The 288358-nt window shown below is 43.6% G+C and overlaps 2 protein-coding genes across 2 annotated transcripts; both read left to right on the top strand.

Moving 5' to 3' along the window:
- The first annotated feature begins 4916 nt into the window (after positions 1 to 4916).
- Positions 4917 to 51367, top strand: allc (allantoicase). The gene is made up of 12 exons (XM_078213753.1): positions 4917 to 4979; positions 11880 to 11982; positions 17520 to 17570; positions 22952 to 23039; positions 27551 to 27676; positions 29469 to 29548; positions 30870 to 31002; positions 33174 to 33329; positions 34954 to 35027; positions 37544 to 37652; positions 39895 to 40022; positions 49713 to 51367. Exons 2-12 carry the CDS (start codon positions 11893 to 11895, stop codon positions 49854 to 49856), a joined length of 1179 nt encoding a protein of 392 aa, XP_078069879.1. The 5' UTR covers positions 4917 to 4979; positions 11880 to 11892; the 3' UTR covers positions 49857 to 51367.
- Positions 51368 to 91316: 39949 nt separating this feature from the next.
- Positions 91317 to 215791, top strand: dcdc2c (doublecortin domain containing 2C). Its single transcript, XM_078213752.1, has 10 exons — positions 91317 to 91617; positions 95991 to 96039; positions 114974 to 115050; positions 129775 to 129906; positions 145695 to 145841; positions 173556 to 173610; positions 200223 to 200288; positions 202785 to 202968; positions 209348 to 209451; positions 215231 to 215791. Exons 1-10 carry the CDS (start codon positions 91331 to 91333, stop codon positions 215726 to 215728), a joined length of 1599 nt encoding a protein of 532 aa, XP_078069878.1. The 5' UTR covers positions 91317 to 91330; the 3' UTR covers positions 215729 to 215791.
- Positions 215792 to 288358: the final 72567 nt, after the last annotated feature.

Below are 288358 nucleotides of genomic sequence, written 5' to 3'. Positions count from 1 at the left end.
AACTCCCCCAGCCTCACTGTAACAATATCAAACTCCCCCAGCCTCACTGTAACAATATCAAACTCCCCAGCCTCACTGTAACAACATCAAACTCCCCCAGCCTCACTGTAACAATATCAAACTCCCGCAGCCGCACTGTAACAATATCAAACTCCCCCAGCCTCACTGTGACAATATCAAACTCCCCCAGCCGCACTGTAACAATATCAAACTCCCCCAGCCTCACTGTGACAATATCAATCTCCCCCAGCCGCACTGTAACAATATCAAACTCCCCCAGCCTCACTGTGACATTATCAAACTCCCCCAGCCTCACTGTAACAATATCAAACTCCCCCAGCCTCACTGCGACAATATCAAACTTCCCCAGCCTCACTGTAAATATCAGACTCCCCCAGCCTCACTGTAACAATATCAAACTCCCTGAGCCTCACTGTAAATATCAATCTCCCCCAGCCTCACTGTGACAATATCAAACTCCCCCAGCCTCACTGTGACAATATCAAACTCCCCCAGCCTCACTGTAACAATATCAAACTCCCCCAGCCTCACTGTAACAATAGCAAACTCCCCCAGCCTCACTGTAACAATATCAAACTCCCCCAGCCTCACTGTAAATAACAAACTCCCCCAGCCTCACTGTAACAATATCAAACTCACCCAGCCTCACTGTAAATATCAAACTCCCCCAGCCTCACTGTGACAATATCAAACTCCCCCAGCCTCACTGTAAATATCAAACTCCCCCAGCCTCACTGTAAATATCAAACTCCCCCAGCCTCACTGTGACAATATCAAACTCCCCCAGCCTCACTGTGACAATTTCAAACTCCCCCAGTCTCACTGTAACAATATCAAACTCCCCAGCCTCACTGTAACAATATCAAACTCCCCCAGCCTCACTGTAACAATATCAAACTCCCCCAGCCTCACTGTGACATTATCAAACTCCCCCAGCCGCACTGTAACAATATCAAACTCCCCCAGCCTCTCTGTAACAATATCAAACTCCCCCAGCCTCACTGTGACATTATCAAACTCCCCAGCCTCACTGTAACAATATCAAACTCCCCCAGCCTCACAGTAACAATATCAAACTCCCCCAGCCTCACGGTAACAATATCAAACTCCCCCAGCCTCACTGTAACAATATCAAACTCCCCCAGCCTCACCGTGACAATATCAAACTCCCCCAGCCGCACTGTGACATTATCAAACTCCCCCAGCCTCACTGTAACAATATCAAACTCCCCCAGCCGCACTGTAACAATATCAAACTCCCCCAGCCTCACTGTGACAATATCAAACTCCCCCAGCCGCACTGTAACAATATCAAACTCCCCCAGCCTCACTGTAAATATCAAACTCCCCCAGCCTCACTGTAACAATATCAAACTCCCCCAGCCGCACTGTGACAATATCAAACTCCCCCAGCCTCACTGTGACAATATCAAACTCCCCCAGCCTCACTGTAAATATCAAACTCCCCCAGCCTCACTGTAACAATATCAAACTCCCCCAGCCTCACTGTGACAATATCAAACTCCCCCAGCCTCACTGTGACAATATCAAACTCCCCCAGCCTCACTGTAAATATCAAACTCCCCCAGCCGCACTGTAACAATATCAAACTCCCCCAGCCTCACTGTAACAATATCAAACTCCCCCAGCCTCACTGTAACAATATCAAACTCCCCCAGCCTCACTGTAAATATCAAACTCCCACAGCCTCACTGTAAATATCAAACTCCCCCAGCCGCACTGTAACAATATCAAACTCCCCCAGCCTCACTGTAACAACATCAAACTCCCCCAGCCTCACTGTAACAATATCAAACTCCCCCAGCCTCACTGTAACAATATCAAACTCCCCAGCCTCACTGTAACAACATCAAACTCCCCCAGCCTCACTGTAACAATATCAAACTCCCGCAGCCGCACTGTAACAATATCAAACTCCCCCAGCCGCACTGTAACAATATCAAACTACCCCAGCCTCACTGTGACATTATCAAACTCCCCCAGCCTCACTGTAACAATATCAAACTCCCCCAGCCTCACTGCGACAATATCAACACCCCAGCCTCACTGTAACAATATCAAACTCCCCCAGCCTCACTGCGACAATATCAACTCCCCCAGCCGCACTGTAACAATATCAAACTCCCCCAGCCTCACTGTAACAATATCAAAATCCCCCAGCCTCACTGTGACAATATCAAACTCCCCCAGCCTCACTGTAAATATCAAACTCCCCCAGCCTCACTGTAACAATATCAAACTCCCCCAGCCTCACTGTAAATATCAAACTCCCCCAGCCTCACTGTAAATATCAAACTCCCCCAGCCTCACTGTAAATATCAAACTCCCCCAGCCTCACTGTAAATATCAAACTCCCCCAGCCTCACTGTAAATATCAAACTCCCCCAGCCTCACTGTAAATATCAAACTCCCCCAGCCTCACTGTAACAATATCAAACTCCCCCAGCCTCACTGTAAATATCAAACTCCCCCTTCCTCACTGTAAATATCAATCTCCCCCAGCCTCACTGCGACAATATCAAACTCCCCCAGCCTCACTGTAAATATCAATCTCCCCCAGCCTCACTGTGACAATATCAAACTCCCCCAGCCTCACTGCGACAATATCAAACTCCCCCAGCCTCACTGTAAATATCAAACTCCCCCAGCCTCACTGCGACAATATCAAACTCCCCCAGCCTCACTGTAACAATATCAAACTCCCCCAGCCTCACTGTAACAATATCAATCTCCCCCAGCCTCACTGTAACAATATCAAACTCCCCCAGCCTCACTGTAAATATCAAACTCCCCCAGCCTCACTGTAACAATATCAAACTCCCCCAGCCTCACTGTAACAATATCAAACTCCCCCAGCCTCACTGTAACAATATCAAACTCCCCCAGCCTCACTGTAAATATCAATCTCCCCCAGCCTCACTGTAACAATATCAAACTCCCCCAGCCTCACTGTAACAATATCAAACTCCCCCAGCCTCACTGTAACAATATCAAACTCCCCCAGCCTCACTGTAACAATATCAAACTCCCCCAGCCTCACTGTAACAATATCAAACTCCCCCAGCCTCACTGCGACAATATCAAACTCCCCCAGCTTCAGTGTGACAATATCAAACTCCCCCAGCCTCACTGTAAATATCAAACTCCCCCAGCCTCACTGTAACAATATCAAACTCCCTCAGCCTCACTGTAAATATCAATCTCCCCCAGCCTCACTGTAACAATATCAAACTCCCCCAGCCTCACTGTGACAATATCAAACTCCCCCAGCCTCACTGTAACAATATCAAACTCCCCCAGCCTCACTGTAAATATCAAACTCCCCCAGCCTCACTGTGACAATATCAAACTCCCCCAGCCTCACTGTAAATATCAAACTCCCCCAGCCTCACTGTAAATATCAAACTCCCCCAGCCTCACTGTGACAATATCAAACTCCCCCAGCCTCACTGTGACAATATCAAACTCCCCCAGTCTCACTGTAACAATATCAAACTCCCCAGCCTCACTGTGACAATATCAAACTCCCCCAGCCTCACTGTAACAATATCAAACTCCCCCAGCCTCACTGTAACAATATCAAACTCCCCCAGCCTCACTGTAACAATATCAAACTCCCCCAGCCTCACTGTAACAATATCAAACTCCCCCAGCCTCACTGTAACAATATCAAACTCCCCCAGTCTCACTGTAACAATATCAAACTCCCCAGCCTCACTGTAACAATATCAAACTCCCCCAGCCTCACTGTAACAATATCAAACTCCCCCAGCCTCACTGTAACAATATCAAACTCCCCCAGCCTCACTGTAACAATATCAAACTCCCCCAGCCTCACTGTAACAATATTAAACTCCCCCAGCCTCACTGTAACAATATCAAACTCCCCCAGCCTCACTGTAACAATATCAAACTCCCCCAGCCTCACTGTAACAATATCAAACTCCCCCAGCCTCACTGTAACAATATCAAACTCCCCCAGCCGCACTGTAACAATATCAAACTCCCCCAGCCTCACTGTAACAATATCAAACTCCCCCAGCCTCACTGTAAATATCAAACTCCCCCAGCCTCACTGTAACAATATCATACTCCCCCAGCCTCACTGTAACAATATCAAACTCCCCCAGCCTCACTGTAAATATCAAACTCCCCCAGCCTCACTGTAAATATCAAACTCCCCCAGCCTCACTGTGACACTATCAAACTCCCCCAGCCTCACTGTAAATATCAATCACCCCCAGTCTCACTGTAAATATCAAACTCCCCCAGCGTCACTGTAAATATCAATCTCCCCCAGCCTCACTGTAAATATCAAACTCCCCCAGCCTCACTGTGACAACATCAAACTCCCCCAGCCTCACTGTGACACTATCAAACTCCCCCAGCCTCACTGTAAATATCAATCTCCCCCAGCCTCACTGTAAATATCAAACTCCCCCAGCCTCACTGTGACAATATCAAACTCCCCCAGCCTCACTGTAAATATCAAACTCCCCCAGCCTCACTGTGACACTATCAAACTCCCCCAGCCTCACTGTAAATATCAAACTCCCCCAGCCTCACTGTAAATATCAAACTCCCCCAGCCTCACTGTAACAAGATCTTCGTACAAGAGCCTGTGTCTCTTAGAGCAGTACGACTAATAACAGTATTAATTGAAGACTTGGTTCAAAAACTCCTCACATCAAAGGTGGATGGGAAGGAATTTTAATTCTGTATACTGTGTAACTGAATAAGAAAAGCTGATAAAATGCAGACCTTTAACCTTTTTTCTGTTTTGCTTGGTTTGCAATGCCAGATGATGCATCAGAGGTCAGTGACTGCATGATTATAAGTTCACCCTGCTCTTGGGCTGTTGTGTGGGCTGCAACATCTTTGCATTTCAAAGTCACTAACTGGATGGTGAGGTTGTAAACTGGCTCATCAAGAAAACGTGGTGTGTCAAATGCGCAATCTGCATATTCCAAATTAATATACATTTGGAGTGAGTATAATTTAAATTGTATAAATCAGAGTAAAATGAACTATCTTGATTAAAATTTTCATTATCTTTGGCGGCCTTTTAAAATTTGAAGCATTTGATGTTACTTCTGTTTTGATTTCAGATTTGCTAAAGAAAATATATAAAACTCCTATTCATATGGGAAATTAGAAATGCCCACTTAAAATCCATTCAAGCTGGAATGTTGATTGGTAAAAAATAAAGCGCATTCGCCTCTAAAGGGCTGCGACATGAAAGCAATTAATGCATCAGTTAATGTGTGAACAAACAGTGGAAAGATTTAATCATATCTAGTTCTGTAAATAGTTAGGAATATGTGACACGGTGGTGCACAATGTAGGGTGAAACAATTTGCATTTGGGTAGCACCTTTTAAACATTCACGTGTACTTCACTGATAGACATGTAAGAAATGGTTTCTTGTAACCTTGCTGTGAGAATGAGTGGTAAATAAAATTTGATGAAGAGATGGGTTTTTGAAGGTTTTTAAGTGAAGAGAAAGATGGGGAGACAGAACAATTTAGGGAGGTAATTACAAAAATCTGATAGCAGCATCTGAATGTTCAGCTGCCAGCTGTGGGTGAAGGGAGAGAGATGTGCACCTAAAATGTGGAGATAGACAATACATTGGTTATAATCTTCCAAAATTCCTTAGGGTTCTGGAAAGGTCCCAGCAGATTGGAGAATAGCAACTGTAACACCTTTATTTCAGAAAAAATGGAGACAGAAAACTATTATTTAGTTCGCCTAGCATCTATCACAAGGAAATTGCTAGAATCTATCATTAAGGAGCTTGTCGTAGGATACATAGAAAATCACAATGGGATGAGGCAGAGTCAACATGGTTTTGCGAAAGGGAAATGGTACTTCATCGAGTTCCTTGAAGAAGAAGCAAGCAAGGTGGATAAAGGTGTACTTGGATTTCCAAAAGGCATTTGATAAGGTGCCACGTCAAATGTTGCTGCACCAATAAGAGCACAAGTAGAGGGTAATATACGAGCATGGATAAAGGATTGGTTAGCCAACAGGAAGTAGAGAGTAGGGATAAATGGGTCTTTTTTGGGTTGGCAAGCTGGAATAGTGGAGGGACACAGGGATCAGTGCCGCATGGAGACTCAACCATGCACAATCAATTTCAATGTCTTTGATAAAGGGACCAAATGTATGGTAGCTAAATTTGCCGATGATACCAAAATAGGTAGAAAAGTAAGTTGTCAAGAGGAGGTAGAGAGTCTGCAAAGGGATATAGACAGGTTAAGTGAGTGGGCAAAAATTTGGCAGATGGAGTATAATATTGGAAAATATGAACTTGTCTACTTGGACAGGAAGAATGGAAAACAGGGTATTATTTAAATGGAGAAAGATTGCAGAACTCAATGGTACAGAGGGATCTGGGTATCCTGGTACATGAATCACTGTGCCATCGCATATCGTACAGCAAGTGATTAGGAAAGGCAGATGGAATGTTGGCATTTATTGTACGGGGGATAGAATAGAAAGGTTGGGAAGTTTCACTGCAGCTGTGAAACTTTTTCTGAGCCAGAATTTAACATTGCTTGGGCAGGCGTGTGCCTGACCCAGAAGCATGTGAAATTGCGCCAAAAGAGATCGGGCGCATGTCCAGACATCATCACACTGGTGCAATGTTTTGGTTGGAGGGTGCGTGCGAGAGTTGGAAGTGCACCTGCTGACAGCCAGGCAGTTGATTTAGCCATTTAAGGGAGGAATTGAATGCAATTGTACACATGGCCCATCTGCTTCTACAGTTGGTGGGCCAACTGGCCAGGCGGCCTTTGCATTTTAGCTTCAACCTCGATCCAGGCCGATTCAAGAACTGAAATCAAACTAATAAAGATGTCCAGGGATTGTGTTTGAATGTGCTGCCTGCACACTCTTTACATTGTTTCTTTTCTGTCAATTTTATTTTTTCATGGTCAGCAGCTCCCTAAGACAGCTCCGCAGCAGCTATCCATTGAAAGGGCCAGCATGCACCCTCCCTTTTCTCAGCGCACGCCCCCTCCGGCAGCACTGAGCCTTTCCCAGTCCGCATTTCATGCTGACTGCCTATTAAAGGCTAGTAAGGAGTCTAACAACACCAGGTTAAAGTCCAACAGGTTTATTTGGTAGCAAACGCCACTAGCTTTCAGAGCGCCGCTCCTTCGTCAGGTGAGTGGGAGATCTGCTCATACACAGCAAACAGGGCATATAAAGACACAAACTCAATTTACAGAATAATGAATAATGATTGGAATGCGAGTCTTTACAGCCGATCAAGTCTTAAAGGTACAGACAATGTGAGTGGGGAGAGCATTAGCACAGGTTAAAGAGATGTTTTTTGTCTCCAGACAATGAGTTTGTGTCTTTATATGCCCTGTTTGCTGTTTATGAGCAGATCTCCCACTCACCTGACGAAGGAGCAGCGCTCCGAAAGCTAGTGGCGTTTGCTACCAAATAAACCTGTTGGACTTTAACCTGGTGTTGTTAGACTCCTTACTGTGTTTACCCCAGTCCAACGCCGGCATCTCCACATCATTATTAAAGGCCAGCCAGTATAAAATTGTACTAGGGGGTTAACCATAGATAGGAATGCATTTCTCGTCCACTTTTGGGCTCGCAAAAAATGCGTACCCAATAGTTGAAAAATCCAGAGCCCCGAGTACTCTTTTGGTCTCCTTATTTGAAAAATGAAGATAAAACTGCTTTAGAAGCTGTTTCAGAAAAGGTTGACTTGACTCACTCCTGGGATGAAGGGTTTGCTTCATGAATAAAGGTTGAATAGGTTGGGCCTATACCCATTGGAGTTTAGAAGAATGAGAGGTGATTTTATCCTGAGGGAACTTGATTGGGTGGATACCAGGTGGGTGTTTGCTCTTGTGGGGGAGAATAAAACTGGGGGACATAGTTTAGGAATATGCGGAGATTTCTTCTCTTTCTGTGGGTTGTTACTCTGTGGAATCCTGTCCGCCAGTGAGCAGCGGAGGTTGGGTCATTGAATTTATTCAAGGCTGATTTAGATAGATCTTTGATAGTCAAGGGAATCAAAGGTTATGGGAGGTGTTAGACTGTAACAGGTGATAACATTGGATCTGTTGTAATGTGTCCAATGGTAACAAGCAGTAAGGGCCAGCTGACCCAGTAAACCATGTAACCAATGGCAAAATGATGTGATGATCAGCTGACTCAGTATAAATAAGAAGCTGTTGGGAATTGTTAAATTGCTTGGAATGACCCAGGGTGAGGCCTCAAGTTTGGAGTAATGAAGTTTCTTTAGTAAACCTTTTCTGATTTATAAATTGGAATAAGTTTTGTTAAATTTTTATTGTCTACACTGGAAGAGTTTCTTCTGGATCAACCGGGGAGGTGGGAAAGAGCGGGTAGACAGGAAGGTGGAGCTGAGGCCAAAGTCAGGTCAGCCATAATCTTATTGAATGGTGGAGCAGACTCAAAGGGCTGAATGGCCTACTCCTGTTCCTATGTTCCGTGGTATTATTGTGCAAAAGTAATTCATTATCTATGTAAATTCAAAAGCCGAATTTTGCCTTTCCTATCTTTGTCTTTGAAGGCAATTGTAACAGTGAGAACATAAGAACATAAGAAATAGGAGCAGGAGTAGGCCATCTAGCCCCTCGAGCCTGCCCTGCCATTCAATAAGATCATGGCTGATCTGATAATGGTTTAGTTCCACTTACCCGCCCGCTCCCCATAACCCTTAATTCCCTTATTGATCAGAAATCTATCTACCTGTGACTTAAACATATTTAACGAGGTAGCCTCCACTGCTTCAATGGGCAGAGAATTCCAGAGATTCACTACCCTCTGAGAGAAGAAGTTCCTCCTCAACTCTGTCTTAAACTGACTCCCCCTTATTTTGAGGCTGTGTCCTCTCGTTCTTGTTTCCTTTCTAAGTGGAAAGAATCTCTCTGCCTCTACCCTTTCATTATTTTATATGTCTCTATAAGATCTCCCCTCAGCCTTCTAAACTCCAACGAGTACAGGCCCAATCTACTCAATCTCTCCTCATAAGCTAACCCCCTCATCTCCGGTATCAACCTGGTGAACCTTCTCTACTCCCTCCAAGGCCAATACATCCTTCCGCAAATAAGGGGACCAAAATTGCACACAGTACTCCAGTTGCGGCCTCACCAGTGCCTTGTACAATTGCAGCAAGACCTCCCTGCTTTTATACTCCATCCCCTTCGCGATAAAGGCCAACATTCCATTTGCTGCCTTGATCACCTGCTGCACTTGCAAATTGAGTTTTTGCGATTCATGCACAAGGACCCCCAGGTCCCTCTGCATAGTAGCATGTTGTAATTTTTCACCGTTTAAATAATAGCCCATTTTACTATTATTCCTTCCAAAGTGGATAACCTCACACTTGTCAACGTTATACTCCATCTGCCAGATCCTCGCCCACTCACTTAGCCTATCCAAATCTCTCTGCAGACTTTCCGCATCCTCCACACAATTTGCTTTCACACTCATCACACTCAGCCACAGCTGTTCTCTTTATATATTAACGATCTAGATGACGGGACTGGGGGCATTCTGGCCAAGTTTGCCGATGATACAAAGGTGGAGGGGCAGGTAGTATTGAGGAGGTGGGGAGGCTGCAGAAAGATTTAGACAGTTTAGGAGAGTGGTCCAAGAAGTGGCTGATGAAATTCAACGTGGGCAAGTGCGAGGTCTTGCATTTTGGAAAAAAGAATAGAGGCATGGACTATTTTCTAAACGGTGACAAAATTCATAATGCTAAAGTGCAAAGGGACTTGGGAGTCCTAGTCCAGGATTCTCTAAAGGTAAACTTGCAGGTTGAGTCCGTAATTAAGAAAGCAAATGTAATGTTGTCATTTATCTCAAGAGGCTTGGAATACAAAAGCAGGGATGTACTTCTGAGGCTTTATAAAGCACTGGTTAGGCCCCATTTGGAGTACTGTGAGCAATTTTGGGCCCCACACCTCAGGAAGGACATACTGGCACTGGAGCGGGTCCAGCGGAGATTCACACGGATGATCCCAGGAATGGTAGGCCTGACATACGATGAACGTCTGAGGATCGTAGGATTATATTCATTGGAGTTTAGGAGGTTGAGGGGAGATCTAATAGAAACTTACAAGATAATGAACGGCTTAGATAGGATGGACGTGGGGAAGTTGTTTCCATTAGCAGGGGAGACTAGGACGCGGGGGCACAGCCTTAGAATAAAAGGGAGTCACTTTAGAACAGAGATGAGGAGAAATTTCTTCAGCCAGAGAGTGGTAGGTCTGTGGAATTCATTGCCACAGAGGGCTGTGGAGGCCGAGACGTTGAGCGTCTTCAAGACAGAAATTGATAAATTCTTGATTTCTCGAGGAATTAAGGGCTATGGGGAGAGAGCGGGTAAATGGAGTTGAAATCAACCATGATTGAATGGTGGAGTGGACTCGATGGGCCGAATGGCCTTACTTCCGCTCCTATGTCTTATGGTCTTATGGTATCATCCGCAAACTTTGTGAGCAGCCGTCCTTTCCCCAAGCTGAGACCTAGAAATAGGTTTGGGCTGGCAGATTGGTGAGGTCTGGGCAAAAGAACACTTACCTTTTTGACGGTGGTCTCCAGTGGTACCTTTAAGTACTGCCTGTAAAGTACATTTTCTAAAAGCAGCTACTCTGGCGCAAGCTGTGTTTAGGGCACCCTAATGCTGAAAAGCGAGTGTCAAACAGGATATATGAAGTTTATTTATTAGTCACAAGTAAGGCATACATGAACACTGCAATGGAGTTACTGTGAAATTCCCCCAGTCGTCACAGTCCGGCGCCTGTTCAGGTCAATGCACCTAACCAGCACGTCTTTCAGACCGTGGGAGGAAACCTGAGCACCTGGAGGAAACCCACACAGACACAGGGAGAACGTGCAAACTCCACACAGACAGTGACCCAAGCCGGGAATCGAACCCGGGTCCCTGGAACTGTGAAGCAGCAGTGCCAATCACTGTGCTACCGTGCCCGTATTTGCATATGTCAGTGACTAATGCCCGTTTCAGGCACAACCCTTTTCTGCCCTGACCAATATGGTGGGCAGTGAACTTCCAGCACTTAATGAGGATGCAGCATATTGGATGCAGAGATGCCCCTTTTGCAGCAAATAAATAGGCAGGCATCGGATTTCCAGGTCCCCATGTTCTTATGGTTCTGTATGCCTCCCCCATCCACGAAAGCAGGCAAGTGACCTGTTCTTCATCTTCTATTCCTATCATTCTGTAGGTACTCAGTATAATTCTTGGAGAGTGATATGAAAACAACTTCCCTCCTTCGTATTCCTCTTAAAGGCTGCTGCTGGTTTCCTGCTGGCTAGTGGATCCTTACAATGGGCTATTGTCACGATTTGCAGAACCATATGAAAGCAGACCCCCACTTCCTTTGGAACATGACTTGGCAGATTTGAGACATGGCATTGGAGTCTGTATCTGACCTATGCCTCAGAAAATTGATTGTACCATAGCGTAATAAAGTGTTTCGTGACTGTTAATAGTCTAGGAGAGCTATCCCTTTGGTGTCACTTCATGGTGCTGAAGGGCCTTGCTTCAACTCTAATACCCACACATCACAGATCAAGTACTTAGTGCAACCTTAACATAAGGACATGTGTTACTGTGCAATTGCACATTTAATGTATTCAGTACTACAAGTGCTGGGCTGCAGGGAAAATCTTTCAATGTTAATATTGCATTTCACCTGGGATTAATTCCAATATATAATTTACAGAAACAAAAGGTTGCTTAGTGATTTGTTACAATAGTTCCATTTGTCAAGAACATTATAATCAGGAACAAAATACAACATTTAATCTGTTAGAACTGACTGAAGAATGGCAGCTCGTCCAATCCAGGAAAACACCAGAGAGCTTCCGGACTTTGTCCAGTTGAATGACCTAACTTGTGAAACAACAGGAGCAAAGGTAAGCTTACACTGGTGTTCGATAATTTGACAAGCACTTTGTGGAATGAAGAAATAAATAAATTGCTTTTATATCAGGACATTAAAGTCCTCGTTTTCCCAAAGTGGTTTAAAAACATTGGATTCTTTTGGGAGTGCAGTTAACTCTTGTCTGTAGGAAAACGTGGCAAGTAGTTAATACACAAGATCCAATGAACAGCAGATAAATATGTGAGTGACCTAACTAATACATGCGTGGAATGTTAGTCATGCCACAGGGAAAATTCCCTGCACTTTTTCAAATGTGGAATGAGATTTTTGACATCTAGTTGAACAGGGTTCACTTTTATGTCTCGTGCGAATGCCAGCATCTCTGACAATGCAGTGCTCCCTCAGCCTAGAACCTAAATTCTGTTTGTGAATCATAGAGTCATAGAAATATATAGCACGGAAACGTGCCCTTCAGCCAAAACTCATCCATGCCAACCACGTTTCCCAAACTGAACTGCGTTTGGCCCATATCCCTCTAATATCCTTTCCTACTCATGTACCGATCCAAATGTCTTTTAATCTTTGGGGGGGTGGGGGGTGGTCGGGAACTGCAAAATACAAGGCTGAGGCATTTGTAACCATTTTCACTGAAGTACCAAGCAAATTATTCTTTTTGGCCAGTTTCTGAACTCCTCACCATCACGACTACCAGTCCTTAGCTAATGCAATTCACTGTATGCAACATCAAGAAATGACTGACTGCTCTTGGTGAAACAATGTCTATGGGCCCTGATAGCATTCGAGCTGCACTGATATAATGTACTCCAGAAATAGCTGTGATCTGCCCTCCCCCCACACACACTCAACATATTCATGAAAATTGATATCTACCTGGCAATTGTAGGAACATGCTGAGATGCGAAAAGGCCACTAGAATCAGGGCAAATTCAACACAGCAAATTAAGATCTCACTGGCCGCCTTCAGATTATCTGCAAAGTGATGGAAGGAATCATCTATAGTACTGTAAAGGGTACTTACTCACCAAAACAGGCTCGCTGAAGATCAGTTTGAGTTCCACCAGGATCAGTTAGCTCCAGACCTCATTAGTTGGACCCAAATATGGATAAAATAATCTAATTCCAAAGATGAGGTGACTGAGAGTGGCATCAATGAGCCCTCGCAAAACTGAAATCATTGAGGATCGGGGAAAAAATCTCCAGTGGTTGAAGTCACACTTGGTGTTAGAAAATGGGTAGTCATACATTTAAGTTTATAAGTTACTCCTCAAAATTATAGGATTCAAAACATTTATTGTTGATGTTCACAGGAATTAAGCATACAACAATCACTATAATTGTCAATAATTAAACATGCACTTACAGCAATACATTGCCAATACCAGAACATAAAGGTACGTTCAAGTTCAAGTATTTAAAGGTTGACCAGACCCCATCGAATTCTCAGGTATATCTCTAACACACACTCATGTCTTTTTCCAGAATCCTGCCACCTCCAAATTCACACATCCCATTACCTCATCTCATTCAATTAGCTGAAATATCCATTCCCTCCATCGCTGGCATATTATGGCTGCCATGTGTATTATTTACAGCATTCGTTGCTGCAAATTTCTGAAGTTCTTCAGTAGCTCCTCCCAAACCCACAACCTCCTCGAAGGGCAAAGGGTGACAAATGCATGAGAACATCATCACTTCCAACTATCTCTCCAAATCAGAATGCATCCTGACTTGGAGATATGCTGGTTTTCATATGTTGTCGGAAGGCCAAAACGCTGGAATGCTTTCGCCGCAGGGGCTGTAAAAGTTCAAGAAGAACATACACCATTGCATTCTTATGTTAGATGGGTAATAAATAATGGCCTTGACAACAACATCTATGAGTTTTTTTAAAAAAGTCATAGGTTGGTATTTAATGAAGAGCAAGCAAGAGCCCTGGGTCGCCTCTCTTTGGGAAGGCCCACTATATTGAGTGCCACTCAGAGAGAGCAGCAGCCTTCAAGAAATCCTGAGACAAAGTCCTGCCTGCTGTTAGCTGCTGACCAATTAGAGGCTAACAGCACCACCAGGAGGTGGTGGCTGCTACCAGTATGACATCCACTTGAGGGCTGGTAAGGTGAATGATGGCAGGATGGGGGAGGTCACAGGATGGATGGCATGAGGGTGGTTGGCAGCAAGGGCAGGAGTTGGCTTTCAGTGGGCACCCCCTTCCTGATGCAGGGTCCCTTGATCAGGCACTGAGTGTCCTTGGACAAGGAACCCCCACCCTGACCCCAGAGCCCACAAGCAACCCACATATGGATTTGCTTCTTGTGCACCCCTCATGGTGAGCTGTCTACCTGCTGCTGGGTTAATACCTGCGATGGCAGAATGAGGCCTTTATCTGGACATTATTTGGCCACATTTGACAACTGGATGAGCAGGCTGTCCAAGGGCTTTCCTGCCACAGACTTAATCAGTTTCTCTGAACACTTTATATCCTTGTACATTAAGCACCCAGTCAGTCCGCATCATTTTTAAGCCACAGTTCTTTTATTGCCAGTAAATCACATTCTCACACTGCTATTTGTGCTTATAACCCAGCAACCTTATTCACATTACTTTGTTCGTCTACGTACATATTGCAGCCAAGCTGAAACTCTAAGCTGATGAACATATAGTGGTTGTCAAATGTCAAATCAAATGCTCCATTATGCATGAAATTTGTGATTATAAAGATTTTAGATCCACGTAGGATGGAAGAATGTTAGGAGGGCCTGTGACTAGAACTGGCTCACCTACTGAGGACCACCATGGGGAAATCTGTTTTTAAGGTCTTGTTTAGCAGAGAGGCAGTGGACCATTTTCAGCAAATGCAATTTAAGAGTGATAACTACTGTAATGGCTAGCTATGACATGAAACCTTACTGAATCTTCCTACAGGCATTATAGTGCTAATATAGGGGATGGCAACTTGTGTAGCATTTCCACTTCGAAGGACATCAACGAGGGATTGAGATGAAGAGCTGCTCTGTCAAATGGGGATTCAGATGAAGGGCTGTTCTGTCACTTAATCTGCAGAAATTATACCACTACTCAGAGTTTTCTTCTCCTTCATTTTTTCTCTGTCTCTTCAGCCCAACTAAAATCTGTTAATCAGATGAGTTGCATCCTGAAGCTCTCCAAAGCTTTTCAGAATTAATTTCCCTCGATTGTGATATGCCGTTTTAATGTCCCATTCTTTTAAATTTAACTGGCATGCACATTTCCCCTCCCATTTCTAGTGTGTTCCTAGACTTGGCATCTTGGCTATGAGCAATTGTTCAATTGTGCTAACTTTGGAGAATTGAGTGCCACGACCCCATTACTTTTCAGGCCGTAGTTACATAGTTCTCAGCTGTTTAAGGGTCTGGGTCCTTTTTTGAAATTGGTGTTCTGGACCCATCAGCACATTCAGCGGAAGGTGTCGCCGCTGGGCATATTTCCATTGGCAGCTCAGCAGACGGGAGGCGACAATTTGGGGTTCACCGTCTCTCCAGCAGCTAGGTTCTGGGGGAGGGTTGGAGCAGATTCCAGTGTGGTGGACAACAATGATACTTGTAGAATTCGAGGGAGAATTCCTGCTCTTCTTGGTCTATTGGAAGTGTGTCCCTCTTAAACAATTATTTTTACACTTGCTTGTGGGGTCCAGTGAAGAATCCTGTCTTGTGCAGGCTCGATCCCTACTTGGCTCCTCACTGCCTCATTTTGCGAAAGCATTCTTTCTGGTTGTATCACAGCTTGGTATGGCTCCTGCTCTGACCAAGACTACAAGAAACTACAAATGGTCGTGAACGAAGCCCAGTCCATCACGCAAACCAGCTTCCCATCCATTGACTCTGTCTATACTTCCTGCTGCCTTGGAAAAGAAACCAGCATAATCAAGAACCCCACGCATCCTGGATGTGCTCTCTCCCACCTTCCATCAGAATAAAGATACAAAAGTCACGTACTAACTGACTCAAAAACAGCTTCTTCCCTGCTGCCATTGGACTTTTGAATGGAGTTACCTTATACTAAGTTGATGTTTCTCTACACCCTAGCTATGACTGTAACACTACATTCTGCACCCTCTCCTTTCCTTCTTTATGTACAATATACTTTGTCTGTATAGCGCAAAAAACAGTACTTTTAACTGTATACTAATACATGTGACAATAAATCAAATCAAATCACATCAAAAATCTTAAAACAGGGATATGGTCACTTGTTAAAGTATGCAAGATGTCCAGCATCTTTCTTAGATGTCTGCCTGGGTGGTCTGAAAAACAAAGTGACCTACTGTGGCTGTGCAGATTAGATATAGGCCATTCCGCTGTTAAACTTTTGTACTCGTTCCCTGTTTTACACCCAGAAAATTGTGCAATGCATTGTATTTCTGATCCTTAGACCTGTCTTACATTCTCGATTAAGAAAGGCTGCAGCATCACTGGAGCTACACTCTGGAGCTTGGTAATGTTAAATAACATTACATACAGTTATGTATTTATTAAGTTACTTAAGTATGAAAGTTACTTAAGTATCAAATATAAATCTGATGCTAATAAGTTATTTTTAAAAAATGTTTATTTATTAGTGTCACAAGTAGGCTTATGTTAACACTGCAATGAAGTTACTGTGAAAATCCCCTAGTCGCCACACTCCGGCACCTGCTCGGGTACACTGAGGGAGAATTTAGCATGGCCAATGCACCTAACCAGCATGTCTTTGGACTTATAGTTTCCTCTTGGCAGAAACGTAGCTGATTGCATGTGGAAAACACAAAGCTGAAAACATGCATGAAGAAGCAAATGTATTTGATTACTCAACCCAACAATTCAGTACTTAATTTCATAGAAGATATTTATTGACTCACAATGTTTCGTGAAGCAGCAATCCACTGCAGGGATTCATACGGTTGCATATACTGTCAGAATGAAGTACAAGTGGTGTGTTTTGCAATGAAAGGTTGGGATTATATTATTGCCCATAATTTCTGACAGGGCGTCAAACTGTGACATTGGATTTCACAATTTATGAGGATACTTTGGACAGCAAGATATAGATGCATTCATCATTGTTTATATAATAATGTACATGATATTGTAGTACACAATCTGATAATATTATGTTGACAGCTCAGATTGCTGTAAATTATTCCCATTCTTTTCCAATAATAGGATTTAAAGGGAAAAACAGAAAAATATGTTTCCTAATAAAATAAATGTTGAATTTGCATATTTTGACAATCTCTTTCTGGATTTTAGTGCATTTGTCTTTCTCCATTTATGCCATTAAAACTCTCCTCTTTATTCATGCCCACAAGAGTGCGCAGATGTCCTTTTTTGAAGCCATTGCTGATGTTGTTCTAATGCTTTACATTGATGTGCGTGAGCACAGTCTGGCGTGATTCATGCAGATGTTCTTCTACTATCTGTGAGAACTGTGTGTAACTCTACTCAGTGTCTCCCCTTGATTATACAGATAAGAAACTTTCTACGCAAGGCACCTTGGGGAAAGGTCAATGTGCTAACCAACCTTTTTATTTTTCAGATCCTATTTGCAACAGATGATTGGTTTGCAGTTGCAGAGAATCTTTTGAAGGTGAGTGCAAGGCATCGAATGGTCCAATTTATTTTGCTAGTGGTGAATTGGGCAGTAAACTGAAGTGATGCATCTATTCTTTGTGAACCCGGCTCTTAAATGATGATGCTTTTACTGCATGTGTGTTTTGCTGCAGATAATTATAGTTTGAAAATAAACCCCAGCTGTAATGACTTTAACAAGGCCCATGATGTGGACCTTTTAGAATATGAGCTCCCTGATTAAGGCAGTAATGGTTTGTCGAATCAGGGAGCCCTGCAATGTAAAAAATGTGGAGTGTCAGGGTTACTGGTACTCTGGGTTTATACTCTGTATGTACCTGTCAGAGTGTTGCTTACTATGTAAATAAATCTAAATTTGGTGAAGGGACACCGGCATCGGAGAGTTATTTCAGCAGCTATTATGGATAACAGGGATATGACCTAAACCTTTTAGTGCTCACTAGTTCTCCATGCGACATCTTATGCACTCCACTGCCTTACTGACTGCACTGCCCCCCCCCCCCCCCCACCCCCACCCCAACAATCCCCTGATGCTGAAGTTCATTGACAAGTGAGGAGATGCTGGTGGGACCCAAAAGCAGAGGGTCCAGATGACCACGCATCTTTATGTAGCATAGATTGGAAGCACACAAAACAAGAGATAAGCACATGCAGATGACTGTGATAGTGCCAAACTTCACCCGGCATTTTCAGTACTAAAGTCAAGGGTCTCATAATGTTCTGAAATTAGCGAACAGGGAAGGAATTAGATTTTGGCAGTGCCTGGTGTTCTTTCACATTGAAGGCCATGGAAAAAAAAGTCAGACACAGTGTAAAGTAGGCAGTAGATTCACCATCATCCAATATTTGTTCCAGGGTTTCTTCCTCATAGGAGGTGAGGTTAAAGTGTCTATGGCTGCTCCGTAAAGCTAATTTCTGTCATTGTTTATAAACCATTTTTTTAAGTAGGCAAACTGAATTCCATGTTTGTCAACTTATCTAATGCAGTTTAGACATCAATCAGCAGATCTTAATGAGAGGGATCAGAGATGGATAAAATAAATACAGATTTTGTGAAGCTTCTGTTGGCTGTGAGTTTCAGTATAAGGTTGAAGGTATTTCTGGGTTTTATGCTAGATATTCTGCTGTATTTGTCTGTCACAAACCACTTTGGTCTGTGGATCTCACTTCCACTATGGTCCCGATTGTGCCTTCACCTGTCCAATACCTAGGTAAATGATAGAGATGACCAAGATTCAAACAGAAAATCCTTACCATTGTGCACCTACTCACCAGAATGTGCCAAGTGCAGCCACATGATTCCTTTTCCTTTTGTAAGCAGATCTATCAGATCAAAATGAAGGCTGCAAACCAAAAAGCTTATTTAACAAACACAAAGTATAGGGACAATATTCAGTGGAAATTGTGCAGTTATACTAAGTTACATACCTCATTATCCTTCAGAACACATATACAAATCATAAGCCATCTATCAACGTGTGTTGAACCTAAAAATTGAGGTACTACTTCTTACAGGGCAATCCCAGGCCACAATGTTTTTTGTCAAAAGAATGACAGCCAGTGATTGCTGCTGTCCCTTCTCACAGGTCTCAGGCACAGCTGTCAGTTAACCAGTCCCCCTTATTTTGGATACCTAAAGTTTTGATATGTTTCAAAGAATCACCCCGGCCTGTTTTAAACCTCTGAAGACATGATTTAAGGTTTATTTATTAGTGTCACAAGTAGGCTTGCATTAACATTGCAATGAAGTTACTGTGAAAATCCCCTAATCGCCACACCCTGGCGTCTGTTCGGGTAAGGCAGAACACAAATGAGCATATTTAACAATGTAGATTTGGCTGTCCTTCACGGTATTCCATCACTGTGCTTGGTGAATAAGCCAGAAACCCTGTATAATTTAGAAGCTCTGGAAAGTAAAGTTTGACCATTTAAACAATTATTAGTTGACGGGCAACATTAGTACTTTATTAGTGGAGGGGTGAACAGGGAGTTGTGTGGTGTTTGGAAATGCACTAGCTCCTTCACAAAGCTAAGCTGTGGCTATATTCAAGAAGACTGGTTGAGCCAAGTGATCTGCTAAATGTTTAATGGTTGTACGTGCGTGCGGACGGTCGGATGGTCTGTCGGTGCTGAGAGCAGCTCCCTCATTCCTCCAAGGACCTTGTATTAGGCCACTCGACATTCACTATGACTGGGTAGTGTGCGCACAAGCATGCTACACCATAGGTATCTGAAAATTGTGCTGGGCCACTACAACAGTTGTTCTACAGGGGAACACTCCCCGCCTAGTTACAAATTTCAATAAGTGGCCCTTGTGCAATTAATGTGTGGTAGTTTCTTTTCAAATTTTTATTTGTCGCTTTTACATATGAACCTGGTGCTTGGCAGATGCAGATCACTGTGTGCATTAGATTGACATTAGCTTTTAGAATCACTTATTGTGCATCAGAAACTAGGCACAAAATCTTTGATGCTCATGCACAATATCCCCAAAGATATCTATCCAGGGAATCAGACTCCAAACTCATTCAAATTGGCTGGCCCATTCTTGTTTTTCCAGAGAATATTAACCTCTCATAGAATCCCTATGGATCCCTAAGGAGGCTATTCGGCCCATCAAGTCTGCACTGACAACAATCCACCCAGGCCCTATCCCTGTAACCCCATGTAGCTACCCTGCTAATTGCCCTGTCACTAAGGGGCATTTTAATATGGCCAATCCACCTAACCCACACATCTTTAGAGTGTGGGAGGAAACTGGAGCATCTGGAGGAAACCCACGTAGACACGGGGAGAACGTGTAGACTCTGCACAGACAGTGACCCAAGTCGGGAATCAAACCTGGGTCCCTGGCGCTGTGCGACAGCAGTGCTAACCACTGTGCCACCGTGTTGTCCACTATACTATAACCAACAACCAACAACAAGGATTTCAATCCAATAATCTACATACAGTAATGCAGAGCTAACCTATACAGCAATAGAAATTATTGAAATATGTTCTGTCAAATGTTCTCTGTTGGCAATGAATGGTTCAACAAGTTATCGTAATTTATACACTAATCAGCCCCTAGTCTACATACTTCCCCTCCTAGTCCTCTTCTTTCCTCATGGTGGTGAGATGTTTGATTTGTGTTGCATATAAGTTTGGATATTTAGTGGGCAAATTTCTTCTTAGCAATGTGAAGCATCATTGGAGTAAAGCAAAATGACTACTTATGAACTAAAAAAAGTAATTGAATAGTAAAATTAGAATGCCTAACAGTATCCACGATCTGATTGGCTGTGGCCAATTAACTGAGAGTTGTTAGTTATGGAATTAAATTTTTCATAACCAATTAAGCAAACACACCACGTTTTCTAGTAACAAACAGTGTGGAAGGAAATAGTGTTTGTTGTTGACATGTACGGCTCGGGTAAGACTGAATCCACGCAGTATATTAAAAAGTGCAATGATGAGATATCTTACAGTCGTCAGACAAAATATTTTCAGGTTTCCAGCATTTGTGTTATTTTGCTTTTGTCTTTGAAATAGCTTCCATGTAAGGAAGAGGATATGCAACCTGTTTAACCTGACCTTGCTCCTAGCTATCTTATTGGGGATTTACATTAGGGCTCGCAAAGACCTTGTTAACAATGAGAAACAAATGAGGTGAATATTTCATTCTAACTAGTTCACCTTGCTTCTCATTATTAGCAGGGGTTAGGATCTTTTTTGGAAACCACTGCATCATTAGTAGAAACCCTAGCTGTCTCTCCCAAATGATAATCTTTTTTTCAATCATGTGGAAAACAGGCAAAAGCTAATGTTCTGAACCTGAAGATATCACTGGTAAGGAAGGCCATTTGACCCATCTTAATTCATTCATCCAGACAACTCTGCACAGTCTATTGTAGCATCTAATTATCTCCTAAATATTACAATAGTTTTTGACTTCACCACCATTCGTAGGTGTACATTCTATAAACATGTTCTTGGTATCAATCCTAATGTTTTTTTAACTAGTTTGGCAGATTGGTTGTTATTATGAAATGAATTTGGAAATGTCCTGATGCTTGGGCATTGCTTTTCAATCATGCCCACTGTGAAATAAATGCTGAGGACTGCTCAGTAAATATGCAAAGACAATGGAAAGGAGGCAGCATTGTTCAGACAATTTTATTTCACCCGTTCCTTTACTCCTTCAATTTTTTTGTATTATTTTGCCCATGCTGGTTCTCGTTTTGGCATTGTGTCTGTTTTGTTGCTACGAGCATTACAAGCAGTGTGCTAAGCTTGATTCCACAAAATGCAATGAGATGACTGCCCAGCAAATCTGGGACTGAGCCATGTGGTGGTACCAGGGGTCTCAGCCGCCAGCTGAAGATCCAGTGAGAACCCTCTTTTAGGGAAGGCATGCTGCATGTGGTTACACTCAGGCATTAGTAAAGGCCAGCAGCAGGCCTTCCCCTCAGATCGAGGACCCCGGTGTTGGAATTTACAGCTGCTAAGAGCTGCCAGATAATCAGAGGCCAATAGCTGTTGTGAACAGCAGTGCCAAATGACACCTGCCCGAGGCTTAGGATCATTGCTGAATCCCGGGCAACAAGTGAGTTGACGGCAGGAGGGGGCTCATGGGGTGAAGGGTTATGGGGAGGTAGCGGAGAGGGATCAACAGCAAGGGAGAGAGGTGGGTGAGGGTAGTTCTCAGTTGGGCCTCCTCGATTTTTGTTCTCAGTTACAATAGCTATTTGTTGACATTTCAACAAGGCTTTCATCATGCTATTATGAATGCTGGTCTGCTTTACACAAACTACATTTATTTCAGCAGGGGGAGGTCCTAAATTCACATTTTGATTGACAGCCCAAAGATGTTATTAAAGGGTTAGTTGACTTTGTGGGGTTATGGACAGAAGTGTGTTTGTTTTATTAGGGATTAAGCACGTGAGATTTAAAAGTTTTGAATGAGCTTCCATGAATGCGATGTTTTTTAATACGGTGAAGATTTTAACATATAATTAGACCTTTATTTTATTTAATCTCAGCATGACTCCTGAGATCTGTTCACGGTGGATACTGGGTGAGTTGGCATGAAGGGTTTAAATGGCATGGGTGGTGGGTGGGTTGATATTAAATTAGCATGGTGGTTATAAGATGCCATGGGGGTAGATGGGGTGTCATGGGTTGGCATTAAGTTAGTATGGGGCTATAAGGAGCTATGGGATGGGGGCATATATTGGCATTAAGTTGGCTAGCGGCTGTAAAGGGCAATGGAAGTTGAGTTGGGGATGGGCAGGGGGCTTGGGTTGGTTTGGGGGGTGTTCCTCCTGAGATGAGTGTGGTAAGCAATGCCCTCATCCAATTTCTGTGTCTCCAATTTTAAAATGATTTGTTTTATAGCGAGAAGCACCTCAATGGAAAGCAGAAGATTTTACAAATTTTGGCAAATGGATGGATGGATGGGAAACCAGGAGAAAACGAATTCCAGGTAAATTAAAATCAAAACTGGAATTCTGCAAAAATGGCTCTATTTAATTTGATATATATCAAAAAGATCACAAAGGAACACTATTAAAACGGAAAGAAAAACTTGCATTTATATATAACTGTTCAGGACTATTGGATGTCTCAAAGCACTTCACAGCCAATGAAGTATTTTTGACTTGTAGCCATTGTTGTATCACAGGAAATGTGGAGGTGAGTTTTCCCGTTCTGCCCGCCACAGGAATTGTAGCAGGCGAGGGGCAGACCATAGAAAGGTCCGTTGACTTCGGGTGGGATTTTCCGGTTTCGGGGTGAGCACAGCCGGAAAATGTCGCCCGTGGTGCCCAATTTTGTACACAGCGAAATCCCACAAACAGAAATGTGATAATGTCAAGATGTTGAGGTGACACAGTGGTTAGCACTGCTGCCTCACAGCGGCAGGGACCTGGGTTCGATTCCTGGCTTGGGTCACTGTCTGTGTGGAGCCTGCACGTTCTTCCCATGTCTGCGTGGGTTTCCTCCGGGTGCTCCGGTTTCCTCCCACAGTCCAAAGATATGCAGAGTTAGTAGATTGGCTATGCTTTAGTGTCCCAAGATGTGTAGGGTAGGGGGATTAACCGGCTAAATATGTGGTGCTATGGGGATAGGGCCTGGGTAGGATGCTTTGTTGGAGAGTCGGTGCAGGCTCGATGGGTCGAATGGCCTCCTGCACTGTAGGGATTCTATAATCTGTGTGATGTTGATCACCGGTTAAATATTGGTCAGGACAACGTTATGGTGGTTTCTTCATTAAAGAGATAAGCCAGAGCTTCTCCCATGGCTAAGAGTTGTACATACTCTGGTTTGTTCCTCCATGAATACATGGTTACTGCATTAGCTATTGTGGAATGGAGTCATACAACCAGGATGATTCTGTGTTTGGACCTGGTCTATTTTAAACAAGTTGATCACATTAGTGGTCATTACCAGAGGCATGATAATGGACAAAAAGAAACCAACTCAGAATGCCTACTCATGTGTCTGGGCAAGGAAAGGATTTGGCCTGGCTGTGATATCTTCATGGCAAAAAAACCTACTAACATTTAATACATGGGCTCACATATGGAGACTAGTTACTTGGTAGAGAAACTAAAAAATACCTGGCACTTATGGAGCTTTACCCTGGCATAACTCAGTCCCTTGAAGAAAAGGAGAGAATAAAGCTGGAGGGGATCAAAAGAGAATAGAAATTATTAAGTATAACAGCAAAGGCTTATGATGTTAGCATTACACTGAAGGTCAGATGTTTATATGGGGAATTAATCATAAGACATAGGAGCAGAATTTTGCCATTTGGCCCATCGAGTCTGCTCTGCCATTCGATCATGGCTGATATGCTCCTCATCCCCATTTTCCTGCCTTCTCTCCATAACCCTTCAGCCCATTACCAATTAAAAATCTGTCTAACTCCTCAGATTTACTCACTGTCCCAGCATCCACTGCATTTTGGGGTAGTGAATTCCACAGATTCACAACCCTTTGGGAGAAGTAGTTTCTCCAACTCTGTTTTAAATTTGCTACTCCTTATCTTAAGACTATGACCTCTTGTCCTAGAATGCCCCACAAGAGGAAGCATCCACTCCATGTCTACTTTTTCCATATTGTTTATCATCATGTCTAGCTCAATTTGATCTCCTGTCATTCTTCTAAATTCCAGAGAGTATTGGCCTAAACTGTTCAATCTCTCTTCATAAGACAAACCCTTCATCACTGGAATCAATCTAATGAACCTAGATTGATGCAACAATTTATAGTAATAAGTTATTAACAAAGATGATTATGTGCCTGGGCAATAATTTTGAAAACTTCAAAAGAAGCTGAAGTCCCAAATTATATGAATCTAATTTTTCAGGATATTTCAAGCAGAAAATGATTGAAGGGATTGGAGAACCTTTAGAACTATCCAAATCCTGAGTTCATTCTAATATAAAATTAGATTGTCCATCATTAATTGTATTCAGAATGTTCAGCTGACAATTTTGTTCGCCTCACCTTCCACCAATACTTTAAAAAAACCTAGCAATTACCTCACCAGCACCCACCATAATTTCTAACTTCCTCTCCTCTGGTCCTCCATCCAGTTTGATATTGCTGTCTCTATTGACTTGCTCAACATCTCTCTTACCTTTCTTCTGCCAATCTTTCATGGTTTCTCACCTCTGGATTTTCAAGGCTTGAGTGCACCTTGTAAATGGCTGACCTCTTCATCGTTGCCAGATTTGATTGGACTATCTTAAAAAGCATAATGTCTGCTTCTCATTGGCTAAATTCACCTACTACTTTATTGTCATATGGAGTTTAAGGACAGGACCAACCTTCTTTTCTCAAGGCAACTTCCTCCTGACTGTCTTTTCTTGGCCCCTCCACTCTCACCCTTCTTGCCGAGACTGATTATTTTCATCCAGCCCTTTCTTCCCATCAATTGCAGATGGGGTCTTGATTAATTGGGCCAGTGGGCTGATGAATGGCAGATGGAGTTTAATTTAGATAAATGCGAGGTGATGCGTTTTGGTAGATTGAACCAGGGCAGGACTTAGTTAATGGTAGGGCGTTGGGGAGAGTTACAGAACAAAGAGATCTAGGGGTACAGGTTCAAAGCTCCTCAAAAGTGGAGTCACAGGTGGACAGAGTGGTAAAGAAGGCATTTGGCATGCTTGGTTTCATTGGTCAGAACTTTGAATACATGAGTTGGGATGTCTTGTTGAAGTTGTGCAAGACATTGGAATACTGTGTGCAGTTCTGGTCACCCTATTATAGAAAAGGTATTATTAAACTAGAAAGAGTGCAGAAAAGATTTACTAGGATGCTATTGGGGTTTGAGTTATAAGGAGAGGCTGGATAGACTGGGATTTTTTTCTCTGGAGCCTAGGAGGCTGAGGGGTGATCTTATAGAAGTCTGTAAAATAATGAGGGGCACAGATCAACTAGATAGTCAATATCTTTTCCCAAAGGCAGGGGAGTCTAAAACTAGAGGGAATATGTTTAAGGTGAGAAGGGAGAGATACAAAGGTGTCCAGGGGGGCAATTATTTCACACACAGGGTGGTGAGTGTCTGGAACAAGCTGCCAGAGGCAGTAGTAGAGGCGGGTACAATTTTGTCTTTTTTAAAAGCATTTAGATAGTTGCATGGTTAAGATGGGTATAGAGGGATATGGGCCAAATGCAGGCAATTGGGATTAGCTTAGGGGTTTAAAAAAAAGGGCGGCATGGACAAGTTGGGCCAAAGGGCCTGTTTCCATGCTATAAACCTCAATGACTCTAATTATGGATCGGTGTTATAATCATGTAAATGTCCCTTGTGTTGTGATGCAAATTCGTATGCCAGATCTTATAGCTTTGATGACTTTGTAATCTGTTCTCCACATAAATTACTGAGGAACACGCAGTGATGGAAAAGGCTTTGTAGAAAATTGAACACAGAATTCCTGTGACGAGTAAGCACATGCATGGTAATGTGGCCGCTTTGAGGGGCGATCCTTTGTGGGCCACGTGATGGGGTCGGACCCGCTGGAACTGCCAAGCAGGGAACCAGGCTAATCAGGAGCGAGGGCATGCACCCTGGGACAGGGAGGAGAAGAGAGTAGACCTCTATCAGACCCTTATACTACTGTACATAGTTATATTACTTAATAAACCCTTTGTTGTTGTAGCCACATCGAGTCCCCGCCAGTCACTACAACATGGTAACATTTTTCTAGATCAACGGCACTGCCTCGGATGTAGTGATGGCTTCCCAGAATGTCAAATCTATTGCATGTGTTTAAAATTTTGACCAAATAACCCGAAGGTTAAATGAGGTTTCAAGTGTCAATTAAACACTGAGTGTGCATGTAGCACTTGTCTTTAACAAAACATATTTCCACCAGGGATAAATTATATAAATTTATGAATTGGAATTGAACAGACCTGACCCACCTTATGGGTGGCACAGTGGTTCGCACTGGTATCTCACAGCGCCAAGGACTTGGGTTCAATTCTGGCCTCAGGTAACTGACTGTGTGGAGTTTGCACGTTCTCTCTGTGTCTGCGTGGGTTTCCTTCGGGTGCTCCGGTTTCCTCCCACAGTCCAAAGATGTGTGGGTAGGTGGATTGGCCATGCTAGATTGCCCCTTGGTGTCGGTGGGGCTAGCAGGGTAAATTTGTGAGGTTAATGGGATAGGGCTTGGGTGAGATTGTTATCAGTGCAGGCTTGATGGGCTAAATGGCTTCCTTCAGCACTGTAGGGATTCTTCTATGATTTATATTTTACCCCCAGTTGTACTTAGTTCAGGCAGCTTAACTTTGGAGTTGCCTCTTTTTATTCTAGGCATATTCATGAATGTATGATATCACCCCTGATGTTGGCTTTGCAATTGATTGCATTGGTTGGAAATCAGAGTCCCTCGAATTTTGCTTCAAGTCTGATTCTGCTGTTGCTGTTGTTTCCTCTAATGTATTAAGGTCTATTCTTTGAATGTGCACCTGTGTTTTTCATAGGTCACGATTGGTGTGTTATTAAGTTGGGCGTGCCTGGAGTCATACATGGATTTGATGTGGACACTTCCTACTTTACTGGCAATTATGCTCCATGTGTATCGATTGCAGCAGCATGCCTCAATGCTGGTGAGTGAGCAGTGACTTATTAGACTCTATAGCATTTAGTAGTATTCAGATAAAACCTCAATTCTGCAAAATATTACTAAATAGGGTTTTCCTTCATTCCTCACAACAAATCTTCCCTCCTGAGAACTCACTTTGTGTTACATAACATTCCTGAGCTTTTTGTTGACTCCTGTGGTTGATGTGGGCAGGTTTATAGACCAGCTCTGATAATTCCAATGTGCCTCTGAGGAACCTTCTGCCTACCCTGCCAGCCTTTTCACCTGAAATCAAGAACTCCTGCTGTGACAATCACTGTGGAGAGTTGCCATTCCAATATTTTTGCTCGATGCACTGAGCCATCAGGCAATCTAAACTTACTTCTGTTTAGTGTCCCTCATATCTGTAGGATGTTCCATAACACGTTACAGCTAATGAATTGCTTCTGAGATATGTTTTGTCGGCAAAAAATCGGAGACAATTTACACATAGCGAATGCCCAAAACGACAATGGGATGAAATACCAGTTAATTTGTCCTGATTAGTCATGGTGTTGCTTGAGGAATAAATGTTGGCTAGGATACTGGAAATTCCCCACTCTTTGAATAGTTCTATGGAAACATTTATGAGAGATTAAATAGGGACTTTATTTATATTTCCCATCCAGGAGATGGTACCTTCAATAGTATAGCCTTAGTAGTGTTTTGAAATAAGTGTGCAGAGGACGCTGAAAGTCTGCAAAGGGATATAGATAATCTAAGTGAGTGGGCGAGGGTCTGGCAGATGGAGTACAATGTTGGTAAATGTGAGGTCATCCATTTTGGTAGGAATAACAGCAAAATGGACTATTATTTAAATACAGAGAAGATTCACGAGGTTGATTCCAGAGTTGAGGGTTGGCTTATGAGGAGAGACTGAGTAGACTGGGGCTCTATTCATTGGAATTTAGAAAAATGAGGGGAGATCTTATGGAAACATATAAGGTTATGAAGGGAATAGGTAAGATAGAAGCAGGGAAGTTGTTTCCACTGGCAGGTGAAACTAGAACTAGGGGGCATAGCCTCAAAATAAGGGGAAGCAGATTTAGGACAGAGTTGAGGAGAAATTTCTTCACACAAAGGGTTGTGAATCTGTGGAATTCTCTGCCCAGTGAAGCAGTTGAGGCTACCTCATTGAATGTATTTAAGGCAAGGATAGATACATTTTTGAGCAGTAAAGGAATTAAGGGTTATGGTGAGCGGGCGGGTAAATGGAGCTGAGTCCACAAAAAGATCAGCCATTATCTTATTGAATGGCGGAGCAGGCTCGAGGGGCCAGATGGCCTATTCCTGCTCCTAGTTCTTACGTTCTTATATCAGCCTCAATTATGTTTTCAAATGGCGGACTGGAGTTTGAACAGTTGCCCTTCCAAGTCAGAGAGGATCAACACTGAACCAGAACTTTATTATTTGCTTTTACCCCCATAAGATCCCCCAGGATCTCTCAACTCTGCTGCTACAGCACCCATCTTTAAGCTCTCAAATATATGTGGCAGTGAGTGGAGCATCATGATGAGTGATAGAGCTGGACAGTCAGTACATGAAACTGTGTTGTCTCTCTCTTGCATAGCTAGATATTTTTGTTACTCCAGAGTCATCCTGCTGGGCAAGTGTGATCTCAAACTTTTATTTTCCATCTCAAGCCGTGTTCTTTAATCTCACTGCCCGAATAACCCTCCATCTTCACATTTGATATCAGTTCCATATTATCTGTTATTTGTAAGCACAATCATCAGCTTCATTGAAATGACACATCTTCAATACATCTTATTGACTAGATGAGGTTCCAGACTTCCCTTCAAGAGGGGAGAAAATGGGAACTGCTGCTTCAGAGCAAGAATTTGAAGCCATCAGAAAGGTTTGTCAACAATGAAATGCAACTTCTCTGCAGTATATAACTAAAGGCTTTATTCACATTTGTTCAACAACTACAGTTAAAATATTTTCATGACTACGGAGTGAACATTCCTGTAGATTTTCATAGAGTCCTACAGTGCAGAAGGAGGCCATTTGGCCCATCGAATCTACACCGACCACAATCCCACCCAGGCCCTATCCCCATAACCCTATTTATTTACACTACTAACCCCTTGATACTAATGAGCAATTTAGCATGGCCAATCAACTAACCCGCATATCTTTGGAGTGTGGGAGGAAACCCACGCAGACACAGGGAGAACGTACAAATTCCACACAATGACCCAAGCCGGGAATCGAACCCAGGTCCCTGGAGCTTTGAAGCAGCAGTGCTTCACTGTGCTACCCACTTTTTTGAGAGCTCACTTGTGTTAAAGTGCCCGGCCTGCTCTGAGTATTAATAGATAGGTTGTGGTTGCACCACCTGTGATATTTCATCCATTGCTGTGCGCAAGTAGTGGACCAGGTACATTTTCATGATGTGAAATCAAACTTTTATACTTGGATAAACCCTTTTTTTAACTAAAATAAGCAAGCAGAAGAAAGTATACCACTTAAATTATGGAGTAAATTTTCTAATTCTCCTGCTGAAGAATTTTAGGTGATGGGAGTGCCTATTGGGAATTCAGGTGCTTTTAGGAATTCGGATACAAAGGACAGAAATTTGTTCACAAATTCTGTGATCCATCCCCTTATCAGTCCTTCTGCTATTTGAATCCTTCAGTATCATTAGTTAGGGAAATATACAATTGGTTTCCCTGTTTACTGAGGTTCCAGGTGCCCTGTTTCCCTTGCTGTGTCATTACCAGTTCAACTTGGACACACAAAGTGATTAAACTTAAACATGCACAAAGTCTAAGGCTGGAATGTTATGGGTGTTCATGCCGGCAGGATTTTCTCATCTTGCTGCAGTGCTGGGTGCCAAATTCTCCGACTTCGCTGCAGCGGAAGTATGGCGTGAACAGCTGGTAAAATTGCACCCTAAGTGTTGGTGAATGTCATTAGATCTCATGCTAGAGCAAAATCAAAGCCATTATTTTTTTGTGCGGTTGTACATTATTTAACGATTGTACACCCATGAGACCAGTAATCCACTTTTACATACATTGACAGCTATGTGGCAGCAACTGGAAGCTGCCTTTATTACATCTTATACATAATTTGATTTTTATTTAAGAATACTTTAGAAATGGCTCAATATGATTATGCATAATACAAGAAACTTAGTAATTTTTTCAAATTTGTTATACCTTCTGTGGTAGTTGATGTCAGAATTCTGGACTGAGTTGGTTCCAATGACAATCCTACAACCAGGCTATGTTGACACTTGCCACAATTATCTTCCTGCTCAGCAACTGCAGCGATGGACTCACATCAGACTGAACATGTACCCAGGTAATCATTCAATGGATTTTTATTAATGATGAAGGAACCAAGGTGCTCTCTAGTGTGGAACATGAGCAAGATTGAAATGAGAAGACAAACTAAATCCAGGAGTATCGATCAGGACATGCCAGTCTTGGGTTCTAACAATCTTTATATCATGGATGTAGGAGAATATGGATTGTATTAGTGCATACCATGGAGCATTGGGAGTCACTTATAAAATATACTGTCTTGTTCCAATGATCTACATATATCTCATTATTTGACAGTCAGATATATTTGATTTAAAATTAATCCACAAATAAGGCTACATCACATCACTAAGAGCAGCCATTTCAAAGCCTTCAGATCCATGCAATTTCAACAGGAATAACTAACTAAATAATTTTGTTTTGCAAAAATATACTTATAAAATATTTGAAAGAACATTACAATAAGATAATAAAAGAACTGATGGGACTTAGCTGAGGCTGTGAACTGATACAAGACTCCCCTGTGTCACAATGAACAAACTACATAAACTATCACTGACTGATAACGCCTTCGCTGTGGTACTATAGAACAGCGCTGCAGAGACCCACATCCTTAGTAGGATAATTGGACACCTCTGCTTTTTTAATCTTGATGTGGAGATGCCGGCGTTGGACTGGGGTAAGCACAGTAAGAAGTCTCACAACACCAGGTTAAAGTCCAACAGGTTTATTTGGTAGCAAATACCATAAGCTTTCGGAGCAATGCTCCTTCGTCAGATGGAGTGGTCTCTGTTCTCAAACAGGGCACAGACACAGAAATCAAATTACAGAATACTGATTAGAATGCAAATCTCTACAGCCAGCCAGGTCTTAAATGCACAGACAATGTGGGTGGAGGGAGCATTCAACACAGGTTAAAGAGATGTGTATTGTCTCCAGACAGTACAGCTTGTGAAATTGTGCAAGTCCAGGAGTCAAGCTGTGGGGGTTCCTGATAATGTGACATAAATCCAACATCCCGGTTTAGACCGTCCTCATGTGTGTGAATCTTGCCCACACTGAGCACGAGCACATTTTCCACCATCCTAAAGTTGCACTTCCACAAATAACCTTTCACAATGCTGTTTATTTAATGATGGTTCTAACTTAGTATTTAGCACCATGGCTACCCAAATCCTCTAGCATCAGATACTTACATCAGAAACTCTAAAATCCCTTCCACTACTTTAACTTGTCTGCATGGATTTCCTCCGGGTGCTCCGGTTACTTCCCACATTCTAAAGATGTGCGGGTTAGGTTGATTGGCCATGCTAAATTTACCATTAGCGTGAGGGGGATTAGCAGGTTAAATATGTGGGGTTATAGGGATAGGGCCAGGGTGGATCGTTGTTGGTGCAGGTTTGATGGGCTGAATTGCCTCTTTCTGCACTGTATGGATTCTAACAGTCATGTACGCCTACATTTGTTATTTTGCTCACACATATCACTTGGTAGCCCTCCCACATTTATTCAATCTTCTGCATGGGATAAATTGGTGCTCAATGTCCATCACAGGTAGGGCACTAAGTGGGAACCTCCTCAATCTTATACACTGTGTAAAAGGCTACAGAGCATGTGGAGAGGCACTCGGTTCTTGCTGTAGGAGAGTGTGAGATCAGCGGCATCTTGCGATTGCTATTTTACTAACTGAGTACCGATATTGTCACCCTGGCATACAGCTAAAACCATCCACCCCATTCTCTGTCACTGTAATTCCAAAAGAGTAATTCTCACTCAAACTTTATCTCAGCAATGGATGACATGGGTAGATAGTGGTGATGAAGAAAGCAACGCAACCCCAAAGATGAGGCTGCACATTACTGCCACTTCTCCGGACAGCAGCTGACATGAAACCTCGTCAAACACCCGCTCCCACACCCAATAAAAAGTGGAAGACAATCCCAAGCAGCAAACTGGGAATTAATTCCCCTGACCATCCTATACAGGTTGAGAGGCCAACCACCTCCTTTGATCCTGGTCCCCAGGTATCACTTAGAATAAATGATAGAAAGGAATGTATAGAACACACTCGAAGTAGTTTACATTATGCAATTGTTGTGTTACAGTAGATTGTGCTCATACTAGTTCTTTTTTTTCATGCAATGTTCCTTTTAATATATCTGAGCAAGCTTATTGAAATATTTAACATCCACGTTTTCTTTTCTTCAGATGGTGGGATTGCACGATTCAGGGTTTATGGCATAGGCCACAGAGATTGGTCAGCTGTTTCACAGAAGCAGGCAATAGATCTGGTTGCAATGACCAATGGAGGTGTATGCTTGGGATACAGTGATGCTCATTTTGGACACCCTAAAAACATTATAGGTAAATTTTTGCATACATTTTCTTAAAAATACGGCATTAAAGTTGTTGCATGCTTTAATTTATGTAATTTAGCAACGTATATGTGTTTAAAATTTCCTCATTCATTTTAGGGGCACTTTCCATATCAAAATAATTAAGGAACTCCATTCCTGAATGAGGCCAATGCAACCTCTCCTTAGGTTATTGTTTGTCTCACATATATCAGTTGCTGCACTTTGTACTACTGTTAGGAAAAATGAATAGATTTAATAAAAGTCACCATTACCTTAAGAGTAAGAGCACATGCTAGTCAAATGTTTATACCACCAGTGAACTTTATACACCAATGAACCTTACACACCCTGAGGACCTGAATCAGCAGAATACTCCAATAAGGCCTTGATCGTGTACTGTTAGAAGGGCAGATATTGAATCAGAGCAGATTAAGAGCAGCCTCTTGGAAGATAGGGAAAGACAGTTAGTCTCAAGCTACGAGGAGATGATGAGCCCTGCTGCAGGTGAAAGGCTTAATGTAAGCTATATGTAGACAAGATTGGAATTTAAACAATGTTCTGTGTACATGACCAATGGTGTATAAATATAATGGAAATCTGTGACTTAGCGGAGTGTTGTAATAGAGGAGAGTGCTGTTTCAGGGGTCTCCTGGAAATAGTGCTCTCACTGCAGAGTGCTGTTCCAGTAGTCTCTGAGATAATGCTCTCCCTGCATGCTTGAATATTGAATAAACGATGTTGACCTGCACCTTAATTCTCCTGTGATTAATTTGCAGAACTTCACAACACTATCTAAAAATGGTAAATGGCAGTGAATGTGAAATTTGCAGTTGTAGAGTTTAACATAGCAGTTTTGTCAGACAAAACCTGAGGCTTAAAACATTTCTTAAAAGTTATTAATCTAAAATGAAATTATACAATATTATATGGCTATTTGTTGGTAGAAGAATTAATACTATTAACAATAATAGAAATTATTTAATCACCAATGCATGTGTATATTTTAAAATATGCATTTGATCAGAAACCAAAGCATATTTACTCTCCGATGATATGTTACTTTTAATGTCACCAACAATTGGGCTTGGGCAGCGTGGTGGCACAGTGGTTAGCACTGTTGTCTCACAGCACCAGGACTCTGGGTTTGATTCCCGATTTGGGTCACTGTGTGTAGAGTCTGCACGTTCTCCCTGTGTCTGCATGGGTTTCCTCCGGGTGCTCTGGTTTCCTCCCACAGTCTGAAAGATGTGCTGGTTAGGTGCATTGGCCGTGCTAAATTCTCCCTCAGTGTATCCAAACAGGCGCTGGAATGTGGCGACAAGGGGATTTTCACAGCAACTTCATTGCAACCTTAATGTAAGCCTACTTGTGACACTAATAAATAAACTTTAAACTTAAAAAAATAATAAATTTTGTACATTCAACAGTTTCTCTTTTTTTCCCTAATGGTATGTATGAGACAGACTAACCACTGATATAGATTAACATTGCTTGACAATGTAGGTAAGCCTTTTCTTCCTTTCCAATCATTTTCAGCAAATGCAAATTAAATAATCCTTTCTCTGCTTGAATTTCCATTTTTAATACCTGACCATTTAAAACATTTTAAAATCCATAAATTATCCTTGAAGGCATCGGAAGATCCAATGTAATGTCTGATGGATGGGAAACGGCCAGGAGACTGGACAGACCGCCAATATTACAGGTAACAAACAAATGGTCCAGTGATGCTCAGTTTTGCAGTTCACTGAGAGGCGTCTTCATCTTGCCTCGCTGGTCCTGACCATGAGCCCGGAAAAGCGCGGCACTTGTGCTCGGAGTCAGAGAGGCTGGCCATGCGTAATCACACAGTTGCTAGCCTATTAAATATGCAAAGGCGAGGACCCCCGACCAGTCAGAGGGTGGGAGGAAACAGGAAGTTGCCGGCCCAGCTGCTACTTCATGGGGTTGAAGGTCAGTGCACCAAATAAACACTCTTGCTGTCCAGCAGCATCAATCTGGCAGTTTGTGAGGAGTTTATAGCCCCTGAATCTGCCGCCTTTTACACAATGACATTTTGTGAGACGTTTGAGGGATCTTGCAGGGGCCTCATTCTGGCTGGAATCTGGATGTAATGAGGGTAGCACAGGCCTGTCTGGTGCATCGCGCTTCGGTGATGCTCGATCCGTCATCAAGCTCCTCCCCCATACCATTGATTAGCCCAAATCACACTGAATCTACGCTTCATTACCCTCGACCTGCCATCTGTCATCCTCGACCTTCCCTTTATCATCTTTGACCTTCCCTCTGTTACCCTCAACTCCAGGACCCCACCATTGATCTTTCCAGGACCTTACTATTTATCTCCCCACAATTGTTCTTGACCTACTATCTGTAGACATTGACCTTCCCTGCGTAGGCTCGCTTTCTCCTTCTGTTCCCCGCAAGTCTTCGTAGGACTGCCACTTCCCACTGTACCACGGTCAGCCATGCCCCTTCCCCCTTTTACAGCCGCAACCTGATCTTAGTACGCCAATGTCTCCTCTCCACTGGTTCAACAAGCCTTTCCATACAAGAAAAGCAATTCCTACTAAGTCCAAAATGAATCGTGGAGCAGGACCGAATTGCCTCCTCCTGCTTCTATTGTCCATGGGCCCTATTTTACCATTTTGATTCTAAGTGCTGGGCGGACTTGAAACTGGGAATGTTTCAGATCCAACTTTTAGACCCGTTCTCAGGCGCCCCCATACACACTCTGCCTGCAAACTTATCAGCCTGTGGGTGGGGCCCAACGTGCCTGAAATCCTGCAGCACTGATTGGCGCCTCCAACTGCGCATGCACAAAAAAAAAGATAGAATGCTGCTCCCCTGCCACATCGCTCCCGGACCGGATAATGCCTCCCCCTGGCCCCCACAGGCATTGTTCCACCCCCACAACATTACTGACCCCCCTTACCCCCTCCCCCACTTCCTCCCCACCGATCTCTGGCAGAGTGACAGCGGACACCACCCCTCCCCTTGCCTTTAATAATCTCAGGCAAAGTGGCAGCGGACCCCCCTTCCCCCTCACTGATCTCAGGCAAAGTGGCAGCGGACTCCCCTTCTCCCTCACTGATCTCGGGCAGAGTGGCAGTGAATCCCGCCACCCCCCCTCCCCCCCCACCCCCCAACCGATCTCAGGCAGAAACCGTCAGATGCTCGGCACTTACCTCTCACTAACTGGAGCGCCCGAATCAGACTTTTATGGAGCATGTCTGTTTCACACCAATACCGGATGGGTGAACGCGGTGGTAAAGGGGGAAGTGCCGGTAAGGTTGGGTGTGCAGCCCATTAAGTCAATTTTAATGCACGCAAATGCATTTAAATGTCCATTGCGCCCATTTTGGGTGTGGTCCTGATCACGGCCATTTCCGGGCCTTGGTAAAGGGGTAACCAGCGCGGAGGTGGGCATGGATCGCGCTACTCACCTCACGTCCAACTTTACCAAGTATTTGCGCCCAAAAACGGGTGCAGCTTGATGGCGGGCCCCCCCTCCTCCCCACCGAACACAGGCAGAGTGGCAGCGGACCCCCAATCCCCCCTCACTGATCACAGGCAGAGTGGCAGCGGACCCTCACCTTTTCCCTCACTGATCACAGGCAGAATGGCAGCGGACCCCCCCCCACCCCCCCCCCCACCCCCCCCCCCCCCACCACCCCCCCCCCACCCCCCACCCCCCCCCCACCACCCCCCCCCCCTCCCCACCCCCCACCCCCCCCCCCACCACCCCCCCCCCTCCCCCCCCCCCCCCCCCCCCCCCCCACCCCCCCCCAATGAATTGGGCCCTATATTTCTATGCAAGTCCACTCGGAATCCACCAGCAACACATCACCTTTAACTCAAGAATCCGAAGGCATGTGTTTCTTGTTTGCTGCATATTTCATTCCAAAGATAGAATTTAGTCTGGCGAGGATGAGTTTTAATGAGTTTGCATGACATGCTAATTCATTAAGAAGTGGTTCGCTCCACTTGTCGTTAGGAAGCACAATCCCTCCCTCATTGGCTGCCAACTTGAGCCCCAAATTTCATCCCACTGTCGGGAAGCTGACATTTTGTGTCTTGCCCGCCTGCCTCGTTTCTTGTTCCTGGGAGCGGCACAGGATTTTGCTCTCTGTTTCATGAATACACTGCTGGCTTTAATAAATGGTTATTTCTAAACGTGACGTCGACTGATTTTTTGCTATTTGTACCCTATCTTTCTAGGCAGACGATCAGGGTGTTTTACAGGTACCTGGTTGTGAATGGGCTGTTTTTAAGCTTGGACATCCTGGCGTAATAACTCACATTGAGATTGATACAAGCCACTTCAAAGGTAGAGTGAAATGGCAATAAATGAAGAAAAATCAGACTTTTTATCATTTAAATAACTTGAAATTAAGTTATTTGAATATCACTGCACAAATGCTTCGCACATTATACACTGTCTTACCTGTTCTTTTAATGAAGATGCTGAACTATTGATTTAAAATCTTAGTGCCTTCTTTACATTTGGAAACCAAAGGACTTTCATATGATTGAGCTAAGTATTTGTTCCTTTGTTTTCATAGAACTTTAATTTCAAGACAAACAACATTCAATGTGACTTAAGAAAGAACAAACTTACATTTATATTCGCACCTTTCAGAATCTCAGGACCTCCCAAAGCATTTACAGTCAATAAAGTACTTTTGAAGTGGTCATCGTGGGAACTATAGGAAACCAATTTAAACACAGCAGGTTCCTACAAACAACAAAAACAGATAATAATCAAACAATGGGCTGAAGCTTCCGTGCACTGGCAATCACCGTCAAATTGCCACTTTGCTCCGATTTACCTGTTTTGCACCGGAATTCGCCATTTCTCACCTGGAAATCCGAACTGGGCCTCCTGTGAAATGTGGAGCCTACTTGTTCTCGGGTCCTTCCTCATAGGGCAGGATTATCAGGGAAAACCAAACCACGCTCCTTTTTTATAACACCAACTGCTGTATTCCAATAAGTTTGAAGGTCCCAAAACTATGTTGAGAAGCTGGGGTGAGACAATAAGTGTGTAAGGGTGAGAGGATAGGGTGACAGGTAAGGGGGCGAGGGGGAAGGTGAGAGGGTAGGATGGCAAGTGGGTGAGTGAGGTGATAGTATGGTAGGTAGGTGAGTAACAGAGTATGGTGGTAGGTGAGAGGGTAGGTAGGGTGGCAGGTGGATGGGTGGGAGAGTAGGGAGAATCTGGGTGATCGGGGTAGTCAGGTCAGGAGTAGTAGTAGGGGGTGGTTAGTCGAGTTGGGGGTAATCAGGTTGCGGGTTTAATCAAGAGTTGGGGGGGGTTAGTCAGGAGGAAGGAGGTACCTGAGATCAGGAAGCTGTAGTTGGATTTGGGGGGTGGGGGGTGGCGGTTGTGAAACGTTGAGGCTCAGAACTCATAATGTTTGATCCATTAACTTAAACAAATGAAAAATAACAGGTTATTGTCCCATTGACTAATACTACCTGGTGCAGCTCTTTATCAGTGCTGCTCATTTAGGGAAACAGTTCCTCAAATTTATTTCTTAAAATTTTTTACTCCAGTCTTAAAGTTACAAAGCCAATGCTCAGAGTGGACCGGGCAAACCCAAATCCATTCCTTGCTTGCTCCAAAAACCAAATTCAAAATTCAATTGAATCCAATTCAAGATCCCCATAAGAAAGACAAACCAGATCCAACCTGACAAGATGAGGCATTGCAACTCGTCTTGGGCTGGGGAAACAGTTTCTCAAATTTCCTCTAAGGGCTATTGGTTGCATACTCTACATGTCTGTAAATTGCAGGTGTTTACATTGCTTGTGGCAGATGGATTTTATCATCACTGGTCCTGATATTTAGGTGGAGAAAAGGAAGACATGCAGGTGATTGAAACAGACCAGGAATGGCAGAGACCCCGCCAACTTTAATGGCAGGATTTCAATTTGAATTTTTATGCCAACTTTCCTCCGATTGAGAGGCTGGCTGGCTGGCAGCTGTAAAACCTGCTTTATAAGGTCACAGCTAGGGATTGGAGAGTCACAGGAGAGGTTGGAGTGGAGTGAGGATCAAAGATCATGGGGTCGGGGGAGATTACAGAGGGGAAGCCATCAGATTGCAGGGACATGAGTACATGGGGAGGGAATCTGGACATTCACAGGGAGCAGGTTTGTGATGTGGCGGGGAGGTGGGGAGTGGGGTGGCAGATTGCAGCAGATTAGTTTGAGGGAAGATGGATGAAGCACACTGAGTACACAAGCAGTGCTGAATCCAACAATTCACTCTCCCTTCAGCCATCAGGTTTCCTGAGCCCCAGGAACGCAGCCGTTAAATCCACATACCTGCCTCTTGAAAGCAAGTTACTGCTCTGATCCCCAACCCATTTTTAATGGAAGTAGTGGGTTTGCAGTGGTTTAGGGTTGAGTTCCTAGTCTATGAATTTAATCTGCCTACCCTTACCAAGAGAGTTGAAATTCCCTCTATAGTTTACAGCAGCTTTAATAGTGTCGGCCTTAGTTGAGGTGAAAACTGGGGTGAAAATGTGACTTAAACAACGCATTCGCAATCTTTTTGTCACCAGGTAACTTCCCAGATAGTTGCAAAATTGAAGGATGTGCCATAACTCTGGAAGAGGAAAAAGAAAGGATTGCTACAAAGTGGAAAGAGGGACTTGGTTTGAAATGGAAATTACTGCTGCCAATTACTAAGGTATTTGTAAATAGAAGTTGGATTGTCACAGCTTTTGCCCATTATTTCCCAGTCAGGAAAGTATGCAGTCCTGGCAATAGGGCCACATTGGACTCAAAATTCCTGACAATGAAATAGTAAAAAGTGGGTTCGCTTGTAATTGTTCACTACCAAAGGAGAAAGTTACAGGGTTATTGGGAAAGAGGAGGACAGTGGGTTAATTTGGGAAGCTCTTTGTCAATGAGCTAGAAGACCTCCTTCTGTTTTGCATACCTCTAGGAATACCTGATGTATCTCTAATCCCAACCTTTGTCATCTTGTTGCTGGAGAGTGGAGGGAAGAGTTAGTTTCAACACTCGTACATCTCCGAGGGTGGGATTCTCCACCTGCTCATGCCAGTAGGGTTCTCCTATCACGCTGCAATGAATGGAGTTGGCTGAGCGCCAAATTCTCCGTCCTCTCTGGGAGCGGTGGCAGGGTGTGAACGGCTGGAGAATTATGACTCAAGTGTCTGACAGCATTTGAAGGCCGGATTCTCCAACCTCACTCGCAACCGGATTCTCCTATCCCGCTGCAGTGAATGGAGATTTGGCTGAGCGCCAAATTCCCCGTCCTCGCTGGCAGCGGTGATGGGGCGTGTACAGCTGGAGTATTCCGGTCTGGAACTTCAAAACAGGTTGCCCAGCGACTGAAGACTCAAAATAAAAGGGAAAAAAAAGCACATTCAAAGGAGTGGCCTCATCTAGCAATATTATTTGTCTCAGGTTAGATGCCAGTCTGGATAATCTGTGACGTTTGTCTGGAAATTATGAACTATGAAGCAGACAGCAGAAGTCTATTAATTTTTAAAAGAAGCTCCGTGACATGAAGGCAGTAATTTAATAAAACAATTAAAAGTTTTCAAAAATTTCCGATCAGCAACAATGTAAGCTGAAAATGTAAATCATGATCCCATCCGGACTGCACTTTCTGTCCGGTTTTAAACTTAACAATTTACAATAGTAGGTCTTGAAAGTAAAAAGATGTGATATACTGGAACATCCGGAAGATCTATATTTCTCCTTCCTTTCTTCTAATGGTCATACCACAAGATTATTGCCTGCTGAAGTCTATTGCTGTGCCAATCTCTGGTGTCTTAGGGCAAAGAGTCCGAAAACACTTGAAACTTAAAGATCTATTATATTCATTTTGTTTTTTTAAATGTAGCCCTTTGGCTATATTCTCCTTTCACCCTGATAACCTGGATTTTGCAAACAGGCTAACTCCCTCATCTCTATTTGTACCTTTTATTTGCCTTTTTGCCTTGTTTGGGGCTCTGTTCTTTGGTTAAATCCTGTATGAGAATACTGAGTGGAGCAAAAGGGGTTGGCACATGTGCGGGTAATGTAGGACTGAGTACAGTATTGCCCACACGGCAATATAAGAGAGCACATGACCCACACCCAGGGTCAGTCAGGTGTTGGAGAGAGCTGTGCATAGCAACAAGCATGGCGACAGCTCTTAGCTTGTACTCTTGTAAATAGGTCTAAGAGTCAACAAAGACTTGTAGTTAACTTACGTACGTATGACTAAAAAGACTTCTTCAGACCCTCGGAACTGTATCGAGCACCCTACAGCATTAAGTAATGTGAGGAAAACAAAGGTAATTTAAAGAGATTTATATTTGTATTGGTAAACATTAGAAATAAGGTATAGTTTTAAGTGTAATTTAATTTAATCTGTGCAAGGAAGGGCAAAATCTTTAGTTAGATTTGTGTGGACAAAGGTGTTTGTATGTGTGGGGGTTGCTTAAATTCCAACTGTGATTATATTTTGTGCTTAGAGAGGGTTGCAGTGTGAAGAGTAAATAAAAACATTGAGAAGGATAAGTTGAAGCTTAGCAACTGCGGGTCACTTTCCAGAGAGAAACAATTTCCTTTGTCCTTAGTTTTAGCTGAATTTGTTGACAGTTGAAGATAGGACACTGGAGAGTGAACAACTCTTAACTCTGCCAGGAGAAAGATGGACAGGTTGGGAGCTGCAAAGTGGCAGACTTCCCAAAGAACCAGTTACTGTCCAGATAACCAAATAATTGGGACAGAAAGAATGTTCTTTTATCTTCAGTTGTCTTAAGACAGAGACCAAGGTATTGTTCAAAAGAATTCAAGGAAGAGTAAACAAAGTGTTCTGAATTAGAGACGATTGCAGTATCCAAATTTAAAGTGAGAAAACAGACTTCAGAGGTAAATCAAAAGTTTGATGCCATTTTGTTGGAGTCTGGGAATCGAGAGTTAAAGCAATTATGAATGGTTTGTACAGTAATCAAGACAAAGAAATCCTAAAGGGGGTGGTGTAAAACCCGGATATTGGATCCACTGTTAAAAGTGGAGTAGAAGCTTTGCTGGAAAGAGTCATTTGGAAAATCTGAACTGTTTCGAAATGCAAACCACTAATTGAAAGCATCATTGTGAAAGAAGATTTCAAAATGTGTTTTGGGAATGGGGTGTGAAAACACTCATATGACAGTCATATGGGGAAATTCTGAAGAGAAATCCATAGACACTAACTTGGGTTCATAGTGGAGTTTGTGTATTTGACCACAGCCAATCTGTGTTTAAAGGGACTTTGTAGCTTAAAATGTACATTGCAATCTATGTTAATTTTAAAACCTGTGTGCATTTGTTAAGCTAAGAGAGGAGTAAAGGAGTATTCAATCCAATTTTTCATATTTAATGTTTTTTTATTGTTAAAACTGATTAGTGGTCCTGTGACTCCACATTTTCTAATAATGGAGTAAAAGTTACAGTCTTTTGAGCCAGGGTTCCACTCTGGGATCTTCCGATCCAGTTATAACACAACTGGGATCATAATAGTACTTGCAACCTGGGATAAATATAAATTAATAGGAACTTAGATGTAAATTTTATATGCAGCTCCCTCCCCCCCCCCCTCTAATCCTCCACCTTTCCCTACACCCCAGAATCCATGACCTGCATTTAAGTGGCCCATGAAATCAATGAGTTTATGTTCTCCTGGAATAAGAGATCTACCTCTTGTCCCCGGATAACACACACGATTTCATAAACTGGGTTTTTTAAATTTATTTTCACTTTCTATGCCAGTCTTCTCAGACTCGAGCCTCAAGAAAATTTAATGGTTAAATGTTTTAATCCTTTTTTTGGTAAAACCCTCTTGTAACTCAGTTCAAGTCGATGACAATTAATGGTTTGCGTATGTACTTAAAGAAGGAGATGTGTTCTATAAACTGCTCTACTACAAGATGCAAGACTTGTTAATTTTTACCCGTGGTGGGTATTCTTGAGGATCATCTAATGTTTCTAAACCGCTTACTTGTTCAGAATCCTGCACAGCAGGGTAAATGATTGGGTTTCTTGATGCAGTACACAGGTCTCTCTCAGGAATAAGAATTGCTTTTTTGCAGTTGTTTGTTCTGTTAGATGTCTGCTTCATGGATGGCTGCGTGAGGCAGCAACTTCAGGGCTTTCACAGATTTATGTCTTCCCCTTGACTCTGCAGCTGCTTTTAAGAAGTTAATGTAGTTAGTGATTTCATTCAGAGGAGTAACAGATTCATTTTAAGTAATCCTTCCCTCTCGTAGTACAGGGATGGGGGTGCTGAAATAAATGTAGCTTTCCAATTATTAGATTTACCCCAAGGTTAATTCTTTACCAATAGTAAATAAGTGGAAATTTAAATGCTTTGTCTATCCAGTACCTAGTTGTAGAAATATAATCAACAGCTATTTAATTCCTATAACGCAAGTCTTTGTACCCTTCAGCTATGTTCTTTCACCTTCCTTAAATAACAAGTTTCTGCTTAGCTGCTGCCAATGAATGTTAAATTGTCTTTGATTAACTACTCCTTTAACCTTTATGTTGTGACTGCTAACCACACATACCTGAGAAATCCTATCATGGGTGACAGGTTACTGTTTACCTTCTGGAGATTCTCAGTGCTCAGATTGCATTGATTGAGTATTACTATTATGAGAATGTTTAGAATTGCAATGTGAACTCTCTTGGTGTGAATGAGATACAGCTCCCCTGTGTACTTCCTCACACAAACTTTGCTGTACATTCTAGCCCCCTTTGCAATAAGGGCCAATTAGTTGCTCTACCTGTATGCTGACCTTTTGTGAATCATATGACGGACCCCCAGATCTTTGTATTCTGCAGTCTCTCTCTATTTAAATAATATTCTGCTTTTTTGTTCTCCCTGCCAAAGTGGACAACCTCATATTTTCCCACATTAGATGTAAGTTTTATATGCTGCATGACAGTGGTTAGCACTACTGCCTCACAGAGCCAGGGATCTGGATTTGATTTCCGGCTTGGGTCACTGTCTGTGTGGCGTTTACACGTTGTCCCTGTGCCTGTGTGGGTTTCCTCCAAGTGCTCTGGTTTCCTCCCACAGTCCAAGGATGTGCGGATTAGGTTGATTGGCCACGCTAAATTGCCCCTTAGCGTCCCAGGATGTGTAGAGGGATTAGCAGGGTAAATGTGCGGGGTTGTGGGGATAGGGCTTGGGGTGGGTTGGTGTCGGTGCAGGCTCAATGGGACGAATGGCCTCCTTCCGGACTGTAGGGTTTGTATGATTCTATGATTATATTCCATTACCCACTCAGTTAACCTTTTAAGAACAAAGCTCTAAAGTCAATCAATATATAATAAAAACCTACTTGAATTATTATACAGCATCTAATTATCACATATGAATTTGTCAACAGTTTTTAAACTTGCCTGTCAAAAGGTTCTCAACTCCATAACAGGCTTCCACATGGTTCATAGCTCCTCTCTAGAGAAGCTTTAAAAAGCCATCTGCCTCGATGAAAATCTCAAAGTCAATAAAATTCAAAACTCAAAGAGCAGCAACATGGCAGTTCCAATGGCAGTTACAGTCACGTGTCCGTCTGTGTCCATTCATATCTCTCAATCACGCTCAGTTACGAATCCCTGTGCTTATCTTTAAACATTGCTGCCTATTTTTGCGACCTTGCACTGTCCATGTGTGATAACATCCTCTGTCGGAAAATGACCCATTAAGGTCTGTTCCAATGCAAAGGGGAGAAGGTAGCACAATGGACTGCTCATTGCCTCCCTCCTCTGCAAACCCTGCACTTGCCCTGAATTTCACCATGTTTCCCCATCTTCATCCCTATTTGGTTATCATGAAATATCTCTGCACTAGACATTGCTTCCGGCATATTTGATTTGATTTATTATTGTCACATGTATTAACATGCAGTGAAAAGTATTGTTTCTTGCGCGCTATACAGACAAAACATACCGTTCATAGAGAAGGAAACAAGAGAGTGCAGAATGTAGGGTTACAGTCATAGCTAGGGTGTAGAGAAAGATCAACTTAATGCAAGGTAAATCCATTCAAAAGTCTGACATCAGCAGGGAAGAAGCTGTTTTTGAGTTGGTTGGTACGTGACCTCAGACTTTTGTATCTTTTTCCCAAAGGAAGAAGGTGGAATAGAGAATGTCTGGGGTGTGTGGGGTCCTTAATTACTCTGGCTGCTTTGCTGAGGCAGCAGGAAATGTAGACAGAGTCAATGGATGGGAGGCTGGTTTGCATGATGGATTGGGCTACATTCACGACCTTTTATAGTTCCTTGCGGTCTTGGGCAGAGCAGGAGCCATACCAAGCTGTGATACAACCAGAAAGAATGCTTTCTATGGTGCATTTGTAAAAGTTGGTGAGAGTCGAAGCTGACATGCCAAATTTCATTGGTCTTCTGAGAAAGTAGAGGCTTTGGTGGGCTTTCTTAACTATAGTGTCAGCATGGGGGGACCAGGGCAGGTTGTTGGTGATCTGGACACCTAAAAACTTGAAACCCTCGACTCTTTCAACTTCATCCCCATTGATATGTAGGCAGTTCTTTACCAGTTGATCCTCTCCATTGCATACTGTAGTGTGTTCTCTTTGCTCTGTCGGGTGAACAAATGGGGCATTATAAGTATATAACATCACACATTTGTCAATTTATGGTAATCATTTGAAATAGTTTAAAATTAACTGCAGCCAGTTGAAGATTTTGTTTTGAAAGAAAGTTGTGATCTTATCTATAGATACATAAACTTGATACAGCAATAGCATTTGGACTTTGCCACCTACATGTTGGATATCATGTGGGTGGAGTGCAGAGGGGAAAATTGTTCAGGGAGGATTCCACAGGCAGAATTTCCAGGCCGCATGCACCCCAAGATTGGAAATTCCCGCCCAAGGTCAATGGACCTTCACATGGTCCGCCAAATTTTCTGTCCCGCACACTGATTCCCACAGCGTGTGGGACAGGAAAGTTCCGCCCCACATCTCTAATGGAGCCCACCTGATATTCAAAAGATCACACCCCGAAATGAGTGCGGAAGCTGCCGAATGTGGAGATGGCTGGGCAGAAGGCATACTTCAATGCACAGTGCACTATGTGGATGGATGTAAAGATAAAACATTGAACAACCCTAACCCCTCAAACCTCCTCACTTTCCATACTTTCTTCATGCTCCATCCATGCCAATCCATGCCACTTCTTGTAGTCACCCATCCCCATGGCCCTCTATACCCTCATGCTAAGCTATTCCCCCCTACCCACCCCCATGGCCCTTCATATTCTCAATACTAGTATATGGCTTTCCACCCACCTCTGTGGCCCTTTATAGCTTCTGTGCCAACAGTACCAAATAATGCCAACCCATGTCCCATCACCCCTCACCCAGTATTCACCATGGGCACACCTCAAGATCCTTGCAGAGATTTTAAAAAATTCAAAGTTCCTTTGCAGACTTTATTAAAAAAAACATTCACTACATTTATATTCCTTCCACTACACAATCCCTTATTAAAATAAACATTTCATTCAAGTGATTAATCCCTTATTAAAGAAAGTGGAACTCATAGTCCCACTTCAACGAGTCTATGACCACTTGTATCTGCAATCAAACTATGGATTCACCTTTGTGATAATGGTAGATTGTGAAATCAGTCAGAGTATTAATCCGGTAATGGTAACCCTCAAGCTTATGTCAACAGACCAGTGAAATAGCAAGCATTTTTTAACACTTCTCACATATTTTCAAAGATTTAAAGGACAGTTATTGTAAATGCCTAGACAGTTGCTTTTGACACTTCTGCCGGTTCAATTTTGACAGCTATCTTGGCAGTTCCAGTAAACTTACGCACATTTACCCACGTTCATGTCTGCTTTTAAAAATCCCAAAAGGCACCAGTTCCTCAAAGGAATCCTGGGACCCAAATTCAAAGGAGTACCTGACTCTCTAAAAGGGTACCCACCTCTCCAAAGGCAACCACAAAGTTTAGAGCTTCTTCTAACAGGTCAAATCTGCATACATTGTGTTTCCCACTCCTGAAAATAAGACATACCTAGAAGTAACTGCAATTTTATATTGCCAGCTGGGCAAAACACACATGTTCAAATCCTGCCCCAACCCCAGAAAAGTAGTCGGTACCATGTTTGGGGAAAGGCTTCTGGATTTTGGCCTCCTCTGCCATTTTCACAATGACGGGGAGGCTCTCTCTGCAGTGAAAATGCAGGCCAATGGTCTGCTTTGTGGTTTCTCTCCGCATTGTTCCTGCGCTTGAATGTCTTTCTTCTTTTTCAGCCACCAGACCTGGTCACAGTGCTCAAATGTTGCTCTGAACAGAGAATTAACTTTTATATTCTAACCTTTTGGCTACCAAGTTCAGCGTTGTTCAGCTCTGCATTAAATCTAAGAAGATCAGAAGGTTTCTTTCAACATCGTCCTTGGTTATTTCATAGATTACATATATCATGCATATTTGCTTCCTTCATACAATTGCACTGAATTTACATACATCTACATTTAATTTTATCTGCCATTGATGAGACCACTTGTATTTTATTTGACTGGTTTTCAGTTTTCAATCTACTTCTTAATTTGAAAATTTGACCAATTTGCATTTAGTTCTGGCATTAACCGGATTTAGAAATTGACCCAACCTCGAGCACAAGGACACACCTCTCAGTACTTCTCCCACCCCAACATGACCCCTCTAATCAGTATCTATTGTTTTCTACACTTCAGTCAGTCAGCTCACACACACACGCACACACACACACAGACGCGCATGCACCCCCCCCACACACATACACACACACACGCACGTGCATGCACACACACCCCTGCTCTGCAAGATATGGTGGCTTTACGTTACAAGGTTAAATTATGAGCACTGACTACATAGACTTGGCTTGGCTAATTGAGAAAATTGAGTCCTCATCCGATTGAGATGTCAAAAGGTTTCTATAGGGTTGATGCAAATAAACTATTGCCTTTGATCAGGGAATTAAGAACAAAGGACATAATCTTAAAATTAAAACCATGCCATTTAGGAGAAAAATCAGGGCAGTACTTTTTTACACTTTCAAAATCAGGAATTTTCTGTGCTAGAAGGCAATGGGTGCTGGGACAATTGTGGATATTAACACTGAAATTGATAGAATTTTGTTAGGTAAGTGTATCAAGGGGTATGGAGCTAAGGTGGAAGTGGACTTGACATGCTGATCAGCCTAATCTAATTGAGTGACTTGCAGGCTTGAAGGGCTGAATGGCCTAGTCCTACTCCTATGAGCTTAAGTTATAACCTTTTATGTAAACTTTATTAATGTCCTTTGGAAACAATGTGGATTTATCACAGTCCACTCGGGTTGTTACTTCATCAGTGAAATCGCTGTGGTTTACCAGACAAGATCTTCCCCTTCTAAAGCCTTATACTGCTGTTTATTAGGTTGCTGTCCAGTTTACTGCTGGAATTATTTTGCATGGAATTGAACAGATTTGTAGTTGCTTGTTCAGTCACCTTTTTTGCATGTGGACAGGATGTTGGTTGGGTACTATTGTTTTCAGTCTGTTAGTACCCCCAATGCCCTCTGACTCTCTCATCATTATTTTCACAAATTTCCTCCACGGTCTTGATAGGCACTCTGGTATAAATGTCATCTAACCCTGAGAATTTACTTGTTTTAAGTCCTTTCAGCTTGCCTTGGACTCACATTTCAATTATAAAGAAATAGAAAGAAAATTGGGGATGTTAAAAACTGTGCTATCCTTGATATTCTTTACCCAGAAGGTACTTAAAGCCCAGATGGTAAGGACTAAAATCTATCCCAAAAAATAGAGTTTTTGAAAGGAATATACCAAACCTGTGATCAACCACCATTTGGAATACTGATAACTAGGTTCACTCCTGTTTGTTGGCACTTTGGACTGTTATAAGATCATGCTTATCTCACAACTTATCCTCCTTGCAATGTGACACAATTCCTTGAATTACATCTGAGTATAATGAAACAAAAATTACTTTTGCTTTTGAGTTGCTTCAATTAAAAGACATTGTTTTACTGAAAAAGTGCCCAATTATCCCATTTCAGTCCTTTTGCTTGTTTATAAGCACATGATGCAGTGATGTACATCATGTGGAAGAGAAAGATAAAATTAAAGGATTAAAAATTAAAATTAAATTAATGTCTGTAGCATCCAACTCTTGTACGATTCTATGTCAAAATGCTTTACTGCATCACTTACAATTTATTGTGAAGAAAATGGCTCATAGTTCATCCATTCTTCATCTTTTTCTATAAGTTTTATAAACAATTTCCCTTGAAGAAATGCCCCTTTCCATCATCATTAGTCTGTGATAATGACTTGGTCCTTTCTCTTTCAATTTTAGTTGAAACCACACCAGCAACACTTCTACTCCATTGAAATGAAAAATATTGTAACTCATGTGCGACTGACGATCAAACCAGATGGCGGGATCAGTAGAATGTGGCTCTTGGGATACCCATGCACTTTGCCCTCAGTAAACCTGTGAAAAGAATCTCTGCAAATGCACTGCACATTCTTCTCCAAGTTATAATATCAGCTCTGCTAGAATTCTACTTGTGCTGGTCTGCCAACTCCTCTTCAAACCAATTTGTCTTATTGACATTACAAAACTACTGGCCTCCAGAGAGGGAGCTAGAAAGCTAAAGTTATGAGGGAAATCTTCTCTCAAATCCCAATCATGCATACATGTAGTTTTTACTTCTGCAAGTGTGGTGGAGTCACCAACTCCTTTTGAAATCATGAGTTAGTCTGATTTTGTGATTTTATAACTTATAAATGTGTTTAAATTTCTGTGTAAATCCTGATACCAATCACCGCTGCTGACTTGCTGAATTAACTGAGGTCCCTTGTCTGAATCAAACCAAGTGCCATCTACGCCACTATGAATACCTGGCATACCACAAAGAGCAAGAGAAATAGTGGAGACCTACCATTAGTTTTGGTCTGCAGTGGCCTTGCCTATCCAGTCAATTTCAAAGGGTCTATTGCCCCATACAAAGAGAACTGATCAGACCCAAAAAATGACAAAATTCCTCAGGGATTCCTACAAGCCAACAGAATTAAATGGTTTATTTTACCCTGCTGCACCTAACTGAACCTTTGCAAGGAAAGCCCTCCTCCACTTTATCTCCTTGATGTAGACAAGTATTTGGGTTTGGGGGCAAGCGCTGACTCAAATGGGCCCCTAAGGAGGGAGCAAATGCCAGGATCTAGCACATTGGGTATAATTTAAAATCACAAGCCTTTCTCTACGCTTTAGCCTGACCTTTGTCAGGACTGAATGGAATGCTTGCAGGATTTTGGAGCCTATTTTTCACTTTAAAGTAATATGCGATGACACTAAATTAAAATGTGAATTAATTGAATGCATCTATTTGGAAAGCTGTGGGCTAGGAATTACTGTCAATGGTATTACTGTACAAATATTTAATGGACTTGTACCATATGCCACTCTGCTTTTTTAATGGAGATGCTCTGGGTTAATAGCTCTATTTACATTTGAAAGAAAGAAATGTGGTTATGAAATATTATAAACAATTGTAATTTCCAAACTATTTCTAGCTTATTTCTTACATGGCAGACAGTAATGTCTTGCCTTCAGAAGTATAATCCCCCTTTTCAGTTTGTTATTTTCTTTAAATATCTGGAAAAAAAGTAAAGTTTATTCACTTACATTAACACTGCAATTAAATTACTTTGAAAATCCCCTAGTCGCCACACTCCAACACCTGTTCGGGTACACTGAGCGAGAATTTAGCATGGCCAATGCACCTAACCAGTACGTCTTTTGGACGGTGGGAGGAAACCGGAGCACCCGGAAGAAACCAACGCAGACATGGGGAGAATGCGCAGACTCCGCACAGACAGTGACCCAAGCCGGAAATCGAGCCCAGGTCCCTGGCACTGTGAGGCAGCAGTGCTAACTACTCTGCCACCGTGCCACAGTGGTATTTTCACTGGATTAATTATCCAGAGAACCAGGGTAATGCTCTGGGGATCTGGGTTCGAATCCTTCTATGGCAGATGGTGAAATTTGAATTCAGTAAAAATCTGGAATTAAAAGTCTAATGATGATCATGAAACCCTTGTTGATAGTCGTAGAAACCCACCTGGTTTACCAATGTTCTTTAGGGAAGGAAGGCCTACATGTGACTCCAGATCCACATTAAATGGCCTCGCATGTAACTCAGTTTAAAGACAGTCAGGGATGCCCACATTCAATGAATGAATTAAAAAAAAATATGGGGGCGATTCTCCCAGCCTGCTATGCTGCTCTAGCAGCACAACGGGCCAGGAGACATAAGCGGAGGCCGTTTAGCAGGCTGGGCGCTGGGCGCCACGGTCTCTGCACGTCTCCAGGCCCTAGATTAACAGTGGCATCAGCGCAGGGCTGATTAAAATATTTGAAACACCAATTTAATCTCATTAGTGAGATCGGGACTTAATATTCCGGGCCCAGCTAGCCTCTCCCCATGCCAGGAGTGGTTCACTCCAGCGGGGTTTACAACAGCTCCCCACTAATGGGGAGCTGGCGGCCCGACCCCGCTGGAGTGAAGAGAGGCCATGGAGGTGTGTGTCCCCCCCCCCCACCGGCCCCCTTGGAGGTTGGGGGTAAGGAGGGGATGCCCCTGGGCATCACCAGACTGGCAGTGCCAGCCTGGCCCCAGGCACTGCCCATGGGGTAGAGTAGCAATGCCCAAGGGCACTTTGGCACTGCCCACCAGGCATCGGGCAGTTCCAAGGGGTGGGGCCAGAGAAGGACTAGGGTCTGTGAGGGGTGTGGGAGAGAGATTGATGGGGGTGGGGAGGGTTAGGGCACTTTGCATAGGGATCAGTGATAGAGGGAGGGTGGACAGTGATCGGGGCAGGCCATCTCGGTGGGAGGGGGGGTCAGTCTGCCGGTGGGGGTTGGGACTGCGAGGGGGGTGTTTTGGCTGCTGGTTGGGGGTGAGTATGTGGATCGGCAGTGCTGGGGGGGGGGGGGGGGGGGTTCGGAGGGGCGGCGATGTGGATTGCTGTGCTGGCCAGCGATCTAGCTCACCAGCAATTGGGAGGCTGGCAGCGCAGGGCCACCGGGCGTGCGCTGATCTCCGCACTGGCACATGCGCAGTGGGCTGCTCAGTGCTATGCTGCTGGCCTCTCCAGCAAGAATAGGCCACGCCCACGGGTTTTTATCGTGATCCATGCTCGGGCACTGAGTGTGGGAGATTCATTTTGAAAATGCCACTGAAATAGCCAGTGGGAGTTACTCCAATTTGAATGCAAATTCGGCACTTAGAATTTCTTTGGGAGAATCCCGGCCTATGATGGGGTCAAGGGAGAGGGATCAAATACAATTTTTAAAAATGGAGACAGCAACAAAAAACCTTCGTTCAAAAATTAAATCGTGCTTTAAAGAAATCAGTCATTAAAAACAGCGTTTTAAAATGTTATGTTGGTGGTTTCTGTGCTAATGTCTAATATATGTGATAAAATGATCAAAGGAAAGAGGCAGCATTATGCAGAGGGGTGAATTAATTTGCAATTAATATCTTATTTATTACTGTCGGTGATGGTGATTGTCTTTCAGTTGAGACACTAAACCTTGAGTGTGTTTGTCCTTTTCAGGTGCTTGTAAAAGATCCCATGACATGTTTCAAAGAACAGCAGGAGAACCTTTGCCAATATTTAACGCTCAACCAATTTCTGAAACAGATCATGGAATCATTGAATCATACAGTGTAGAAGAGGCCCGTTGGCCCATCGAGTCTGCACCAGCACACAAGAAACCTGAACTACCACCTAATCCCATTTACCAGCACTTGGCCCTTAGCCCTGAATGTTATGATGTGCCAATTGCTCATCCAGATACTTTTTAAAGGATGTGAGGCAACTCACCTCTATCACCCTCCTAGGCAACACATTCCAGACCGTCACCACCCTCTGGGTATAAAGGTTTTTCCTCACATCCCCCCTGAACTTCCTGCCCCTCACCTTCAGCCTATGTTCCCTTGTGACTGATCCTTCAACTAAGGGGAACAGCTGCTCCCTATCCCCTCTGTCTTTGCCCCTCCTAATCTTGTATCCCTCAATCTGGTTGCCCCTCCGTCTTCTCTGCTCCAACGAAAACAACCCAAGTCTCTCCAACCTGGATGATCTGATCACGATACATTATTGTTTGTGGGTCCAAGCCACATTTCAAATATTACAAGAGTGACTCCACTTCAGAACTACTTAATTAGTTGTAAAGTGCTTTGGGATGTCCTGAGATCAGGAAAAGTTATGTATAAATGCAAAGCATTTTTGAACCCAAGAAAAAAATCTTTACCAGTTGGGCAAGCTCAATGGGCTGAATGGCCTTTACCGTTTCTCACATCCTCGGCTGCTTGGTTGAGGTAGTATTCTGTCGTTGCTGCTGCCTTTGCTTCCAAGAGAAGATAGAAAAATGGAGAAAGGGGGAAAAATACCCCAGATGTATCAGTTTTATTTCATCCATATTGTGCAGCTTCGGTAAGTCAGTGTCCAATTAATTTGATGAAATGAAAACCTGAGGGTTGTGTTCCACTGATTGTGTTTCAGGTTTTCTGAAGAAACAGATGCTGTCTTTGGTTATGGTAAAAATGTTAGGTTTGTCTCCAGAATGAGAAAAAGACTCTTAACATTGTGGGTTCAGGAATTATTCATTAACTGAGGGTGTGGAGGACCCTGTTGTTCCAGTCCTGTCAGCACTTTACAGCATGCCTGTTTGTCCTTGGGCCAGCATTGATGTGGCAGCAGAACAGGAGATTTAAAAGTTAAAGTCTGCAGAGCAATTCATTTTAGCAAGCATTTTAATTATTTTTAATAATCAACGAGGAGCAGTGGCTGCCAGCTATGCTACGTCCTTTGCAGGCTGGGGTCAGGTACATGTTTTAGCTGTGAGCAATTAGTAGTCCCGTTCTATTTTAGTTTGTGAATGAGCTCAGAACCGTGCATTCATTTTCACTGCAGAACTTCATTTTCTCAGAAATGTCTATTCAATCTAATTGTTTTTATGAACTTTAGCTACTAGAGAGATCCAGGTGGAGGCTGGTTTATGACATTTTCAGGGTGAATTGAAAACCAGGTTCGTACTGGTAAGTTCTGGGAAGACTAATGCATATGTAGAAGAAATCCCTCCAGGTCAAGATGTCTTACAAGGTCTGCAATCCAGAACAGAGCACGATCACAATTTCAGCAGCGTGGGCCACGATCTGGAATGATCTACTGAGTTTCTGCCTGTTTAAAATTGCCCCCCAATTGCATTGCAGTGAATTTAAACCTTTCGCGATCATTAAACTATGAGAAGATCCCTCGTTGTTCTGTCCAACTCAGAAACTGTATTATGATTGACAGCGGAAGTGTAGGACCAGCACAGCTACACAGTCAAAGGCACATTTGATTTGTTATGTCACTTCTTTTTATTGGTGGACGTGGTTTCACCAGTTTGTGGGTCTTGCACAGATGACTGCAAACCAAATCTCAGCACCTCAAAAGACCTTAGGCTAAAACAATTTTTAATTTGCACTGTGTAACAAACATCGCAAACAACAAAGAAATTAGAACTTCATACAAATTGAATTCTGATTTTACGTACATACCAGGGAGGGCAGCCATGTAGCAGGAAAGTACACTTTCGGAGATGCACTGGGATACTTTAAATAGACAGAAGCACAGGCTGTTGGTTCAGTGTTAGTCCAAACATCGCACCAGCACTGATAATAGCACTCCACCTATTGATTCACTGCAGTTTGTACCCAAAGCACTGCAATGAATTTCAGATGGCGTAGAATGGATACTATAAGGCCTCCAATGGAAGTTGTCAAATTTGTACAAACGGCTATGCCAAATTCTGTCAGTCTGGGGATCACTGATGATAATGAAACACAAGCAATAACCGGCTGGGAGTTTACTGCTCTCATATGTCACCTTAAATTTTATCAGTCTCCTACTAGTCCAGAGTAAGCTTATAATGGAGACTGAATTGAATCAGATAGTGTCACTGTATCCTTGCACATAGATATTAATGTTTCATATACATCCATTATTCATGCCACGTCTAGTCATGCATTCAGGAACTCAATATCTGTGATTAATTACTTTTTTTATTCCAATTGTCTCTTTGAGGTACTCTGTTTTATGTGTTGTCATTTTATACGACATTTGTCAGGGTTGAATATTTTACTTTGATGCTGAAGAGTGTATCACTCGATTACTGAGTGCAGGTGTAGTTTATGCTTACCTCTCAGTCCCTTAAATGTGCTAGTGTGGACAACAATGACCAATTGCCTATTAAACAACTTTCACAACTCATCGTAAGGCTGGAGCTCATTCTCAAATGGTGTCAAAAAGAATGCAACAGTGGGCAATGTTCTTCTTTTAGTTTCTAAGTAAACTAGTAGGGACTTAAATCTTTAAAATAGTTTTGGAAATGATAATTTAAGGGAAAAAAATCAATTGAAATATAAGATATTGACACAAAATTCCACACAGGGCAGTGGGGGAACGAAAGTGAAATTCCCGCTAGGAATGTAAAACATTACTTCAAACACATACCAGCTGTGAGCTAGTTTTTGCTATATTCAAATATTGTAATTCAAGGATATCCAAGCTACAGATCACATGAAATAAATGGTCAACAAAATCTACCATCTAACCCCAAACCAATGGCGAATCCATTCCTGTTTACATTACACAGCTGGATTCAACTTTAAGAAGGTGTGTAGTCTGAACTCAGATGCTGTTCCATCATTGACAGAAAAATTCTAAATCCATCTTTAATGTAAAGGAGGATAAAGGGACTTCTGTGCAAATTCAGTCAAATTAAATTTGTCTATCATTTGCTGGAGTATTAATCTTTTGTACTCTATTGTATACATGTAGTCTGAATAATTCCATAGTACACAACAAGGTAGCCCATGGTGACAAAGGTTAAGAGATTCTGGCTATACTCACCATGTCATTGCTTACTTGTAATCTGTTTTGGCATTTTACTGCCTTTTTCTGTTCCTGTTATCCCATTTCCTCCTTTAGAAACAATTAGACCACTAAGCTGCATACAGCTTTGAAGCCCTCAGAATTGCTGCTCAGTGATAGTCAATATGAAAAACCAAAGGTTCAAATCATATATATTTATGTTCAGGAATGTAAGCTTTCCGGTCCAGGCACCTGATCAAGTGCATTAGGTTGGCTGAACTGGATGGACAAATAAATTAAGAGCAAATCTTAAGCACAATATGCTTACTGAGATGTCCATTCAGCCCCTTAAACCTGTTTCACTAATCAATAAGATCATGGCTGATCTGTATCCTAACTCCATATCCATTGCTAACCCTGGCAAGCAAAAATCTATTTTAAAGTATTAATCTACCACTTTTTGTGGAAAGGAATTCCACACTTTTGTCAACAACTGCGAGGAAGTGCTCTCTGACTTGTCTCTTTATTAACCTTGCTGTGATTTTAAGGTAGGTTCCCTTGTCTTTGACCTGCCTAAAAATTAATTTTCAATTTCAAAAATCTAAAAACTTCAATAAAATCAACCCTTATGTTAAAAGGAAAACAAATCTAGTTTGTGAAACTTCTTCATCATTTAACCCTGGGAGCCGTGGTAATCTTCAAGTAAACCTTCACTGAACACCTTCCAAGGCTAGTCTATCATTCTACGGTGCAGTGCCTGGAACAATACAGAGTCCTCCAGATGTGGCATAACCATGGCTTTGTATTTGTGCAGCTAAAACTTCCTCCTCTTTTATGTTAACATTCTGTTAGCATTTCTGTTTATGATTTGTAACTGACCACATGATCTGTGTACCTGGACCCCAAAATCTCTTTGGGTCTTCACACTATTCCCAACTTTTCACTACTTAAAATTAATCTGATCTATCTTCTTTTGTTCTTAAATGACTGACCTCACAGTTACCTGTATTGAAATCCATCTGCCACAGTTTCACTCACTCACTTAATCAATTAATAACTCTTTGTAATCTTATGCTCTCACCTACAGTACATATTATGCCACCTATCTTTGTGCAAACCTGTTATTCAAGTCATTAATAAGTACAGTGAATAGTTGAGGTCGACACACAGATCATTGTGCAACACAACTAGTCAAGAGTAAGGGTGAATTGAGGCTAAAAGTGAAACCTGCACAGACGCACGTTGCAAACCTAGGAGTGAGATTTTTCCAGAAATTGGCAAAAACCGATGGCAGGCATGCAAAGCAGCATGAAGCCCTCCAACGGCAACGGCAGCTTTTCCCGCCATATCGTGCCAAATATTTTTAGCCATGGGTTCCACTCCATATTATTGGCCTCTTGATTCACCCATTCCACCATCACCTCAGCACTGTAATCATTGGGGCACCTCATTTAAAAGCTGCCCCAGCGCACACCAGCCACATTTCATTGGTCGTGGGAAGTGATGACAGGAAATCTGCCTGCAAGTTTTCAGACACCTCCCTAGAAAGACTCTTAGGTGCAGAGAGGTCTGACATGATGTCCACTACCCACACCAGCCAGCAAGTTACTAACCCAGCATGGGAGGCATTGACAGGAGTCGTGAGTGCCAACGCCCTGTAGAAGAGGACAGCCATCCAGTGCAGGAAGAGGATGAATCATCTCTTCAATTCAGCCAGGGTGAGTCATTCTTCTCATCACTCTCAACTCACACACTCATTACACATCTACAGGGATCTCATTCAGTGCCAGTTCAAGAGCCACCACCACTTGCTGTTCAACACACATCTTCATCTCCTCTGTGGGCATATTCTCATCACCTCCCAAACATCATCCACACATGTCAAGTATGTTTATCATCTGCCCCAGCTTGCACTCTCTCCATCTGTTTTTATGCAGGAAAAGTTGGTTTACAAAAGAGGGAGAGATCCCAGTTGGGCAGAGGGATGCCAGAACTGAAGGTTCTCATGGATGTGGAGGACAGAGCCATCCAGCTGGCCGGGGAGGACGTTAGCCACTCCTGTGCTGATGGTGAGGTTGGCATTGATAAACCGAGTGGAGATCCAGCTGTGCAACATCCATCAGACACTAGTGCTTTGAGTCATGTCTCCTGTTTCTAAAGGCCCCTGCCATGCGCTAATGAACTCTCTCTCACGGGCACATCTGGGAAGAAACCCCTGGAATCGACCAGCTAGGTCCTCAACTCTAGCCCTGAAGGTAGCACTTAAGAGGGATTCATAGACACTGACATAGAAGAATGGTCACAGGGCTCACTCACACCCTCCACCAGTGCAGAGACACACACCTCAGTGGGGTGGCACAGTGGTTAGTACTGCTGCTTCACAGTGTCAGGGTTCTGGGTTTGATTCCCGGCTTGGGTCACTGTCTGTGTGGAGTTTGCATGTTCTTCCAGTGTCTGCGTGGGTTGCCTCCAGGTGCTCCGGTTTCCTCCCATGGTCTGAAAGACATGCTGTTTAGGTGCATTGACCCGAACAGGTGCCGGAGTGCGGCAGCCAGGGGAATTTCACAATAACTTCATTGCAATGTTAATGTAAGCCTTACTTGTGACTAATAAATAAACTTTAACTTTTAGTTCAAGAATAGTCTCGGAATCACAATCTGCTGAGCACATAACACTTTCAGATCCACAGCAAGCAGAGGCAGGGATGTCCCAGGGATTGCTGGAGGCCAGGAATCTGCTAAGTCCCAGTTACATGATGCGAACTCGGTCATGCCTTAGTTGCTGGAGCTCCAAAGACAAACTTGGAAAAATCAGGAAGGAATGTCTGGGACACTTCTCAGATTGAAAGGCCGCACAGAGTTGTCCATCCGCTTTATGTCTGAGGTGATTTTGGCAACACTCCAACGCAATGAGGTCAACACAGCTAGGGTGGTGACTGCCGTGGAGACCTTGGTCTTAAGACTATACTTTGGTCTTTTCACGTTATTTTCCGCTCCATCGCCAAATGCACCTGGTGCTAACAAGACCAGAAAACCCGGCCTATGAGTCAGCCTAACTTTTCTGGTAATGTGTTCATCTGTAAAGATAAACCATAACCAACCACTGTTCATATTTCATTAATAATCAAAATGGATGATAAGCCAAGGCCCACCAAGAAAATAATAATTTTCATACATTGGAGGCTTGGGAAAGTACTAGTTCCAGTAGATGGCAAAATGGAAATACATTCCAAGGATACTGCCAATGAGAGATGAGAAAATGAGTGCTTACTCAAAAACCTGGTTCCACTGATTCTTGATTTTAATAGAAATGCATTGGAGTAGTGTTATTGTTACTGGACTAGTAATCCAGAGACTAGAGGTTTGGCTCAGGGCGTCCGGGTTTGAATCTCACCATAGCAGATTGTGACGTCTGAATCCAATTAAAGCTGGAATTAAAAGTCTAGCGATGACCACAAAACTATTGTCCATTGTTGTAAAAATCCATCTGTTTTTTACTATCCTTACCTGGTCTGGCCTACACATGACTCCAGGCCATAACAATGTTGATTCTTAAATGCCCTCTGAAATGGCCTAGCAAACCTCGCAGTCCAAAGGCATTTAGGGGTGGCAATAAATGCTGGTCCAGCCAGTGATGCCATATCCCATGAATGAATTTTTAAAATGTAGTGAGAATCTTGTTGGCATAACTGAAAAACCTATGGTCCAGCTATTGAGACAAAACTGCTGAATAGCTGGAAAGTGAAGCCGTATCACTCCGGTTTCCAATCAGATGATGTATCTGCACCAAAACTGTTGTCTTAATTGTGTTTAGCCTGATTGGCATTATTCAGTTAAAGTTATATTTGATGTGACGGTGTAGCATTATTTGCAATAACCTGTAAATTACCAGCAGCAGTGTACTGTATTCATTGTTACATTTGTACTAATTGTGTCTCATATAGAATAAACAAACAGCAGAATATTAATCTAACATCATCATAACCATCCATTTCCTCTTTATGGATATTAATCAACACAGAATTAATTCATTTTGGTCAAGCTGATGCTCCATGCTTACAACGTGGGAAACATTTCTTCTTCTTAATCCACATTACCAATGAGTTTTCACATATTTGAGACTTGCATTCCCATATTGGAGATAATACTCTGATAATGTACTCCAAATGTAAATGACCCAAAATACAGCAGATACCAACAGGAAAGATAACAGGTTACGTCTATGTCTTTTGTCCTCCTGATGCAGAATGTCATACTCCCAGAAGTACAGATAGGAAATTTGATTGCATGTCAGTTTGCAAATCTATGATATTAATTATGAGTAAAACTTATCTCTTGTGTCAAAAAAGGTTTGAACTTGAAACCTCAGTTTGCTTGCTCCCTCACAAATGCTGATTAATCTGCGCTATGGTCACAACATTTTCTGTATTTGATTCTGATTTCCAGCATATGCAGTATTTAACTCATCACCTTCTGTATTCGATTGTGTACAGTAAGAAGTCTCACAACACCAGGTTAAAGTCCAACAGGTTTATTTGGTAGCAAATACCATAAGCTTTCGGAGCGCTGCTCCTTCGTCAGATGGAGTGGAAATGTGCTCTCAAACAGTGCACAGAGACACAAAATCAAGTTACAGAATACTGATTAGAACGTGAATCCCTACAGCCAGCCAGGTCTTAAAGATACAGACAATGTGGGTGGAGGGAGCATTAAGCACAGGTTAAAGAGATGTGTATTGTCTCCAGACAGGACAGCCTGCAAGTCGAGGAGGCAAGCTGTGGGGGTTACTGATAATGTGACATAAGTCCAACATCCCGGTTTAGGCCATCCTCATGTGTGTGGAACTTGGCTATCAGTTTCTGCTCAGTGACCCTGCGCTGTCGTGTGTTGTGAAGGCCGCCTTGGAGAACACTTACCTGAAGATCCGAGGCTGAATGCCCGTGACTGCTGAAGTGCTCCCCCACAGGAAGAGAACAGTCTTGCCTGGTGCTGAAGTGCTCCCCTACAGGAAGAGAACAGTCTTGCCTGGGCACATTTCGATTGTGTAGTCAATCTTCCAAACCAATTTGCTGTAAACTTCAAAGTTCACTCTTTACTGTCAGAGATAAGGAACCGCATTCTATGCTTTCTGAGAGTGTATGCATAGTTGGCTAACTCACCTCCTCTAATTTTAGTTACCTCCTCAAAGAATTCTAGTAGGTTAGTGAGGCATGACCTATTGCTTGAAAATCCATGCTGATTGCCACTCATAGCTTCTACGTTCTTTACAGGAACACTAATATGTCACGTAATGCAAAAACATTTTTTCCACAAAGGACGTTTGTTGGTCTAATTCACTTGTTATCATTTTACAATTCTGTGTTTAAAATCTATGCTCAAGGTTATTTCAGTATCCTGGGTGGGAGAATTTCCATCACCCTACAAAATTAATATTGATATTACACCATTATAAAATGCCTAAAAATACAAATATGTGGATTTTTGTGCAAATTTTGTCTGTCTCTCATCACCAAAGATAACAAAGTAAGGAAAGATATGCTGGTCTTGGGTGAAAATTCTTAAAGAGCTTGGCATCCTTCCAATTCTCCTCATTAGGACATCACTTACCTGTGGTACATGGAATCTAATATTTATTGAAAAAATGATGGCAGCTGCGCATATAGGTGAGTAACCCATATTTCTTCTCATGCTAAAATGCTATGTCCATTTTAAAGGAAAACGCCACCAAACTCCACAGAAAACGCACAGAATAACTAAAATTCTGCACACTTACTCCCTGCTTATCACTGAAGGAACCCAAATAAAAATGTAGGGGGCGATTCTCCAAAAAGAAATTCTAAGTGTCGAATTTGCGTAAAAATTGGAGTAAATCACGATGGTTTTTTCAACGGGATGAAAAATGAATCTCCCACACTCTGTGCACTGCAAAGTGCACGAGCGTAAATCAGTCCAAAAATCAGTGAATGGGGCTTATTCCTGCTGTAAACGCCAGCAGCATGGCAGTGAGCAGGCCACTACGCATGCACCGATCTGTCAGAGTGGAGATCGGCACATGCGCAGTGGCCCCGTACTGCCAGCCTCCAGATCACTGGCCAGCCTCATGATACCCCACATTGCTGGCCCTCCAACCCCCTCACGGCCCGATCACTGGCCCCTGAACATGCCCAGGCCAGCCTCAACTCTCCCAACCTGCTTCGATGTTCCCCCCTCTCGCACCCCCAATCTCCCGATTTCCTCACACCCCCCCACAGTCCCGACCCCCCTACCCCCGGCAGCCCGATCCCCCCCAGCAGGCTCACTCCCTCCCTCACCCCCCACCCCAATGGCCAGCCCCAATTGCTGGCCTCTCTCCCACTTGTCACTCAGCCCAAATGCAGAGTGGCAGCGGGACCCCTCCACCCACACCAATCACGCCGAGAGGCCCTGCCTCCATTAGGCCCCACTGCATTAGGCCCTCCCCTGTTGGTACTGTCCTATTTCCAGAGGCAAGGGGCCCAGGCTGGTACTGCCAAGGTGGCAATGCCCAGGGACACCCCCTTCCAGTACCCGACACTTTGGGGGCCTCCATGGCCCTGCTTCACATTAGCAGGGTCGGGCCGCCAGCTCCCCGCAAGTGGGGATCTATTATAAACTCTGCTGGAGTGAACCACTCCTGGTGCGGGGGGTGGTGGGGGGCGGGGGGGGGGGGGGGGGTGGCGGTTGGAGGCTAGCAGGCCTGGAGATTTCAGCCCCGGGCCCGCTAATTGGATTTAAATTGTATTTAAATTAGAAGCTGCATATGTTATGCAGCTCCACGCTGATTTCTGGTGCGGAGCTGACGGCGCTGGAAATCCGGCGCTTGGAGACTCACGGAGGCTGTGGTGTCCAGTGGGAAGCTCGCGAAATGGCCTCCACTCGAGTGTCCCGGCCCACTGCACTGTGAAAGCTGCACAGTGGGATGAGAGAATCACTCCCGTAATCTTGCATCACTTAAAATGGAAATGAAAATGCCTGCATTAGTTAGTCTTCTACACCCTCAGTTAATGAATAATTGCTGAACCCACAATGTTAAGAGTCTTTTTCTCATTCTGGAGACAAAGCTAACATTTTTACCATAACCAAAGACAGCATCTGTTTCTTCAGAAAACCTGAAACACAATCAGTGGAACACAACCTTCAGTTTTCATTTCAATGGTTCTTTTGTAGGTATGTCCAGAGGAGGAAAAGTGATCAGATACAGTGAAGCAGATTTAGTATACCTTTAAGAGGAAGGAATATTAACAAAGGTTTCATGATATAGTTTTCTGACTCAAAATGTGATGTACAGAGGGTTAAGAAGGATGAAATGGGAGAAGTTCGTTACTGATCTGCTTCACTCTCTTCAAAACTCTCGATGATCTTCCCTCTCTTTCTTTCGGACTCTGTAAGTGCATATGGTTTTAGTTTAGGCAGATATCATGATCGGTGCAGGCTTGGAGGGCCAAAGGGCCTGTTCCTGTGCTGTACTTTTCTTTGTTCTCATAGGGAGTGAACAGATAAGAACATAAGAAATAGGAGCAGGAGAGGCCATCTAGACCCTCGAGCCTGCCCCACCATTCAATAAGATCATGGCTGATCTGAAGTGGATCAGTTTCACTTACCCGCCTGATCCCTATAACCCCTAATTCCCTTACCGATCAGGAATCCATCTATCCGTGATTTAAACATATTCAACGAGGTAGCCTCCACCACTTCAGTGGGCAGAGAATTCCAGAGATTCACCACCCTCTGAGAGAAGAAGTTCCTCCTCAACTCTGTCCTAAACTGACCCCCCTTTATTTTGAGGCTGTGCCCTCTAGTTCTAGTTTCCTTTCTAAGTGGAAAGAATCTCTCCATCTCTACCCTATCCAGCCCCTTCATTATCTTATAGGTCTCTATAAGATCCCCCCTCAGCCTTCTAAATTCCAATGAATACAAACCCAATCTGCTCAGTCTCTCCTCATAATCAACACCCCTCATCTCTGGTATCAACCTGGTGAACCTTCTCTGCACTCCCTCCAAGGCCAATATATCCTTCCGCAAATAAGGGGACCAATACTGCACACAGTATTCCAGCTGCGGCCTCACCAATGCCCTGTACAGATGCAGCAAGACATCTCTGCTTTTATATTCTATCCCCCTTGCGATATAGGCCAACATCCCATTTGCCTTCTTGATCACCTGTTGCACCTGCAGACTGGGTTTTTGCGTCTCATGCACAAGGACCCCCAGGTCCCTCTGCACAGCAGCATGTTGTAATTTCTTTCCATTTAGATAATAATCCAGTTTGCTATTATTTCTTCCAAAGTGAATAACCTCGCATTTGTTAACGTTATGCTCCATCTGCCAGATCCTCGCCCACTCACTCAGCCTGTCCAAATCTCTCTGCAGACCTTCTACGCCCTCCACACGATTCACTTTTCCACTTATCTTTGTGTCGTCTGCAAACTTTGTTACCCTACACTCAGTCCCCTCCTCCAGATCGTCTATATAAATGGTAAATAGTTGAGGCCCCAGTACCGATCCCTGCGGCACGCCACTAATTACCATCCGCCAACCAGAAAAGCACCCATTTATTCCGACTCTCTGCTTCCTGTCGGATAGCCAATCCCCAATCCACGCCAGATGGCAGTTTTAGATCTGTCACTTGTCCATGGCTTTCTTGTGCTATGAACAATAAGAGTTCATCAGAGAAGAAGCCACTCAGCCTATTGAGCCAATGCTGGCCCTTTGATCAATGAAAGAGCTATCCAAATTAGACCCACACCCCTACTCTTTCTCCACAGTTTTGGCTATTATGTTTGCGGAAAAAAATAGAGTATTACCATTGATGGATATATATGATCTGGAGGCAGCATTTTGGGTTGTTGTAGCAAAGAGCTCACACATACACAATGAGCTGAACTTCTTCCTTCTGTGTTGCAAACTTTTATGGTGCCTTGCAGTGGAGCTTAGTATCAGCATACAGCCCATGTGGTGTGTCACTGCACAAAAATGTATCAAACAGTTATCTCTGCATGAGGTTTTGCTGTGGTGATTGCAATATTTGGCTACAAGTGAAACAACTCTTCTAGAGGAAGGCTGGGGGAGAAATGGATGCTGTGCTGTACCTAAGTATTGATAGGCAATAGAGATTGAACAGAGATTGAACTTTCTCTTGTGGAAATAAAAGGCCAATTGTGCTTCTTCTGGCTCATCAGTGATGCTGATAGTCTTTGCCTGACTGTGATTTTCCCCCAACCCTTTCTGCTTTCCCACCCTTCCCTATCTTATTTGAGATCTGCAGTCGTTGAGGTTTGCTGGCCCCAGTTGAAGTTCCCTGCACCTCATTGGAAATATACTGATGAAGTCTAATTTTGGTTGGGCCTTCGGCACTCAGAAGTCTTTTGGAGTTTGGTGACAATTTTGGGCATCAAAATCGACCCAAAACCAACCTTTTGGTCTGGGTGTTTCCAGTGATATACTCCTGGTCAGAGGTGTGCCTCATACTGGGAGCTTGTCATGAACATTACAACATTAACGGTGGCACGGTGGCATAGTGGTTAGCAATGTCCTGAGCAACAGCGCCAGGGACCAGGTTAAATTCCCAGCCTATCTGTGCGGAGCCTGCACGTTCTCCCCGTGTCTGCATGGGTTTCCTCCCACAATCCAAAGATGTTAAATTAACCCTTGTGTCAGGGGGATGAGCAGGGTAAATATGTGGGATTATGGGAATTGGGCCTGGGTGGGATTGTGGTTGGTGCAGACTCGATGGGCCGAATGGCGTCCTTCTGCAATGCAGGATTCTATGAGTTTATTTCAATTAAACTGACTGCTTGGAATCTGATTTTACATCAGTAATACTTCGAGAGCAAGGGTGAGAAGACAAAAAGTTGGGATTAGAGACAACTAAAAATTGACATGCTTGATGGATCACAAAACCTTTTCAGCTACATAAACTGCCCTATATTACTAAGTTTTACGATATAGGTTGAAAACTTGAGACCATCATTTTAAACATCCTAGAATAGTCTGCAACACAGCAATGACTATACCAATATTTATGGTCACATCTTTAACACTGGCATCTCTCGTAGCCTTTCTACTCTCATGATCACGATCATGACAAGGCATCTCCAGACCACTTCCACCACATCCTGCACCTGCTACCAACTGAATCATGCCCAATGGAGTATGCGGGAAATTGTGTCATCATAATTCCCCTTTTTTTGGCTCCCGTGATATTTTGCCCCCCGGACTTGTTGCCGCCCACTGCAAATAGCACACAAAATGGCAGCCATGATCCGTCTGTCTTTGTAAACTATAACCTCAACACCAATGCTCTTTCCTATTAACATTCTTTAAATTGTTATTGCCTCCCAAATCTGTAGGCAGCAACTAGAATCACAAATTATATTCTCATTTATATAACTGTGGGGTATTTTCCCACTTATCCTCCTGGATATGGTGAATAAACTGTCCTTCTCCAACTCCTCTCCTCAGTTGTCCAGCTCTGTGAGATAACCTTGCTTAGTTCCACACTTGTCTATCAAATCATAGCTTGAATACATCCAGTAATAGATTCTCAACCCTTCCCCACATTATTATCTCCCTCGAGGACCTATTCTCTTCATCACCTGTGTCACACTCCTTTGTGGTATAGGGTCCGCATCCAAATGTACATTGACAACATTCAGCATCACCACATATTCTCCATTGCCTCTAAATTGACTGCTTGACACACCCAATCTTAGGTCAAATGTAATTTCCTCCTTTGCCTTTATCCTCCACCACAATACTTCCTACCTCCTTCCCTTGGCTCTGCCTCAGGTCGAACCAAACTGCTTTGCAATTTTGTCAGGCACTGTAGCAAAAGCTGACCTTGACACAATTGTAAATAGCTCCGTTAACAAAGAGGGAACACTTCTACAGCAGGTTTGTAACTGTTTGCTTTTTGACTATGCAGCATTTTAGAAATAAGATTATATCTCACTTTCAAGAAGACAGGAAAGCACTTAACCTTCAGATCTTTCCATGCAGAATTCTTTGTCAATTTCATTGGCTTTAGCCCTCAGCATGCAGCCATCAAGCAGGACTTTGTGAGCTCTGCTCTGATCAACTCATGTAGTAGCACCTTATCAAGTGTGGCCATCTTACTATCACTCTTACATAGCAAATTCTTCACCCATTTGTACCTGAAAATTATTTACATTATTAAGCAGCCACCCCCCACCACCTCCCTTCCACCACTCCCAACTCCCGACATAACTGCACCAGAAACTGATGGATGATGTGCTTCTCACTCATTTATGCCTTCAAATGTTACTAGACGAGCCTTGGCTTTCAATAGGGTGGCTCAGGTACCTCTTCCTCTGTACTGACTGTTGACTGTCCATTTTTCAGGTGACTGGAGGATCATAGTTTGCAAAATATTAAAGATCAATGATCACTGTTGCACATCTAGGAAAAAAAAAGACTGTTGGCGTGTATAGCCTGGATCATTAAATATAAAAGTGGAAGTACTGTTTTTGCTTGTCTTATGCAAGGCCTTTGTACTTCCATATCTATAGAATACTGTTTTCAGTTTTGGCTCTTTCATGAATGGGGTATATTGAGGCCCGGGGAAAGTGCAGAAAAGGAATCTGCCCGAATGATGCCCAATGTTAGGGCTCTTAACGTCAGAATAGATTCAGGGAACTGGAGATTTTTCACAAAAGTATGGACTTTGAATATGATTGTGGTCTTCATTATATTGAAACAAATGAATTCTGAACAGATAGACTTGAGCTAAAAAGGGAAGGAGGAACGAGAGAGCATTAATACAAAATATAGATGTAGGATAGATGCAAGCAAATATTTCTTTTTGCAATTACCATCCTCTGGAATAGATTGCAGAGCAGTAATAAGTAAGGATTCACTACAGGTCTTTAAAAGTTACTGTGAAAATAAATAAACTTTAACTTTAAACAAAAGAGACCTAGATAAGTTCCTAAGAGTGGAAGATCTCTCAAGTACTTGAAGATAGGTAAGAGTTAATGATAATTAATGATATTTAAATTGATTTATTAGTGATACAAGTAGCTTACATTAACACTGCAATGAAGTTACTGTGAAAATCCCCTAGTCGCCACACTCCAGCACATGTTCAGGTACACTGAGGGAGAATTTAGCATGGCCAACGCACCTAACCAGCCGTCTTTTGGACCGTGGGAGGAAACCTGAGCACCCGGAGGAAACCCAAGCAGACATGGGGAGAACATGCAGAGTCTGCACAGACAGTGACCCAAACTGGGAATCGAACCTGGATCCCTGGCACTGTGAGGCAGCAGTGCTAACCATTGTGCCACCGTGCTGCCTATAAAATGTTGCACACACACTGCTATCCCAGTGGCTGCAGTTATACCTTTTTGGAGCTTGCTTGGTTGCCTTCAGTGGTTGGAGAGAAAATCCCCAGAGTTCTTTGCTTAATTGGTGTTGAGTTCTTTTTGCCTGTCCCAGAAGATTGCATGATGGATATGGACAGAGGAGTCATTGGGCGGTAGTGGAGGACTGAAATGGTAGTTGATGACTGGATGAGATAAGTGAGAAATACCAGTTACCTCCTCTCTTCTTTGCAGGTGTGTATGACAGATTGCTTGCCAGGGAGATAATGCATTTTATCATTTTTCACCTACAGATAGCAAGCATACCCTCATTTATTACAGTGCTAAAGTTGTAATCGTACAGACATGATCAATTAATAACTCATAATGATATGAAATTCAAAGATAAAAAGGAGGAATAGGTGCCATTCCTGACACAGTTGTAGCATTCCTGCCCCTAAGCCAAAAGTTATGGTTTTGAGCCCCACACCAGAGACTTGACTTCTATGTTGTTGGGGGTGCTGCTTTTCAAATGAAATGTGCCTTCTCAATTGCACAAAAGAATGGTAGCACCATTTGAAAAGCAAGCCACCAACATGATTACTTACTCCCAACTAACATTACTGAAGAAATTATTATTTTTTATCATTAATCTAATTGCTTTTTGACTTTGTTGGGCATGAACTGGCTACCAAATTTCCCAGCATTATAACAGTGAAATGCTACATGCTGAGATTGCTGAAGGTGCAATTAAAAGGTAAGTTTTTTTTAGACATTTATGTTCTAGGTCATGAAATTATAAATTATGCAATTGTGCTTCATTGAGAAGATCATAGAGTAAACAGATAGTTTTGCCCTTTGTTGTGGGAGAAATTTGCTCATCCACAGTTCTTAACATATCAGGTTAGAAAATACTCCGAACTATTTTTTTGGGTCCAAAGTGGATGACCTCAAACTTTTCCACATTGAATATCATCTGCTACAGTTTTGACCTCTCACTTAACCTTTCAAAATCTTTTGCAGCTTTTTTTTCTGCTGTGCCACCAAGCTTGGTGTCATCAGCAAACTGGGATATGTTTCATGATCAAGATAAAAACAAAGTCTGAGGCCAAACAGAAATGCCTGAAGGACACTTAAGCAGATGTTGTGAAATCATGGCACAATAGGAACAGAAAATGCTGGAAATACTTAGAAACTCCGACAGCAACTGTGGAAAGAGAAACACAGTTAATCTTTCAGCGTTTTGACCTTTCATCAGTGCTGGGAAAAGTTAGAAATGTATGAGGAAATTAAAGGAAGGGAGAGTGGGAGGAGAACAATGGGGAATATTTGTGATAGGGTGGAGGGCAGGAGAGATTAAAGACAAAAGATATATTGGTGCAAGGACAAATGGAGTGGAAATGGGACAACAAAAGAAACAAGATATCTGTCTAGAGGAGATGAGAATGGCAGAATGGCTACCATCTGAATACAAACAAGGTCTATATCAGGGAGACCAATTTATTTTATTATTAATTTTGGGGCGGCAGAGTGACACAGTGGTTAGCACTGCTGCCTCACAGTGCCAGGGACCCGGGTTCAATTCCCGGCTTGGGTCACTGTCTGTACAGAGTCTGCACATTTTTCCAGGGTCTATGTGGGTTTCCTTTGGGTGCTCTGGTTTCCTCCCACAGTCTGAAACATGTGCTAGTTAGGTGCATTGGCCATGCTAAATTCTCCCTCAGTTTACCTGAACAGGCACCGGAGTGTGGCGACTTGGGGATTTTCACAGTAACTTCATTGCAGTGTTAATGTAAGCCTACTTGTGGCACTAATAAATAAACTTTAAATTTTAATCCTTAATTTATGGGATGTGGGTGTCACTGACTAGACCAGCATCTATTGCCCAGCCCTAATTGCCCTTGGGAAAGTGGTGGTGAGCTGCCTTCTTGTACTACTGCAGTTCAGTACAGACTGGATGACTGCTTTGTAGAACATCCCATTCAGTGCAGGAATGACCCCAAGCTTCCAGTCACCTATTGTATCAATTCTTTACCTTACTAACTCCCTGACCTTTCTGTCCTTGGCCTGATAGTGTTCCAAGGAAGTTCAATGTAAGTTCAAGGAACTACACCTCATCTTTTGATTTGACATTTTACAATCTCCTGGACTAACATGGGGTTCAACAATTTTAGACCATAACCATTGTGTGAAATACTTTGGTGTGCTATGACTTGCTGTAGTTATATAACCTCAGGTAATTTTGGCAGAAGCCATTTTTACACATCCATGAAACAATAATCTCTGTCCCAATTTTATTTCCTTTATCTTTATTGATTTTTAAAAAATCTTCTCTCTCGTTTGCTTTGCATTCAGTCGGCAGCCATCTTGCCATTCGTATTTCCTCTGGAAACGTCTTCTGTTTTTGAAGTTGTTCATTACCACTCACTTTGGCCTTGCACAATGAAGCTTTTTATCGTTTACTCTCTCCATCCCATCACAGACCTTCCCATCTATTCTTCCCACTCTTCCCCCCCTAACCTGCTTAAAACCAATTACATTTCTAACTGCCCCAAGATCTGACAAAAAGTCACAGACCTCAAATGTAACTCTATTTCTCTTTGCCTAGATGCCTCCAGACCTGCTAAGTATTTCCAGCATTTTCCATTTTTGATTCAGATTTCCAACAACTGAAGTATTTTGCTATTATATCATGGCACAGTACCTGTGCTTGTTGACATGATTTGATTTATGATTATCACATGTATTAACATACAGTGAAAAATATTGTTTCTTGCATGCTATACAAAGCATACCATTCTTAGAGAAGGAAACAAGAGAGTGCAGAATGTAATGTTACAGTCATAGAGAAAGATCAACTTAATGCAAGGTAAGTCCATTCAAAACTCTGACAGCAGCAGGGAAGAAGCTGTTCTTGAGTCGGTTGGCATATGATCTCAGACTTTTGTATCTTTTTCCCGAAGGAAGAAGGTGGAAGAGAGAATGTCTGGGGTGCATGTGGTCCTTAATTATGCTGGCTGCTTTGCCGAGGCAGCGGGAAGTGTATACAGAGTCAGTGGATGAGAGGCTGGTTTGCATGATGGATTGGGCTACATTCACGACCTTTTATAGTTCCTTGCGGTCTTGGGCAGAGCAGGAGCCATACCAAGCCGTGATACAACCAGAAAGAATGCTTTCTATGATGCATTTGTAAAAGTTGGTGAGAGTCGTAGCTGACATGCCAAATTTCCTAAGTCTACTGAGAAAGTAGAGACATTGGTAGGCTTTCTTAAATATAGTGTCGGCATGGGGGTCCAGGACAGGTTGTTGGTGATCTGGACACCTAAAAACTTGAAACTCTTGACTCTTTCTACTTTGTCCCCGTTGATGTAGTGGAGATGCCGGCGTTGGACTGGGGTAAACACAGTAAGAAGTTTAACAACACCAGGTTAAAGTCCAACAGGTTTATTTGGTAGCAAAAGCCACACAAGCTTTCGGAGCTCCAAGCCCCTTCTTCAGGTGAGTGGGAATTCTGTTCACAAACAGGGCATATAAAGACACAAACTCAATTTACATGAATAATAGTTGGAATGTGAATACTTACAGCTAATCAAGTCTTTAAGAAACAAAACAACGTGAGTGGAGAGAGCATCAAGACAGGCTAAAAAGATGTGTATTGTCTCCAGACAAGACAGCCAGTGAAACTCTGCAGGTCCAGGCAACTGTGGGGGTTACAAATAGTGTGACATGAACCCAATATCCCGGTTGAGGCCGTCCTTGTGTGTGCGGAACTTGGCTATCAGTTTCTGCTCAGCGACTCTGCGCCGTCGTGTGTCGCGAAGGCCGCCTTGGAGAACGCTTACCTGAATATCAGAGGCCGAATGCCCGTGACCGCTGAAGTGCTCCCCAACAGGAAGAGAACAGTCTTGCCTGGTGATTGTCGAGCGGTGTTCATTCATCTGTTGTCGCAGCGTCTGCATAGTTTTTGGGGAAATTTGGGGAATTTTGGGGAATTTGGCCACACAGTCATAGGTGTATAAGGAGTATAGTAGGGGGCTGAGAACACAGCCTTGTGGGGCACCAGTGTTGAGGATGATCGTGGAGGAGGTTGTATAATGAATGTATAGTAGTTTGTAGGAAATTTGTTGTCATCTGATATCGTGTGCAACTTCTCCAAGTCTTTCTTTGAGTTTTTTGTGAGATACCTGTCCTTGTTTTGTGTCTGGTTGAATTAAGTTGCTAAATCCCCTCGAAACAGAAATGGTGAAAAGTTGGCTCCTGCATAAATAACTTCATATGTTACAATTTTTAAATTAAACCACGATACATTTTCCAATTCCTGTGTGTGTTATTTTACAAAGCTATTATATTTGTCTCTTTTAAACATGCTTATGACTTTGCTAAGTTACAGTACATGTTAACTGACACCAGTCAATTAATCAATGGACAAAAACTGCAAAGACAGGTATTTCAAATCTGTGGTGGACCTTCTTGATTTCAGCTAAGTTGTCAGATAAAAATAGCAAGAAAAGGTGAAGCACTTCTTCAAAGGTCAATCATTGAGCCACCGATGGGCAGTCCAGTGCCTCTCGGTGATTGGTTATGGATGTGCATTGGAGCTTGATGTCAAGAACTGATGGAACATTTTAAAGTCAGCTTTACCACAGCTGTTCTCTTTATATATTAACGATCTAGATGACGGGACTGGGAGCATTCTGGCCAAGTTTGCCGATGATACAAAGATAGGTGGAGGGGCAGGTAGTATTGAGGAGGTGGGGAGGCTGCAGAAAGATTTAGACAGTTTAGGAGAGTGGTCCAAGAAGTGGCTGATGAAATTCAACGTGGGCAAGTGCGAGGTCGTACACTTTGGAAAAAAGAATAGAGGCATGGACTATTTTCTAAACGGTGACAAAATTCATAATGCTAAAGTGCAAAGGGACTTGGGAGTCCTAGTCCAGGATTCTCTAAAGGTAAACTTGCAGGTTGAGTCCGTAATTAAGAAAGCAAATGTAATGTTGTCATTTATCTCAAGAGGCTTGGAATACAAAAGCAGGGATGTACTTCTGAGGCTTTATAAAGCACTGGTTAGGCCCCATTTGGAGTACTGTGAGCAATTTTGGGCCCCACACCTCAGGAAGGACATACTGGCACTGGAGCGGGTCCAGCGGAGATTCACACGGATGATCCCAGGAATGGTAGGCCTGACATACGATGAACGTCTGAGGATCGTGGGATTATATTCATTGGAGTTTAGGAGGTTGAGGGGAGATCTGATAGAAACTTACAAGATAATGAACGGCTTAGATAGGATGGACGTAGGGAAGTTGTTTCCATTAACAGGGGAGACTAGGACGCGGGGGCACAGCCTTAGAATAAAAGGGAGTCACTTTAGAACAGAGATGAGGAGAAATTTCTTCAGCCAGAGAGTGGTGGGTCTGTGGAATTCATTGCCACAGAGGGCTGTGGAGGCCGAGACGTTGAGCGTCTTCAAGACAGAAATTGATAAATTCTTGATTTCTCGAGGAATTAAGGGCTATGGGGAGAGAGCGGGTAAATGGAGTTGAAATCAACCATGATTGAATGGTGGAGTGGACTCGATGGGCCGAATGGCCTTACTTCCGCTCCTATGTCTTATGGTCTTATGGTCTTATGGTCTTACCCTTCATCTAACTAATATCATATCCTGCACCTGTTCTGAGTGTGTTATGTGTTGATACAAAATGCAAAAGTGCCATCTATCTGATTCCCCAGGCGTTCTAATGTTGTCGAGGACAAACGTTCATCATCATTACTTATATGTCTGAAGTGGACTCAAAAAGGCCAACGTAAATGTATGAAGCTGGAAGAAAGCTAGGGAGTGAAGACACCTCGGATGTGTTTGTGTATGCATGTCTGTGTACATGTGTGTCTGTATGTGTATGTCTGTCTGTGTGTATGTGTGTGTGCGTGTGTCTGTGTGTGCATGTGTGTTTGTGTCACTGTGTCTGTGCGTGTGTGTCTGCCTGTGTGTATATGTCTGTGTGTGTGTCTGTCTGTGTATGTGTTTGTGTGTGTGTTTGTGTGTCTGTTATACTGAGAACTGAAACAACAAAGTGGTTTGTGTTCTTTACTGGCACCTATCCCAACACGTCACCTGCAAACACATGCATTACTTCTGAATAATTAAAGTCTTTCAATCAGGATCTCTGGGTGTGAAATGAAGCATCGGATACAGTTGCAGGTGTGATGAGCCCTTTCATGCAGCTTCTGGAAATGTTCAGCAAAATTACATGTCTTGGCAAACTTTGGGTAATGATCATCTTTGGAATGGAACAACTGCATTTTTTTCCTGATCAGTCATGTCACTGCATGGGTAGACGTTCTGGAATATTCGTGATTATTTTCTGGTGATTTGAAAATAACACATTTTTTCCAGAGGTGATTGCAACACATACCCAAGGACAGATCAACTATTTATTTTGTCCTAGTGGGAGTAGTTAATCATTAGTACCAAACAACAATCAGTCAGGTACAATAGGTAGATAAGTCTTGAGTTCTGGTTGTAATTTTTTTAATGTGTCTGGATCTCCCTAGTACAGACGTTGCGAAAATCATATATTTAAATAACAATTGTAAACATTAATCAATTTAGCAGGAGTTAAATGTGATGAAAAGTAATAAAAGTAGATGGGTTTTCATTATAAAAAATAAAATAAGGGATGAACAAGGCTACAGTTTGTGTTGATATATTTCCTTTGGTGTACCACCCATCTGAGAAGGGACTCAAGTTATCTCTTGCCTTTTCTCTGTCATTTACACCTATCATATGTCCATTTTATATTTATATATGTTTTTCTTTGAAATATCTGTGGTGGAAAGGAGACTCTTCTAATATCTCATTCATACCTTCCACAGGATGCAAGAGAAAGCTGATCACTCAACATGTGGGTAGACTGGGGCCACACGGTGGCACACTGGTTAGCACTGCTGCCTCACAGCGCCAGGGACCTGGGTTCAATTCTGGCCTCAGGTCTCCGTCTGTGTGGAGTTTGCACTTTCTCCCCCGTCTCCGTGGGTTTCCTCTGGGTGCTCTGGCTTCCTCCCACAGTCCAAAGATGTGCGGGTTAGGTTAATTGGCCATGCTAAATTGACCCTAGTGTCAGGGGAATTAGCAGGGTAAATGAGGGTTACGGGAATAGGGCCTGGGTGGGATTGCGGTACAGACTCAATGGGCTGAATGGCTTCTTTCTGTACTGTAGAGATTCTATGATGTGATTCACTTCTCACCTCAACTGTCCCCTCATAGTCTTCCTTGTGCCTCTCTCTCAGTATTATTTGGTTACAGTTTCTATTCTTGTTTTTCAATTGCTAGTCCACTTTTCCTTCCTATTTCCTGGCTATGTTGCAATTGAAAGCTCATTGCATGGGATGATGCCAGGGGTGTGAAACTTACAGATCTGAGATGAGTCTTGAGATTTTTTTTTAAAGTGAAGTGTGCTGATCGGGTGTATAAGAAAATAATTTCTGGTTGGAGAATCAATGCGGTGGGATCAGCATTTGAAAATTGGTGTTGGAACTAAACAGATAACCTTTTAAGTTTATTTATTAGTGTCATAAGTAGGCTTACGTTAACACTGCAATGACTGTGAATACTGTGAAAATCCCCTGGTCGTCACACTCCGGTGCCTGTTCGGGTACACTGAGGGAGAATTTAGCATGGCTAATGTACCTATCCAGTATGTCTTTCGAACGGTGGGAGGAAACCAGACCACCCAGAGGAAACCCAGGCAGACCCGGGGAGAAAGTGAAAACTCCACACAGGCAGTGACCCAAGCAGGGAATTGAACCAGGGCCCCTGGCGCTGTGAGGCAGCAGTGCTAACCAATGCACCATGATGTAGTTCAATGTTAGTATTAGATTTTCTCTCTGCAAACAGGGAACAGATGAGACAGAACACTATACCTTTAAGGCAAAATGGGGGAGAGCACGATAGCTCAGTAGTTAGCATTGCTGCTTCAGAGCTCCAGGGACTGGGGTTCGATTCCAGCCTCAGGTGACTGCCTGTATGGAGTTTGCATACTCTCCCCATATCTGTGTGGATTTCTTTCGGGTGCTCTGTTTTCCTCCCACAGTCCAAAGATGTGCACGTTAGGTTGATTGGCCATGCTAAATTGCCCCTCAGTGTCAAGGGGATCAGCAAGGTAAATAGGTGGGGTTATGGGGAAAGGGCCTGGGTGGGATTGTTATCGGTACAGGCTTGACAGGCCAAATGGCCTCCTTCTGCATTGTAGGGATTCTATGATTCTATGAAAATTAGATAAATATTTGAAGTAGAGGAAGACATTAGACTATTAGGAAGTCATGGGAGTGCAATCAGTTTTGGATTGTTCCAACAAAGATCTGGCACAAAAATATAATGTTCCAAATTTTATTTAACGTTTATTTATTTATTAGTCACAAGTAGGCTTACATTCACACTGCAATGAAGTTACTCTGAAAATCCCCGAGTCGCCACACTCGAGTGCCTGTTTGGGTACACTGAGGGAGAATTTAGCATGACCAATTCACCTAACCTGCACATCTTTGGACTGTGGGAGGAAACCCATGCAGACACGGGCAGAATTGAACCCAGGTCCCTGGCGCTGTGAGGCAACAGTGCTAACCACTGTGCTACCGTGCCACCCCATGGCTATGTTCTTTCTCTGCTGTGCATCTCTATGGTTCTCTTACTGTGACTTATTCTTTTCCAGGACTTCAAAATTGTGAAACATTTGATTTCCCTCAGCCATTTGTTCTGTGTACAATGTACCGACTTTTACAATCTAAGTTTGGCATCTTCTAAATCTTGCATCCTGATTTGCCTCCTGCACGTTTTAACTTTTGGTGATATTTTTTGCACTTTGGCACTTGTCCTTCGGTGTAATTTCTCATTAAAATGGCCTCTGGCTCTCTCACTAATACTGACTTGAGAATAAATGGTACAGGAAAAGGCCATTCACTCTATCATACCACATCCGCTGTATAATGTACTCTATCACTATCACGGACTCTCCTTTCGTTTAACCTCCATAGGGAAAGTCCTGCAAAATTCTCCCATGACTTCCAAGCAAAACTCGAGTTCAGTGCATTTCTGCATCCCTGGCGAGATGTCAAAGTAAGAAGTTTAACAACACCAGGTTAAAGTTCAACAGGTTTATTTGGTAGCAAATGTCACTAGCTTTCGGAGCGCTGCCCCTTTGTCAGGTGGAGTGGAGAAATGCTCACAAACAGGGCATACAGGGACACAAACTCAATTTACAGAATAATGATTGGAATGCAGTCTTTGCAGATAATCAAGTCTTAAAGGTACAAACAATGTGAATGGAGGGAGCATTAAGCACAGGTTAAAGAGTTGGGTATTGTCTCCAGACAGAACAGACAATGTGAGCATTTCTCCACTCCACCTGACGAAGGGGCAGCGCTTCGAAAGCTAGTGACATTTGCTACCAAATAAACCTGTTGGACTTTAACCTGGTGTTGTTAAACTTTTTACTGTGTTTGCCCCAGTCCAACGCTGGCATCTCCACACGAGATGTCAAAGGAGCATTGCCTTTGTGAAGGTTGAAAGACTTCACTCTCAGATATCAGAAAACTCATTAAAGGTTATAAAATATTTACAAATTAATACTTTTTATAAACGCAGAATCTCTTACCTTCCTTATTTCAGTGCTCAAAACATTATCCTTCCTGCCACCATTCCAAAAATAGTTAGGCATTAACGTGAGACAAGTGTATGAGTTACTAAGCAACATTGGCCAATGGTATAGATATTCATGCTGCATATTTCTCCTATGACAGTGCCACCCCAGAACATGTCTCTGGGATTTTGCACCTTCTAATATCGGTGAATCGACACCTTAACTTGTCAAACGTGACTTAAAGATATAAAGACCCGTGACTGGGTCCAAGATTAGCAGCAACTGTCGCGGCCTTGACTACCTGAAGTAGGTATTATACATGCTGAGTGGGAAGAGATTTGCAATGAAACTAGCCTATTCTCTGATTACACAGACGTGGATCAATTTCTTATTTATAGTTGTTATCTGCTTCAAGGGAGTCCTCCTCAAACTGGACTCATTGGCAAAAATGTGGTAACTACATTTAATTTTTTTAAAAAAAGCAAGATTAATGATTTGCTAATTGTAAGGCATGAAGTATACTTTGGAACATATTTTGCATGATAGTTAAAGAGGTCTGCAGAGCTGGATTCGCACTCCCTTTGTAGCTCTCACTTTTATGTTTAAAGCGGGTTTAAGCCTTGTTAAATCATATCAATGTTGCAGTTTTTATAACACTGTTTCACTCCCGCAGAGAGGAGGAGATAAAACCTTGCACTTGTATTACTTTGCTATAAAGGAGGTCGTGTTTTTGAAGTGGAGGTTAATGTCAGCAGTTTGTACAATGTTTCCGGCCTCTCCCGGGTTTCCAGTCAGCCACAGAACCCTAGGGTGCACAGTGAACACTGAAATCGGCCATTACTAACAAAAAAAAGCGCTGGATATGCTCAACAGGTCTCAGCGATTCAAGAATTGACCAAATATTTAGAAACTCCGAAATCTTCCTCAGAGATGGTGGCAGAAAGAACTGTATCAGGGGGCAGAGTGGATGAGACTTTATTCATTTTCAGGATGTGGGCATTGCTGATAAGGCTGACATTTACTGTCCATTTCTGATGTCCTTGGGGAAGTGGTGATGGACTTTCTTGAGCTGCTGCAGTGTGTGTGCTGGGGGCGCATCCACACAGTGCTGATAGGAAAGAAGTTCTAGGATTGTGATCCAGTGACGATGAAGGCACCCTGATATGTTTCCAAGGCAGGGTCGTGTGTGAGACTTAAGAGAGGCAAGCTTGAAGTTACCCTGCAGCTGTCGCCTTTGTCCTTGTGCGTGGCGGAGGTCGCAGATGTGGCATCTTGTGTCACGAAGGAGTGTTCCTGGCTTCCACTTCTGGTGTGGTTTGAAGCACTAAGTCAATATTCGCTTGGGCGAATCCCTGCTCTGAAGAGTCTCGAATCATTTTGGGGGCAGGGGGAGTGTTTGAGGTGGGAAAGTGAGAAGGCAACGATAACAAGAAAAGAAATGGTTTGAGTGAAAGTGAATGAGGGAAAGGAAAACCAGAGGGAGGGGGTGATGGGGGAGAGAAAAAAAGAGACGGAGTGGAGAGCAGGAAACAAGGACTGGAAGTGACAGAGAAAGGAGACATCCACTTTTAAGAATGAAGGTGAGACAAAGAACTATTGGGGCGAATGTGAAGGTGAGGATAATCCCTTGGCTGGAGATGCGTGAGCTCTGGTTAAACAACCCTTTGGAATATCTCCCACCCCCCAACTTGCCCCTGGCTGTGGGAAACATTTGAAAACAGCCAATAGTAAGAAGGAAAGTCGGAGCCTCTGCATTTGTTAGCCCAGGGCCAGTACTTTAGTGTGGGGCGAAATAAATCAGCGGCTGAATGGATTCTGGTGACAGCCACTGACTGCCGACACTGAGCGGCTGCAAGGAGTCAGGAGTGGGGCTGAGGACAGCGGGAGAGGCGGCACACAGCCAGCACTTGCACACGGTTAGAGTAAGTGAGCTCAGCGACTACCCTTTGCTTCGATGTCTTCCCACCTCTTACTGTCACATCTCTGTCTCTCCTTCACTCTCACTGGATTGTTCGAAGGCTGGAACGGTGTTGTTCCGTGAACCTGAATCCCGCGGTTACTTACACTGCAGACACCCTTTCGTTACCCTCGTCCTAGGGGGAGGCGGGGGGGGGGGGGGGGAGCCGGAAGGAAAATCCCTCGGCTATTAAAACTTGTCCTCAAGATTTAGGATTGCTTATCTTCTGAAGAGTTTACATTGCACACCAGAATGCGTGAAGCACAGTTAATTCTACTGCAGATACTAACTAGCATCAAGTTGCTGGTAAGTATAAAGGAAGTTCCAATTGGTGCAGTTACCACACCACTGCCTGTCTGTCTGCCTGTCTGACAGACTCCTGCCGCAGTCAGAAGTGATTCTGAACATGTTCCAGTTCATTTAAACAGAAATGTAACGGAAGGACGCTACTTGGTGAAGTGACTTTTCAGTAAGCGCGGACAAATGGATCCACAGAGGAAATTGGATCCCCCACCATTAGCTTCTAATCTTAGTTAATATCGCATGATTCTGAGTTCAGCACTGAATTTCCTCTTGCTGTTATTTCATTCAATCGATTGGACATTTCAATTTTTTTAACACAAAAAACTTCTAACAACCCGGGGGAAATAAATAGACGTTTGTTTGATGCGGCAAGTTGTTAAAATCTGGAATGCACAGTGGTGGAAGCAGATTCAGTAATAATTTCCAAATGGAAATTCGCTATTCACTTGACCAGGAGAAGTTTGTATGGCTGTGGGCAAAGGGGCGGACAGTGGGAATAATTGGTTCGTTCTTTCAAAGAGCTGGTTCAGACATAATGGAACGAATGGCCCCTTGCGTTGGGTGATGTGATTCGAATCAATTATCAACAGTGAAGTGCAGTAGGATGAAGGGATTGAGATATGTCGTAAGATGTATGAACAAAGTGTAATTTCTGTATGATCGGCACAACCCCTAAAACATAGACTAGATTTAAAATACATTCAAATGATTGTGATTTTTGTTCACATTTCTGACAAATGTAGGCGACACGGTGGCACAGTGGTTAGCACTGCTGCCTCATAATGCCAGGGATCCGGGTTCGATTCCCTCCTTGGGCCACTGTCGGTGTGGAGTTTGCATGTCCTCCCTGTGTCTGTGTGGGTTTCCTCCGGGTGCTCCGGTTTCCTTCCGCAGTCCAAAAATGTGCAAATTAGGCGAATTGGCTATGCTAAATTCTCCCTCAGTGTACTCGAATAGGCGCCGGAGTGTGGCAACTAGGGGATTTTCACAGTAACTTTATTGCCGTATTAATGTAAGCCTACTTGTGACTAATAAATAAACTTTAACTTTAAATAAAGCTTGTAGTCATCGGAATCTTCATCTAAGTGGTGCCTTATCATGCAACCCGTTTTGGGATGCAGAATTCACCTGGTAGGGGAAGGATGTCGGGAGTGTTGAAGTTTCATTGTGCCCTATGCACGTGTGAACTTATTCACTTTGAACTCCTGTTTATGCTCTTTTAATTCTGTTCTTTGTTGGTTTATGTTAATTGTACTAATGGTTGCTAAAATTGTGCAGACAAGGATATAATATCAAGATAGAAAATATAGAAAATACACCTTAATTGATGAGTTGTATAATGTTTACTATCAGTTACAGTCATTTTTATTTCAGCTTGTATATCTCCAAGTTTATAACAAGGAATGCAAGTTGGATAGTTAGAATCATCAAATTTTACAGCACCGAAGGAGCTTACCCGATTGTTGGAAAGATTTACCAGTAATTACACCCAGCTCAATAATGCTTATGTGATTTAAGTTCTGTATATAGATAAAATACCAGAGTCTGCAAAGTAAATATCATCAGAAGTAAGTCTGTGCAGATAATTTGTTCGGGATAATGCCACCCTGGAGTGACCAAGCTGAATTTCATGAGCAAGTGAATGACTGAAGGCGATAATCTAGTGGTATTATCTCTAGACAATTAATCCAAAAACTCAGCTAATGATCTGGGGACTTGGGTTTGAAACCTGCCACAGTAGATGGTGGAATTTGAGTTTGATTAAAACAAAATCTGGAATTAAGAGTCTACTGATGAGCATGAAATCATTATCGATTGTCGGAAAAACCCATCTGGTTCACTGATGTCCTTTAGGGAAGGAAATCTGCTGTCCTTACCTGGTCTGGCCTAAATGTGACTCCAGAGCCACAGCAATGTGGTAGACTGTCAACCGCCCTCCAAGGGCAACTAGTTTTGGATAATAAATGCTGGCCAGCCAGCAACACCCATGTCCCATGAATGAATAAAAAAAAGAAGAGTTAATCTTCCAGGTCCAATGGAATGGTGATGGGACAAGGAAAGAAATAAAAGATGTCCCTGGAGGACTGATCCCTGACTTTCACTCTGTCGTGGACTTTCCATTTGTCCTTGTCCCACCCATCTCTTGTTCAAAACCCTTTTTTCTAATTTCTCACTTTTCCCACTCCTGATGAAAAGTTACAAACCTTTGATCCTCTCTCTTGAAATTCTGCAATGTTGAGTGTTTCCAACATTTTCTGTTTTTAGTTCAGATTTCCAGCATAGTTTAAGTTTATTTATTAGTGTCACAAGTAGACTTACATTAACACTGCCATTAAGTTACTGAGAAAATCTCCCAGTCACCACACTCCAGCGCCTGTTTGGGTTGGGGTACACTGCGGGAGAATTTAGTATGGCCAATGCATGCCTTTTGGACTGTGGGAGGAAACCAGAGCACCCAGTGCAGACTCCGCACAGAAAGTGACCCAAGCTGGGAATCAAATCTGGGGTCCCTGGTGCTGTGAGGCAGCAGTGCTAACCACTTTGCCGCCATGCCACCCACGCATGCACAGTTTTCTGTTTTTGATCAGTTACATGAACCTTTTGTATTGTATATTTTCAGTTGGAAAGAAATCTAAATTCAGTGAGTGAGCTTCTTTTGCCTTCTGGCAGGTTTCTTGACCTGTGGCAAGGAATGGTTTGTGTCTATGATGGAAGGATTTGGATTGAGTGCTATTGTAACATGAAGTTTGAATGACAGTGTACATTGGGTTATATTTTCACTCCTTGTACTCTCATCAAAAGGTAAAATATTCTTCCTTTAATACATTATTTTAAGGTTCAATTTATAATCACCAATTACATTTGTTCTGGTTTCAATAAAGACTTTTAGTACTCCAATCGTGTTCAGTGGGAAATAACTCAAATACTTAAATGATTAGTGAAAGTGTGAGTTATAGAACTTTACAGCACAAGAAGAGGCACTTCAACCCATAGCACTTCAACCCAATCTGTGCTGGCCATCAAGTACCTATCTATTCTAATCCTTATTCCATAGCCTTGTATGCTATGGCATTTCAAGTCCTTATGCACTATGCCATAGACACTTCTGAAGTGTTACCTTTTATAGCCCTTAATTATTCATATTTATATTTCTTACCCTCAGAGTGATTGAGTCACTTTTAAATAAACCTGCAGCAAACCTTTTACATTTTAAAAAGGAAAAAATGTACGTTTATTTTTTTCACACCCATTCCCTGGAGGTTACTACCAAAGTCACTCTCTCACATACAAAACAAGGTACAGGTGAAGATAAAACAATATAGATAAAAATAGAATGGACCTCAGTTTCTGTTTTGATGCAGGCCTATTGTTTTGGGTCTAGTTGGTATGCTTTAAAATGAAGATTTTTAAATTGCAGATATCTCAGCAGTTATGATGGTTCTTTAGTTGATCTGCTGGAGGTTGGTTTCACAGGTAAGCTTGAAGATGGAATAAGGTAGGTGGGGGAGAGAGGAAGTTCTTCATTTCTCTTTCAAGGAACTGCATAAAGGCCCTATTTTAGCCTGGTTAATTACAGCAGTTTGGTGATTCTTGCTGCTTGGTCCCTCTCTCCCTGTGTGATGGAGTTCTGTCATAGAGTTCTATCTGTTTCTAGTAGCTTTATAAATTTTGGACAGCAAGTAAAGAGACCACTGTATCAAGTGACCCTGTAACAAATGCCAAATCATCTTCCAATTAAGACATTACAATAATTTGCATTAAAGTCTGAATCCTCCTCCCATCTATATAATAAAATAAAAGCAAAATACTGCGGATGCTGGAATCCTCCTCCCATCTGCTGTGATGGCTTTCCACACTTTATAGTCTTATGAGTCAATAAATGTCTTTGTGTGTGAAGGGAAATGACCAAAGTCAATGGTGTCTGTTAACATTTGGTTGAGCACTCATTAAATTCCAAATGTATTTCATCCTGAGAATACATCTTTTTGTCTCCTCATGAGATAAGAGAGAATGGTTGAAATCCAAAAGGGAAGTCATATAACCTGAGTCTATTTTTGATTCATAATTTTTAAAATAATGTAACCTTTAAAGTACAGTTTCCCAATATATAATAGTGAACTTTTAATTAAAGGAAGATTTCAAATTTTTTTAAAGGGAATTTTATTTTTTCTTAATTTTTGTTTCCTCTGTTTAGGTGTTCCCCTGCTCAATACAGCTTACCTTGGTTGAGGAAGCAATCAGAGACAGTTTGCTTCTGAGTCATTGTCAATTTTATTCTGAAGGTGGCCACCAGGAGACATATGAGAGCAACTCAGGTGAGTTTGTCTTTGGATTTATCTGCCTCCCCATGAGAATACAGCTCCAACTGGGAACTTGATCCTCCACTGTGCCAAATGATTGTCATCTTTTTGTTGGTTTTTAAGAGTAAGAGTTCAGTTTTGTGGTTATCATGTGATTTGCTAGGATGTGAGTAAATGCTTATGATTCATTGTTTAATGTAACAGTGGTCCTTTTGTGGGGAATTACTAAGCAGAACAATTGAGGAGGAAAGCGCAGGACCACAAGGCATGGCGAAATGTGTGGAACTCCTGCCCTTGGGCAGATCACCACCACTAAACAGGAGCCAGGCATGTTCCCACAAGAAGGAAAATAAAATCAGGATCAGCAGAAACAAAGTAACATTGAAAAAATTAGGATTTTTGATTCAGCTATTTCCGCACCAATCATACAGTTCTGACACATGTTTCTTTATACCCCGTGTGAGTCTGGCCATTGGTAGGTTAAACACCTTAAATTCCCTATTGCTTTAGATATCCTTGAAATTGGAGCATCCAGTACTTGGATTAATCTTTTACACATCATAGTATTCTTAATGGATTGCCATTAGTTAAAATCTGGGAATAGTTCTCAGGGCTTTCCTCTTGATTTAAAGAGGATACACAGAGAGACTTCAGTTGAAAAATAAGTCACAAATACTGCAATCATGAAAGCATTTTTGTATCCAACTCTTCCAAAACTCTGTGCACCTTTCCTGTTCCTAATTGCTCTGAGTCCTGTTCACCGTTCACCTCTGTGTTCACTGACCTTTGACTCCCAGTCCAGCAACACCTCAAACACACCAGGGCGTTGCCCCTCCCTATCTCCTCCAGCTGTCTAATCCTTTGAGAACTCTGCATTCCTCCAAATTCTGGGCTTTTGTACATCCCTGATTATCCTTACCTCTCCACTTACCTCTTACCTCAGCTGTGTACTTCCTAAGCAATGGAAATCCCTAAACCCTTGTACTTCTCTACTTCGGATTTTTCCTCAAATTAAATTGCAGCAATAATTGAATGGTTACGGAATGATATAACTATAACATTCTCCAGAGCAATTGATGACACAGATTGGAATAACTCTGCTTGACATTGAGATCAATTAGATTGTTTATTTGTGGGCCTCCCATGAACGTTTATTACTGACAGCAAGTTGAAGCAATAAATTAAGATGTTTTTACTAATGTTGATCAGCTTAACTAGATGAAAATCAACCCTTGTAAGTTAGCCCACAGCAATAGCTCTGCTGTTAGTTTGAAAAAAAACATGGAGGTCATGTTTTGTATGTCAGAAGGACAGGCAGACTATGGAAGTAATGCTTCCATAGGAGACAGGCTACTTTCTTTGGAATCATCAATGAATTGATCAAACCTCAAAGCCTCTAGATACAGCAGAGGGTGTGGTAAAGCAGTTCAATGAAGTCCAGTATAGCTCCTAAGGGTAAGGTTACATTTGAACATGGGGTTTGCAGAGGCTGTGAAGATAGACTTCACAACCTGAGCCTTTTCATTCATTCCCATGAGAGAGATGGTATTGGAATTTACTTTCATGTAGCAGTTCATAGAACCATAGGTTCTCTACAGTGCAGAAGGAGGCCATTCGGCCCATCAAGTCTTCACTGACTTTCTGACAGAGGATCCCACCCAGGCCCTTTCTCAAAACCCCACATTTTTACCCTGTTAATCCCCCTAACCTACACAACTTGTGACACTAAAGGGCAATTTAGAATGGCCAATCCATCTAACCTGCACATCTTTGGAGTGTGGGAGAAAACCGGAGCCCCCAGATGAAACACTCGCAGACACAGGGAGAATGTGCAAACTCCACACAGTCACCCAAGGCTGGAATTGAACCCAGGTCTCAGGCACTGTGAGGCAGCTGTGCTAACCACTATGCTGCCTGATTCAAAAGGAGATGCAGATTTTGAGATAGGTGGTGGTGATTCGAGTTCGTGATTCTTCTTTCATCTGAAGTCATCAACACGAGGACCTTAGAGTTATGGGCCGGATCTAGCTTTTGGAACACATTCTCATCACTGATTGGATTAGATTCAGAATACAGATTCAATGCTCTGGCAAAGATTGTGGCTGAGTTCTGGTATGGCACACTTTGCTTGCCTGGTGTGAATTCCTTTTCAGTTCCCACATCAATTGTTCTCTTGCTTCTCTGCACGAGATTGCTATTTAATCTTAATTAATCCTGAATTTGGGGCTGTGTATCCGCAGGTAATTGGACTGAAAATGTTCCAGTAATTTTACCTCTGAGTGTTCACAGCCAGCATATGGAGAAACTTATTTCTCATAAATCTGAGTTAAATTTGAACTCAGGTTGCTGAGATAAAATAGCAAGTATCTAATTCATTCCAGCAGCTCCCCTAGGTATCTTATTTTCTAACATAATGTCATGTTTCATTGATCGCTTAGGATGCCAACACATGCAATTTATTTATACTAATATACAGCATGAGTAAATCTCCTCTGGTATTGCACGAGAGAAATAAGTAAACTTCAGGCAAAGCAGTGAATAGGGGCTAAGTGGAGCATAGAGAAAATGCACGTTGAGTCTCTTTTTAATGGTTATATTGTCTTTATTTTCATTCTATTCTTTAAATTTTATGTTATGTACGCCTGTTATGTTTTGAATGCACAGCATAAATTGTAGCAATTTGGAAAGCTGAGAGGTTGATTTTCATAGAATCATAGAATCACAGAATCCCTACAGTGCAGAAAGAGACCATTCGGCCCATCGAGTCTGCACCGACCACAATCCCACCCAGGCCTTATTCCCGTATTTACCCTGCTAATCCCCCTGGCAATAAGGGTCACTTTAGCATGGCCAATCAACCTAACCCGCACATCTTTTGGACCATATTTTGAACATATAGATTTTTTTTAGTTTAGGCCAAGGAGCTGAAATGGAAAACGCGAGGTGCTACGATGCTAGCACTAGTATGGGGTGTAATTACAGTGCAATAGATTTACATGGACCATAGTTATCATAGCAACTATAATGGAAAACATTGATACAAGAAGTATTTGCACAAACATATATAACATAACAGGTGAATAACATCTTGCAGACTAGATCTAATTTTACAAAATCACATGCTCTGTTAGGAGTTTCACCCATTGGAATGACAATTTATTCAATTGCCCCATCAGCAATTGCTCAGATTTTGAAGTAAAAATGACATTGAGGCTATCAGCTCTTACTGTTACTAAAGAGCAATTTGGACAGCAGCTCCCGATGGTTGCACACATTCAGTTCAGTGTGGAAATAAGAAAGTTGCTGTTCAAATGACCTTGCTCTGCCAGAAACTTTAAAATAATAAGTATCTCTCTGAGACATTTGGCATGGAAATACACAGAAAGAGGTGAAGTTGCTGTACTTACATGATGGATAGTCACTGAATATGCAAATTTTTTAAATGGTCTGACAAATTTCATTACTGTCAAACAACCTCTTGGAACTGAAAATTGGCTTTTACAAATGTGGGGTCTCATTTCTTCAGAGTTTAATTATTGTTGAAGATTTTTTTAAAAACTAAAATTAAACATTTATTTTGATATTTCTTTCCATTTCTCTATCTCTCTCTTGACTCCATCTTTCAGTCTAAGTTGTTTCCATACAGTTTAGCTTTGAATGAACTATTCCAGCGTATCCTTTTGGCTTCAGTTTCTGTGGCCTTGATAATAATGGAAAGGAGTGGGGTGGGGAGGCAGTTTGATGGTTGGGAAACCCAGAAGAATTGTGTCTCTCAGGCCATATTGAAATTAATGGAAGAACCTGATTACCATTTTCTTTGCTTCTGTTTCTGCCTCTATTGTATGGGCTGGTCTTTGGCATCAGGCTGCAGTTGGGAAAAGGAGATTAGAGTTGGAGGAGACATTGATGGGATGGGGGAAGTTGGAGAGATTAGAGAGGAAGGGGTGAAGATTGTCAAAAAGGCTGGAAAGATTGGGAAGAGGGGAGTAGATTGCAGGGGAGCCATGGAGAATAGCACAATGGCATCAGATAGTGCGGAAAGCCGAGCTTCTATTGCTGCAGAAGGTAATAGGTTTTTTGAAGGGGTTGGTGGAAGGCTCCTCCTGGCCCACATAGAGTGCTGCAAAAACACAATCTGATCCATGCAGCACTCCTTGCCTACCTTTAGCTGTCAAAACTTCAGAGGCCTGGGATTCCCAGCATTAAAGTTGGAAGAGTGACAAAATCAAAGGCATCAAAATCAACAGCTTCATTAACATAATTAAATGAACAATCTCCCTCCTGGGAACAGATGGACCACCTGCCCTCACAACCGCTGCACCCTCACCACCCTGTTTAAACCAGAAGTGGGTGGGTTTGACGTGGGCTGGGTTCACGATTGAGATTTGTTTATGTTTTTTTCTGACCCAAAGCCTCTGAATTTTTTGATTAAAAGCTCCCTTTCCCCAACTTTGGGGAGAATTTTCCAGCCGTTCGTGCCCCACCGCTGCTGCAAGCGAGGATAGAGAAGTTGGTGCTCAGCTATAAAATCCAGTCTGTAGTAAGCCAGTGGCTAGTGTAAATGTAATGAACAGCGAGTGCTAAAATCTGAGCCATTACCTTTCTTCTTTTATCTCATTTCATTGTTTATTTTCAAGTAAATGAATCTAACTCAATAATCTTTCAAAATGCTCCAGTTGAGTCCAGGGTCATGTATTCAGAAATGGCACATTTATATATCCACATGGATGATCCAGTGCAGAAACACACAAAGGGCCTCTTTCTGTGCTGTAAAAGCCTATAAATCTATAACTGAAACCATGGCTGAATTCTCAGGAGGAGATGCCATTGTCTTGTCTGTTTTGTCAAAGAAAAAGAAGATGATTTTGATGGGTGCACTGAGATTGTAGAATGCTTTCCAACTGCTAAGGAGCATAGCATAGTGGGCAGCTGAGAACGTCAGGAGAATATCACCTCAGTTCCATAGTCATCCACAAGGTTACTCAAGAAAGAGAGAAGTTGTACATTTAAAAAAAACATTAAGGCAAACCTATTTTATGGAGATCTGGTCAGAAATTATTTTCCAATATTTTTTAGGTACGTCACATCCATGCTGTTCAAATCGGATGAGAAAAGTTACCTCAGCAGAAGGACTGTCTCAGCAAACTGCTGAGTACATTGTCCACTGCCAATCTCTGTCCAACATTAAGCCCTGGCATGTTGTCAACCAGAATTCCTTCATATCCACACATGCCCAGCTTAGCAAGATTAAAAATACGCTGTAATGTGTTTGAAGGTGCTATCAGTTTGTTATTTTCAAATTTATGACATAATCTAAGCCCTTTCCATCCTTGTAGTGCCGACACGTTTCTTGATGTGTTGCAGCCTTGTTACATGCTCCTAATTATCTAATATCCTTTATGTTAATTAAAAATGATATTATTCCAGCAGCTCATATTTCTGATTGTACTTTTGGAGCAAGGGAGTTTTTTGTTCATATATTTTGAAGCTTCAGCGGATGATTATTTTATGTTGCAGCCTAGTGACTAACTGATCTCACAGCTGAAAAGGAATAACTGTCTATTTATAAGACAATATGTATCATTGTCAAAACTCACCGACATATACTTTATCACACAGCCACATTCCCATCATTCTAGACTTCACCGGTTGCCATCCTGAATAAAGTCTAATTTTTCCAAATTGAACCTGTTTGAACCTTATCCCATTCACAACCGTGCTCATCTTGTATGTCTTTCCTCACTGAACTCCATTGACTCTCCACTGTCCAATATGTTGTTTGTAAATTCTGCCTTACTGAACCTCCATTACCTTTTCCAGCCCTACGGGCTAGTATGTGCACTCTACTCCATTGATTGTAATCTCCTATGCATTCCCTCGCCTTCCATATTCCCCCCTCCCCTACCATTGGACCAGGACCCTACCTTCTGGAACTCTTTATTTAAAACTCCCACAAAGGTCTCCTCCTGGGGCTTTCTTGCAGTGTTCACTATGTTAAATACATTATATATAACTGCAAAGTGTTGTAATCTGATAGCTATGTTGCTAACGCACACCTAAGCAAACAGCTGACTAAAATACGTGGAGTATTTGGACATTGTGTTTATTAGCATTTCTAAAAGGTGTTTTTCTGCTCATTATTGCTTTTTTTAAAATACCACAATAACTATTCAAGTGCAATGCTTTGAATTGATATTTGATGTACAATCATTAACTCGATCTAATGAGACCGGGAACTGTTTCTTTACCTAAGTTGTTTTGTGTGGCCTTATTTCAAGGTTACAAATTTTCCTCCCACTAAACCTTTTTGGTTTAGTGATTTCTGTCTTTAGTTGTTGTAGTGAGGTTGAATCTGAGGTAGCAGACAAGCAAGCTTTGTGTTTCCCACGATTTGACAGTGGGATCTTATGGAGAACATGATGGTCCACACTAAGTTCAATGACTGTGAACAAAAGTGACTGCTGATATTTCCAGCATCGTTTGTTATGATTATTGTTATTATTTTTAAAGGGCATGGCCACATCATCACGAGGAGCTCCCCTTCAGCTACCGGCAGCTAAGAGTGTGATAGTTTACCGAAATGGAGATCCGTTCTTCACTGGCAGAAGGTTTCTCATCAACAAACAGGTCTCCACCTTTGACACTTTCCTTAACCAGGTCACCAAGGGCATTAATGCACCCTTTGGAGCTGTCAGGAACATCTACACCCCTAAGGAGGGACACAGAGTCTTTGATCTGGATGATCTGGAGAATGGAGCGAGCTATGTAGCGGCAGGAGTGGAAAAGTTTAAAACCCTGGAGTGAGTACTATATTGTAATATTGATACTGTTGTGATGGAGCAAGATATGGAGGCAAGCTTAGCTGGTATTATATAAGCTTGATAGTCCTTATTCCACCATATCATTGTGTTTGACAAACTCATAATTGACAAGGTGTTGAACAGTTTCTATACATTATTTTAACCTATTACTAGCCTTTTTAATATTATACCATATTATTTGCTAATGTACTGACAAAGTTTCTAAACTATCTGTTGGGTAATATGATAAGTTCATTGAGAAACAACCAGTATATGCTTGATTAAGAATTTATTAGAGCCATATAATAGAAACATGGAATCCCTAGAGTGCAGAAAGAGGCCATTTGGCCCATCAAGTCTGCACTGACTCTCTGAAAGAGCATCCCATCCAGGCACACCTCCATCCCAGCCCCGTAACACCGCGCATTTACAATGGCTAACCTACTCATTTTCGGACTGTCGGAGAAAACTGCAGCACCCAGAGGAAACCCATGGAGGCACAGCAAGAACGTGCAAACTCCACACAGTCACCCAAGGCTGGAATCGAACCTGGGTCCCTGGCATTGTAAGGCAGCAATGCTAACACCACTGTGCCATCATGCTGCCAGTGCATGTGTGAAGGTGGCAATTTGTTGACCACAAATATCTCTAAATTTACAATTTCAATATTAACAACTAATACCACTCCTACATTAGGATTATAGAGACTGCAGAAACCACCACTATGGAAACAGCAAGGCCAGCCTCAATTATAAGCCTTCTCTCCCCATAAGAATGGCGCAGCATTCCTGACATGTTCATAGATGTTTTACCACCGCTGATACAGTTTGCGGAGAAGCCGCTACTGAAAACCAGCTGATGCCTCATCAGCATTTTGTGTTGGGGTACAAGGGCAATTTGGGATGGACAATAAATGCCAGTGATGCTCGCACCCCAAAGAGGAGTGAAGAAAGCACCTCCAGTGCGGAGAACTTGAATCATGAATATCTTTCTCCCAAAACACCAGGAAAGAGACAGAGAGAGGATTTCTGTGTTTTTGGGGGGAATTCTCCCATCCCGTTCACCACGGGAATTGTAGCAGGCGGGTGGAGGGAGGGGGTGGGGCGGGGGGGGGGGGTGGGGGGTGGGTGGGGGGGGGACCACACAAAGGTCCATTGACCTCGGGTGGGATTCTGCGGTTTTGAGGCGAGCGCCAGAGAATCCCACCCAACATATCAGTTTTTTTCCTTTTTATTCCGATTACTCCACAGATAAAATTTATTTAGAAGTCTTTGACATATTCACAGACTTGAGTAAGTTTGTAAAAGCATGGTTAAAGCACAGAAGTGTTGCGACAGATTAAGGAGACAGAGTGGCATTTTTTAAGTTCAGTGATTATGCCAGAGGAGCATAGGAGAATCAACTCGGTCTCCTGTCCTTGTATATCTAAATACACATTATGGGGTAGAGTTTCTGCTTTGTGTGTAAATGGTGCTTTTCACTCAAAGATATAGAATCCCTACAGTGCAGAAGGAGGCCATTCGACCCATCGAGTCTGCAATGACCACCATCCCACCCAGCCCCATCACTGTTGCTCCACGTATTTACCCTCCTAGTCCCCCTGACACTAAGGGGCAATTTACCATGGCCAATCAACCTAACCTGCACATCTTTAGACTGTGGGAGGAGACCGGAGCACCTGGAGGAAACCCACGCAGACACAGGGAGAATATGCAAACTCCACACAGACAGTGGCCCAAGCCGGGAATTGAACCTGGGTCTCTGGCACTGAGGCAGCAGTGCCAACCACAGTGCTGCCGTGCCGCCCTCCTAAAGTTACACTTGACAAGCTACACGCGTTTTCTGAATTGAACCTTTCGCTCAAGGTTCTGCTCAGACTCATGTTCATGTGACTGAACATAAAAGCTTTCATGACGCAATTGGCCAGCATCTTAGAGTGTAATTTAAATAAAAAACAAAAATTCACATTAAAATATTCTTAAGCTTGAGAGGTCCCCTGGTGCCATTTTATTAAGTAAGAAGTCTCACAACACCAGGTTAAAGTACATCATAGCCATTTTATTAATACTGAAATAGGTTTATCACAAAAATATAAGTATTTTTAATCCTTGTCCAGTTTACCACCTTTAGGAAACCTGATTTTAACTAACTGAAAATTACTTCAAGAAACTATAGAAAAGCATCTACTCATTTCAGTAAGTTAATGAATTTTTAATATAAAAGCAGATTAATTTTAAGAGCCTGCTTGGAAGCACGCAAGAAGGCACAGTTAACAGAAATTCTCAATGGTGATTTAATTTGTTCTGGGGCATGGCCAGTTTTCTGGAGGAATTAGCTTCCAATGCAAAGTTTTTTTTTAAACAGTGCAAATGATCAGTTTCCTTTGGAAGAAATTTACCCTTGAAATTCCTCAATTTTCACTGCTGGCTTTGCATGAATTGTGGGAGGTTTTGTGACTCAGTAGTTAGCACCCTTGCCTCTGAGCCAGCAGCTCCAGATTCAAGGTCGTACTCTGGGACTTGTTGGCCATGTAAGGACCCTTCATGAGGCAGCCAAACAGATTAATAATCAACCAGCTAATCTTCTCAACAAGCCCATGGCAGGTGATAAGAATGGGAGACTTCCTGTTCAGCTATGCTTGATGTGGAATGATACCCTTGAGCCCTGACCATTTGTCTCTCTCTCTCTCTCTAAACAAACAGATGCCCAGAATCATAGAATGAATCATTCAATGGTTACAGGACAGAAGGAGGTCTTTTGGCCCATCTTATCTGTGCCAGCTCTCTGAAGGAGCAATTCACCCAGTGTTACTCTCCTGGCTTCTCCCTGATAGGCCTGTATTTTTCAATTTCAGATAAATTGAATCTCCTCAATTGAACTTACCTCCACCACGCTCTCAGACATAATTCAAAATCTTAACCACACAGTGCTTGAAAAGGTTTCTCTACACATCAACATTGCATCTTTTAACAATTATCTTAAATCTTTCTTGATCCTCCTCCCTTTAATGGGAGCAGTTTCTCCCCTGGTTGTTCATAGTATATGGCTAATATGGACAGATGGGTGAATTGTGCTGGAAGTAAGAGTGCAGAAGCTCTACCCTAATATCCTATTGTATCAGATGGCACAGTGGTTAGCACTGCTGCCTCACAATGACAGGGACCTGGGTTCAATTCTGGTCTTGGGTGACTGTCTGTGTGGTGTTTGCATGTTCTCTCCGTGTCTTTGCGTGCTCTGGTTTCCTCCCACAGTCCAAAGATGTGCAGGTTAGGTAGATTGGCCATGCTAAATTGACCCTGAGTCAAGATATTGGGGGATTAGCAGGTTAAATACATGGGGTTACAGGGATAGGGCCTGGCTAAGATGCTCTTTCAGAGAGTCGATGTGGACCTGATGGACCAAATGGCCTCCTTCTGCGATGTAGGGATTCTATGAATTGCATTCTACTATATCACTAAGATATTACTTTTTTCATATCAGCCCGAAGACAATAAATCTCATTGAAACTTACAAAATCCTTACAGGGCATGACAGGAGTGGATGTAGATAAGATGTTTCTCACGGCTGGTATTTCTAGAACCAGGGATCACAAGTCTCAGAATAAAGGACAGGCCGTTTATGACTGAGATGAGGAGGATTTCTTCACTCAGTGGCTGGTGAATCTGGAATTCTCTATCCCAAAGGACTGTGGAAGCTCAATCATTGAGCATGTTCAAAGTAGCAATTGATAGATTTCTGGATACAGGTGACATCAAGAGATATCAAGGGGGATGGTGGAGAAAAATGGTGCAGATGCAGATGATCAGCCAATGGTGGAATGGTGAATGGTGGAACAGGCCGAAAGGTCTACACTTGCTCGTATGTTCTGAATAACATTCCTGACTCTATTACATCAACAGAACTTTTACTAAAGTCAGTCCCCTGCTAAAATAAACTAGCTTTTCCTCTTTTCAATGTCAATGGCTGGTCTGCTTGAAGTGTGATAAATAAAGGGTTTAGGAAGGAGATTTAGGGGAAATACACTACCTTGCTTTATTTGTCAAAGTAGAAGGTATTGGAGTGCTTTGTTGGATGGAGTTCCCTGGAAATATGTTAATTGTGAAGTTGGTTTGGTAACATGAATGTCAACTACTGAATAAAAAGGTACATAAACTGGAGTAATTTGGAAAATGAAACCATTATAATTTACTTGCTTAGGGGCAGAAATACTGCAAACAAGAATTCCAAGTAAACATTATTGAAAATCTTTTTCCACAATAATATTTAAATGTAACCAATACCTGTAAAATAGATTCAGAACTGTTGTTGGTTTCTAACTTCATTAAATCTGTTATGCTATTTAATCTTACAACATGCCACTTATTTTTCCTCAGTTATTTGCAAATTACAACAAAGAAGCCACAAAAAAAGACAAATGAAATGGTGAGTTTTTGCACGTGTGGTGTGGTGTTTACTTCTTCCAGCAATCTACTTTGGTTGTTCTTATTTGCTAACTTTGTTTCCAATCCAGTATTTGCAACTTGGTATGAAAGAAAATGTCTGAGCAAAGATCAATGCTGATGCAAAATGATTTTGGCTTCACCTTGATGAAAATTGCTTTGTGTAGTGTGAGTGTGAACTCATTGAATCTTACTGATAGCATACGAGGCCGCCTCCAGAAGAATCATACTGCTTCAATTTGACACTTGCATGATAGAACCACAGCTAATATAAATGCATTGATCTGAATCTTTGCTGTCCAGCTGCAAGCATTGCCTCAACAGCATGAATAGATGGAAAATGGACAAGAAGGCTTAAGTGCTTGTAGCAGAATCCGCCTGGCTTTCTTCCATTAAAGGTGAAAATCTACACTACTGGCTTGGAACTTTCACCTTAATCTTTTGTCTATGAACTTTTGTTGATTTTCCTGCTGGCTCTTTCTTAACATTAAAATGTTTAAGCAAGAAAAATTTGCACTTAACACAGCAACTTTCCTATCATCAGGACACCCCAAAATACAAAATACAGCCAATTAAGTATTTTGAAATGTAGTCACTGTTGTAATGGCAACCTCCAACCAACAGCAATGTGTTAATGGTCAGATAATCTATTTTAGTGCTATTGCTTGAGGGATAATTATCATCCAGGTCATGGGGAGGAGGACTCCCTTGCTCACCTTCAAGGTGAGATGCTTGACAACCAACTATAAACATAGATGTGGCCTCATTTGAAAGGTAGCATGCATCACAGATTTGGCCGAACTGCACCAAGTGACATGAAGAGCTGGCGGATTTCTTTGTCAATAGAATTCAGACCATCCGCTCTGCGGCATCCTCCTTTCGCTTTTCCTCATGGTTCCTCCCTGTCTGAATGCTAAACCCAGACCTTTCAGTAGTTTCCCTCTAATCTTCATTTGTGCCATCTCCAAAGTGCATAAGATACACCTTTTGCTATCTCAAATTTATTCCCACTAACCTGCTGACAATCCAACTTCCCTTCCTGTATGCCATGCTGGCTGATGTAAATATTTCCATCTTCTCATGTACTAATCCATCTTACTTTCTACACTGCCATCATCACCTTCTCCTCAAAGGATTCAACTTTAATCCTCTACCCTTCTCAGTTAATGTCCCATCTCCAATCTCCTTTTCCATGCCAAGATCCTTGAATATGGTGCCTGCTCCCAAATTAGTGTCCATCTTTTCTGAAGCTTGTTTGTCCTCTCCCATTGGGTCCCTGCCCTTGTAACAACATTAATCACACAGTTCTAACTGATGCCACAAATGCAAACCTTTGTATCTGTGGACTTATGCACTATCCCTTCAGGTCTTTCTTGAAAAATTTCCTCTAATTAAACTTTGGGAAGACTGAAGCCATTGGGGTAAAAATTGTCTGAAAATTATTTGCATTTTCAATCTCTCGCCAACAATGCCATTCCCATCCCCATCAGTCTTCGTCCAAACCTCACTGTTCACAAGCTTGGCCACCAGCTGAATTTGCAAACAAAATATCCTGTCCACCACCAAAACCACTTGCATCCATCTCTGTAACCAGCCTCCACCTCCACCTAGTTTCAGCCCAGATGCTACTGAAACCCTCCTCAATACTTCTGTAACCCCCAGACCTGACTATGGCCAGTCTCTCATCTTCCATCCTCCATCAACTGAAGCTCAACTCTGCTGCCCATATCTGACCACGGAAAAAGCTCCACTTATCCATCACCCCTGTGCTTGCTGACCTATGTTGGTTGGCTCCCAGTCCACCAACAACTCAAAATGAAAATCCTCCTGCTCATATTCAGATCTCTTCATTGCCTCGTTCTGTCCTATCTCTATAATCCCCTACAGTTTTACAGAAGTCTGTATTGCTCCAACTTTGCTCTCCTACATTGTCTTTCCCCACCATTGGTTCCTGGACCTTCAGCTGTCCAGACCTTAAACTCTGGAACTTTTTCCCTAAATCTTTCCAGCTCTTGACCTCTGTCCACCTTCAAGAGTCTCCTTAACAACTTCCTCCTTGACCAAGTTTAATTACCGCTCCTAATATCTTCTTCTTTGACACAGTGCAAATAATTATTTTATGATTACGCTTCTGTGAAATGCTTTGGGGTGTTTTCCAACATTAGAAATGCTAAATAAATGCAAATTGTTGTTGTTGTGTAGGTCAACCATATAATTTAGGTTTGTGAGCTCTATGTGGCTCCAAGCAGGTAATAAATAGTCTAAACTGGTAGTTACAGTTGAACAAACACTGCTCGTAATAAACAAGTCATTTGTTATCCCGAAAATGTGCTCAGAAACTAATGTTTGCTCTGCCTCAGGACTTTTATGTAAAATTGTGATCATTTAACAGCAAACTATATTCCAAGTAACAAACATAGAAAGTATCAGAATCGTGGAACGATACAGCAAGGAGGCCATTTGGCCCATTGTGCCCGTGTTAGCTCTTTAAAAGAGAAAATCTTACCTATTCATACTCCATAGCTGTTCCTTTCCAAGTATTTATCCAATTTCCTTCACAGGTTCACTGTTCAATATCTTTTCTCTCCCCCCCCCCTCACCCCCTTTCAGGCAGTGCACTTCAGTTCACAACACCTCAGAGTTTGAAAAAGAAATTCTCATCTCCTCACTTGCCAATTAGTTTAGTACATGAGTTATTTTCCAATGACTGTCCTGCCTGTGGAATCAGTTTCTCACTATTTATTTTATCAAAACCCTTCCTTTTCTATTAAATCTCCCTTTAACCATGTAAATTCCATGTTTTCTCATCCATTGACTCCATCTACACTTCCCAGTGCCTCGTTAAGAGCAACCAGCATGATGCCCACATGCCCCGAACATATTCTCTTCCACCTTCTTCCGTCGGGAAAAAGATACAAAAGTCTGAGGTCATGTGCCAACCTACTCAACCCTGCTGCCCGTCAGACTTTTGAATGGACCTACCTTGCATTAAGTTGATCTTTTACTAGCTATGACTGTAACACTACATTCTGCACCCTCTCCTTTCCTTCTCCCCTATGTACTCTATGAACGGTATGCTTTGTTTGTATAGTGCTCAAGAAACAATATTTTTCACTGTATCCCAATACATGTGACAATAATAAATCAAATCAAAAATCAAAATCAAATCATTTGCCCTACCAATAAACCACCAGGTCTTCAGTTCCAAAGTATTGGTGTGTGTTAAACTCCACCATTATAGGTATGATTCCTACCTGGTAAATTTCTGATCTTAGCTGAGTTGTCATAGGAAGGTTCTGAATGACTTTTAGGTACTTACCCAAAGAGATAACATATATCAATCATGCTATAAGGGGCTTGAGAACAAATTACTTGCCCACATCTTTTTGATTTAAATATTATATATTTGTTATATTACATAAAATACACAACACGGAATGAGGCTATTTGGACCATCCATACTGATGTTTGTGCTCCCCCGAAGCCTTCTCCCATCTTTCCTTATCTAGGTCTACCATTGCAAACCTCTATTCTCTTCCCCCTCTTGTGCTTATCAAGCTTGACCCGTCTATATTATTAATTTTAGCCACTTCTGGTTGTAGCGATTTCCACATTCTCAATACTCTTGGGTAAAGGCATTTGTTCTGAATTCCTGATTGGATTTCTTGGTGATTATTTATATCAATAGCCTCTAGTTATGCTCTTCGCCACAAGAGGAAACATTTTCTCAGTAACCATGCTATCAAAACCCTTCATAATCTTAAAGAGCTCTATTAGGTCACCCTTCAAGAGAAAAGAGACTCAGCCTATCAATCCTGTTGTTACGAGCCCAGCTGATTTTACAACTGGACAGTTAGGTCCCAGAGTAGAGCCCCGATTTGATAAATCATAACTTTTTTTTGTTTCGAGGTATAGATGAACAGAGTTGCAAGTCTGCTGATTAACTTTTAATGAAAGAATAAACATTCATTAAACAAACAACGATGAACTATAATACACTATTACTTCATCCCAGCTATATCTTTACATATATGTGCAGATTTATAAGGATAACACAAGTTACAAAATCTATCTTTGACTCTGTTCTCAGTAAATGTAAACCAACAGGTGAAATGTGGTCAGACACACCACACTCTGAAACCAAATGACAGATGCCACCCAACACAACTTCTGTGGATCTTTCATCAAAACTCCCCAGATGCTTACACTGAGTCAACTGGTCTCATTGGAACTCTGACTTTCACATGAAAGTCTCCAAACTCTGCCCTCAAAGAACACGTTTTGGAATCTTTTCCCAAACGAGGCGTTCTCTTGGACTATCACCAAGGATCCACATCCAAGATTTCAACATTTCTTTTCAGTATTCCTCTTCCCTGGAACATCACATACATTCAATCTTCCACACAATACCACTGCTTCACAGGCTGTATTAAGGTGTCACCAATCTTAGGACCATCTCGGATGTCTGGATTTCACTAGCCGATGTCTCCAGATCTGGACCTTGCAACCCTGTCTTTTACTGGGAACCTCTCTCTCTCTGCTTTTGCCTTCGCTGAACAGAACCCTTTTTTCAGATATCTGCTCTTTGTTCATTTAACTTCCTGGAACTTTCAATTCCCTGATTTCTGACCATTCCTTTGCTTCTGGGATTGCTTTCTGTCCCTCTGTATTGTTCTGTCTGTCCTGGCACTTTCTGTGGAAAGCACCTTGCTCTTGGGTTAACTGGTTCTTACTGAACTCAAATGCTCTGCTTCTCAGTGTGGACATCAGTTTGCTAAGCAACAGCTTAATTTTTTTAAAGCCTGTAATTGCTTTTACATTATATAACCTCAATTACAATGCAGGCAAAATTTAAAGTAAAACTAAACTATAGACTTGCAGGCACCTTTGTTTAACATGAAGCTCAACTGAAGTTTTAACCCTTTATAAGCACACAAATATAGGAATACAAATTCAGTCTGAACTTAAACCTATCTGTTATTTCTAACACACACAGTATAAATATAGATTACTTAAATTATCTCTATTTCCTAATACTTTCTTGATATGTATACCCAATCATCCTCGTTAATCTTCTCTGCACCCTCTCTGATGCCTCAGTATCCTTTTTTATAATGTGACAACCAGAAATACATGCAATACTCTATTCACAATCTAACCAAGGTTCAGTGTAGGTTTAACATGACTTCCCTGCTTTTCGATCCTAACCTTCTAGAACTAAACCCCAGTGCTTGGTTTGATGTTTTTGTAGCCTGAGATATTGTTGTTCCCCTACCACAACCAAAGGGGAGGGAAATAGAAATATTTTCATAAGAGAATGAACAAGAAGCAATACAGGGTGGCATGGTGGCACAGTGGTTAGCACTGCTGCCTCACACGCCAGGGACCCGGGTTCAATTCCAGCCTCGGGTCACTGTCTGTGTGGAGTTTGCACATTCTCCCTATGTTTGCGTGGGTTTCCTCCGGGTGCTCCGGTTTCCTCCCACAGTTCAAAGATGTGCAGGTTAGGTTGATTGGCCATTCTAAATTGACCCTAGTGTCAGGGGTTTGGCAGGATAAATATGTGGGGTTATAGGAATAGGGTCTGGGTGGGTTTGTGATCAGGGCAAACTCGATGAGCTGAATGGCCTCCTTCTGCACTGTAGGGATTCTATGATTCCAGCTGGTGAAGGAAACCATTTTGATGGGCGTAGATCAGGCTTCAAAAAGCCCAGCAGAAAGTCAATCTGAAGCCTTGTAGAAGGCTAACATCCAGAAGCCTCTAGCTGTTATCACAGTAATGTGTCTGTGCTTAATAATGAGCCACTTAAACAGAGTACCATGCGCAGATCATCAATGGAAGTTTTTTTTGGAGACATTTTTGGTGTTTCCAATGCTGGAAGCTGTGTGAAGGCAACATAAGGTGAAAATGTGAAAGAAAGTATCAAAGCGTCCTTGAACCCATTGATTCCTTGTGGTAGCCCTAAGCATCATTATTGTCAATGTGATTCTACATTGCTGAATACTGTGTTGGATAATTGGGTGTGAGCTCATTCACTCTGCAACCGCCCCCCCCCCCCCCCCCCCGACCGCCACCCCCCAACTCCGATCTCCAACGTTTTCTCCGTTTCCTATTTAACTGCATTCTTGTGCTTCTTGTTCCTGTTGGAGCATTAAAAGAAAGAAGTGCTTGGTTTCCATATCATTGAATTCCATTCAGGGTCCAACAGGAGCTTAAGCTTTCAAAGCTGTCAGAATTGCGAAGGTGAACTCATTTGTATTGTTACACGTGCTTGATAGGGAGGTTATTGTCATTGCCAGCAATGACAGACTATCAATATACAGAAGTCTTGTTAAAGACTTAGAGATACCGATATTGACCCAAATATCTATAGCATACCTGTGTAAATCAGTCAGCACTCCTAGACTGTTTTTAAAGTTTGTTTTGTGCTCTGTTATGACGAAATTCAGAAGGTGTATAAAGTCTTTCTGCCCCTGAGGTTGGTTATAACAGAGTTTGAATTTTTAAAAAGTGGTGATTTCTCAATTCAATATGTACGTGACCTATGTAAAACTATATGAAGAAATAAGCCAGCCAGGTCTCTTGAGTTAACAAGTAAGTTGTTTCATTGTTTTAAAAATTCACTCAGGTTATAAGACTGATTAAGAAGGTAAACATGTTTCCCGAATCCCATGACATACACACAAACACAAGCATGAAAAACTGAACCTGTTACAGCATGGAGGAGGTGCAATTGATAGGAATTGAAGTCTGTGAGAGAAAAAATATATACATTCTAATGTTCCAATTCTAGATGTTGTTGCTAATTGTAGGTTGGTTATCCTTCTGGACAGCAAGAAGTCTCACAACACCAGGTTAAAGTCCAACAGGTTTACTTGGTAGCACAAGCCACAAGCTTTCGGAGCGCTGCCCCTTCATCAGGTGATTGGGAGTTCTGTTCACAAACAGGGCATATAAAGACACAAACTCAATTTACAAAATAATGGTTAGAATGCAAATCTTAAAGGTACAGACAATGTGAGTGGAGAGAGGGTTAAGCACATGTTAAAGAGATGTGTATTGTCACCTGCCAGGACAGTTAGTGAGATTTTGCAAACCCAGGCAAGTCGTGGGAGTTACAGATAGTGTGACATGAACCCAAGATCCCGGTTGAGACTGTCCTCATGTGTGCGGAACTTGGCTATCAGTCTCTGCTCAGCGACTCTGTGTTGTTGTGTGTCGTGAAGGCCGCCTTGGAGAACGCTTACCCGAAGATCAGAGACCGAATGCCCATGACTGCTGACGTGCTCCCCAACAGGAGGAGAACACTCTTGCCTGGTGATTGTCGAGTGGTGTTAATTCATCCGTTGTCGTAGTGTCTGCATGGTCTCCCCAATGTACCATGCCTCGGGACATCCTTTCCTGCAGCATATCAGGTAGACAACGTTGGCCGAGTTGCAAGTGTATTAACCGTGTACCTGGTGGATGGTGTTCTCACGTGAGACGATGGCATCCGTGTCGATGATCCGGCACGTCTTGCAGAGGTTGCTGTGGCAGGGTTGTGTGGTGTCGTGGTCACTGTTCTCCTGAAGGCTGGGTAGTTTGCTGCGGACAATGGTCTGTTTGAGGTTGTGTGGTTGTTTGAAGACAAGAAGTAGGGGTGTGGGGATGGCCTTCTGAGAAGGTCAGTGCGGTTTTTCATTGTGGCTCGTTGGAACTGTCGATCGATGAGTCAAGCGCCATATCCTGTTCTCACGAGGACATCTTTCAGCGTCTGGAGGTGTCTGTTGCGATCCTCCTCATCCGAGCAGATCCTGTGTATACGGAGGGCTTGTCCGTAGGGGATGGCTTCTTTAACGTGTTTAGGGTGGAAGCTGGAGAAGTGGAGCATCATGAGGTTATCCGTGGGCTTGCGGTACAGTGAAGTGCTGAGGTGACTGTCCTTGATGGAGATGACGAACACGGGACACGACGGACAGAGTACCCTTCGTCGTCCAGTACTTCCCCAGAGCGGAGAAGCTACGACATCTTCTCAGGAGCCTTCAACATGTCATCGATGAAGACGAACATCTTGCCAAGGTCATCCCCACACCCCCACTTCTTGCCTTCAAATAACCACACAACCTCAAACAGACCATTGTCCGCAGCAAACTACCCAGCCTTCAGGAGAACAGTGACCACGACACCACACAACCCTGCCACAGCAACCTCTGCAAGATGTGCCGGATCACCGACACGGATGCCATCATCTCATGTGAGAACACCATCCACCAGGTACACGGCACATACTCTTGCAACTCGACCAACGTTGTCTACCTGATACACTGCAGGAAAGGATGTCCCGAGGCATGGTACATTGGGGAGACCATGCAGACGCTACGACAACGGATGAATTAACACCGCTCGACAATCACCAGGCAAGAGTGTTCTCTTCCTGTTGGGGAACACTTCAGCGGTCATGGGCATTCGGCCTCTGATCTTCGGGTAAGCATTCTCCAAGGTGGCCTTCACGACACACGACAACGCAGAGTCGCTGAGCAGAGACTGATAGCCAGGTTCCGCACACATGAGGACGGCCTCAACCGGGATCTTGGGTTCATGTCACACTATCTGTAACCCCCACGACTTGCCTGGGCTTGCAAAATCTCACTAACTGTCCTGGCCGGAGACAATACACATTTCTTTAAACTGTGCTTAACCCTCTCTCCACTCACATTGTCTGTAACCTTTAAGACTTGATTACCTGTAAAGACTCACATTCCAACCATTATTTTGTAAATTGAGTTTGTGTCTTTATATGCCCTGTTTGTGAACAGAACTCCCACTCACCTGATGAAGGGACAGCGCTCCGAAAGCTTGTAGCTTGTGCTACCAAATAAACCTGTTGGACTTTAACCTGGTGTTGTGAGACTTCTTGCTGTGCTTACCCCAGTCCAACGCCGGCATCTCCACATCATGGTTATCCTTCTGGAGACAGTCTTTTTAAAACTACTCCATCTTTTTCTGAGGTGGATGTAATGACACTTGAAGTTCATTTTGATTGAAGTTCTCTATCTCTGTGATGTACTCCACAGTGTAACGGGGTCCAAACTTGAAAATAACAGGGAGAGTGAGAGAGAGATGATGTTACATTCTGCAGTGCTTCTTCTGTATGTTCCTTCCTGCAGATTCCTTTCTTGTCATTAACCACAAATAAGCGTATGATCATAGTTTTTCACATGTGTGACGGGTGTTGACACACAATGGATGGGAATCCATATTAATGATGGAGCTTCGATCTCCCATTGTCAAAGCTATCAAGATTCTACAGAAGCAGAAAGAGGTCCTTAGAACATAGAACATAGAACATTACAGCGCAGAACAGGCCCTTCGGCCCACGATGTTGCACCGACCAGTTAAAAAAAAACTGTGACCCTCCAACCTAAACCAATTTCTTTTCGTCCATGAACCTATCTACGGATCTCTTAAACGCCCCCAAGCTAGGCGCATTTACTACTGATGCTGGCAGGGCATTCCAATCCCTCACCACCCTCTGGGTAAAGAACCTACCCCTGACATCGGTTCTATAACTACCCCCCCTCAATTTAAAGCCATGCCCCCTCGTGCTGGATTTCTCCATCAGAGGAAAAAGGCTATCACTATCCACCCTATCTAAACCTCTAATCATCTTATATGTTTCAATAAGATCCCCTCTTAGCCGCCGCCTTTCCAGCGAAAACAATCCCAAATCCCTCAGCCTCTCCTCATAGGATCTCCCCTCCATACCAGGCAACATCCTGGTAAACCTCCTCTGCACCCTCTCCAAAGCCTCCACATCCTTCCTGTAATGTGGGGACCAGAACTGCACACAGTACTCCAAGTGCGGCCGCACCAGAGTTGTGTACAGTTGCAACATAACGCTACGACTCCTAAATTCAATCCCCCTACCAATAAACGCCAAGACACCATATGCCTTCTTAACAACCTTATCTACTTGATTCCCAACTTTCAGGGATCTATGCACACATACACCTAGATCCCTCTGCTCCTCCACACTATTCAAAGTCCTCCCGTTAGCCCTATACTCAACACATCTGTTATTCCTACCAAAGTGAATTACCTCACACTTCTCCGCATTAAACTCCATCCGCCACCTCTCGGCCCAACTTTGCAACCTGTCTAAGTCTTCCTGCAAACTACGACACCCTTCCTCACTGTCTACCACACCACCGACTTTGGTGTCATCAGCAAATTTGCTAATCCACCCAACTATACCCTCATCCAGATCATTAATAAATATTACAAACAGCAGTGGCCCCAAAACAGATCCCTGAGGTACACCACTTGTAACCGCACTCCATGATGAATATTTACTATCAACCACCACCCTCTGTTTCCTATCCGCTAGCCAATTCCTGATCCAATTTCCTAGATCACCCCCAATCCCATACATCTGCATTTTCTGCAGAAGCCTACCATGGTGAACCTTATCAAACGCCTTACTAAAATCCATATATACCACGTCCACTGCCTTGCCCCCATCCACCTCCTTGGTCACTTTCTCAAAAAACTCAATAAGGTTAGTAAGGCACGACCTACCTGCCACAAAACCATGCTGACTATCACCTATCAATTCATTACTCTCCAAATAACTATAAATCCTATCCCTTATAATTTTTTCCAACATCTTGCCGACAACAGAAGTGAGACTCACCGGTCTATAATTCCCGGGGAAGTCTCTGTTCCCCTTCTTAAACAATGGGACAACATTCGCTAACCTCCAATCTTCTGGTACTATACCAGAGGCCAACGACGACCTGAAGATCAGAGCCAGAGGCTCTGCAATCACTTCTCTTGCCTCCCAGAGAATCCTTGGATAAATCCCATCCGGACCAGGGGATTTATCTATTTTCAGACCCTCCAGAATATCCTGCACATCCTCCTTATCAACTGTAATACTGTCTATTCTACTCCCTTGCAACCCAGTGTCCTCCTCAGCTATATTCATGTCCCCTTGCGTGAACACCGAAGAGAAATATTGGTTCAATGCTTCACCAATCTCCTCCGGTTCCACACATAACTTCCCTCTGCCATCTATAACTGGCCCTAAACTTGCCCTAACCAACCTTCTGTTCTTGACATACCTATAGAACGCCTTAGGATTCACTTTAACCCTATCCGCCAAAGTCTTCTCATGTCCCCTTTTAGCCCTTCTAAGCTCGCTCTTCAACTCCCTCTTAGCCAATCTAAATCTTAGCACCCTCCTTGCATAATGAAATTTGTTAGTTCTTCTTTGTTCCGAGCAGTTTTTGGAACCATGAAGTTTAGAAGCCTTACAGTCGCCCTTATTGTTTTGCAGAAAGATCATACAATGGCAGGTATGAAATCCATCAGGTGAATTGCGTAGACACGCCCCCTAGTAATCTGCATTCAGAGGGCGCCAGAAACTTGGTCTATTTGTAGTTAAGGGGACTTCTGCAGCCATTTTAAAATAGTGTCTTTGCGGTTCTAGCTGTTTCTTTTGCTTTTTAAGAACAGTCTAAGGCATTATACCAGCTGATGAAACTAACCATTAATAGTTCTCATTGCACATGACACAACATCTTGACAGTTCTGACCATATCCATTTATATTCTACAATTGCACTATCTAGAGCTGGAGTAGAGTTTAGGCTCAGCTTCCATTACTGTTTTTAAGTTTAGATTATTATTCACTTTAAGGCATCCCTTTAATTAGAGAAATGAGCTGTGCTTAACACACAATTATATTGATTAAATGTGCTGAATAACATAATTGAAAAGTCATTATATTATGGTGTTGATTATCTCTCTAAACTTGGGGAAAAATCCAACAATAGATTCAAATATTGCAATCTCATACAGTATGTGTTACTCGGTGAGTGAATTCATTTAATTTAATTCATATTGTCTCAGCTCATTACATGTTATCTTTTACTTTAATCTTTTGCTGCAAATGGAAACATTAATAATTGATTCTTCTCCCCTGCTATCTTACTTCATCACTTTCATACCTAAAGTTGTATCTGTATTGGTTGCAGTGTAATTATTAACTGGCGCTGCCCAGAGAATAACAGATACAACTACTCAAGACTTTCCAGTGGCTAGTTTTGAAAGTGGGTAGCATATTGCTGTAAAAGCTGCTTCTCCTCACATCTATTTTGGACAGTTATTTTAATAAGGCACGCCATCTGCACTTTGATATTGGCAACCAATCTTTGACAGTTTAATTACATTGTGAATTTAGTTCAGTGTCATGATCAGAAAGGCTATGGATTGCAATTGCAACCGGCTTTGAGGCAAATATGCCTGAAGGTGCTCTTATCGAAGGTGAGGGAGAAAGCAAAATTAACCAGAATAGGATGAGCAAATGTGATATATTGGTGTTCCCATGCATCTGCCACTCTTGTCCTTCCAGGTGGTAAAGGTTGAGGATTTGGAAGGTGCTGTCTAAGAAATATTGGTGAGTTGCTGTCCATTTTGTACAGAGCGTCACTGCCGCCACTGTGACAGTGGTGAAGGGAATCCATATTTAAGGTTGTAGATGGGATGCCGGCAGGTGCTGGATGGTGTCAAGCTCCTTGTTTATTGTTGGAGCTGCATTCATCCAGGCAAGTGGAGAGTTTTCCATCACATTCTTGCCCTATATCTTTGCAGGTTATTGACAGGCTTTGGGGTGTCAGGAGGTGAGTCACTTGCTACAGAATTGCCAACCTCTGACCTGCTCTTGTAGCCACGGTATTTAGATGGCTGATAATACCCTGAGTAACTCTTGGAGTGATTTCCAGGGACTCAGATGATTGATCTCCAACAACCACAACCGTTTTCTTTTCTGCTAAGTATAACTCCAACCACTGGACATTTTTCCCCCCTAATTGTCAAGGATTCCAGTTTGGCTAGGGCTCCACTCAAATGCTGCCTTTATGTTAAGGGCAGTCACTCTCAGCTCACCTCTTGAGTTAAACTCTTTTGTCCATGTTTGGATCAAGGCTGTAATGTGTTCAGGAGCAGAGTGGCCCTGGCTGAACCCAAGTGTCAGTGTCAGTGCTGAGTGTCAGTGAGTAGGTTATTGCTGACTATGTGCCACTTGAATCAGCAACACTTTTCATTACTTTGCTAATGATCGAGAGTAGGCCGTTGGGGCGGTAATTGGCCGGGTTAGATTTGTCCTGTTTCTTGTGTACAGGATATATCTGGACAATTTTCCACGTTGCCAGGCAGATACCAATGTTGTAGCTGTATTGAAACAGCCTGGTTAGGGGCACTAGATCTGGAGCACAAGTCTTCAAAACTATTACCAGAATGTTGTCTGGGCCCATAGCCTTTGCAGTATCCAGTGCCTTCAGCTTTTTCTTGATATAGAAACTATGAAACGATAGAAACATCATGTGGAGTGACTTGAATTTGCTGAAATCTGGCATCTGTGGAGCTGGGGACCCGAGGAGGACACCAAGATGGATCATCCATCTGACACTTGTGGCTGAAGATTGTTGCAAATGATTCAGCGAATGGGGATATTTGTGGAGCCTTCTCCTCCAGTGAGTTGTTCAACTGTCAATCACCATTTACAAATGGATATGGCAGGACTGCAGAGCTTAGATCCGATCCATTGGTTGTCAGATTTATTTCGTTACAAAAATATTGTTTATTCATAAAATATCTGAAAGATCATTGCAAATATTTCAAAATAGCCATCACACAGTGTAATAATATTCAGGTTCTCTACATACATCATGTTGTACTCTGAGGAACTTCAGTGCAATCAATGGAACATTATAGACATATCAACATGGTCATTATAAAAGAGTGCAATAGTATTTAAGTTGTCTATATAAATCAAGTTGCACTCTGAGGTGCTTCAATATAATTGTAATATTCACTGTATACATTCAACGTGAGCCATACAGCCTCAGGGGTTCAATTCCCCTCCCCTCAGTTCACTTTGGCTGAAAGATCTTGCATGGCAACCTTTCCCTATTGTGCCTCTGCAGCAGCTGCCCTAAGCTTTAGTGCATCCTTGAGTACCTAGTTCTGGGCTTTGCAACATTCAGTCAGGGCCAACTCTTTGCCCTGGAAGACCACAAGTTTTGGGCAGACCAAAGGGCATCATTCACTGAATTGATGATCCCCCAGCAACAGTTGATGCTTGTCTCGGAGTGTGTCGCTGGGAACTGCCCATAGAGCACAGAGCTGTTCAGGATGAACCTTGACAAAAACTACCCCCTCCCTTTCCAGACCTTCTTTGCAAAGGCACATTCCACAAGGAGGTGAACGACGGACTCTTCCCAATCACAACTGGAGGGCGATGTGCGGACAGAGTGAAACTCCAGGTGTGTAGGAAGGATCTAACGGGCAGGGTCTTTACTCACCACCAGACAAGCTAGGTCTTGAGGATGAGGCATTCTGCCAAATGACTTTGACAGTCTGCTCAGGGAACCATCCGACAGGATGCACCATCTCCTTTTCTTGCAGAGCACTGCCTGATGGTCTTTTTTGTTCTGGGATCGCTTAGCTCTATCACATGTTATTTCTTTCTGTTTGGCATACAGGTAGCCTTGTGTTTTAGCTTCACCAGGATGACACTTCATTTTTAATAATGCCTGATGCTGCTTCTGGCATACTCTTATTGTAATATTCTAGAATATATTAAGAACAACTCATGGTGGAGAAGCCTCGGTACTGCTGTGTTATATTATTTCTTTGAAAAAGTCACAGCAAAACCTATCCAACCTCTTTTTATGGATTGCTAATGAATTCAGTCATTAATGCATCTCTTCTTAAATACTTTAAGTGGCAGAATTAAATTTGGCCACTTCTGCCCACACTTATGCAATGTTGATGAAATATAGGACTATTTTCCTGGACCAAAATGTATCTTTCTGTCATTTTAAAACTGCAGAGTTAGATCTGCTGGCATGTTCCAGCAGTTATTATAAATGGGAAGAACACTATATTTAATTGTTCGGGTAAACCAGGTGAAAGAAGACGAGGGTGGCACAGTGATTAGCACTGCTGCCTCACAACTCCAGGGACCTGAGTTCGATTCCCGGCTTGGGTCACTGTCTGTGTGGAGTTTGCACATTCTCCCCGTGTTTGTGTGGGTTTCCTCTGGGTGCTCCTGTTTCCTCCCACAGTCCAAAGGTGTGCGGGTTAGGTTGATTGGTCATGCTAAATTGCTCCTTAATGTCAGGGGATGTGTAGGTTAGAGGGATTAGCAAGGTAAATAGGTGGGGCTATGGGGATAGGGCCTGAGGTGGGATTGTTGTTGGTGCAGACTCGATGGGCCAAATGGCCTCCTTCTGCACTGTAGGGATTCTATGATTTCTATGATTCTATGAACAGTAGATAGATAAACCCTGTAATGAATATTAAATTAACAGATAGTGGACTGATCTTCATCTTCTCTTCAAACGTCTGCCAATTCCAAGTTCAAGTCTAGTAATTATCATATGCTGACTATTTAGCTTCATTGTGTGGCAAACACATTAACCTGAGGCATTATTGGACCTTTTAGATGGACATTAGAAATGAGATCTCTAAGAAGAGCAGAGGAGCTTTTCTTGGTGTTCTGGGCAAAGTTTATCTCCCAGTCAACATCACTTAGACATACACCTCTTGTAACATCATTGATGTTTGTGGGAGTGCGTTGTGTGCAATATGACTACTGAGTTTCCGACATTACAACAGTGACTACACTTCCAAACTATTGTCGCGAATGTCTAGTTCATTATTGATATGTTATAACTTTTAGTTTTAGGGAATTAAATGTTTAACTGTTGATGAATAGGGATATCTGGTTAAGAAATTGGTAGGCATCTCCAGTAGTTCATTACAGTTGAAAGCTAACCTATGTTTATCTTACCTGGTCAGTGGTAGAAGTGTAAAACATGAACAATTAATTTTCCATCTTGTAATGACTCGTTGTATAATGGAGCCAGAGGGTCTACACAGTAAGAAGTCTCACAACACCAGGTTAAAGTCCAACAGGTTTATTTGGTAGCAAAAGCCACTAGCTTTCGGACTTTAACCTGGTGTTGTGAGACTTCTTACTGTGTTTACCCCAGTCCAATGCCGGCATCTCCACATCAAGGCCAGAGGGTCTACACAGACCTCAATAAAAGATTAAAATAAGATGTGTAGCTCTGAGATCGAAAGAAGATAAAACCAAGTCGTAAACAAGAAAGTTCCTTAACAGGGTCAGCAAGTCTGGGAGAAGGGAATCATAAAACTCCATTTGCACAATTAATTATTCCTTTGGATTACAGATTTAAAAAGTTGTGTTGAAGGCAAAATGATTTGTTTGTGTTTCTGTTTGAACCATTCGAAAGCATGCCACATTGCCATTGAGATATTGAATCAGGGTGTGGTTTTGGTTAGAAGGCTCTTTAATTTACCTGTGTGTGTTTTCTGACAGAAGTAAGCAGTTCAGTTTGGGAACAAATGGTGGGATTTGCAGTTTTGCTTTGGTATAGATTGAGTCTCACTGAATTGAAAGAACCAATGCTAGCCAGGTGGACCTACACTTCAGACCAAGAAAATGCTAATTTCATTGGGCCAAAATTCTTCAGAGTGGCAGTCAGCATCGGATTGCCAGTCTGTAAACATTTAACTGCACTAAACCTTTTAGTGTCTCGCCCATCCTTGTCGACTCACGCTGGATGGGCTTCAGGCAGCACAGTGCATCGCAGCTCCAGCATTGAAGTCCAAAAGGAACAGAGCAAAGGAGGATATGCCCCCTTTTTAAAGCATTAGCTGCCATTAAGCAGTTGAGTTAACAGGTCCCATTGAAAATAACAGGCCATAGAGAAGGTAAACGTCAAAGGGATGTGGAGATGGATGGAGGTCAGGAATTGGGGGTGGGGGTGTGGACATGAGGGCTGGGGTGTCATTTTAAATCAAGGGGTGGGGAGGTCAGCTCAGGTTGAGGTGGTGGGATTGGGTCATGGTTGACACGGGGATGAGGGTCTCATTGAGGGTTCAGGCAGGGAGGAGTGGGAAATCTCATTTTGGATGGGGGTTCAAGGATGGGCTATACAGTGGGGGGGAGTTGCTTAGTGGGGGGGGGGCGGCGTAGAGAGTCCTGCGGGGATTCAGTAATGTAGGAGGTATCCTGTGCAGGGCTTGGTCTGGATGTTTAAAAGTTATGCTGAAGTTAGAAGTGCTTTTATTTCCTCTAACTCTTTCAGAGTAACTTTATTTTATTCATTTGTGGAACATGGGCGTCGCTGGCTGGCCAGCATTTATTGCCCATCCCTAGTTGCCCTTGGAGGGCAGTCGAGAGTCAACCACACTGCTGTGGCTCTGGAGTCACATGTAGGCCAGACCAAGTAAGGATGGTGAATTTTCTTCCCCAAAAGGACATTCGTGACCCAGATGGGTTTTTTCGACAATCGACAATGGTTTCATGGTCGTCAGTAGATTCTTAATTCCAGATATTTTTTATTGAATTCAAATTCCACCATCTACCGTGGTGGGATTCGAACCTGGGTTCCCAGAGCATTAGCTGAGTTTCTGGATTACTTGTCTCATGGTGGGCGGCACGGTGGCACAGTGGTTAGCACTGCTGGCTCACAGCACCAGGGACCCGGGTTCAATTCCAGCTTCGGGTCACTGTCCGTATGGAGTTTGCACATTCTCCCTGTGGATTTCCTCCGGGTGCTTCAGTTTCCCCCCACAGTCCGAAAGATGCGCGGATTATGTTGATTGGTCATGCTAAATTGACCCGAGTGGCAGTGGGATTAGCAGGGTAAATATGTGGAGTTATGAGAATAGGGCCTGGGTGGGATTGTGGTTGGTGCAAACTTGATGGGCTGAATGGCCTCCTTCTGCACAGTCAGGATTCTATGATAATACCACTGGGCCATTGCCTCCCTTTATTGTGACATTGGCTGAACCAGCCAAAGTTAGCAATTAAAATTGCTTTGTTCGATAGTTCCTAATGCAATGCAATTGTCCAGGATAAATGAGCACTTCTGGACAATTATGGAATAAACTCTTACCTGGGAATTTCCAAGAGGGATTCCCCACTTATTTTTGGGATGCTCCCCAAATCTGACACTGGGGAGCCAGGAAGCTATGCACCATTGATGTAGGAAGGCAACTTGCAGGTGATGGTGTTCCTAAGCATCTACTCCCCTTGTCCTCCTAGCTGGTCGAGGTCGCATGTTTGGAATGTGCTATCGAAAGAGCCTTGATGGGGCTGTTGCATTGCATCCTGTATATAGTACTCACTACACCACGCTGTATTGGCAGAGGAGGGAGTGGATGATAGGATGCCAATCAAGGGGGCAGTTTTGTCCTGGATGGTGACATGACCCTCTATTCCTGCTTTGTTTAGAGTTGCGTCACAAATTCTATGGTACCACAAGTCAAATCTCTTGACAGTCCATTTTTAAATTATTACGTGAACAAAGCGATCGGATTTCCGTTTGGACCTAATTTGACGGTTATATTTAGATGATATCAATATTAAAAAACCTGATCCTGATGTCTTGAGTGTAAAACCTTCTGATTTACCATCAAAAAGCAGCAGTGAGATAAGATGGTACATGTAAAAATTTCCAGTATGAACATCTGGTTAGCAAATTGTCCTACCTCTGGAAAAAAATCTTTAATGTCTACACTTCAGGACATCAGCTGCCTCAGTTTTGTTACTACATGACTATTGCCAGCTTTGACATGAGCATTGCTTTATAAGATAAGAGGATTTTTCTTTTTAAACAGGACTAAAGGTTTACTGGATATCCTGTCTTTTTATGTGTCAGGGAGAGATGAAAATTAATACATTCTCTTTTACTAGGACCAATTTATTATAATTCAATGAGGGAGACGGGAATAAATTTGAAAGAAATCAGACTGGAGCTTTACTCTAGTTAACATATTGGCACAGTTTTCTGCAGCAGGACACTATGAAGTGCATTAACCTTGTGTTTCTGTTCCAGATTCGACCAGTTGTTCACAGTCGCATTGTTGTTTCCGCACGATGGAGAAAATACAACTATGAGCCATGCACCATCAAGTCAGTATGCTTTTTTATTTGGAGTATTTACCCTTTTCTCTACAATGTATAGGGTTCTTGGCAAGGCGCAGATTACTTGGGTACAGGCAGTTTCTTTCCCCGCTCAGTTTACAGAATCAATGCACAGTCTTGTGTCGGAATACTTCCGCGAGAGAAAACTCTGCTGCTTTTCAAAAAAAAATAGCCCTTTGATCAAAAGGAGAGACGACAGATGTGGTGTGGAGCATCTTAGGCCTGGTAATACAACGCTCTTGTCAATACTCAGTGGTGTGAATTCATAAATATTTTAATGATGTAACATCAAAGAAAAACGGCAGCTGTGTTTTACTCAAACAAGTGATTTCCTGTTTATAAAGCTGCTTAATGGATCTAATTCACTTTAATTTGTGTTCTGCCTGCAGTTTCTTTTGCTTTACTTGATGGATTTAAAAACAAATCTGGATGGATACATATGCCCCTAGATATAAATCAATTTAATTGTGATATCTATTTCATCAGGAGGATAAATTTCTTCACCCAGAGGGTGTTGAATGAGTGGAATTCACTACCACAGGAAGTAGTTGAGTCAAAAGCACTGCCTGATCTCAAGAAGAAATTAGATATAGCTCTTGGGGCTAAAGGGATCAAGGGATTTGGGGGGGAAGGAGGGATCAGGATATTGAATTTGATGATCAGCCATGATCAAAATTAGTGGTGGAGCAGGCTCAAAGGGCTGAATAGCCTACTCCCGCTTCTAGTTTCTATATATCCATGTTTTATCGGTACGTTAGACATTAATTGGTATATCATGTGATTAAATCTCCTGCCATATCTAATGGTATTCACATAAACCTCAGGTACTGGGTTGATCCTGACCTTGGGTGATATGAAACTCTAGAGAGATGGATACTGTGCAGTTGAACTGATACTGGTTCTTTGACACCATTGTCCAAAAACAGAATGACACCCAGTGTGTGCGCAGACACACCAATCAATGTTATTTTAAACTCAGTTGAACAGTGAGCAGAACAAAGTTAACGCAATCTTTGGAAGTGGTGAATGATCATTGGTCAATGTAATGTAATGAATTGGTTAATATTGGTTAAGAGGTTAACTATGAGCCCGCTCCTGTTTATATTGGGATGGCTAAATTTGGTAGCAGTGTTTGTGGCTGATTTGATTAAAATCAGCATAAATTCTGCTTGGGCAACTTGACTGATGTTTAGGTTTAACAGAGTCACTCTCTGACAAATTTTGGGTGTCATTTGAACTTGCTTTAATAACATAAATGGGAAAATTGAAGCCAATTGGAGCCTGTGTTTACTTTCATTATACTAATCTCTTTTAAAGGCAGACAAAACATTTATAAAGGAAATATTATTCTCTGAGGCTCCAATGGTGGCAGGTGCTGATCAGAAAGTTGGGTATCCGACCTCTTAATGTGCCATCGTTTGCAATGGACCAAACGGAGAGAGCGACAAGTAGTTATAGCTTGAGGGACCCTACTTCACATCAAACATGTTTGACCAGGAATCTTGGCCACTCTCACCGCATGCGAGAAAAATGAGAGACTTAAGAGGCTTTCCTGTGTCGATTGGCATGTGAGACAGACAAAGCACGTCTATTTCCATGGCTAGTTTTTCCTGGAATAGGTAGCCTGTCAGCAGAGGCTATAGCTTGAGGTGTGCCACTCTACATCAAGCATGGCTAACCAGAGCTTTCCCACTCTTACCATCTGTCAGAGGCAAATGAAAGGATTTTTGATCTCGTTGTGAACATATCTTCCATGGCCATCAGGAATGTGGCTTGAATGTGGAGCTCCCAGCTCACAGGCAACTCACTGCATCACAAGACCTCCCTCGCACTTACCTCATGTACCTGATTTGTCAATGTGTGGTGTTGGAGGGATTAAGTGAGGTGTGCTACAGGCACACGCAAACACCATTTAAATGGAGTATTTTTTAGATGGAATGCCTAAATTCCACCTATGCTGAACTTCACAACTTTTGGCAAGAGTTTGCCCCAGCATGCACTTCACCTGCATAAAATGAGCCCATGTCTGCTAAACCAGCCAGGATTGCTTCCGTACACAACATGCTGGTGGTGTTCCAATTCATGTTGAAGTCTAGTTTTTGGGCTGATTGCATTTCGCCTCTATCTGAACATCTTGCATACTTTTATTGGCTTCCATATATCGGTCTTTTTGCTGAAGTCTGCAGTTTGCTGAGCCACACTTTCATGAACTCTTGCCAATTACTGCTGCAGTGCAAGCTGCATCTCACAGAACTGAGCTGTGGACACACTGCCGTTTGAATTAAACAATCGATCAAAGTGTGAGGGCACAATGTTTTCAGGCAGTTTGCTCACTGATGCCAATTCCTAAAGATCCTCATTTACAGGCCAGCTATTTGAACCTGTGGTGTGTCCGAGTAAAAACCTGCTTCACCACCTCCAGTTCATTACAGACCCAGTGACTAAGCCATATCGTTCGCTCTTGTTTATTAATAACAACTTCAAGGATGTGAACAGCTCTCCTTAATGCTGGTCACTGATGCTGTTTTATCGCTTGGCCTTGTTAAGCCTCTTTGTTGAGGATAATTAAAAGGCAAGTATTTTGCTTAACACTCAGACCTCCCTATGACACAATGCTATCATACAACACATTCCACAGTAGTAGCACACCACCTTTAGCTTCTGTGTAACAGGACCCTTGTAGATCACCCAGAGACTGCTGTCAGAGAAGGCATTTTGCAGTTCATGCCTCGCTAAAGCAAGTGATTGATGCTGTGGTTGCTAGGTGAAATGCCTTTGTTACTTTCCCAATGAAAAGGAGACAATTGAAGAGGAAACACAACCTTTAGCACTTGACAGGCTTTGCAAGAATCCAGGGCATATGAGATGGAACGCATGTGGGTACCCAGAGCACCACAAGCCAACGCAAATGCACTTACTGAGAGGAAGGTGAAAAAATAAGCAAGTTGTTTCAGAGGATAGAGGTCCCATCCTGCACTTTACATCTGTTTTATGGGGAATAGTCATGACATTTTTAATCTGCAGAAGTTTATGGTGCTTGAACTATTTGAAGGATACAAGAGAAACAATAGATTGGTTTTAGATAAAACAGCTATTGTTTGAAGCAATGGCTTGTAACTCCAATTCAGGCCTCTCCACATAGCAGGAAGTACAGATACAAAGTGACCTATGTGGCCAGCCAAAGCACTGCCAAATGTACTATGGGGATGCAGAAGCAATAATTCAACCGTTCCGACTGTTCAAATATTGTGCAGCTCTACAGTCCAGCCAAAGTCACCAGTTGCAGCTTCCTGCATGATTTTCCAGTTGAGTGTGGAGTGTACCTGCAGCGGGATGAGGAGCGATTACATTGGACTGCTGGTCCACAGAAAGAGGACGAGGAAGAGAGAGGGAGCGGATGTAGAGCAGAAACATTGGTACAGAATTCTGGAATTGACAGCTGCCTCCAGTAATTAGCACATTCTGCCAATGACTCACTAAAAGATGCCTCATCCATCTTTCAGTATACCTTTCAGGATTCCCATTCTTCTAAAAAAATAATGCATTAGTTTGGGAATAAGCCTTGCATTTCATCGGAGGAGGATAATTGAGATGCAAGTATTTTACAGTAGATTAGATCTAGTGAGCTTTACATTGATTTCACCACAGCACATACCACCCTATGGAATAATAGTTTCAAACCAGGGCTGTGGTAGATTAAGAGGCCTGGAGTAATAATCCAGAGAATAAGAATTAAGGATGGCACAGTGGCACAGCGGTTAGCACTGCTGCTTCACAGCGCCAGGGGCCCAGGTTCAATTCTAGCCTTGGATCACTGTCTGTGTTGGGTTTGCATGTTCTCCCTGTGTTTGTGTGGGTTTCCTCTGGGTGCTCCAGTTTCCTCCCACAGTCCAAAGATGTGTAGGTGGATTGGCCATGTAAATTGCCCCATAGTGTCCCAAGATGTGTATGGTGGGGGGATAAGTGAGGTAAATGGGTGGGGTTACAGGGATCGGGTGGCGGGTAGGCCTAGGTAAGATACTCTCTCAGAGAGCCAGTGCGTGCACAATGGGCCAAATGGCCTCTTTCTGCCAGGGAATTCTATGAATTCAACTCCCACTTTGGCATCTTGGGAATCTGAATTCTGACTCCTGGGGTACTAATATCCTTTTACAGAGGGAAACCTGATGACCTTACCCGGTCTGGGGTATATCATCGTGGTTGGCTTTCAGTTGTGCTGTGAGATGGTCGAACAAACCACTCAGTTGTAGCAAGTCACTACAAAGCAGGAGTTCAAGAAGACAACTTCAGCAGCAGCTAGGGTTGACCAATAAATAACCTGTTTTGCCACCAATGCTCATATACAGCAAAGGAACTAAAGAAACAGCATGCACAGTTCTATCATATAACCTGTGACATAATTCAGTCACACTGCCCCATGGCATGCTATTATCATAAGACACACTACTATCATAAATATCATGGGATAGTATGATCCTATTATGCCATGATACAATACTGTCATACAGACTATGGTGTAGTGCTATCATATCACCCCATGGTACCAAATAACTCTTCATCAGTCTATCATTCAGATCAGCACCATTGCTTGCAGAGATTGCAGCCCCGTTATCACTGAGAGATGCGGCAAATTTATTGTTCGAAGAAATGGAGGGAGGAGAGATTCTCATTTCCCAGATGTATTCTTTTCGGTTTTAGGTGATCGGGTTGTGCTACCAATAACTTCATAGTTATGAAATGAAGCAGAGTGAAGAGTTGGGTGCGAAAGCAATTAAACCTGACGATTGTGAGAATTCAAATGGTTGTTAAATGTTTTATGTATGGCAAATTAGATGGAAACGAGCTGGCAATATTTTTTGTTGGCTCAAATAGTTGATTATAGAGAGATATCAACATTGAGCATAGATTTAACTCTTTGAGGACTGAGGGATTTACTTACTTTCAATTTTACTCTCCTTTACTGAATCTCACTGGAACACAATTCCATAGTTGAGGGAAATAACATTTTTTTAGTGTTTAGACTTGGGAGGCAATGCAACTTACTCATGTCTTCACAGGATATCCACATATAAGCTCTTTGCCAGCAGCGATTAGTGATCGAGTGGTAATTTGGCCTTCCCAGTTCCCCAGTTGCTCCCTCCAGCTCAATGTTATTGAACCAATTGTAATATCCACAATGCTATCTTGATCACATCCAAAGATGTGCTGGTTAGGTGGATTGGTCATGCTAAATTGCCCCTTAATGTCAGGGTCTGACTAGAGTAAATGTATGGAGTTGTGGGAACTGGGCCTGGGTGGGATTGTGGTCAGGGCAGACTCGATGGGCTGAATGGCCTTCTTCTGCACTGTAGGACTCAATGATTCTATGACAGGCATCAACGAACATGGGGCAAAACAGGGATAAGCATTCTTGACCCATGTGGCTGTTGTACATTTGTTTACCCACTTGACCTTTTTTTTTGGCAGTCTTCACGAACATCTGTATAAAATAATTGTAATCATGAGTGAGATGTTTAAAAAATGAACCTATGTTTATATGCCAAAGAAAATTCAAATCTTAGTGTTTTGTGGGGTAGATCACAAAAGTCTTTGAGGTGAGTTTTGTTTGGCAAGAAGTATCCACTGGGTGGTGCTAGTGATCTGCTTATTGTGAGGATTAAAATGAAGCAAAGGGGAGGAACATGAACAAAGTTGTCCTGCACTGTCCTCATGCCCTGCCAGTGGGATCTGAGACACATGTACAGGCATGTACAATGTGTTGGTGTCCGGGGTACACCATGGTACGAGACTGGTTTCCTTGGATGAACTATTGAACCCAGCTTCCACCTACTCATTTGATCATGAGTGAGATGTTTAAAAAATGAACCTATGTTTATATGCCAAAGAAAATTCAAATCTTAGTGTTTTGTGGGGTAGATCACAAAAGTCTTTGAGATCACAAAAATCATCTCACTCATGATTTGATGGCCCAGGTGGATATTAAAGATCTGTTGGCACTGTTGAGAGACAAGCAGCAAGTTCTGCTGGCATCCTGAATATTTGCCTCAATTGAGCATGCAAATTGTGGAAAAGTGTTCCACGTTCCATAGCCACATGTGTGTGTGTGTGTATGTGTGCGTGTGCGTGTGTAAAAACCTCCACCTCATTCTTCTCAGAATAAGCCTGAACATATGCCCTTCGTTTTTGATCATCCACTAGAAACATTCCTTTATGTTCCCTCTCAAAATTGGAATTGTGAAAACCCACAGTAGATTCCCTGCTAATCTTCTTCTTTCCATTGAAGGAAGTCCTTTATTTTTCTAAAATCTAAAATTAATTATATAATTTTATACTTGTTCCATAGCTCTAATATTCTTGCGATGATGTACGTATTATTCCAGCTATGGCCGAGCTGATGACTTGCCTGAATTCATCCTGATGTTTATATCCTATGAGTAAACCCAGAACCAAGTGTTGTAATCCTCCGGTTGCTCCGGTTTCCTCCCACAGTCCAAAGATGTGCGGATTAGGTTGATTGGCCATGCTAAAATTGCACCTTAGTGTCCTGGGATGCGTAGATCAGAGGGATTAACGGGTAAAATATGTAGGGATATGGGGGTAGGGCCTGGGTGGGATTGTGGTCGGTGCAGACTCGATGGGCCGAATGGCCTCTTTCTGTACTGTAGGGTTTCTATGATTTCTATGAATCCTGACTGTAGGACACTCCTTTAAGCAGGACTTCCATGGCAATAGACTGTGTGTTAAGTTGTCCTTGAGAGTGACCTGTATGAAAACGTGTACGAGTACAGGGCAAAAGAATAAAGAGGAAAAGGATGGTACTGGCTCTGAACGTAGAGAAAGGCTTTATTTTTGCTCTGTCCCCCACACTGTGGCCCATAATCTCTGTGATTTGGAAAATGCACTCTTCTCCTTTGAATAGCTTTTCTCCTTTTTTGCATTTTTCATGTTTTTACATGCTGTCTTAACTTTCAAGGTAGAGTTAAAATCCCTACAGTGCAGAAGGAGGCCATTCAACCCTTCGAGCCTGCAGTGACAATAATCCCACCCAGGCCCTATCCCTATAACCCCACATATTTACCCTGCTAGTCCCCCTGACATTAAGGGGCAATTTATCATCACCAATCCACCTGCACATCTTTGATCTGTGGGAGGAAACCAGAGCACCCAGAGGAAACCTATCAGACATGGGGAGAACATGCAAACTCCACACTCTGAGGCCGGAATTGAACCCGGGTCTCTGGCGCTGTGAGGCAGCAGTGCTAACCACTGTGCCACCCACATTGGAGGGTTGGAAAGTTGAATAATAAATCCAATGAGATCTGATTGCCTATCCAGCAAACATGCAATGCATTGTGCACCTAGGCTTTTCTTTTGTCAAAATGCTTTCTTCACCTACTTTTAAAGATGCAAGAGTGGCAGTAGTTCTGCTATGAAAGTTCTATATTCTAGTATGTAGTGCATGCTGCTGGAACATGGGCTTTGGAACACTAGTAAGGCTGCCAAGATGCTTAGCATGTGGCTGCATAAAGCATGCCCACCTGGCAGCATCTGTGGAGAGAGAAACAGAGTTAATGTTTTGAGTCCATAAGACTCTTCTACAGAACTGAAGAGGGGTAGAAATGTTATGAATTCTATATTTTGGGTGGGGGGAGGTTCTGGTGGGCAGAATGGAAGCTCAGAGATAGGTCGGAGTTAAGGAGAGATTGACAAATATGTCACGGACATAAGGCAAAAGAGGTGTTATTGGTGCCATTAAGGACTGAAGAATGCTAATAGTGGTAAAGGAAAATGATGGGTGGTTTTATCCAACAGACTTTTAGCTGATGAACTCCCATCTGATGACCACTTTAGCTGTTGGACCCAGGTTACAACACTGCCCTCCACACTATCTGCACTTCTGTCTTTTGGGAAGGAGATCATCGAGTTTGAAACATGTTTCGTATCAAGACTTCCTGAAGCTACACAGTTGCTTCTGGTATAATGTGGGGTTGTCCCTGCTCATGATTCATTGCTTGAGGAGATTTGCAAGCTCTGGAGAAAGTTTGCCCATTACAAATAAACCTCCCCATTTAATGGCTGCTGCAGGCTCTTTGCTGGAACAGCATCAGAAATTCTTCACTGCCTCTGTGCTGTCCTCGCTCTGCCGTCCCTTACCGAGGAAGCTCCCAGCAGAGGAGCCAATCCTGGATAGGAACTCACCATGAATACTATTTTAAGGCTGACCCTGAACTATCCAGTGAGCTCTGAACGTGCACATGTAAAGGTTATTGCCAGTTTTATTTTTAAATGGCAACAATGGAATGGTTAACGCACTGATACTTAAGTGAAATTTCAAAATGTTGGTAATCGAATTGCTACATCAGTACAGAAAAGGAGAAATATGCCCAACAGTAACACAGCACTGAATTGATAAAATCCTGAATCACACCGTCAGATGTCACTGTCGATTCTGGAATATCATGTAAGAATGACAAGCCAACCTGCAATTTGATTTCAAGGTGTTATCAACAAATAATGTTGCTAGCTGTGTTACAAAAGCAGCTCACATGAATAATGCTACATGAATGCTCAGTTCAGTTACATGGCAACGATCTCTCCTCAAAAAGAAGATTGTCTTACGCTTTCAATGGATTCCACAGCACAACTCAGTTCTGGTGAAATCCAATGTACACAGCCAGATTTGAACGAGTATGTTTTGAAGTTGCCTTGTGGATCAAACTCTGTAAAATAATTTGGATGTGTGAACAAACAAAATGGGGAAAATAAGCCTATTTGATCATATTGCAATATTCCCAAGGCAAAGTGCTGGAGATCCAGTTCAGAGACAGCTCCATCCGGGTTCGATTCCCGGCTCGGGTCACTGTCTGTGTGGAGTTTGCACATTCTCCTCGTGTCTGCGTGGGTTTCCTCCGGGTGCTCCGGTTTCCTCCCACAGTCCAAAGATGTGCGGGTTAGGTTGATTGGCCAGGTTAGAAATTGCCCCTTAGTGTCCTGGAATGTGTAGGTTAGAGGGATTAGCGGGTAAATATGTGGGGGTATGGCCTGGGTGGGATTGTGGTCAGTGCAGACTCGATGGGCCGAATGGCCTCCTTCTGCACTGTAGGGTTTCTATGATTTCTATGATCAGTTGAACTCCAAGGTCAGATGAAGGGCAGTGCACCCAGAGTGATTGGGATAAACACAAACTCTGGAGCACTGCCTCCTGCTGGATGCTCAGAAAAAGGCAGGTTGCTATGTTCTATGTGATCAGTAGCACAAAGTTTAAGTTTAGTTATTAGTGTCACAAGTAGGCTCACATTAACACGGCAATGAAGTGACTGTGAAAATCCCCTAAGGCTATGAATTCTAAGGATTATAGGACTGTGAAAGGCGTCTATTTAGATTAAGGCAATGACTTGGGTGGCACTGAATTGCCCGCTGAAACCAGCAGAGATTGGCAGCATCTGCTTTTATCTGTCAGAGCATTTGGCAAAATGTCAGAGGTCATTGGAAGCTGATTTCCTACCCTGGATGGCATTGAAAGATGTGATGACTTCAGCCAGGCTAATGAGGTTGGCTTGCTAGAGTATGAACTACCTGATGAGTCTTTTGCTCCTGATCTACGGGCACCTGGTGCGGAGAGGGGCGGGTCGGGAGGACGACCTCCTTGCGAACCTGCTCCTGGGCCTGGCGAGGCGAGCCATCAATAGGTCCAGGCAGCAGGCGATCGACGGGGCCGTCCATCCTGACTGTCTGCCCCTCTATCGCGGCTATATTCGTGGCCAGGTGTCTCTGGAGAGGGAGCATGCGGTGTCCACGGGCGCGATTGACGCCTTCCGCGACCACTGGGTGCCGCAGGGGCTGGGGTGTATTGTCGACCCCGATAATCACCTTTTGGTTTGACGTTTTAAGTTTCCTTTCGACTTTGTTTTCGGTTCGGGCCGTTCCCCCCTTCCTTTTGGGGAGCTGCCCTTCTTACTTTGTCCCTAAGTTAATTTGAGTTAGTTTATTATGTTGGTACCCGAAAGAGCTACCTGATGAGTCTTTTGCTCCTGATCTACGGGCACCTGGTTCAGAGGGGGGGTGGGTCGGGAGGACGACCTCCTTGTGAACCTGCTCCTGGGCCTGGCGAGGCGAGCCATCAACAGGTCCAGGCAGCGGGCGATTGACAGGGTTGTCCATCCTGACTGTCTGCCCCTCTATCGCGGCTATATTCGTGGCCAGGTGTCCCTGGAGAGGGAGCATGCGGTGTCCACGGGTGCAGTTGACGCCTTCTGTGCCCCTTGTGCACCGCAAGGGCTGGGGTGTATTATCGACCCCAAGAATTACATTTTGATTCAATGTTTTAAGTTTCCTTTGTGAGTTGATTTTTTTGTTCGGGCTGTTCCCTCCTCCTTTCGGGGAGCTGCCCCTTTTAATTTGTCCCTTAGTTAATTTGATTTAGTTTAACTTGTTGGTACCTGAAAGAGATACCTGATGAGTCTTTTGCTCCTGATCTACGGGCACCTGATGCAGAGAGGGGCGGGTCGGGATGCCGACCTCCTCGTGAACCTGCTCCTGGGCCTGGCGAGACGCGCCATCAATAGGTCCAGGCAGCGGGCGATCGACGGGGCCGTCCATCCCGACTGTCTGCCCCTCTACCGCGGCTATATTCACGGCCAGGTGTCTCTGGAGAGGGAGCATGCGGTGTCCACGGGCGCGGTTGACGCCTTCCGCGACCGCTGGGCGCCGCAGGGGCTGGGGTGTATTATCGACCCCGATAATCACCTTTTGGTTTGACGTTTTAAGTTTCCTTTCGACTTTGATTTTGGTTCGGGCTGTTCTCCCCTTCCTTTTGGGGAGCCGCCCCTTTTACTTTGTCCCTAAGTTAATTTGAGTTCGTTTATTACGTTGGTACCCGAAAAAGCTACCTGATGAGTCTTTTGCTCCTGATCTACGGGCACCTGATGCAGAGAGGGGCGGGTCGGGATGCCGACCTCCTCGTGAACCTGCTCCTGGGCCTGGCGAAACGCGCCATCAATAGGTCCAGGCAGCGGGCGATCGACGGGGCCGTCCATCCCGACTGTCTGCCCCTCTACCGCGGCTACATTCGCGGCCAGGTGTCTCTGGAGAGGGAGCATGCGGTGTCCACGGGCGCGATCGACACCTTCCGCGACCGCTGGGCGCCGCAGGGGCTGGGGTGTATTATCGACCCCGATAATCACCTTTTGGTTTGACGTTTTAAGTTTCCTTTCGACTTTGTTTTTGGATCAGGCTGTTCCCCCCTTCCTTTTGGGGAGCCGCCCCTTTTACTTTGTCCCTAAGTTAATTTGAGTTCGTTTACTTGATTGGTATCGAAAGAAATACCTGATGAGTCTTAATTGGTGGTTAAATCAGGGAGCCTCATGCTCCCTATTTAAAGCAGGTGTGTCAAACTCCCAGCCTGCATTCAGCCAGAAGCAACTGGAGAGCTGGCTGTGGATAGATGTAGGGTGTAAATAAAGTAACTTAAGAGTCATATCGGTTTACAGCATGGAGACAGGCCCTTCGGCCCAATTTGTCCATGCCTCCCTTTTTTTAAAAAACCCTTAAGCTAATCCCAATTGCCGACATTTGGCCCATATCCCTCTATACCCATCTTTCCCATGTAACTATCTAAATTCTTTTGAAAGACAAAATTGTACCCGCCTCTACTACTACCTCTGGCAGCTTGTTCCAGACACTCACCACCCACTGTGTGAAACAATTGCCCCTCTGGACACTTTTCTATCTCTCCCCTCTCACCTTAAACCTATGCCCTCTAGTTTTAGACTCCCCTACCTTTGGGAAAAGATATTGACTATCTAGCTGACCTGTGCCCTTATTGTTTTACAGACCTCTATAAGATCACCCCTCAGCCTCCTACGCTCCAGAGAAAAAAGTCCCAGTCTATCCAGCCTGTCCTTATAACTCAATCCATCAAGTCCCGGTAGCGTCCTAGTCAATCTTTTCTGCACTCTTTCTAGTTTAATAATATCCTTTCTATAATTGGGTGACCAGAATTGCACACAGTATTCCAAGCGTGGCCTTACCAATGTTTTGTACAACTTCAACAAGACATTCCAACTCCTGTATTCAATGTTCTGACCGATGAAACCAAGCATGCCGAATGCCTTCTTCACCACTCTGTCCACCTGTGACTCCACTTTCAAGGAGCTATGAACATGTACCCCTAGATCTCTTTGTTCTGTAACTCTTCCCAACACCCTACCATTAACTGAGTAAGTCCTGCCCTGGTTCAATCTACCAAAATGCATCACCTTGCATTTATCTCAATTAAACTCCATCTGCCATTCCTCAGCCCACTGGCCCAATTGATCAAGATCCCGTTGTAATTGGAGATAACCTTCTTCACTGTCCATTATGCCACCAATCTTGGTGTCATCTGCAAACTTACTAACCATGCCTCCTATATTCTCATCCAAATCATTAATATAAATGACAAATAACAGTGGATCCAGCACTGATCCCTGAGGCACACCGCTGGTCACAGGCCTCCAGTTTGAAAAACAATTCTCTACAACCACCCTCTGGCTTCTGTCAAGAAGCCAATTTTGTATCCATTTAGATACCTCACCCTGGATCCCGTGAGATTTAACCTTATGCAACAACCTACCATGCGGTACCTTGTCAAAGGCCTTGCTAAAGTCCATGTAGACAACATCAACAGCACTGCCCTCATCTACCTTCTTGGTTACCCCTTCAAAAAACTCAATCAAATTTGTGAGACATGATTTTCCACTCACAAAGCCATGCTGACTGTCCCTAATCAGTCCTTGGGAGTCTAAATGCCTGTAGATCCTGTCTCTCAAAATACCTTCCAACAATTTACCCACCACAGATGTGAGGCTCACTGGCCTGTAGTTCCCAGGCTTTTCCCTGCAGCCCTTTTTAAACAAAGGCACAACATTTGCCACTCTCCAATCTTCAGGCACCTCACCCGTGACAATCGATGATTCAAATATCTCGGCTAGGGGACCCGCAATTTCCTCCTTAGCCTCCACAATGTCCTGGGATACACTTCATCAGCTTGGTGACGGGACTTTTGCCTCCATGGAGTTATTACAAAAGGTATCAATGAAAGTTGATTGTTGACTGAGTATTGCAGATTCCATGGAACAGCAATGTTCCCTTTCAGTAGTAACGCTCCCTTTTAAGGGGAAAAGGTACCTTTGTGAAGAGTTGTTTGACAAACCATTTTCTCTGTGTTTGCCAATTGCTGGAATAGTGCCTACACATTCTCTTCAAAATAATTAATTGAATGTGAAGGTCTCTTGAAGAGTTCTTGTGAGACATGATGAAATGTTGCATAAATTTACAGTTTCCTTTCTTTGGAACATACCAAAGTAAGTCACATGTGATATTATTGTGAGCAAAACAGTTTGTAGCGGCTTAGCTGCTTTCCGTACCTGGACAATAAAGATGGGTGTCGGGAACCTTTGCTTATTTTTTTTGTGAGCCTCAGGATTGGAAACAGGGCTAGGAACCATCGGTGCAGGGGCTGCTTCCTTGGATGAAATTTAATTCCCCCTTTGAGAGTGGGCTGGGTGGTGGGGTGGGGGAGGCGGAGGTTGTGGGGTGGGGAGTGCAGGGAGCGGTGGTGAGGCTGTAGAAGCAGTGGAGGATGGGGCGGGTCTGGAGTGCCTCTGCTTTCCCAGCTCCCTGCAATTCAGCCAGAGGTGGGGAAGATCGAAGGCTGTCTTCTGATCCAGATGCCTAATTCAGGCCCTGAAGATGTCAAATAACGGTCACTTAAGGGCCTTATCTCACTGCTGCTGGTATTCCACCAGTGGTGGCTCAGGGCTATACACCACAAGGCAAGGTCACGCAGTAAAAACTGTAGACCGTTACTTTGGGTTCTGTGGTGGAGCCCTCCTCTTTGGCCCATGAAGGGCCTGATGGGCTCTACAAACACATGATTCTAGAGCATTCCCCATGCTGGCTGGCCCAGGCAGTATCAGCAGTAGTCATTGCTCCCTGTGGCATTGCAAGCATTGAAGAGCTCTCAGGCCTCTGATTGTCCAGCAGTTCTTGGAGACTGAAGCCTGGATCGCAGGCCGCAAAATGTTTGATTGTCATTGAATTCCCTCAGGGTGGACGAAAATGGCCTTGACCAGCATTGGCACTGATTTTCCACCCATGAAGAAGGCCACTGCTGCGGCCTTTAAATTAGACCCCTTGAGTGTGAAAGGACTGTAGCCTGTTGGCATCTCATTGATCATTATTCCTGAATTTTATTCATATTTCTACCTTCCCCTTGAAAGCTGCCATGTATCTTATGTATCTTTAATTTCTTTGCTTTTTTTCACTTTATCTCGATCTGCCTTCTGCTATTGATGCGGTGGTTTAATCATCCCTTGCACCAAAGCACTTCTCAGGTTATTCTCTGCATTTCCTTTCTTTCTCTCACCACCACCCCCCCCCCCCCCACAAACCCCCGCTCCCCCCACCCCTCCCTCCTCTCCCTTGTGATGTCCCACTTTTGAATTTGCCTTCAATGGTAACACATCTGGATCCTGAGGAAAGGTTGAGGGTCTGAAATGTTGACTAACTCCTCTTTTTCCATGGGTGCGGCCTGTCTGAGCCTCTCCTCATTCCGATATTCCCCTCACTTGCAGTGCGCTTTACTCTGGATGTATGATTAGCCTTTAGAGACGACAGAAAATCAATGCGTGAACTAACAAGAGCTTGCATATTTTTTTTCTTCCCCATCAGCATTTTTACCAATGGAGACCTGCTGATTCCCCCTGTGAGATTACTTCTGCCAAAATATACTGTTCAAGACTGGAATCGTGTTCTTGCCTTGATCACAGAGAAAGTTCACTTGCGCACTGGAGCTGTTCAGAGGTAGACATTTACTCTCATTAATTAGTCAAGTTCTGAGAATGTTACTCGACACTGGTATTCCTCGGGTTTTATGCCACCTTTGGAGATTCCAAAAGGTTACAGTGGCTAAGAATTGCAGACGTGGTTGGCATATCATTTCACACAGTTCACCAGTTATGTCGTGTCATTTGGATACACTGTTGCTCCAATTAAAATAACGGAAACTGCGTGAGGAAAATAGTATTGTTTGTATTGGCTAGAATGAGAAGGATTAATTTGTAATCCAAAATTATTTTTATTATTTTCAGCAAAACTGAAGTTAGGACTAAATTTTCCAAAATAATATTCAAATAGGATAACCTGAAGTTAAAATTTTTTGTCAGATTAAAATTAAGGGCGGCATGGTGGCACAGTCGTTAGCACTGCTACCTCACAGCACCAGAGACCTGGGTTAAATTCCGGCCTCGGGTGACTGTGTGAAGTTTGCACGTCCTCCGCATGTCTGCGTGGGCTTCCTCCGGGTGCTCCGGTTTCCTCCCACTATCCAAAGATGTGCGGGTTAGGTTAATTGGCAATGCTAGCTTGACTCTAGTGTCGGGGGATTAGCAGGGTAAATATGTGGGGTTATGGGAATAGGGCCTGAGTGGGATTGTGGTTGGTGCAGACTCAATGGGCCTAATGCCTCCTTCTGCACTGGAGGGATTCTATGATTCTAAGATTATACTGGGGATCTGCAATTTTCAGGTTCTGAATGGAATGTGAAAGGGTTGAATATAATCATTCTTGATTATTTCTCAACGTTATTTCTGGCCTTGTGAGCTGTCTGAAGTGAAACAATTCTGATCTTTGGAAAACACATTAGGGGGTAAAGACCGGAATGAAAGTATGGAAAGCAAGCACTGAAATTTTGACTAAGATTAAAACTTATTAAAACTAATTTGAAATTTTGACTAAGATTAAAACTAATTTGATAGTTTGGGAAGAATGACAGCAAACTAAAATTCAGAGAGTTTCTTCATAAGAAAGACTGCACGCAGAGAGGAGATTAAAATTAACTTCTCACCTTGAAGGAAAACAGCATTGGGCGCGATTCTCCGGTCTCGTCTGTGGTGGGATCCTCACAAGCGAGAATGGAAAATTTGGCATTCCAGCCAAAACTCCATTTACTTTCAGCGGCACCGGGAATTCCCAGTCGTGAACGAGGACGGAAAATTTTGGCCATTGTGTGAGGCTAAAAAACAAAATAAAATGCTGGAAAATAATTAGCAGGTTTGGCAGAAACCTGCAGAGTTAATGGCGGGGTGAGGGGGGGGGGCGGGTATGGGGAATTTTGGGTCCTCGTTCATTGCAAGCGCAAATGGCAACATAGGCGCAAAATTTCGTGAGAGCTGGAAAACGAGAATTTTGGCAGCGAGATCTTGTTTTCTGACTCCCCTCTCACCAGGAAGGTCCGGAACCTAAATTCAATGCATTCAAATTTATCAGGCTTCCCCACTGTATTACCTCCCCACATTATGTTTACAGCTTGTTTTTAAAAATGTGAACCAAGTAATGGGAATCTGCTGGGGGCACACAGGTAAGTATAGCCCCCTGGGGGGAGTACCCTGACCTTGGCCCCTGAAACTGCCCCTTGGTGCCCTGGCAGTACCAGGGTGGTGCCAGAGGGCAGTGCCAGGGGCCAGTGCTGGGGAGCCCCCTCTGGGAGCTCCATTGTGGGGTGGCGGAGGGTTTCTCCTTACCTGTGGGGGGGGGGGGGGGGGTTAAGGCTCCCCATGTCCTGGGAGGTGGGGGGAGTTGCCCGTGTTCATGAGGAGTGGTCTCTGTCTGTGGGGTGAGGGGGTGTGGTGTTTATGATTTTTTCATTGATCAGAGATCGGGGCATTCTTTAAAAAGGACTCCCTGATCTTGGGATTCCATACTTTGCCGGCTTATTCCAGCCCCGCTCCGCCAGCATGATGGCACGGGCTAGGCCTCCATTTGTTTTACACAGAATGTGGTGAGAAAGGGTGGCTGTGTGGCCTGAGAGCTGCTCGCCTGTTTTCTCACCTCAGCCAGTGCTCTGTGCAGAGGGTGGAGAAATTCCACCCAACATTTCAGCTTTGTGATCTTTGATCAGAACTGGGAAACATTAAAAATACAGTAAGATTTGGAGAAGTGAAAGCGAGGAAGTTGGGAAGAAGAACAACAGGGAAAGCCTGTGGTGGGGAGGACAGGAGGGAATGAGTGACAAAAGACTTTATGGTGTCAGCTCAAAGGGAGAGGTAATGGGACAAGTAAGGAACCAAAAGGAGGTGTGAATAGCATGGTCCTGAATAGTTGCTGTCCAAATTGAAGGATCGGAGAGAAACAAGAAGAAACAAACTAAACCAATTTGTCCCCATTTTGTTTCATCTTTCTTTGCTTTTGTTTTCTCTTGTTTGTCTCTTATTTTCTGGTCACTGCTTTCGGACAGCAGCTATTCAAGCTCCTGGCATTCTCACCTCCTCTAGCGATATCCTTTGTTTCCTTACTTGTTCCATTACCATTGTCTTTGACCTTGCACTGGGAAACGTATTTAATTTAATTCTCTCCTGCCTTCCACCCTATCACAGACCTTTTCCTTTGTTGTGCTTCCCATTTCATCTCCTTTCACTTGCTCAAAACTGATTACATTTCGAATGTTTCACAGTTCTGGTGAAAGATCATGGGCAGAATTTTCCCGTCCCGCCCGCCATGGGAATTGTAGTGGGCAGGACGTGAACCATGCAAAGGTCCATTGACTTTGGATGGGAATTTTTGGCCCTGGGGGTGAGCATGGCCGGAAAATCCCACCCCATAGACCTGAAACATCGGGCAGGATTCTTTGGTCTCATTCGTGATGGGATCCGTTGTGAGCGAGAGTGGAAAATTTGGCATTCCAGCCAAAACTCCATTCTCTCTCAGCAGCACTGGAAAATCTTAGCTGCGAACGGGGATGGAAGATTTTGGCCATTAACTCTGTTCCTTTCTCCACAAATGCTGCCAGACCTGCTGAATATTTCCAGCATTTTCAGTCTTGGTTTTGGATTTCCAACCTCTGCAGTATTTTGCTGTTGTATTGTGCAAAACTAACTCAAGGACCAATTGGAAACTTCACGAATGCTCAGATTTATCTAGTAATGAGATGCTGATCTTTTGGCCCTTTGTAGTGGTGCACCTTGTTTACTTGGTCACAGGACAATGTAGAGCTGGCAGTTGTTACCTTGAGTTTACAATCAGAACCTTCTTCACAATAAACCCACCCACTTCAAACATTCATATCTGAAATGAGGTCGTCACTTATCATAGAATAGAATAGAATCATAGAATCCATACACTGCTGAAAGAGGCCATTTAGCCCATCGAGCCTGCACTGACAATAATCCCACCCAGGGCCTATTCTCGTAATGCCATGTATTTACCCTGCTAATCCCCCTGACACAAAGGGACAATTTAGCATGGCTAATCCACCTAACCCACACATCTTTGGAGTGTGGGAGGAAACTGGAACACCTGGAGGCAACCCACACAGACACGGGGAGAATGTACAAACTCCACACAGTCACCCGAGACTGGAATTGAACCCGGGTCCCTGGTGCTGTGAGGCAGCAGTGCTAGCCACTGTGCCGCTGCTAATATTGATCAAAAGAAAATAATCATTAGTCATTTACATTAATGTTAATTTCAAATTTGTTGGTCTTAATGTCTGAGTGTTCTGTTTATTTCAGGCAGAAACAGTAGGGCATATAACTGCATTAAAATATATAGTAACTTACTATATATAGTATGTACTATAACAAACCAATCCAAATTTGGTTGCCAAGCACATTGAAGATTTGGTGTTATAGCCATATTTTAAGATCCAATATATTCTCAAGAAACTTAGAAAACTTTGCATGGAATATTTTTAAAACTGTATCAAAAGGGACAATCTTTGCTTCCTTAACCTGAGAAAAATATTGTCTTGGGAAGGTTTGTCCAACGTGTGGCCCAAAGGCCAAATGCCAGCCTCAAAGCCCCTCTATCCAGCCCCAGAATCAGATTTTAAAATGTGGGTCAACAGGCAGGTTTGAATGTAAGAATCTGCATGGAGCTACTCCTCCAATCACAGGCTGTTCACTATTAGCAGCAAATCTGGGAGAAAAACTATTTGTGCTTGGAGCAGCAGTGAACACAAGCAGCAGTGAGGTTGGGGCCATGGAGCCAAGGAGCAGTGATGGGGAGCCAAGGTTTGGGGAGCTGAGGAGGGGGGCCCAGGGAGCTGAGGGCTGAGGAAACAAGGAGCAGGGGTGGGGTGCCGAGGGCCTGGAACAAGGCCTTGGGAGCAGAGGTCCTGGAGAGCAGGGCTCAGGGAGCACAAGTGTCGTGGAGGAGAGGTACTGGGAAGTGGCGTCCACTGGCATCCAGTGCAGGATCCATTGACATCTGGGGTGACCAGGTGAGGTGGTGGGGTGTAGGAGAGTGTCTATTGTGTAAAGGGTGGGGGGGGCAGAATGTGCCTGTAAGTCTAGCTCACTCTTCCCAGTATGAGGGTTCTCCCTCACCCTCATCCACACACACCAATATTCACTCTCATCCATTTTCACAGTGGATGAGGTTGAGTGAGTGAACATCCTGAGACTAGGAGGGAGCCAGGAACACACACTCACCCTATTGCACTCGTTTCTATTTGTTACTCATTGTGTTCTTTTTCTTAGCAAATTGTTTCTTTTCATACCTCAGTTTTCTTTTGAAATTCATGCTTAATGGTCTGTTACATGCATATTGCACCATCCACACAGATAGAAGACAAAGGACTGCAGTATAACTGAAGGAATTGGCTTTGAGGATTTACCAAGTTCTGCGAAGAAGCCAAATTAACATTAGTATAAATGAAATCATACAGCCACACTTTAGCAAATTTGCTCCTTCAGCTGAGCATGTTAAAGAACTATGATGTTTTTGTACTTTGCCTCCGCAGGCATTTAAAAAAAAGATTTTATTGTTTTGCAGACAAGCTATATCCTCCAGCTCTGATTGGGATCACAGGGTCATCAATGACATTAGTAACTTTTCCAAGTTTAATTTTATTGACGTTGCCTCATTAAACTGAAAATCACATAAAGAGGGAAAATTGTGTTCATTTGGATGCTCTGCTATCAGTGGGGGGGGGGGGGGGACTGTATCTCAGTTGTATTCCCTTTTAGGTAGTAGCCTTATACCTATGATTATGATAAGGGAAAGGCATCACAGGGGGCAACAAGGGTTGGATGTGGGCCGAAAGAAAAGTGGCAGGACACAAAGAAAAGGGGACAAGCCCTCTCTCTGTCTGGCCCCAAAAACCTATGATTATGAATAACATTAAAGTTTGTTAATTGGAATGTCATTGTGGACATTATTCAATCCCCATAGAGACCAATAACATTTAGAAAGATATTTGAATATCCAGTGGCTGACTGGAAGAATGATATGAAAACATTTCAAGTTTTAAGACATTTACTTTCACAGTAGCTGCATTGCAGTGTTAATGTAAGCCTACTTGTGACACTAATAAATAAACTTGAAAAACTTTTAAACTTCTTTAAACTTTAAACTTTAAAACTGTAACTTTTAACAAGCTAAAAGCAACATTGGCTGAACACTATTTGGTAGGCATCTTATATTTTAAACTTCAGAGAAGAAACTCCCCATTTAAACCTTAAAAAAGATAATACCCCCTCCATGGTTAAATACATTCCTCTCTGTTGGAGTGGCATAGTGATTAGCACTGCTGCCTTGCAGAGCCAGGGAACCGGGTTCGATTTCTGGCTTCAGTCATTGCCTGTGCAGAGTCTGCATGTTCTCCCCGTGTCTGCGTGGGTTTCCTCCGGGTGCTCCGGTTTCCTCCCACAGTCCGAAAGATGTGCTGGTTAGGTGCATTGACCATGCTAAATTCTCCCTCAGTGTACCCGGACAAGTGCCAGAGTGTGGCGACTAGGGGATTTTCACAGTAACTCCATTGCAGTGTAAATGTAAGCCTACTTGTGACACTAATAAATAAACTTTACATTTTAATAGGGCACTTTATTCTCCAGGAACCAGTCCAAAGCTACTCCCTGATGAATTCCTTCCTTTTCCCTTTTCCTTTCAAATAACATCTAATCCCTGGAATGACACTCAAGGTGAGGGTTACCCTGGAGATTCTGAAGTCAGGTGAATCTTTGAGCCATGTTTAAATCCTCATGAACTTGGTCTCATCATTTTGAGCATGAGTTCCCACCCACATTCTGCGTGCTGCACAATGGAGACTGGCTGCCTCCAACTCTCTGCTCTCTATCTCAGATTCTTTCAGAGTGAACCCTTTGTGAGGTTCAGGGATATCTCAAAATAAATCTTATCACCTGATGCTACAGTGGATTGCTATGGACTCTTCCCTCTGCAAAGGCCATCTCCATGTCACTGTGAATCATATGGGCCTTGTATCCAGATAGAAATGCAAACTTGCTCTTCTCTAGACCTTCAACTTTAATTCTATTTTGGAATTTAACAGGCAGATTAAAGTATAACTGTTTACAAAACTTGGCATTACAAAAACCATCCTATGCTTTTGACACAGAGGGACCTGGGGGTCCTTGTGCATGAATCGCAAAAACTCAGTTTGCAGGTGCAGCAGGTGATCAAGGCAGCAAATGGAATGTTGGCCTTTATCGCGAAGGGGATGGAGTATAAAAGCAGGGAGGTCTTGCTGCAATTGTACAAGGTACTGGTGAGGCCGCAACTAGAGTACTGTGTGCAATTTTGGTCCCCTTATTTGCGGAAGGGTATATTGGCCTCGGAGGGAGTACAGAGAAGGTTCACCAGGTTGATACTGGAGATGAGGTGGTTAGCTTATGAGGAGAGATTGAGTAGATTGGGCCTGTACTCGTTGGAGTTTAGAAGGCTGAGAGGACATCTTATAGAGACATATAAGATAATGAAGGGGCTAGACAGGGTAGAGGCAGAGAGATTCTTTCCACTTAGAAAGGAAACAAGAACTAGAGGACACAGCCTCAAAATAAGGGGGGGTCAGTTTAGAACAGAGTTGAGGAGGAACTTCTGCTCTCAGAGGGTAGTGAATCTCTGGAATTCTCTGCCCATTGAAGCAGTGGAGGCTACCTTGTTAAGTATGTTTAAGTCGCAGGTAGATAGATTAAGGGAATTAAGGGTTATGGTGAGCAGGCGGGTAAGTGGAACTAAAGCACTATCAGATCAGCCATGATCTTATTGAATTGCGGGGCAGGCTCGAGGGGCTAGATGACCTACTCCTGCTCCTATTTCTTATGTTCTTATGACACTAAGGCCGCGATTCTCCCATTGCGGTCCGCCACTTTTTTGGCGGGTCCGGCCAGGAGACGCGCGTCTGCGACCTTGAACGGGGATTTGCGCATGCGCCGGGAACGCATGCGCATCTCCCAGAACCGGCGAACAGTCACTGGCCAGACCACGCTGGAAACTAACGGGAAGGCAGGTAAGTAAGTTGAATCTGTTTATAATCTATTTTAAATATGTATATTGTTAATTATCGGGAACTGAAAGGTCCCGATTGAATCTCTCACCCGCCAGGAGTACTTCATTCCGGGGGGGTTCAGACTAGCTCCCCACATTCGGGGAACTAGCGGGAAACCCTGCTGGAATGAAAGGGGGGAAATCGGGCCCCCCCAGGGGGTCAGGTGGCGGGGGGGTGCCCCCTGGACATGGGTACCCTGGCAGTGCCAGCCCATCTCCCCAAGGGGCAAAGTGCAAATGACCAGGGGCACCTTGGCGCTGCCCACCTGGCATGGGGCAGTGCCAAAGGGGTGGGGCCTATTATGGGCGGGGCCTAGGTGTGCTTGGTGAGGGTGGGGGGTCCCGCTGCCACTTTGCATTGGGATCGGTCTGGGATGGAGGAAGGGCAGCGATTGGTGGGGGTGGTCTGCTGGGGGTGGGGAGGGGCCCTGTGGGGACCACGATTGGGCAGTGGGGGGGGGGGGGGGGGGGGGCGGCTGGAGGGGCAGCACTGTGGGGGTCCTGGGCTGGTGAACGATCGAGCTGGCCAGCAAATGGGAGTTTGACAGTTTGGGGCCACTGCGCATGCGCAGAGTTCCAGAACTGGCAAACTCTGGTGCGAATCGGCCCCGCTCCCCTGGGTTTTTAATGAGGTTCCTGACTGGGATGCCTTAGTGCACAGAGTGCTGAGATTCAGGTGAGAAGCTGAAATGTCAGAACAGATGGGATTTAGAACAGTTTTCCCGCCAATTCAGCACTTTTGGAAGAATCGCCCCCTAACAGTCTATCCAGTCTATCAAGATTCTATTGTCAGCACTGCTGTCCTGGTCATTATTTACAGGTGTGAATATCTTGCACCTTCTTCCCAGTAAGACAACCTGGGCCTTTCTTTAACCTTTAACAACAAAGCCATCCAAACTAGTTGTCGGGCAGAACAGGAGACATGACCTCCTTCATTCTTCCATTTTACTCTAAATTAAAGAGAGAGTCCCAAAATTTAACAAGATTCTATTGTCTGTTATCCTGTTGCTGCCATTCAGTAAAATTCCTCCACTGAGCTAAGTGCACTGTTGTTAGGGCATTGAGAAAAACCCCATGTCTCTTTTCTAACACAATCTCAGTACCCATCATTGACAATCCATTTTGACAAACTAAGTTAAAAGTCAAGATGCTTATTTTAATGGACCTCTTTGGCTGACTTCTATCGAAATCTGTTACAAACCCAGACTGCACATTTAATCAATATATTTCTTTTAAGATTGCCCTAATTTTCCCATCCTAGTCCAGACACCCAATTTTACCCTGGGATGTCCCGATTTCCTAAAAGCCACAGGATCAGCACAGTTGAGGCCTTGCAATACATAATGCCTATGCCACGTGTCTCATTTCATTGCTCATTCTCCATCACTTTTTAAATTTTTCTCTTCTTTAAAGAAAAGATCAAATGCCTCTTGATTCAGATTATGGGAGTAAATGAGGGTCCAGCCTCTGATGGTGTTTCCAAATAAATGAAGCTTCACTCTTGTAATGTGTAGCATTGTTAGCATGTGACCACATGCCTTATAATTCATGAGCAGTCATCCATTACCATTTGTGTATTCGACTCCCATCACCTAACTATTATATGTATGCATTCTGCAATATCCGCACATAACATGTCATCCCGAAACAATACAGTACCCTTAGCCATTATCTGAGAGAAAGACTGGCTTGAATTTCAGCGGGATCCTTTATCAGAACTGATACTTCAAGACGGCCTTTTTATGGATACTAAACAAAGGGAGAAGGGGAAATCCACAGCCAATGGTCAAGGATACTAAACTCTTAATTAACAATTTATGCTTTCCCTTGATTGCAGTACTGAATTACATTGCTACAGATATCTTCTTTAAGCTGAGACGTTAAACAGGGTGCAAGAGTTATTTGAGGGATCAAGAAAAGCTATTAAGCTGGACTAGTCTAATACTTTACCATAGATCACTGCCTTCTCACCCATAACGCCCTCTATTTCCCAAAAAGCTTTCAACATCAGCCCAATATATTTTCGTAGAACTAGGAAGAACATGCCTGTTCATCTTTTGGTTCCACCAAAATAAAACTTGGGGATAATTTTGGGCAGTTTCTGGAGTTACAGTGCCAGGACACATGGTAGACTGTGTACTCAGAATTGTGATCCACCAATGTGTCCCTAAAATTGCAGCCAGGGTCCAAATTACATCATGGAACTCCGATTTGCATAATAAAGAAGCCTATCACCTGAACCAGGTGGAAACTCAGGTTACCTCTGAGGTGGCAACTTAAAATGTGATGGCCAGATTATTGGTAAATCCATCAATTCCATTTTGAGGCCGTTACTGCCCCATTAACACCACTTTTTAATGAGTTAAAATCAGCTCCCACTGTTCAGTGCTCTCATTTTTTAGTGAAGCCACTTTAAATTTTTTGGATCATTCACTTGCTGTTCGAGTAAAGTACTACACTATTAGGAACGGAAGCACAATGTATCAGGATGTTTTGTCCATAATCCCACTCACAGAGTTCATGAAAAGTTTCTTTTAAAGTTGTATTTAAGAGGATAATGTATTACTGCAAGTGAAAATCAGACTCTGCCTGGTGGTGTTTAAGTTGCTAGGTTCTATTTTCTCATGGATCATCATTAATAAATAATAACTTTGTGGCTTGTCCCATGCAACCATTCTAACTTAGTTTTTATTCATTCTTGTGAAGTGAGTGCCAAGGGCAAGACCAGCATTTGTTGCCCATCTGTAATTATCCCTGAAAAGGCCGTGTGTATAGGTACATACATAATGCCTTTTTATTTTTTTTAGCAGTTTGATACAACTGAGCAGCTTGTAAGCCTGCGTCAGAGGGTACTTTTTTTCTGTTGCAGTTGCAGTTGCAACTGAGTGGCTTGCTGGGCCATATCAGAGGATAGTTAAGAGTTGGCCACATCACTGTGTGTCTGGAGTCAAATGTGGATAGATTTCCTTCCTTGAAGGGCATTTGTGAACCGAGTAGGTTTTTAAACAATATTCCAGTAGTTTCATGATCATTTGTTAATGAGACTATCGCTTTATTCCAGATTTGTTTTATAATTCAATTTAAATTCTGCCAGCTGCTATTTTGGGATTTGAGCTCAAGTCTCTGGCTCATTAGTGCAGGCCTCTAAGTTCCGAGTAATGCCACCATTCCTTATTAAAAGTCAAATTGAGAGTCAAGAAATAAAGAATATTGGATACCTAAGACTAGCTGTGGCTGAGACAAAAAGGCCTCAGCAAGAGGCTGGCTCAGAAAGCTGGCTCAGAATACAAGCAGCACACCAATTATGTTGCAAGAGATAATCGAACATACAAGCACCAACTCAGCCTTGTTGATCGCAGGTCCGCACTCAGGGAGATAACTGGCCTAGTCACCTTTTTCCAGCTGCAGAAACAAGATCCCTTTAACAACCACTTTTTATACCATTTTTCAACAACAAGGCAGGATGCTATACTGATGGAACCTCACTGACCAGTGCAAGTCTTTTGGGAATGTAAATTATCCATTGGATCATCAAATTCTTTGTTTAAACCATGGAGTTAAAGCGTGCCCTGACACTGTCCATCCTCCATAGGCTTCTAACATGCCTTCTGTCTTTGATCAACTAATTTCTAAATTGCCTATTCCTTATCTTATCCCAGGCTGTTTTTCCACGACTCTCACGAAACACTTCAGGCTGATCTTACTGGCTCATGGCGCAGGTCAACTGGTGTGGCAAGCCAGGAAGATAGCATGCGAGGCTAAATATCTTCCTGGCCCTGTTTTCCCGGCGAGAATGGCTTCATGTCCAGAAAGGGTGCGAAGCCTATTAGCGTAGAATTGACTACATTTAAATGTAGTTACAGAATCGGGCACGGCTGCTTCTCCACTCGCCGGTGAGATGTCATGCTGGCGAGAATCACTACTGGAGGGAGCTCTGCAAGCGGGTGGGGGGGGGTTGTCATTTGGGGGGAGACCTGCAAGGGGTGGGCGTGCAGAAGAGAGGTTTTGCAGGGGGGGTTTGTGGGGGTGGGCCATGGAGGGGGTCGTGATGGGGGGACTGTGTCAGGGATTTGCCAATGGACACATCGGCAAATGGGGAGTAGCAATGCTGCCGATGAAGGGGGTGGGCGAGGTCCGATGTCCTTTGGAAGGGGGGGGTGGTGGTGGGAGGAAGTCTCCCGGTTCATTGTCAGATCGGGAAGGCCTGCGCAATAGCGCCCGAGCGCTCTGCAGCCGGCTTCGCTGGCGTACTTAGGTTTAGAACAAGGGTGTACTATTTGTAATTCTCCAGTCCTCTGCATCTAATGAGGATTGATGGATTGTAATCAGTATCTCTTACATTTCCACCCTTCCCTCAGCATCTTTGGATGCATCCCATTTTGTTCGAGGAGCTTATCACCTTTGAATACAATCAACCTATCTAATACTTCCCCTTTATCAACCATCTAGGGCAGGATTTTCTGACTGTTTCAGTCAGTGGGATCATCCAGTCTCTTTGATAGTGACCACCCTCTGCTCTGTGCCAAGGGTTTCCTGATGGTGGAGGGTGCAAATAAAGGGAGACCCGATAGAAACCCGCCACCGACCAATGGCGGGCCATGTTGGCCGCCACACAACAAGCTGTGGGAGTGGGTGTGGGGGGGAGTGCTGAAAATCCCTCCTCCGGTTTCTCAATTACACCATCTTATACTATGACTTTAGCAGCATCTTCTTCTTTGGTATAGACATATGCAAAGTACTCATTTAGTACCTCAGCATACACCTCCTCTCCCACCTTACCGCCTTTTACTATTTATAAAGCTATAGAAAACTTTTGGGTTCCTCTTTATGTCACCTCCCAGTCTCTGCTTAGCCCCTCCTTGTTTTTTCACATCCCCTCTGATTATTTTGTATATAGCCTGTTCCTCATGTGTATCATCAAGCTGTTATCTGTTGTATGCGCCCTTTGTCTGTCTTATCCTGCTCTCAATCACTTTCATCAAGCAGGGATCCCTGGCTTGCATGTCCTACCTTACCCTTCGAAGGAATGTACTGTGACTGTAACTGAACCAACTCCTCTTAAAGCCCCCCATAGTATCATTCTCACTCCATTAAAATGGGTGGTGCTCTAATTAAGTATTTTTACCCTATATATTTCTTTGCAATAGCTAACCTCAAGCTTAAGTGTTAAGATAATTTTTCAAATTTCAATGCATTTAAATCCATGGTAATCAGGCTCACACACTCACAGGGCATGTACATATGCTGGGAGGGCCCAGGAAGATCTCAAGCTGGTTTGTGCTCGGTGCAAATTTCATTTTAGGCCTCTTGCCAAATTTTCCTGATACAGCAGGATTTACGTCAGATATTATGATGTCAGAAAATCACCCCCTTTATGTATGTACACTTTCAACTCAATTTGGACCTTATTGCATACCCCCTTACTCTAATCTCATCTAATGCTATAATGCTTCTTACTATAATGCTAACTGTCTCTCCCAATCCTTTATGCACCTTGTTTCTCCGTTCTAATGCTGTTTCCTGGTTCCCATTCTCTTGCAACATTAGTTTAAATCCTCCTGAACAGCACTAGAAAACTACCTTGTGAGGACATTGGTTCTGGCTCTGTTCAATGGAGAAGAAATGCTTTTTATATACTAGATTGGACAACGCAGTTGACCCGCGGGTATTTATTTCTGAATAAATTGTTCCAATTTACAAGTGCTTCTCCTGAATGATGGGATGGTTTATTGATGCGGACTGTAGTCTCTGTGTGTTGTGAAATAGGAACAGAAAATGCTGCAAAGGTTCAGCAAGTCGGGCAGTACCTGTGGAGAAAGCAGACATGCTGCCTGACCTGCTGTGTACAATGTGCTGTTCCTATTACAGGGGCAAGATCTTCCCAAAAAAATTCTAAGTGCTGAATGAGGAAGAAAACGAAAGAGTTTCAGACCTGTGTTTTGGGCGAGTTTGAAAATGCATTCTTATGACACTCTGTCACCTTTTTGGACAGAGGTGTGATTCCCACTAGTTTGGGGGGCGGGAGGAGGGGCGGGTGGTGTGTTGGCAGAGCCTAAGCTCACCAGTGAAGCAGACTGCTTGGGCACCATTGCTCAGGTTCCCTGATCTCCTGAGATCTCCTACCATCCCTCACCCCCTCTCCACTGACATCATCCCTTCTCCACTGATCGCCCCCAATGTGCCAATCATCACCCCTGCAGAATTCCCCCCTTCCCCACCAATCAACACGCCTGCAGAGTTCCTTCCCCCACCGACCGTAGGCACTGCCCGCCCATGCCCCTGACTACCGGGGGGCTTCAATGGCCTGCGATCCACCCAGTGTGGCCATCATGTCTGGTCCCTGTTGATGGGGACCATGAGTGATTCTCGTCGGTAAAACATGACATTAATATTTAAATTGGCTAAATTCACGATGGCAGAAGACAGCCAGAAAGATGGCTTTTGGCGTGAGATTGGATCGCGCCCGGCACGAAAGCCTCGTGCAGTACATTCCTGGAAAGGTCGTGCCCCAGATGTCCGGCACCCACAATTCTTTGCTTTACTTCTGCATGAGGTAAGGTCTTTTAGTTAGACACATGAATTAATGAGTCAGTTTAATGATGCCAAGACAAAAACATTATGCCCCCTGTGCTGTAGCACACTTCCCTGCTCTGATCTTCCTGTTATTTGTCGGATGCTACTCTATTTTTGGGGAATTTGAGCTGGCACAATAAATTAGCTTGAATGAATAACATTACAATCCAGTAGCAGAGGAGGGACCCAAGTCAGGCCTAGTATCAAGAAATTTTCCATGATTGGACAATAGACCATAAGAAGAAGTAGGAGCACAAGTAGGTCATTCAGCCCATCATGTCTGCTCTGCTTGAGAGTATTTGCTAATTATCTTGTTTTATTGGGAAATAATTTTAATGTTTCTGTGCACTATGGATCATGGATGTTAGCAGCAAAAGTCAGCCAATTCACAAAGGCATGAGAAATTCCTTTAATACGTTTTGCTCCTTTTGTTGCTCTGTTAGTTTTTGGAGAATGTAATACAGAAATGAGAAATATGTAGCACCCTATTTAGCACTTGAAACAGTAAGCTTCATTGCAAACTGCTAAAGGACGGGTCCCATCACAGACGCATTAAGCTATTTCTCTTTCAGATGCTTATGAGCTGCCCTGCCATTTTCCTTCACATTATTTACTTTGGTTTCTCATGTTTTCATTTATTGCACTGGATTTTGCACTGTAACTGCCCAAGTATCTTTCACAATGGGGCCTTTGCAATCTGTCAGCATCTCCAAAGAACTAAAGTAAAAATGTCTCCTCAGGTCAGCGTGGGTTTCCTCTGAGTGCACTGGTTTCTTCTCACAGTCCAAAAATGTGTGGGTTAGGTTGATTGGCCATGCTAAATTACATCTTAGTGTCAGGGAGATTAGCAGAGTAAATATATGGGGTTGCAGGGATAGGGCCTGGATGGGATTGTTGTCGGTGCAGGCTCGATGGACCAAATGGCCTCCTTCTCACTGTAGGGATTCTATGATTCTGGTTATATAGGAAATGGAAGTACCACAAAGGTACAGAAGGAAGCGGTGTTCAAAAACTAATATTGGGATGCATTTGAGATCAATAGAACCAAAGACCCTGTTGAGTACACTTGGAGAATCTACAATTCCAGGTGCATCTAGGCCTTTTGGCTAAGATGCAAATGAGATCAAGCACTTGAGGGGGTGCAATGCCTGCTCCTATCAGCTTGGATCATGACGATTCAAGCCCAAGACAGGAAAAGGGTGGCCTGTCATGTCAGCTTGGATCTGTAATGTCTCACTGGTAGAGACTTTGATTGGACTTTGATTGGATATAACTAAAAAAAATTTCCAGGAGAAAGGAGAGGAAATTAGGTTGGAGACTCACAACATTGAGTCTCCACCTTCTTTATGTTGCTGTCAGACTTCTAGGTTTGTCTTGAGGATGGGGAGAGGGGAATGGAAAATGATGATCACTTTGCCTCAGTGGTGTCCAGAGTTAACAGGAAAATTGACAAGATAACTTGCAACCATTTTATTTCCATGTTTGATGTCAAAGTACTTGATCTTAATAGTAGGTACTAATATCTGGGGTTTATGTAAGAGCCCTCTGTAGAAGCTCAAAAACAGCATAAACATCTGAAGAGATTACAGTGACCAATTGGGAGAACCATGGAAATTCTCCAATAATTATTTTTAAATTCTCCTTTTACTGATGTTCAAAAAGTTAATCACCCAAAAGGAACTTTAATAATTGGTAAAAAATAAAGGCAGTAAAACTGTTTTTTAAAATATATTCAGACTCTGCACGTTGGATGGAAGATCATTGCTTGGTGCAGCTGAGTTAGACAACAACCAGTACTATGTGGCTGTGGGATCAGAGAAATTCAAGAAGCTGCCCTATTATCAAGCCTTGTCCAAGAAAATTACAGCCCGAGAGACTCAAGGGTAAGTTCTAAACATTACCGCTTTAGGTCTTTGATGTATGAGCAAATAAATGTGTGGTTAATGCTTTGATGTGTGGGTAAAGTGTTACTTTTTTTATTTGGCCTTGAGATGTAGACATCGCTGAGAAGTCCAGCATTTATTGCCGATCAGTAATTGCTCCTGAGCAAATGGTGCTGAGCCACCTTCTTGAACTGCTGCAGTCCATGTGGTTGTAAGCACATCCAGGGTACAGTTAGGGAGGGTGTGCCAGGATTTTGACACAGCCACAGTGAAAGAACGACAATATAGTTCCATGTAAAGACACTGTGTGACTTGGAGGGGAACTTGCAATTGGGGCGTTCCCATTTATCTGCTGCTCTTGTCTTTCCAGATGGTAATGGATAAATTATATTGTGCAATGCAAAATTAAGTGCTGCTCATAGATTGGGTGGGTGTAAGGAGTTTTAAAATTCTTCAGGAGTGAGATGTTGGCTTTTAATATTTTTAAAGCAAATGCCAGATCTCCTAGATCAAATACGTTGACGGGAACTGCTAAACTTTCCCATGCAACAATATGTTATCATTTACTTTTTACTGCAGGCAGTATATCAATGTGTTGAAGTAAGTGATATTATTATAACTGCAGTATGTTGGACTGTAATCCCCTGGTATAAAGACAATTGTAAAATTTGTAGGAGTTAGTGGACCCTCACACCATGGAACAAAAACAGAAAAATGCTGGAAAATCTCAACAGGTGGAGAGAAAATAGAGCCAACATTTTGAGTCTGGATGACCCTTCATCAGAGCTGTGACAAGCCAATGATGCCTCGTGACACAAATATGATCATGGCTAGTAAGTTCCAGCTCGGTTGGGAATTCCTCTCTCAGCCAGGGTCCCACCTGTTCAATTGATTAGATCTAATGGTTTGACTCCACCCAGTTGTGACCCAAGTGATTGTCTGGATACTTTGTCAATGGGATAGGGAATAGATCCCCATTCATCTCTTTCAAGACAATTTAACTTGGTGTGGCTTTGCAGACAAATTGTCTACATTTTAGAATATACTGACATTTGTGTTCCTGGCAGGTTCCCTTGATCGCTTCATGTTTTGCAGAAACTATTATAAACCTTGCTCATGTGATGTTAAACTGTAAATGGAAGAACCCTTCGGAACATTAACATACAGAGGGATCTGGGTGTGCAGGTCCACAGTTTCCTAAAAGTGGCAACATAGGGACCAAGTTGATTAAGAAGGCATATGGTATGCTTGCTTTCATCACCCGGGGCATTGAGTACAAGAGTTGGATAATTATGTTGCAGCTATATAAAACATTGGTGAGGCCGCATTTGGAGTATTGCATGCAGTTCTGGTCACCACACTACCTGAAGACTTGGAAGCTTGGGAGAGAGTGCAAAGAAGATTCACCAGGATGTTGCTTAGTCTCAAGGATGTTGACTATGAGGAGAAGTTGAATAAACTAGGGTTGTTTTCACTGGAAAGACGGAGGCTGAGGGGAGACCTGATGGAGGTCTACAAAATTATGAGAAGAACAGACAGGGTGGATAATCAGAGGCATTTTCCCAGGGTAGAAGCATCAATTACAAGGGGGCACAGATTCAAGGTGAGAGGGGGGAAGTTTAAGGGAGATGTGCGGGGGAAGTTTTTCACGCAGAGAGTGGTGGGTGCCTTGAATGCACTGCCAGAGGAGGTGGTGAAAACAGGCACATTAGCAACATTTATAAGCATCTGGATGGATTCATGAAGAGGGAGGGAATAGAGGGATATAGTCCGAGTAAGGGCAGAAGGTTTTATTTTAGTTTAGTTACGGCATCATGATCGACAAGGGCTTGGAGGGCCGAAGGGCCTGTTCCTGTTCTGTATTTTTCTTTGTTCTTTGTTCCTCTTTGTCATGTCAGTGAGGGGAGAATTCTTTATTTGGGGGGAACCAATGGTGGGGAAGCCCTGTAAGTGCATTTAAATTTATTAAAATGGATTTGGGCAGGAACTCCATTACGTCACCAGCTTGGGGAGGAGAAAATCAGAAAACGAGACCTCGCTGCTGAGATTCTCATTCTCGCAATCTGGTGAGATTTTCCACCAGTCTCACCATTTTCCCCATGGCCAACGCCAGCCGAATATCCCCCCCCGACATGGACACACACACACACACTGGGTGTGCCTGAACCTTTAGATTAAGAACTTGATGCTGGTTGGGTTCCAGTCAGTTTCATTCTCCTTCCCTGGAATGAGTTTTTTGTCAATCAGTATTTACATGTTGTTGCATTGATGGCAAATGGTGCTGGTCATTCATCCTATAAATCACATATGGACCATATTCAAGGTAAACTAGACAGTTGGCACCTCAGTCTCTCCATGAAGTCAAAAGCCTGAACTGCCATTTATTTCCATATGCTCACAAGTAAACTTGAAAGAGTGATAGGAGAATAGTTCAGGTGACCGGCTTCTCCAACAAGGTTGCCTATTGTCTGATCCCAGGCGCAAGTGGGGCTACTTTGTTGATATATTATTAACATGGGGGAACAAGTTGGTCTGCATTATTACTGATGTAGAATCAGCGACAAGTAGACATGTCATTTGGCCTATCAAGTCTGCACCAACTCTGACAGAGCATCTTACCCAGGTCCACCTCACCTGCCCTCTCCCCTTAACCCCATGCATTTACCCCACTAATCCCCCTAACCTACACATCTTGGGACACTAAGGGACAATTTAGCATGGCCAATCCACTTAACCTGCACATCTTTGGACTGTGGAAGGAAACCGGAGCACCCAGAGGAAACCCACGCAGGCACAGGGAGAACGTGCAAACTCCACACAGACACTCACCCAAGACCGGAATTGAACTTGGGTGCCTGGAATGGGAAGGCAGCAGTGCTAACCACTGTACCACCGTGCTCCCTTGATAGTGTAAGAGTCAGCTGACTTGGAGTCTAGTTGGAGAAAGCTCATGGCTTAGCCTGAGGAATACCAGAGGTATTTTATAACTGCAAATAGTTACGTTCTTACAATAAACCAAGTTATTGTTCTGACATCTGCATCTCTGAACACCTTAGGCAATCACAGCCAACATGCAACTTGTTTTTCTGTCAGAACCTCCTTATAGAATGGCAGAGATTGAGGACCCAGAGGAACAGAATGAGTGTAATGGGCACAGGGAAATTGGAGAGAGAAACAGTTTCGGATTGCGTACTCCCACTTCACCATTCCTTGTAGATTTGTTATTTTTTCAAATAGACACAAATGCCTCCCTTGCAAAAATGATATTTACTGTTAGGTTTACAGGTTTTGTCATGTTATCTCTTGCCATTTTTAAAATGATTCAATTTCTCAGCCTAGGGCTTGCTTAATCTAGTATCTCCCCAAGGATAGGAAAAACTAACATTACCCATTCCTTTCCATATCACAGTTATAATTCCGATCTGTCGGTGGTGTGATATTGGGGCCAGTTGTGGCAAGGCAGTGGCCTGAATGCCTCATTCAGATGGCTATAGGTAGAAGAATATGAAGCCGCATGCTACTGTGCTACAAATAAACTAGGCCGAACATGCCGCGGCAGAGGTCCAATCTATCTTTATTTTATCCTAACGAGTTTCTGTGAGTCTACCTTTGATCACGTACCTTTGGTGTAAGCCTGGTGGGAAACGCCAGGGAGACATTGTAAAGAGTTGTAAATGACCATTTATGCTGCCTTTCTGGGATTTCCAATGTCTCAAAGTTGCAACAGGTTTGTAGTATTGTGTAATTTCGAGGCTGGTATGTCTCGCGTATGTTTCATAGTTACATGGAACTGCACAGAGTTCAAAGCACAGAAACAGGCAGTTTGAACCAACTGATTATGCTAACATTTATGCTCCACATGAGCTTCCTCTCTCTGATTCTTAACCTAACTCTAGTATTTCAAAATTTGAGCTCCAGTAATGTGTTTCTTGGACCCAGCATTCATAGAGTCATAGTGGTTTACAGCATGGAAACAGGCCCTTTGGCCCAACTTGTCCATGCCACCCAGTTTTTACCATTAAGCTACTCCCAGTTGCCTGCATTTGGCCCATATCCCTCTATACCAATTTTACCCATGTAACTGTCTAAATGCTTTTTAAAAGACAAAATTGTACCCATCTCTACTACTGCCTCTGGCAGCTTGTTCCAGACACTCACTACCCTCTGAGTGAAACAATTGCCCCTCTGGACCCTTTTGTATCTCCCCCCTCTCACCCTAAACCTATGCCCTCAAGTTTTAGACTGCCCTACCTTTGGGAAAAGATATTGAATACCTACCTGATCTCTGCCCCTCATTATTTTATAGACCTTATAAGATCACCCCTAAGCCTCCTACACTCCAGGGAAAAAAGTCCCAGTCTATCCAGCCTCTATCCAGCCTCTCCTTATAACTCAAATCATCAGGTCCCAGGCGTCTATTATATGTTAACTTTGGTATGTGGCTGCATATTTTATTGAAAACCTCAATGTTAAGTGTTGCTGTTACAGTAAAACCCCAACATCGTACCTGCATTCCTCATTATGTCAGTAGATGGCACTGTGGTAGGAATTTTCATGTTACATCCAGCTGGTCACAGATTCGCCCAGCCTGATGATCCACACTGCAGCTGTTGTTAAGATATATATGTAGGGTTGCAAACTGTGGTCAGATTTATTGCAGGAGGTTTCACCACATGAACTCCCCCCTCCAACTCGGTCATGCTATCATTTGTTTTCCTTCTTCAGTATCTATGATATGAAAAAATGGAAGTGTTCAGGAAAATGAAATGTCCTTCTAATTTTTCTCCCACATTGCTCACAGTAGTGTCCAGATGATTAAAAAATTCCTGCTTTAATTCCTGAAGGCGCCATGCAGGCCAATCCTGGATAGTTAGCAACTGTGTATCTATCTAGATACGGATATCGAGATATCTTTTGAATGGACCTACCTCGCATTAAGTTGATTTTTCTCTACACCTTAGCTATGACTGTAACACTACATTCTGCACTCTCTCCTTTCCTGCTCTATGTACGGTATGCTTTGTCTATATAGCGCGCAAGAAACAATACTTTTCATTGTATGTTAATACATGTGACAATGATAAATCAAATCAAAATATGCAAATATGCATGGCAAATTTGTAATTAGTTTCTGGTCTCCAATTAGTTTTGTGGAAAGGTTTTTTAAAACTAATTTTGTGATCTTCAATTTTAAATTGGTAAGAACTGGTAAGATTTTGATCCTCAGTTTAAGAAATCATTTTGTAGGAGTATGACCTATCCTTGTTACGTAGACCGCAGATCAAAAACTGAAATTCAGTGCTCTAGTGTGTAATAGCCTCTACATGGATCTTCACAAGTGCCTTCATGACAAGAAGGAAAACAGCATTTAGTCTTATTTGGTTCTGCATATTGATGTGAGCCACATAGAATCATAGTTTTTCACATACCTTTTTGTTGCCATGCACACCAGGCTTGATGGGGGTCATAGCTAGCCTTCCAGCCAGCAGGATAATATCCCCCATTTGCGAGTGAATAGGTGAGCATGCATGAACCTTACAATGTCACCTACAGAACGACCAACTAGTACACCATTGATTACAATCTGATGCACGATACCTTTACAACGAGCACTTCATTCTTTCTCTCTAATTTTGTTTTATCGTTAAATTAAATTTGCCTTTAAATTTTGTGGCTTCAGTTTTTTAAAAGCTTTCCTGGCTCTTCATCCTACATGTATTTATAGAAACCTGATATTTTTTATTGATTTATTTGCAGCTAACAATATGCAAATTCATGAAAAAGAAACTTTTAAAATGTTATTTTTTTATGGCACGTTATTAGCTAGTACTGGTATGCAGTTCTGGTGGGTGGACTACATGAGTGAAACTAAAGTTAGTCCAAGTATACAAATACCTCCACTATTGCCCTGTTTGTGATTTTTGGGGAAATAATTTTGCTTTTATTTTATACCTATTCTTTGGAACTTTTTGCTCCTTAAAGTTTGGTCTCATGGTCAATGTTTTTCAACAATTTTGTTTGATGCACAGAACTCCATGGGCGAGATTTCCCAGAAATTGGAAAAAGCCAATGGCGGCCTGGAAAGTGGCATTGACGTTGCTGAAGGCAATGCAGCTTTCTCTACTGTAGAGTGTAGCACTTTGGAAAGAAATCCTCAAGGATTATATCCCACGTTATATCACTGGTGGCCTTGATTTGCCTGCCCTGCCAGTAACTTAAAGCGTGAGGATTGGGGCACCATATTTAAATACCGCGTTAGTGCACAGTGACCAACCAAGCTGGTTAACCCTGAAACTCCTCCTAACCCTACCCGGAACAGGGTCAGCAAGGTGGCACAGTGGTGAGCACTGTTACCTCACAGCGCCAGGGACCCAGGTTCAATTCTGGTCTCGAGTCATTGTCTGTGTGGAGTTTGCACTTTCTCCCCGTGTCTGCATGGGTTTTCTCCGGGTGCTCCAGTTTCCTCCCACAGTGCAAAGATGTGCAGGTTAGTTTGATTGGCCATGCTAAATTGACCCTAGTGTCAGGGGGATTAGCAGGGTAAATGTGTGGGGCCTGGGTGGGATGTGATCGGTACAGACCTGATGGGCCAAATGGCCTCCTTCTGTACTGTAGGGATTCTATGATTCTATGACTTGACACTACCTGGGCAGTGCCATGGGTGGTGTCCAGGAAGTGCCAGGGCAATACCTGGGCAGGGCCGTCTTCTCTCCTGAGTGCTGCACTCACCTGAAATCCCTGAGGTGTTCTTGCCAGGTGCATGTCTTTGAAGACCAGCTGAGCTTCATGCCGTTCTGCCATCACATTACACCGCCGTGGATGGATTTTCTGATGTGGGGGGGGTGCAGGAGATGATTTTGGCATAGGGGTTCGATAATGAAATGTTAATTTATTACAATGATGTTCCCGACATTGAAGGTTGCAAAATGTGTTCATCGCTGATGGGGGGAAGGGAACAATCACATCACACATTTACGCCAATGTAAAATGCAACTTTGCACTTCTGGCGATATTTTCTGCTTCCGTCACTGAATCTGCCCGATGGGAATGGAAAATCCCGGCCCATGTAATGAGCTTCTAAGATGAAGAATTGATTATGGTAGATTCCTCCCAATCTTTGACATGCAGGGTTGAATGTTATGGCCCCCGTGGGCAGGTTGCTGTGGGTGAGATGGAAGCTGGATGCGGGTAGGGGGGTGGTTTGTAAAATTACGTGCTGTACCAGGGGTGCTATTCCTGGTTCTTATCTGCCCTCCCGAGTCCCTGTTACAATTTTACTAGCTATGGGGAAAGAGCTGATCACCCGTGGACCAATTAAGGCCCTTACTCGGCATCCTCGCACTGCTTCTGGGATTTTCCCTGTGCTGAGTGTCCAGCTCGCCAGGTTTCACTGGGTGAGCTGGTGGCTGGTTAAGGGGATGTTTCTATCAGCATATGCCCTCTGTGCACACTGGATGCCCCCAATGTCTTCCCACTCACATGCCTCTCCCCCCACCCACTTCCCTATCCACCTTGTCCCCCACCCCTGTTTCCCTGGCCTATCGCCTAGCCCAGGCGAGATCCCAGACTTAAGTCTGGGCTCCTTTGCTGAATTCCTCCATCAGGACTCCCTGATGAGGGCAGAAAGCCCGCATTAACCAATTAATGGCTCAATAGCCATTTTAAGGCTGTGGTGTGTGCTGGAAAAAAGAGGTTTGGGCTGGTGCTCACACTTACACTGGCACAGTCCAGCTCCTAGTGTTGTGAAAATGAGGCTGGGATTTGCTGGATAGATTCCAGTGTGTTTGGAGAGGCCAGGCAGAGCCCAGTGTGTTTGCACCCTGGGGGTGCGATCTTACCGGGCGTTCATGCCAGGCTCCTGCTGCAGTGAGTTTGGAGAATTTGGCAGCCAGTAAAATCTCTGTTCACTGCAGTGGGATGGGAAAATCCCACCGGCGTGAACGGTGGTAACATTCCAGCCTGGGAGTTTTCACTGATTGAATGAGACGATTTATCTAGGTTGATCCTGGGCAGGTCAGTTGGGTTCAAAACCTAAACATTAAGTTTCAGTTGCCTTCACAGACATCACAGAACATTCCTCTTTCTCTATTAAAATCATGTTTCATTCCTCCAAACCTTATCTCAATGGAGCAAATGAAAGGCTTATTCTCCACTAAAGTGAAAGAACTTGCATTATTTACTGCCTTATCATATATTCCAAGATGTTCACACAAGGAATCATTTTTGAATTAGAGTTATTGTTGCTATATAGCTGAACATAATAGTCACTTTGTGCACAGCAAGATACCACAAACATAATTAGGTTAACTAACCGGTTAATCAATTTTTAACAAACCAGTTAATCAATTTTTGTTGGTATTGTTTGAGGGAAGAATGAGTGGGACAGTGAATGAAAGCACTGCTCATCTTCAAATAGAGTCTTTAATAATCCCCCTGCAGGTAAACACAATCTCAACTTCATATCTTATCTACTGTACAGATTTGCAATGGAACATAGAACATTGAACAGTACAGCACAGGAACAGGTCCTTTGGCCACAATGTTGTGCCGAATATGATGCCAAATTAAACTAATCCCTTCTACCTGCCCTTAGTCCATATCCCTCTATTCCTTGCATTTTCATGTGCTTATCTAGAAGTCCCTTAAATCCCCCTATTGTATCTACCTCCACCATCAGCCCTGGCAGCGCGTTCCAGACACCTACCACTCTCTGTGTAAAAAAACTTGCCCCTCACATCGCCTGTGAACTTTCCCCTTCTCACCTTAAGTGCATGCCCCCTAGTATTAGAAATTTCAACTCTGGAAAAAAGATTCTGCCTGTCAACCCTATCTATGTCTCTCATAATTTTATCCGCTTCTATCAGGTCTCCCCTCAACCTCCGCCACTCCCAGTTTGCCTAGCCTCTACCTTATGACTTGTACTTTCTAATCCAGACAGCATCCTGGTAAACCTCTTCTGCACCCTCTCCAAAGCCTCCATATCCTTCCTGTAATGTGGCGACCAGAATTGAATGCAATACTCTAAGTGCGGCCTAACCAAAGTTTTATAAAGCTGCAACATGACATCCTGATTCAGCCCAACCAATAAACACAAGCATGCCATGTCTTCTTTACCACCTTATCTACTTGTATGGCACTTTCAGGGAGCTATGGACTTGAACCCCAAGATCCATCTGTACATCAGTGATGTTCAGAGTCCTGCCATTAACTGTATACTTACCCTTAACGTTTGATCTCCCAAAGTGCAGCACCTCACATTTGCCCATATCTGCAGCTGACCTATATCCCGCTGTATCCTTTCACAACCTTCTACACTATCCACAACTCCACCTATCTTTGCGTCATCTGCAAACTTACTAACCCACCCATCTACGTTTTCACCCAAGTCATTTTTATATATTATAAACAGCAGAAGTCCCAGTACGGATCCCTGCAGAACACCACTAGTCACAGACCACCAGCTAGAAAAACAACCTTCCACCATTACTCTCTGACTTTTAAGGGCAAACCAATTCTGAATCCAAGCGGCCATGTCACCATGGATGCCATGCATCTTAATCTTCTGGATGAGCCTACCATGAGGGACCTTGTCTAAAGTCTTACTAAAATCTATGTACAATAGTGCAGCATTTCTTCAGAACTGCACCGACATGTCAGCTGTGTATAAACTGAGCTTGAACAACCATTAGACTCAGGAATGAAAAGTGCTACTAACGGAGTCAGGATGACAAAGCAGTACCAAAAGACATATATTGTGTCTGTGTTTTCCATCTTAAGTGCACAAAGCTAAATCTTAAAGATTTTTTTTGAAGGGATTGTTGACACTTTTGATTTGAGGCAAAGCTAAACTTTCTTTACTCTGCACCAATAATGTGCCTCAATCCAACCTACTTTCCTGCATCAATGTGATGTGGATAGTCAGTAATGCATTGGCAAAGAACGATCCAAATGACTTACAGGAAGGCTGGAATAAGTTTTGGTAACTCACTCATTTTTGTCGCTAAATTATAGTTTTAGCTATTAAATGATTATGCTATTTAAATCAATAAAACATTTTCAAGCAATTGTGCAATAATGCAACCATCCGTTAAGGTGGGCTCATTCTCAAACTTGTAATACATTGCACTATTGACTGCATTGTCATGTATTATAAAGATACTTGGGTGCGAATTGCAATTATCAAAGAGACGGTGACTAATGATATAATTAATTCAGCATTAACAGATGTTCCTAAATAAAATATTCAATGTTCCATTGCAAAATTTGTGGACATGTTTATATATTCTGGATAAATGTAAATTCACTTGGCTTCATGGTGTTTGTTCTGCTGTAAGCGTCTTTTGTTCAAACTGAAATTGGAAAGAACAGGGCTAAAGTACTTCTCTGCTTTGCTTGTTGAAAATCCACCGAGCACAATTCCTGATGTAAGTTCATGAGAAACAAAATTTACACAAATGCTTTGCTTGCAATAATGATCTGATATACCTTCAGTGGAAGAGCTGAAGAAGTCAGTAGTATTATCGCCATCTCTAACAGTTGTAACAATGGTGCAGTTTAATTGTTGAAAGCAGTTCCTCTGAGAGATTTGACCAGCATCACCTTTTGCCAGCAGCTCATCATTTACATGTACCTCACCTTTCTGACCCACCAATTTGTCGGTGTCGATTTGATTTGATTGCTGGCATTCCTTGTTTCTTAGTCAGAAGCTTATGGTTTCAAGTTTCACTCCAGGATTCAAGATCATCAACTAATCCTGTGCTGTACTGCAGAGTGTTGCATTGTCAGACATGTCACCCCTTTAGATGGTGCATTAAATTCACGCAGCACCTGCCTGTTTGTTTAGTTCACGTAGGTTGCTTATGATGTAATCCTACCTTTTTAAAAATTATTCTTTCGGCATTAGCTGATCATCCTTAATTATGAACATGTGTACGAAGACACAAATTAGAAGCAGAAGGCCATTCAGCCCCTCAAACCTGCTCCACAATTCAATAAGATCATGGCTGACCTGACAGTGGCCTCAACTCCACATTCATTTACCCCCACTAACCTTTGATTCCGTTGTTGGTCAAGACTTTATTTTACCTCTGCTTTAAAAATATTCAGTAACCCTGCCCCCATCACTGTCTGGGGAAAGATTCACAACCCCCTGAGAGAAAAAAAAGTCTTCTCATCTCCGTTTTAAATGTGAGACCCCTCAGTTTAATGTGTGCCTCAGTTCTAAGTTCTCCCACATGGGGCAACATCCTTTTATCATCCACCCTGTCAGGCCCTTTTATGTTTCAATAACATTGCCACTCAATCCCCCAAAGCTCCAGTGAAGTCCCAGCCTATCCAACATTCCATAGTAAGATAACCCACCCCTTCCTCCCCCAGCCCCGTCCCAGTTATCAATCAAGTTCTCTGAGCTGCCTCTAATGCTTTTATATCCTTGAACTGAGTGGCTTGCTCTTTTCGGAGGCCAGTTAAGAGGCAACCATATTGCTGTGGATCTGGAGTCAACTAGACAAGATCAGTTAAGGACGACAGATTTCTTTCTCTAAAGGTCATTAGTGTTATCTAATTAATGCTGTAATTTTCTTTGTTCTTAATGTGTGCCTCAGTTCTAAGTTCTCCCACATGGGGCAACATCCTTTTAGCATCCACCCTGTCAGGCCCTTTTATGTTTCAATAACATCGCCACTCAATCCTCTAAAGCTCCAGTGAAGTCCCAGCCTATCCAACATTTCATAGTAAGATAACCCACCCCTTCCTCCCCCAGCCCCGTCCCAGTTATCAATCAAGTTCTCTGAGCTGCCTCTAATGCTTTTATATCCTTGAACTGAGTGGCTTGCTCTTTTCGGAGGCCAGTTAAGAGGCAACCATATTGCTGTGGACCTGGAGTCAACTAGACAAGATCAGTTAAGGACGACAGATTTCTTTCTCTAAAGGTCATTAGTGTTATCTAATTAGTGCTGTAATTTTCTTTGTTCTTTGTTCTAGTGAACCAGATGGATTTTCATGACAATGATAGTTTCATGGTCACCATTACTGAGAGTAGCTTTCAATTCCAGCTTTTAGTAATTGAATTTAAATTGCGCTCGCTACTGTGGAAGGATTTAAACCCATGTCTTCCAGACCATTAGCCTAGGACTCGGAATTACTGGCCTAGTGACTTTGACCACTCTGCTACTGCCTGGTAACTGTTCACAGAAAGGGAGGGAACCCTGTTAATATCCTGCCAACACTCATGTCTCTATCAGCATCGACACGAAAATCATAATCGTGTCATTACTATTTGTGAGATCATGCTGTGTGCAAAATGTTTAACTACAAAACAGTCAGTCCGTTTTAACATGGACACATAAAAATGCACAGGGCCTTCTGGCCTGATTCAGGCTCTTAAAACCCAAGGCTGTTTCAGAAGACAACTGCCACAACCTTGACAGGAGTCTGCCAAAACTAAGTCTTGACTTGGATTTGTCGGGTTCCCACCTTGGACCCAGATTTTCACAATGGTCTTGGGTGGGATGAGCATCTGCTTGCCTCTTACAAGGTCATCATTGTAAAGGGGGCAGGCACTCTCAACATATAGTTCTTTTTTCCTGCAAGGAATCATTATTTAGTTGATGCGTGTATGTTTGGTTAGGCCAGCAATGTTGGATGACTTGCTGACAGCTGTGGGGCCCATCCAGGCTTAGACTCCTGAAATTTGGACCTTTTGTTTATGTGGTCTGGTTACTCTAGCTACTGTGGGAATGTTTAGGGCCAACATCTTTCTCAACAAGAACAGTCATGTGTTTTTATTTCTAATGTTGTTCATCTGTCTCAATTGTGTCTTAGCCCTTCACTGCTCAAGTGAGTTACTTAACTGTGTTAAGATCTCTGAAAGGACGGTGGAAGTGCTAACATCTCCAGCTGATGGAGGATAGCAGGCAAATGTGGCTAGATGTAGATTGTTTCTACTAAACATACATATCTTGTAGCTGTCGGCTAGAGAGTATCACTGATGGCATTTGTGGCATTGTTGCTGTTTGGATTATCCCTGTACTATGATTGGGAAAGGGTGAGCAATGCCCTGAAGTACAGGCTGTTCATTAAGAGTGGATTTCAAAGATTGGAGTTCTGCTGTGCCATAATGCAGCGATCTCAGTGAGTGCAATTTCAACAAATTGCCATCACTAATCCTCAGAATTGTGTTCCTCTCCAGTGTTAGCATTCATTGCTTCCTTTTGCAGAGTTTGGGAGAGTTTATCAGCTTCAAGTGACTGAGGATGCCAGGTAGATATGGCTGGAACTCAGCTGCTTCTCAGAAACAAACCTCCTAGCTAGCTGACCACAGACAATCCCTGACCACACTTGTGGCCTAACTGAGAACAAGTAAAAACCACAGCTGGCAAATCCGGCTTAGGCAAACATTTATCAGTTTGAGAGAGGATCACTGATACATGAGAAGGTTCCCTGTCAGGGGAACAGCCAGGACGACTGATATATGATCAGACCTCTTGACACAGTTGGGAGCTAGAGTCATTAATATAGCAAGTTACTGCCAAGAGTAGATTCAGGAGTCTTAATACATTATTGTTTCTTGCCAGAAGAACTGAAGCGCAGCAAGGTTTTTTTTATTTAGAGCAGTGATACAAGCCCTCTCAACAGGAAAGCAGCTAGAGTATGATCCATGATTAGTTCATGTGCCAGGAGCACCAATATATGACCTGGTCTCGTACTAGGAGTGCAGCCAAGAGCACAGGTTCGTTGTGAGGTCTGTTGCCAGGACTGGAGTCGATGGCATTAATACCTGATGAGTTCCTGTCAGAAGTGATGCCAAGAGTACTGATACATGACACGGCCTCCTGCTCAGGCTAGGACCAGGGGCACTGATATGCAATTAGGCCTCTTGCCAGGAGTGGATTCAGAAGCACCGGCACCTCATGAGGCATTTTGCTATGAATGGATTGAGCCAGAGCATTGAGACATGATAAGGCCTCTTTGCCAGGAATTGATTGAGTCAGGAGAACAGGTATATAATTAGGCTTGCTGTCAGGATTGGAGCCAGGAGTGAAAGAGTGTGATGGTCTTTTGTCAGAAACAGATTGAATCTTATGCACTTAAACATGAGAATGCCTTTTGCTGGGGCGGGACTGTGCTGGAGGCTCTGATACATGATGATCCCAACAGATGTACAACAAGGACTACTGATGCATGAAGGCCAAGAAACTGATAACTGAAAAGGCCTCTGAACAGAAACAGATGCAGAACACTGATACACAGAAGTGAAAATAACAGCAGGAAGAATTAAAGGGGGAGTTTTGGCAGGTAATCAGAACTTGGGGTTTTCTACTGTGAAGTGCGGTTCACAGATACTTTAACAGGACAAAAGCAAAGTACTGCAGATCCTGGAAGTCTGAGAAAAAGACATAGTGCTGGAAATGCTCAGGTTTGCAGCATTTTTGGAGAGAAAAACAGAATTAAAGTGGCCTTTCTTCAAAACTGGAAAATGTTCAAGACCTAACAGACTTTAAACAAGTAAGGAGAGATAAGTGATGGGGTTTAGTCAGGAGAAATTAAATGGCAAAAGAGATAATGGTGCATGGCAAAAGGGGACGGTGATGAGACAAGTAAGGAAATAAAAGATGGTTCGAGAGGAAATATAAATGGAATAGCAGAAGCATTATTGCCAGCAGCTGAAGAAACATGAACAATGGTTAGGATCTGAAATTGTTGAACTCCGTGTTGTTGAGTCTTTCCACTCCGCCCAGTGCCATATTTTCACTATTGTCTCTGATCCTGAATGATTGGCCCTCAATATATGCCTCAGTTTCATCCTCCAATGCCCTCACATCAACGAATCTCAAGTTCGGGGTGATGCTGACTTTCTCCTGCATTTGCCCATTTCCTTTGACCGGTCGTTCCCCCCTCCACACACATTCCTTTATTCAGAATTCTTGAACTCAGACTCCTCCCTCTGGCCTTTTACCATCTCTAGATCCTTATTGGGAATTTACATCTAACTTCTTGATTTCTCCACTCTGCTCAGTTACTTGAACCTACCTCCCACTGAATTTGCAGCACTCAATTCTTTCAAATTCAACCCTAACATTCTTACTATACCAACTGATAAAGGTGTCCTATTGTTTTTTGGTGAACTGACTTCTACCTTGCAGAACAGCGACTCTGTCAACGCCTCCTCCCTGGACCAACACTCTGCCACTAAACTTCAGGCCATCATTAATTCCCAGATTGTCACTGCCCTTATTTCCTCTGGGGATCTCCCCCCATATCCTCCATCCTCATAGCCCCCCTGCCTTTTATGGCCTAATTCGAATTCCTCCCCAAGATCCACACACAGAACTGTGCTGGTGGGCCCATCATTTCAGGCTATTCTTGTTCCACGGAACTGATTTCTTCCCATCTGTAATTTTTCTTGCCCTGTTGCGCCTTCCTCCACCTACATCCACAACACTTCCAATGCCCGCTGCTCCTTCACCAGTTTCGTGGCCCTAACCTTATCCTTTTCACCATGGATGTCCAATCCCTCTAAAACCTCATCCCCAACCAGGATGAACGGAGGATCTTCTACTTCTTCCTTGACCAAAGGTCCAACCAATATATAAACCAACACCCTCCTCCATCTGGCTGAACTTCTTCTCACATTGATCAACTTCTCCTTTTACATTGCTTACTTCCTCAAAGAACGAGCTGTAAAACGGAGAAAATTCACCTGGCGGTGTGATCAACAGTCAATAGTATTTAATCGGTAGATTCCTGATGATATAAAAAATTAGCCCAGCAACTATAATCTGATCAGTTTAACTTTGGTAGTGGGAAAGCTTAGAAGCAATAACCCATGAGAAAATTTGGATGGAATGTGGATACATTTGTAAAAGCCAGGATGGGTTTGTTAAAGGTAAATCATGTTTAGCAAACTTGCTTGAATTTTTTGATGAGGTAGCAGCGAGGATTGATGAGGATAATGCAGTTGATGTGGCTTCCAAACGGCCTTTGATAAAGTGACACACAACAGGCTTCTTAGCAAAGTTAAAACTCATGGATTAAAATGGACAGTAGCAACGATGGATACAAAGTTGGCTGAACAACAGGAAACAGAGAGTGGTGTTGACCAGTTGTTATTTGGACTGGAGGAAAGAACACGGTGCGGTGCCCCATGCATCAGTACTACGGCTCCTGTTTATCTTGATATAGATTAATGACCTAAACTTGGGTATGTAGGGCACAATTTCAAAATTATTAGATGACACCAAACTTGGAAATATTGTGAGCTGTGAGGAGGATCATAATTCAAAAGGACATGGCCCAGTGGAATGCTTGGACATGTGGCTGATTAAATTTAATTCAGAGAAGTGTGAAGTGATACATTTTGGTAGGAAGAACCAGGAGCAGCAATATAAAATAAAGGATAAAATTCTAAAGGGAGTACAAGAGCAGAGTGATCTGAGGTTTTCTATGGAAAAATCATTGAAGGTGGCAGAGCAGCTTGAGAAAGTGATGATAAAGCATGTGGGATCCTGGGCTTTATAAATAGGGGCAGAGAATACAAAAGCAAGGGATTTATGGTGAATATTTATAAAACATTGATTCGGTTTCAGTTGGAGTATTGTGTCCAGTTCTGGGCACCACACTTTAACAAGCACGTGAAGGCATTAGAGAGGTGCAGAAATACTTTGAGAATGGTTCTCTGGATGAGAGGCTTCAGTTATAAGGATGGATTGGAGGAGCTGTGTTTGTTCTCCTCAGAGAAAATTAATTAATTAATTATCAGTGTCACAAGCAGGCTTACATTAACACTGCAATGAAGTTACTGTTAAAATCTCCTAGTCCCCACACTCCAGCACCTATTCGGGTACACTGAAGGAGAATTTAGCATGGCCAGTGCACCTAACCAGCATGTCTTTCAGACTGTGGGAGGAAACTGGAGCACCTGGAGGAAACCCACGCAGACTCGGGGAGAATGTGCAGACTCCACACAGTGACCCGAGGCCAGAATTGAACCCGCGTCCCTGACACTGTGAGGCAGCAGTGCTAACCACTGTGCCACTGTGCTGCCAACTTCATTGCAGTGTTACTGTTAGCTTACTTGTGATACTGATAATTAATTCATATTCTCTGAGGAGAACAAACACAGCTCCTCCAATCCATCCTTACGGGTACACTGAAGGAGAATTTAACCTGGCCAATACGCCTAATCGGCATGTCTTTCGGACTGTGGGAGGAAACCGGAGCACCTGGAGGAAACTCACGCAGACCCGGGGAGAATGTGCAGACACCGCACAGTGACCCGAGGCCAGAATTGAATCCACATCCCTGACGCTGTGAGGCAGCAGTGCTAACCACTGTGCTGCCTAAGACAAGATTGAGAAGATTGGATAGAGATATTCAAAATCATACAGTGTCTGGATAGAGTAGATAAGAGTACTATCCCTGTTGGTGTAAGGGTCAGGAGCCAAAGAACACTGATTTAAGGCAAATGGCAAAAGAGCCAAAGTCAATGTGAGGATAAACTGTTTTACACACTGAATGGTTAAGATCTGGAATGCACCACCTAAAAGTATGGTGGATGCAGATTCAATCATGGCTTTCAGTCTATCATAAGATAAAATATTTGTAGGACTTTGGGGAAAGGGCGGGGAAGTGGGAAGAGCAGAGTTGCTCTTTCAGAGAACTGACATAGACACAGTGACCTCCTATTGTACTGTAACTAATTAATGATTCTATATAGGAAAACTCCTCTGAGATAAAGTGCAGGAAGCAATATGCAAGTCTTTTGACAAAGTTGATACAAGTTCAAAGTAGAGAATTGAAACTGAAATTACAACATTTTGAGAAAATGTTTCTGTTCTTTTTAATAAATTGCTGAAACATGTAATTGGGCCTGGGATCTTACTGATTAATATGGTTCAGAACTATAGCACTTGTGTTTGCTCATCATACTAGGTGAGCTGAAATTTTACAATCTCATCAATACATACATTTCCATTAGAGCTGCTCAGTCTGATTAGTGAACATATTATTTTTAGTAGTAAACTGTAGCTCAGGTATGATTGTTCCCTGAATTGCGCTTAGTTGATTCCAGTGAGGTCATATTAGATATACTATAGTTTATTAAATTTCCCCTGACTTTGCGTTCTCTCAATTGGGTCTACATTTTTTCAGAGGTGATCACATTGAAACATTCAGGATTATGAAGGGGCCTGACAAAATAGATATGGAGACATTCTCTGCGTCTTGTTTATTATTCTTTATTCCTGTTTGGTGCAAGAGTTGTAAGGCAATTGTGGCCAAGCCATGGCTTACAAGGGAAATTAGAGATAATATCAGATTCAAGGAAGAAGCATACAAATTGGCACTAAAAAGCAATAGGCCTGAGGATTGGGAGCAGTTTAAAATTCAGCAAAGGAGGATCAAGTGATTCATTAAGAAAGGAAACATAAAGTATGAAAGTAAGCTAGCGGGGAAGATATGTAAAGAGAAAAAGTTTGAGAAAAGCAAACATAGGCCCCTTACAGTCAGAAACGGGAGAATTCATAATGGGGAATAAAGAAATGGCTGAGGAATTAAATTTGTATTTTGCTTCAGTCTTCACAAAGGAAGACATGAATAATGTACCAGAAGTGTTGAGAGAAACATGATTTAGTGAGGAGTTGAAGGAAATCAGCATTAGTAGAGAAATGGTTTGGGGGAAATTGATGAAATTGAAGGTGGATAAATTCTCAAGTCCTGATAATCTTCATCCCAGATTACTTAAGGAAATGGCCCTGGAAATAATGGATCCATTGGTGGTTATTTTCCAAAATTCTTTGGATTCTAGAATAGTTCCTACAGATTGGAGGTTAGCTAATTTAAGACCACTATTCAAAAAGGGAGGTAGAGAGAAAACAGGGAACTATAGACCAATGAGCCTAATGTCAGTACTGGGGAAGTTGCTAGAATCTATTATCAAGTATTTCATAACTCTGCATTTGGAAGGCAGTGTATAATCAATGTCAGCATGGATTTACAAAAGGAAAATCATGCTCGACGAATCTATTGGAATTCTTTCAGGATGTAACTAGTAGAGTTGGCTGAGGAGAACCAGTGGATGTGATTTATTTAGATTTTCAGAAGGCTTTCAACAAGGTCTCGCATAACAGAGTACTTTGTAAAGTTAGCACATAGGATTGTAGGTAATCTCTTGAGATGGATAGAAAGCTGGTTAGCAGATAGGAAGCAAAGAGTTGGCATAAATGGATCTTTTTCTGATTGGCAGTCAGTGACTAGTGGGGTTCCGCAGGGATCTGTGCTAGGACCCCAATTGTTCACATTATATTTTAATGGTTTGGAAGAGGGAACTGAATGTATTATCTCCATATTTTCAGATGATACAATGTTGGGTGGGAGGGTGAGCTGTGAGGAGGATGCAGAGATGCTTCAGCATGATTTGGACAGGCTGAGTGTGTGGGCATCTGCATGGCAGATGCAGTATATGTGGATAAATCTGATGTTATCCACTTCGGTAGCAATAATGGGAAGACAGATTATTACTTGAATGATTGTAAATTGAAAGAGGTGGATACTCAATGCGACCTTGGAGTCCTTGTGCATCAGTCACTGAAAGTAAGCACGCAGGTACCGCAGGCAGTAAAGAAGGCAAATGGTATGTTGACCTTAATAGCGAGAGGATTTGAGTATACGAATAGGGATGTTTTGCTGCAATTGTTTAGGGCATTGGTGAGGCCACATCTGGAGTATTGTGTGCAGTTTTGGTGTCCTTATCTGAGGAAGGATGTTCTTGCTATAGAGGGAGTACAGCGAACGTTTACCAGGCTGATTCCTGGGATGGCAGGTCTGTCATATGAGGAGAGACTAAGTCAGTTAGGATTATATTCACTGGAGTTTAGAAGAGTGAGAGGGGATCTCATAGAAACTTAAAAAATTCTAACAAGGTTAGACAGGGTAGATTCAGAAAGAATGTTCCGAATGGTGTGGGAGTTCAGAACTAGGGGTCATAGTTTGAGGATAAAGGGTAAACCTTTTAGAACTGAGGTGAGGAGAAATTTCTTCACCCAGTGGGTGGTGAATGTGGGGATTTCACTACCACAGAATGTAGTTGAGGCCAAAATGTTGTCTGATTTCAAGAAGAAATTAGGTATAGCTCTTGGAGCTAAAGGGATAAAGGGGGGAAGGGGGATTAAGATATTGAATTCGATGATCAGCCATGATCAAAATGAATGGCAGAGCAGGCTTGATGGGCCGAATGGCCTACTCCTGCTTCTAGTTTCTATGTTTCTGTCTTCTTCAGTTTGGAGGTTGGTCACTAATGCACTCTGTCCCTTCATAAGCTGATTGAATCTACACTTTGGCAATACATCCAAGTAATCACTTTTTCCCAATTGCCATGTGTCCATGTTGATCATTGTTTATTTGGAATCACGAGCTTTCGGTGTGCTGCTCCTCCATCAGAGATCCACTCATCTTGTGAAGGAGCAGAGCTCCAAAAGCTCGTGATTCCAAATAAACCCGTTGACTTTAACCTGGTATTGTGAGACTTCTTACTGTGCCCGCCCCAGCCCAACTCCGGCAACTTCACATCATGTTGATCATTGTAAGATCAACTTTTGGGAGCGCTTTTAGTGAATACTGACGACTTCCAACCCCCTTTTATTATGTGAGCACTGTTGCAGATGGGGAGAGGTGGTGGGATAAATTTTTTCCTTTTCCATAACCTGTCAGTTGTTTGCAACAAGATGTATGATTTAGAAGGAGTGTTTTAAACCTTTTTGAGTTGTGACTTTAATGAATGGACACAAAACAGAACCTCTGGTAAGTCTAAATAATAAAAAAAAACATTTATTCACCCAACACCTGAAATATAAATGTAATGAAAACTCATGCCCTCAAACACAGATATAAGAAAATAGGAGTTTGAAACGCACTTAGGTCATTGACAGAATAATAAGAAACACATCACATGTTTTAAATTAGCCTTTTAAGACGGGAAGGATTGCAAGCCTGTTGAATTCCTTCCTCTTAGTTCTCTGAAGATAAATGGAGGTTGACACGCTCTGGGCTTTCACACAAAAGTTGTGGCCAAGCTTCTGAAGAAATGAGATATATTCTTATAGATGGAGACACATTAGCCCCTCTTTTGCTGCCTGAGTTGATTGGTTGACAGGAAAAGTTCTATACTTCTTGCTCGATGGCGGTTCTCCTTTGTGCTGCTTGTTCTAGACTGACTTGTCCCTGCCTGGTCCTGGAATGTGGACTTGATTTTGCAGTTAGATCAGTTGGTATCTTATTTAATGGCGGAGCAGACTTGATGGGCTGAGTAGCCTATTCCTCCTAATTTGTACGTTCGTATTGGATGCGACAATTGTAAACACATTTGCAGGAATTTTACTGCCTCGCCCGCCCGAGGCTCGTGAGATCCCGCCCAAGGCCAACGGAGAATTCCGTTCTGTGAGCCTCGCCCCTCCTGATTCCAGGGCGGGCATGCTGGTAAAATTCCAGCCATTATTTTCAAATGTTAACATGTTTTGAGCACCTGGCACGGGATGAAAAATTTCACAGTATTTTGCTGACTTTTAGAGTGAAATGGTTGTTAATAATTAGAGTGTATCCGTCTCTTTGGAGTCTGAGCAGTTGGCCTGCCTAATGATGCTGATATATTAAAGTCAGCCATGCCACATCTTCCAGCTTATGCTGGTTAGGTGCATTGGCCATGCTAAATTCTCCCTCAGAGTACCCGGACAGGTGCCGGAGTGTGGCGACTAGGAGATTTTCACTGTAACTTCATTGCAGCGTTAATGTAAGCCTACTTGTGACACTAATAAATATACTTTAAACTTTAAAACTTTAAAAATTATGGATGGCACAGTAGCACAGTGGTTAGCACACAGCTCCAGGGACCTGGGTTCGATTCCCGGCTTGGGTCACTGTCTGTGTGGAGTTTGCACATTCTCCTCGTGTCTGCGTGGGTTTCCTCCGGGTGCTCCGGTTTCCTCCCACAGTCCAAAGATGTGCGGGTTAGGTTGATTGGCCATGTTAAAATTGCCCCTTAGTGTCCTGGGATGCATAGATTAGAGGGATTAGTGGGTAAAATATGTAGGGATATGGGGGTAGAGCCTGGGTGGGATTGTGGTCGGTGCAGACTCAATGGGCCGAATGGCCTCTTTCTGTATTGTAGGGTTTCTATGATTCTCCCCATGTCTGTGTGGGTTTCCTCCAGGTGCTCCGATTTCCTCCCACAGCCCAAAGATGTGCGGGTTAGGTGCATTGGCTATGCTAAATTGCCCCTTAGTGTCCCGGGATGCGTAGGTTAGAGGGATTAGCAGGGTAAATATGTGGGGTTACGGGGATAGGGCCTAAGTGGGACTGTTGTCGATGCAGACGCAATGAGCCAAATGGCCTCCTTCTGCACTGAAGGGTTTCTATGATTCTACTGGTTCTATTTGGACATCAAAATCCATGAATTGCTTCCCAACAACATTAAGCTACCTCATACAAAAGGTTAGATTTAACTTTAGGTTAGATATTTACAATCCTTACAATGTTGTGTGGTGTGTTTGCTTCCTCTTAGTGAGAGTGCATGTTGTGTGTTTTCTTTCTAACTGCATTGTTCTTTTTTAGCATTCCTCTATTGGGAGGAGAATGTGGAATGGATGGCTGATGATTAGAATTGTCTTTCTTGATGGGTGGGAGACAGTCTGTCACCTCCTTGTGCTGGGTATCGATGTGATGGTTGTGTGGACCTGTATGTGGTCTGCCAGATCTATAGTAACTTGAGCAGGGTGAATGGTGGAAGTGAATATGAGTTTTCTTGGAAAGGCAACACTGTCCTCTGTGCAAATTCTGCAATACTTTGGCTGATAGACCCTCTCTCAGCATGCTCAGAGATGTGCATAGGTATAGACCTCTGAATACCTAGGAGGATCTCTATTATAGTGATTGCAGAGGAGAACTCAGGTCTCTGAGGCCTTAGTCATTTGTTAAGAAAGCTACTGCTGCGTTTAGGACCTGAACCAGTAAAATGCAGGGTTCATTGCACTTCAGATAAACTATGGTGGTCTGCAGCTTGAACACACTCCTTTATGACAGATGATGCTGTCAAATTGTGTTTGTGAGCAAGTCCTGTGATTCCTGATTTCTGCAGCAGCTGGGGTCCTTGGGCTAAGTCTCCAGTCATAAGAACTGCAGCAACTGCAATTCAACTTCTTTTCCTCCCATGTTTTATGTATCAAGAAATGCCCCCTTCAATTACTCTCTGAATGCCTCTGCCCCAGCTGGTAGTTTAAGTTTTTTTTAAGTTTATTTATTATTGTCATAGGTAGGCTTACATTAACACTGCAGTGAAGTTACTGTGAAGATCGCCTTGTTGTCACACTCCGACGCCTGTTCAGGTACAGTGAGGGAGAATTTATAATGGCCAATTCACCTAACCAGCATGTTTTTCGGTCTGTGGGAGGAAACCGGAGCAACCAGAGGAAACCCACGCAGACATGGGGAGAACATGCAAATTCCACACAGACAGTGACCCAAGCTGGCAATTGAACCCGTATCCCTGGCGCTTTGAGGCAGCAGTGCTAACCGCTGTGCCACTGCGCCACACACTGCAGCATTTGATAATGCCTGCTTTTGTGAAATGTTTGGTTCAGAACGCATTTGATCAAAGGCATCTCCAACTCTAGGCAACTTAAAGGTGAAGAGAGGGCTGAGGTTGGGATTAGAGGCAGACCGGGCCTGAAAATACCAGTGATAGTCAGTATGTCTTTTTGCTGACACTGTTTTTGGTGTCAGCTATTTTTAACCAGGGTTTGATGAGGCTGAAACCATGATCCTGCCACATTCCCCATTAAGACCAATTAAAGTGATTGCTGAGTTAAATAAGAGCTAATAAAAGGTGGGGGGAGGAGGGGTGGTATTGGGAGTTTCCTGGGGAAAGGGGAACACACTTTTTCTGTGACCATCTGTCTGAAGAGTTGCAGCCTCCTCAGGTCTCGGTTTTCTCCAGGTAACTCCTTCTCCAGCAGTACATCCTCTTGTTCCTCTCCCTTATCCTTCTGGTGACTGAGGCTGGGAGGTTAATTAACCCTTTAGGGCCAAAGAACAAAGAACAGTACAGCACAGGAGCAGGCCCTTTAGCATGCCAAGTCTGTGGTGTCTTCATACATGTATTTCTTTTAGCAGGGGATAGTCAGTTGTTAACTTTTCTCCTCCCTAACCCAATCTCTTAAACATCCATTATGAATTCACTTTTAGAAATATCCTTGATGATCTAGAACTTGGAGGTCAAGGTGCACAGAAACTGAGAACCAACCTAAGATACACCAATGACCCTGTACTAATTGTCAATATTTCCAAGAAAGGTTCTATTCAAAAGCTACTTGATTTTATAATGTTGCGTATAAAAAGCACCTGAACAGCACTTCAGTTTAAATCAGAAACACGACCACAAGAGCAGCATCTACAAGGGTTGCCTACTGTGGTTAAATATATTCCTGGAGGTTTCAGCACATGGCTTGCCCCTTGCTCTTGCCATTAATCGCTTGACACTTCCATCCTTGTGACAGATTGCCTTCCTACACCAATTGGAAAGTAAAAAGACTCATTACTCAGTTAAATGATGTTTGACTGTCTGAGCTGCTCACCCAGTTTGCTGTTTCACTATCTGACTAGCAAACCAAAAAGAAACCGATTCTGTCCAGCTGCAAGATTTTGTATCATCGCCGAGAGAACAGACTCAACCTCTACCTGCCTATTAGATCTTGTGACATCAACACCACCTGAAAAGTGAATCTTACAACTCTGGTCTCTAGCCCGCAGAACTTGAAATGCCTGTGCGAAAGAAGTCCTCACTGGATTCTGACTTTGGGACTTTGGAACTCACATGAATCAATATTCAGTTTTTGTACAGTCTTTGTACTGTAAACCTCCTTTTCCCTGGACTTCCTTGACTGTGTGAATGTCAAGTGGGACGTTGTAGAAACTCCTTTTGTGGATTTTGAACGTGTGAAATCAACTAACCTGCTGAGTTAATCCTAACTCAAGTTTGCCATGGATTGTTTACAAAATTGGATCTGACAAAAATGGGGATGGGGGTTGGGAAAAAATATGTCCCCATTTATTCCTTAAAACAAACCAATGCAGAGCACCTTCTGTTTACAGACCGATGGTAAGAGGAAAATCTGTGCTGTTTGAACTGACCTCACCTCCTCATAGCATTTGAAAAAGAAGTTAATGATTGGAACCTTTATATTGGTATAGAGGCATTATATTTTTTTAAAAGAAAGAGGGATGTAATGTCGCTATATTATTTGTAAGGAAATAGGAACTAATTGTTATGATGCATATATAGGGTGGCAAATTTTATTGTTGCACTCTAGTCATGTGCTGAGTAACAACATATGAGTCTATCGGTCCGCCACAGATGCAAGAAATACACTAGTTGAAACATTTTAAGTCTAAAGTGTGATTATTCTTAACTTAAGGGAGCCAGAAGTCATGGCAATGGCTGAAGAAAATCCTGTATTAATGATTAATTTTGTCCCTAGGGTATAATGATAATTTCACTGCTCAATTATGAGATAATTCAATAAAATTGATTGTCACTTGAGAATTCAGTTCTGCAATCCACATTTATACACAGTTTTGTTTCATTTTATATGCTATATAAAAATTGTACTTGTATGCATTTCTAAACAATTACTGGCTGGCTTGTTCGTTATGGTTAGTGTTGGCAAACTGAGTGAAAATCATGAATTTAACATTTTTATACAAAGTCATAATTGATTATAACCACAGTTAGATTAATTTTAGTGTGAAGCGTTCTTAATATAAATTATTAACATTAAATTGAATAAAAACAAACTGTGTTTAAACACTATGCTCGTTTATCTTGTATGTAGGAAGAAAACTTGTTCATGTGTGGGGAACAAAAAATAGTTCACCCTTTCTCGTGCAAAATTAACTATTGATTTTGTCCTCTGAGTGTGAATGACAATTTCACCGACCAGTGATGTAGTAATTTACCAAAGTTAATGATCAGTTAAGAGTCCAATTACACCATGCATTTAAAATCTAAAAGTGAATCATCTGTGAAATAAATATGTGACCGAAAGATATGAAGGCATCATTGCTGATGCATTGCCTTTATATGTCTGTGACCTCTGTCGACTTGAGAGCTCAGAGCAAAAGTAACTGACTTGACATTCTGTTTGAGTTAACAGTATCCCAGTTGGGTGAAGGCTAAGGTTTTGATTTGATTTATTATTGTCACATGTATTAGTATATAGTGAAAAGTATTGTTTCTTGTGCGCTATACAGACAAAGCATACCGTACATAGAGAAGGAAAGCAGAGTGCAGATTGTGCTGTTACAGTCAAAGCTAGGATGTAGAGAAAGATCAACTTAATGCGAGGTAGGTCCATTCAAAAGCCTGATGGCAGCAGGGAAGAAACTGTTTTTGAGTCGGTCGGTATGTGATCTCAGACTTTTGTATCTTTTTCCAGATGGAAGAGAGTATGTCCGGGGTGCATGGGTCCTTCATTGTGCTGGCTGCTTTTCCGAGGCAGCGGGAAGTGTAGATAGTGTCAACAGATGGGAAGTTGGTTTGAGTGATGGACTGGGCTTCGTTCATGACCCTTTGTAGTTTCTTGCGATCTTGGGCAGAGCAGGAGCCATACCAAGCTGTGATACAACCAGAAAGAATTAGAATAGTAGTCATCTTAAAAGACACCATACATGGGCTCTTTCTTAATGTTCCAGAACAATTAGGCAAGCTTGTTCAGTGGACATCCTGAATCAGCTGTGGCTTTTACTACCTGGACTCATCAGCTCCTTGCCACCGTTAGTCCAATTAACTCAATTTAATTTGTTGATGTTCTTTTTAAACTTGAGAATCCCTAAAAGTAGCAAGCTGATTTTTGGAGTTATTAACGATTTCATGACAAATTCCTCAGAATATGGGGTTTGCTGGTAAGGCAAGATTGTACTGTCCATCCTTGTCCATCCTTGTCCTAAGAATGTAGTGATGGGCCTTCTTGTTAAGCTGCTGCGTCCACGTGGGATGGTGATTGGAACTTTCGGCTCTCAGGTACACATCACAGCAGCTATTTTGGCATAGCATCTTTAACTTAGAGAAATGTGCCCATGTGCTTTGTAGATGGAGAAAGAAAAATAGAAGACGAACCTTTTTGGCAGAGCTTGGAGAGGTGATTGAGGGCTGGGTTAAAGAGAAGTGTTCTCAAGTTGAAACTCGGTCATCTGCTGCAAAGAGATTGAGAGAAAACTTTGATCCAAACCACAGAGATTCCTCTTCTCTTGAAGTAAATGATTAAATCTCCCTGGAAAGCTGGCACCATTTGTTTGCTTTTGGTTAAACCCAGGCTTCACTAAAGTACCCTCCTGGGCAAGTCCTTGTTAATTTATTTTCTATTTTTCCAACTGAATAAGGGACGTGTGTTCTGGCACAGCATTCATAATGTTCGTTACATTAAGCTATCATTTTGCACGTTCTCTTCAATTTATTTTGACCAGTATGGCATTTATGTGTTGCTTGTTTGATATTTATCAAATTTAATGACTTTCAAAATGTTATAGAGCAAAGGGGAAAAACTTGAAATGGCTCCCAGATTAATAAATGAGCTGGTTTACAGAACACAGGAATGAAATAAGTGCCTAGACAATGGATGCTGACCTCAGGTTTATGATGCTGGTTACAGAGATGTGTGCATTTTGTTACAGATTTCACTCCGATCTGCTTCCGCCAATCAGAAGAGGTCAAAAGGGCAGGGGAAGGGTATGGTTTTCCTTTCACTTCTTCTGTTTTTCTATAATTGAATTCATTTATACTGTTAGGTTGGAATCTGCTGCCTCAATCACATAAATCTCCATCTTTATAATGATTTAAACTGTGATAGGTCAGAAGAGTTAACATAGTCATACATCCTTCATATATTTCACAATTGAAGAACAGATTCTCTGCTTTTTTTTTAACTCTTAGATATTAGCAAGCTGTCGGTAATGTTTAAAATATAGAACCAGTATTTTTGAAATTTAGTAACATTTTAAATGTGGAATGTTCCATAATATTATTGAATGTGCTTCTCTTAGCCAACTCGTTACTACTTGAGTAATGAAGTTGGGGTTGGATTCCTGTACGCTTAACAAGATCCAACTGAGAGTTGGGAAAGTGAAACAAATTAAATGCATTCCGTATTGAACTCAATTTCCTCTAAGTATGTATTAACAAAGTAGTCTAGCTGAGGAGTGTAAAAGAAAATAAATGAAGTGTGTTCTAAACGGAGCCTTCATTACACTATTTGCTATGAAAAAGTTGGGAGATATTAATCAATCTGACTGAGAAGCATGAAGAATAAGCATTTCCTACTGCCTTTGCAGTTCTTTTGAATGTGGATTTTGCATGGCTCCTGACCGGCATGAATTGTCAGGAGCGTATTGTATGGCCAGAGAATGCTCGTAGAAAGTAATCACTGAACTATAATCAGAGTTAATTACAAATTCAATGCACTGTGTATGTGTGCATTCGAGATATACCTTCAGATCTGTCTTTAGGATCTTTGAGAGTTGCAGCTTGCCAGGTCACCTGGCCTAGTTTGCTCCTTTCTGGCGTCTCCCATTGTAAAAGTCAACTTATTGACAGCAGCAGCTTATCCGGAATCAAGACTGATTTAAGTATCAAAACGATATACATTCTAGCTGAAAACGCACTGGAGGCAATTTTGACTTTGGCCAAAAGTGCAAAATGTGCAATGTCACATAAGCCTTGCATTATACAGGTGGGATTTCCCAGTCAACGGACTTTTTATTGGTCCATTAAATTGTCAGTCCCGCCCGGGACGATTTTCACAGTGGGCAGGACTGGAAAATTTAATTGATGCGCGACAATCAAGCACGTGGAACAAGGCTTCGGTATTGAAGGCTTTTATTGTCTAACAAAGGAACTACTAACACGAATACACCAGTTCAGACTGAAGGGGTCCTGCCGGAGCAGAGGGTCTTATACCTCGCCACCGGAGGCGGGGCCCCACCGGGATGTGCCATGATAACACTTATAACAGGTAAACACCCTAACCCAACAACATTGTACAACCCCCACAGTAACAACACCCTAGCCCAACAGTAACATAATAACAACCCCCAGTGGTAACCAACGATGGTTCACCACATTCACCCCTCCTTTAAAAACAAAAGGCGGCGGGGTGCAAGAAAAAAACAGGTCATATGTACAGAATTCACAAGTCCAGACGGTCTGGAGGACCGCACCGACGCTGTGATCTCCTCAACACCGGTTGCGAAACCGGAGCAGGTGCTTGCGGTGGCGTTCTCTCCAAAACAACGTCCGGCTGTCCCCTCAAGGACTCCCGGGCCGGTTGGCCCTGGTGAGGCGATGGTGCAGGGGATCCTGGAACCTTCGGTGGTGGCGCCGATCTCCGAGTCTCAGGCAAGCTGTACATGGGAGTAGAACTGTTATGCACTGGTCCCGGTGCTGACCGCGCCACGTCTGGGGAAGCAATGAGGAGTAGTGGATTCGTGACAGGGGGAATAGGAGCGACAGGAGTTGCTACGTCCCCTGCGGGCGCCAGGTCTCTAATGGAGACAGTGTCCTCTCGCCCGTCAGGATATGCCACATAGGCATACTGAGGGTTGGCGTGGAGGAGTTGGACCGGTTCGACCAAGGGGTCGGACCTGCGAGCCCTCACATGTCGCCGCAGAAGGACGGGTCCTGGGTACGTCAACCAGGCTGGCAATGAGATCCCCGAGGACGACTTCCGAGGGAATGAGAACATCCTCTCGTGGGGAGTAGCATTGGTTGCCGTACACAGGAGGGAGCGGATAGAATGGAGTGCATTTGGAAGGACCTCCTGCCAACGGGAGACTGGAAGGCCCCTGGATTTCAGTGCCAGTAGGACAGCCTTCCAGACTGTAGCATTCTCCCTTTCCACGTGTCCGTTACCCCTAGGGTTGTAGCTCGTGGTTCTACTAGAGGCAATCCCGAATGAGAGCAGGAATTGCCTCAAGTCGTTGCTCATGAACGACGAGCCCCTGTCGCTATGAATGTAGCAGGGGTACCCGAACAGGGTAAAAAGCTCACTGAATGCCTTGATGACGGTGGCAGTCGACGTGTCCGCACAGGGGACAACAAACGGGAACCGGGAGTACTCGTCTATTATGTTGAGGAAATAGACGTTCCGGTCCGTTGAGGGAAGGGGGCCCTTAAAATCCACACTCAGCCTCTCAAAAGGGCGAGTGGCCTTGACCAATTGTGCCCGGTCTGGTCGATAAAAGTGTGGTTTGCATTCTGCGCAAATCCGACAGCTTCTCGTCACTGACCTGACATCCTCCACCGAGTAGGGCAGGTTGCGGGCTTTGACGAAATGGTAGAGTCTGGTGACTCCAGGATGACACAGGTCATTGTGGAGGGCCTTCTAGCGGTCCTCCTGCATGATGGCGCATGTTCCGCGCGAGAGGGCATCCGAGGGCTCATTGAGCTTCCCTGGACGATACATAATATCGTAATTATAGGTGGAGAGCTCAATTCTCCACCGCAAGATCTTATCGTTCTTGATCTTGCCCCTCTGCGTGTTGCTGAACATAAACGCCACGGATCGTTGATCCGTGATCAGAGTGAACCGCTTCCCCGCCAGGTAATGGCGCCAGTGTCTGACTGCCTCCACAATGGCCTGAGCCTCCTTCTCCACCGCTGAGTGCCGAATTTCGGGGCCTTGAAGGGTGCGGGAAAAGAACGCGACGGGCCTGCCTGCCTGGTTTAGTGTGGCGGCTAGGGCGAAATCAGATGCATCACTCTCCACCTGGAAAGGGATGGATTCATCCACCGCGTGCATCGTGGCTTTCGAGATGTCGCTTTTCAAAGCCTTGAAGGCCAATTGGGCCTCCGGCGTAAGTGGGAAGGTCGTGGACTTGATGAGCGGACGAGCTTTGTCCGCGTAGTTGGGGACCCACTGCGCATAGTACGAAAAGAACCCGAGGCATCTCCTCAGTGCTTTCGTGCTAGCGGGCAAGGGAAGTTCAGTAAGGGGGCGCATACGGTCTGGATCAGGGCCAATGACCCCGTTTTCCACCACGTATCCGAGGATGGCTAACCTGCGCGTACGGAATACGCACTTCTCCCTGTTATAGGTCAGGTTCAGGCGAGATGCGGTGCGCAGAAAGTGTTGGAGATTCGTGTCATGGTCCTGCTGGTCATGGCCGCAGATGGTGACGTTATCCAGGTACGGGAAGGTAGCCCGCAACCCGTTCTGGTCCACCATTCGGTCCATAGCACGCTGGAAGACCGAGACCCCATTGGTGACACCAAATGGAACCCTGAGGAATTGGTATAGACGACCATCCGCCTCAAAAGCCGTGTATTGTCGGTCCTCTGGGCGGATGGGGAGTTGATGGTAGGCGGACTTAAGGTCTATGGTAGAGAACACTCGGTACTGCGCAATCTGATTGACCATATCAGAAATGCGCGGGAGAGGATACGCATCCAGCTGCGTATAACGATTAATGGTCTGACTGTAGTCGATGACCATCCGAGGTTTGTTCCCGCTTTTGACTACCACGACCTGCGCTCTCCACGGACTAGCACTGGCTTGTATGATCCCTTCCTTGAGGAGCCGCTGAACCTCAGATCTAATAAAGATCCGGTCCTCAGCGCTGTAACGCCTACTTTTAGTAGCGATGGGCTTGCAGCCTGGTACCAGATTCTTAAATAGGGATGGTGTAGTGATTTTCAGAGTGGAAAGATTGCATGCGGGGCGCTTTGGGCAATTTGGAGGCTGCGGCTGATTCCCTACTGCCAGTGAAGGGAGTGGCCCACCGTACTGTAGGATCACACTCTTCATGTGGACCATAAAGTTTAGTCCGAGGAGAATTGGCGCACAAAGGTGAGGTAACACAAGGAGCCTGTATTGCTCGTAAATTGTGCCCTGTACCTCAAGAGTTACCATACATCGTCCTTGGATCGGTACAGACCGGGACCGTGATGCCATGGAAATTGTCTGCTTGGCAGGGAGAACCCGGAGTCCACACCTTTTAGCAGTTTCAGGGTGTATGAAACTTTCGGTGCTCCCACTGTCAAACAGACAATTCACAGTTCGACCATTTACCTTGATATCTATCATTGAATTCTCAAGCCTGTGGTGCTTTGTCTGGTCCAGGGAGATCGACGCCACCGTTGGCCCCTGGGCGTCACTGCATGCCGCCGATGTTGATGCTGAGGACCCCTGCTGGTCGCTCCTAGTCGTCGTGGACCATGATGGCCGCCCCCATGAATCGCACGTGGGCGAGGGCGCCAAACGCAGCGACTCCTGGTGGTCTTCCTCCTCCTCCGTCAGCCACGATGGCGCCGTCCTGGGTTCGCACGTGGTCGGACCTCATGGGTACTGCGACGCCGAAGGAGATTGTCTCCGTTCTGGAGGGTTACAAGCTGCACTGCCGTTTTTAGACTTCGACCTGCAGACTTTACCGTAGTGGCCTTTTTTACCGCACTGGCTGCAGATAGCCGTTCTTGCCGGACACTGTTGCCGTGGATGCTTGGCCCCACCGCAAAAATAGCATCGCTGGCCACCTGGAGCTGCTGCCGTCGTCGGATCGATCTGGGAGCGCGGGTTAGCGGGGCGAGGAGGGAGCTGAGCTTGCTCCTGCCACGTTGACTGCACGTGGTCCTCGGGGTACAGCGCCAAGCTTTTCGACGCCGCTTCCAGCATCTCAGCCATCTCCATCGCTTGGGTCAAGTCGAGGTTCCCCTTTTCCAGCAATTTAAGCCTGATGTACGAGGACCCTACCCCTGCTACGAACGCGTCTCGGGCGAGGTCGTACATATATTGTTCGGCCGATACGTCTTTACAATCGCAACCCCTGGCAAGCTGCAGGAGCTCATTGGCGTAGTCCTCCATGGTTTCGCCCGACTGCCGACGTCGTGTAGCGAGGAGGTAACGAGCGTGTATCTCGTTGGGTGGTTTCGTGTATCGTTTCTTCAGGAGCTCGACGGCCCTCGGGTAAGTGGGAGCCGCACGAATCGCGAGATAAATCGTGTCGCTTACCCTTGCGTGGAGGACTTGGAGTTTGTCACTGTCTGTAGTAATAGCTACAGAGGCAGCCAGGTAGTCTTCGAAACACTTCCACCAGTGGTCGAAGGTGTTAGCGGCACCGACCGCACGTGGGTCCAGCGCCAGACGATCTGGTTTTAAGATCTGTTCCATACTCTTTTTTTGTACAGCTGAGAGTTTTCTGTTAGACAATAAAATTGATGCGCGACAATCAAGCACGTGGAACAAGGCTTCGGTATTGAAGGCTTTTATTGTCTAACAAAGGAACTACTAACACGAATACACCAGTTCAGACTGAAGGGGTCCTGCCGGAGCAGAGGGTCTTATACCTCGCCACCGGAGGCGGGGCCCCACCGGGATGTGCCATGATAACACTTATAACAGGTAAACACCCTAACCCAACAACATTGTACAACCCCCACAGTAACAACACTCTAGCCCAACAGTAACATAATAACAACCCCCAGTGGTAACCAACGATGGTTCACCACACCCCTGCATCTCTCTCAAATTTTATTTTCATTGATTTAGTGTTGGAAACAAACATTAAACAATGTAAGCGTTTCACAGGGCTGGATTTAAACAAGCGTGTCATGATGAAACATAATGCAGCCAGGCCCACTTAATGGCAGGAGAGGTCTGGGTCTGTCTCCTGGTGGCGGCTAAACTTCTACCCTCAACAGAGAGTTTTCCCTCATATTTATATTGACTCCAGTTTTCTTTAGACTCCTTGATGCCAAACTTGGTCAAGTGCAGCCTTGATGGCAAGGACCAATCTCATTTATCTTTTAGTGCTTGTCTCTTTTGTCCATGTTTGAACCAAGGCTGTTATGAGGACAAGAGCTGAGTGGCCCTGGTGGAGCCCAAACTGAGTGTCAGTGAGCAGGTTATTGCTGAGTAAGTGCTGCTTGATAGCACTGTTGGCAACATCTACCATCATTTTAACAATTGAGAGTAGACTGATGGGGTGGTAATTGGCAAGGTTGGATTTGTCTTGCTTTTTGTGTACAGGATATACCTGGCCAATTTTCCACATTGCTGGGTAGATGCCGGTGTTGTAGCTGTGCTGGAACAGCGTGGTTAGGAATGTGGCTAGTTCGGGAGCATAAGTCTATTGCTGGAATGTTGTCAGGGCCCACAGCCAGTGTTCAGTGCCTTCGGCCATTTCTTGATATCACATGAAGTGAATTAAATCAGCTGAAGATTGGAATATGTATTGCTCGGGTCCTCAGGAGGAGGCTGAGGAGGAGGCTGAGATGGATCATCCGCTCGTTACTTCTGGCTGAAGATGGTTGTGTTTATCTAGCTTTCTCTGTAAATGTGTAGTCGCCTCAACCACTCCACGTAGTCACAAGTTCCACATTCTAACCACTCTCCCAGCAAATCAATTTTTCCTGAATACCTCATGGACTTATTTTCTATTTATGTCCCCTCCACTTGGATTCCCGTCCAAGAGAAAACATCGTCTTTCAGTCTACTCTACTCAGTCACCTCTCAGACTTCAATTTTCTAGAGAGATGAATCGACGCCTGTTCAGCCTTTCCTGATAGCTGTACCCTTTTAGTTCTGCTAATTTGTATATCTTCTTCACACTTTCTCTTGTGCTTTTATCACCTTTTCTGGAAAGTGGAGATTAAAGATCTCTACATGTTAACAGGGCCAAAGTAAAGCAACCTTGCCTCTTCCTAAAACCATGTACACGCATTTAAGGAAGGATTAGAAAACTGCCTATCTAGAAATCTGCTTTGCACAATAACACCAAAACACTGCCACCTAAATGAGCAGACCGCCTACAGTTCACAAATTAAATGCAATCATTGAATAGTTGGAAGGCTATGGAAACAGTGCAAAAGGAATGAAGCTCAGCAGATTAGCTGGCACATTAGTAAAACTATCCCATCTATAATGCATAGAGATAATAAGGGTGAATATCCACAGGGCTCCTCTCACTGTAAGTTAAGAGGAAGAGCCACAGAAATCGTAAGAAATGGCGTAAATGGTGTTTATGCTAATTCTGCAAGGTTGCGACTGTGTGGCAGTGGATATGATAGTGATTCAAAGTCATGCGATGCAAAAGGCTGTGCATTTTATGCGCTCTGTCCACACACACACACACACACACACACACAAGCCAATTGACCCTGATAATATGCTTCTCACATCGTAAAACGGTTGGCATGAACTGCTGGGCAGGAAAGGGCATCTTGTTTATTTTAATGCAACCTTCAAAGGGTGGGAAGGAAAGTGGGAGTTCATTCTTCGGGGGCTGCCTTTTGTGAATTGGGAGTGGCTCATTTAAGATCAAACACCCCCCCACCCCCACTTTCTCCCTAACTCTCCTCAGCCTTACAACCAAACCTGCCCCCTAGTACCTCTCCCTGACCAGCGGAAACCCTCCCTGCCCAAAACCCAGTACTTACCAGTTCTGTGGATCCATTGGACTGCATTCCTTCTCTTGCAGTCTCGTCTGTGGCTCCTAATGCACCTCCAGGACTGATGGAGCTCCAGAGTGTGGAACCTGCTTCCCAGTGAAGGACAGAAGTTCTACTCGGCCTTTGTTAAGCCTGCCGCAGTGTGTGTCAAGGCTGAGGGGCAGGTTGGCATAGAGTGGGTTAGCTGCACGCTGACTTTGCTTCTGTTTGGGGGGAGGGGGCATTGGGGGTTGTGGTAGAGCTGTCTGCCTTTCCCATCTTATTCAGCCCTAAGTATTTGTTTGGTACATGCCGGTGACGCTTCAGTGGTGCTGCCCTCGGAGGATTCCTCAGTGTCTCTCTCCGGGGTGTGATCCAGGAGTTGTGGACAGTTTGCTCCAGAGCAGCGGGGGCGGTGGCAACACCCGAAGGGCCGGGTTCCTCTGGGTCCAGAGCTGGAAAAAATAACACACATTCGGGGCAGGGAAGCAAAACATTCCATGCAGCATCGCACTTACTGAGAGGAGGACCAAGGTTGAGGGTGAGCTTCTGCTCACTTGCATGCTGGACGCCGACCTGGCTGTCGGTGACCATTCGGGATGGCCCATCACCCCCTGCCAGCTCCATGGCACGTTCCTCCATGCTACTCAGCTGCCGCAGGTCAGACACACCACCACCAGTCTGTGTTGTCTCAGGTACGTTGTGAATGTCCTTTTCCTGTGGGAACATAAGGTGGATAGCAAGCATTAACATATTGCAGTGCATGGTGCGCAATGCATGCCTGTGTCTCGGGCAATGTGCTGGCAGTTTCGGGGAAGGCAGTCACCACTGAAGGGTGCTCGTTGAGGGTGAGGGGAAGGGGTTAGATTCTGTTCCTGGGGGAAGGGTAACTTGGCGCATGCCCTTCAGGTGTCTAAGCAGGGTTGGAGATCCATGCCAAGCATGTGCGCGGTTCCAAGAGGGATGCTCACTCACCCTTGCTGCTCGAAGAAGGTTGTACATTTTTTTCCAACACTGCTGGCCAGAACACGGTGTCAGGCTCCTGGCATTCACCACTTCTGCCACCTCCTCCCACAATGCCGTGGCAGATGCACCCCTTGGGCCCTGGCCGGGGAACAGATTTTTTAAAAATAAGAACAGATGATCACGTTTCTCCTCCACAGTATTTAGCAGGCGCTCCTGGTCTGCCTCAGAAAATCTGGGAGCCGGTTTACAAGCAGCCATCTTTGTGGTGTGACTGGCTGTGTCCATTCCTGCAGCTTATATACTGCTCTGGCATATTAGGGGAGTGCAGGTGCAGTGAGTGTGGCCAGTCAGGGGCCAGTTGGTAACAATTACTTGTGAGAGATTTTGAAGACTGCATTCAGTTGAGTGTCATTCATCCCTCAGGGTGCTGATTGGCTGCCATTCAATAGGCTGCTGTATCCAGGGGGGGTGCAATACTCAAGGCTTCCATTCAAGAGAGGGAATGATCACAAGCTGGGGTTGTGCATGTCAGCACAATGCTAGTTCTCTGCAGGGCAGCAGTGAGGACAGTATGTTCAAGGGATGGAGGGATTGTGTTCCCGCTTTATCCAAATCTATGGGGGCATGGGGTGAGCTGGCAGCCATGTCTGTATGTGGGGGGAGATGGGGGGGGGCGGCAGCACTGTCTGTATGGGGGAGGGGGGCAGCGATGTTTGTATGGGGGAGAGGGGCCAGTGATGTCTGTGGGGGGTTGTGCGGGCCAGCGATGAGGCTAGTGATGTCCGTGGGGGGGTTGTGGAGGCCAGCGATGTGTGTGGAGACCACCAATGAGACCAATGATGTCTGTGGGGGGGGGGTTGTGGGGGCCAGCAATGAGGCCAGCGATATCTGTGGGGGGGGGGGGGGTTATGCGAGCCAGTGATAAGGCCAGCGATGTGTGTGGGGGGGTTGTGGGGGCCAGTGATGAGGCCAGCGATGTGTGTGGGGTTTGGATGACAGTGAGCTGGATGCTGGATGGTCTTTTCCGTGATCTCCCAGCGATGTGCGCATGCGCGGGTTCCTGTTCATCCCACCGCTTTCAGGCTCTTTGGCGCAAATAGACCCCGCCCCCCCGAGCTTTTCATGATATTCACGATTGTGACCTCTGCATTACCCAGAGTGGGGAGATTTCGGGTCTGAAGTTGCGCTGAAAAAACAGTTGTGATCTAGACCAGTTTTCCCGTCAATTCAGCACTGTTGGGAGAATCGCCCCTTATGTTTGGCCCTACTCTATTTCTTCTTTTCATCAGAATAAGTTGATATCACTAAAGTGATATTCTCATGACAGTTATCTTCTGTTTTTTGGGTGGCACGGTGGCACAGTGATTAGCACTGCTGCCTCACAGTGCCTGAGACCCGGGTTCGATTTCCGGCTTGGGTCACTGTCTGTGTGGAGTTTGCATGTTTTCCCCGTGTCTGCATGGGTTTCCTCTGGGTGCTCCGGTTTCCTCCCACAGTCTGAAAGACGTGCTGGTTAGGTGCATTGAGCCGAACAGGCGCCGGACTGTGGCGACTAGGGGAATTTCACAGTAACTTCACTGCAGCGTTAATGTAAGCCTTACTTGTGACTAAGAAATAAACTTTACTTTAACTTTAAACTTTACTTTTTTAAGCTACCCAAAATATAACAAGAGCAAAAAACCTTGAATCACAGGGCAAGTTATTTGAATTCAACAGAGAAATTGGTAAAATAAGAATTTCAAGTTTGCCAAGTCCAATTTTTAAGTCCAATTCAATGCTAAAACATACATATTCTATCATGTTTCATCGTAAGGTTCTTAGCTTTCGGTAAGTTATCATTTTATTCCTTTTATTTGGAATCTATCCGGTTTCTTGAATTTTACTAAGTTAATCTGTAAGTATAAAAAGAATCAAACATAGAAACTACTGAATGATGGATATGCCGCGACATTTCATAATTGCCGTTGCTTCCCACTAAACATAATTGATGCAGCAGATAGCCAATATTTCACAATCAATGCTTAAAAAGTTGTACCATCAATCAACGACAGCAAGGAAATGTATCACAGTTTAAACATTACCTTTCTTTCCACCTTAATAAATGATTAGATTAGACTTGGGCAGAATAATCAAGTGTGTAGTGCCTCCGAGGAGGGAATTGATCTACTCAAGAATAAAATCTCATGTCTTTGGGCGGCAGTGGTCATTTTTTTTTAAGCAAAGAGACAAATTGATTTTGGAGTAAACTTCTATACTGTTCAATTCAATAACTGCCGTTAGGTCGGTCACATATTTAGTGGAATCACTTACAGTGAAATTAACTCTCTGGCACTTTGCAATTTCACACATGGCCTAATCCCTACCTCTCACTAACTATATAAATAGAACTGAATTCTAAAGATTGGTTGATACAATGCATTGGTTCACCCTCACTTCTGAGATTTGGGTTTAAATTCAGCCTGGAATAAAATTTTTATCCAACTTTGATGATGAAGATATTACCAACAGAATTTCACAGTTTACGCTGAAGTGATGGCACTTTCCACTGATCTCAGACACAGCTGCCCATAAAGATGTAGCAATCTCTGAGGTGTGGATTTTTCCAGTCCCAACATCAGTTTCAATTTGGTGTCAAGTCAAGAGGATCTTCAGGTATTGTTAGCACTGCTGTCTCACAGTGCCAGGGACCCAGGTTCGATTCCCTGCTTGTGTTAGTGCCTGTGTGGAGTCTGCTCGTCCTCCCTGTGTCTGTGTGGGTTTCCTCCGGGCACTCCGGTTTCCCCCCACAGTCCAAAAGACTTGCTGGTTAGGTGCAATGGCCATACTAAATTCTCCCTCGGTGTACCCGAACAGGCGCCAGAGTGTGGTGACTAGGGGATTTTCACAGTAACTTCATTGCAGTGTTAATGTAAGCCTACTTGTGACACTAATAAAAAAAAACAGTGATGTCATCAACCAGGGTAAGCAGGCCATCTTATTGAAGTATTCTCACAGACAGCAAGCCAGACAGTAAAATGCATTGATTATCCTTCAGTTTTAGTTAAATTTACAGAGGACCAAATAAATGATTGGAGTGTACACGAGAATCAGCTGTGATGACCAAGCCTGAAGTACAGAGGTATGTATAGCCCCCAGGTGGCGAGGGACAGACTAGGCAGTGCTGCCCTAGCGGTGCCATGTGGGCAATGACCCGGCTTCAATTCTGGCCTCAGGTTACTGTCTGTGTGGAGTTTGCACTGGGCGACACAGTGGCACAGTGGGGGTTAGCACTGCTGCCTAACAGCACCAGGTGCTCGGATTCAATTCCAGCCTCGGGTGACTGTCAGTATGGAGTTTGTATATTCTCCCTGTGCCTGCATGGGTTTCGTCTGTGTGCTCCAGTTTCCTCCCACAGTCCAAAGATGTGCGGGTTATGATAAATGGCCATGATAAATTGCAGCTTAGTGTCAGGAGGACAAGCTAGGGTAAATACGTAGAGTTATGGGGATGATGCCTGGGTGGGATTGTGGTCGGTGCAGACTCGATGGACCAAATGGCCTCCTTCTGCACTGTAGGATTCTGTGAAAATGCCTGTGGGACCTGCTTGCATAACAGCATTTCAAGATCATTTGTTGTGTGTGGAGATATAATAATGTGCTATACAGATATCCACATTTCCTGTCTTCTTTCTTAATAACTTTTCCATGATAATAGTAACATTTCGCCTCGATGGGCTCTCCCTGATTGTCCATAGCATGACCCTAAGTATCTTGAAATCTATTTTCAAATAGATCCTTCCAAATAAGGTACTTCTTCAGGCATTGTAGTGGGTCTCAGTCTTGTCAACCGTTGGCTGAGGTGCTGAAGAGAGGAACACAATTAAAAACAGACAAAAAAAGATAACCAAAGTGAAAGATAAACTTCTGGACCAGAAGGATAGACAGACAGAAAGAAATGAAAATTGAGAGTGGGGGAAGATAGCAAGAGATCAGGAAGAAAACTCCTGTTGGTTGTTGGGTTCAAAACAGCATTTGTCAAAAGTATGAAGTTGTCTCGCACACACAGCACCAGCTGGAATAGGTGTGAAAGTTGGAGGCAGGAGTAGGAAATAATTAATTAACAGTATTTTTTTATAAATGTTTTCACCAGAGATCAAGATATGTTAAGATTTTTAACATTTCAATGGTACTTTAATTCATATCAGTGTATGTTTATATGTATAAAGTTACAAGTAAGACAAAACAGAAGAATGTGGGGGAAAAGCAGCAATGCACAAAATGTCTGCTCTTGACTGGGGAGAATTGGCAGTTTCAGAACAGCCGTATGATATTAAACCAGGTTATAAAACAAAGGATCAAATCTACATAAGTTTACAAGTACAACAAAAAATTCCAACTTTTTCAAATCTGAAACAATGATTGAGCTTCTCAGGGTCTTCTGTCATCTCAATAATATCCGTTTTGCAAAAAATCATCTTTCTGATCTGACTCATCTTTTGTTTTTCCTTATGATCTCTTTGTAACTTCTGATACATCTGCATTTTAAACAATTGCAATGGATGCCTTCTTATTAAACATGATTATTTTGTGTTCAATTGTCCTGCTTTTCAAAAATTATCATAAATTATGTAATAATAACATTAAATCATGCATCTGTATTATAGCATCATTGTTAATGGGGATGAGCTAGTTTTGGCACTTGAAGTGGAAGAAATCAGCTGAGGGAAGTAGAGTGAGACTTCACTCCAGAGATGTATCGAGGGCCAACAAAACTATGAGGGATCTCTGGGAAACTTGGGAATAAGAGGCAACAGCCGGCCCTCCCTCGCAGGCATTGCGGCTCTCCTACCTCCCACCTTATAAAAGGGGAAACTCCACCAATGGGGCTCCTCAGAGAGTGTACCTGGCATTGCCCAAATGGCACTGCCAGGGTGGCACTGCCCAGTCATATCCCTCGCCACCCAGCGGCTATACGTACCTCTGTGCCTCAGGCTTGGTCATCATAGCTGATTCTTGTTTTTGAAAAGCAGTAGTGATTTGCGCCAACATGACATGATGCTGACTTGGTGGGAGGATAAGGCATGGGAGGACATTATGGCATCAAGGCTGGTAAGCACATGTTAATTTATTAAAATGTATGGAAATCAGGTTCATGCCCTTTCTGGATGTGTACTTGATTACGACATTAGCAGGGGAGCGGGGAAGATGTCAAACCGAGATCCCGCTGTCACAAATCCCGTTCTGGTTCTCTTGTGAGCTTTGGTGACCGTTATGGAATTTGCGCCTAGCCGTTAGAACGTGGCCGTTGTCTTTTATTGTTTGTAGTTTTATAGGTGAGAAGGTCCAAAACTTAGAACATCTTAAAGTCAACTTTAAAGGAGTTAAATATCCCAGGGTGGTTACATTTTGGCGGAGAAGAGCAAAACAAGGCGACTATTTTCACACATTGAACATTTTGAATGGCCCTTAGGAAACACCATACTCTCTTTGAAGACAAAATTAATAATAATTTCAAAAGCAACACAACACCTGGAAAGTAGAGATTAGGAAACTGTGCTGTTGGAGATGTAGACATCTACTGGTGGACTGGAAAACTTGTTCAGATTGACTCCTTTAGATGCAGTCGCACAGTTTTTTGGATGAAGGAAAATTGTAGTAAGTTTTTCCATGTTGAAGATGAAACGAATGCATAAAAAGTGACGGTTTCTGTGTAACATGATTAAACTAACTTGATTGACATAGAGAGTTTTCAGCATTGAAGGATCATATCCAATTTTAACAAAACTAATTTTTTTCCCCCTTACCTCCATAAGATATATGATGGTATATGATCCTCTGAGAGTAGAAGCCACACTATCAAACTGTTTTGACCCAACAATAAGAAGAACAGATCTGGTTTCAATGACTATATTGCGTAAAAATATGTATTGATATTGAAATGTACAGCACATGAAAAACTCATTATGATTCATCTGCCAATTCTGAAGTGTACATATATTTATATCTGCTACCCTTAATCTCCCCTCATGAAACATCTGACTCTTCCTGCCTTCAATGTCTTCCTTGATGATTAGTTCCGCCAATTGATTCCCTTATTTACAAAGTAGATGAATCAAAACTATCTGTTTACCTTCTGCTTTGTGCTCTAAATTTGCACCCTTTTGTAAAATGTGTGCTTTATCAGTGCCCCTTGGAGCCTTGAATACCTCAAGGACATCTCCCTTGAGCCTTTTTCATACCAGTCTAAACATTCTGGCTGAGATTTCACAGACGGTGGTAAGTCCTGAAGTCAGAGCAGTGGTCACTGCTAAAGCTGCCAGGACGATGAGACTATGCCTCAATTTTGAGTCAGAATTTTTTTTCTCTGCCAGGACCAGGCAGGCTGGTCCCCGTCAATCGGGGGGGGGGGGGGGGGGGGGGGGGGGTAACCCTTCTAGTGGCATTGTAGGGATTTGCTTCTGGGATGCCCTCCTCATGCCATGGAGCCTCTGTCTCAGATGGACATCACCACCACCCAACTATGAAAGGCCACATGGAGAACACCTCCTTGCAGCTGGTGGGGTAAGGGGGGGAGGGGTGTGCTGTTCCATCATCAGCAAAATGCCAGTAACCAAACAAAATGGCTCCTTAAGTGGCCCTTAATCACTTAATTTAGCTACTCGCCTCCAGTTGGTGGGCAGTCAATGTTGCTAAAGTGGCTCTATGGTGGGACTGCGATGGGGAGTCATCCTGTTGGCGGCTGCCTGGTATTTTAGTGGCTCCCCTGCCTACTTCCCAGAAGCTGGTAAAATTACACCCTCTATTTCAATAGCCTCTCCTCATGTGGGGCAATTGGAATCAGGATCGACAGAACCTTTGGAAGCCTCGAAGGATGGCTTCAGTTTTGAGAAGGTGGAAAAAATTCTGCCTCACCCATAACTTAATGGCAGAAAGTTTAACAGCACCATAGGAGTTGTGGAGTTGAGGGTGGGTACCAGGGATGTTACCCGCATACATATGAAAACTGATCCCCCACTTATTCGGTAATGTTGTTGAGAGACAATATTTAGGCAAGGAATAGAAGAGTTCAAGAGGCCACAGCAGAGGTAATCATGTGAAGATAGAAAGAGAAAACATTCCAGGAAATGCCAGTCAACATTTGTTTTCTTGCTGCTCATACTGTCATGATTTCAGTGACTTACCCAGGAGCAATCTTCCAAAACCTGCTATATTGTTCCCTATTGGAAGATACTGTCCAGCTGATGTTACCATTTTATTTCCATTTTGCAGACTTAATACTAATCCACAGTAAACCATATAAACCAAAATTATTTCAGCTCCAGTTTCAATTTATCCAAATCCCTCTGTATTTGGTCTATTGTGTTTCCTAGGCCTTATATTTCTCATTTGATATATTTTTCCAGTCCTTTGTTTATGCATTTTAAAGCCTTTCAAATTAAACATTGCATTCAAAATTTTCTGTCCCCATTTGTTTCTGTTTATTTGGCAGAATTTGATATTTTTTTCATGCTTTTATTTTCAGATGACTGCTGTTCATGAATCTGCCAATCATACTTTACCTCAGCACATCTTTTGTTTCTTTATGTGTTCCATTACCAGTCCATTTGTCTTTGTATCATCAACTCTGTTGTCATTGTGATAACCCCCAGGACTTGCATGGGGAATTACTGATTGACCTCCCTGTAGGACTTGTTGAATACGAGGTCCCTGGGGATTGGTAATTAACCAACCAGGAGCTCAGATACCGAGCCCTATATAAAGCAGGTCCTGAGTGGGTCCATTATTCCTTAGTCCTGGTTGGGACCCGTTTGTGTTCACCACAGGCTTGTGGTTTTTGCTTTATTTTATGCAATAAAGCACTGTTCCTTTACAGCCAACTCCTGGAGTTGTTATAGTCATTTCATCTCTCCTGTCTTCCACCCTATCAAAGGCCTTTCGTTTTGTTCTTTGTTTCCCTCCCAGCCTTTCACTTGTTTAAAATGTATTTCATTTCTTGCTTTTTCCTGCACTGATGAAATAACATTGATCTGAAATGTTAATTCGGTTTCTCTCTCCACAGATACTGCCTGACCTGCTGAGTGTTTTCAGTATTTTCTGTTTTTATCTCTTATATCTTTAAATATATTAAGGCCGGTTTTTTAAAATGGTTTTGCTTATAGGTAGACTGAGACCAGGTCACGGTTTCTTAATGCTTGCTTCAGTCTTTCTCTGGAGATAAACTTGTCTCTTAAGGTTGTTGCTTATCAAATTCTCAGAAGATTGAATTGACATGGTGATTACTAGATGGGTTTATACTGTATGTTCAGAAACTAAAACAGCTAGTTGATTCAACGTGGTTAATAATAGAAATGATCTTTATTCAGGTTAGAAAACAGCAGAATTCTGAGAAATGGAAGTGATATTTGGGAGGTTTGCCACAGTTGAGCATCTAGAAGTGTGTAAAAGGCAGGAAGAGGTGAGAGTGAGGCTGGAATCATTGTTAAATGTGTGAGGGTGAGGTGGAGTATCTGGATGTTTGGCGTGAGTCCTGAGTGCTAGGAAGTGCTGCTGGGCGATTGATGGAATCTGGTGCATTGAGCAGTGTCAGAGGTTGCTGTTGTGGTGTGTAAGATGCATTCACTCACTGTTTGTGATTATTAGGCTTCTCGTAGCATTGTTGCCAGGTCCTAGGTCACTTGCTCCCTTGCAGCCATTCCATCCTGAGGTTTTCCTTGACAACCACTTGAAACTATGCTGTCCCAGTCCCCCATTATGGCCTTCAGTTCCACATCCCTGACCCTTGAGCTCCCTTTCTGCCCTGATTTTCTGATTTTTTTTCCTGTCCCTTTTTCCTGATTTTGAATTGCATCAATAACACTCAGCATCAGCCTCCTGTATCTCAGTGGTGCTTCCCTTTAAGATTGCCTTTAGGAACAGAAGACTGGCTGCACCACGAGCTATCAGCACGATGACGTTTACTAGGTCCCTATTGAATGTAGAAGTAGCCAGCATCATGGATGCTGCTGTGCCATATGCTGCAGTCAGTTAAATGAGGCAGCAGCACAGAATTTATCGTGTTTGCTGTCAACCTCCACTGGAACCAGTGTGGGCAGGTCGTGAATCATGGCCTCCCGCACTTGAATTACAGAACAAACCAATTTTTAGTCGCCCTGAACGCACAGTCTCAAATATAAATGTGGCCATGTGCAAATAAAGTGACCATTACATGTGTGCATGCCATTGAAAGTGCAAAACACAACTTGCAAAATAGATTTGCATAAAGATATCATTGGTTTTGATAGATAGAAATCGGGTGGAATGTGTTGATTTCTGCACCCATATTCCTAAACCTTCCACTCAGCAGATGCAGCTCTGCACCAGGAGAGCTAATTCAGAACAATTACTCCAAAACTCCTTCTTTACGATGGTATATTTATTTGTATGTGGGAATGTTAACTTGGGCCCATGAACTTATACTTAGATGTGCCAAAGAATTAAATAGCCTTTTATTTTAGGATCAAACACCAGGTATAACATGGACTTGATGCATATCAAAGCTCCTGCCATTCTGCATGAACTTTGGCTGGAATTTTCTGATTTTCTTCAGTTAAAGTGTTGTTTCTGGCAGGAAAAGCGGTAGGCGGCCAACCATTGCCGAGCCGGGCTTTTCCACCGATTTTTCAAATACTTTACCAAAAAATACCGAAGGATTGGGTTCCAGGACCACATACTGGTGGGACAGGCTCTGATTGAGCGAGCCCCACTAGTAAGTTATTTTTCTGAAAGATCAGGACTACTTTTGAAAATATTAGAAAAACAAACGGCCCATGGAACTCCCCGCCCATGTAAAAAAAACCCTCAAGGGCCATGCCAGAGCCCTGTCTGGGCATGATTTTCTCTCCCTTGGGGGCTGTACACATCTATGTGCCTCCGGTTGGTTCTGTCCTTCAGGTACACATTGTGGGGGACCCGCTGTCATGCTTCATGTCAGTGAATGGACAGTGCAATGAGGGGGGACAATCAGATCTAAAGGCTTGATCTTGAGATTGAAATTGATGTAAATGGGAATCCGATTTTTAAAGTTGGGAAACGTCATTGGCAGGGGGCAGAAACAATTAAGCGGGAAAATCTCGCCAGCGTAAAAACCGTTTGTGACTCTCGTTTGATTCTCCGCACTCCCCCACTATCACCCCTCCACCCCCCCCTTGCCATGAAAATGGGGGTGGAAAATCCCAGCCTTTGTGTCTCAACCCTTAACCTCAGAAGAGAACTGAGGTAACATTTTCATTTCTCCTGCAATGAAACTGTTTCTCTGAACTAACATGACATTTAACTCTAACTAGTGTTGACGTTTAGTCAGTCTTGTGTTATGAAGTTACACCCACTTGTTCACTTAGCACTCGTATTGCTGGTGGGCAGTGAGGCCTTTCACCCAATTGAGAATCGGAGATTCCAAACTTTGTGTCATTGTTTCCTTGACAAGTGAAAAAGCAGAAATATTATAATAAAGAAGACTTTTACAAGGTCAGTTTAACAATAAGCTGTGGTGCTATTTAAGATTTTAACTTTTGAACAGCACCAAATCAGTTAAATATTTCCATTCTTGGGACAAGGGAAGATCATCCTCAAAGAAGAAAGGTAATTAAGGAGCTTTTACTCTTAACTGTCTGGAAAGGTTTATTTAGAGTCTGGTTAATTTGTTCTGAGGGAAGAGCACTGAGTAATTTATCTTGCTGCAGATGAAGTCTAAGTCGTATAAGAGAAAACTGTGTACATACTGCCAATTGGCACAATTACAAATGACTTCATTCAGCAACACTGGCAGTCATGTTGTGAACAGCAACACTCAGCATGTGAACTACAGCGTGACGCTAAGTAGCTGCAGACAGATAGTGAAACAGGAAACAGATGTAGGAGATCCTCCTCTTTGTGGTATGTGTGACAGCAGGATGGGAATTATGCCCATCTCTCTGACTGTGCCCTGACCCTGCCAACTTTCCCTGAGCTGGAAGAGAATGGTGGCAGGCAAAGGTAATAGTGCATGCGCACAGAGCCGTTGGCAAGATTCCCACCTGGCAAGATGGAGCCTGCCAATGCTTGGGCACAATTTCCCCGGTGGGTGCCACAGCATTATCACCAGTGTGGCCCCAGGAAAGGTAGCCGGGTATTTAAAGGGTTGGTGGATCCCCAGATGACAAGCTGGGGTGGCAAGTTGCTTCAATGCATCTTGTAGATGGTATGCACTGACGCGTCAGTGGTGGAGAGAATAAATGTTCAAGGTGGTGGATGGGGTGCCAAACAAGCAGGCTGCTTTATCCTGGATGGTGTCAAGCTTCTTGAGTGTTGTTGGAGTTGCACCCATCCAGGCAAGTGGAGAGTATTCCATCACACTCCTGACTTGTTTCTTACAGATTGTGGATAGGATAGGAAAGTCAGAAGGTGAGTTACTCGCAGCAGCTGATCTGATCCTGAAACATCATATTGTGTGTTCACCCACCTCTGATCCAGATCCTGACTGATTTAAAAATCCAGTATCGTATTATTGCGCAGGAGGTAGCTGCCAATCGCACTGCTATAACAGAGCACAAGCAGAGGGCTTTGCTGCTAACATTTTGGAAGGAAACCTGAAAAGACAAGGGAGGAGGGGAGGAAAGGAAAGGAAACATGAAGATGAACAGGAGATAAGAAAAAGGGAACAGAGGAAGATGAGGCAATGGGAATGGTAATAGTTGCCTTCTGGGAGAGTAGGAAAAGACAAGAGGGAGGGCACAGAGATGATGGAAGAAGAACAATGAAATGGTGGCTCCATCACTGCCTCTCCGGAGCTGGGCAGCAAGGTAGCACAATGGTTGGTACTGCTGCCTCACAGCGCCAGGGACCCAGGTTCAAATCTCGGCTTTGGTCACTGTCTGTGTGGGGTTTGCACGTTCTCTCCAAGTCTGTGTGGGTTTACTCCGGGTGCTCCGGTTTCCTCCTACAGTCTGAAAGACGTGCTGGTTAGGAGCATTGGCCATGCTAAATTCTCCCTCAGTGAACCCGAACAGGTGCCGGAGTGTGGCGACCAGGGGATTTTCACAGTAACTGCATTGCAGTGTTAAGGTAAGCCTACTTGTGACACTAATAAAAGACTAAAATAAATTCATGCAACCTTCCTGGGACTGTTTCAAAGAGAGACAGTTACTGGGGCAAGTGAACAAAGAACAAAGAACAATACAGCACAGGAACAGGCCCTTCGGCCCTCCAAGCCCGCGCCGCTCCCCGGTCCAGGATTGAATCCTGAATCCAGGATCCCCGCCCAATTTTCCAGCCTATCTACATACCAATATCCTATCCACCGAGCTGTCCCTCACAGCTACGATGCTTTGTTCATTACAACCTATTAACTCACCCCCACCCCCCCATTCCAGACCATGTGATCTCCAGGGAGAGGCGAAAACCCAGAGTGAAAAACCCCAGGGCCAATATGGGGGGAAAAAAAATCTGGGAAATTCCTCTCCGACCCCCTGAGGCGATCGAAACGAGTCCAGGAGATCACAATGGCCCTGATCGGAAAATGCTTCCCAACCCTAGTCATTTCCACTTCCACGAACACCATATGAATTCCCTGCCCCCGAGACAGGTTCCCAACTATCCGCAGTCTCGCTCTGTACTGGCACCAGCAAGATGATCATAGAATGAAGCCATGAAACGAGAAACAAGGAACAATTAGCCCGCGCCGCTCCCTGGTCCAAACTAGACCACTCTTTTGTATCCCTCCATTCCCACTCCGTTCATATAGCTGTCTAGATAAGTCTTAAATGTTCCCAGTGTGTCCGCCTCCACCACCTTGCCCGGCAACACATTCCAGGCCCCCACGACCCTCTGTGTGAAATATGTCCTTCTGATATCTGTGTTAAACCTCCCCCCCTTCACCTTGAACCTATGACCCCTCGTGAACGTCACCACCGACCCGGGGAAAAGCTTCCCACCGTTCACCCTATCTATGCCTTTCATAATTTTATACACCTCTATTAAGTCTCCCCTCATCCTCCGTCTTTCCAAGGAGAACAACCCCAGTTTCCCCAATCTCTCCTCATAACCAAACCCCTCCATACCAGGCAACATCCTGGTAAACCTCCTCTGTACTCTCTCCAAAGCCTCCACGTCCTTCTGGTAGTGTGGCGACCAGAACTGGACGCAGTATTCCAAATGCGGCCGAACCAACGTTCTATACATCTGCAACATCAGACCCCAACTTTTATACTCTATGCCCCGTCCTATAAAGGCAAGCATGCCATATGCCTTCTTCACCACCTTCTCCACCTGTGACGTCACCTTCAAAGATCTGTGGACTTGCACACCCAGGTCCCTCTGCGTCTCTACACCCTTTATGGTTCTTCCATTTATCGTGTAGCTCCTCCCTACATTATTCCCACCAAAATGCATCACTTCGCATTTATCAGGATTGAACTCCATCTGCCATTTCCTTGCCCAAATTTCCAGCCTATCTATATCCTTCTGTAGCCTCTGACAATGTTCCTCACTATCTGCAAGTCCTGCCAGTTTTGTGTCGTCCGCAAACTTACTGATCACCCCAGTTACTCCTTCTTCCAGATCATTTATATAAATCACAAACAGCAGAGGTCCCAATACAGAGCCTTGCGGTACACCACTAGTCACAGGCCTCCAGCCGGAAAAAGACCCTTCCACTACCACCCTCTGTCTTCTATGACCAAGCCAGTTCTCCACCCATCTAGCCACCTCCCCCTTTATCCCATGGGATCCAACCTTTTTCACTAGCCTACCATGAGGGACTTTGTCAAACGCTTTACTAAAGTCCATATAGACAACATCCACGGCCCTTCCTTCGTCAACCATTTTGGTCACTTCTTCAAAAAACACCACCAGGTTAGTGAGGCATGACCTCCCTCTCACAAAACCATGTTGACTATCGTTAATGAGTTTATTCCTTTCTAAATGCGCATACATCCTATCTTTAAGAATCTTCTCCAACAACTTCCCCACCACGGACGTCAAGCTCACCGGCCTATAATTACCCGGGTTATCCTTCCTACCCTTCTTAAATAACGGGACCACAGTGGATGAGAAATGGACAGGGATCCTGGGCTCACTGTATTTTGCATTTATGTGTGCACAGTGGAGGAGAATTGCTGCCTCTTTGAGATTGATGGAGGGAGGAAAATTGGGGTTGGGTGGTTAGGTGATGACGTGATGGTATAATCATTGCCAGTCATTGACTCATTCCCCACCATTTCCAACGGGACTGCAGAAGAAAATCCAACTTGATCCCCCCTGCATTCTTTGCAAATGGGCCCTTTATTAACGATGAAGAAACCTGCAAGGTTAAGCTGAATAACATAAATAAAGCTCTCCTGCTTGAGCACTAAATACTCTTGGCGGAATTTTCCCTCGCCCTCGCTGGCAGGTTCAATGCTGGGCATAGCTTTCATGCTGGAGTGAATTTACAGCGAGACCTTTCGCTGGTACCTACTATAGTGAGCTGGAAAATCCGCCAGAGGCCAGCACGATCCTCAGTTGCATCCTGCTGATGGGACTCTGCTGGGCCCTGGGCTGATCACGTGACTCTGGATCCGGTCATTCCAGAGTTACTGGAGGATTCCCATCACCTTTTATCCGAGGAGATTGTGCTGTCACTGCAGCACAACGAGGTCAACACTGCGAGGGTGGAGTCCATGGTGGAGATCTTGGCACAGGATGTGCAGTCCATGGCAAGGGATGTCTACACCATGGTTCAGCTCATGACCTCCATGTCTGAGAGTATGAGCTCCATGGTGCAGGGCGTCAACTGCATAGAATCATAGAACCCCTACAGTGCAGAAGGAGGCCATTCGGCCCATAATTTCTGCACTGATCACAATCCCACCCAGGCCCTATCCCCTTGACCTCACATATTTACCCTGCTAATCCCCCTGACACTAGAGTCAATTTAGCATGGCCAATCCACCCAACCCACATATCTTTGGAGTGTGGGAGGAAACTATGGTACAGGCACTAGTGGGACCCTGTGCGTGTCCGTGAAAGAGGATGGTGGGGCTTCTGGACCTCTTTCCAGCTGCCCTCCATCGCATGGAGAAGCACTGGGGCCATCAAGTACCCAAAGTGATGAGGATCACCTGGTAGACAGCTCGGGACCTTCCACCCAGGACATCCCATGGGTGTCTAGCCCATCCCAATTCCCCCTCCCTATGAGCCACACACCTCCAGCCCCACTCACTGAGGAGGGCAGTGTTGCAACACCTGTGCTGCTTTATACCAGGAGCTATAAGTTCCAGGTCCACTAGGGGAAGCCCACCAAGGTTATCTCAGGCAACAGAGTGTGGAAGTCAGCAGGCCTCCTCAACCTCAGCCCTGGGGGAATCACTTCGACATAGTGCCAGGGTAAAGAAGGATAGGAGGTTATGGGCACCTAGTTAGCACGGGTGAAGGTAGTTACAAATGTAGAAGAGTCACCACTGCAAATAGTTCTAGAATAAATATTCACTTTGTTCACCCACAGAGCTTCCACCGTGTCATTTGGTGCTGAAAGCTGTGAACCCCTGCACACACACAGTGCTTCATCCCTGGTGAGTGTGAGAATGGCTGTGCTATGTCTCTCCCACACTGAAGAAACTATAGACACTCAGCTACAAGCAACCCCTCCCCAAACCCTGGAAACTCTTTCCACATCCCCATTCATTGGAAAGGACATCACTCCCACCGTCCCCACTCGCACCATCAAGTTTGGAGCATTTCAAAAGTGCAGCATTGCACCTGTGAGCCAGAGGCTGAGAGCCCGTCCACCTCAGCTAAAAGCTGAAACTTGACAGTTGAGCACTTACCCCAAAGGGGCCTGTGGTACCTGATGCTCATCTTAAACCAATTACGAAGCCACCATGGCAGAGAACATTCAGCTCTCTGTTAGGCAGGAGTCAGACATATCGCAGAGGATGAGAGGAGCATCGCTCTGTCCTCACAGCAAGTCATCATCATTCTCCCGCAGAGTCCGGCCAATGGCTTCAGTCCCGCCTCCCCGCCCATGACGACTTGCAACGTTATGGTTTGATGAGGCTGGCATCACATTCTTTCTTTTACCCATGGGGCAAGGACTTAACATGGGTTACTCCCACTCATCCCCAAAACGAGATCTTGTAAGAGCCTCCCTTGTTCGATGGCCCATTGTGGATCTGTACATTGACCTGCCTTCCTCCTCCTTGGCTTGTCATGCCCACCTCCCTCCTCAACATCCTCCTCATCCATGTGCATTGAAGTGTGAGACTTATTCTATCAAGTCTCTGCTGGTGTTGTGGCCTCCGCACAGGTTGTATCAGTCACTTTTTAAAATTTGTTCATGGGATGTAGGCATCGCTGGCTGGGCCAGCATTTATTGTCCATTGCTGAGGTCATTTAAGAGTCAACCACATTGCTGTGTCTGGAGTCATATATAGGTCAAAGCAGGTAAGGATGGCAGATTTCCTTCCCTAAAGGACATTAGTAAGCCGGATGGGTTTTTACAGCAATTGACAATGGTTTCATGGTCATCGTTAGACTTTTAATTCCAGATTTTTACTGAATTCAAGTTTCACCATCTGCCATGGTGGGATTCGTACTCAGGTTCCCAGAGCATTATGCTGGGGCTCTGCATTACTAGTCCAGTGACAATACCACTACGCCACCACTTCCTGAATGAGTACAGCTTGTCCCCAAGGAGCCATCCCTCCAGCCACTGCTCTCCCTCAAAGATGACTAGTTTTTGTGAGTGACCCAAGATACAATTGTCATTTGGCGCTCCCCGGGAAACGGGCACATGCCTGCATGATACTCCCTGGACAGCCGCAGGCCTCTGGTCCTGGGCACGTGCGGCAACAGGTCTGTGTTTCTGCTGCTGGTCAATCACGATTAGCAGAAAGGCCAACTCCACAGGCTCCATGATTCTCCTGCATCATGCACTGAAAGATTGAGAACACCACAAAGAGCTATGAGGAGTCCTACCAGAGCCCTGACCCTCATCCCTCCATGTCTCTGTAACTTCCACCCACATGCTTCCCATTCATTGAGTGAATACCTGCTCTCCCTCCCGACATCCCCTCTGACACAACAGCCACATCACCATATTCTTTCCCCTGTAAACCACCATGGCGAATAGCACTGAGCCTCCATTTCCTCATGGCATCTGTCCCACCCATTTCCCTCTCCACTTATATGGTGAAAGTGAACTCCACCCCTGGCCCCGAGCTGCACCTCTGTGTCCCCAGCTTTCTCCCTGGTGTTCTTTAAGTATTGGATGGGCTGAGCACCCAACTCCAATATCCCCCTCGGAGGTGAAGTTGCCAGGTTCCCGCTTATGTAGAGCTGTTGTAGATTGCGCTGGTGTGATGTCACACCGGTTCCTGCTGAATATTCAGTGCAGGCTCCATATCCGGAATGAGTGCTTAATAATGAGATGCTGGTGTATTGAAAAGAGGTTCCTGATGTTCCGTGGCATGTTCCTCATCACTCTGCCAGCGGGCCTGGTCCAAAATTACAAAATGTGATCTCGCCGGCGAGAATCCCATTTTTCTAAACACTCTGGATTTTGAGCCATTCCCGGAGATTCTGGGCTCAAGATTCCAATATGTTCAGTAGAGGAAGAGAACATTGCTGATGACTTTAACGGGGTAATAGTGGACATTTGGGCTGGAATTCTCCCATCCCGCCCACCACTGGAATTTTAGCGGGGAGGTTGCGGAGAATGTGAAATGTCACTGACGGTCAGGCGGGAATTTTCGGCTTTTAGACCAGTGCGGCCGGAGAATTCCGCCCTTAGTTCTTCCTTTTAAGTAAAAACCAAAGTATATCAATGAGGTTCACTGTTAAGCAGCAGAGTACTTGTGCTTAGTTTTGAACTAACGCAGCCATTTGTATTTTCAGTTTTGGTTTTTAGGACTTGTTCTGTTCCATGTCCAAAATCTTTGCCTTGTAATTTTGCTGAATGGCTATTGATCTGAGTTTTTGTTTCTTCAGTTTGAGCTACAGCACGTTTCTCATGGTGGATCAAGTGATTCTGGAGTGTTGGCCTCTCCCCAACAGGTAAACTGGTTATTGACCACCAGTGGCTCAGTTTGCAAAATGGCAATCGCACGATGATCTCTTGTTATATCATACCAAAATTGTAATTTGTGGAATAGAAAGTGCTGTGTGTTGGAATCCTGAGGGCTGAAAGCAACAGCATTGTGTGAAATAGGCTAGAATTACCAGCCCCTTTTACATTGCAACTGATTTCAACAGTATAGAATGGACCAATCTCCCAAACTTAATGTGTTCATTAATTACTCTCTCTATTCTGGCGCACGTTCGTTTTGATTATTAATTATTGCTTGGCATTGACTCATTACCTTCATGGAGTGGATTGTTATAATTAAAATATCAGCAATCCCTCAGAAAAATTCCTTTATTTCTCGTGTCCCTTGCAAACCCCCCCTTCTGTTTTCTGCCAACCTTTGGAGACCAACGGGGTGAAATTCTCTGAATGTTTAAGGAAAATCTAAATATTGAGGATGCTGCAAATCTGAAATAAAAACAGAAAATGCTGGATAAACTCTTCAGGTCTGGCAGCATCTGTGGAGTTAACACTTTGAGTCCATGTGACTCTTCCTCAGAGTTGATTTCTCTGAATGCTTTACGTGCCTGTGTGAAATTTCTTCCTTTGCTACATGAGTGGAGGTTTAAATGGGCTCACCGCTTCAGAATAATAGACAATAGAATTTCATATGAAAAGTTAAGCATTTGCATGCTAATGCTGCACAGCATGATTTGGTTCACTTTGATGCAGAACCAACAGTCCAGAATCAGTTGAGTAAAGATTCAGATTTGAGGGTGAAATTGGTCTGCACCAATGGGACAACATGGGCTCATAGTAAGTTGGCAGTCCATTTTCCACAGTAGCCTTTTCAATGTAAATGTGTATGGAAGAATACCAATTCACCATCAGCTACTTTTGAGATTCTGGCACCGATTTCATTCTTAAAGTGATAAAATGAAGAGTCTTGTGCAATCACCTTCATGCAAAATATTACCTTTGCAGTGATGATGCTTTCCTCCAGTCAGCGATCGATCTGCTTCAACTTCTAATCAAACTGATTGTTGTTTATGGTAAATTTGCCTGATAGTCAGATTGGTATGCGATTCTTTCTCCTGGGCCAGAGTTTGAACCCAGCTCAGACTGACGCAGCTAATATTTCCCCTGCTCCTGTTCAAAGTGAATTATGAAATTGTTAACCCAACCCAACATGAATGTGAACACAATAGGCACGATTCATCAATTTCTCTCAGAGTAGCCATACATTCGTTGGTGTCACGTGGAAAATCTTACATTAGTGCAGAAGGGAGCAATCTTTTGACACTGGTGTTCGGATACATTTTGTGAGACTATATAGAGACAGTTTTACTGTACATCTCCTCCTTGTTATATCAAAGCTATTACGTTTTGAGATGACACTGAATATATTTCCATCCTCCAATATGCTATCGTTGTCTTTTTTTAAATTTCTAGAACCTGACTTTAATTTCAGTCAAGGCAGGTGAACTGAAAATATGCTTTTTGTTAAATTTAAGGAGAATAGTTTCACATTTTTTTCCCCAGTTCCTAAGAATCATGAGAATGGCTGGTTAGAAAGATATAGAACTCGCACTGATACAGCGGGAGTCCTCTTTGGAGATGAGTTGAAGACTTGGGGCAGAAAGAAGTAACCTTTCCTCTTCTCTGATTATGCATCTATGAAGCACCTTGGGACATGTTTCTACTTTTAAGGTGCTATATAAATGCAAATCATTGATTTTTTTTTTGGTCTGCACTTGACTGACATAACAGATTTGGCCACATAACAATGCCTAAAATGGAAAAGCATTCCATTCCAGGGGGCTGACAGAACCTCATGCTGCTGAGCACAAGAAAAAGCTGAGAATAGCAATATTTTCTCAGGAAAATGATGAGAGACGTTTATATTTTGAGAAGAGGCATGTAACCTTTGTGAACTCCCTGATGTTGAGGGAAATAACTTTTTAAAAAGTCACAGGAGGGAAAATTTCCAGGCAACGCAAAACCCAACTCAAGGAATGTTATTTTTCTGAACTGGACTGTACACCAAGTCTGTACATCCAGTTCCCCCTCCCCATCTCAGAATCAGTTACAGTGACTATTTGTATAAATGGGGAAAATGAAGAAATTAAATGGATCATTTTCTGCAGACGGTATTTTACAACTTTGGTCGTGCGGTGCAGATTCCCTGGTGCTCACAAATTTACTGAAGAGCTTTTATTTTTGCAAATGCTACGCTCCCACGATCAGTCAGTAAATCATGAGGTTGTCCAGCTCAGTGATTGATAAACTATTCGGTGAAACAGTACAGGAATTAAGGGGAAATCAATGACTGACTGTTCCCATGAGTTTATGCATCATTAAAAGCGGATTAATGAAAGATGAATTTGCTGTGCATATTCATTATGCAGCCCATTTTATCTATCTTATGTACAGAAATAAAAACCATTTTAAGAACATGGGAAATGTTTCTCTTCTGTCATTCCTAGTCTGAAGGTGATAGCTCCCATTCTACAACAGATGGACAAGTGCTTGTGGGACTTCCACAAACGCTCCAAGGGCAATCAAAAGATCTGGAAGTAAAGCCATCTAGGGAGAAAAACTCTATTTTCCGTGCAAAGCCCATGAAGGTCAAACACCACAAACATGCAACTGGTCCTTTGGCAGAATATGGTAAGTTGCAATGTGTTTCTTGAAAACAAATGTAAGCACATTTTATTTCTTCAAGTGTTTTGTTTCCTGTAACATTGCCTGCTTGTAACTCTGCATAAGTGAATGGATTTTGAATGGGTCAAGGTCGACTCCACTATTTCAGAAACATTCGCACCTCACTACCCTGTCACAGATATGAAAAGGGGGAAAAAATTGCACACAATTTATCTAAAACACCCTTTGTGTTTTAAATCATGGCAGATAGGCTGCAATTTTATATGATTTTTATGATGCTGAGCCCTGAAATTTTCTTGCTAATTTTATGGATGGGACAGCAGTGGGGAGGACATAGCCACATTGAAAATTAAGAAGCCAGCTCTTCTCATTAATTATCAGATGGACACTGGCAGCTAATCACTGCAATCAACAATACTGTAGGATAGGCTGCGATGATGCAAAAAGGGCAACCTGCACGTGAAAATAACCTAAAGCAACAAGCATTTACAACAAAATTCCAAGATAAACACATGTTTTTAATGTTCTTCAGAAAAGAATCACACTGCAAACAGGCCAGGCTGCTGGCTTACTAATTTGCCCATTTCCTATGGGGACAGGAAGTGATGAGGTTGAAACGTGACCAAAGAATATGTATTTTGTGTTTAGACATCGTTAATGCAAGTCTTTTTCAGCAGGGCAACTATTCCTGATTGACAGGGTGGCTTTACTGTGCCCCTGTTTGTATTAATCAGGGGAAGTACATTTCCACATATGGATGTAGGTAGCATGAATTTTGCCTCCATTCTGGCTTCCAACTTCTGGTGACTTTGTTTTATGAACTTTGAGCAGAATTGGTTATGCTGTCACCTGTTCCAAAACTCTCAACTTTTATATTAAAGGCAGCCCATAGACTTACCCTTAAGAGGCTTTTAGGTTCGATTTCAGCTCATGGGGCAGAAAGTGGCAAAGTAGGCAGTGTGCTGGCAGGTAAGCTTGGCCGGTTTCAATGGCCGGGCCTCATTAGTATGCTGCTTGTGGACCTCATGAGCACAATTGCTGGGAGGTTGTCGAGTAAGTGCCTACACAGCCATAAAAATCAGGAAGTGGGTTATTGAACCAGGGAGAAAAAGAGGAAGCCTGGGGCAGGCATCCTTGTAGAGATTAAAGGAGCACTTGTACATTTCTTGGGCCGTGAGCAATAAAATGAGATTGTGATATTTTAAAGTGGAAAGGCAATCTCTGTGTAATAACTCAGGAAGCCCGACTGGAAAGGAACAGTACTTATTGTTAAACATAAAGTAAAGCCACTACACCATGGCCTACGTACATAAGTTCCAACATCAGCACAGTGATTAGCACTGCTGCATCGCAGCGCCAGGGACCCAGGTTCAATTCCCAGCTTGGGTCACTGTCTGTGTGAAGTTTGCACATTCTCCTCGTGTCTGTGTGGGTTTCCTCCAGTTGCTCCGGTTTCTTCCCACAGTCCAAAAGATATGCGGGTTAGGTTGATTGGCCATGATAAATTGCCCCTTAGTGTCAGGAGACTAGCAGGGTAAATAAGTGGGTGACAGGGATCGAGGCTGGGTGATATTGTGGTTGGTGCAGACTCGATGGGCAAATTGCCTCCTTCTGCACTGTAGGGATTCTATGATTCAATAATAGTTTTGCAGACCCTTCCCTGCCATATAAAGGGCTCAGGCAATGAGTTCCACTTGTGAAGGCCCTTGCTGTTTCCAAGGGAACTTGTATTCAACCCTTAATTGTTTAATGGCCAGCTGCGCAATAACACACAATCCGAGCCCATTGATTTATAAGCCAGGCATATCAACATTGTCAGAGGAGGAGGGGAAAGTGGAAAAAATAGACAAAGATGGAGGCATGTTCCTGACACCAGCCTTCTCCATGTCCACAGTCAATGCCGTATTCAATACAGGTGTTGTTCAAATAAAGAGAAAGAAAGAGACAACAAGTGTTAAGTTATTATTTGTCCCTGGAGGTGAAATGATACAGTAGTGGGTGGCTCTCTAATTTGAAGCACAGGATAGATTTGATTAAACTCATTCATTTGATGTAAGGAAGAGACCAGAAATTGTGACATGATTGGAATTAAATTTTGATGTCTCGAACCGTTGGGCTTAATACTTGAATCCTTTTCTCCTTAAACTAATAAGTAGTTCAGTCGCTAATTTCAGAAATACAGGCTTTATATCGATCCCTCACCTGTTTTAGGTGATTTTAAAATTCCTATGTTGAAAACTAGATATCAATATGAGGCTTTGGTGAGCTGTATTTATCTCCTTTTTATTATTCATGGTCTCTGAAAGTTAACAAAAATTTCCTTCTTCAATCAATAGAAACAGTGAAGCAGTAGCGCTGGTATGCTTTTCGTAATAGCTACCAAATCCGGAAATTCACAATACACTGGCAGAGAAAAAAACACACAAGATTTCACAAGACTTAATACAGAGGTTACAAACTTTTCATTCTGTGAGATAAAGGGGCTGATGTTCCTCAGTTTAATGCCCCCCATGTGGCCTAACTTCTGGAGAATTGGCAGAAAAAGGACTGTGACCTGTAATTCCACCTGACATGGCAACATGGTAGGCTCTTAAATGCCCTCTAGAATGGCCTAGCAAGCCACTCAGCTGTATCAAAACCTCTAAAAAGTCTCAAAGGAATGAAACCAGGTGGACCACCCAGCATCAATCTCAGCAAAACCAGCCCTGTCAACCCTGTGGAGTCCTCCATGCTAACATCTGGGGGTTTGTGCCAAAATTAGGAGAGGTGACTCACAGACTAGTCAAGTAACAGCCTGACATACTCATACTCACAGAATCATTCCTCACGGACAATAGCCAGAATTTTATGTCATGCCTGCCACGGGAATTGGAGCGGGCGAGGGGCGGAGCATGGGAAGGTCCGTTGACCTCGGGCAGGATTTTACAGTTTTGGGGTGAGCGAGGCCATAAAATCCTGCCCTATGTCCCAGACACTGCCATCCCTGGGTATGTCCTGTCCCAGGGACAGACAGACCCAGCAGTGGTGGCAGGTGGCGCAGTGCTATATAGTCAGGAGGGAATTGCCCTGGGAATCGTCAACATTGACTCTGGACACTATGAAATCTCATGGCATCAGGTCAAACATGCACGGAAACCTCCTGTTGATTACCATGTAGCACCCTCCATCCCCCCCCCTCCCCTTCCCCCACCCCAGCTAATGAATCAGTACCTGCCATGCTGAACACCACTTGGAAGAAGCACTGAGGATGCCAAGGGCACAGAATTTACTCTGGGTGGGGAACTGCTATGTCCATCATCAAGAGTGGCTCGGTAGCACCACCACAGAGCAGGAAAGTTGATTATTAAAGGACAAAGCTGCGAGACTGGGTCTGTAGCAGGTGATGCGGGAACGATCAAAAGGGAAAAACATATTTGACTTCACCCTCACCAACCTGCCTGCCGCAGATGCATCTGTCCATGGCAGTATCAGTAGAAGTGACCACCACACAGTCCCTGTGCAGACAAAGACCTGTCTTTACATTGAGGATACCCTCCAGCATGCTGTGTGGCACTATCATGCTATATAGGATAGATTTCAAACAGATCTAGCAATTCAAGACTTGGCATCCATGAGGCACTGTGGGTCATCATCAGCAGTGGAATTGTGCTCAGCCACAAACTGTAATCTCTTGGTCCGCCATATCCTCCACTCTGCCATTATCACTGAGCCAGGGGATCAACGCTGGTTTAATAAAGGATGAAGGAGGGCATATCAGGAGCAGCACCAGGCATACCTAAAAATGAGATGCCAATCTGGTGAAGCCACAACACTGGACTACTTGTTTGCTAAACAGCATAAGCAGCAAATTATACACGGAGTTAAGTGATTTCACAACTACTGGATTAGATCTAAGCTCTGCAGTCCTGCCACATCCAGCCGTGAATGGTGGTGGACAATTAAACAACTCACTGGAGGAGGAGGCTCCACAAATACCCCCATTCCCGATGATGGAGGAGCCCAGCAAATCTGTGCAAAAGAGAAGGCTGAAGCATTGACTATAATCTTCAGCCAGAGGATGCCAAGTGGATGATCCATCTCAGTCTCCTCAGGAGATCCCCAGCGTTACAAATGTCAGTCTCCAGCAAATTTGATTCTTTCCACATGATATCAAGAAATGGCTGTTAGGGATGAGCAATAAATGCTGACCTAACCAGTGAAGCCATATCCCATGCACAGTGGTTAACTCTGCTGCTTCACAGTGCCAGGGACCTGGGTTCCATTCTGGCCCTGGGTGACTGTGTGAAGGTTGCACGTTCTCGCTGTGTTTGTGTGGGTTTCCTCTGGGTGCTCCAGTTTCCTCCCACACTCCAAAGATGTGCGGTTGGGTTGATTGGCCATGCTAAATTGTCCCTTAGTGTCAGGGAGATTAGCAGGATAAATACGTGGGGTTATGGGGGTAGGGCCTTGGGTGGGATTGTTGTTGATGCAGATTATTTGGGCCGAATGGCCTCCTGCTGCACTGTAGGGATTCTATGATTCTATGAATGAGTAAAAAAAATTCCTGTTCATCTCCTCAATTCCACTGCCTCTTAATTGTTCTACAGATGGTTAAGGCTCCACAGCACTGTGCACACAACATTTTGGATTGGAACACTGATTCTTATCTGGTGGATCTGGTCTCAACAACACATTTCAAACTGCTGAATCTAAAGAAACTGCCGGGTTAAGCAAAGGTCAAATTAGGGAAGGTACCTTGCCAAATTATGCTGGGAAGAAGTGTGAGGAGGAAATACAGGATCAACATATTTTGCATTTTTGTAGAGTTTTGGTCAGAATTACATCAGCAACTAAAATATCTGTATTTCCATGGATTCAAAAGACAGAGCGAAGTTTTCTATTTCCTGCACCTGGGAATGTTGGGTTGCCTGTGCACGGTGAATACGAGAAAAGGCTGGGAGGAATGCAAGCATGGTATGAAGTCCACCCAATTTTCCATCCATTCGATTTAATAAGGGAATGGTATCCGCCCTGCCTAATTTTCCTGTATTCACTGAGTAGAAATGATCCAACCGTCACGGGTACAGCAGCTGGAAATTTTTTCCCAAAATTTGTGGGTATTTACTGAAACAAACAAGCGGTGATCCTTCTGGAAACAACAGTTGTCCGATAAATCAGACTGTTACCCAAACACACAGTGTAAATTTTGGAACATGGACTGCAAGTCTGCATTGCTTACAGTCGAGTAATAATGTACTCAAGGGACAGGTTACTTGAATAGTATTCTTCTCAATCTCTGTTAAGACCCAGGGCAGAAACTCCAAGGTGGTTTGTGAAGTTAGCCTAGACCCTAAGTTTTACATTTGATTTTGGCATGGGTGAGCAGAAGGTGTTTCACTCCAAGTATCATTCAAGTGACCCGTTAGGAAGCTTTTATCAAACAAAGTTTATTTAAAAAGGACACAGTTAAAATATAATAAAAAGAATGAGCATAACTTTTACCAATTACAAGACTTAAACTTGACACAAAATAGTCCTTAACATGTAGCTATCTCTGTTGTTCCAATGTAAAGCAACCCCATAAACGTACACCCTTCTTCAGATTAAGTTAGCACTAAAGCAATTTGCAGTTCTTAACACCAATGTGAATTGGTCCTTTGAATGTTGGATCAAATCTCCGAGGCTCCCCAGCCTTGGAACTTTCAGAAAGCCACCGGAGAGAGAGAGAGAGACACTGCTTTCTCCCACCAGCTTCCATTAGCAATTGAGAAGTAAAACTAAAACATGGACTTTTCTGTGAAGCATAGATGTCCCTAGCTACATGACATGACCTGTCAATCAACCTCAGTCAAGCTCCACTCAGCAATTCCAAGGGACACATTAAAACCACAGAACACTGTATTTGTCCAGATTAAAAATAAACGTGTTGTCAATTACACTGCTTCAGTAACAATAAAATACACTGGCTGCAGACATCATGGTGCCGACAAATTCCAGGGCCTGCTGGAAACATCCTGCAGAGAAACATGCTTAAAATCCATTTCTTAAAGGCACAGTACCGTCACACTTCCTTATGACACAGAGGCTGGTGCTTTCTTCAGTAGAATTCATCCCATTATTATGTAATCTAATTTTGTTGGAATATTTTACCAAAGAAGTCAACATGAACTCAGAACTATGGGGGCTGAGATTCATTCTGGTGATGAGTTGGTGCAGGTATTGAAAGGGTGACTTTGCTTTGGAAAATTTACCTGATAAACATCAACATTTCGATGGTCTACATTTAAAGGGGCATTAATTTTTCTGACACTTTTGTCTTTCATGTAACAAATGGTATACTTTCGTTATGCAAAGGTTTATGTAAGTGCATATGCAACAAGGTGACCATTATGTTTATTTGATGTAGAAGACAATGGTGTGTTTAAAGCTCAAGACACTCGGAAAGAAACTCAAGGTGCTGCTGAGGTGAGAGAAGATGCAGATATGAGGGTGGATCTACCTATTGATCAGGTTAGAATGTAAGCAATACTGTAGCTTTTGCCATTCTTTGATATGTACAGAGGTCTTTTTTCATACTTTGTAGATGCAGCCTATGAAGGTTAGAAGATGCATAGAAAGATAACAATTTCCCGTGTCTCACAAGATGGTGTTGGGTCTGTCAATAAATTATTTCAAAGCATTTTTAAATTAAGTTTTTTTAATCTTCTTTCTCCAATAGCTCATTCATACATTTGATTACCCATTTAACCAAATTTATTTTTCAAAACAGTCTGTTTGAAGAATCTATATCCTTGTTCCCTTCTGCAATACCTGACAGTTAGATAGGGTTCTGTATCAGAATAACCTAATGTTTGAATGGGGTCTGAGCTCTCCCTAACAAAACTCACTTACCTACCTCTGCTCTGTTTAGTCCTGAGAATTCACCATCTTTCTGTGGTGAGTGGCAGATGTAGGGGTCAATATCCTGTTAAATTGGAAGCTCATTGTCCCTTCTGCAAAATTAAAAAATGAATAAATCCATTGGTCAGCAAATAAATTGTATTTTTGTTTGGCTAGTGCACACAAATTGTGTTAATATATGTAAATAAATCCAAAAAACTGGAGACTGCTGTTTCCAAACAAGGATTACCATCTCCATTGACATTTAATAGCAATGTTATTGTTTGACTCCCCCTACCCCTCCAAAAACAACGGGAGGTCACCGTTACTCAGAAACTCAACTGGATCATACACATAAATGTCATGACTACTGAAAAATCTTTTAGTACTCTGAAGTAGTACTCTGTAGGACAGTCTTGACTGTCCAATTAATTTCCACCACCTTCAAAGCACAAGTCAGAAGTATGATGGAATACTCCCCATAGATGGGTACTAATGCAACAACCCTCAAGATGCTCAACTGGAACCATGGATGTACCACGGTATTTTCTTTTTATGCATTGGATGTGGGTGTTATTGCTCATTCCTAATTGCCTTTGAACTGAGTGATTTGCGAAGCCATTTAAGAGTCAGCCTCATTGTTGTGGATCTGGAAGTAAGGATGGCAGATTTCCTCCCCTAAAAGGGAATAGTGAACCAGCTATGTTTTAATGATTATCATTAAATTCTTAATTTCATTTTTTTTTACTTCACCATCTGCTGTGGTGGAATTTGAATGCAGGTCCCCAGAGTTGCTGGATTACGAGTGCAGCAATACTATTACATGACTGCCACCTTGACATATATTGCCTTTCCTTCATCACCACTTAACGGAATTATGGAACTGATGCCTAATAACACTTAGGAAGTCTTTTACCACATAGACTACAATGGTTTTAGCAGAAGGCCCAACACCACCCTCTTAACGGCAGTAAGGGATGAACCACATAAATACTATGGCTACAACAGCAGGACAGAGACCATATATGCTGTGGCAAGTAACTCACTTCCCGACTTCTAAGTCTGTCTACATCTACAAAGCACAAGTAAGGAGTGTGATGGAACACTTTCCATTTGCCTGGATGAATGCAGCTCCAACAACACTTGAGAAGCCCAACACCACCCTGGACAAAGCAGCCCACTTGATTGGCACCATTTCCACTACCCTAAAGATGCACCCCTCCACCACCGATGCAGTGGCAGCAGTATACATCATCTTTAAGATGCACTGCAGAAACTCTCCAAGGCTTCAGTGCATCTTTGAAACCTATGACCTCTACTGCCTACAAGGACAAGGGCAGCAATTGCATGGGAGCACCATCGCCTGCAAAATGCCCCCCATGTCATCATCGTCCCAACTTTGAAATATATTGCTGTTCTTTCACTGTTGCTGGGCCAATATCTTGGAACTCCCTCCCTAACAGCACTGCAAGCATGTGCACACCACTTGGACTTCAAATGGCTCACCACCACCTTCTCAAGGGCAATTAGGGATGGGCAATAAATACTGGACTTGCCAGTAGTGCCCACATCCTTTGAACAACCGAGAAATAAATGCTGGCCTGCAGCAAATCCCAGATTGTGAGGATGAGTAAAAAATAAATATCAAGTCATGATTATGAAAGGATTCTTTGAATTGAAATTCTAGTGCCCACCCTTTGTTCATCCCTCCCTACAACTCCAAACATAGTTACTAAAATATAATCCTGACATTTCTCCAGGGTTCACACATTATCAGTTAACCAATTAATCAAATCTTCTCTTGTATTCTGAATGAATTTCTGTTCTGTGAGCGTGTGAGTTTTCATTTTTCCAAAAATGCACACAAATGCATACAGTTGTGGTAATGTGGATGAAGAATATGTTACAGTGAATTCTGATTTCACTTCCATAAGTAGATTATGATCTGTGTCTTTAGTGGGCACTGACATTCATAGTTTATTGTATTTTACAGCACATACTGGTGATAATTTTGTGTTTATTTCCAGTTGATTAATTTTTGTATAATATTTGACTGACTAATACCACAGCAGATGATTCACTATGACATCTGAGCTTCCTCTCACTTCTCTCCAAGTGTGATCTAGCTGCTATTTCAAGTTTCCCCATTTTTCTGGAAGTGATTCAAGGTGCTAATTTGGCTCAACTTAATCAATGACGCTTGAAGTCAATGTAAATTTGGGATCTATTAGTGTGTGTAGCAAAGTGTATATTTCCCAAATCATCAGCCAATGTATAGCAAGACAGACACCTCTGTTACTTCAGCAGTATATGTAAGTCACATCCTGTTGTTGTAAGCTGATGGCTTACAAGCTGATAGAACAATGTTCAAGAACATCCTCAGTTTCAGAGCAGTTGCCCGGTGGGCAAATATTCATCTCCTCCATGAAATGTGGAAACAGATCTGACATATTTCCATAGTTTCCAGGCAACATAAGTGTCTGAAATACATCTGAAAGGCTCTCCAAATCATTAATTTTCCATTTGATTCATGACTTTTTAAGGAAGGATGTGGTACAACATAGGTTCACTAGATTGGTCGCTGATAGGGCTGAGAGGATTGCCTGTGATGAGACGCTGACTAAATGAAGCCGATTGTAACTGGAGTTTAGAAGAATGAGAGGTGATCTCACTGAAACATACAAGATTCTGAAGGGACTTGACAGGATACAGAGATTGCTTCTCCTGGCTGGGGCATCTAGAATACAGGAGAACAGTCTCAGGATAAGGGGCCAATCATTTAAGACTGAGATGAGGAGAAATTTCTTTATACAAAGGATTGTGAAACTTAGAAATTCTCTACCCCAGAGGGTAAGATGCTCCACCATTGAATACACTCAAGGCTGAGTTGAACAGGCCACTCAGGGAATCAAGAGATATTGGAGTAGGCAGAGAAATGGAATTGAGAGAGAAGATCAGGCATGATTGTATTGAATGGCAGAGCAGGCTCAAAGGGGTATATGGCTTACTTTTGCTCCTATTTCTTACATTCTTATATCCTTATTTATTTATTTTAGGCCAGGACAAAGTGCCCTTCAGTTCGCTGCACATGCAAAATAATTTATCTGCCCTGTTCCAAAGATGAAGTAGTCTGGTAACGGTGAATGTAAATGGCTTTCTGCACTCTGTCATATTACTCAGCATTGACTGTGATGGATGTGAAATATATACCATGGTCTAATAATTAATTCACATTGGAGTCATGAGCAAATTTAATTGAATTTTTATGTGCAGCAAATTGATAGGGCAACTGTTGGAAGCTATGTGTCTCTCAAAAATTACACTATATCTTATGAAGCAATGTTTAAATTCTAAGCACCTCTCTAAATTAATTTGAGAAACACCATGCGAAAACACATTTTTCAGCACAATTACTTCATTATGCCATATTTTGTTGATCTAAAAGATTATTTTGCAATATGGCTTTGCGAGAGAGATATTTTAAACAATGTATAAATTATCAAACAAAACTGTATATGTTGTGGGTTGAAAGAAAATGCACATTGGGTGGCATTGACTAAAGAGGTTTTTTGACTCCTATTGCTTGCACATGGTGAACCGATTAGCTGGTTGGATGAATAAAAGGTCGATTCACAAGCAAAACATTTAGTTGAACAGCTTAGGGCTGTACTCCTGGACATTAACAGGGCTGATTGTTCTGGGCTCTTTGTGCTTAGGCACTAAACAGGAACATTGCACCCAAAGCGCGTTATGTGTATCTCGTGCCAGGTCCGACTGGGTTCCTTCATCATTTAATCCCTATGTCTGGAGTCATTGCCATCTTTTCAGGCACATAGCTGCTCCTAAATGGCCTTGGAATTTGGGATTTATGGAGATTTGGCTGCTGTCAAGTCTCGATTGACCATTATAATTCTCGGGAGAGCAGTTTTTAAAAAAATGAAATGCTACGCATACCCTCAGACGTTCAGCCTGTTCCTGGAAGGTCTGAGGAGGGTAGGCCATGTCAGCATGCTAACCTTTTCAGGGAACTCCTGTGTTAGGACACCCCTGTGTATGGGCACTCAGCAAACATCATATTCAGCACTATAACCAGAAGGTTGGGAACATATTTCTCCACCCCTTTAGTTTCTTTCTGTCTGGTCTGTATCTCCTATAGATACAGGTCAGGTTCTGTTCCCATAGAACGGTCCTGACAACAGACCTGAAATCATAGGGCTGAATTTTATGTGCCCCGTTTCCCACAGGTGGGCATATTCCTGCCCATCCCCAAGCTTATAATATAGGGGATGGGCGTATGCTGAAATTGGCAGGCTGCCCATCATATTTAAATGAAGAATCAATGGTCAATGAGGTTTGTTATCAAGCTAGTTCACCCTCATAATACACAGCCTGCACCATGAAATGTTTGATGTGGGTGGTAATAGGCAGCCTGGATTTTTCACTTTTCACTTACCTGTTTAAAGGGCAGGAAGAAAGGGGATGGGGGAGGATTAGTCTTCGGGACCGGCCGTTTGCTGATCATGGGGCAGCCTCGCCCCCCCACAAGGTCGAACTCCCTTCCTACCCGCTCCCTCTCTTAAACTCAATCCCTCCCATTACCTCTCCTGCCCCTCTTCCTAACCTCCCCATCCCAAGACCCTGGACTTAGCAGCTCCAGGGGTCTGTGGGTCTTCTGTAGGTGCTGATGCTCCCCCCCGGCACTGCTGGGTCTGAGGGAGCTGCAGCCAATCGATTAGCCAAAAGCTCCAGAGGGATGGAAGTACCACTTGGCCCTCATTAATCTGCCTTGCAGCACCATATGGCTGTGGGGATATGTAGCATGGAGCAGGTCAGCTGTACACCGACTTTGAATCTGCGAGGAGGATGAACGGTAGGTTAATTAACGATTTTGAGTCGAAGACGATGTGAGGTGCACTGATTTCAATACAGCAGGAGCAGTTCCGCAATCTCTCTGCAGAGAGTTGTATTGATCAGTGTCAGGAGTTAGTTGTCCTTCTAATGCTGCAGCCCTAACTCTGGCTGCTGCTTCCGGTGAGCACAGTTCCTATTTGGCAGTGAGGGATTGTGATATTACAAGCAGTGAGAACACAGGAAGAGGCAAATGACACAGTTAAGCCTTATGAGGAGCAAGGGAGTAAAGTTTAGTGGAGCAGTGACCATAGGACTAATAATGGAAAAAGATTGTACTGTACAGTATGGTACAGAATAGGAGTGAAAGAGAGAGAGATTGCCCATTAGATCCTAAACTAGTTCTTTCCTGCACAGTTGCAGCCTGTTAGCCTCACGTGTCCAAGCGGAAGGTTATTGAACACTTAATTAACGAGAACGCTGTAAGGGTCTCCACTTGGAGACTAGGATGATGGAAATGCAATTTGTAGCTCAGCAAAAACCAATGTGTTGTCTTTTACAGGTCCCTGCTGAAATTGTTTATGAGGAAGAAATACCACCTTATGATGATATTACACCTACAACTAACCACAAGGAAGATCTCCATTATGAAGTGGACGATTATGAGAATAGAAGAGAGCAGTGGAACGACCCAAATGGATGGACAGGAGATGAGGATGGACTAGTTGAGAATGTACAAGAATATAGTAAATCTAAAGAGGATAGCCTGCCCAATAATGTTGATCGAAATACTCTAATACTTGGAAATTCCAATGCACTGCCCTCAGCAACAGATGGGGGACTTCACAGCGAACAGGAGGATCCAGGGAAAGAAGATCCAAGCCCAGCCCATGATGGCAACATTGCAGATGTGACTTCAGAACAAAAAAGCTTACGATCTGCTCAGAAAGATTCAATGTCACGTGAATCAGCAACATGGCAGGAGCTGGCAGAGAAACAAGAGCACGTTGATGAAGTCTCAGAGTTAGAAAAGGTTAGCAATAAAAAGAAACTGTCATGAACTGTAATATGCAATGGCTAATTGTTGTGGTGGAGTGTGCATTAAGAATGTACCATTAGGTGTTTTTTTTTATTGTTTGAACAGTTGAGGAAGGCAGATTCTGCTAAACCCCAAGGAGCAAAACCCCAGGTATTGCAGCAATATTGTGTAACCTGTCATAACTTTATGAGAATAAAAGTATACAATTTGGCAGGGTTTGTTAATTGTTACTCAGTAGGGCCGGAATTCTCCGGTCTCGTACCCCCCACCACTGCTGACAGCGAGAACGGAGAATTTGGCGCTCAGCCAAAACTTCATTCACTGCAGCGGGACCGAAGAATCCCAGCCACAGGTCAGGACGAAGAGTTCCAGCCTTTATATTAGGCATTGACTAAGAGAAGAATAGTTTAGTAATGTAAAATTAATGACCAAACGGGGATTTGGGTGTGGTGCTTCATGAGGTGCTCAAACTTTGAATGAGACAAGGACTGAAATATTCCCGTCTCGCCTGTCGAGCTACTTGTAGCAGGTGAGACCAAACATCCAGCAGACCATTCAAAACTCCATTGAGCTTGGGCGGGAATTTCTGATCCTGGGGCTCACCTGGTCGGAGAATCCCGCCCATCGAATTGGAATGTCAAAAGAGGCTGGAATCTTTTGTCCCTATGTTATAGGATGGAATATTTAGTATGGTTATAAAATGATGACTGTAACATTATAAACAGTACACAACCAGTTCTTACCACTCCAACTGGGAGTTTTTATTCTGCACATATCAAAATGACTGATTCATTTTATAATGCATATTTCTAGTGGAGAGATTAGTTTGTCTATGTGGTGCAGATCGTGTTGATTCCCAGAGGGCAGGCAGACCATGCCACTTGCCTCTACCTGTACACAAAATGTATCATTCTTCAATTAGAATCGTAGAATCCCTACTGTGGAGAGGAGGCCATTCGACCCATTGAGCCTACACTGACAACAATCCCACCCAGGCTCTATCCCTGTATCCCACCCTGCTAATCCCCCTGACACTGAGGGGCAATTTACCATGGCCAATCCACATAACCCACATATCTTTGCACTGTGAGAGGAAACCAGAGCACCTGAAGGAAACCAACGCAGACACGGGGAGAACATGCAAACTCCACACAGACAGCCACCCGAGGCCAGAATTGAACCCAGGTCCCTGGCACTGTGAGACAGCAGTGCTCACCACTGTGCCACAGTGTTGACCATGGTTATATCAATGAAGACAGCCACATTGGCCACACAAGTAGCAGCCCGTGGCATGGTCTTGCCTTGGGGATTCTAGGTTAAATGTGAGTAGCACCACTAGAAGCAGCTCTCTGTGAACACACCTCTCCCCCACAATCTTAGATTTAAACTCTTCACTTTTTCCTGTCACTTCTCACCATCTTACAATATACTCTGTGAATATGCCGTTTGTACAGTACGAATCATGGTTTGGATTAGCAAAAGGCTTTTGATTGAAAATCAATTGATTTTAGTTATCATGGAAAGCTAAACCCTTGGGAAGGATGGGCTGATTTTAACTCTTACTTGCCTGATAGTAATAGGGCAGGTTGACCAGTAAACTGCCTGACCCGCAAATTGTTCACAAGAATCTTCTGCTCCTCCCAGCTTCACATTCAGATCAATATTTTAATTTTTTCCCCTGTCATTAAAACTGGGCTCTTTGATGTTGGCCTCTGAATGCTGATTGCTTAGGTCAAACATACACTTGATTATTCCAAATGCAGCTGTTCCAGATGTTTTCAGGCATACGCTCTGGATGCCCATTTAGCCTTTGCTAATATGGCTGCTTAGGCCCCTATTTTAGGCTTGCAAAACAACAACAACTTGCATTTATGTAACATGTTACATCTTCGACTTTGTAAAACATCTGAGGAGTATTATCAAACAAAAGTTTGATATAATGGACAGGATTCTCTGATTCCGTCCATGGCTGCCCAGCTGCAAGCGAGAATGGAGAATTTGGCACTCAGCCAGAACACCATTCACTGCAGCAGCACCAGAGAATCCCAGCCACGGATGAAGGCGAGGTTTTTGGTGAATATCTCCCGATCTGATTTTGAGCCAAATGTTATTTGGTAGCACTCCTGTTAAGCCTCTTGGGATATTTTACTAAGGTAAGTTTCAAGGAGTGTCTTAAAGGAGGAAAGAGTGATAAAGAGAGGGGGAGGTTTAAAGAGGGAATTTCGGAACCTACGCAGATGAAAGCACGGCTGCCAGTGGTGGAGCGATTAACATTGGGCATATGCAAATGATCACAATTGTAGGAACGCAGATATGTTGTGGCTGGTTGTGCAACTGGAGGAGGTTACAGAGATACAAGAGGTATGGAAGGATTTTAAAACATTGAGGATAATTTTATGGACTGGGCACCGATGAATTTCTAGGTCAGGTCTTTAAGAAAGAAGCTGAAATGTAACAGAAGATGAGGGGATCGATTTTCTTTTGGAGAAGGAAGCAGAGGGTGGGACGTTTGCTGACTGCTCTGACCCACTCCCTTGATTTGGGTCTTATAAATGTGAGGTTACCCACTTTGGGAGCAATAATAGGAAGACAGATTATTACTTGAATGTATGTAAATTGAGAGATGGATACTCAGCGAGACCTTGGTGTCTTCGTGCATCAGTTGCTGAAAGTAAGCGTTCAGGTACGGCAGGCAGTAAAGAAGGCAAATAGTATGTTGGCCTTCATAGTGAGAGGATTTGAGTACAGGGATAGGGATGTTTTGCTGCAATTGTATAGGGTGCTGGTGAGGCCACACCTGGACTATTGTGTGCAGTTTTGGTGGTCTTTTCTGAGGAAGGATGTCTTTGCTCCTTGGAGCACAGCGAAGGTTTACCAGGCTGATTCCTGGGATGGCGGGTCTGTCATATGAGGAGAGACTAAGTCAGTTAGGATTATGTTCACTGGAGTTTAGAAGAGTGAGAGGGGATCTCATAGAAACTTATAAAATTAAAACAGGGTTAGCCAGAGTAGATTCAGAAAGAATGGTGGTGGGTCCAGAACTAGGGGTCATAGTTTGAGAATAAGGGCTAAACCTTTTAGGACTGAGATGAGGAGAAATTTCTTCACCCAGAGAGAATGGTGAATGTGTGGAATTCACTACCCAGAATGTACTTGAGGCCAAAACATTGTCTGATTTCAAGAATAAATTAGATTTCGCTCTTGGGGCTAAAGGCATATGGGGAGAAGGGGAGATCAGGATATTAAATTTGATGATCAGCCATGATCAAAATGAATGGCGGAGCAGGCTTGAAGGGCCGAATGGCCTACACCTGCTTCTAGTTTCTATGTTTCTATGCTTCCATTGCATTCGCTTTGGGGGGAATCAGAGCCCCTAAGTCTGTGCTGAAATCTTTCCCAAGAGACCCACCTCAAGGATCCTGGCATTGGGGGTAGAGGGTACAGACCAACTAGCGGTGTGGGCAGTATCTGATTTTTTAACCCCCTCTGTAAGATATCCTCTCATAACTGCTGCGGCATTTACCACCACTTCTGAACTTCCTAAGGGTTCATAGCAAAGTGACAAGAAAGTTGAGGAAATGGTTGGTTTCCTTATTCCATGCCACCATCTAAATGTGTCAAAGCTGTGAAGGGTTGAATGATTAAAATCCTGTTGCAGAGAAGGGAGAAGGAAATCCCAATTTGTTACATTCAGGGGTGAGGAGCAGATAGAAGCCTCTCAAATCCATTTTCCTTGCTCCATGATTCTTATAGCACCTGATTTTAGACAGTTTGACAGGAAATTCTACCCTTTCATGTCTGTATGTTATATAAAATATTGGCGTGATTGTGCCTGCCATGGTGATGTCTGGAAGGGCAAAACTGTATAGAAATCAGTGGACAGGTTTTAACAAGGAGCTCACTGAATAAAATGATGTGGAAACACCCACAGGGTACTGGCCTTTTCTAGATTGAAGTTTTAAAATCGTAAGTTGGGTCTCACTAAACAATCCTGAGGAGTTAGTTAGAGTTCTTTCTCGGGGAAAAAAATGAGTTTAATTTGGGGATGGCTGAGATGAGGATGAGTTTGGAAAATGATTGTGAAGATTTTTGAATGATTGTTAGCCTCCATTTTGTTTTTAATTTTCAATAAATCTTTTTTAGCTTCTCTATTTGTTTTTGCAAACTTCTAAATGCAGTTCATATTTCCAGGACAAAGTATCTTTGGCCACAAGTACTGTCAGCTTGCTATTTGCATGATGCAACAGATATTTCATTCTTTAATATTTAGTACTGTCCTCTGTCATGCTAACAGTCATAAAAATATTCAATTAAAATTATGTTTGCAGATGACACAAAAGTTTCAAATGTAATAAATACTGAGGAGGATAGTAACAGACTTCAGGAGCACATAGACTGGTGAAATGGGCAGATGCACGGCAAACTAAATATAAAATTGGCAAGTGTGAAGGAATACATTTTGGAAGTAAGGATGAGGGAGGGCAATATACACATATTGTACAATTCTGAGTAAAGCATAGGAACAGAGGGACCTGGAATTATACACACACACACACACATCTTTGAAGGTGGCAGGAAAAGTTGAAATGTTTTTTGAGAAAAAGCATACGGGATTCTTGGCTTAAAGCTATACTGTCAAATCGAACACCAAAGCTGGCTGCTGCATATCATGTGTCTTTTGGCATTTGAACTGCAGGCAGTAAAATCTGTGGCCAATATCTGATTAAAAATGGACCTGAGTGAAAGAACCTCACAGCCACTTATGAAATTTACACATCTCATTGTTCAAGGATGGAGCAAAACCTACAGACAATGGTGTTTGCAGAAACCACGTTTCCACGTTTCACCAGAGACATCAAAATTCAATGGGTGCTAAACAAATGTAAGATGGATCCCATTGACCTCCTGTCGTATTTTGATGGCCTCTCATCCAAACACAAAGGCCTTGGCTATCTCAAACTCTCAAAGTGTGAAAAGCCACAACACAGGATATTTATCAGCCTAATACACTACTTGGATTTTGGACTTGTAAGTAGGTCACATGGGTAAAACAACCATGTTTGTTGCTCGCTTTCAAAGTAACAGCCCAAGTTGTTTTCAGACAAAAGCACAAGCAGAAAGCCATTGAATCAGTAGTAGTCAACTAAGCTGCCAAAGTAATAAACAATAACATCTCGAAAGTGAGAGAGCAACTCTCCAAACTGTTTTGACTTGGAGTTCACCTGAGAACCAACCTCCTGGAAATTGAACTACAAGGACCCTTGGCTTACAAGATCTTTATTTCAACCAAAGCATGAACACATCTAAGAAACAACAGGCCTTCCACAAAAGAGAGACTGAGACAATTATATGTTGTGATTATATTGTCTTTTCTTCATTTGTGCTTGATCTTTGAGTGAGTGGTGGCATGTGTGAGATGTTGCGTTTTTAAATCTCCAGGGAAAGTGTGTGTGATAATAAATAAACTTTATTTTAGAATTCATGAAATGACTTACTTCTGGGATTATTTAAATTGGGACAACCACTCCAAGGGTGAAAATAGTCATGCCTCACACACAAGAATCACTTTGATCACAGGTAGTAAGAAACCATGTAAAATTTCTCTGTGGTACATAGATTACGCTTCAGCAGGAGAATTGTATTCACCATACTTCAAGAATGTCAACCCTTACCAAGGGTGTATAGGGTCTTTGCTAGAATGGTGCCAGGGAGGAGAGACTTCAGTTATGTGCAGAGATGAGAGAAGCTAGGATCGTTTTCCTTAATGTAAAGAGGGTTAAGAGGATATTTGGTAGTGTTGTTCAAAATTATGAGGTGTTTTGACAAAGTAAAGGGAAGAAATGGCAGGAAGGTTGGCAACCAAAAGTACAGATTTAAGATAATGGAAAAAAAACCAAGAAGGAAAAAGGATAGAATTTATTTTTAACTTTGCAAGTTTTTATGATCCGGAATGCATTACCTGTAAAGATAATAAAACAAGATTCAACTGTAACTTTCAAATGGAAATTGGATGAACATTTGAAAAGGAAAAAAAGTGTAGAACTGTGCGCAAAGAGTAGGAGAATGGGTCTAATTGGATCATTCTTTTAAAGAGCTGGCACAGACAAGATGGGTTGAAAAGCCTGCTTCCAGGGCTGAGTGGTTCAATATCATATGTTGGCCATCTATATGCTAGTTTGAACATAGTTGATCATCTTATGGAAAATAACTGTTACACGTTGTTCTAATTATTATACATTCTTGGGATCTGGCTGTATCTGGTAAGACCAGTTGGCATTTATTGCCTATGCTCAACTATCATTAAGAAGGTGGTAATAAGCTAGCTTCTTCAATGTAGTAAGTAGTTTTTTAGGTCACTTCAGAGGACAGTTAAGAGCCAACTATATTAATGTGGGTCTGGGATCACGTATAGCTTGGACTGGGTAAGGATGGCAAATTTCTTGCCTAAGAGTACATTAGTGAACCAGGTGGATATATACAATAAACCTGTAGTTTCATGGTCAGTATTACTGATACTATCTTTTAATTCCAGATTAATTTAAATAACTGAATTTAAATTGTCCATTTGTCAAAGTGGGTTATGAACTTATGTCTCTGAAGTCATTAGTCCAGGTATCTGTGTTGTTAGTCCTGTAGCAGAAGCATTGTGCCACCATTGCTGCACTTATATACATTAAGACATAGCCAGATGGCTATTATAATAGTGGAACACCTAGTCCCCAGAGGAAACATTGTCTGATTGACAACTCATGCTCTCTGATCTCTGCTGTCAATTTTACAATGTTAAGTGTTTTTAAAAGTTTGTGATTTGTGCTTTTTGAAATTTAAAGGGCCTGGTTGATTGTCACTTTTATTAGCTTGTACTTAGACTTTTTTTTAATTCAGAGAGGTTTCACAATGAATGACATTTTCACGGTTTTTTTTTAGACATCCAACTTTACACTATATGGTTCATTGGTTCTGAAAGTGTACAGTGTGTCAATGGGAATGGAAGTACTTCACAGAGATGCTTAGGGCATGGGTGAAGGGCAGTGCTTGGCATGGGGGCATGAGGGGTGAAGGGAGGGCCTAACCCATGAAAGGGGGTAGGAAAAGGATCTTTCAAACTTGCCTTCTGCAGAGTCAGTGACTGTGAACTACAACTTCAAAATCTGGCTTGGCTCCATAAATATTGTGGAGGAATAGGAGATTCCCATCTCTGCCAAGGAGCTGACCAGGTGCAGAGTGCTGGGTGCAGGCTTTTGACAGGAACAAACCAATGCCCTTTAAAGCCAATCCCAAACATCGCACAGCCTTTAATTGTGGTGGAGAATACTGTCTTTTTAGGGGGTTCCCAAGTCAACCTGTCTCAAGTGAAAATCCAGCCCATATGTTTGATAGTGATTCAGACCAAATGATATCGATAGGAGCTTATTTTTAGAGCAGTAGCCATTATTTTCTACACCCACATACTATGCAAAGAGCTTTTCTAGTCAGGTTTTCCAAGATATGCTATGGGCCTTTACTAGAAAAGGGTATAAGCATGTAAAACATGTGCATTGTGAATGAAGTCTTATGTTGACTGTCAATAAGATAATTGAACTAGTCAGCTTAAAGAGTCAATAAAGTGGAGCCACTTAGGTTCAAGTGCAGCACACTGGTTGGAACTGAGGAGGAGATGATCATGAGGAAGATGTCTGCACTCGGCACTAAAGCCTTGGAAGTGGTGATGCAGGAGATACAGGAACACAAGATTTCAACCTAGAGGACAGGAAGCCCAACTCCCCACAAAGAAGCAAAGGCTGAAGTTTGGAGGAAAATACCTCAACAAACAATCGCTGTGTCTCAGGTCAAAAGGATCTACTAACAAAGGCAGAAGTTCAATGCGTCAGAAGAAATGCCAAGGTAGGTGTGCTGACTGAAATGTGCATGCATTCTCATTCACCAGACAAAGTACCATCCCAATGTAATCCTGTGGGCTCACATAAGGGTTCCCCAATGTATTGTGCCCTTGGTGCTACACACAGTCATTCTATGGAAACTACCACCCCAAAAAGATAACTAGCAGGAAAAGCAGCAAGCAGATTACTGGGAGGTTTTGGGCTAGGGAGGGAAGTGCTCAAGATAAAAGGATCCCACTTCTGTTAGTCATTCAGAAACTGAAGTACTGATCATGATGCTCTCTTTCCAGGTCTTGGTTCCCATAGTCTTAAGGAGTGGGTGACAACAAAAGACGAACTCGTTGAAAAGAGCAGCTGACAACTTTAGAGTTAATGTGACACCACTCAGCAAGTACCCTCCATTTGATATTGCCATCCATATTGTCACTCACAACAGGAATTACACCTGCATGAAGCACTCAATTTTTATCACCTCACCTGTCTTGGAAGCTGTTGTCTAAGGGATGCATTGAAAATTGTGCCTCTGGTTCTCCTTCTCATGAAGAAAAGGGAATGGTGCGCCCAATGCCAGCACTAGAATATTATCACAAGCACCTCACCTGCCATTCACACCAGCACAGATACAAGAATCCTGGAAAATATAGTTAGTGAGTTGGATAGAGGGGCACTTGGTGAAATACAATGTACAGATAAGAGCAACAAGTGGTAGTGGGAAAAGGGAAAATTAACCAACCAACCCAGTTCATCAGCATCTACTAGTTGTTGCCAACATGGACAAGGGATAGATCTCCTTCAGATCCTGCTGTCAGGAATTAGCACAGGAGCAGAGGCTTTCAGAGCATCCTTTGAACACACTCTCAGCAGCCTGCAGCACCTGGCAAAAAGTGTGCGGGGGGTGCACCTTGGACATTACTACAGTTTTACAGGAGAGTTTATTGAAATAGAGTTCTTTGAAGCAAGTAACATTTCTCTGACCATCTGTGAAGAAGCCCCATCGTGAGGGACGATGCATGGCACAGATTTCCCTGTGCTGTGACTGAGACTTTGGGCACCCAGTTCCAGGAGTCTGGACAGTATCAGATCAAATTTCTGGGAGAGATGTATTGATATCATCTGTTTTACACTATAAATCAAAGCCAAAGTTATCTCCAATGTGACTCAGTCTACTAGCCTGCCTGAATATTAGCTTCCTCAAAGTAAGTAACCTCCACCTCTTCCTTCTCCTCTTTGTCCTGGAGAGAGTGAAGTACAGTCACCGGTCAGCCTCTGCTGTTTGGATCCCCACAGCTCTTTAGATGTAGGTGATGCTGAACCTGTTCACATTGGCTGGGTAATATAGCAGTATCACTAATGCTAGAATGGTTGTTTTAACATGCTGAAGTCGCTAACCGTTGATGATTTGAGTCTCTGAGTTTAAAACTGTAAGCCCTTAAAAACGAGTGTGGTGACTCTGAGGTTCTATGAACTTGTGCCTCTTTGGTGGAATGCAGGCAATGTGCCAACTTCATGCTGCCCGCTCATTTTCATGATCTCTAGGTACAACCGGTGGTAATTGCATGCAAGCAGAGTGCCCGTTACAGTTACTTCATCACCTCTTAAAGGGAAACTGTATATTATGGCTGCTGGAGGTGTTGAGCTCCTTGGGAATATTATATTGTGTAATAATCAATGATGGGCTGATCATAGCAGAGATCGAGCACTGAGGTTTACTGCCATGCAGATTTTCATGGAAGAGATTCAATGCAGGAGAGATGAATAGTGCCTTTGTGGAGGCCCTCCAGACAGATTGTCAGAAGATAGTGAAGGATGTCAATGTTACGAGCATAGCTCCAGGGTTATAGATGCAATGCAGTCGGAAGTTTCAACCATAACGGGCACATCACCCAAACCGATTACACAACACTTGTTGACACTTCCTCCTTTCGTGCAGGAGGAATTGACACATAACTGGTGCCAGCAGGAATGAACCACAGAGGAACCTACATGTTCTGATCCTCGCGGAAGACATGCTGCTGGCTATTGGCCTATTACTGAAGTGGCCACTGGTGAAAATGAAGCTATTTGAGATGAGGGCATCCTCATCTCAATCTTCCTCTCATTCACCTTCTTCCTCATCCCACAATCTCTCCTGACTAAAAGGTTGCAGAGAGTGTAATCAAACATTCCTTCTACTTACTTTTCCTGACCCTTACTTCAACTCTCCACGTGTCTGTTTATCTGTTCAAATACTCAAGAATTACAACTTCACCAGACAATGGAGGAAGAAAACAGTGGAAGATGAAGAGACAAACCTCTTGATTTCACAGTTGCAGCCACAAGCTCAGAGGCAGACATTGAGGATGATTTAGAAGAGAGGCTAAGGGGATATTTCCACATGGTGAGAAACCAGACACAAGTATGCAGGAGCCAGAGAGGCAGGGAGATGAGCCAGCTTTCTCACGGGTGAAGTTCTGCTTCAGAGACCTCCAATGAGCGCTCTCATAGTCCGGGTTACTGAGAAAGCCTGGTGGATGCACATATCCAAATACTTGCTGCACTGGGAAACCTGCAGGGAAGCCTGCTCTGTGTCAAAGAGCACGGAGATGTCCAGCACCAATTTGCCGTACTTTTTCTTTTCCAGAGTTTGAAGCTCATCCCTTTCCAGCATTGAAGGGTGGTTACCTCCAGCAGCACATTTGTGGAAACAGCTGTTCTATACAATCTGATGGCCAATGTCTGAGCTTCCATTGCAGCAGGAGGAACATCCAGTCATTGCCGGAGCGCTGGAGTTGAACCTCAGACTGATGCCATGCAACCTCATCTTATTGTCATGAAAGCTCAGACTGCTGCCATCATGGCTCTGGATAGAAGCGTGTAAAGGGCCTTCTATGATAGCACTCCAGCAATCCATTCTCCATCAGATTCACTCCCTAAATACTCTCTTGTGGATATAGCCTCCCGCTGACAGTTCTTCTCCCCCTCTTCCTCTTCAGTCTTTTATCAGTTTGCCCTGTGCTGCATGGTTCCTGCTCGTTCTTCCAGTCACGCTCAATGCCAAGAGAAAACTCAATGCCCACGCCCGGGAGTTACTGATTTTTTAAATAACCAAGTTGTTCAGAATCTGCCTGACCACTTCCTGTACATTTCTGAAACTTTAACCAATTATAGAAAACAACCAGGACTAATAATCCAGCAACTAACCTGTAAATAGTAGATGATCTCTTTAAATAGGGGGCTTCATGCTGTTTAATGATGTGTCCAGCTGTGGGAGGGGTGATGAAGGAGTTTGCAGAGTGCGGTTAGGAAGAAGCTGGCAAGCAAGTGGGACAGCAGAGATTTTGGGAATTAAGGAAATCCATGAAGTCATCACACTTTGCATCAAAGATAAAGATGGAACTTGCATGGATGGGAGGTTGAAGGAGGTAACTTTCCACACTTACTCTGTTTAATTGTACAGAATTTTCAAAAACAATTACATTTTGGTGATCTTATGACTGGCACAATCGGTGCAATTTGATTCTGAGCCAACTTTTGCTCACTGTTATCTTCTACTATTCAAACAGGTGCATGTTCCCCAAAATTAATTGCAGAATTTTGTTGTGAGGCAAAGCACATGTGAATTCCTCTAACTCCAACCACTTCTAAATATGTGAGATTAATCCTTTTGAAAGTTAATGTTATTTGTATGAGAATAACTTTCAAAAAGGGGTGCATGTAAGAAAACCACAAAATATTCCCAGTGGTTTTCTGCAGCAAATTCCCATCATAAAGTCAGGCCCAGCGACCAGATAATTTTTAAAACTTTAAGCTGTCAGGCCTGCGTGTATAATATTTATTTGCAGTTCAAGATAGAGACATTGGTGGAGACAGAGTGCTTAGGGTGGGGCAAAGCAAGAGAAATTGTCAGTGGTCCAATTCTATACTGTTAAACTTAGTCTTACCTATTTCACCTTAACTGAAAGGTAGATCTCACCTTCACACCAAAGGTAGAATATGAGGAATTCACAGTTGGGATATAAAAAGATAGAATAGACATAATTTTCAGTTAATAATCATGACAAATGTTAATGTAATTTTTGAATACTCGCCTTTCTTTCAATGCATTCTATTAAACAGCCACATTATGTTCTTAAGGCTAAGGTAATCCTATATCCTAAGTACTATGCATGTAAATTATTTATTGCTATATGTGACCACATAATACTTTTTGTTACTTAGAAATGTCTTTTTATTCAATTTACTCATCGCTCTTCTGCAAGTCGTGATTTATGTTGGGCTACGAATCCAATACCATTAACCAGTACCTCATCTAAGTGGCCAATTTACATGTGTGATTCCTTACCCTGAGAACTGGGGCACGACAGCTAAACCCTGTTGTCATCCTGATGTCCACACCAAGTAGCCCTGCAGCTCATTCCCACTTTCCTTTGAAGCCATGTATCTTATTGCTGTCCCTCGGCCTGAGGTACACAATTTACCAAACGTAAAAATCTTCAGGCAGTTTCTCTTCTCCCCAGACTTGCTGTCTGAACAAAGAACAGTGTGAAAAACGCTCTATGTAAGTAAAAATGTTGTCTCTTAGTGAAAAACGCTATTGCTGGAGCTGGCTGTTAATAAACTGGTTCAGAATGTCCCAGAGGTCACTATGATGAGGCATAACACCTCCGCGTAGTTTGATTGTCAGAGCATTCCCATTCAGTGGCTGGGTGAGTTAGCAGTCGCTCTAGTTGTGCTGTAGGTTAAGCAAATGAGAAGAACTGGCTGAAGGACCATGGTTTACATTCCAGGCACCAAGGGGACAAGAGAAATTCAGAAAACTGTTTGGATTTCATTTCAGGAGGTCAGCAAAGGCCAAGGGTAGGTCTTTCAGGTGCACAGACCTGGTAAGATTTAGTAATTTATAAGAATAAAAACAAGATGGCAGTTTATTCAGATTTCATTGGAGATTCAGCAAAATAAAATGCAGACATGTAAAATGAACTCCTTATCCTGTAAAAACCTGCCATTAATTTGCATCAGTTTATTGACCTCAATGATACACATTCATCAGTTTAAAACGCGCTCTCAATTTCCCATGAAATTAGTTCTAAATGAAAATGTTGTATTTGAGTATTCGTCTGCAAAGGCTGATTCAGCACATGGACCGGATCAAGAAGCTTGAAATTAAATGTGATGATTCATAAGTGTGTCAGCTATTTACTGCTGTGCTTCTGCTGTGCACTATTCTTCCTGAGCTTTTATGTGACTATAAATGAGCAACTCATGCAATGTTCGCAAAGTTATCCAGATTGAATACGATTCTTCTGAAATGTAAACATCTGGCCACCACAGCTTCTTCAATAACACCACCAGATTTTGGTCACCATAAGTTTACATAGAATTAGTGGACACTAGTGTTAGTGATTTTTTTTAGCAGAATTTGAGTGGATTGGGCACTCACTGAAAAGAGATGAATTCATTAATTGTAAAACTCATGTATTAATTTGTGTCATGCTTCTTTGTGTATGTTTATTGAAATGACTTTGTGCTCTTATATCTTTTTTAGATGGTTATAAAGATAACAAATGAAGAGAGCATCCCCTAGATGAAGGATGTGGTAAGTGTAGATGGTTTGGGATGATCTTTCATAACTTGAAATTAAAAGCTGGAAGTAACATGGGGTTGCACTAATTATTGGAAGTTTAGAGCACGGCAGCAATACAGTCCGAAAGAAGTGCTAGTTAGGTGCATTGACCTTGCTAAATTCTCCTCAGTGCACCCGAACAGGCGCCGGAGTGTGGCAACTAGGGGATTTTCACAGTAACTTCATGGCAGTGTTAATGTAAGCCTACTTGTGACACTAATAATAAACTTAAATAACATTCAGCTCTCCATGTTTGACACAGAGGTGCTGATTACTGGCAGGAATTAAGCCAGCATTATGTAGAGAATGGGGAAATAGATTGCTGCTTTCAGGGCATGGATAATTTTGAATGTGACAAATAGGATTGGCCTAACAACCTATGTATCCACCAGCCGTATGCAGATAAATGAGCAACTCACGCAATGTTCACAAAGCTAAATTATCCAGATTGAGTATGATTCTTCTGAAATATAGAATCAGGATCGATCGTGTCGTGAACAAATATAATTGGATAATGCACACACACAATTCATTGTGCTGTTTGTAAATATCATAGCTAATGGGGCAACACCAATTCTTCAAAATCCCAGAACACACAGATGAAGGGGTTGGCAAAGCTCAGGCTTAAGAACTTTCAAGAGTTACTGCTGGAGTTTAACAGCAGTGTATTTCATTCATTGTTCTTGAACAAGTCTTTGACACACGCAATGCCTCTAGTAGACATGCAGAGAAACAAATAAAATTCCCCTGTTTTCCCTCTGGGTGGTGATGTAACCTTCATTGATCCTTTCGATCCATACTCTCTATGAATTATTAAGGAAAGCTCAATTTTTTGCACGCCTTTAGTCACACAGCTTGAGATGATTCATTTCATCCTGATGATATTTATTGTGAACAGTGGTTTGGTTCCCACTTTAAATACGATTTGGATCTCTCCTTGGGTAACTTGCAGCCTATCCTGGATTGAGAAGGTTTTCCACTAATGAGTGACTTAAGTCTCCTTTTATTTACACTATAGTACCTTGTAGGCTTCTAGATAAGTGTATCTAGAATACAGATCAGCACTGTCTTCTCAAGGGCAAGTAGGGATGATCAATAAATGCTGGCCTAGCCGGTATCATTCACATCCCATATGGGAAATTGAAAATCAAAAGCATGGTATCTTTGACTGGTCCTGGGGAGTAATCATTCCTCATCCTGCGACCAATTTGCATTTTTCAACATAGTCAACAAAATAATCAATGTCAATGACTAACACAATGAGACTGATATTCTTTAATTTCACCCATCCCAATTTAATTCTAGGTAGCTAATTTTCAGGAATGCTGAGTCTTTTCTCCTGCTCCAACTGTTATCCCTGAATTAACCCACTGAACTATGCCTGAACGTGCTTTTTCCTCATCTACATGCTAACATTCAATGACAACTTTAATTTGATTTATTATTGTCACATGTATTAGTATATAGTGAAAATAATTATTTATCGCGCGCTGTACAGACAAAACATACCGTACATAGAGAAGGAAAGGAGAGGATGCAGAATGTAGTGTTGCAGTCATAGCTAGGGTGTAGGGAAAGGTGAATTTAATATGAGGTAGGTCCATTAAAAGTCTGAAGGCAGTGGGAAGAAACTCTCCCTTGTACAAATTATTTCATCTTCTTTTCTCAGTCTCTTGCACATCACTGTTGATATCACTGTCCCACCATGATACTCATTACTATCTTATTACCATAACTATTAACCCATTAACCTACACCCCCCCCCCTGTATAATCTCAACTTTTTAAAATAACAATCTTAATTACATTGTTAAGGTCCAATAGCAATCATTTTGTGAAATGGCAATTACATTGTAGAGGTTTAATGGTAATTACATTGTTAAGGGAATTGTATTGTTAAAAAGGTGATGGGTATTGATCCAACTATAAAAAACAAGCTCAAAAGATCATAAGTAATGATAGGTGGAACATGAGGTGTAGGGAACTGGGAGAGTCTGTGAAGTCTTTGTGCTGTCTTGGGAATAAACCTCTTTTAAAAAAAGATGACAAAACAGGTTGTCATCTCTGGTATGTTGCCGGTGCCACGGGATAGCGAGTTGAGGAACAGGGAGAGAGTGCAGTTAAACACATGGATGCAGGGATGGTGTAGGAGGGAGGGTTTCAGCTATGTGGATAATTGGAACACTTTCTGGGGAAGGTGGGACCTGTACCGACAGGACGGGGTGCACCTGAACCAGAGGGGCACCAATATCCTGGGAGGGAAATTTGCTACAGCTCTTCGGGGGGGGGTTTAAACTAATTTGTCAGGGGGATGGGAAAAGGAGTTGTAGTCCGGAGGTCAGTGAGTGTAGTGAGGTACTGGGAAGGGTATCATGGTCAAAGGTGGGTACCAGCAGACAAGAAGGTGGGTTGAAGTGTGTCTACTTCAATGCAAGGAGCATCCGAAATAAGGTAGGTGAACTTGGGGCGTGGATTGGCACTTGGGACTACGATGTTGTGGCCATTACGGAGACATGGGTAGAACAAGGACAGGAATGGTTGTTGGAGGTTCCGGGGTATAGATATTTCAGTAAGTGTAGGGTAGCTGGTAAAAGAGGTGGAGGAGTGGCATTGTTAATCAAGGAGAGTGTCGGCTGCAGAAAGGCATTTCGAAGGGGATCTGCCTACAGAGGTAACATGGGCTGAGGTTAGAAATAGGAAAGGAGCGGTCACGTTGTTAAGAGTTTACTATAGGCCCCCAAATAGTAATAGAGATGTGGAGCAAGAAATTGCTAAGCAGATTATGGATAGGTGTGGAGGTCACAGGGTAGTTGTCATGGGGGACTTTAACTTTCCAAATATTGATTGGAGCCTTTATAGGTCGAATAGTTCGGATGGGGCAGTTTTTGTGCAGTGTGTGCAGGAGGGGTTCCTGACACAATATGTGGATAAGCCGACAAGAGGTGGGGCCACATTGGATTTGGTACTGGGAAATGAACCGGGCCAAGTGTTAGATTTGGTTGTGGGAGAGCACTTTGGAGATGGTGACCACAATTCGGTGTCTTTTGTTATTGCAATGGAGAGGGCCATACGGCAGGGCATAGTTTACAATTGGGGGAGAGGTAATTATGATGCAATCAGGCGGGAATTAGGAAGCATAGGATGGGAACAAAAATTGTCAGGGAAAGGCACTAATGAAAAGTGGAACTTTTTCAAGGAACAAATACTGCGTGTCCTTGATAGGTATGTCCCTGTCAGGCAGAGAGGAAATGGCCGAGTGAAGGAACCATGGTTCACAAAAGAGGTGGAATGTCTTGTCAAGAGGAAGAAGGAAGCATATGTAAGGTTGAGAAAACAAGGTTCAGTTGGCTCGATGGAGGGTTACAAGTTAGCAAGAAATGAGCTGAAAAAGGGGCTTGAGAGAGCTAGGAGGGGGCACGAGAAGTCCTTGGCGGGTCGGATCAAGGAAAACCCCAAGGCTTTTTACTCTCATGTGAGGAATAAAAGAATGACCAGGGTGAGGTTGGGGCCGGTCAAGGACGGCAGTGGGAATTTGTGCATGGAGTCAGAAGAGATAGGAGAGGTGATGAATGAATACTTCTCTTCAGTGCTCACCAAGGAGAGGGGCCATGTTTTTCAGGAAGAGAGGGTGTCACAAGCTGATAGGCTGGAGGAAGTAGATGTTCGGAGGGAAGATGTACTAGCAATTTTGAAGAAACTGAAAGTTGATAAGTCCCCTGGGCCTGATGAAATATATCCTAGGAGTCTTTGGGAGGCAAGGGATGAGATAGCAGAGCCTTTGGCATTGATCTTTGGGTCCTCACTGTCCACGGGGGTGGTGCCAGAGGACTGGAGAGTGGCGAATGTTGTTCCTCTGTTTAAGAAAGGGAATAGAAATGACCCTGGTAATAGGCCGGTTAGTCTTACTTCGGTGGTCGGTAAGTTGATGGAAAAGGTTCTCAGGGATAGGATTTACGACCATTTAGAAAGATGCAGCTGAATCCGGGATAGTCAGCACGGATTTGTGAAGGGCAAGACTTGCCTCACAAATTTGATAGAACTTTTTGAAGAGGTAACTAAGTATGTAGATGAAGGTAGTGCAGTTGATATCATATACATGGATTTTAGTAAGGCGTTTGATAAAGTCCCCCATGGTCGGCTTATGAAGAAAGTATGGATGTGTGGGATAGAGGGAAGTTTGGCCGAATGGATAGGTAACTGGCTATCTAACAGAAGACAGAGGGTGGTGGTGGATGGAAAATTTTCGGACTGGAAACCGGTTACCAGCGGAGTGCCACAGGGATCAGTGCTTGGTCCTCTGCTATTTGTCATTTTTATAAATGACTTGGAGGAGAGGGCTGAAGGGTGGATCAGTAAATTTGCTGATGACACCAAGATTGGTGGAGTAGTAGATGAGGTGGAGGGCTGTTGTCGGCTGCAAAGAGATATAGATAGGATGCAGAGCTGGGCTGAAAAATGGCAAATGGAGTTTAACCCTGACAAATGCGAGATGATTCATTTTGGTAGGACAAATTTAAATGTGGATTACAGGGTCAAAGGTAGGGTTCTGAAGAATGTGGAGGAACAGAGAGATCTTGGGGTTCATGTCCATAAATCTCTGAAGGTTGCCACTCAAGTGGATAGAGCCGTGAAGAAGGCCTATAGTGTGTTAGCATTCATTAACAGGGGGTTTGAGTTTAAGAGCCGTGGGGTTATGCTGCAACTGTACAGGACCTTGGTGAGACCACATTTGGAATATTGTGTGCAGTTCTGGTCACCTCACTATAAGAAGGATGTGGAAGTGCTGGAAAGAGTGCAGAGGAGATTTACCAGGATGCTGCCTGGTTTGGAGGGTATGTCTTATGAGGAAAGGTTGAGGGAACTTGGGCTTTTCTCTTTGGAGCGGAGGAGGTTGAGAGGAGACTTGATAGAGGTTTATAAGATGATGAGGGGGATAGATAGAGTGAACGTTCAAAGACTATTTCCTCGGGTGAATGGAGTGGTAACTAGGGGGCATAACTATAGGGTTCATGGTGGGAGATACAGGAAGGATGTCCGAGGTAGGTTTTTTACTCAGAGTGGTTGGGGTGTGGAATAGACTGCCTGCAGGGATAGTGGAGTCAGAAACTTTAGGAACATTTAAGAAGCTATTGGATAGGCACATGGAGTACTTCGGGATGATAGGGAGGAAATAGCTTGATCTGGGTTTCAGACAAAGCTCGGCACAACATTGTGGGCTGAAGGGCCTGTTCTGTGCTGTACTGTTCTATGTTCTAAAGTACAGGATAGCTTCAGATTTATTCTTCCTCAACATAGAATTATTGGAATTAACATTTATGTTACATTTTCAATAAATCTCCTGTACTGTTAGAGATTCTATCCAACTCTTTCCCTTACTCCCTTTCAAGTCAATCTCATAAAGGGTGTTAATATCCCACAGTGTTCTCCGTATTCTGGGAGAACATTGTGGACATACATTGTTAATATGTGGTTGCTCGCCCTTTCCATGGAAGACAAACACATTTGCAGAGTGTGAAAGCAACTTTCTATGACTGCTGGTAACTGGGCTGTGATCTCCATGACAACAAACTCTAATGGGCTCATGAAACTTTTTCAATGAAACACTGGGGGCGATTCTCCCAAAAGTGCAGAATTGATGGGAAAACTGTTCCAGATCACGACTGTTTTTTCAGTTCAATCTCAGACCCGAATCTCCCCACGCTGTGCAATGCAGAGGTCACAATCGGGAATCTCATTTAAAAACCAGGGGGGCCCTATTCACGCTGGAGTCTGACAGTTCCGGAACTCTGCACATGCGCAGTGGTCCCAATCTGACAGTCTCCCCATTTGCTGGCCAGCTCAATCGCTGGCCGGCCCGGGACCCCTGCAGTGCTGCACCTCCAGCCACCCCACCATGGCCCGATCGTGGCCCCCACAACAATTCCTGGGCCAGCCCTTACCCCCCCCCCCCCCACCCTGCCCTGGAGCACACCGATGTGCAAACCTCCCCGGCAGACCAGCCCCCCCATTACCTCCCGCACCGCCCCCCCCCCCCCCAGCCCAACCCAATCGTTGGCCTCCCTCCAGCCCAGACCAATCCCAATGCAGAGTAGCAGTGGGATCCACCACCCGCCACGATTGTCCCTAGACCCTGCCCACAATAGGCACTGCCCAATGCCCAGTGGGCAGTGCCAAGGTGCCCCCTGGGCATGGGCACATTGCCCCTTGGGCAGTGCTGGGGCACAGGCTGGCACTTCCAGGGTGCCCATGCCCAGGGGGCACTAGCCCCCTCCGCCGTCCGACCACCTGGGGGGTCCCGATTGCTCCCCCCCCCTTAATTCCAGCAGGGTCTTCTGCTAGTTCCCCGAAAGTGGGGAGCTACTCTAAACCCTGCCAGAATGGGGTGGGAGATTCAATCAGGACCGGCAAGTTCCCGATAATGAAATGCTAAACATATTTAAACTACATTAAAAAAAGATCCAAATGACTTGCCTGTCGTCCTGCTGGTTTCCAGCGTGGTCTGGACTCTGACTATTCTCCGGCTCTGGGAGATGCGGATGTGTTCCCGGCGCATGTGCAAATCCTGGAAAAAGGCTGACGATGCAATTCTCCCGACTGGACCTGCCAGAAAATTTGCAGGTCGCGATGGGAGAATTGGGCCCACTGATTCAAAAGAAAAGACTCCAGGACATGGGCGACCACACTCTCTTGAACAGGAAGAGGATCTGGCATCTTCTCTGGAATATTCTGCTCTCTCTTAGCACACTGGAGAAAGGCAAGAGCAGATGAAGCATCTTCAACTCAAGAAAGAATTGCTCAGCTCAATTATTCATTGCTGCACAGACAATGAAGGTATTGAGTGTCTGATTTGAATAAATCAGCAAGACAAGAAAAAGGATGAAACTCCTGTAGACATTTACAGGATATGAAGAAAATACAACTTCCCCGCTATGCTTAGGTTACTACTCATGCTTTCTGTAGATAGTGGTATCATTGCCATGCCTGCTTCAGCATGAGACTGTTCCGCTGCAGGCAATGGGTTGACAGTGTTAACATAAGACGGTAAGATTACATCATTGTCAACATGGATCAAACCTCCAGAACTGAACGTAGATGAAATTCCTGTATAGAATTGTTCATCTGTAGGGGCTTTGTAGTTTTGGCCTCTCTATCTGCACTGGAAGACATCTTTAGTGGAAGGATGGCTTGCTGATGAGAATGAAGTGCGGGTATCAACGTATTTTCACAAAAAGGAATAAGCACTACCTTTGCTCTAACAGTTAGATCCAACTTGGAATCAAGCATTTTGTTATCCCTGGACACACTGTTGTCAATAATGCATCTCATTGGTGGGTTCAGTGGGACAAATATACAAAATCTTTAACAGCAAACACAGCTGCCTCCTCAAAAAAAGACATGAGAATTCATACGCTTTTGTAGTGGGTTCAAAGAACATACCAGCCTTTAGGACCTCATCTTCCAGCCCATTGCTGCAATAACCTTTGTCAGGAATCAGCCAGCCTAGGTCTAGAAGCTCCTCTGGCAGACTGTCACCAACTTCTTCAGCACCTGTTATTTCTGTGCCTTCGAGCTGTCCACGAAAAGAATGGAGAGATCTACAATCTCCTCCTGGAGCCCAGTGGGTGGTGGGTCTGCGATAAAGAATGACTCACTGCTCAATGAATAAACCTCACCGGCTGTTGCTGGATCCAAATCTGTCAGTTCATTACCCAACTCTGGAAATTCCTCCTTGAATGGTATCTGGCAGTCCTGTTGTAGGTCTTTGCCTCCTTTTCCCAGTAGACCAAGTCGTATACATGCATTTTTGTTCAGCAGAGTTGTGCTTTGATTGTACAAGACTTAAAGGGTCTCAGTATTCTCTTTCTTGTGGCTAAGAGTGGCGGCTATCTGACCTATTATTTGATTTGATTTATTATCGTCACATGTATTAGCATACAGTGAAAAGTATTGTCTCTTGCGCACTATACAGACAAAGCATACCGTTCATAGAGAAGGAAATGAGAGAGTGCAGAATGTAGAAACATAGAATGAGAGTAGAAGACAGAATTAGAATGTATGCTGGGCACAGCTTGCAAGAAGTCGCCTTTTCTGGCGCCATCTTGAAAAAAAATAATAAATTTTAAGATTCGTAGCAGCTGGCCTTGCAATTTGATTCTAGATGGCTGGATTTGAACCATTCCAAATGATCAGCCAGTACTATAACACTGGCCCCAGTATCACATTTGAACTCGATCATGAAGGCTTCAACTTTCAAAGCAACTGAACAAGCTTTTTGTTCTTTGACCCTTTACTTTTCCTAGGAAATTTGAATTATCATTTCTTTCCTTATTCCCACTTTCCTGGATTGTCTGCTTTTCATAGATGTTCTCTTGCGTTCTTCCTTTAATTGTATATTTAGATTCACAGAACTGTTGAAGTGTTCTGTCTTTCCACATTTTAAAATGGCTGCTGCAGGGATTTTCATTCTTTCCCCTGTTTTGGCAGATCTTTGGGTGGATGGGGCTGTCACCTTGGGCCTACCCAACGAACAGAATAACCTGAAGCCTTAGTATTTCCATGGATTATGACCTGATTTTGCTCTCTATATTCAGCCTGGCGAACATGTTGACCATTTGTTCAAGTGTTGGTTCAACATTTGTCCACAAAAATCCGATAGCTTTTCATTGCAACTCCAACAGTAATGCAGTTGGGAATAAATTTGTCTTTCGATGCACCCCATCCACAACAACGTGCCTTCTGATACAGGTCTCTAAGGAACAATTGAATGGATTCTCCTGGCCTTTGGGATCACTGATTGAATCATGCTTACTTGATTTCGAGGTTCTGTTTTGGGTTGAAGTATGCATTGGAAGCTTTCAAGATGGTTATTACTACTGGTCTCAGGAGGTTATCGTCAGCTGCATACAGAAATGTACTGATCTGGTGCTTCTTCTCTTTGACATACAAACCTGAAGCTGCTCAATATCGTAGGAATTGCTTTCTCCACAACTTCCAACGCTGGTCTGTTTGTAGACCTCTGTTGTTTTTTTAATGGCTGTGGATGGGGTAGTGATTGTGCGACTGCACCGATTCTTAGCGTACTTCACACCAAGGTAAGTCTTCTGATTCATTCTTTGAAAAAACCTTCCGATTTCTGCCACTGGGTGTTCTGTTGATCGCTTCAGATCATTGTTAGATTGGTGTCACTGCTGCTGCTACCATGGTTTATGGTTTGGTTTCCACTTTAAATACTATTTGAATCTCTCTTCAGATAACTTGAGAGCTGTTCTGGATTGGAAAGGTTTCCCACTAGTTATGAATCATAATCTTGGGTCTAACTCCAGTAGATTTATTTTTAGAGGAGGCGATGGCCTACTGGTATTATCACTAAACTAATAATCCAGAAACGCAGCTAATGGTCTGGGTCCTGGGTTCGAATCCTGCCACAGCAGAAATTTTGCATTCAATAATTTGAATTAAATAAAACCAATATCTGGAATTAAGAATCTATTGATGACCATGAAGCCATTGCCTATTGCCAGGAAAACCCATCTGGTTCACGAATGTCCTTTAGGGAAGAAAATCTGCCATCCTTACGTAGTCTGGCCTACATGTGACTCCAGAGCCATAGCAATGTGGTTGACTCTCAACTACACTCTGAAATGGCCTAGCAAGTCACTCAATTTCAAGGGCAACGAGGGATGGGCAATAAATGCTGATGTGGAGATGCCGGCGTTGGACTGGGGTGAACACAGTAAGAAGTCTCACAACACCAGGTTAAAGTCCAACAGGTTTATTTGGTAGCAAATACCATAAGCTTTCAGAGCGCTGCTCCTTCGTCAGATGGAGTGGAAATGTCCACTCCATTTCCACTTTTCCACTCCATCTGACGAAGGAGCAGCGCTCCGAAAGCTTATGGTATTTGCTACCAAATAAACCTGTTGGACTTTAACCTGGTGTTGTGAGACTTCTTAGAATAAATGCTGGCCAGCTAGTGACGCCCATGTCCACAAATGAATAAAAAATTCTTCAAAAACTCCTTTATTTACACGACAGTACATTCTAGGCATCTCTCTTGCTCAGACAATTTCATTTTCCCTTCTCTTGCACATGACTGCCACTGTTCCATCACGATACACTTCATTATCTCACCTACTATAACTATTAACCCTTTATTTTACAAAAGGACCCCTGGAATTTTGAGGAAAGCCATGTTGGATCTGGAGCAGGTCAAACAGAAGAATGGAGCAATGCAAGTGAGGAGTGATCATGACCATGCCATTCAAGGAGATTTTTCTTTCATTTGCTCTATGGTGGGATGTGGGCATCATTGGCCAGGCCAGCATTTATTGTCCATCCCTAATTGCCTTGAGAAAATGGTAGTGAGCTGTCTTCTTGAACGACTACTGTTCATGTGGTGTAAGTACACCCACAATGCAGTTAGGAAGGGAGTCTCAGGACTTTGACCCAATGACAGTGAAGGAATGGCAAGATAGTTCCAAGATAGGATATTGTGTAGCTTGGAGATGACTTGGTGGGGTTCCCATGTGTCTGCTACCCTTGTCCTTACAGGTGTCAAAGATCACAGTTTTGGTTGGTGCTGTCAGAGGACTATTGATGAGTTGTTGCCGTGCATCCTGTAGATGGTACACACTGATACCACTGTGCGTCACTGGCGGAGGGAGTGAATGTGTAAGGTGATAGATGGGATGCCAATCAAGTGGGCTGCTTTGGCCTGAATGTTGTCGAGCCTCTTGAGTGTCATTGGAGCTTCAGATAAGTGGAGGGTATTCCATCACACTCCTGACTAGTGCCTTATAGATGAACAGGCTTTGGGGATTCAGGAGATAAGGTACTCACTGCAGAATTCCCAGTCTCCGACCTGTTCTTGTCACCATAGTATTTATGTGGCTAGTCTAGTTCAGTTTCTGGTCAATGGTAATCTCCAGGATGTTTCTAGTGGGGAATTCAGCGATGTTAATGCCATTGAGTATCAAGGGGAGATGGTCAGATTCTCTCTTGTTGGAGATGGTCATTGCCTGGCACTCTGCTGCTGGGAGCCAATCCACTAACTTCCTGGTCCCATGGTGTGGAGATGCCGGCGTTGGACTGGGGCGGGCACAGTAAGAAGTCTCTCAACATCAGGTTAAAGTCCAACAGGTTTATTTGGTAGCATGAACTTTCAGAGCACTGCCCCTTCGTCAGGTGAGTGGAGAGTTGGGTTCACAAACAGGGCATATATAGACACAAACTCAACTACAAGATAATGGTTGGAATGCGAGTCTTAATAGGTAATCATCTTTGTAGAAACTTGATGTCTGTGTCGATACGCGCAATCTTCTTGGAGATCCTCTCCACTTTGAGCCGGCAGTTTGCGGTGTTGGTAGTAGCCATAATGTGGAGATGCTGGTGTTGGACTGGGATAGGCACAGTAAGAAGCCTCACAACACCAGGTTAAAGTCCCAACAGATTTATTTGGTAGCATGAGCTACCCAACTCTCCACTCACCTGATGAAGGATCAGCGTTCCAAAAGCTCATGCTACCAAATAAACCTGTTGGACTTTAACCAGATGATGTGAGACCTCTTACTGTGCTTACCCCATTTCAATGCCAGCATCTCCACATCATGGCTACCACTGACACAGCAAACTGCCGGCTCAAAGTGGTGAGGATCTCCAAGAAGATCACGCGTATCGACACAGCCATCAAGTTTCTACAAAAATGATTACCTATTAAGACTCGCATTCCAGCCATTATCTTGTAATTGAGTCTGTCTATATATGCCCTGTTCATGAACCCAACTCTCCACTCACCTGACGAAGGGGCAGCGCTCCAAAAGCTCGTGCTACCAAATAAACCTGTTAGACTTTAACCTGGTGTTGTGAGACTTCTTACTGTTCCTGGTCCCAGTGAGATGGGGAAGCTCTCTCTAATGCAGTCCTATGCCATCAGCCATATGGCAGGCCCAGTAGGGAGAGGTAAGAGAGTGAGTTGCCACATTGGAGGGAAGAGGGAGCTCAGGCAAAAACAAGTGAATGGGACCATCCCCTCTCCTTCCCCGCACTCCTTCTCTATTTTCCTTCTACAACTCTCCAACAAAACACTGAGCTGCAGCATGGAGGTGATCCTTTGTTTCGATACAGCACAGATAAACAAAATCTGATGGTTTTTGTTAAATCTGAGTTGCAAGTATTGAATCTTACTCCAAAGTATACATTTTACTGTTCTGATGAAGGTCATCAACAAGAAACGTTAACTCTGTTCCTCACCAAAGACGCTGCCTGATATGCTGAGTATTTCCAGCAATTTTTGTTTTTATTTCAGATTTCCAGCATCTGCGGTATTTTGTGAATTTACTGTCACTATACAATAGCAGCATTTGGATAAGTGTTTGGAAGGGAAAGGATTAGAGGGATATGGGGCAAATGCGGGCAATTGGGACTAGCTGGGAGGGCACTATGGACTGATTGGGCCTGTCTCCATGCTGTATTGCTTTCTGTATGTTGCAATGTATAGAACATGTTAATGAGACAGTCACTGATTTCAATGTAATCATCTGCACAACATTATAAATAGTCAATGGGATAGTTTCCTGTCAAATTAACAATATTCCACAAGGGCAAAGGGGTCTGGAAACAGGAGAAGCGCTAGGGCCCATGGTTTCTCTTCCAGGCCCTGTGTGTAGGCACAATCATGGCTTCTAATGGTATAGAACTACATTCCCATAATAGTCCTTGCTTTGTTTATTTGTAGGATTAAACATTCTATAAAGAAGTCTGTGAACGAAAAGCAAAGTAACATCTTGAAGAGACATTTTCAGCATTGATGGGCAATCATCCTGTAAAGCCATCGATGTGCATTTAGATGAAGTTGCAGCTTTCAGATGCTGATCAATATGATTATTTTAAATATATTAACATTTTTTTTAAAAATCAAGCAGTTTGTGTACTTCTGATGCACCTTGGCTAATATATTTGTTAGTAGTATTTTCATTATTGTATAACAGACGAGGATATAATTTTCACTATGTATGGTGGTGATTAATTCTTTCTTTTTTGTAATTTTCTGATTAATTATTTCTGTTTTTGCCTAATCAGCAGACTAACTGTTAAATATAATTACGTTTGCAAAAAAAAAATTACACTCTCGGGAGATGAATTAAATTGATTACATTGAAAAGAATAAAGTAATATGTTTCAAATATTTAATCAGTGTAACCTTCTTCTTTGTCACAGTTTAATGAACTTTGTGAATAACGAGAAGGCTTTTGTTGTATACTCCAGTGTCTTAGCGATTGCAGAAATACAGACAAAACAAAGCATCAGTGAACACTTCCTTGCCAAGCAATGTTTCTGTCAGGGCTGATTTGAATTAGAGCCTTTAGATTTGATTAATTTTTGAATAGCGTAATGTTAGTTATAAGTCATGAATTTACAGATCAATTAAGCCTCACAAATCTTTCTGTGGTGGATTCTCTGTTGAATTAAATATGCAAAACTGTGTCCTTCGCAACAAAGCAATAAATGAGGTTTGGAAATTGTTTGAGAATCTTTGTTACAGTTGCATGATGGTTGTTATTCCTGATCAGTTGATTTCCTGTGGGAAAACCAAACACCTCCTTATACTGAGGCATGACAACATTGATGTATTACAGTTATTGTCTACTGTAACATGGCCTCCGATCTAAGCATTTCTGTGCAACTTCCCCTCTTCCTCTATATGTAACTAGGAATAGGTGGTCAATTTCCATTTTTGGGATGGTACGAGGTATTACAGTTCAGGTTTTCAACGAACCTTTTTAATTTGTGCAGTGAAGGAAAAGGTGGTGGGGTGCAAACATCTATATTGTCTGTATCGTATTCATTGAGGCATGCCCACCCAGGACCTGTGTTTCTGACCTTGTTATTCCCAGAATCAGAGGGTAATCCCTGCACTTACATGACAATGGCATGTCCTTACATCTCCAGGGGAGCGTCTTGTGCTTGTCCAGCAGGCTGAGAATCTTGTTAGATATCTGTCTGTTTTTGGATTGTGGGGTTAGAAAGTGTTGTGTCCCCATGAAGAATACTGCTACCTGCCCATCAGTCTCCTTTATAAAGAGGCTAAAAGAATCATTACTTTCTGAAAAGACTTTTCGCAATCCAAGCCACGTCCCAGAACCACCAGTTGGACGGCTGCAGGCCTGATTTGACCCTGTATGCTGACCACTTAATTTGCACCCAGCAGATCTCAGTCCTAGAAATTCGCATCCCACCATCTTCTATGTCACTGCATCTTATTGAGTAGCTAGAAGTTGTAAAGATCCACAATCCCTGAGGGAAGGCAACCCATCCAGCATATTGCGATCTTAGGCAAAGGGGTGTGAATTTTAAGCCCTAGATTTCCGTTAGCGGACCTAGTTCCCCATAAACTGAAACATATTCACTGAACTAATAATTATTCTTTAAATATATTATGAACCCCAATCGGGCAGGAGGCCAATTAAACTCCTCTGCACACTCCAAAAGGTGGTAAATACCACAACATCCGCTAAAGTCACTAGGCCGGCTCGGTTCCAATGAGGCCTGAGGTCCAAACTCTGGAGATCTTGGGTCTCTTCAAACTCAGTAAAATTTGGGGAAGGGCCTACGGTTTTAAGGGCTGGAGGCAGCCAAATTGACCATGAGGGATCTGAGAAAGCAATCTTTCTCCTCCTGGTCATTAAGAAGTAACAGGGCACATGCACTTTAGAGACGGAGAATCTCTGATTCCAGGTGCAATTAGCTGTGGACAAGTCATACAACAACATGTTTTCATTGGTGAGGATAATGGGGAGGGGGAGGGGCGGTGGTGGAGAGTCTGCTGAAGATGATGGTGACAAGGGGAGGATGTGGATTGGGGGCCAATGGGAGGAGTATGCAAGTATGACTGCAGGCTTTGGCCTTGCAGCGAGCATCACATCATTAAATGCTGAGCACCGGTATGGATGGTGATACGTTGGTGATGGTGGATGGTAGCCAATCGGATGACCCAGCTTAAATCTCTTTACCATCTCTTGTGTCTCACACAGGTCTCAGAGGCCTGTGACCACACCCACGAGCTGGGTCCTTCCTCGGGCATCAGGAGGCGCAAGAGATGTCCGAGGGTGCAGCACCACATCCGATGAGTGCTCCATCCCTCACCACAGATACTTGCACATCGGTGGGTTCTCATGTACAATTAGAGTCGGGGTCACTGGGTGAGGCACACAGCACTAGAGTGGAGGAGGAGATGTCAAAGTAAGAGGTATTCATGGACAGCTCCTCTTGGGGGAAGGAGAGAAGTCACATTGATGCTCCAGCTGCCCAAGGAGTCAATGTTTGGGGCTCAGCTTTTGGAACAGTACTGGAGATGGGTGGACATCTGGCAGAGATCATGGAGGCAATGCAAGCTCATGCTGTGTGTGGAGTATCTCTGGCAGGGATGAGCTCATTCATGTCTCAGGTGCTTGAATGCATGAATCCTTTTCAGGAGAGAATGGCCAGCTTCATGGGGAACCACTTGTGTCAATACATGAGTCCATGCATGCGCAGCATAAGATTCTCTACAAGGCACACTCAATAGCCCAGACCAACACATTCATAACATGTGCATTGATTCCATAGAGCCAGACAGCACAGAAAGAGGCCCTTCAGCCCACCGTGTCCGTGCCGACCATCAAGCACCTATTTATTCTAATCGCATTTTCCAGCACTTGGTCCGTAGCCTTGAATACTATGCTGTTTCAAGTGCTCATCTAAAAGCTTCTTAAATGCTGTGAGCGTTCCCACCTCTACCACCCTTTCAGGCAACGAGTCGCAGATTCCCACCACCCTCTGGGTGAAAAGGTTTTTCCTCAAATCCCCTCTAAGTCTCCTGCCCCGACCTTAAATTTATGCTCCCTGGTTATTGACCTCTCTACTAAAGGGAAAGTTTTCTTCTTATCCATGTCCTTCATAATTTTGTACACGTCAATCATCCCTTCCCCTCCCCCCACCAAACTTCAGTCTTCTCAGCTCTGAGGAGAACAACCCCAGCCTAACTAGCCTCTCTTCATAGCTGAAACACTCCAGCCTGAGCAACATCCTGGGGAATCTCCTTTGCACCCTTTCTAGTGCAACCACATCCTTAAAGTACATGAGGAGCTGCGTAATCACAACAGGAGCAACAGTAGCTGGTTGGGTTGCCAACTATGCCCCAACAGCGGACTCCTCCTAGGCTGCCTGAAAGCCTACCCAGGGCTGATGAGTTTGACTAGAAGGATGAGGGCCCTGAGCAGCTTTCCCAACCCTCACCCTCCATGACTTCCCCAGCACCTCTGAACAGATCAAACAAATTTGCACGGGCTGGCTATTGCCTAAATTTTCATTTCTTTATTAAACGATATTAATTGTTACATTCAAGAGAAAAGCATCTTTAAGAATTAATTAACTCAGAACAAACACTGTGAATTCTTATTTTCAGTTCCATTAGCTGTCTTCTGTAAGAGCAATACTTCTTGCATGTCATCTCTGTCACCATATGAATAGTTTTACAACCCTCTATGCTTATCAGCTCTTGTAAGCATGGGAGATGATAATGTTTGGCATTATATGCAATAATTAAACATCTAACCTATTTTAATGCTAAAAGGTTCCACATACAGGTTTGACCTGGCAGGGCACCTTTACAAAACCTTTAAGATCAGTGAACCATTATTGCAAATAGTGTTTTGGACAGATTTTCTGCTTTGAGTTTTCTGCTTTTCCCCTGTAAGCATCTCAATAGATTCCAGGCTTCAGCTTGATTTTGTCAGTGGACACTGTGAAAAATAATCAGTGCTAATTCAATCTCCCTCTCTCAGTGATTTCTACCATTCTTGACTGTGATCCTCTGCTCTTGCCCACTGGCCAGTGTGAACCTGTGAACGTGTGTGGTTTTTAAGCTGGATTCTGATGAGTTTTATGGGAATTAGGGTCAAGATCAGCATTATCTCGGGATTTCCGGAGTTTGTTGCATGTTTCAGGATTCGAATGACCAATACCATTTCCTTCCTAGGATATTTAAAATTGGGACCAGTAAATGAGAAGGCTCTTCCTTCTTACTACTGATTTGTACTACTCTATCTCTTGGTGGCTTGCAATTCCTTAGACAGCATCTTCCAAACCCATGACCTCTTCCATCTAGAAGGACATGGGCAACAGAGACATGGGAACACCACCGCCTGCAAGTTCCCCTCCAAACCACTCGCCATCCTGACTTGGAAATGTATCGCTGTTCCTTCGTAGTCGCTGGGTCAAAATCCTGGAATTCCCTTCCTTGTGGCATTGTGAGTCAATGCCATTAGTGAGAGGACTGCAACGTTTCAAGTAGGCAACTCACTATCACCTTCTCAAGGGTAACTAGGGATGGGCAATAAATGCTGGCCAGCCAGCGATGCCCATGTACCACAAATGATTTTTTAAAAAATTACATCTCATCTCCTGACTTGGGACTGCTGGGAAAATGAGTGACTATTTTCCTGGGCTCTGGTGTGGCCTTTATACCCTAGTAGCTTTATTTACTTCCAATCATTTTTGTTCATTTTTGATATACTCTGTGGTGTACTTTGATTTATCCGTATTGTTGAGCTTGTTTCCAATGTAGTCTATTGGATTTATCTACTGTAAGCAATATGGGTTAGAAAGTTTTATTTCATTGCGGTGAAATCAATTAATGAGCACTTCATTGTAACAGGAGATTTTAAACACATTTACATATAGTTATGTTTCATGGATGGGTAGCAGCTACGAGACAGGTCATTTGAATAAGAAGAGTTTTGTTTGCAATATCTATTTAGATTCTCAATAAATCACAATTTACAGAAGATTTAGAAGTGTGAACCTCGGTTAAATAGGTCTTAATCAGCTAGTGGTGATCTATGTTAATCTCTGCAATGTGGAAACAGTGGCTGTGATTCTCCCACCCTGTTGCACAAAAAAATTAGTGCAGTGGGCTCGAAGATTCTCGTGTCGGCCGATTCATGGGGTTTGCAAGAGTATTTGGCGGCATGGTGGCACAGTGGTTAGCACTGCTGCCTCAAAGCGCCAGGGACCCGGGTTCAATTCCGACTTCCGACCACTGTCTGTGTGGAGTTTGCACATTCTCCCCGTGTCTGCGTGGGTTTCCTCCAGGTGCACCTGTTTCCTCCCACAGTCCAAAGATGTGTGGGTTAGATTGGTTGGCCATGCTAAATTGACCCTCATGGCAGGGTGAATATGCGGAGTTGCAGGAGTAGGGCCTGAGTGGAATTGTGGTCGGTGCAGACTTGATGGGCCAAATGGCCTCCTTCTGCACTGTAGGGATTCTATAAAAATCTATAAAAATTCTAAAATTCTATTTGCGTCTTCTCCACGTGAGAAATTGGCAGGGAGGTGCAAAGACCATTTACATGGTCATTTTAATATAATTTGTATATGATTAGCAGGTCCGGGACTTAGGTCTCTGGACCCGCTAGCATCTCCCACCTTGCCAGAGTATTTCACTCCAGTGGAGATTACAATAGCTCCCTACTTTTGGGGGAACCAATTCCGCTGGAATTGAAAGGGGGGCAATTGGAGCCCTGTCCCCAGAAGGCCGGGCGGCAGGGGATAACACCCTGGCAGTGCCAGCCTGTGCCCCCTGGAACTGCCCAAGGGCAAGATGCCAATGCCCAGGAGGCACATTGGCACTGCCCATTGGGCATGAGGCAGTGCCAAGTGGACGGGGCCGAGGGGTGGGGCATGATGTGGGGTGGGTTTAGGGATGGGGGGACATGATGTGGGGCGGGGCCTAGGGCCAATCAGTGGGGTGGGGGGTCCCGCTGCCACTTTGTATAGGGATCAGTGGGGGAACCAGGGTGGCCAGCGATCGGGATGGGCTGAGGGTGAGGGAGGGGGGATGCCAAGGGGACAGTCAGCCTGATGGGGGGGTCAGCACTGCAGCGGGGGGTTTACTGTCTGGGGGGAGGGGTAATCTGAGTGGGGGGTGCTGGAGATCGCGGCAGGGTGGGGGGGGGGGGGGGGTGGGGGGAGTAGGGCTGGAGTCAGGGTTGGGCCGGGGAATGGTTGGGGGCCAGTGATCGGGCCGTAGCAGGAATTTTATAGAAGCAGAAGGAAGCCATTTGGCCCATCAAGTCTGCACTGACCACAATTCCACCCAGGCCCCTCTCCCGCAACACCGCATATCCACCCTGCTAATCCCCTGACATTAGGGTCAATTTAGCATGGCCAACTAACCTAACTCCAGCGTTGCGGGAGGCCATCAGTACAGGGCCATTGCGCATGTGTCGATCTCAGCACTGACAGATGCGCAGTAGCTCGCTCAGCGCGCTGATTTCTAGCCTCTCCAGTGGGAATAAGCCCCGTCCCCTGAAACTTAATGATATTCACGCTGGTGGCCTCTGCAGTGCACAGAGTGTGGGAGATTCTTTTCTGAACTCCCACTGAAAAAACAGCGTGAATTAATCCAGTTTGTACATGAATTCAACACTTAGAATTTTTTGGGGAGAATTTGTGAACACACATATCGTCCAATAAGCCCACTTTGCTATCAGCTAAAAGATTAAAAGCATTAATCATGTCCTGATGGTTCCATCCATGTGCTACCTGACTATAAATGCATTCTTTTGAAGTGCATGTATGGAATTATTAAAATTAAAACATGGATTATATTGGACAGAGTACTTTGGGATTAAGTCATAATATAAGGTTAACCACCAGTATGTTAATTGGAGAAAATATTTAATTTGATTAATTGGGACCATCCTGATTTAAGGCTTTAGACGGTGTTGGGCAAAGAGGTACTGAAGATGGTTAAAATGTTGACCATTCCTTAAGGCCTGTATACAACAGCTCACAAAATGAATTATTTGGATACATTTAATTGTAATTAGTTTAATAGTAAATCTAGTAAAATACTTTAGGGGTTGGCAATTGTGTAGGAATATTGTCACTGGACTAATTATCCAGAAATCGAAGGCTATGCTGTGGAGACCCGGGTTTGAATCCCACCACAACAGTTGGTAGAATTTGAATTTGATAAAAGAAATCTGGAATTAAAAGCCCAATGATGATCATGAAAGCATTGCTGATTGTTATAAAAACCTGGTTCACTAATTTATTTTAGGGAAGGAAATCTGCTGTTCTTACTTGGTCTGGGCTACATGTGACTCCAAATTCACAGCAATGTGGTTGACTGTTAAAATGCCCTCCAAAATGCAAGCCAACTCAGCTCAAGGGCAATTAGAGATGGACAATAAATGCTGGCCCAGCCAGCAATGCCCACATCCCATGAAAGAATAAAAAAAAACTTGAGGATCAGTTCTTCCTCTACTCTATCTTTTCTGATAATTGGGTAGGCAGCCACCAAGTCAAGGAACATCGAGAGTAGGCACAAAGCTCCCACAGTGGTATGACATCTCGAATTTGTGAAGTTTCAAATATATTAAGACGGATAGAGGAACGTTCTAAGATATGCTGCTCACTGGACTAAAGCATTGGAAAATCATAGGGCCCCACTGCAGCTGTATCCCACAGCTCCAGGAAGAAGCAATTTGGATTACAGCAGTGTACCATTTTAATTTATTTTTATTTGCTCTCTGCCACCCCACCTTTGCACATCAGGTTACTAATTATGGGCTATATGTTCGAGCTGGCAACTTAACGTACAGATTAAATGTGAAATCATGTGAACACTGGTAACGGATTACTGGACAGGTCGCAGTTTGCCTCTGGCCATCTCTGCCAATGGCTCAGGAACAGAGATGTCTGGATATTGATCCTCACCAGGATTGCAATGCTTGAAGTAGCAGCTCCCGTTGTACAACCTGATAAGTCTACAATTATAACTCCATATAACAATTACTAGGAGACAGAACAAAACATTCTGTTCTGAAGGAATGGATTGTGTTTATTGAAACATTTTCAGGTGCCTTTGAGATGGAAATTTGAATTATGGCAAGCTATTATTTCCTGGAATATTGATTTTACAATTGAAGAAAACTTCAGTGTTTATTGAACAGAACCTCAAAGCAACATCACATCAAAACTAGACTGATGAGATGGCTCATCTACACTAATAGTAATCCTAATCAGTCACAATTATGCCCACCATTTTCTCGACATCCTATTTTGTGACAAATTAATGTTAAATAATGGGTGGGATCCTCCAGCCATTCACGCCAGTGGGATTCTCTTGTCCCGCTGCAGTGAACAAAGATTTGGCTGAGCGCCAAATTCTCCATCCTCGCTGGCAGTGGCAGTGGGGTGTGAACAGTCGGAGAATTCCGGCCATTATGATCAGCAATGATTGCACAATGTTCAGCACCATTCGTGACTCCTCAGATACTAAAGCAGTCTGTGTCCATATGCAGCAAGCCCTGGACAACATTCAGGCTTGGATTGATAAGTGGCAAGTAACAGTTGCACCACACAACTGCCAAACAATGACCACCCCAACAGAAGAGAATCCAACTATGTCCCCTTGATGCTCAATGGCATTACCATTGCTGATTTACATCACTATTAACATCCTGGGGGTTAACATTGACCAGCAACTGAACTGGATTAGTCATGCATATATACTGTGGTTACAAGAGCAGGTCAAAGTCTGGCAATTCTGTGGAAAGTAACTCATTTCCTGACTCCCCAAAACCTGCCCCCCCCCCCCCCCCCTCCCCACCAACCCCAATCTTCAAGGCACAAGTCAGGAGTGTGACAGAATACTCCCCACTTGCCTGGATGATTGCAGCTCCATAAGACATAGGAGCAGAAATAGGCCACTCGGCCCATCAAGTCCGCTCCGCCATTCAATCATGGCTGATATTTTTCTCATCCCCATTCTCCTGCCTTTTCCCTGTAACCCCTGATCCCCTTATTAATCAAGGACCTATCTATCTCTGCCTTAAAGACACTCAATGACCTGGCCTCCACAGCCTTCTGCGGCAAAGGGTTCCACAGATTCACCACTCTCTGGCTGGAGAAATTCCTCCTCATCTCTGTTTTAAAGGACCGTCCCTTTAGCCTGAAGTTGTGCCCTCTGGTTCTAGTTTTTCCTACTAGCAGAAACATCCTCTTCACGTCCACTCTATCCAGGCCTTGCTGTATCCTCTAAGTTTCAATAAGATCCCCCTTCATCCTTCTAAACTCCAACGAGTACAGACCCAGAGTCCTCAACCGTTCCTCATACGACAAGCTCTACATTCCAGGGATCATTCTTGTGAACCTCCTCTGGACTCTTTCCAAGGCCAGCACATCCTTCCTTAGATACGGGACCCAAAACTGCTCACAGTACTCCAAATGGGGTCTGACCAGAGCCTTATACAGCCTCAGAAGTACATCCCTGCTCTTGTATTCTAGCCCTCTCGACATGAATGCTAACACTGCATTTGCCATTTGCCTTCCTAACTGCTGATTGAACCTGCATGTTAACGTTAAGAGAATCTTAAAGCGTTTGGACAGTTACATGGGTAAGATGGGCATAGAGGGATATGGGCCAAACGCGGGCAATTGGGATTGGCTTAGAGGTTTTAAAAAAAGGGTGGCATGGACAAGTTGGGCTGAAGGGCCTGTTTCCATGCTGTAAACCTCTATGACTCCATGACTCCCAAGTCCCTTCATGCTTCTGATTTCCTAAGCATTTTCCCATTTAGAAAATAGTCTGCCTCCATTCAAAGAACAAAGAACAAAGAACAATACAGCACAGGAACAGGCCCTTCGGCCCTCCAAGCCCGCGCCGCTCCCCGGTCCAGGATTGAATCCTGAATCCAGGATCCCCGCCCAATTTTCCAGCCTATCTACATACCAATATCCTATCCACCGAGCTGTCCCCCACAGCTACGATGCTTTGTTCATTACAACCTATTAACTCACCCCCACCCCCCCATTCCAGACCATGTGATCTCCAGGGAGAGGCGAAAACCCAGAGTGAAAAACCCCAGGGCCAATATGGGGAAAAAAAAATCTGGGAAATTCCTCTCCGACGCCCTGAGGCGATCGAAACGAGTCCAGGAGATCACAATGGCCCTGATCGGAAAATGCTTCCCAACACTAGTCATTTCCACTTCCACGAGAAACCAGGAACAATTAGCCCACGCCGCTCCCTGGTCCAAACTAGACCACTCTTTTGTATCCCTCCATTCCCACTCCGTTCATATAGCTGTCTAGATAAGTCTTAAATGTTCCCAGTGTGTCCGCCTCCACCACCTTGCCCGGCAACACATTCCAGGCCCCCACGACCCTCTGTGTGAAATATGTCCTTCTGATATCTGTGTTAAACCTCCCCCCCTTCACCTTGAACCTATGACCCCTCGTGAACGTCACCACCGACCCGGGGAAAAGCTTCCCACCGTTCACCCTATCTATGCCTTTCATAATTTTATACACCTCTATTAAGTCTCCCCTCATCCTCCGTCTTTCCAAGGAGAACAACCCCAGTTTCCCCAATCTCTCCTCATAACCAAGCCCCTCCATACCAGGCAACATCCTGGTAAACCTCCTCTGTACTCTCTCCAAAGCCTCCACGTCCTTCTGGTAGTGTGGCGACCAGAACTGGACGCAGTATTCCAAATGCGGCCGAACCAACGTTCTATACATCTGCAACATCAGACCCCAACTTTTATACTCTATGCCCCGTCCTATAAAGGCAAGCATGCCATATGCCTTCTTCACCACCTTCGCCACCTGTGACGTCACCTTCAAAGATCTGTGGACTTGCACACCCAGGTCCCTCTGCGTCTCTACACCCTTTATGGTTCTTCCATTTATCGTGTAGCTCCTCCTTACATTATTCCCACCAAAATGCATCACTTCGCATTTATCAGGATTGAACTCCATCTGCCATTTCCTTGCCCAAATTTCCAGCCTATCTATATCCTTCTGTAGCCTCTGACAATGTTCCTCACTATCTGCAAGTCCTGCCAGTTTTGTGTCGTCCGCAAACTTACTGATCACCCCAGTTACTCCTTCTTCCAGATCATTTATATAAATCACAAACAGCAGAGGTCCCAATACAGAGCCCTGCGGTACACCACTAGTCACAGGCCTCCAGCCGGAAAAAGACCCTTCCACTACCACCCTCTGTCTTCTGTGACCAAGCCAGTTCTCCACCCATCTAGCCACCTCCCCCTTTATCCCATGGGATCCAACCTTTTTCACTAGCCTACCATGAGGGACTTTGTCAAACGCTTTACTAAAGTCCATATAGACAACATCCACGGCCCTTTCTTCGTCAACCATTTTGGTCACTTCTTCAAAAAACACCACCAGGTTAGTGAGGCATGACCTCCCTCTCACAAAACCATGTTGACTATCGTTAATGAGTTTATTCCTTTCTAAATGCGCATACATCCTATCTTTAAGAATCTTCTCCAACAACTTCCCCACCACGGACGTCAAGCTCACCGGCCTATAATTACCCGGGTTATCCTTCCTACCCTTCTTAAATAACGGGACCACATTAGCTATCCTCCAATCCTCTGGGACCTCACCTGTGTCCAGTGACGAGACAAAGATTTGCGTCAGAGGCCCAACGATTTCACCTCTCGTCTCCCTGAGCAGCCTTGGATAGATTCCATCAGGCCCTGGGGATTTGTCAGTCTTTATATTCTCTAACAAACCTAACACTTCCTCCTTTGTAATGGAGATTTTCTCCAACGGTTCAACACTCCCCTCAGAGACACTCCCAGTCAACACATCCCTCTCCTTTGTGAATACCGACGCAAAGTATTCATTTAGGATCTCCCCTACCTCTTTGGGCTCCAAGCATAAGTCCCCACTTTTGTCCCTGAGAGGTCCGATTTTTTCCCTAACAACCCTTTTGTTCCTAACGTATGAATAAAATGCCTTGGGATTCTCCTTAATCCTGTCTGCCAAGAACATTTCGTGACCCCTTTTTGCTCTTCTAATTCCCCGTTTGAGTACTTTCCTACTTTCATTGTACTCCTCCAGAGCTCCCTCCGTTTTTAGCTGATTGGACCTAACATACGCCTCTCTTTTCCTTTTGACCAGTCCCTAATCCTACCCTTCCTATCCTTCTTTTTTACAGGCACATGCTTGTCCTGTAGCCCTAACAACCGTTCCTTAAAAGACTGCCACATACCAGATGTGGATTTACCCTCAAACAGCCTCTCCCAATCAAGAGCTGCCAATTTCTGCCTGATCCCAATAAAGTTAGCCTTCCCCCAATCCAACACCTTACCCTTGGGACACCACTCATCCTTTTCCATCACTATCCTAAAGCTAACAGAATTGTGGTCACTATTTGCCACATGTTCCCCAACCAAAACTTTGAAGACCTGACCGGGCTCATTCCCCAGTACCAGGTCCAGTATAGCCCCCTCTCTAGTTGGGCTGTCCACATATTGTTCCAACGAACCCTCCTGTACACATTTTACAAATTCCTCCCCATCCAGAGTCCCTGCCCTCAGCGATTTCCAGTCTATACCAGGGAAATTGAAGTCTCCCACTACAACAACCCTATATTTCCTGCACCTATCCAGTATCTCCTGACATATCCATTCTTCCACTTCCCTTGGGCTGTTGGGGGGCCTGTAGTACACCCCCAACATAGTGACTGCGCCTTTCCTGTTTCTAAGCTCCACCCAGAGTGACTCGCTACACGACTCCTCCGAATTGTCCTCCCTCTGCACCGCTGTAATATGCTCTCCAACCAATACCGCTACTCCCCCACCTCTTTTGGCCCCTCCTCTGTCTCGCCTAAAACACTTGTACCCTGGAATATTCAGCTGCCAGTCCTGTCCCTCTTTCAACCAAGTCTCTGTCACCGCAACCACATCCAAATTCCTCGTGCGCATTAAGGCCCCAAGTTCGTCTGTTTTACCTGCTACGCTCCTTGCATTGAAGTATAAGCACTCCAGACCCCCAGGCTCAGTGAGGTCGTCCTCCCCCAGAGTGCTCTTCTTCTTTGCCAGCCTTGTCCCAGCCCCAAGCTCGTCCCCAGCCACCATACTTATAGACCTAATAGTTTGATCCCCACCCCCCTGCCATACTAGTTTAAACCCCCCCGAACTGCATTAGCAAAGCTCCCAGCCAGGATATTTGTGCCCTTCCAACTTAGTTGTGACCCCTCCCTCTTGTACAGGTGCCATCCTCTCCTGAAAACCTCCCATTGGTCTATGAAAATGAAGCCCTCCCTCCTGGACCAGTCCTTTAGCCAGGCATTCATTTGAACCAACTCCCTATTATTAGCCTCACTGGCACGAGGCATTGGGAGCAGCCCAGAGATGGCCACCCTAGTGACCCTACTTTTTAACCTATTTCCCAACTCCCTGAATTGCTCTCTTAGGACCCCCCTACTCTTCCTATCTACGTCATTTCCACCAATGTGTATAATGATATCCGTTTCTTTATCTTCCCCTTTTAATATGCCTCCTATCCGCTCGGAAACATCCGTGACCCCAGCACCAGGTAGGCAGACTACCATCCTGGAGTCCCGTTCGCCCCCACAGAATCGCCTGTCTGTGCCTCTAACTGACGCATCCCCCACCACTATCGCTCTCCTAACCCCTCTCTTCCCTTTCCGGGCCACAGAGCCTGACTGTGTGCCAGTGACCTGGTCACTGTGTCTTACCCCTGGAGAGGCACACTCCTCCACACTATCTAAAACAATGTACCTGTTTTGGAGCGGGACAACCACAGGTGACCCCTCTTCTAACTGTTCACTCCCCTCCCCTCTCACACCTGTCACCAAGCCCTTCCTATTTTGAGACACCTCTGGAGTCCTCCCTTGTACTTTACCCTTCTGCCCTTTACTCCTCCTAACTGTGACCCACATGTCATTCTCCCGATGCCCCGGTGTAACTAGTTGCCTATAACTGCTGTCAATTTTTCTCCCATTTTCCCTGACTAGGCTAAGGTCAGCGATCTGCAGCTCCAGTTCCCTAACACGGTCCCTTAAGAGCTGCAGTTCCACGCACCTGGCACATATGTGAACCTCTGGGAAGCTAGGTGTTTGCAGGAACTCCCACATCCCACATCGGAAGCACTGAACTGGCCGATCACTCATACCTGCCATTATCCTTTACAGGGTTGGATAAAAAATAACTAACCTTGCCTCGCCCTTTCAGCCCAAGCCCTGTGAGCCAAAGCCCTTATAGTGCACACTCTGCTACCCACTCACTCAAGCCCTGTGAGCCAAAGCCCTTATAGTGCACACTCTGCTACCCACTCACTCAAGCCCTGTGAGCCAAAGCCCTTATAGTGCACACTCTGCTACCCACTCACTCAAGCCCTGTGAGCCAAAGCCCTTATAGTGCACACTCTGCTACCCACTCACTCAAGCCCTGTGAGCCAAAGCCCTTATAGTGCACACTCTGCTACCCACTCACTCAAGCCCTGTGAGCCAAAGCCCTTATAATGCACACTCTGCTACCCACTCACTCCACTGCCCGCTCCCGACGCTGCCCGCTGTATAGTGCAGACGGCTTTTTATGCTCCCGGCGAACTCCCCAGGTAACTGCCTTTTATACTAAGACTCAACCTCCCAGAATCCCCTTCAGCTGACCTCACTTCCTCAATTCAAAACCCTGAAAAAAGCCCGCGAAATATACTAGGAATACCCTTAAATGAATAAATGAATAATTAAATCACTTCTTAGCTTACTCTCAGCACTCCTGCTAAGACTCTCTCCCCCAGTCTCACTCCAGTTAAACAAAGAGAATAAACAAAATTCCTCCTTCCAAAGTGCATAACCTTACACTTTTCCACATTGTATTCCATCTGTCACGTCTTTGCCCACTCCCCTAACCTGTCCAAGTCCTTCTGCAGCCCCCCTGCTTCCTCAATACTACCTGTCCTCTACATATCTACATAGCTCCAACAACACTGAAGAAGCTCAACATCACCCAGAACAAAACAGCCCACTTGATTGGCACCCAATCCACAAACATTCACTCCCTCCACCACCAATGCACAGTGGCATCTGTGTATATCATCTACAAGATTCACTGCAGCAAAACTCACCAAGCCGCCTTCAACAGCACCTTTCACAACCCCCTACCAGCTAGAAGGAATGGGGCAACAGATACATGGAAATACCACCACCTGGAAGTTCCCCTCCAAGCCACACACCAACCTGACTTGGAAATATATCACTGTTCCTTCAGTGTGACTGGGTCAAATTTCCCTCCCCAACAGCACAGTAGGTGTTCCTATACCTCTTGTACTGCAGTGGTTCAAGAAGGCAGCTCACAACAACTTTTTCAAGGGCATTTAAGGCTGGGTAATAGAAAATGCTGGTCGAGCCAGCGACACCCACATCTCATTAAATATTTTTTTAAAGGTACCATTCTTGCAAGAAAGAGTTGACCATATCTAGATGACACTATCCGAATATTTATTCTCCAGGTGCATGATTGCTATAATTTAGTGTTCTTTTTTTAAAATACTCTTCAAATTTTGTATTGTAAATACACTTCTTCACACTCTAAGAAAAGTACTTCTGGATAACTACCATTCAGAGAAGACATTAGAGTTGTGAAGAAGAAGAAGTGATGAATTGACACGGTGTTCTTGTAGGAATACCATTAGACTTTTGTCATAAGTTGTAGGTATGGTGTACAGCCATGCCATGACTAACTGATATTGAGCTGTTTAAGCTGTGAGTCGTCCGCTCTGTGTACAGTGTCACCAGAAATGATAAAATGGCTGTCATTTCATATATGTGGACGTTAAGTGTATTTACTGAAATAGTTGGTAACAGTCTTCATCCTGGGCACATCATGGTGTGCCTCATGTGGAGCACAGAAGTGAAAAGATTTGGTTGTTAATATCCATGACAGCTGCAGGACTCTGTAAGGCTCCAGCCGTTGCGGCACAGGGAGTTCTGGTGTCCAATCAAAAAATGGTTCTTTCAGGACTTGTTAAAAATGCAACATTCATTTTCAGTTCTGGCTTTCAGCTTATCTGTAAAATTAGAACCAAGATCCTGGGACAATGGGTGAATTCAAGGAAAAATATTTGGATAGTGAAGCACTGTTGAGTGAAATGATCATCAAAATTTGGGAATAAAGGGCCAGAGTTTCCTATCTTTGGATAGTTGAAGAGTACATGTACCCTGGAAGATGCATTATGGGACATCTCAGGATTCCCAACACAAGGACTCCATGAGAATTGCCCAGGAAGTTAGAACTTCCGATTTCCCTGCTCCCGGGACCCTCCAAATAAGTCTCCAAATCTGCATTCAAGTTGAAGTCTTTTGAGATGGTTCTGACTTACTGCCCTGGGTAGTTACCCAGGAAATGTTCGGCAGAAAAACAACCTGGGGTCTAACACATGGGTAACTATGTAACCAATACTCCAATCACTCACACGGACCTCCTCCCCCCCACCCCCTTGATTACCCCCGGTCCCCATGACCCAACCTGACTATTCCCTGAACCACCATGGTACTTCCCTGACTACCCACTTACCAACCTCCACACTTGCTGCACTACCCACCACACCCACCTTCCATCTTACCCATCACAACCACCTACTACCCTACCCACCTGCCACCTTACCCCCTGACACACATACCTCACCCATGCTATCCCTTATCCACTCTACCCCCTTACCATTCACTTTCGCTTGCCTTCACTCCATAGCAGTTTTCAAAGTATCATTGGGACATTTAAGCTCATTACTTACTGGAATACAGCAGATATTGCCTTAAAAAGGGGTGTGGATTTTCTGCGCTGCTTACTATGAGGTTTGCTGCACTGGGTCAAATGTGAAGGATCCTCCATCAGAGACTGTGCTGAAATATCTTTGGGAGGTAAATACATTTTTCCATCTGATCAGCGTCAGAAAAGGGTTTCCGATCCTGATCGGAAGATATGGGTCACAGAGTATTATTTAAAATACTCAAGGAGCACAGACCAGCAAATGTCTCAGCATTACAGATACTTTCCCCATATCCATCTGTTGGCAGGGTTTGCGAGGTGGTTGGGTATCGCCAAAACTTCAGCCAAAACAAAGACGTACGAAAGCCAGTGTCCCAGTTTAAAGATGTATTTTGTATTTGACGAGCGAGTCACAGGGAGAGATTATCGAAGAGTCCCAGGCCCCTCCAGACATAGGGCAGCCTGACTTATCTAGACAGCTATATGAACGGAGTGGGAATGGAGGGATACAAAAGAGTGGTCTAGTTTGGACCAGGGAGCGGCGCGGGCTAATTGTTCTTTGTTTCTCGTTTCAAGGCTTCATTCTATGATCATCTTCCTGGTGCCAGTACAGAGCGAGACTGCGGATAGTTGGGAACCTGTCTCGGGGGCAGGGAATTCAGATGGTGTTCGTAAAGCAGAAGTGGAAATGAATAGGGTTGGGAAGCATTTTCTGATCAGGGCCAGTGTGATCTCCTGGACTCGTTTCGATCGCCTCAGGGGGTCGGAGAGGAATTTCCCAGATTTTTTTTTCCCCATATTGGCCCTGGGGTTTTCACTCTGGGTTTTCGCCTCTCCCTGGAGATCACATGGTCCGGAATGGGGGGGTGGGGGTGAGTTAATAGGTTGTGATGAACAAAGCATCGTAGCTGTGAGGGACAGCTCGGTGGATAGGATATTAGGATGTAGATAGACTGGAAAATTGGGCGGGGATCCTGGATTCAGGATTCAATCCTGGACCGGGGAGCGGCGCGGGCTTGGAGGGCCGAAGGGCCTGTTCCTGTGCTGTATTGTTCTTTGTTCTTTGTTGTTTATATCTCCAATAAACTCTGACGTATACACCTTAGGATAGATCAATTATACATTTTTCTTATCAAACTCTCTTGCCTTTCATGAGCTTTGAATCAATCATCTTCAATACACTTAAATCATTAATAACATGTCACATACTTTAGCCAATTACATTTTACCTTCTGACATGATGGGATTTCATTGGTCCGTGGAATCTGGATTCTCGTCTTCCTATTGCTGACTCAACTTCCTCTATCGCTTAGCAACCCCAGATGCTGAGGTCAAAGTTAATGGGGGCAATTCTCCCATTCCAACCCACTAATCTTGTGGCGGGTCGGGCCGGGAAATTCACGTGTGCGCCAATTCGCGTATACGTTCCCGACAAGCGCATCTCCCGCCGCCGAATATCCGGCGTGGTCGGGACCATGCAGGAAACTGGGGGAACACCAGGTGAGTCATTTTAATCTATTTTTAATTTGATTTAAATGTGATTATCATGCACGGGACTGAAGTCTCCGGGCCCGATAGCATCTCCCACCCAGCCACTGCTACTTCACTCCAGTGGGGTTGAGAGTAGCTCCCCATTTTGGGGGAACTAGCGGGAGACCGCACTGGAGTGAAGGGGGGAAACTGGGGCCCCCCAAGAGGGTCAGATGGCAAGGGGGTGATGCCCCCTGGGCATGGGCACCATGGCAGTGCCAGCTCAAGGGACAAAGTGCCCATGCCCAGGGGCACCTTGGCACTGCCCACCGGGCATCGGGGGTCTTACTGCCGCTCTGCAGAGAGGATCAGTCTGAGCTGGAGGGAGGCCAGCAATCGGGGCAGGCTGGGGGAGGTGGTCTGCCAAGGGGGTCTGCCTCCCATGGTGGGGGTGGTCTGCCGGGGTGGGGGGGATTGTTACTGCTGGGGGATGGGGTTGGAAATCGGGGCACTCCGGGATGAGGGGAGGTCGGGACTGGCCCAGGAATGGTTGTGGGGGCAGCGATCGGACTGTGGGGGGAGGGTTTGGGGGGGCAGCACTGCGAGGGTCTCGGGCTGGCCAGCAAACTGCAGTCTGACAGTTTGGGGCCACTGCGCATGCGCAGAGTTCTGGAACTGTCAGACTCTGGCGTGAATAGGCCCCATCCCCTGAGATTTTAATGATATTCATGATTGTGACCTCTGCATTGCACAGAGTGTGGGAGATTCAGGTCTGAACTCCCACTGAAAAAACAATTGTGATTTACACCAGTTTTCCTACGAATTCAGCACCTAGAACTTTTTTGAGAGAATCACCCCCAATATTCCCACCAGTTTTCTCCATGTCACTGGCCACATCAGAATAATGCACATTCTCAAGTCTGAGAAGGCACAGTCTTATCTGGATAGTGAATTAACTCTATTCAGAAGCAGCCCTGAGAACCTTACTGCCAGCAATTCTCATTGATAAGAATTTGCATTTCTGGGGTTGAACACATACAACTGAATATGTTCAGGTTCTCCAGTCCCACTGCTGTGGATGGAGATTTGGATGAACACCAAATTCTCCATTCTCACTGGTGGCGGTGCCAGGGCGTACGACATCAGACAATTCCAGTCTATGTGTCCTGGAGCAGGAATGCCCCCCGCTCCCCCCCTCCCCCCCACACCCCCCACCCCTCCACCCTCTCTCACACACATACGCACCCCTATTTAAAGGGATGATTAACCACTCTCAGGTTAGTTGCAAACTAATTTCTAAATGTTATGTTTGAGCTTTAAAAATATTTGTTGATTTGCAAAATTATTTGGAATTGATGAAATCGACAGGCATGCCTTGTGTTTGATAAAGATTGTTGATAGGTGACTACATCCATGTCCTTGGGGCAAGAACCTGCCAATGTTGACCAGCTCCATTGCCTTCTCAGTGTTTTTGCAGAGTGTCTTCTGGCATCTGTGGAAAGAGGTTTCTCTCTTCCCATTCACTTCCTCCCCCATGGTCTCCAGTGCCGCATTGCAGAATCTTTGAGGAGGCTCTCTGGCCTGTTGCGCCACTCGCTCTTCTGTGTCTTCTGTAACCAGTTTCAGTCTCAGCTGCAGCCAGAATACTCCTTATCTGTGCGGGCTGACTTTAAGTATGGCTAGGCAGCTTATTGTGGTGCTAGCCTCACATGATGTTGGGTCCCCCGTTAAGGAATATTTAACACTAGGCCGCATGGCCATCATTTAAATGAATAGGAAGTATGAAGTTTGCATGCTGCTTTGATTGCTATCAATGGATGTAGGGAAATTATACAAAGCAATTCCCATGCAAGTTTTCTCGCCTAGTCCAATTTTTATCCAAGGGATCTTTCGGGCTGGGAGGAGGGGGGAGGGGGGTGGGGGTGGGAAGTGGTGCACGATGCATAGAGATGGAAGAGAATATAAAATTGGTGATAGATGACACAATGGAAAGATGTAAAAATGAGGATAACAATGTAGGCTATGGAGGTTGGGGAGATGGGGTGGGGGGGAGCGGAGTTGGGAGCATGAATATGTGGATTAAGCACATATAACCCTTCTTGGGGGACCAAACAAGTCACTTCAGCTCTGCAGTAGGAAGGACAGATTGATTCCAAACAGGAAATGAAAGAATGCCACAATCCTCTCCGAGGTCCACAAGAAGAATGAAGCAAACCATTTATGCCCTGAGGAAAGGCAAGATAGCCTTTGTTCAATCGTCCCTGACTATCCACTACAGCCTCTGAAGCATGTATAAATATCCACAACGAGACTACAAAAGTGTTTAGAATGTGTATCACAACTACATCAACATGCAAGTCAGCACATGACCTTTCTCTAAAGAATTTACAAAAAAACAGGCTGACAGATTGAATATTCATTATTTAATGATTGACTATTGTCATGTGTGTAAAAATTCACTTCATGAAATTAGATTTTAAAATGAAATAAAATTGTAGATTGTCAATAAATTATATTGTTTCATGCCCAAGGACAAACATATCCTGGGCCAAATGGGCTTTTTCATGTTCTGCAGATTTTTAAAAGTGCAAATTCCATATAGGCTCGAAAAATGAATGTTGGTGATTATAACACACATTATTTTAATGGATGTATTAACCCATTAACAGCACTGTTAAAATAGGAGAGGAATAACATGTGCACAAGTTAGACGTTTACTGGCAATTATTACCAACAGTAGGTTTTGCTGAACATCTGAAAATAGAAACATCAAAAGTAACAATGACAGTGGACACATTTTGATGAATGTAACGTTGGGTTCCTACGACATGAACAAAAATCCATCACTGCATGTTCAAAACTTTATTCTTTTTAATGGATTTTCTGCTGAACCAAAAAGGATGGCTGCTACAAGTCACATGGCCACATGGGGTTGGCCCTTTGTTCTGGCAGCTACCACCAGGAGTTACAAGTAAGAAATATTCTTCACTCAGTCTGTTCAGACCCAATGTAATCAACAAAAGCAGAGGAAGTGCAACCAACTGGCTCCACCCAACCACAACTATCAAAAAAGAGATTGAATTTCTTTGGGGCGAATTTTACTCACCCGGTGGTGGGCAGAAAGGTCCATTGACCTCGGGTGGGATTTTCTGGTTTCGGGGCAAGCGAGGTTGGAAAATCCCACCCTTTATACTAGAAGAGATGCTAATAGCTACTTGTCTCTTTCCTAAGGAGCAATTTTGGCACAAGCATAGAAACTGATTGTTAAGCCGCAACTAATCATTAATGCAACATGTCACATGACCCAAACCTCCGACATTTTTGGACAGTTTCAACATTTTGGCTGGGATTTTCTGACCTCATCCGCACTGTGATTCTCTGGTTCTGCTGCTGTGAATGGAGATTTGGCTGAGCACCAAATTCTCCATTCTCGCACGTGCGTTGGAGTGGGAAGTTGCAAACACGACTTCCCCGGGTTTCTGAATGTGAAATACATTAGTTGTCAGAGTTAATCATGATGTGAGTTTGCTGCAGGTTATTTGCAAATTGGATCACACAAACTGAGGGTTTGGGAAAACACGCCACTGCAGACACATCTTCAGCTTATGGACAGGTGGTGAGAGGAATTAAATAAAATTTTCCTGTCTCTCTTCTGCCTGTAACAGAAAGATATATATATATATATATATATATCTACAAGAGTGTAATACAAAATGTAAATGTAAATTAAAAGGTGTGCATTATCACGAGATTACTTTCACCCCCCGCCCCCCGCCCTCCCTCCTCATGCTGTGACTCTGTGAATCTGCTTCATCAACAGTGCAGTGTGAAAATAAGCACGGGGTCAATGGATCTGATTCTTGGCACTCCCAATTTTCCAGCCATTAATTTTAATCACTCGGTCAATTATGGTAAAATGATTCTAATCGACGTGTGCATTTTTCCAGATCTTGGGCATGAAGCAATATAATTTCTTGGCAATCTCCAGTTTTGTCTTAATCTAAAACTTTATTTCATGAAGAGAATCTTATGTGAAGTAGAAAATGGCCAATGACCCCAGATTTCTTGAACCATAATCATCCATGTGGAGTTGGCAGAGAGCCCCAACCAGAAGAGAACAATTACTGGGCCACTTGTAAGACATTTATAGTGGGTTGGACAATTTACTTTGTTATTCCTTTCCTGATCTGAAAGAGATTAGAAGTTTCTACCGTATTTTTTTAGGTATGGACTTTATTGGACAGACTGACTGAATCAGCACTTAATACATTGGACTGTGCTAATTTTGTTAGATATGTAAATTATATTGCCACTCAAGCACTAACCAAATGAATTTGATTTATTATTGTCACATGTATTGGGATACAGTGGAAAGTATTGTTTCTTGAGCACTATACAGACAAAACATACCGTTCATAGAGTACATCAATGGGAAGGAAAGGAGAGGGTGCAGAATATAATGTTACATATTAACGATCAGCTTAATATATGGTAGGTCCATTCAAAAGTTTGATGGCAGCAGGAAAAAGCTGTTCTTGAGTCGGCTAGTACGTGATCTCAGACTTTTGTATCTTTTTCCCAACGGAAGAATCTATTTTAATGTAAGATTGAATTATATTGAGTCAGTTATAGAGCGAATACTTCATTGAGGTTGATACAAAAACCTTTTTAGTTGCATTCATGAAGTAGTGTATTCATGGATCTCAATCAACAACCCTCTGTATATCATTGCTTTATGAGTTACATCCGAGAAACCATCTCTTATATGCTCCATCAGACGTGGTTTGTGTTTCGTTGCAAAGCAGTGAACAACTCCTTGTCCCGAGGTGAGTATCAGTTTCAGTCTGTTTCCTGTTCCATTTTGTGTGCAATGATTTCGAACAGACAATATTAACATCAGAACTATAAGCTGTATTTGAACTTAGATGTTTTGACAAGAAAAAGAGTCATTGCAAGTGATCACAATTAAATTCCATGATAAAGGTTGGAGTTATGAAAATTAGAAGCGAACAACAAATTTAAACGGAATTGTCTGAAATCATAGACTAGAATCATGGAATTGGAGAGTGACACAATGCAGGACCCCATTCAGCCCATCATGTTTGTGCCGGACCTTTGAAAAAGCTACCCAATTAATTCCACTGCTTTGCTCTTTCCCTGCAGACTTGAAAAATATTCCCTTCAGTATTTGTGGTGATCGTCCCTTTAAGGATCAATCGAAGGATTAAGGGTCACATGACCTAGGGAACCAATCAGGGCAAGGGGAGAGCACTTTGGTGAGCTTGGGTTTCTCAGGAACTGGCTGCAGTCATGAGGCTGCAAACTTCTGTGTAGCCTTTACCTGTAAATAAATGTGTTGTTTTTCACTCAATTGGCAAACAAGCATTATTACAATATTTATCCAATTACCTTCTGAAAGTCATCACTGAATCTGCTTCCACCATCCTGGGTGAAATTCTGCTGAGGTGTTGGGGGGTTTTACCTGCCTGCTGTGAGACTCATGCTACCCCTTTTTGGGAAGACCTATTGAACCACATGTTAATCAAGCAATGGAAAGGCCAAGGGTGGGCCTTCCAGTGGAAGTAAGGCCTGACCAATGACAGGCAGGCAGCTCTAGTGCTCAGCAGCACCACTGAGGAGGCTGTGACTGCTGCCGGAAGGACAGGCACGGGAGTGTCAAGTTCTCGGAATGACCCAGACCACAGTTAAGTAATGTGGAAGGGGGTTTCATTGAGAGAGTGGTACAGGATAGGGTAGGCAGCAAGCACAGGAGGATGGGTCTCTGCAGGCTCCCCCTTCCTGAAGTCCAGTCCCTTAATCGGGCATTGAGTTACTTTTATTGAACGATAGCCACACTACCTTCCCTCCCCACTCCCCACCTCCAGGAGGTGACACAATGGCCACATGGTTTTAGCTACAATACACTACATGGCAACAGGCTTGCCTGGGACTGGGTTAATACCAATGGTGCCAGATGAGGCCCTTAAGCATCAATAGTTTGACAAGAGTGTGGATTCAGGGTGCATTTCTGCTCTTTCTGTTTCACAGACTGGTTTAAAAAGCAGCTTTAAAAAAAAATTACCATTAGTTGGTGGCCACGGAGATCACTGATTCATTAATGCCCAGCACATTGGAAACAAATTTTGGAGGGATGTTAGGTCCCCATTTAATATTTGAGAAACTAATACCGCTTTTAAGTAAGCTATAAGACTGGCATCCACCTAAAAATGTGGAAAATTATAGAATTCCGCAAAAATTAGGACAAAATTGCACCCCCATCAGGGTAGTTTAATCATTAGCAAAATGATGGAAGGTGCTCTTAACAGTACAATTAAAGAACATTTACTGAGCCTCACTGATGCTCAATTTTCATTCTGCCAGGGTCATTTGACTATCGACCTTATTGCAGTTCTGCTTCAAACATGGACAAAAGAGCTGAATTCGAGAGGTAGGTGAAAGTGACTGTCATCAACATCAAGGCAGTATTTCATTTAGTCGAGCATCAAGGAACCGTGGCAAAATTGAAGTCAATGGGGGAAAACTCTCCACTGATTGAAGTTGTAATTAGCACGAAGGAAATTGGTTATGGTTGTTTGAGGCCAATTGTCTCACCCCCAAGACACCACTGAAGGAGTTCCTTAGGGTAGTGTCCTAGACCAGCTATCTTCAGCTGCTTTGTCAATGGCCTTTCTTCCATCATAAGGTCAGGACTATGGATGTTCACTGTGTTGAGTACCAGTTTTGGCTTCTCAGAAACTGAAGTAGTCTGTGTCCACATGCAGAAAGACCTGGACAATATTCAGGCTTCGGCTAATAAGTGGCAAATTTGGATCACAAAAGTTCCAGGCAATGACCATCTCCAACAAGACAGAATCTGAACATCTCCCTGTGATATTCAATGGTCTTACCATTGCTGAATCTCCCACTATCCACATTCGTGGGGGTTACTAATGACCAGAAACTCAACTGGACTAGCTATATAAATACCATGGCTACAAGAGTAGGTCAGAAGTTGGGAATTCTGTGGTGAGTAGCTTGCATCCTGATTCCCCAAGCAGTTTACCATCTACAAGAAAGAAAGTCAAGAGTATGATGGAATAATTTTCGGTTGCATGGTTCCAATAACACTTGAGAAGCTCAATGCCAGAAGCTCATCCACTCCCTTAAACATTCACTCCCCTACCATCATTGAACAATGGCAACAGAATGTACCATCTGCAAGATGCACTGCAAAAACTTGCCAAGCCTCTTTTTCCAGCATTTTCCAAACCCACGACCTCTGCCAACCAAAAGGACAAGGCCTGATGCATGGGAACACCGCCACTTGCAATCTTTCCTCCAAGCCACACACCATTTTTAAGTTGAATCATCACTGATGTTGGATTGAAACCTGGAATTCCTTTCCTAATACCACTGTCTCTACATCACACAAACTGCAACTGAAGTTCAGCTCAAGAATGTGGCTCACCTATACTTTCTCAAGGCCAATTAGGGATGGGCAACAATTACTGACCTTGACAGTGACTTTCACAACCCATAAACAAATCTGAAAAATGTGAAATATCAAAAGGAGACAGTGATAAGTCTATAAACTAACAGTAATAGTTATAGCATTTTGTTTTCACTATTGGCCCTCAGTCATTACCAATTAGTGTTTAATTAGTGTCGCACATACTGTTATATTGTATCCGATCAGCTGTATTTCTATTCTGCAACGTTGCTTTTTCTTCTAAATAATAAACTTTGTGTCAGTGCCATTTAACCACATTTTACTAACGGGCACAGCAGTGTGGCTTAGCTGCAACCCTGTCCCTCTTTAACCTAGATCCCTTGACATATTGAACAAAAATGTCTTGTCAGTTTTGAAAATGTAAATGAACCCAACATAGTATTTTGTAGAAGAGAAGACCAGAATTCTACAATATGGGACGAGTAATAGAATCAAAGAATCATAGAATACCTACAGCACAGAAGAAAGCTATTTGCCTCTCAAGACTGCACCAACAACAGTCCCAGCCAAGCTCTATCCCCATAACCCCACCTATTTACCCCGCTAATATCCCTGACACTAAGGGGCAGTTTAGCATGTCCTAACCTGCACATCTTTGATTTGATTCTGGTACTGGTGAGGTCGCAACTAGAGTACTGTGTGCAATTTTGGTACCCTTGTTTGCGAAAGGATATATTGGCCTTGGAGGGAGTACAGAGAAGGTTCACCAGGTTGATACCGGAGAGGAGGAGGTTAGCTTATGAGGAGAGATTGAGTAGATTGGGCCTGTACTCGTTGGAGTTTAGAAGGCTGAGGGGAGATCGTATAGAGACATATAAGATAATGAAGGGGCTAGACAGGGTAGAGGCAGAGAGATTCTTTCCACTTAAAAAGGAAACAAGAACTAGAGGGCACAGCCTCAAAATAAGGGGGAGTCAGTTTAGAACAGAGTTGAGGAGGAACTTCTTCTCTCAGAGGGTAGTGAATCTCTGGAATTCTCTGTCCATTGAAGCAGTGGAGGCTACCTCGTCTCGTTAAATATGTTTAAGACACAGATAGATAGATTTCTGATCAATAAGGGAATTAAGGGTTATGGGGAGCGGGCGGGTAAGTGGAACTAAACCACGATCAGATCAGCCATGATCTTATTGAATGGCGGGGCAGGCTCGAATGGCTAGATGGCTGCTCCTATTTCTTATGTACTTATTCTTATGATTTATGTCACATGTATTAACATACAGTGAAAAGTATTGTTTCTTGCACGCTATATAGACAAAGCATACCGTTCATAGAGAAGGAAATGAGACAGTGCAGAATGTAGTGCTATAGTCATAGCTAGGGTGTAGAGAAAAATCAACTTAGTGCAAGGTAGATCCATTCAAAGTCTGACAGCAGCAGAGAAGAAGCTGTTCTTGAGTCGATTGGTACGTGACCTCAGACTTTTGTATCTTTTTCCCGACGGAAGAAGGTGGAAGAGAGAATGTCCGAGGTTCATGGGGCCCTTAATTATGCTGGCTGCTTTGCTGAGGCAGTGGGAAGTGCAGATAGAGTCAACGAATGGGAGGCTGGTTGTTGGACTGAAATCTGGATTTTCACTTACTGGTAGTGTTGCTAGTTCCTGCTGCTTCATTGAACATAGCATTGTAATAAGAACAAAGAACAAAGAACAGTACAGCACAGGAAACAGGCCCTTCGGCCCTCCAAGCCTGTGCCGCTCCTTGGTCCAACTAGACCAATTGTTTGTATCCCTCCATTCCCAGGCTGCTCATGTGACTATCCAGGTAAGTCTTAAACAATGTCAGCGTGCCTGCCTCCACCACCCTACTTGGCAGCGCATTCCAGGCCCCCACCACCCTCTGTGTAAAAAACGTCCCTCTGATGTCTGAGTTATACTTCGCCCCTCTCAGCTTGAGCCCGTGACCCCTCGTGATCGTCACCTCCGACCTGGGAAAAAGCTTCCCACTGTTCACCCTATCTATACCCCTCATAATCTTGTATACCTCTATTAGATCTCCCCTCATTCTCCGTCTTTCCAAGGAGAACAACCCCAGTCTACCCAATCTCTCCTCATAGCTAAGACCCTCCATACCAGGCAACATCCTGGTAAACCTTCTCTGCACTCTCTCCAATGCCTCCACGTCCTTCTGGTAGTGCGGCGATCAGAACTGGACGCAGTACTCCAAATGTGGCCTAACCAGTGTTCTATACAGCTGCATCATCAGACTCCAGCTTTTATACTCTATACCCCGTCCTATAAAGGCAAGCATACCATATGCCTTCTTCACCACCTTCTCCACCTGTGTTGCCACCTTCAAGGATTTGTGGACTTGCACACCTAGGTCCCTCTGTGTTTCTATACTCCTGATGACTCTGCCATTTATTGTATAACCCCTCCCTACATTATTTCTTCCAAAATGCATCACTTCGCATTTATCCGGATTAAACTCCATCTGCCACCTCTCCGCCCAATTTTCCAGCCTATCTATATCCTGCTGTGTTGCCCGACAATGCTCTTCGCTATCCGCAATTCCAGCCATCTTCGTGTCATCCGCAAACTTGCTGATTACACCAGTTACACCTTCTTCCAAATCATTTATATATATCACAAATAATGTTGCCTACTGCCATAATTTTCAATGTTTTAAGATGCTGCTCAGCAAAAGAATCCATATTTCTATGTTAAATATCTAGTTTAGACTTTGCACAAGTTATTCAAGAGTATTTATAAATAGGTGTTCATTTTCAACAAGTACAAAAATAATTTATGTTAATTTATTTCAAACTTTTAGCACATTATTTGCATTTTTTTTTGGGAATGAATATTCCTTTGTAATCCAATACAATACCAAACGGTCCTTCTAAAATCTCACATTGAATGTTTAAATTCAGTATAAATCCTGGGCAGGTTAGTACTCAGTCATTTTAAAGGTCTGTCACAAAACACCTCCCAATTCAAAAGTTACAATTTGTTTGTGATTCCTCTGAAAATCTTACAGCAACCTTTGAAATTCAATACAAATCCTCCAAGATTTATGTTTTGATTTATCAGAAACACTTCAAGACTCCTAAGGGGTTTGCATGACGTTTGCATGAACATTTTTTATCCTCCCACATCAGGCAACGTTGTTCTCACACTGCTTTTCTTTACGTTAATGAAGCAAAATGTAAGCAAGCACGCATCAGCCACAACATTAAGTAGTCCTTATTACTTTAATTACAAAATAACCTGTGAGCAAAAGATTCAAGGATTAGAGATCTTTCATTGTTTTATTACTTGGAAAGAGTCCTGTCAGGCTGATAGATGTAAGTTGCAGCCTGAGGTCACAGATAAAGGTCACTCCAGCAATAAAATGCAGTCACATGATTGTGTACTGTCCCATTTGTGAACATTCAGTCACATCCCATCTATAACGCAAGTAGATTGCTCTCAGATGTTGCATTATTGTCATTATTTCATCAGTCTTGCAGGGGTGTATATCGTATCACCAACGTAAAATAAAACACGTGAGGGTAGACTTTCCATTACACGCACTCTTGGGGCTGAATGTTTTACAGTGCGGCGTTTTCCTGGTGTGCTGTGCATAGTCATTTCCATTCCTCCTCACCCATTCCTGATTAACTCCTTATTGCAAATCCCAGCACCTCTGTCCAAGTCACGGGCGTGAATTCAGCATTTTGAAACATACTGCACCATGCGGTATGGTGGTACTGCTGCCTCACAGCGCCAGGGACCCAGATTCAATTCCGACCTTGGGTCACTGTATGGAGTTTGCACTTTCCCCCATGTGTGTAGGTTTCCTCTGGGTGCTTTGGTTTCTTCCCACAGCCCAAAAATGTACGGGTTAGGTTGATTGGCCATGCTAAATTGACCCTAGAGTCAGGGGGATTAGCAGAGTAAATTTGTGGGGTTGTGGGAATAGGGCCTGGGTGGGATTGTGGTTGGTACTGACTTGATGGGCCAAATGGCCTCCTTCTGTATTGTAGGGATTCTATGATTTAAAAGGAAGCATGAGCACTTGGGGCATCTGTGGCACCCAGGATCTGGCAAAGCTTTGGAGTAAGTGAGATCCAGAAATAGATCTGCAGTGACATTAACTTCGACCTATTTTACATTTACACCTTTCGTGAAAAACACTCAGGCAACCTTACAACCCTTAGCTTGTTTCCAATGCATGCATGTGCTACAACATACACGTATTTGAACTTGCAACTTACCACTGGAACTCACCACATTAATATCTTAAAAGGGATTTGTACCAAATGTTATTCTAAACAAAGCAAGCTACATGATGCATGTTCACCTTCTCACGTACATGCTGAGGCAGTCAGCATGTGTTGCTTTGTAACCTCAATACCAAAATGGGCAGGAAGTAAAAATGTTAACAATTTTAACTCAGAACCTAATTCACCTCAAACCCTCCGCTTCCAGTTTTAATAGAGGAGTTTTGGGTGAACAATCTTCTTTCAGGGTGCAGGTCATTCAATGATGCAAAGGTTATGGGGAGAAAGCAGGATTAGGCTATTGAGTTGGATTATCAGCCACGATCGTAATGAATGGCGGAGCAGGCTTGAAGGCCAAATGGCCTCCTCCTGCTCCTATCATCTTCCATGAAGACTGTTCAGGAGGCTGTGTGCTTTAATTTTAACAAGGCTTGTATTTTTTTACTGTTGTCCTCTGGGTTTCCTTGGCCTTAAGAAACACGTCAGGTAAAAGGAGGTGTGAAGGGCTGGATCCATAAGGTAAGTGTCTTTATAGCTTGTGTGCAAGGAGGAGCAGGTGTGCTTTCTCTAGCCTCCTGTCCCACTCCCACCTCCATGATCTCTCCTGAATCCCTGTGATCGCTCACCTTTGATCGCCCCCAACCCACTCAACTAAGCTATATTCACCATCCCAAGCCATCGTTCTCTCTGTCCAATTATCATAAAACTAACTTGGAGTGTGGCCTTTTCCAGAAACTTCCTCCCTGATAGGAAGCCAAATCTGGCTTTTGGGTGGGGAGAAAAAAAGACCTCTCACACTGTGGAGTTAGAACTTCACAGCTTCTGGCTATCCCGACCACATCCCCTCCACACTGCTCAAAAGCCAGCCAGTGAATACTGGGACCCAAGTCTTTGCTTGCAAGACAAGTTGGCATATAACAGGGAGGACCCCAAACAAGGACCCCACGCCCTTCAGACATTCTCTTTTCCACCTTCTTCCATCAGAAAAAAGATACAAAAGTTTGAAAACACGTACTAACTGACTCAAGAACAGCTTCTTCCCTGCTGCCATCAGAGTTTGAATGGTCCTACCATATATTAAGCTGATCTTTCTCAACACCCTATCTGTAACTGCAACTCTATATTCTGCACCCCATCCTTTCCTTCTCTCCTATGTACTCTATGAACGGTATGCTTTGTCTGTATAGCGTGCAAGAAACAATACTTTTAACTGTATCCCAATATACGTGCCAATAATAAATCAAAGGAACAAATGTGGAAAGTAGAAGAGCATCAATGTTTATTTATTACTACTCGTGGTAAATTTGTGATTTGTGATCCTGGTCCCTCCAACAAGATGAGCACAGGTAATGCAACAATAATCCCATGGGTACTTGCCCACCTGATATAAATTATGTGGCCAAATTTGGCAGAGTCATTGTTGAGAGTCACTGGTGGATGCATTTGGCATTGATGCTTTAGGTATCATAATGAAATGCTGTGTGATAAGTTTTATATAAGTTTTTAATATGGTGATTGATGATAGGGCTTTGTTCTTAAAAGGTAAGTGATTCTTAAATTGACCAGCATTGTGAAAGTGGAAAGGCATTCAGATATAGTTATAATATATTATTCACTGGATAAAGTGCTGTTGTGCATTGAACAATACTGAAATTCATATTGGTCTGCTAATTGTCCCATGTGTTGATATTTTCATTCAATTTCTGCTCAACCATTTGCTTCATCGCTTCAAAGCTTGAACAGATGGCTGAGCTCTTTGAATGATAGTTTGGCCATATGGTTTCACTGCTTCAAACTTTTGACAGATAGCTGAGCTTCTGTCTGTCTTTAAAAGCTTTAATATATTCAGCTCTGGAAGCTTTGTTGACACTGTTATGCAATGTTTGGTTGAGCACTAAAACAACTCATGGTTTCAGCCCAACAGGAGTTGTTCATACAACTTCCAAGGATACTGCAAGCATGGTTATTTTGACAGTTTTATGACCTCCTAACATGATAATTTTTTGAAATCATACTTGAATGACTGGTTTTTAAGATTGTGGAGATGCCGGCATTGGACTGGAGTGGGCACAGTAAGAAGTCTCACAACACTGATGAAGAAACAGTGCTCTGAAAGCTCGTGATTCCAAATATACCTGTTGGACTTTAACCTGGTATTGTGAGACTTCTTACTGTTTATTAAGGTTGACAGTTTATTTGATTCTAATAGGGTTATTGTTTCTTAAACCGGTTTCTTTATTTTATCTGTTATATGAGTATCTCAGGTACTTCCCAATGTTACTATAGGGTTAATAAATTCTGTACAGAGTGCATACTAGCTGAGTGGTTGTGAGGGGATGAGGATGCAAGGGTAGGGTTGCTGAGGGGGTAGGGAGTGGTGGGGGTTAGCTGGCTTCACATTCAGTCTATTTAAAGCTTCCTGCCTCTGTCAGCCATTCTCCATTTCTGCCTTGGGGCTGTTTTGGGAAGTGCTGACCCCAACTTCAACCTGGCCCCACCACCACTACACCATGAAGATAACATGGATGGGCACTGCCGGACAGAGGGAGGGATTGCAACACCAGGAAATGGCCTTACTCCCGATTCCCGCCTCCCATTTTAAAATCCAGCCCTGTGAGACTAATGAATCAAACAGTCACTAAATGGATTTATCAAAATCTGAAGCAGTCACTGATGAAATTAACCTTTCTGATTGTTCAGGTGTGTGTGCTAGTTCCAATCAAAACCAAAGAGGATGGAGCTTTCTGACATCAGGATCTCCTTAAGATGTTATTTCTATTTTCACTGGAGCATCTTATAAGACTGCTGTAAAAATAGTGGCTATTTAGATTTAATTATGCATATTTCTAAATGAGAACTTTTAAAAACATTATAATATGGCGACCTGGTACAATTCTGACATCAGTCGATCAGACTTTCACCAGATTGGTGAAGTTCAAATTCATTAATCTCAATAAGTTAATATTTCTACGCGGTAACATTGTAAATAGATTAATGCCTTAAAATGTGTTAAATATTCTTTCAGTACTCTCAACAACTGTAATTTATAGTTTGTTTAACTCCGATCTAAAACTATTGGTCCATTGCAAAATCAGTTTTGAAAGTTATTCTGGAAGCGTCATTACAGTTGACTTAAAGGAAGGTAACTTTTGATGGTGTAATTTGACACTTGGTGTAATAGGCTACAATAAGTTCTCCTCATGAATGCATGATGATACTGTATATCAAGTTTTAATCACGTTCTAAGAGGCTTATTTGTCATGTAAAATGCCAGTATTTGGATGATGTGAAAGCAAAATCTCCACATCACTGAACAAACCCGTTAATGTGTTCCACTTTGGTGATTTTTATCATAGTTGAGCTTTATAATTGCTTGGTTAGCATTTACATCAGAGAATGTTCCGTTCACCAGTTCCCTTATGCCTCCAGAGTGTGGCTATTTCAAATCTTCTAAACTAATGACTGTCCCCAAGCTCTGCCTCAATGTTTTAATTAACAGGATGAGCATTTCCTAATGGATGTAAAGAATGTTTTAAGTTATTATGTGTTGCCCAGGGAAAATTTGGAGGTCTGCATGATGGAATGAAGCTTTAAATATCCACATTGCCACTCCAAATGTTCCGGACTGCTGCAGCATGTCATAGGATCCTCGGGGCTATGTTTCTACAGCACCTCGAGGCTGCTGTCTTCATGGGTGCAGGGTGTATGCTGCAGAATCACATGGGAGCTGGGTCGTTAGGTTGGTATTTCTGACCTATGGGGAATGCGATGATCCATCTTCCTTTTTTCAGACTGTCCAACAAGTGAGTGTTGAATGTAATGAAGTAGCTTAGTTCTGATCTGAAGTGGGTTGCGGGGAAATTGAGAGCTGAGTAATATTTGGAGCACTTTCTAGCAGTGACAACCATGGAAACAGATGGTGCCCCCATCCGCTTGGATGCAGAGGTGTCAGGCAAGAAGAGCTTTAAAAAAGAAGAGGACAATGTATTCAGAGGGATCCCTCTTGGAGAAAAGAAAGCGAATTTTAGTACAGGTTCATTTCATTTGGGAATTTAAAATTTCTCATTGCATAGAAATTTCATAGTCTAATATCTGATTTGATTTATTATCGTCACGTATTGGGATACAGCGAAAAGTATTGTTTCTTGCGTGCTCGACAGACAAAACATACCGTTTATAGAGCACATAGGAGAGAAGGAAAGGGGACGATGCAGAATATAGTGTTGCAGTCAAAGCTAGGGTATAGAGAAAGATCAGATTAATATATAGTAGTTCCATTCAAAGGTCTGAGGAAGAAATATTCAATTTAATTAAAAATTAATTTATATGATGGCTGGAATATATAATTATGAATAAAAGTTTTTTTCATTGTGCCTGACAAATTGATACTCCCTGGGCAGAATAAAGAGAAAAAGAAAGGACATTCTTATGTGAGGAATTTCCCGAGGTGTCCTCAAAGGCTAACTGCTGTCCAATGTTGTCTAATACTGCTAACTAGCTACAGGTGATTCTATTTTTGCTACTGTTACGAACAGAAGGGGGGGGGGGGTTAATGTAAAGAGCATATTTTTTTCTCTCAGCTCCTATCCATAAACAAAAAGTGTGATTTTGATTTGTTTCCCTCTTTGTAAGTGGTGGTTTATTACCCAACCCCTCAGTTTTAGTGCGATTTTCATTTTCCATTAACAACCCCATGGTAAATTTGAGATAGAATGAACTCAAGGGGTTAGTTTATTTTCACACATTCAAAGCATGAAAGGAGGATTGCAAAATTGCCTCCACACTCAGACAGTAGAGAGAATAGCAAATAGGAAGATTTACAGTGCAGAGACCACAGAGAAAAGCAATGTTTCAAGTGGGTTCCAGAGTCCAGAATCGAAGCCCAACGAGGTATTCTTTTATGAAGGTCAGTGGGTTGAAAACTGATGTTAATATTTCATTTTTCCAGTGGTGTTTACTTCACACAATGAGGTAGGCATGCAGAAATGCAGTCTTGTAGGTGAAGGTACAGAATTTTCAGCAGAAGTAGTGTCAATGGGAGTCAGCTGTTCAGCCTGGTCAGTGAGGCTGTTGGTTAGATAGTAAACAGCAGACTGAGCATTTCGATTCTGCAAGGCAAAAGTACTGGTTCCACAAGCCAGAGGCCCATTTTACATTTCTCCTGCCTCTTTGACAAAGGATGTATACCCCTCATCTAGATCCTTGAGATTGGTTAAGATATTTAACATTCAGAATTGGAAGGAATGTTGCGGGGCCCTTTATCTTGGCAGGCAAGCAAACTCCTCAGGCTAGCTTGGGTTATGAAATGCTGATGGCTTTTGTTTAGCTCTCTTTGCATTTGGCTTGTGCAGCTCACAGAGGTTCATTAGTGGCTCCCCAGGGATAACAATGTGCAAGTTTCCCTGATACTACCAGGAAGTTTCTTTTGTTCAGGTGTCACAGAAAAGACATGGATTAAACCATTATGAAAGGTCTTTGTCCAGTTTTCAAAATTTTAGAAATTGCCATGAAAACATCTATATATATTTTATAAAAATATACAGATGTGAAGTTTTAGTCCCCTCACACTACATTCATTAATTTTTATAGAAAATTAAATATACTGTCATAAGGCACGTAAATGCATTTAATGTGTATTTATTTATTTGATGAATATTTAGCATCATTCGGTAGCCAAGCACTCGCATGATGAAACAACATTTGCGCACTCTGCTTTTTGTGTTCACATTTTAACAACAAATTCATAGAAAAGTTAAAATAACCATGAGCATGTCTGTGAATATGGGTATAACCTAATTCTATTGCTTCTTATTTATTTTCAAATCATACAATGCAGTTGGACATATCTGGATTCCCAGTTGGCCAAATATAGCTAGTGTTTTTGAATATTTTCCACTGGATGTGGGTGTGCTGGCTAGGGCAGCATTTATTGCCCATGCCTAATTGCCCTGAGAAGGCAGTGGTGAGCTGCTTTCTTGAATTCCTGCAGTCCATGTAGTGTAGGTACGCCCACTGTGCTATTAGGAAGCGAGTTCCAGGATATTGACCCAATGACAGTGAAGAAATGGCAATGTAGTCCCAAGTCAGAATGATGTGTGGCTTGGAGGGGAACTTGCAAGTAGTGTTCTTCCCATGCATCTTCCGTCTTTGTCCTTCAAGGTGATAGAGGTCTTGGCTTTGGAAGATAATGACATTTGACGAGATTAAGCCTGCCATTAGTACTTTAATGAGGTGCATACGGATGTCCATCTTATTTTCTTGCCATATTGACCTATTGGAGAGGCACTAGAAGAAACAAGGGCCTGTGCTGAGATTCATTTAGATTGAAAGGTTTGTGGGAATCCATGGAGAAGCCTAATATGATAAAATAACCATGAGAAGTAACTTCACTGGTATTCTCCTTCTGAGCCAAGATGAGAGTGTGTCAGTGTGCACTGACAACTGCTCTCTAGCAGTAATCTGTAGAAGCTGATCCTGGCTGCTGGGAGTTTAAAAGAGGCCAGAGTTGGAACGAGGAGGTCACAGAGATAAAGGAGGAGGCAAGACCATGGAAGCATTTGTACATGAACATGCGATTTTTTAAATTGGGCAAACAATTAAATACAATTGATTTCTGATTTGACCTTCACTCTTCCTGATGCTACATTAAACTACTCAGCATGGTGGCACAGTGGTTAGCATTGCTGCCTCACAGCGCCAAGGACTTAGCTTCAATTCCAGCCTTGGATGTGAAGTCTGCACTTTCTCCCTGTGTCTGCGTGGGTTTCCTCCATGATTGAGGGGATTTATGACATGGACAGCAAATGAGTTGATGTTTACTGAAGGGAGCCTAGGGGAAATGTTGGCTTATCTCAGACTCCATGTTGGTCAAGCAATCTGGAAATTAAGAGATAGTGGAGATATTGAGAGAGGTTGTAGAAATGGGTATTGTCAGCATGCACATTCCTTCAGATGATGTCTGCGTGAGGAGGCAGATGCAGAGGTGCACCAATGCAGAGAACAATGTAGGTAATGCTGGAGAGGGGTGGGGGCTGGTGGTGTTGTTAGAGTAATGCTGCGATAGGGGGGTTTGGGAACCAAATTATTATTAGAGTCATAGAGGTTTACAACATGGAAACAGGCCTTTTGGCCCAACTTGTCCATGCCGCCCCTTTTTTAACCCCTAAGCTAGTCCCAATTGCCCACGTTTGGTCCATATCCGTCTATACCCACTTTACCTATGTAACTTTCTAAATGCTTTTTAAAAGACAAAATTGTACCCGCCTCTACTACTACCTCTGGCAGTTTGTTCCAGACACTCACCATCCTCTGTGTGAAAAAGATGCCCCTCTGGGCCCTCTTGTAATTCTCCCCTCTCATCTTAAATCTATGCCCTCTAGTTTTAGACTCCCCGACCTTTGGGAAAAGGTATTGATTATCTAGCTGATCTATGCCCCTCATTATTTTATAGACCTCTATAAGATCACCCCTAAGCCTCCTATACTCCAGAAAAAAAGTCCCAGTTTATCCAGCCTCTCCTTATAACTCAAACCACCAAGTCCCGGTAGCATCCTAGTAAATCTTTTCTGCACTTTTTCTAGTTTAATAATATCCTTTCTATAACAGGGTGACCAGAACTGTACACAGTATTCTAAGTGTGGCCTTACCAATGTCTTGTACAATTTCAACAAGATGTCCCAATTCCTGTATTCAATGTTCTGACCGATGAAACCAAACATGCTGAATGCCTTCTTCACCACTCTGTCCATCGGTGACTCCACTTTCAAGGAGCTATGAACCTGTACCCCTAGATCTCTTTGTTCTGTAACTCTTCCCAATGCCCTACCATTAACTGAGTAAGTCCTGCCCTGGTTCGATCTACCAAATTGCATCACCTTGCATTTATCTAAATTAAACTCCATCTGCCATTCGTCAGCCCACTGGCTCAATTGATCAAGATCCCGTTGCAATTCTAATAATCTTCTTCACTGTCCACTATGCCACCAATTTTGGTGTCATTTACAAACTTGCCTACTAAATTCTCATTCAAATCATTAATATAAATGACAATTAACAGTGGACCCAGCACTGATCCCTGAGACACCTCTGGCTTTGATTGTATAGATAAGAATGAAACCAGATGAAGGCATTTTCTTGAAGCTAAACAATGGAGGCTGGGTGCTATTTTGTTGACAAATTATTCCATGTCACGCTTGCCTGTGTGTTACAAGATTTCTTTCCAATCTCAGGGAAGCGGGGGCTCTAGCTTTAGTGATCTTAAAGAAGGAATTCTTTATTTTATCGCTGCAATAATCCTCCAACTGAATAGGCATAACACTCTATCTTCTTTATCTGTATAAACCTGATCTTCCAATAGGAATATACCTTGTTTTACTGAGCCGATTATATACCACAATAGGGATATTCTGCAGTTTTATTGTTCAGCATTTCAGTAATATATTTGTATTACTTTATGTACACAATGTATCACAATCCTTCCTTATTAAGAAGCTTTCAGCATACTTGTGTCTCAATCAAATTTTGCTAACTCTCTTTCAAATAGTCTGACTGGCCTCCTGATGATCAGATGTCTTCTGCAGCAGTTTACAAATGTTGCACCTACTTTAAAGCAAACCCTTTATTCTGTTGTCAAAGTTACAGCCAAGTGCTGCTAATTTAAATACAATTGATTTCTGATTTGGCCTTCACTCTTCCTGATGCTACATTGAACTACTTGGCACGGTGGCACAGTGGTTAGCATTGCTGCCTCACGGCGCCAGGGACCTAGCTTCAATTCCAGCCTTGGATGTGGCACCTGCACTTTCTCCCCGTGTCTGCATGGGTTTCCTCCAGGTGCTCCGGTTTCCTCTCTCAGTCCAAAGATGTGCAGGTTAGATGGATTGTCCATGGTAAATGCATGGGGTTACAGGGATTGGGCAGAGGGGAGGGCTTGAGAGGGATGCTCTTTTGGAGAATCAGTACAGGCTTGATGGACTAAATGGCCTCCTTCTGCACCATAGGGATTCTTTTATTCCCAGTTCTGCCCCATAGGAAACTCCAGCAGAGGAGCCCAATTCTGGATCCACAAGTTCTCCCAGGGTGGGGGCATGCTGTGGCGTGGGGGAGTGGAATTCTCACCCTCAGGCTGGATTCCTTCTTCCTCTGCTGCTGCCATTCTGCCTTGCTCTCATGTTGCTGAGCCTCGAAGCGCTTGCACCTGATGAACCAGGTGGAGCCATGCCGAGCGGTCCGCCGCCTTCTCCTCCCAGTCAAAGGTATTAATGTCTCTGTGCTTTAGGGCAGCCTTTAGCACATCCTTATACATTTTCTTTTGGCTGCTCTTAGACCATTACCAGCAGAGAGCTGGGAGAAGAGAAACTACCGAGGGAGGCAGTTTCCAGGCATCCAGCTGCAGTGGCCCATCTAGCAGAGTAACCCAGGGATAGGCCCTTTCAAAAAGCGATGGCCAGAATGTTTAAAGTTTAAAGTTTATTTATTAGTGTCATGAGTAGCCTTACAATGAAGTTACTGTCAAAATCCCCTAGTCGCCACACTCCGGTGCCGGCTCGGATATACTGAGGGAGAATTTAGCATGGCCAATGCACCTAACCAGCACGTCTTCCGGACTGTGGAAGGAAATCGGAGCATGCGGAGGAAACCCATGCAAACACGGGGAGAAGATGCAGACTCCGCACAGACAGTGATCCATGGCTGGAAGTGAACCCGGGTCCCTAGTGGAACGAAAGACCAATGGTCTCATTTCTATGCCCTTGCTTCACTGTTAATCCTGCTTTCAGTGAGTTTAATACAACCCCAAGAATCCCTGAACCCAATTCAATTTGAACATAATTCATGATATTTTCAATGATTGTAATTGAAAAAATATGGAACCAAACACTGGAATAAGTCATAGACAAGCTTTTCTTTTGTTAACGATCATTTGGAGCATGAATATTTCAACTTTATTCTTAGCTGCAGAGAACAATAATTTTGTTTGTCTTTGCAAGCAAGTACTAGAATGTATTTGAAAGTTGATTATGCAGTTTGAAATTCTGAATCATTTGAAATTGAGCCAAGGCAAGCTGGCAGAAAAGATAGACCACCTCTTGTTTAGGAATCAAGTGGCACAGCTGAAGTGTATTTTAGTTTTGTGACTATTTTGTTCCTTTAGAAAACACTTATACTATATTCTGCTTTCAAGATGTTGTCACCATTTGATGGAATAGATTGCATAAAATCTCCATTTCAATGTGCTTTCTTCAAACTTGCCCATCAAGAAAGCGCATGTCATTGCAAGACAGGAATCAATGGTAGATTATTACCAAGGAATGAACACAAGCAGTCAAACTACCAAAACTCAAAACTGACAGATCCAAAGTTTCAGGTTGTCACCTCTGCAAGAAGTTCTGTCAGATTTAGCTACCAAATTCCTAAATGATTTATGGTTTTAAAGAAAACTATCAGGGAGAAACCTTGCCGATTATTAATTGAACCATACGTGCACAGTGGCAATATACATCAGGCTATAGAGTAAACCAATGTTAGCCTTGTCAGTTAACTTCCACTCGATTATAAATCCTGAAGTGACTTGCTTTGTTCAAAACTTGTGCAAGTTATAACAAGACAATCTACCACTGATTGGAACTGTAGCAAAAGTTTTCATTTTGTATTCAATGTATTTTCAGCCTTGATGGTACCTATGATAATGGGTGGAGCAGGGCACTGTTCGATTTGTATGTGCATTTCTGGCCTTACAGGTGCCCTCCCCAGCGGTGCATTTGGTTGCAGGGTCACTTAATCAGGTGGGAGGGTGGCAGGGGGGGCCCCGCCACTATCGCTCTTCTACCCTGATTAAGTCCATGGAGGGTAGGCACATTAATGGCCTTTTAACCTGACCATCAATTGAGGCCCTTAAGGGCGGGTGAGGGGCTGGTCATGTGGTGAACCCGTTCCAGGTTCCAGTGGCTGGGGTCCCTAATTCAAAGGCATTCCGTGCCTGAACGAGGGATGCAGCATCAAGGAGTAAGGGCGGGAGGGGAGGGAGGTGGGGGAGGTCGCTAATTCCTTGTTTATTACTCGTTCTGTTCGGCTTATAATTAAGGATCTCAGGATATGAGACCTGTTATCAATCTTGACTCCTGAAAAATATTTTCTTCTACTTTCAGTGCAGTGATTCCCTCAAAACAATTGTTAGATCCTCAATCTTTACTTGTCTCTCTAAGAATGCTGGCATATCATTCATCAGTCCCAGAAGATTTACTATCTGAAAGCAGCACAAACCTATCAAAAATCTGTTTTACCAATGTCACAAACTCCGAGCATGGATGACTTGTGTTTGATGTTCAGTTCTGTATTTTGACAGTAACTGTTCCTTTGTTAGTGAACATGAATTGCAATATGAAGATGGGTGAACACATAAAGGCCAAGTTTAAGACACACTGTCTGCCTTGAATAGAGTCATGGTGGCCCCTGTTCTCACCATGACTTTGCTCAAGGGTCTTCATTAGAGCAGCTGATGTACCCACCTAAAGCTTTATTAACATATTTAAGTGGGATTCTATGATCTTAGTAGGACCCCAATGCCAATTGGCATGGGGAAATCAGAACCATCCGGCAATGATGAACCCACCTAGTATTTGAATTCACTGTTGTTGTGATCAGGGATGGAGGATAACAATGGCTCCCCTCTTTCCTACTCCTTGTTTGACCTCAGCAGGTTTTCTTTCAAAAAGGATATGGAGGGCGATTCTCCCATCTTGCTGCACTGCATTTGTAGCGCAGCGGGCCAGGAGACTCTAACGGAGGCCGTTTCACGGGTTCCCCGTTGGGCACCACGGTCTCCCCGCGTCTCTGGCAGCTGGATTTCCAGCACCGTAACCTTCGCGCCGGGTATCGGTGCGGAGCTGCATGCATTATATAAATGTGCATTAAAATCTATTTTAACTCTCATTAGCGGGTCTGGGACTGAAGTGTCCAGGCCCGCTAGCCTTTCCCACCCCCATCAGAAGTGTTGCACTCCAGCGGAGTTTAGTATAGCTTCCCAATTGTGGAGAGCTGGCGGCCCGACCCTGTTGGAGTGAAGGGGGGCAATCGAGGCTCCCCAGGAAGTCCGGTGCCAGGGGTGTACCTCCTGAACATTGCACCATTGGCAGTGCCAGCCTGGGCTCCCAGCACTGCCCAAGGGGGCATCTTGGCACTACCCATTGGGCATTGGGCAGTGCCAAGGTGGCGGGGCCTAATGAGGGGGTGGGGCCTTTGGGGGAGCGGGGTCTCTGTGGGTGTGGGGGGCCCGCTGCCACTCTGCATTTGGGCTGAGTGACAGAGGGAGGGAGGTCAATGATCATGGTTGGCTATCGGCGTGTCAGCCTGCTGGGGGGTTGGGACTGCTATCGGGCGGGGGGGGGGTGGGTGTTGAGCCTGCCAGGAATGGGGTTGGCTGCTGGTGGGGGATCTGGGGGGTGGGGCATCGAGGCAGGCTGGGAGGGGTGACAGGGCTCGAGGCTGGCCCGGGCATGTTTAGGGGGGTCAGCGATTGAGCCAGGGGGGATTCTCATCAAGCAGGCCAGCGATCGGAGGGCTGGCAGATAGGGGCCACTCTGTATGCACCAATCTCAGCGCTGACAGATTGGCGTATACGCAATGGCCCACTCAGCACTATGCTGCTGGCCTCTCCAGCTGGTATAGGCCCCGTCCACTGAATTTCAACTGAATTTATGCTGGTGCACTCTGCAGTGCACAGAGTGTGGGAGATTCATTTTGAAAATCCTGCTGAAAAAACCGGTGGGATTTATTCCAGATTTTATGCGAATTCAACACTGAGAATGGTTTGAGAGAATCACTCCCATGCTTGCTAATTCGGCGAATGTTTAACTGTTTACGTGCAGTGACTGTAAAAGACACACAAACAGACAAGTTTCCTTGTATGTTTTAAAAAAGGAACGAGACTAGTATTTATTGTACTTAACCCAGGGCCAGATTCTCCGACCTCGCTTGCAGCCAGGATTTTCCCATCCCGCTGCAGTGAACGGTGATAAGGCTGAGCGCCAAATTCTCCAGCCACAAAGAACAAAGAACAATACAGCACAGGAACAGGCCCTTCGGCCCTCCAAGCGCGCGCCGCTCCCTGGTCCAAACTAGACCATTCTTTTGTATCCCTCCATTCCCACTCCGTTTATATGGCTGTCTAGATAAGTCTTAAACGTTCCCAGTGTGTCTGCCTCCACCACCTTGCCTGGCAGCGCATTACAGGCCCCCACCACCCTCTGTGTAAAATATGTCTTTCTGATATCTGCGTTAAACCTCCCCCGCTTCACCTTGAACCTATGACCCCTCGTGAACGTCACCACCGACCTGGGGAAAAGCTTCCCACCGTTCACCCTATCTATGCCTTTCATAATTTTATACACCTCTATTAAGTCTCCCCTCATCCTCCGTCTTTCCAGGGAGAACAACCCCAGTTTACGCAATCTCTCCTCATAATTAAGCCCCTCTATACCAGGCAACATCCTGGTAAACCTCCTCTGTACTCTCTCCAAAGCCTCCACGTCCTTCTGGTAGTGTCGCGACCAGAACTGGACGCAGTATTCCAGATGCGGCCGAACCAACGTTCTATACATCTGCAACATCAGACCCCAACTTTTATACTCTATGCCCCATCCTATAAAGGCAAGCATGCCATATGCCTTCTTCACCACCTTCTCCACCTGTGACGTCACCTTCAAGGATCTGTGGACTTGCACACCCAGGTCCCTCTGCGTATCTACACCCTTTATGGTTCTGCCATTTATCGTATAGCTCCTCCCTACATTATTTCTACCAAAATGCACCACTTCGCCTTTATCAGGATTGAATTCCATCTGCCATTTCTTTGCCCATATTTCCAGTCTATCTATATCCTTCTGTAGCTTCTGACAATGTTCCTCACTATCTGCAAGTCCTGCCAATTTTGTGTCATCCGCAAACTTACTGTTACACCTTCTTCCAGATCGTTTATATAAATCACAAACAGCAGAGGTCCCAGTACAGAGCCCTGCGGAACACCACTAGTCACAGGCCTCCAGCCGGAAAAAGACCCTTCCACTACCACCCTCTGTCTTCTGTGACCAAGCCAGTTCTCCACCCATCTAGCCACCTCCCCCTTTATCCCATGAGATCCAACCTTTTTCACCAGCCTACCATGAGGGACTTTGTCAAACGCTTTACTAAAGTCCATATAGACGACATCCACGGCCCTTCCCTCGTCAACCATTCTGGTCACTTCTTCAAAAAACTCCACCAGGTTAGTGAGGCATGACCTCCCTCTCACAAAACCATGCTGACTATCGTTAATGAGTTTATTCCTTTCTAAATGCGCATACATCCTATCTCTAAGAATCTTCTCCAACAACTTCCCCACCACGGACGTCAAGCTCACCGGCCTATAATTACCCGGGTTATCCTTCCTACCCTTCTTAAATAACGGGACCACATTAGCTACCCTCCAATCCTCTGGGACCTCACCTGCGTCCAGTGACGAGACAAAGATTTGCGTCAGAGGCCCAACGATTTCACCTCTCGTCTCCCTGAGCAGCCTTGGATAGATTCCATCAGGCCCTGGGGATTTGTCAGTCTTTATATTCTCTAACAAACCTAACACTTCCTCCTTTGTAATGGAGATTTTCTCCAACGGTTCAACACTCCCCTCAGAGACACTCCCAGTCAACACATCCCTCTCCTTTGTGAATACCGACGCAAAGTATTCATTTAGGATCTCCCCTACTTCTTTGGGCTCCAAGCATAATTCCCCACTTTTGTCCCTGAGAGGTCTGATTTTTTTCCCTGACAACCCTTTTGTTCCTAACGTATGAATAAAATGCCTTGGGATTCTCCTTAATCCTGTCTGCCAAGAACATTTCGTGACCCCTTTTTGCCCTTCTAATTCCCCGTTTGAGTTCTTTCCTACTTTCTTTGTACTCCTCCAGAGCTCCCTCCGTTTTTAGCTGCCTGGACCTAACATACGCCTCTCTTTTCTTTTTGACCAGTCCCTCAATTTCCCTGGTTATCCACGGTTCTCAAATCCTACCCTTCCTATCCTTCTTTTTTACAGGCACATGCCTGTCCTGTAGCCCTAACAACTGTTCCTTAAAAGATTCCCACATGCCAGATGTGGATTTACCTTCAAACAGCCTCTCCCAATCAAGAGCTGCCAATTTCTGCCTAATCCCACTAAAGTTAGCCTTCCCCCAATCCAACACCTTACCCTTGGGACACCACTCATCCTTTTCCATCACTATCCTAAAGCTAACAGAATTGTGGTCACTATTTGCCACATGTTCCCCAACCAAAACTTTGAAGACCTGACCGGGCTCATTCCCCAGTACTAGGTCCAGTATAGCCCCCTCTCTAGTCGGGCTATCTACATATTGTTCCAAAGAACCCTCCTGTACGCATTTTACAAATTCCTCCCCATTCAGAGTCCCTGCTCTCAGCGATTTCCAGTCTATACCAGGGAAATTGAAGTCTCCCACTACAACAACCCTATTTTTCCTGCACCTATCCAGTATCTCCTGACATATCCGTTCTTCCACTTCCCTTGGGCTGTTGGGGGGCCTGTAGTATACCCCCAACATAGTGACTGCGCCCTTCCTGTTTCTAAGCTCCACCCAGAGTGACTCGTTACACGACATCCACATCGGCAGCGATGGCTGGGTGTGAACAGTCGGCGAATTCGGACCCCAGTCTCATAAAATTAATAAAATGCTCTCACTTTCAGGCACAGATGGGGACTTCCTTGATTGCATCTGCCATTTAATGTGCAGCATAATGTGTTTAACTGCAGTTTTCCTGTTGATTTATATTCACCTCATGTTAATTCTGAATGTCAGAGTATAAGATATCCAGGGAGGTTCAAACTGACCTCTGCTGCCTCTTAACAGCAAGGCCTGTTCTTGCAGCTGGTCAACGTCTCATTTGAAAAGCTCTCAGAAATGTACTGGACTGTCAGTACAGATGATGTGCTCAAGGAAAAGTGAATCGTGTGGAGGGCGTAGAGGAAAAGTGAATCGTGTAAGGTCTGCAGAGAGATTTGGACAGGCTGAGTGGGTGGGCGAGGATCTGGCAGATGAAGTATAACGTTGACAAATGCGAGGTTATTCACTTTGGAGGAAATAATAGCAAATTGGATTATTATCTAAATGGAAAAGAATTACAACATGCTACTGTGCAAAGAGACCTGGGGGTCCTTGTGCATGAGACGCAAAAATCCAGTCTGCAGGTGCAACAGGTGATCAAGAAGGCAAATAGGATGTTGGCCTATATCGCAAGGGGGATAGAATATAAAAGCAGAGATGTCTTGCTGCATCTGTACAGGGCATTGGTGAGGCCGCAGCTGGAATACTGTGTGCAGTATTGGTCCCCTTATTTGCGGAAGGATATATTG

The sequence above is a fragment of the Mustelus asterias genome, chromosome 5 (assembly GCF_964213995.1).
Source record: "Mustelus asterias chromosome 5, sMusAst1.hap1.1, whole genome shotgun sequence".
Classification (NCBI taxonomy): Eukaryota; Metazoa; Chordata; class Chondrichthyes; order Carcharhiniformes; family Triakidae; genus Mustelus; species Mustelus asterias.
The sequence above is the reverse complement of the archived record's forward strand: the minus strand, read 5'-3'. Positions and strand labels throughout refer to the sequence as shown.

What these genes read in the sequence shown, in the direction of transcription:
- allc (XM_078213753.1), top strand. Translation starts at nt 11,893, where the DNA reads ATGGCAGCTCGTCCAATCCAGGAAAACACCAGAGAGCTTCCGGACTTT. An exon ending in CAGGAGAAAACGAATTCCAG is followed by an intron (nt 23,040 to 27,550) that starts GTAAATTAAAAT and finishes TGTTTTTCATAG; the next exon opens with GTCACGATTGGTGTGTTATT. An exon ending in ACACCCTAAAAACATTATAG is followed by an intron (nt 33,330 to 34,953) that starts GTAAATTTTTGC and finishes TTATCCTTGAAG; the next exon opens with GCATCGGAAGATCCAATGTA.
- dcdc2c (XM_078213752.1), top strand. Translation starts at nt 91,331, where the DNA reads ATGGCCACATCATCACGAGGAGCTCCCCTTCAGCTACCGGCAGCTAAG. An exon ending in TATGAGCCATGCACCATCAA is followed by an intron (nt 115,051 to 129,774) that starts GTCAGTATGCTT and finishes CTTCCCCATCAG; the next exon opens with CATTTTTACCAATGGAGACC. An exon ending in TGTTGGCCTCTCCCCAACAG is followed by an intron (nt 200,289 to 202,784) that starts GTAAACTGGTTA and finishes TGTCATTCCTAG; the next exon opens with TCTGAAGGTGATAGCTCCCA.